The 263,024-nt window shown below is 47.0% G+C and overlaps 9 protein-coding genes, 2 long non-coding RNA genes and 2 other non-coding genes across 23 annotated transcripts; 3 read left to right on the top strand and 10 right to left on the bottom strand.

The window, feature by feature from the left end:
• Nucleotides 1-24,150: 24,150 nt before the first annotated feature.
• On the top strand, nucleotides 24,151-76,042 carry BICDL1 (BICD family like cargo adaptor 1). Its single transcript, XM_075110318.1, has 10 exons — nucleotides 24,151-24,501; nucleotides 29,188-29,403; nucleotides 55,324-55,440; nucleotides 57,515-57,661; nucleotides 58,663-58,842; nucleotides 59,153-59,371; nucleotides 60,543-60,686; nucleotides 63,995-64,125; nucleotides 67,732-67,852; nucleotides 71,674-76,042. The coding sequence occupies exons 1-10, from the start codon at nucleotides 24,166-24,168 to the stop codon at nucleotides 71,872-71,874; spliced, it is 1,812 nt and encodes a 603-aa protein (XP_074966419.1). The 5' UTR covers nucleotides 24,151-24,165; the 3' UTR covers nucleotides 71,875-76,042.
• A 2,516-nt stretch (nucleotides 76,043-78,558) lies between these two features.
• On the bottom strand, nucleotides 78,559-92,447 carry RAB35 (RAB35, member RAS oncogene family). The gene is made up of 6 exons (XM_075110012.1): nucleotides 92,238-92,447; nucleotides 88,406-88,456; nucleotides 87,516-87,639; nucleotides 80,278-80,402; nucleotides 80,062-80,186; nucleotides 78,559-79,514 (listed from the first exon to the last, which is right to left on the bottom strand). The coding sequence occupies exons 1-6, from the start codon at nucleotides 92,287-92,289 to the stop codon at nucleotides 79,386-79,388; spliced, it is 606 nt and encodes a 201-aa protein (XP_074966113.1). The 5' UTR covers nucleotides 92,290-92,447; the 3' UTR covers nucleotides 78,559-79,385.
• A 6,770-nt stretch (nucleotides 92,448-99,217) lies between these two features.
• GCN1 (GCN1 activator of EIF2AK4) lies at nucleotides 99,218-142,815 on the bottom strand. Of its 2 annotated transcripts, none has more exons than XM_075110834.1 (58): nucleotides 142,676-142,815; nucleotides 140,150-140,252; nucleotides 139,508-139,571; nucleotides 138,816-138,947; nucleotides 137,519-137,627; nucleotides 136,709-136,807; nucleotides 136,492-136,626; nucleotides 135,890-135,958; nucleotides 135,696-135,804; nucleotides 135,207-135,281; nucleotides 134,817-134,945; nucleotides 134,542-134,592; nucleotides 134,024-134,122; nucleotides 133,587-133,760; nucleotides 131,931-132,083; nucleotides 131,070-131,162; nucleotides 129,524-129,599; nucleotides 129,188-129,347; nucleotides 128,080-128,269; nucleotides 127,840-127,964; nucleotides 127,318-127,496; nucleotides 127,062-127,155; nucleotides 126,241-126,354; nucleotides 125,719-125,917; nucleotides 125,079-125,234; nucleotides 122,005-122,186; nucleotides 121,644-121,724; nucleotides 120,979-121,122; nucleotides 120,130-120,257; nucleotides 119,724-119,913; nucleotides 119,236-119,306; nucleotides 118,378-118,543; nucleotides 117,211-117,405; nucleotides 116,774-117,020; nucleotides 116,008-116,129; nucleotides 115,585-115,699; nucleotides 114,926-115,105; nucleotides 114,364-114,584; nucleotides 113,543-113,611; nucleotides 113,255-113,393; nucleotides 112,951-113,147; nucleotides 112,452-112,594; nucleotides 111,561-111,678; nucleotides 110,915-111,130; nucleotides 110,387-110,551; nucleotides 109,816-109,977; nucleotides 109,266-109,358; nucleotides 108,888-109,031; nucleotides 107,645-107,914; nucleotides 107,249-107,362; nucleotides 106,510-106,740; nucleotides 105,698-105,891; nucleotides 105,186-105,300; nucleotides 103,941-104,037; nucleotides 102,887-103,032; nucleotides 102,173-102,277; nucleotides 100,505-100,723; nucleotides 99,218-99,904 (listed from the first exon to the last, which is right to left on the bottom strand). In XM_075110834.1, exons 1-58 carry the CDS (start codon nucleotides 142,691-142,693, stop codon nucleotides 99,779-99,781), a joined length of 8,010 nt encoding a protein of 2,669 aa, XP_074966935.1. In that variant the 5' UTR covers nucleotides 142,694-142,815; the 3' UTR covers nucleotides 99,218-99,778. The 2 variants fall into 2 exon arrangements, with proteins under 2 accessions (XP_074966935.1, XP_074966933.1); XM_075110832.1 differs by having other exon boundaries at nucleotides 102,887-103,035; nucleotides 142,676-142,814.
• Nucleotides 142,816-143,006: 191 nt separating this feature from the next.
• Nucleotides 143,007-146,471, bottom strand: RPLP0 (ribosomal protein lateral stalk subunit P0). The gene is made up of 8 exons (XM_075110719.1): nucleotides 146,241-146,471; nucleotides 145,977-146,080; nucleotides 145,383-145,558; nucleotides 145,203-145,290; nucleotides 144,793-144,939; nucleotides 144,120-144,305; nucleotides 143,620-143,760; nucleotides 143,007-143,242 (listed from the first exon to the last, which is right to left on the bottom strand). The coding sequence occupies exons 2-8, from the start codon at nucleotides 146,028-146,030 to the stop codon at nucleotides 143,078-143,080; spliced, it is 957 nt and encodes a 318-aa protein (XP_074966820.1). The 5' UTR covers nucleotides 146,031-146,080; nucleotides 146,241-146,471; the 3' UTR covers nucleotides 143,007-143,077.
• A 194-nt stretch (nucleotides 146,472-146,665) lies between these two features.
• Nucleotides 146,666-199,966, bottom strand: PXN (paxillin). Of its 3 annotated transcripts, XM_075110716.1 has the most exons (12): nucleotides 199,677-199,966; nucleotides 198,484-198,560; nucleotides 168,339-168,565; nucleotides 167,742-167,857; nucleotides 165,658-165,797; nucleotides 165,084-165,285; nucleotides 164,407-164,542; nucleotides 153,903-154,073; nucleotides 153,385-153,558; nucleotides 152,739-152,820; nucleotides 152,232-152,380; nucleotides 146,666-150,242 (listed from the first exon to the last, which is right to left on the bottom strand). In XM_075110716.1, the coding sequence occupies exons 2-12, from the start codon at nucleotides 198,536-198,538 to the stop codon at nucleotides 149,976-149,978; spliced, it is 1,719 nt and encodes a 572-aa protein (XP_074966817.1). In that variant the 5' UTR covers nucleotides 198,539-198,560; nucleotides 199,677-199,966; the 3' UTR covers nucleotides 146,666-149,975. The 3 variants fall into 3 exon arrangements, with proteins under 3 accessions (XP_074966817.1, XP_074966818.1, XP_074966819.1); XM_075110717.1 differs by lacking the exons at nucleotides 198,484-198,560; nucleotides 199,677-199,966 and adding an exon at nucleotides 194,888-194,975; XM_075110718.1 differs by lacking the exons at nucleotides 198,484-198,560; nucleotides 199,677-199,966 and adding an exon at nucleotides 170,464-171,243.
• Nucleotides 154,080-164,396, bottom strand: LOC142065007 (uncharacterized). The gene is made up of 4 exons (XM_075110715.1): nucleotides 158,996-164,396; nucleotides 157,929-158,195; nucleotides 156,997-157,401; nucleotides 154,080-156,382 (listed from the first exon to the last, which is right to left on the bottom strand). Exons 1-4 carry the CDS (start codon nucleotides 160,034-160,036, stop codon nucleotides 156,251-156,253), a joined length of 1,845 nt encoding a protein of 614 aa, XP_074966816.1. The 5' UTR covers nucleotides 160,037-164,396; the 3' UTR covers nucleotides 154,080-156,250.
• A 641-nt stretch (nucleotides 199,967-200,607) lies between the features above and the next one.
• Nucleotides 200,608-200,748, bottom strand: LOC142065082 (U4 spliceosomal RNA). Its single transcript, XR_012663277.1, has one exon. It is a non-coding gene; the product is annotated as a U4 spliceosomal RNA (small nuclear RNA).
• Nucleotides 200,749-201,212: 464 nt separating this feature from the next.
• LOC142065083 (U4 spliceosomal RNA) lies at nucleotides 201,213-201,353 on the bottom strand. The gene has a single exon (XR_012663278.1). It is a non-coding gene; the product is annotated as a U4 spliceosomal RNA (small nuclear RNA).
• Nucleotides 201,354-203,361: 2,008 nt separating this feature from the next.
• On the top strand, nucleotides 203,362-210,357 carry SIRT4 (sirtuin 4). 4 transcript variants are annotated; one of them, XM_075110123.1, is made up of 5 exons: nucleotides 203,362-203,498; nucleotides 206,146-206,631; nucleotides 207,357-207,651; nucleotides 208,791-208,993; nucleotides 209,584-210,357. In XM_075110123.1, the coding sequence occupies exons 1-4, from the start codon at nucleotides 203,377-203,379 to the stop codon at nucleotides 208,953-208,955; spliced, it is 1,068 nt and encodes a 355-aa protein (XP_074966224.1). In that variant the 5' UTR covers nucleotides 203,362-203,376; the 3' UTR covers nucleotides 208,956-208,993; nucleotides 209,584-210,357. The 4 variants fall into 4 exon arrangements, with proteins under 4 accessions (XP_074966224.1, XP_074966228.1, XP_074966227.1 ...); XM_075110127.1 differs by having other exon boundaries at nucleotides 203,425-203,498; nucleotides 206,126-206,631; XM_075110126.1 differs by having other exon boundaries at nucleotides 203,425-203,498; nucleotides 206,126-206,631; nucleotides 208,791-210,357.
• A 553-nt stretch (nucleotides 210,358-210,910) lies between these two features.
• On the bottom strand, nucleotides 210,911-221,415 carry LOC142064886 (uncharacterized). The gene is made up of 4 exons (XR_012663228.1): nucleotides 219,099-221,415; nucleotides 213,193-213,352; nucleotides 212,526-212,599; nucleotides 210,911-211,493 (listed from the first exon to the last, which is right to left on the bottom strand). It is a non-coding gene; the product is annotated as an uncharacterized LOC142064886 (long non-coding RNA).
• A 134-nt stretch (nucleotides 221,416-221,549) lies between these two features.
• Nucleotides 221,550-224,195, bottom strand: PLA2G1B (phospholipase A2 group IB). 2 transcript variants are annotated; one of them, XM_075110630.1, is made up of 5 exons: nucleotides 224,140-224,195; nucleotides 223,557-223,677; nucleotides 223,214-223,373; nucleotides 222,352-222,479; nucleotides 221,550-221,756 (listed from the first exon to the last, which is right to left on the bottom strand). In XM_075110630.1, the coding sequence occupies exons 2-5, from the start codon at nucleotides 223,645-223,647 to the stop codon at nucleotides 221,635-221,637; spliced, it is 501 nt and encodes a 166-aa protein (XP_074966731.1). In that variant the 5' UTR covers nucleotides 223,648-223,677; nucleotides 224,140-224,195; the 3' UTR covers nucleotides 221,550-221,634. The 2 variants fall into 2 exon arrangements, with proteins under 2 accessions (XP_074966731.1, XP_074966732.1); XM_075110631.1 differs by lacking the exons at nucleotides 223,557-223,677; nucleotides 224,140-224,195 and adding an exon at nucleotides 223,457-223,550.
• A 3,964-nt stretch (nucleotides 224,196-228,159) lies between these two features.
• On the bottom strand, nucleotides 228,160-257,215 carry MSI1 (musashi RNA binding protein 1). Of its 4 annotated transcripts, none has more exons than XM_075110623.1 (15): nucleotides 256,969-257,215; nucleotides 256,660-256,700; nucleotides 256,448-256,529; nucleotides 256,250-256,334; nucleotides 251,496-251,537; nucleotides 249,758-249,850; nucleotides 238,995-239,043; nucleotides 236,863-236,945; nucleotides 236,120-236,237; nucleotides 234,419-234,499; nucleotides 233,084-233,140; nucleotides 230,089-230,157; nucleotides 229,809-229,963; nucleotides 229,214-229,279; nucleotides 228,160-228,230 (listed from the first exon to the last, which is right to left on the bottom strand). In XM_075110623.1, the coding sequence occupies exons 1-14, from the start codon at nucleotides 257,025-257,027 to the stop codon at nucleotides 229,238-229,240; spliced, it is 1,056 nt and encodes a 351-aa protein (XP_074966724.1). In that variant the 5' UTR covers nucleotides 257,028-257,215; the 3' UTR covers nucleotides 228,160-228,230; nucleotides 229,214-229,237. The 4 variants fall into 4 exon arrangements, with proteins under 4 accessions (XP_074966724.1, XP_074966723.1, XP_074966725.1 ...); XM_075110622.1 differs by having other exon boundaries at nucleotides 229,809-229,981; nucleotides 256,969-257,127; XM_075110624.1 differs by lacking the exon at nucleotides 233,084-233,140 and having other exon boundaries at nucleotides 229,809-229,981; nucleotides 256,969-257,127.
• Nucleotides 257,088-260,044, top strand: LOC142064979 (uncharacterized). The gene is made up of 3 exons (XR_012663256.1): nucleotides 257,088-257,775; nucleotides 257,880-258,062; nucleotides 258,715-260,044. It is a non-coding gene; the product is annotated as an uncharacterized LOC142064979 (long non-coding RNA).
• The last annotated feature ends 2,980 nt before the right edge of the window (nucleotides 260,045-263,024 follow it).

Here is a 263,024-nt window from a genome sequence, read left to right as displayed (position 1 = left end):
CTTGCAGCTCAGCATCCCCTCCAAAGTGCTGATGTGCCACCCGTCAAAACCCTAAGCGGAATGCAGTGGGACCTTGTTTAACAGTGGATCAGCCCAGTGATGTCAGTGGGGAAAATCAGAACGAAAGCACTGATGCTATCTGCAAACATCACAGTTAGGCAAAACAGAGGCTGCTATTTCAAAGTACTGTTCATAGTCACACAGTGTCTTGGCAGGATTTAAGCTGGCAACAGAAGCCTAGGTGATGGGGTTCCTTAAGAATAATCATGTTGCTGTGTACTGACATAAAACAAGGTGTTTTGCTATCCAGCAATGATTTTAATTATGCTAATGCTGGCTTGGCATCTAACTGATAAAGTAATGCACTGATGGATTTATTATATTATGACTTTATACAAACAATTTTACAGATTTGTACTTCCTCCCACCTCTTCCAGTCCACCCCTGGAACACTGACATTTTTTTGGTGTATTTCTTGTCTCAGACTTGCATATCTGGGTTCATTTCAAGTTATTAAACCTGAAAGAGTTTTTAAAATCTAATTTATTGTCCACCACCTGCACTGCCAATTTACTTTTTGGATTCCATTCAGGACACTGTCATTGTCTATGTCTCATCGCAACTGCATTGCACAGGAGAGATCAGCTCTTAAACAGAAGTGCAGTAATGAGCTTCATAAACTGGTTGATTTTCATGCTAGTACATTTTGGTAAAATACCACATCCTGCCTCAATACTCGGAACCCTATCGCATCTAAGGGTACTCTGTCCTAGATTTTGGACGAGTCCCATTGTCCGCCATCCAAACTAAGTGGACAACTTTAGGCTCCTCTGCCTTTCCCCTTCTGCTGCACAAATGCCCTTAGCCCCCTCTCTTTTAAGTGCCAAAATTACTGTTAAATATCCACACTGTTTTTAGTGGCACTTGAGGAATTATCATGTCTGTACCTTAGTTTAGATTTAGAGAGTGGGGGAAGCAAGAGAGATGGGTTCTCCTTCTGACAGTTTGTTTCCATACTGTGTTCAAATAACAAGGTGTGGCTGATTCTCTTTCCATCTTTTCTGCAGGATGGTGTAGAACAGCTGATCCACAAACTGGATGAGGAGATGGGTCATTAAAGGTTTCATATCAGTTGCATTAGGCTAGGCTTGTCCTTCTACAATATGAACACTACTTCTGGGTCTCCCACAAAATATCCCAAACTGGTTTGACCAGCCAGGCGCATTACACAGCCCTACTTGGCTAACACGTTTGCCTCAGTTATCTAACTGGCCTCTCAACTGCCTGACAGGTTCAACTAGAATTTGAGTTTAGTTGCTACAATTTTCATGTTTATAACTTCATTTTCCCAAATAAGATTTCCTCGTTTGGGTACTGTTGAGCGCTTGCAAGCAAGGAAGCTGGCTGTTAAAAGCATTCTTTGGGACAGATTCAGCTTTCCTCAAAATTTAGGTGCGGGCTCAAGTTAAGTCAGATTCATTTCCTTCAAGGAGGCCCTCAAGCACGTATTTTGCTAGAAGCAACAATGTGGTAGAAGGTTACTTACTGTTTTTTCTTCTTTGTTGCTGTGTAAAAGACTCGCATAAACAAGAACATCTACAAGCAAAATGAAATAGTATTAATAAATACAGCTGCACCAGAACTGTTATCAAACATTAAGAAAAGAAGCTGAAGTGGCAGACGGAAGAAGTCGAGGAGAGAGAGAAAAGCTGTGCAGTTTAAGTGATAAAACCTCAGTACCCACTGTAGATGTCTCAGGTAAAAAAAAATACCTTTTCAGAAGAACATGCATTTCATTTTTCTTTAAAGTGGTGATCTGAAGTCTTCAGAGTGAAAGTGATGGTTCCTTCATACGTAGGATATATGTATCAAGAGCAATAATAGTACACTACTTCTTTGCCTTTATAATGGCCAAATTATATATCACTGCTCCTGTGGGTAACCTCATTTAACTTGAAGCAGCAGCAGCAGACCTGCAATTGTATAAAACAAGGTCTTATTCCCTACTATTAAATTAAAAGGTCATTCAATAGCATGACGGAATAAATAGCTCTATGTTTTTCCCTAAACAGGGCCCAAGATGGTGCTCAACACGTTTTGATATTGCATTGAATTGGTTACCATCTGTTTGGCATTTTTTTATTATAAGAGTAGGGGTTTTCCTTTATTTCCTTGGCCAGTGTTCTCTTCTCTCCTCCTGTTGTATAATGCACCAAGGTGCTCATGTTCCAAAGATTGCTTGTCTCTGTGACACCCTTCAGGAAATGTAAAAGATCAGGCATGTAAGTATGCCAACTTTTTGCCAAGAACCTGGCACTCGGATTCTAAACCAAACTAACATCACCATATTTTAATGGACAGAGAGATGCCAAATCCCCCCAACACCATCTGACTGTGAACTTCTGTATTTACAGCAGCATCACTCTTAAATATCTTCATCTTTGGAGCAGCAAGATGCTTGTGACTGCTTCCAGGAATCTAACTTCCTGAGACTTACATACATATGGCTAGAAGGTAATAAAAAAAAGCTTGTGCTGTCACAATTCTAAGAGCTAAGCATGACCAAAAACCGCCTATTTTTTGTCCTACCTTGGAAATCTCTTCAGCTCTGTTGTTTCCAAATTTTAATCCATTCATGCAGACTGGTAGCAGTTTGCAACCTAGGCAACCTAGAAGTATGTGGACCCCAGAAATAAATCATGTTCTTCAGTGATTCTTTTGTTGAATGTTATGGCTGGCCTTTACCATAGCTAATCTATTTGAGATATATCCCTCATCAGCTCTGTTCCCTTCTCTAACTCACCAGTATTTAAAAGATCCTGCAATAAACCAAGCTCTTCCTTTTTTTTTCCTAGCCCTAACCCTGATCGTAGCTACGTTATCACTTTCTGCATCAAAATAAAGGCTTAAACCTGGCTGACTTGAATACTGTCATAAACCCTTGGTAATAGTAGCTCTCACCATTGTTTAATGGGACCTAAATAATCCTTAGATCCTAGGCATGGTTTTTGGCCCTTGTTTTCCCAAACTATCTCAAAATATCCAACCAAGATGCAACAGTCTTGCACGCTACGGGGGACACGTATATTTGCACAGCACATCCTCAGGAATAACAGTTATGGAATAGGTAAGTAAATTCTTTTTCAGAGAAGATAGGAAGGCAAAGAGAAATGATCATGAGGAAAACAATTATTGTCTTTCCTTCTGCACTATTTTTAATTTCCTCAATAGAATTTTTGGAAAAACACCATTCTGCAATCATTCTCCTAGGATAAGCATAAAGGAAACAAAACCTTAAAAGACCTAAATGGCTGTGAGGTGTTTCTTCCATAGACTTCCACTAGAAGTTAGGTACAGAGCTACATGTGATAATATTCTTCAAGGTTATTTTGATTGAAATATTAAAGGTCTTTCTTGTTTGTATTAGCCATATGCTAATAATAGTATTGTATAAGTGCTAATGTTCATGGGGGTGGTGTTACATATTGTTTTTATGGTCTTTATATTTACAGAAGTAAAAGCCATTAACGTAGTGTTATAGATACACATGGTAGCTTCCATATTAGATAGGGAGCCATCATCTATCTATTATTTTTTTTAGTTTATAAAAATGCAGACAGATACATGCGATGCTCTTCACCTCTAGCCCCGGGTCTGAGGAACCCTCATTCCAGCACACACAGTTCAGTGACTACCTGAACATGTTTTCTTACCAAACCCTCCTAACATACAGCCCTGTGTTGAATTTCTATTTAAGCCACAACATAATCGTGCTAAATTTCTGGTGTGACCAAAAGGGAACGGTGACTGAACTGGGTCACTAACTGTCCTTTCTATATGCGAACTGGGCACTTAGCCACATGAAGGTAAAGCTTTTTTTTAATCCTAATTGTTTTCCATGTTAATTTTTCTTATATTCATCCTAAAACAAATTCTTCACTACTTACTGGAGAAATAATTTGTTGATTTTTAGATCCAGTGAAAAGCACGTGATCTTTTACTTACCTCATCTTCAGATTTCCTTTGTGCTATCACAGGAACACCCCTGATTCCACAAAAATTGTTTTATAGAAAGAAATTTATTAAACCTCATGATCTGTCAAGACACATGAATATTGATGTGTTCACGTTAACAGCTCCTGGAGCAGCTGAAAACTAAATTTGTCATGACTTAATGGGAATTATAGGTTGCAGAGCAACAAGTGATAGGGGCTTAATTAAAACAAAACTGGCAAAGTATCTTAGCAACTATAATAAACATTTTATTTTAAATGTAGCTAAAGAACTACTGGCATGTTTTCATTGATGTGGAAAGTAAGGCAATGTTGAACTCTTTTAAAAGATAAAACCCAGGATGGGACAGGTGCAGTTTATCATCTGGAAACCAAATATAACAGAATACTCAATGACTCTGGAATCATGTAGGAGATGGCCATATCAAATTATATTTTACATAGATCCCAGAAGACGATATGAACTGAGATACCTTTATAGTAAAGAGACAAAATTATTTTGAGAGCACAATTAAAACATTATTAGAATTTAATCTCACATTGGTCCTAAGACGAATGAATTCTAGATGTTCACAGGAGGACTTTTTCCTTGCCTTAGATCAACAAACAATGATTTGCTTGCTTGTGGGATGGTCACTGGCGCTTCATTGCCATGTGCTGGAACTGCATTTCGAAACCTGGCATTCCCCACCCTCCTGTGGGTTGCAGAACATTGTGTATCCTGATTTGTGGTGAAAGAATTTCTGACTCAATCCAGTCCATGCACTATATTCGGAAACTGGAAATCTGACTGTCATCAAGGGAAAGAGCCCAAAAAGATTCATTCTGTCTTAATATAAGTAGTAGGCTCTTAGCTGATCTCTGTCCCTGAGATCAGCCAGAAAGAGAGATGTGCCAGACAGACATCTCCCTCTGCAATATTGATGAGTAGCAGAGCCATGCATACCCATAAATCTCTTTGGCTGACTTCCAGAAAGGTGTAAGAATGTGAATTAATTTAGGCGTTAGCTAGATGGCGTTCGAAGACACTGATACGTCACTATACCATTGTGATTTTGGGGACAACAGGTCTAGCTATTGTTTGGAGTTTTCTAGAATAAGTAAGGTTAGACTGATGTTGAAACTACACTATGTAACAAAATGGCAGGCAGCCATCTGAGGGGGGAAGCATCGCTAAATCGGTTTTCCACTGGCGTGGAAAACATCCCCCTTTTTGAAAGAGGGTTGGTTGTTAGTTTGTTGTGGGTTTGTTTTTTTTTTTCAAATAGGTCAGTTCAATGCCAGTTGCAAACTCCAGTTCCGTTGGGAAGAGCCACGCACTGAGGCAGTTGCTCCAGTCGTCTCTGCTGTAGAAGTCATGGGGAAGCATAAGGTGCTTTCCTGCAGCCCAGTGTTGGCTGAGATATGTAGCTACAGCATACTACAGTTCCAAGATTTGTTATCTAAAAGCAAGATAAAACCACATGCTCTTACCTACAGTTTAGTAAAACAAATGCTGTCAGACTGAAGCATCAAAATTAAGTATTAAAATAGATTAAACAAAATATGTCTGTTAAAATTATGTAAGATTTTTTAAAAAAAAACAACTTTTTACTAGCTTTGGTGAATTAAGACACAGTGGTAGACTTGGCTTCTCCATATAACTGAACTTGAAAGAAATTCTTATCTTTTTTCTTTTGAAGATTCATTCCAAAAATTCCAGTAAATAATCATCTGTGCACTGCAGCCATATAGGCATGGTGGCAAGGCGGAATAGGGTAGAAAACAATAGTAGCACTTTGTTCAGAGTATAAATAAAAGCATCAGACGAGGCAATGACAGCTTTAATGTAGAAGGACTCTTCCAGGTAAGACTAAAAGAAATTTAGATATGATTGCCTGTCTATTTTTTAATTTGGAATCACGATTTTGGTACTTTACAGATTTAAGATGTTCTTGCTCTGAGTGGGTGAGCTCATTCCTGTCTTGAAGAACTCAGCAATGACAGCCTACATGTTACTTTATTTAATTCTCCTAGAATTAGTCCCATACTGTTTGCTTGGAGGCCAAGAAATACTTTACAGTGACTATTGTGGGATTCTGATTTTTAAACAGCTTTTCCACAATAAGAATTGTGATGAATAAGTGATTAAGAGACAAACAGTGAAGTAACTTAATGTTCATGTAGGGACCGAATGACAATTTCTGGCTGCTTTGGAGGCCCCGGCATGGTCAAGCTGCTCTTTTTGGAGTGCTGTTCACCATTCCTGAAGTGCTGCTGGCCTGGCTCATGTTGTTTTCTTACGCTTTTAAATGTCCTTTGCTACCTGGAAGGAAAAGGCTACAAAACCAGTATGTTATTCCTCAAAGAGGAAGAAAAAAAAAAGCATGGTGGGAGGTTGTTGCAATGATCCAGTGTTTATGGTCTGCCAAGGAATTGCATTTAGCCATTTTTAGCCAAAGACTGGATACTAAAATACAGGACTTGAAAGAGGAACGGAAACTCCATGCAAGAGACTTTCTGCGGCATAAACATTTCCTGCAAAAAAAGAGTTAGGACTGCTTTTCTTTTTTCCTTTGTTTTTAAAGTACAGCAGATGGACTTAAAGTTCTCAAAATCACTTTTTAATATAAGGTGGCTTTATGCTACTGTTTCAAACTCCTCTATAATTGAATTAATTACATAAGTACTAAGGTAGAATATTCTCTACTTCCTGCCCTTCCCATCACTCAGCCATCGAGTTTTCCTTAGAGCAATGAGCCTTGTGCATTTTGCAATGGATCAGATGCAGCATTTTTGAATTAGGCCAGTGGATGAAACCAGCTAACAACAATTCCTTTCTTGGACACAAAGGGAGAGGTGCAAACTTTTGGGGGCATAGTACATATTACAATTCTTAAACCTTTTATACATGAAGCAGAAAGTAGTCAGCTTTTCATATCAAACAGTTATCAGAAAAAGCCTAATAGCCAACCTCAAAAATGACAAAAAAAAAAAAAATCTGTGCTAAGTACCTGGTATTTGCTAACAACCTTTCTAAAGCAGAACACCACCTACCACTTAAAAACCTCCAGAGGACAGCAGTAAAAGCAGCAGAGGTGGCTGGATTCTGCATCAACTCAATCCACCATGAACAGATATTAGGAAACAAAGATTTTACATTTTAGAATACAGGATGCTGGAATAAAAGAGCATTTGCACACAGGTTGCATAGTTTGTTGCACCTCTGTCTTCTCTGTATTCTCCTGGGTTGCATTCTGATGCCTTTCAGTACCCCACCATCAAAAGATGATGTATCATCTAGTTCCTGTGAATTTCTCTTGTGGAAAGCGCTCTTTGAACCCTACTCTTTTTCTGTTTTGGCAAACTGGGATTCTTCAGCACCAAACTGTGCCAGAGGCACAGACAGGCAATGCTGGCAGTGGTGTTCAGCAGCTGTGTCGAGTCTGCTCAAGGCTGGCTATTCTAAAGCCAGTCTTCCCACCTTCTAGGTAGCCTCTTGGGGCAAAAAAGCCATCTAGACATTCAAAAAGAGCCAATAAACAGACTGATACAAGGTATTTATAACTGAGGAAGGTGCAGGAACAAGCCTGTCTCAACAACCTGTTGTCAACTGCCCAGCTGTGGTATGAGCAGGAGGACACCCAACTCCCACAGCATGAATTGGGAGTACCAACAACACACCAGAAAATGGCAACTGCTAAATAACGTTTTTCTTTTCATCCCTATCAAGTCTTTTGTAAGCGGCCATTTCTGCCCAAGCTGCATATAAATTGTACATTGTTAGTAGATCGATGCTCTCTCGCTTTATCTGCACAGTGCTTCATGCCAAAACCACGAGACTGCAGGACTTCAGTCGTAAAGAAAAAAATAATCAATAAGCCTGGGTAGCTTGTGACGCTTAGTGACAGATTTTCACTGCCTGTATGGCTGTATTTTAATTTAGACAAAAATAGTTAACACCGCACTTGCATGCAAAAAAAGTCATCTGCTTCTTATCTAATGTGTAATTCAATAATTCCTATAATTGATCTTCATTGACAGTTTATGCAAGCTCACTCACCCACACTGCACATATTGTGCTTCCTGACATAATTCCCAACATAGACTATGATATTTCAACAGAGGAAGCTTGATAAATCTGGTCAAACAAAATAAAGAATCAGAATCTGCTGCAAAGCCTTGCAGCTGCCTGTCTTTTCACCCTCTCCATCCCTCCCCCCCATCCCCACCCCTACCCCCCCCACCCCCCAAAAAAAAAAGAAACCCAACTATTGGTATTCATATAATGGCCTAAAAATACAAAAAAACTAGTTTTGTTAAATGTTGATAGGCTTCAGAAGAAAAATGATCATCACTTTTTCCCTAGATGCCGGACTATTACTGTTGATCAGACATAACTGCCAGTCTATTGCTTCCATGTGGTTTGATTTTTCCTGGAAGTGCCATATATATTCTAATGACCTGCTGAATTAAAAGAATTCTAAATCAGTTCCCAACTGATAAGATGCTATTTCTGAGATAGGCCAATAAAGGACATTTTCTCTCATTGAAAAAGCAACACAAAAATTATGGGGGCGATAATGGGTCTTCAGGTGTCTGACAGAGTGATATGTAATTTCAGAGAAACAGAAATAATAGATGCATTTCCATTTACAATAATTGTAAATAAAGAGGAACATAATGTTTCTGGTTTATAAACACAACCACTTGCCTAGCCAACATTCTCCAACTATTTAAAATTACTCCTATTCTCCAAAGAAGTTAGGTATCCTAAGAGTTTAACAGAATAATGACGGGTAGATACAATTAATGGTAGCAGAAAGCTGGACAAAGTTCAAGAGAAGCATGCTAAAATACTAGACACAAAAGGCTGGAAAATAATTTCCAGAGAGTATGCTAGCTCAGGGGAACCCTTTGTTTAATCTTCTATAAATACAAAGAAAACTCCAGCTTTTTTAACAAAGCATTATGTGAAGCCCAGAACACAGCTCTTTTCCAAAGATGTAGGTTCCCTTATTACAGATTCTTTTTCCAACTGTAAGACCTAATTCTATAGCAGTTGAGCAAATGATTCCCATAAATAACCTTCTTCACCCCCAAGCCTTTTCCGCCATCAGCTGGGGTAGGCTCTTAGGCTAACCTCCAACTGTGCTGCTGAATGGTTTTCCAATTTCTGACAGCTATAGCACTTCAGGTTAGTTATGCTACACCTTATTGAGCTGATAATTCATCAGGAGAAAAAGGGAAGCAACCAAGGATGACACATGTGCAGACACAATAAAAATCACAGTAGCCCGCTCTTACCGTTCATGCCCACAGTAAGTTCCTAGGGAGGTTTCTGCACAGAATCACAGAATGGTAGGGGTTGGAAGGGACCCCTGGAGATCGTCTTGTCCAGCCGCCCTGCTTGAGCAGGTGCAGAGGAGAGGGATGTTAGTGTGCTCTGAGGAATAAGGCTGAGCTTTTCCTGAGCTCTGCAGACATACCATTTTATGTGGAAGCATCTTCTTTTTCCTGCAGAGTAACTTCTGAAACACTAAGCAAACAACTTGAAGGGAAAACCAGTAAATATTTCAGTTATTTGTATATAGGTTACTCTTTTGGTGTTAAAAAATGGAGTAAAACTGGCACAGCATGTATCTTACCTGACAATGAGTAGCACAAAACTGACCCAGGGAGTAGCAACGATAACTAGCTCTGGGCCAGACTGTGTGGCACAGCCAAGCCACGTAGCCTCTTTTGGGAGGATATTCAGTCATGCTTTGGAAGGTAGTTGCTTCCTTTCCTTCTGGCCTTTGATAAAATTTCTTCACTTAAATAAATTTGGGGAAGCAATATTGATCTATTTATGTGATGTCCTTGAATAAAAACAGTGAGGGAAAATATTAAAATTAATTAAATTCTTCAATAAGGGAAAAAGCTTTTGAAGGTGCTGGGGTCCATCAGTGCTGGTCACTTTTTAAGCACCACCTCCTAAAGCACGGGAGCAGGCCATCCCAAAGTGTAGGAGGTCAAGCAGGTAAGGCAAAAGGCTGGCTTTGCTGACCAGGGATATTCTTCCTGAAATAAGGAGAAAAAGAAAGTATATGGCCAGTGGAAGCAAGGCCAGGCAACATGGGAGGACTATAGGGATGCTGTTTGCCACTGCAAGGAGGAAATATGTTCGGCCAAAGCTCAGTCAGGGCTGAAGCTGGCCGGTACTGTGAGCGACAATGAGAAGGGCTTTTTCAAAACACATTAATGGCAAAAGGCAGGCCAGAAATAACATTGGCCCATTGCTTGATGAGAACGGTCACCTCACAAGCAGGGGCATAGTCAAGTCAGAGACACTTAATGCTTTCTTCGCCTTGGTCTTCAACACCGATGGTGGGCTCTGGGGGTGGGCTAGAGAACCGTGCCTGTGGGAATGATAAACTCCCAATAAACCCTGAACTTGTGCAGGGCTCGCTGCTCCAGCTGGATCCCTATAAGTCGATGGGGCCTGATGGGAATCATCCAAGGGTACTTAAAGAGCTGGCTGATGTCATAGCACGACCTCTCTCAACGATTTTTCAATGCTCTTGGGAATCTGGAGAGCTCCCAGTTGACTGGAAGCTGGCAGACGTTGTCACAATCTTCAAGAAGGGCAACAGGGATGACCCCGATAACTACAGACCCATCAGTCTCACTTCTGTGCCCGGTAAAATTATGGAGAAGATTATTCTGGGAGTTACTGAAAAACACCTGAAAGACAACACAGTCATTGGTCCCAGCCAGCACAGGCTCACGAGGGGAAAGTCCGGCCTAATAAATTTTATTTCCTTCTATAACAAGGTCACCCACCTAGCTGACCAAGGAAAGCCAGTCGATGTGATCTTTTCGGATTTCAGTAAAGCTTTCGATACTCTCTCTCAGAGTATCCTCCTGGACAAAATGTCCAGCACACAGCTGGATAAACACGTACTGCAATGGGAGAGCAAGTGGTGGACAGGTAGGGTTCAAAGGGTTATAGTCAATGGGGTTACATTGGGCTGGCGGCCAGTCACTATTGGGGTTCTGCAGGAGTCTGTCTTGGGGCCAGTACTCTTTAATCTCTTTGTTAATGACTTGAATGCAGGACTTAAAAGAGCACTAATTAAGTTTGCTGATGACACAAAACTGGGAGGAGCTGTTGACACTTTTGAGGGCAGAGAGGCCCTGCAGAGGGATCTTGACAGACTTTAGAGCTGGGCAATCACCAACCGTATGAAGTTTAACAAGGGCAAGGGCCGGGTTTTGCCACTGGGGCTCGGCAGCCGGGGCTGTACAGGCAGCCTGGGGAACATGAGGCTGGGGAGCAGCTCTGCAGGGACCTGGGGGCTCTGCTCGATGGCAAGTTGAACACGAGCCACCAGCGTGCCCTGGCAGCCAAGAGGGGCAACCGTGCCCTGGGGGGTATCGAGCCCTGCATCGCAGCCGGGCGAGGCGGGGGATTGTCCCGCTCTGCTCCGTGCTGGGGCGGCCTCACCTCCAGTGCTGGGTGCAGTTTTGAGTGCCACAGTATATGAAGGATATAAAACTACTAGAGAGTGTCCAGAGGAGGGCCACGAGGTTGGTGAAGGATTTAGAGGAGGAACCATGTAAGGAGTGGCTGAAGTCACTTGGTTTGTTCAGCCTGGAGAAAAGGAGGCTGAGGGCAGCCCTCATGGCACTCTGCAGCTCCCTCCCAAGGGGAGGAGGAGGGGCAGGCGCTGATTTCTTCTCTCTGGTGACCAACGCCAGGGCCCGAGGGGAATGGCAGGGAGATGTGCCAGGGGAGGGTTAGGCTGGGTATTAGGAAAAGATTCTTACCCACAGGGTGGTGGAGCCCTGGAACAGGCTCCCCAGGGAGGCATCACGGCACCAGCCTGGCGATATTCCAGAAGCACTTGGACAAGGCCCTCAGAGACACAGTGTGAATTTGGGGTGTCCTGTGCAGGGACAGGAGCTGGGCTCGATGGTCCTTGTGGGTCCCTCCCAGCTCAGGGCATTCTATGATTCTATGATTCTATGATCTGACACTGACATAAAAGAGGATTATTAATAGGCAAAAAATACATTCATTTAAACTAAGATGTTCTTTTAATAGTGAAGTGTTTCTGAAAGAAACCAGATACCCGAGTATGTGGGAGATAATGCAAGCTAGCCCACAGCATCTGAAATAATGCATGTAAGATGACTTTTGATGACTCTGTTCTTCCTGCCCAACAAGGCTGATTTCATGTGGTTCAAAAGATATTGTCAGAGAGAGAGGAGAATCACAGTCCAAAGCACAACAGGTATTGTCACGGTCTCCACATCTAAGATGAAAGGCTGTCAAGTAAGCAAAATATGCACATGATCTCTACATCCTTTTACAACAGCATGTCAAAGTATTCATCAATCCCAATGAATAATATTTAGCTTCAGACTTGTCACATCTCTCGTTCGCAGGTCATGCTGCTTTCAGACACCCCATGAGAGAAGTTGACTCTGAACTCAGACCGAGGCGGCACTAAATGTCCATAAACGTCATTTCCAATGAGACTGAGCTTGCCTAGCCTCTGCAGGCATGGAATGCTACAAAGCAAAATTTAAATATGGAAAGAAGAATGGAAGATACTTTATTAAGGTAATGTTCAAATCTGAATTTCACCCCCATATAGGCCATGTGTGGGTGAATATTAGATTTACGCAGTTAAGTGAATGCTGAATATGTAAGTGACAAATATGGTCTCTGCAATTCCTAAAATGTCTACAAGTATGCCAGGCAATAATATGGGAAAGGCAAGACAGAAAGACAAAGGAAACGTTTAAGGTTTATTTTTAGGTTGTATATTGAATGAAGGTTTGTCTTTACCATAGAACACCCGCACCCATGCAGCAGAGCAAAGATTCTGATGAATGTGATACCCAGGGTATCACAACTTTCTTCATCGTTGTTTTTTTAGAATCATTGAATCATTAATGTTGGAAAACACCTCTAAGATCATCAAGTCCAACCATCAAACCAACACTCCCATGTCTCCTAAACCATGCCCTGAAATGCCACATCTACACATTTTTTAAATACCTCCAGGGATAGTGACTCCCCCACCTCTCTGGGCAGCCTGGTCCGAGGCCTGACCACGCTTGCAGTGAAGAAATTGTTCCTAATATCCAACCTAAACCCCCCCTGATGCAGCTTGGGGCCATTTCCTCTCGTTCTATCGCTTGTTACTTGGCAGAAGAGACCAACACCCACCTCACTACAACCTCCTTTCAGGCAGCTGCAGAGAGCGATAAGGTCTCCCCTCAGCCCCCTCTTCTCCAGGCTAAACCCCTCCAGCTCCCTCAGCCGCCCCCCAGCACACTTGTGCTCCAGACCCTGCCCCAGCCCCGCTGCCCTTCTCTGGACACGCTCCAGCCCCTCAAGGCCCTTCTTGTCCCGAGGGGCCCAAACCTGAGCCCAGCACTCGAGGTGGGGCCTCCCCAGGGCCGAGTACAGGGGCCCCATCCCTGCCCGGCTCCTGCTGGCCACAGCAGTGCTGACACAAGCCCGGGGGCTGGTGGCCTCCTTGGCCACCTGGGCACTGCTGGCTCATGCCCAGCCGGCTGTCAGCCAGCACCCCCAGGGCCTTCTCCGCCGGGCACTTCCCAGCCCCTCTGCCCCAGGCCTGGGGCGTTGCCTGGGGTTGGTGTGACCCAAGGGCAGGACCCGGCACTTGGCCTTGTTAAACCTCATACAGTTGACCTCAGCCCATCAATCCGGCCTGCAGAGCCTTCCTACTCTCAAGCAGATCAACGCTCCCGCCCAGCTTGGTGTCATCTGCAAACTTACTGAGGGTGCCCTCGATCCCCTCCTCCAGATCATTGATAAGGATATTAAACAAGGCTGGCCCCAACACCGAGCCCTGGGGAACCCCGCTCGTGACCAGCCGCCAACTGGATTTAGCTCCATTCACCACAACTCTCTGGGCTCGCCCATCCAGCCAGCTTTTTACCCAGCGAAGGGTGCACCTGCCCAAGCCATGAGCCGCCAGCTTCTCTAGGAGGATGCTGTGGGAGACAGTGTCAAAGGCTTTGCTGAAGTCCAGGCAGACACATCGACAGCCTTTCCCTCATCCACTAGGTGGGTCACCTGGTTATAGAAGGAGATCAGGCTGGTCAGGCAGGACCTGCCTTTCATGAAGCCATGCTGGCTGGGCCTGATCCCCTGGTTGTCCTCCGCATGCTTGGTGAGCTGACTCAAGATGTATCGCTCCGTAATCTTCCCTGGTACCAAGGTCAGGCTGACAGGCCTGTAGTTCCCCAGATCCTCCTTCCAGCCCTTCTTGGTGATGGGTGTCACATCGGCAAGCCTCCAGCCATCTGGGGCCTCCCCTGTTAAACAGGACTGCTGGTAACTGATGGAGAGTGGCTTGGCAAGCTCCTCCGCCAGCTCCCTCCGTACTCTCGGGTGGATCCCATCCAGCCCCATAGACTTGTGAGTGTCCAGGTGGCGCAGCAGGTTGTAAACTGTGTCCTCCTGGATTATGGGGGGTTTATTCTGTGATCCGTCCCTGCCTTCCAGCTCCGGGGGCTGAATACCCCAGGGATAACTGGTCTGGTGGTTAAACACTGAGGCAAAGGAGGCATTTAGTACCTCAGCCTTTTCCTCATCCTTGGTGCCAATGTTCCCCTCCACATCCAATAGAGGGTGGAGATTCTCTTTGGTTCTCTCTCTGTTGTTAATGTATTTGTAAAAACATTTTTTGTTATCCCTTAGAGCAGTGGCCAGGTTGAGTTCTAGCTGAGCTTTTGCTTGCCTAATTTTCTCTCTGCAAGACCTAACAAGGTCTCTGTACTCTTGTTGTGTTGCCTGCCCCTTCTTCCAAAAGCGGTAGACTCTCCTTTTTTTCCCCGAGTGCCAGCAGAAGCTCCCTGTTCAGCCAGGCCAGTCGTCTTCCCCACCGGTTCATCTTGTGGCACTTGGGGACAGCCTGCTCCTGCGCCTGCAAGACTTCCTTCTTGAAGAAAGCCCAGCCTTCCTGGACTCCTTTGCCCTTCAGGACTTCCTCCCAAGGGACTCTCCCAACCAGCGCCCTCAACAGGCCAAAGTCTGCCCTCTGGAAGTCCATGGTAGTGGTTCTGCTGACCCCTCTTCTCACTTCACCAAGGATTGAGAACTCAGTCATACCATGGCCGCTATTTTTCATATAATGCAGTTAGTTAATTAGATCTCCTCTGATCAATCATTGAACTACTGCCTCAGAAGGAATCATGATATGATGAGAGTGCCTCGCAGCAGTTAAACACTTTGATTTTTCTGTCCTAACACATTTACAGCTAGTGTGAACTGGGTCCTCCCAGCAGGAATGAAGAAATACTTTTTCTTTTTTTCAAATTACAAGAACAATTTATCTCAGAATTTAAAAATGAACGGTAAAATTATTGTAATATGGATTCATTCTCTCCCCTTCCCCTTTCTGGTATTTAAGGCTAATCGCTTTCATGTTTTCCATAGGTCTTATATTTTGATCTCAACCTCTTTGGAGCTGCGACCTTCTCTCTCACTCATGTTCTATTCAGCTCTTTTAATACCATCACCGTTACACATCTGTGACTTCAGCTGTGTTATAGTGTCTCCTTCCTTGATCCTCAGGAGTCTGTCTCAAAAACCAAAGTAGCGTAGTCATTACAGGAAGATACTAATAGGATCTCTTTTGTTTTCCTCTTGCAGCTTGGCTCTTGAAGAGAAATTGTGATCTAAGGGTTAAGACTGTAAGTCAGAACTTCAAAATGAGATTATGCATGACCTGGGAACTGGGGACTGTTGGCTAGTTACTGCCTTGGCTTCTCATCCCTCTGTGAAAGGGGAACAGTGATTACAGGACACTGTTACCCCAAGACTAGCCTCGTTATAGTTTCTGTGAAGACCTTTGGAAAGCAAACAGTACGAGAAGAGATGGTATGTAGTTTTTGGAAAAGTCCAGTTTTGCTGCCTCTCCAAAAGCAGATGACACTGCATGTGTAATAGTCAGGGATCTTTGCATAGTGCTGTTCAGAGGGGTTCTTCTGCTGGCAGTAAAGCAGACAGATAAAAAACTTTCAAAGTCATGCTTCTGTTAGTGATAAAAGTGCCCAAATGGGGAGAAAAGATGCATTATTTTTTGAGCTGTATAAATGATGTAAAAATAATTTACCTTTTAATCCTAAAGAAAGACACTTGCCAGATGACAGAGAGCTGAATCGTAGTATACAAAGTCCTGCAGCTGCCTTGCCAGCAGGACAGTGCAGTCTGCAGGTAATTAAACAACAGAAACCAATACCCATAATTCAACAGTATGTCTTAGCTATTATTTGGCAATTCTTTTTCTCTTGAAAACTTATACATAAATATGAGCTTAAAATGGAAATTATTTGTAACAAGTTTAATTTCATGGTGAATTGTTCTCACACCGCAATATGCAACCACATTTGTAAAAAATCCAAATCTCTCTTACTGCCCGCCGGAGCTGACCTGCACTCGTACAGTCTGCTACGTTGAATCTGATTGCACTACCTGTTACGTGGGCAGCAGGCCCCAGAGAGGTGATACACCAGTCCGGCAACTCTCTGCGAAGTGGACAACTGCTGACAAACTGAAAGGGATTTAGAAACTAACAACTAGAATGAGAGGACACAGGATTTTCATTTTTCTGGAGAGATTAAGACTTGGGTATTTTTATAGCAAGGTTGATTACAACCCCCACATTAAACCCCACTACTCAGACAGGGAAACAAATTATCATCTGGAAGCTCTTTTCCCAGTACTTGCAGTGTTCACTATGGCCAAGCCATCAGAGGAAGTTTTCCAGGTGCCCTCCAGAGCCAAGAGGAGGAGAGGTTCCTGCTCCAGACCACCGTGCAGAGCCACTTTTCCTGGGGCCCAGGAGGCTGATGTCCCGGTGCGGCCCCTGTCCTGCAGCATTCACAGACGCCACTTCACTTCCTGAAAGCTGTTTCAGGAGGAATGGGCATTTTGAATAGAAGCCACCCGGACTTCTCAGACTTCAATATTAAAAAGTTTTATTACTTCTTTCATTCTTTTTTTTAGTGTTGGCTTCTTTCTGAACACCTGTTTCAACCCAGAGGACTCTGTTTCTCAAAAGCTAGTATTTAGTAAACACTACAACGCAATTTAGTATTTAGTCAATATTAAGAAGCAATACCTGGCTTTTCCAGCTTGAACTGATATGGGCAGCGTGAAAAACAAGAATGTTTCCAAGTACGATCATGTTACCAGAACACACACTGATAGACGTCTGACCCTGCCTGGCCTCTGCATCTGGATGCCAGGAAGATCAGGCATTTAACTTAAGGCTTAAGGTGAACATGTATAAGGTAATGATGCTCCTTTTAGTAACTGAACTGCTTAAAAGAAACAAAAGTAAAGAAAGCACAGTTTGAAAGCATGAAAAAAGAGAAGGATGCTGAGGAACAGCGCTGACTAACTCATGCTAATACAGGGTCCCTCCACTATGTAGAATGAGCTTCAGCTAACCAGGAGCAACTTAATTACATCTGTTCAATGGTTTTCCACCTACATGTTTGTCATAGTTCATGCTCTTGAAAAGCGCTGAAGAAACAGCTCTGGGGCTGAAAAGCTGCTACTCTCATAGGTAATGGTGCTGTAAAAACACTCTCTGAAAGCTTCTGTGCTGCACATATCCAGGATGCCTCCATCCAGGCAGGATTATCTGCATTCTAATGACGTGACAGTTCAGGATCTGTGATTTTTTTCCAGTGCTTGGGGTTAGTAAATAAGGGATCCCTTCGCACCGGTTGAAAGGGTAGGGGTTTTTTGGACAAAATACCCCAAACCAAAACCCCTCAAGGCTGCCCATTCCTTTATCTTAAGGCAAGAAACTAACAGTAGATGGGAAGGAAACTCTGTTGTGCACACAGCCTCTCTGAAATTTTGAATGATGGAACAGGAGCAAGAGGCTCTTGTATCAGATTATCAATCTCTTGCAGTGTCCAGTCCCCCATAAATCTCGGTATCAAAGACAAAAGGACACATTCTTCCTGCCACAGCAGCATGCAGCACTGGCCACAGCACAGCCAGGGCAAGGCTCGTGAGCCCTGCAGATGGAACACAGAAATGTCCTCCAATCTGGCAAGGTTGGTAGGAGGGTCACCTAAACATAGGCAGGAACAAGCTCATCTTCAGTTGTGCGTATCCACTGGTCACACATTCTCTAATGAGGGACAACAACTGACCAGATCCTGCACGGATGTGAAGGTGCTGGTATTTGCACCAAACAGTTAATAGGCCCTAAGGATTAGTAATTACACAAATAAATATATAGCTAATTAAAAATGGTTATTCTGTATGTTTTACTTTCAAACTTCTTGTTCCCAAGAACTGGATCAGGCCTCTCATCAGATAATTTATAGAACGCCAGTTTCCATAACAACATAACTGCTCAAAGAAGCAAAAATACCTGGCAGAGTTGCCATCATGAAATAATTGACCACAAGAGTGAGTGAAGGAGGCTGCATTAAAACCAAGATTGCTTCATGTCAACACAGCCAATTACAATCCAGTAATGCTAGATCAAAGACCATCTCTGCTAACGTGAGTGAGTCACTACAAATTGCAGCATGTACGTAAGAAGCAGAGGAAGATGGTAGTGAACAAATATTTTTCCCCACAGCAAAGCACAAAGTCACATCTAATCATTTAATGGTTGCAGAACTCCATGGCCAAAACTATGACAAGTAATTTTAGGACCTATTGGTTTCCTATAAGGAAATACAAGCAAGAACATCTCACTCAGTTTGTGTCTTCCTATGAGCAAAGGCACAGGCTACTTTTTCATTTTAACAGGAGTGTTTGTTCCACAAAGACTTGTCAAACGTTGTCATGTTGTAAGATTCAAGAGGGAGTAACTCACACCCACTGCTGAGAATACCTACTTCATTAAAAACAAAACAGCCCTAGTCTAGATGTAGATCTACATCTACCCGTGGAGCCATTACCTCTTTACTCCTGTGGACCACAGAAGCAGCAAGCCCAGGGCCGGGTTTGTGTGGAAGAGCTCGGGCCTAACACCTCTCAAGCAGGCCTGTGGTGTCCACCCTGCACAGCCCTCTCCCTGCTCTGCTCTGGACCCTATTGTGCTTACCATGTCCCTGGGATATTTTTTGTTCCTTTGCAGCTTCTCCAGCTGAGAAAGGTTGAAGCGATGAAAAGCGGTGCTGCAGCAGCTCTGAGCAGCATTTGTCTGTAACACGATGCTGAAGGCACACGATGGCAATCCCTACAGCTGGTGCAAGAGTATGTGAGGATGGGAGCCCTCCTGGGACAAGTGTTGGAGGTTTGTCCCAGTGAGAGGGATCCAGCTTGGACCCTGTCTGTCTCCGGAGTCTACCTGGAGCATGGTAAGTCGAGAAGGAGCCCTAGGTGCATGTATGTCATATGGCTGGTCGAGGCCAGCTGTGAAACAAAGTCGAATTGCCAGTGTGGTACCCTTAACAAATCAAGCTGGCCTGAAATATTGGCCACGCAACTCCACCAGCTCCAGAGTAGTTCTGCTTGTTCCCAGCACTGTCAGTTTTGTTCTGGAGAGGACATTGCAACATGCTTCCAAACTTCACACCTCGAAGTGACTGAAAGCTGTAGTACAAAGCATTTGCGTCTCTAACTCATAGATGTCTCAGCACAATACTCGTATGTGCCATATAACAAGTCAGAACTATTACCCTATTCTTTTCCCTTTGCACCCTGTGTTCCTTACATGCAGGCAGCAGGGTGAGCACAGTATGGTGTCAGCCCTGTCCTTAGGCAGTCCTGAGTCACCCAGACCGTGCTTTATGCCCTTAGCAGTCAAGGGATTTTTCCCCTGCCTTCGATGTTATGAGTCACCTTGGTGGATGAGTGCATTTTCTGCTCTAACTGATGTAACATTGATAACCCTGAGAAACAACAAACTTGCCAGGAACTCTGTGGGGGCCTTGAGCCTTGGGAAGAATCAGGATGGTCTTTTATTATACTACATGTTGCTTAACTAACACTTATAACAGCTTTCTTTTCCCTTCTGTTTAACCAGAAATTTCTGTTCGCTTCTCCCTTACCAACCTCTGCAAATACACTTTCCCATCTTGTATTTCCTCTACCCAGCACCAGGGAAAACGTGGGTGCACACATGCCAGATAGTTTTGGACATGACAGAAGCAAAGAGAAAAAAAGGTCACGCATGAGTCTTTATCTCTGGCTTTGCAGTTCTGGCCTGCTTCAAAAGCAAGGCACATATGTCCTTTAATTATTCATTTGGGTAACTGCAAACTCTGAGCAAACTCTCTTAGGCTACCTGCACCTCTTGCTGCTCATCTTCCAGCAGCAGGAGGCTGTGGTACACTGAAAAACCTCACCACAGAGCCACACAAACAACCAGAATAACGAAAACATTTGTCAGAAATAAATTGAAGTAAAGCAAAGAGAAAAATAAAGCAATTAATCATTCAAACAGTTATAAGAGAGAGAGAGAGTGTGGCAAAAGAAACCTGATAGCTTGTGCGGCCTCTCCTAGAAGACTGTCAGCCCACTGACAGGAAGATTAAGGATGCTGATGGGAATTCTCTCATCACACTCAGCTTTAAAAGCCCAGGACAATAATCTACTTTTGCAGGTCTGGCTGTGGCTTTCCCGCAACACGTCTTTTTCTCCCCTTACTCTAAATAAAAAAGGATGATCCCTTGCAGTGCTTGTTTTCTGAGTGCTGCCCTCACAGCTGAGGTGAAAGTATTGATTGAAGCACTGGGGCATTTATTGGATTTGCGGCTTTTCTGATGTGTGAAAAATGTTTTGTCCTGCTTAACTTGTACATTCCTACATATTCCAGTGTTCGTTGATATAACCACCAAAGGCCCAGACCCTCTGCCACACTTCCTTTGTGAAGAGACTGACTGGTGAAATCCCTGCAGATTTCTAGGCAGAATACTAATTACAAAGATTGGTTTTAACAATATACTTAACACTGGGCTTGAAGAGCCTGCACAGCTTAGAGTTCACCTTTCCGTGACCCTCTGGGGAGGACAATACACATTGCCATATCCATAGCTTAATCTGGGTTGCCTGTTTCAGTATCTGCTCCTTTAGGAACGTGTTCAGTAGAGTGAAATGCCCTGGCAGATTGCCCCGAATGGCCCCCTGGGTGAAGTTCTCCAACCACCCCCATCGCTCATTTACTGGATTGGGTACGGTGGAATAGGAAAAGCAAGAAGGGGAAGTTACTTGGCAACAAAGCCAGTGCTGTCCTTTTCCCCCTTATAGGATAGAACGTTTTGCTACTTGCTTTTGTTTTACAGCCCTGTAAGTTTTCCACCTGAGCAAGAAAAGAATGAGTGCTCCTCTTACAGTCAATCTTACACCACTCTCTTACACCAATGGTTTATTTTCACCCTCGTTTCCTAATACCACAGAGAAGGCCTTCGCATGCCCTGGACAAGGTGACATTTTTGTGTTATGTGGTGACACCACTTGCATCAGTCACTTGCTCTCAGTTCTCTGCGTGTCTGAATCAGCCTGGCCTTTTTGCATTTTCAGAAAGGGTCATTCCTGTGGTGATTTCCACGCTAAAAGATCATTTGCACTGTACACACAGGCACCTTCTGCACTGCAAGAGCATCAGCTCCTGAACGCTTGATGTGAGTCTCCGCAAGAGCTACCCACTACATGCAGTTCTTAGTACCTGAGTAGTGAAGCCTCACATCAGGCTTGAGCGGTGCAATTTAAAAAAACCCTCAGGTTTGACTCATTTCACTTAACTCATTGTTCTTTTCTCTAGGCTGAGGTTCTCCAAAGGACGTAGCCAACTAGGAGAGGAGCAGAAACGGGAGTCGGGTGTGCACCTATGGACAGCAATTCTCCCAGCTCTCAGCTGAAGTACACTTTAGGATCCTAATGGATAATGCCACCTGCAACAACTGCAAAGAAGCGGTACTGTTGTATACTTAACAGTTTTTCATGGATATTTGATTGGGATAACATACACAAGATAAAATACTAGCAAAGGAACATACAAAGGAGTTCCAAAAGACAGTAACCTAATGCATTTCTAAAAAGTCAAATCAGTAATTAAATTCACGTGACAATGGATTTTTTTTTAAAGTGGAAGTTAAAATAACAGGTCATGCTGTGAACAAAGCTTTAATCCAAGGTTACTCCGGTTAAAGCTGTTATGTTTTGCAGTCAATAGGCCCCAAATGAGCATTAAGCTTGTATAGACGCCTGACCGATATGGTGGCATATCTACATTACGTAGCACTGATTTATATGTGCTTTTTCTCTCCATCCAGGCAACAGCTTTTTTTCCTCTCCCTATCCTAACAGCGGCAGCTATAGGTTCTGTTTCAGGCTGTGTTTGGGGAATTAAAACCATCTCCCGTATAATCTCGTTTTGTTTTATACACTGAAAGAAGTGTTACAGATGAAAATTAATGCTGCAATGGGTTTCATTAATCACACCAGAAGGCTTGGTTTGCTGTAGTAGGCACTTCCAGCAGAAGGTGCTCACAATCAGTTTAAATATTAAACGCCTTCCTCTGTTTAAATAGTGATGATTAAGTCTGTGAAAGCATGGTTCCCGTGTCGGGGCAGGGGGGTTCTTTTAAAAGGGCCAATACTGTTCAAATCATCTCACCTTATGGTGAGTCCCACTTTCCAGCAATGCAAGCGTCTGTTGACTGCAAGGACAAAAGGTCTAGCAAAATCAGTGCCCGGGGGAATTGCTGTGAGCTAAGAAGGTGTCACCCCTGGGTCACCAGCGCAAAAGAAATCAGGGGAACAGTAGCCAACAGTTACCACTGTGGGGCAGGTGCTGGCAGGCAGCATGGCACGAGGTACCAGGTCTTTGGAGAGCAGGTGCTCACATTACAAAAACACCACTAGCATTAACGGACACTGCCAGGAAAAGGGCCAAGTATTGACAAGTCCTGTTAGCTGGGCTGTTGGGGCGTATCCCCCACAAAAGGCTACGTCCCAGTGGCAGATGGCCAGAGGGAAGTTTGCATTGCCACAATTCATGCTCTAACCGTTACAAATAATCAGCAGTTCTCCAGGGCCCTGGGTCTGATGCAAGGCAGGAGCCAGCCCTGCTAGAAAACTGCATCAGCCCTCAACCGTCACAGCCAAAACCATCCTCGGGCTGATGTGTTGGAGCAGCGGTATAAAGGCAAACATGGTCTAAGTGAATCTTCTGTAGGAGGAATGAAAGCGAGCCCCATGGAAGCAGAGCTAAAGAGAAAAGCTGTAATATTCATCATTTCTTTCTGCAGAATCAGGGAGTCAAAAGCACAGGTTTCCTTAAAAATGCTTTTGTTGAATCATTATTAAAGCCTCGCTTGAAATGAAAGCATAATCAGAAATTGAGGAAGCGAAGCCTTAGCAAATGTGACAATGGGCAGTTTTAGCCCACCTCACTCTGTCTGAGCCTCCCTCCCGTGGCAAGATGGAAAGCGATGCCTGGATCTAAGAGGGGAGAAAGTCGGCAAAACCAAAACTGGAAAAGCAACTGGTCCTGCCCCCGACAGAGTCTCCTCCCAGAGAGAAAAGTGCTACGAGCAGGGTTGCCTACATCTCCCAACGTTCACCAAGGCTGCTTTTAAGACAAATTTTATCCGGGAACATCCTAAACAATCTGAAATTGAAAGCAAGCCCCGGTGGTTGTTGGAAGTTGTAGTCAGCTCTCCAGGGGTGAACCACCGAGCAGAAGGAACCTGAGAGATGCTCCTGTAAGCAAAAGAGTCCCGCCAGGGATCTGGAGGAATGGGGAGTGAGCAGGAAGAAAGTGCCGTGCCCCTGCCGGGGTGCCAAGCTCCCTCCTGGGGCTTGCCGGGACGCCCCGATGTCCATGGGGGATTTTGGGCCTGCAGCAGCGAGACCCGACGCCGGCAGGCGGTTCCATCAGGCAGAGCAGGATTGTGAAAAAGCACCAACCCGCCCACACAAACCCACCGCGTCCCCCGGGCCGGGGCGCCCCGAGCATCATCCCCCCCCCCCACCCCCGGTCCCCGCGCCCATAAGCGCGGTCGGCGGGCGCTGCCGCCGGCGGGGCGGTGGGGGGGGGGGGGGCCCGGCGGCGGGGGGCGGGGGCCGGGGGCGGTGGCGCTCCCCGCCCAGCAGCAGCCGCAGCCGCGGGCCGGGCGCGGGGGGCGCAGCGGAGCGGCGGCGGTGGCGGCGCGCAGGGCCATGTCGGCGCCGTGCCTGCGCCTGCCCGCCGCCGGGTCAGCACCGGCGGAGGCGGACAGCGCCGCCGGCATGGAGCCGCCCGCCGCCGCCGCGGCCGGGGCCGCCGCCCTGGAGCTGGCCCTGGAGGAGGAGCTGGCGCTGCTGGCCGCCGCCGGGGAACCGCCGGAGCCGCCGCCCGCCGCCGCCGCCCGCGACCCCGAGCTGCTCTCGCTGATCCGGCAGAAGGAGAAGGACCTGGTGCTGGCGGCGCGGCTCGGCAAGGCGCTGCTGGAGCGCAACCAGGACATGAGCCGGCAGTACGAGAGGATGCACAAGGAGCTCACCGACAAGCTAGAGGTGAGGCCCCGCCGCCCTCCTCCCTCCCTCCCTCCCTCGGCCCGCAGCGCTCCGCAACGGCCCCCGCTTCAGGGCCGCGGCCCCCGGCAGCCCCGCCGCCTTCCCCGGCGGAAAGCGGCCCTTCCCCGGCAAATCCCGGGGGCGGCAGGCGGGCACGGGCCCTGCCGGGCTGCCCACACAGCTCCCTGCGGCCGCGATGGGGAAGAAGGGGTCTAAGAAAACCCTTTTAGGCCTGGGGGAGGCAAATCTGCTGTTCTTCCCCCGCCCCGGCTGCGAGCTGGCGTATCGGCCTAGGGACGGGCTGCAGCACCTTGCCTCGAGAGGCTCCTGCGATTGCTGTATTGCCCCAGGACCCACTCACCACCTGGGCAAGGAGACGTGCACTGTGCTTGGCTCGTCACGGAAATGCCTCGGAAGTTAAATTTATACAGCAGGTACTGAGCTACAGAGCATATGTTACCCTTGTGCTTAAGCTGTTGCAGCTCAGGCACCAGGCATGGCGGGAGATAAGCCCTAACGATACGTCTCTGTTAGCTGGTTGCTCTGAAAAATACCTACAGGTATCTGGAGAGGGCTGTTTGCCAGGAACTCAGTGGATTGAGCTGTTTATTGATTTTTAAGGATGAAATAGAGCTATTACAAAGAAGGAGACTTGTCCAGGCAGCTTCCTTTGGAACAACTCTCTTGCACAACTGTGTGAGCGAGCCACTATCACCCCCACCCTTCTCAAAGATACTCTTGAAAGTTTAATTCTCTCAGTAAGTAATACTGCTTAAAGGCTGAGCAAAAGCCCCTCTCACCTTTCTGGAGAGAGTTTGGACAGTCCTGGATTAACATTCAAACTCCAAGTCACAGCCCTACACCAGTTCTTTCTGCATATGGCTGTGTTCCTTCCCCAGGGACTTACATATCAAGTTCAAGAGGATTTGTGAAATTACTGTATGGCCTTTGTTCTCCTGACAAAATTCTTCTCCGTTATTAAACTTAACGTTTTACCTCGCTGATCCCTTTCTCTTTGCAGGGAAATCTCTCTGCATTTACTATTCTGATAGAAACAATAATGACAGTGACATTTGCTCAGATTGTTGTCTAGTGGCACTATTTATCAGCTTAACATTTCCCAGAGCATTAAAATTTGCCAGAGCAAATGTTTTCAGGTTGATCTAAGCGCAGACAGACGTATGTGGTGCTGTGCTGACGTGGTATTCCCAATGAGTTGGAGTGGAACCTTTCCTGCCATTAAAGGAAAAAATGCACAAGTTTAGGTAGTTGCTGAGCTGCCTGTTAGGGAATTCGGGAGCCTGAAATACCGCTCGCTGTTTGCAAAATGGAAAGATGAAAAGGAGAGGAGAAAAACTGTGACTTTACAGTACTTTAAATAACATCCCCCAAATATTTACCTCTGCTCTTGCAGGCCCATTCAGAAGGTGAATGAAGGGGTGGTAAAGGCACCCAATTGTTCACATCTTTTCATCCCATTACTATCACTCTTGAATAAGAGATTCCTGCTTTTCAGGCTGCCCATCTGATAGGAGTCACTGTTATCTACTTAAGGGTCAGATGTTTTTCTGTTGCGTTTGGCAGATCTAAGACGGTGCTACTTCACACACAAAAAAAATCAAACTTGAACATTAATCTTCTACAACACAAGCCTGCTAATCCTAGCCTCTGCAGCTTAAATGTCGGCCTCCTGTTGCCACTGAAGAGAGCAAAATTTCACAATAAGCTTTTCAATTTCGGAGGAGTAGGGAGGAAGGATCCACATCTGTTACCTCCTTCCCCACCACTGAGAACTTTCTGATGATGACAAGAAACAAAGTCTCAGATGAGATCCTTGGTGACAATTGCAGCTGATACAGCGATGTTTAAATAGCATTTAGGTGGAACGATTTTCTCACAGTTAACAGCTCAGAGTTGGTTGCAAGAGCTCAGCGAAGACAATATGCTGGCCTGCTCCTCTGGCACTTGGCCTCAAGACTAAACACGTTCTAGTTTTGTGGGTCCATTACTGAACGGCAGCGTTCCTGCCATACACCTACTCTGGCAACTTTTTCACTTCACAGCCTGAATTCAAATTCATTTCTAATCATAGAATTGAAGACCTGTAATGAATTCTGATACATGATCCTAGTCAGTTTTATCCTCTGTAAGGGATTAAACCAGCTAATACCTCTGTTCCTCTGACTGAGAAGCTCACTGTGTCCAAGCATTTTACAGTATGAACTCTCTTTATCAGCTGGGAAACTCCCTCTTGCTCTCACCTCTCGATGAGGACCAGCCCAGCTCAGTTAAGTTGAAGAGAAGCTGTTTTCAGAAGAAAACATCTTCTAGAAAGCAGTCCTGAATAAAAATCAGTGAGCAGTTGCTGGATGGAGAGACACTCGGAAAACAAGAACCTCCCCAACAAGGACAGCAGTTTGCCTTGTTATCACTACATGAGAAAAAAACCCTATCTGGATCTGCAGCTGTGCAGGTGCTGGGGTGAGGGCGGGTGAGGGGCGGTGGCTGCTGGAAGAGGCAGGAGGAATCAGTCACCACGTCCAGTCTGGTTTACCCTCCCTCTTTGCAACAGCCTCTCTGTGCCCCACTGCACTGTTCTGGTTTCTCCATCGCAACAGAGTACACTTGATGTTCTTTGCCTCCCTCTAACTCCAGCCTATGTGATAGCCCTTTATTGGAGCTGTATGTAGTGTGAATTTTCTTTTGCTGTAAAGGCCTAAAGTGGATTTTAAATGATTGACAAGGCTTATCAGTGGCTTCTAAATCACATTTGAGTAGTCTGGGGAACTTTCAGCTGCAGTGCTGCTCCTCAGCAGGCTGAAGTTTCATCTTCCATTTAGAGAAGGCCCTGGATCTTTCTAAACGTTGCCTAGCAGTGAAGGAGACAGAGCTAAAAAAGACAGCATTTTCAGTGTGCTGCTAGAAGTGAAATTGTGGCTGCTCCAGCCACACTTCGGCTACAAACAAGATTTCTTTGCAATGGTTGTCATGGGCCTGGTGCTGAGATCTCATGCCTACCGACTGCATTAAAAATATTATAATAAGACTTAGTGCTCTCTTTTGCAAGGGATGCCTACTCTTTTAGTGTCTGAAACACAGTGAAATACTTTTACTTTGGGCCAGTGTTTTTAGTCAGCCTTCCCTGACATTTGAGGGTTTTCCAGAAAGTCCTGGATTTGCAGAAAGATTTGGAAGGGTACAAGCAGGATGCTGCCAGACTGCACTGGAAGGAGCATAGGAAAGGATTTGGATATAAGGTTGAGAAAGAGGAAACATGGCATCTTCTGCAGAGCAGGAGGTGGAAGATCAGTGATAACACAGGCCAGAGGGCTGCTGGCGAAGTGGAGAGCTTTGACATTGAGGCCTGCTCGGGAAGGTGGCAGAGACCCTGCAAGGGAGGTTGTGTCTCAGCAGCAGCAGGCACCCAGGGGAAACAGCCACATCACAGCCTGTGTTTCTAACAAGCAATAAAAAGCCACCTCACATAAATGCAGTGCAATTTTCTTTCCCCTCTAGCAGGTTTATTTTCTCCTCCTATTGTAAGTGCCATGGGGATTGCTCACTGATTGCTCACCAGGGGATGATACCCTGGGAAAAAACTGGGTGAGTGCTGCCAGTGCTGGGCCCAGTGGGTTTCTGTTCTTTGCTAAGACATGTTCCAAAAAGGCTGGAGAATCCGATAGAGGGTAGCAGCAGGTTATTCTGGGGGACAGAAGACAACCAATAAGGAGAGGGCTCCTGCTCTTCAGGTTTCCCTGCTAATCTTGCAACATGCCCATGTCCCCTCTCTGTGACTGTTCTGCAAGTATGCACGTGGCTTCAGTCACCAGGGGAAATTCAAGCTCAGAGTTTCAGGGCTGGGATTCTTTCAAATGGCACAACATAAATCTGTTTTGACCTGATTTGCAGCTCTGTTTCAGTCAAGCCCTCATTTAACTGAGCCTGTAAAACACGCAAAAAATCCACCAGATTCGTGCTGTCCCCCGTTGTCCAGCCAGTCCTAAGCAGAGCAGTCTCTAGAACTAAAAGCGGTTTCTAAAAAATCTGCAACCCAGAACATGCGTATACATAATGTCTATAGAAACTACTTCATTGCATCCATTGCCATTCCAGAGCAAATTGCATCAAACAATGTTACCGTGTACTCTCAAACTACCAGACAACGAATTAGGTCAGGAATAGAAGGAGCAAATGGATAGATAACTGAACCGTTGTTCATAAGACCCATATGACAAGAAAGATGCCTCATCTAGATTCCTCATCAGCAGTGAGGATACAATTTGTGTAGTTTTGACTATAAAGGCAATTTTTAAAAGAATTATGCCACTGCCCACTGAAATATTGCTTTGGAGTTAAGCTAGGCTCTGCCAAATCTATTGGCCTGCCTGACCTATATATTCCGCCTATTGACATGCAGCCTGCTTTACTCTTTTGGCAGTTGTTTCAGTAAAAACTCAATGTGCTGATCTCCAGAGGCCAAGGACAGGCCAATTGCTGGAAATAGAAAGCAAGTTTAGTGCCAGTGACCTGCCCTGGACATGGGACTGCAGCCTCGATGGCATGTCATGCTTTAGTACCATTCTCTTTCCTGCACAGAAGGTTCCAGCCCAAAGCATAGAAGAGGAAAAAGAGGCAGTGTTCACTTTTTTCCTCCCTTCCTAACCTCTTCTCCCCCCTTTTATCTAGCACCTAGAACAAGAGAAACACGAACTAAGGAGACGATTTGAAAACAGAGAAGGAGAATGGGAAGGAAGGGTGTCTGAACTGGAAAGCGACGTGAAGCAGCTGCAGGATGAGCTGGAGAGGCAGCAGGTTCACCTGCGTGAAGCTGACCGCGAGAAGACGCGGGCTGTCCAGGAACTCTCCGAACAGAACCAAAGACTCCTGGACCAGCTCAGCAGGGTGAGTCACCGCAGCATGGTGAGGGCAGGCACCCAGCCGCCTCGGTCTTGGGAAAGGCTTGCAGCTCTGCTCTAAGCCACCTTTCGGGCAAATTAGTGGGAAGGCTTTCTCTTTAAGGAAAAAAAAAATGGTTCTGCATCTGGTCAGATAACACAGGTGTCCCTATAAAACATGCTGCCTTTAAACTGAATTTTACACCTTTAAGGAGTGCTGCATTTCAATGGCAAAACAGTTATGTTTGAGTTGAGTGATCATTTACTGCGTAGATATGTCTCTCAACTGTTTTTGTATCTAAATTTAGAAAATCTGTTTCTATTTTACAAACAATCTGAGCAAACATAGCATGCAAGAAAAAGGCTATTCTGTAACAGTCAGGTGAAAGGCTTTTTGCTGGCCTCTTTTCTTTGACATACGTTGGCTATGCTGTTGTAGAATTGAACATACGATGTTATTCTAAGATGGTGTGTCCCTGCAGATAACTTTGCCATGGTTAGATGTGTGAGAACCTACTGAAATTCCTTGGAATCAGCATGTTTCAGCAAAGAGCTTAACTCACCTCTGAATGAAAGAGGATTTGTAGTGAGGCTGCTACAAATGAGCTTAATTGACTGAATACTTCCAGCATGGGTTTCTGACAGGAAAAGACTTAACAGTTTCTGCCTCCTCCCCAAGAAGTTAACTTGTCTTCTAGAATTAAGAACCTTGTTTTTTTCTCTCCACTGGACAGTTAGTACAAACTATAATTTTCATGCTTGAGAACACAGTTACTCCAGCAGATTAAAGCATTTTCTTCTCACCAGTTGCTCATCCCCAAAAATAGCCTAGAACAAAAACACACACCACAGACTCATGCTGAAGAGGCCCATCTAATGGTGTAAGAGCCCATTTCACACTAGATTCCCCCAGAGGTGAGTCTCTGGGGCAAACAACAGGGATTGCCTAAGGGAGAGTCAAAACCTCGGTCACAACACTAGGACCAGAAGACTCTGAAATGGATCAAGTGTACAGGTGTCTTCACTCGATCTGGGTAGTACTGGCATTTGAGGAAATCATTCCTCATTCTGCTATAGATTTTCTTGTCAAGTACTAAAAAAGCCACTTAGTCTGTGGATCTGTGTTTTTAACTGGCTTTAAAACAACTAACGAACCAACCCCCCAACTTCCTTAACTCAGGAACACTGCTAAGTTTACCCATGTTTTTAAAGAAGTATCTCCCAAGTGTAGCAGATGAGCTAGTGAAGATCTTTCACCTCTTCTCTGGACAGAGCATATTTCACAAACAACGTGGATGAGAGATCCCACCCAAGCCCTTGCAGAGCTCCTGTGTTGTGTCAGGTTCCTTATTCAGGGCTAAGAACTTGGCTCCCATTAAATTTGGTGACCTTCAGTGATTTTCTGTGTATGCATGATCTCCATCATTGGCTGGGAAATGTAAGATTTGTTATGGTCCCAGCATAAGCACAAATTGAAAGACCAGTCTAGAAGATAGGAGGGGAAAACCAGACAGCTTGCTTTGGGCTTTAAGCCGCATGGGATTATCCTCACGTGACACTTGTGCTACAGGAGCCTCTCGCAGCCCAGATGCTCAGAGAGCTGCTCAGCTAAGCCTTGTGCAAAGGAACAACCAAGTTAAGTCTACCAGCACACAATGCCCAAGCATGGGTTTTGTTCCCTTAACTCCCTGTTACTGCCAGAAATAGTCTTCGCCACCCACTTTAGGACTGCCACATCTTGGGAAAAAGTTGAGTGTTGGTGCTGCCCTCACTGCTCCAACCCCACTTGGAGAAGAGGACTGTTGTTCTCCACCACAGATGAGGCAGACTGATAAAGCTAGCTTATTATGCCTGCTGAGGAAAATCCAGTGCTCATTGAGTTTGTCACCTGGTCAAAACTTGCTAGTAACTCAAATATAGCAATGGATATAGCAAGGGTGTAGGCAGTCTTCCTAGAGTCATGAGACTGGGCAAATTGAAACAGAGTTGGAAATGGTCCGTTGTCATTCACCCACGGCTTTGGTTGAGGCTTTTAAAATCTCAGCATTATATTAGCACTTGATTACTGGGTGCTTAGTATTCCACATGTGCTGCTCCATAGTGCAACTGTAGTCTTATTTGTCTGGTCTCTTATTCTGAAAAGGTTATGCACATAATCCTTGAGGCAGTGGTAGTGCTTAAACCTGCACCCACATAGTTTTGGATCCTTTTACTACTTAGGCTTTCAATAAATAAAAAGGACAACCACAGCTGCATGGATGTGCTTGCCTACAGCTGTATTGCCATAGGCTGGAGTCTTGCTAGGGATCATGAACTGGGCATTGAGAGAGGAAAAGCCCTATAAAGAAATGCTGTTACAGCTTCTGTGAACTTTGACATGTTGCTGGTATCCTCCTTGCGTTCCCGGTTCTGCCTTTTCCACCTGCGTTTTGTGTCACAGTGGGTTGTTTGGGAGGAGAGGGTTATAGGAAGTCTGTGATAAGGCCATGAAAGCATTATTCAGAACCTCAGCACTGTACACCCTTCTAGGAGCTTCACTCACAGAGCAGAAAGGTTGCTCTCTGGTATGAGTCATTCTACACTAGTAGGTATGAGCTCTTTAAATTTGGATTTCTACAGTTTCTAGCAATTAACACCTCATGGCCCAATTTCACAATACTTGAGCATCTCTCTCCTAGGGAGAGTATTCCCTTGGCACTAGGCCATATATGTCAAATGACAGTCTCAGCCTCACAAGCTACCAGCCCACATGGTCCTGCTTGCTTCTGCCAGGGTCTCTAGGCTTCAGCCCATTTGACCTCAAAGCAGGGCAGCACCCACCATCTCCTTCATCCTACCTCCTCCTTCTCGCTACTGTGACATTCTTTCACCAACTAATTAAGCTTTAGGACTTTTTTTAATCCTGCCTTCCCCAGAGACAAAAGGCCAACCCAAGCACACACTTTTTTCCAGTCTAAAACCTAACAAATGCTAACCAACCAAGCATGCAGTCCCGCACACCCACACAAGGATAGCAAAGGGGCCTGGAATGCTCTGTCTTGCAATTAAAGCATGGGACTGAAAAAAATCCATCCTCAATTTTGGAAAAGCCTGATAAGGAAAACTCAAAGATGGTGATTTTAAGTGTAAAAATGGGGATAACTGTCTTGCCTCAGAGTCACCAAGAGGATAAAATAAGGTCCATAAAATTATTTGAGGTCTTCAGATGAGATGATATAGGGGAGCTTTACATATCTAATAATAGTAAGTAGGCTATAAGGAACGTTGCCTCCTCTTGAAATACAGCCTTTTGTGTGGTTCTCTGCTTTTAGCAGAATGGAGATACTGCCCAGGGTTACAGCAGTATTAAACCATGGGGAAATTACGTGGGCTGGATGTGGAGCTCATAGTGAAAGACATGATTCAGATGCCAAAGATCAAGTTTAAGATCTCCACACTAGCCTTATTTTTTAATTTGCTACGTGATGATTAAAATCCCTTCTGCACATTGATTTGACTTCCCTCCCCCCTGCCTCAGCACAGCAAAGCATGTAGTAGCTCTCAGAACCGTGCCCACACCAAGCTAAATGCTGTTTTTACCTAGGAGAACTGCAGAGCACATTACAAGCGGTATGCCAAGGTACGTACCACTCACCATAAATGCTCAAAGATAAGGTATAGGAGTCAAAGTACAGTTTTGCTGAGAAAGTCGAGGCTTGGGAATTATTACGTGTTCTGTTTCCAGCTCCTTCAGTCTCTCCCATCTGTTTCAGTTCCCTATTTGTGGAAAAAAAAAATTCCTATGCTTTTGTCATTTTAGGCTGTAAAATGTGGGGGGAATGGGTATAGGGAAAGGTCTCCTCTTACATGTGCCCACAGCACCTAACACGGCGAGAGTCCTGTCCCCACCTTTGGGCTTCTAGGATCTACTAACGCAAATAATAATAAGCAGCCCTCTTCCTATAATGAGGCAACATATTACTACTTTGTCAGGAAGTGAATGAAAAAAGACTTTCACACTGTTTCTAAGTGGCTTCACCAGATGGCTTTCCCACACATTTCCTGCTACCGAGCGCTGGGCTCCTGTAGCTGTTTGCTGCATGTAGCTCAGGCAAGGCTGTATCCTTCCCAGTTCAGTTGGGCTTCTTTTATGGTACATAGAGCATAAGGAAGTAATTTCACAATGTCAAGCTCAGGTAGTTTTTGCAATGAAAATCTGTTTTCAGTGGCAGGAAGAAGAGTGTCATCTTGCACCGCTGAAATAGCTCTTTGTGTTTAGGGAAGAGCACTCGGCGGCTACGGCATCCCTCGGAGGGGCCCTCAATCACCAAGTTCTTATATTCACTCAGCATCTAATGCCAACATACTGCTGCAAAGAATGAGGTGTTTCAGTCAATCCCTCTGGTACAGCAAGAAAATGATAGCCAGCCCGCAATCCTCCAAAGGAGGTTTTATTTGCTAGCCACAAAACCTTCCTGTCAGTAATATTTCAGTTGAAGGAGTTCTGTTTCTAACTTTGCTCTGTAACATGCTGCCTAGCTTCACAGGACTGGCAGGCACTGCCTGGCTTTGATTGGAGAGAAATGTGTTTGTATTCAAGAATGAGCTGACCATATAATATTCACCTTTCCAAAGCACTTTTACTTTAAATACATCCTTTTGTGGTCAACAACATATTGACATGAGAGGCAGCTCTACTGTCAATTACTGATTTGAAGAGCTTTTTCTGAAAGGTGGTTTGTTGAGTCTATCAGCATAGGGACAACATTGGTTTTAAGGAAACAAGACTAATCATTGAAAAAATTGTGCTGGGCAAGATTCACTGCTTTTGCCATACCAGAGGTCTGTAGCCATTACACTATGAGCTAGCTTGTCTCTAATTCCATTTTTTATCTGTACAGATGCTTTATACAAGCCTCCTTATGTTTCTTGTTTATTAAGTTGTCTCCAATAGCCCAGCAGGGTATATTGGGAAACTCCATGCTTAGCACAGACAAATTCAGCCTGACTGACTTGCAAGTACTGCTTCAGGGGTTTTATTTTTAAACAGAAGACAATCCTGAGCGGACCTAGGCTCAAGAAAGTTGCTCTGGCTACCCACACGTTCCAAGGTGCAGATCAGTCACTACCCTGAATTCTTTTTTATTAAAAGTCTCTAGTTTTTGCTGTGGCTGAAAGTGTTTACTTGACCTATTCAGTAAGGAGTAGCTTGCTGTAAGGAACTCCATACTGAGCTACTCAATAGCACATGGAGCCCTGCATAGCAAATCTTAAATCTGCAACACCTCTGAGCACTCTAAATTCAATGGAGGCAGAGATTGCAGGAGAAAAGGCAGCATCCTTTCCTGTTGAAGGGACTGAAGTACCTGCATTTCATGGCAGCTTAGGTAGGGATGCTCACTCCTTGGGGTAGGCAGACAGCCCTTCCAGCCTTGCTTTGTGCCTGGCATAAGGCACAGTTATGTTACACACAGCGGGATGAGAGGAAAGCAGATACCAGCACAAGACAGAGCCAAACACTGAAGCCATCAAACCTCCCATTAACCACATCAAGCACCCTCCAGCACCCTGCTCCCCTGGAGCATCAGCACTACGTAACCAGATCCCCGATCACCCAGTGAATACTGATTAGTGCACATGCAGGAAAGGCTCCTTCTCACCAGCTACTTCTCCCCTAGCAGCGAGCACTTGTTAATAATTCAGCTTCATGCCACATCAGGACTGGAGTGCTAAGGCTTTCTATGCTAAAGCTGTAAATATAGGACGTGACTGCAGCTGCGTGTTCTCGCCTGCAAAGTCCTTCAATGAAATGATTCAGTGTCCTAGAAGGTAATGAAGAAACATCTCAGGGTCACTGCTGAGTGGCACTCACCCACCATCCACCTGCGGGAAGGGAGACAGGCAGGAAGAAAGGCTCAACCTTCTGCTGAGAGCCTGGCTGAGCTTGCAGCACCCATTAACTCCATTTTAGGGCACCCAGAGCTTCAGGAGCCAAATGGAATGGGGCCACCCAGACACCAAGGTATAAATGCAGGAAATACCAGAGAAGTAATTTCAGCAAAGGTGGGGGGCAGGCACGCCTAGGGAGTTTGTCCAAAGATTTTGCACCCACTCATTTCATGCAAGATTTTTACCCTTGTATCCTTTGGTTAAGGAATGGCGAGCACCGAGGGAATGGCCAGAAAGCTGCACACAGAATAAAACAGGGCACACACTGCTACTGAACCACAGTGCAAAGCCCTCTCTAGGAAAAGGGTTAAAAAATTACTATTAAGGAAAATGTTACTATTAAGTCAGTGGAACTACACAAACCCCTGCTCAGGGGAAAAACGACAGCACCCGTCAGTTCCAGGGGCTGGGTGGGACCTCCATCCTCCCCCAGGGCAGTGGAGCAGGTACCCTGCCATCCCCAGGGACCCCTTGCTGGTTGCTAGGTGACAGCACACCACAGGCCCAGCTGGTGACGTTGCTGTGGCAACCGGGTGTGATTTCTCTGCTTGTAATGCTGTGACAGTCAGCAGACATGCAGGGAGATGCTCTAGTGACGTCCAAGGCAGGCGGGTGGATGGCAGAGGCCCATCTGCCAGGATGTGTCCCCAGCATCCACCACTTCATCCCCCTCCCCCGTTTCCTCCCCTGTTCTTCCCTCAAAATCACCTTGGAGATCTCCCAGCTCAGGGCAGTCTATTGTCCACACCACCCACACTGAGCTTTTGAGCCTGCTGGGTAAAAGGTAAATGTTTTGTTTTCTTGGTAAAGAGAGCTCCTTGTGAGCAGGTAAATCAACCCACACAAAGGTGACTTCGCCAGGGCTTGGCCCAACGCATCTCCCATGGTGAGTCCAGCTCAGGGAGCACAGCGTGACAGAAATTATCTGCCAGAGCCACTTAACCTCCACACTGCGTATGGCTCATCTGGCGTCCTCAGAGGCTTTCGGTGCCTGGATGGAGCAGCAGAGACTGGCCCCATGAGACATCCCCAGAGCCCGGAGCTCCTGCCCGCCCCACACCCTGAGCAGCACATCAGCATGGCATGAGTATCTGGAGCACTATCTAGAACAAATATACGTACGTGTTACACATTTGGTAGTCAGCCATACGCTGCTCTTCTCTGCACTTCAGCCAAGCCCAGCTTTCACCTCTAACAAGTGGTTCTGCAAGAGATGCTGGAAGTTTCTGCAAGGCTCCCACCTTGAGACATTAGCAGCACCACTAAGCCGTGAACATCTGAAAGCAGGAATCCAACGTGAAACTGAAGGTGAACTTGTTTTGGGTTGAGGAGATAAAAATCTGAATGAGTCCCTTCCTCCCCTCTTACACTGCACTAAAAATTTCAAGTGGCTATTCTGTTTGGGTCCAAGTCTTTATGTTAATAGGAATTGTTTTAATCTGTGGTAGCTCAGAGGTAGGAACATGTGGGCAGAAGAAATTTTTTTCAAAATATTTCTGCTTATTCACACTTGCTGTAAACACTTCCTCCTGGAGATTCTAGAAAGTAGGACACAGAAGGTGTTTGCATCCAGCCACTGAATTACTAGCTAGAGCCAGAGCTAAACATGGTTGAAGGTTTTGCAAATATCTACGTAAGAAAAACCCAATTAAAAGCATTCAATCTTTAAAGAGCCATTCTGGGTTATAGAGTTTGCACACCTTATAATGAAAGTCTTTAAATTCCCTTTTTTTAAGTCTGATTGCTTTTTCTAAATGCAATTTAGTAGACAATAGCTCAAGAGGGAGGTCTCTTCTACACTGAGGGGTTTTTTGCCAGCTGTATTAGGTGCTCTAATTACCTAAGAAGTCATAGAGGCCCATTGCAAAATAGCCTAGATCTTAATCAACATTTTGTTTAGAGTGCCATTTAGCAAAAGCCAGTTTACTTTGAGCACAGATATAGGATCAGCAAGACTCTCTTGCTGACTTCTGATGGATGCCGCAGTGCAATACAGAGCTGGCTTATGCTTGGCAGTACCACCATGGGGTGGGAAATGCCCCTGCAGATGGGAACAAGAAGCTGCCTAGAGGTGAGTACAACAGGAAACAGCTGGCACATTAGGACATGAATCAAGTGACCTGCATTACAGAATGATTGGGGTAAAATGTTGCCAGAAGTAGCTAGAGAGCATTTCATTTGGAGGAGATACAGGTCACCCTAACAATTTCACTACGTATCCTCCTATAGAGGCTCCGTTCTGCAGCTGCAGAGATTTGTACCATTTCCTTCATGGACAGGATCCTGTCACTGTCTGAGGGGAGGGACCACCAAGATAAGGAGTGTTGGGAACATTTCCATTAACTGTTCTCACCACCTCCTAACTATTCTTCCCTGGAAGGTTCTAATTTTGAAGCATGTAAAGAACATTTTTAAAAGAAAGAATTACTTGGATAGTTTCAGCTGGGTTATGATTCTACCAAGAGCAGCACAGTAATGCAGATGTGTAATGAATGTAGAGCTATCACAGAACAAGAGCTGGGGATATATTGGTACCTAAAGCATCCAGCTCACTTCAATTTGCCCTTTAATACCATTAGTCGCACTGTGCAGTTCATCTGACCTGCATCTGTCTTCCCTGTTGTCCCTCAGTCTTTCTCCCCTCCTGGAGACATCTCAAAAATTAGTTGAGGCTTAAGTTGTCATCAGCCTCAGGCTGGTAGTTGCCTCTGCAGTTTTGTTCCTTAAGCTGATGTGAGACCATGTTATCCCTCAGTTCCTCTGGGGTTAGCTTGGCCTCTACTTTCGGCACAGAGAAGAGAAAATTTAGCCTTGCGATTCCCTTGCTCTCTACATACTTGGAAGTCTGTTCCTGAATCCACTTCCAGACTTGGCACAGTTTTGTAGTAACAGGGATGCTCTTAGAAAGCTACTCCATTTGGCAACTATTTAGCAGAAGTTGTTCATGTTTATTTATTGAACAAAGCACCATTGTATTTGATTGCCTACAAGCTCACATCAAGGAAAAATGAAGCCTTCTGCAACTCAAGTACAGACCGGCAGATTGGTTGCTCACACAGGAGCCACAAGGCAGGTACAAGCATTAAGACTTGCTAGAGGGAAGGGTCTGTACTTACAGAAGATACCCATAGTCCCAGTAGATTTGCATATGAAGTGTTTCAGGACCAAATAAACATCCACAAGTTTTAATAGAAGGTGACCTTTCAGAGAAGTACTTTGAGTTCCTCTTTTTTCTTTACTTGGTTATCAAGTGTTTTGCATAGATTTTATTGCAACACCAGAAAACTGGGACACAGAGACAAGGCAATAATTGTCAGTCTAAGCCGATGAACAAGACCCTAGTAAAGGAAAAAATCTCTTCTCCACTCTAGGTAGACTGCATTGGAGTTTGAGCTTTTCTCTTGACCTTACAGAATGGGGATAAAGGGTGGGGGGAGGGTTGGTAGTGGTGTTTAAAGTGTGGATTAGGAATGTAGCAAGCTATGTCCCATACTGAAAGTGTACCACCCCAGGAAAATGCTAGTAGTCCAGACATTACTCCTTTACGGAGTTTAAGCTTTTTCTCCATATCCCTCACATAGAGGACAATGTGTCTAAGTTGTAGGCTAAGAATTAGACTGGACATGAAGAAAAACATCCTAGCTGTAAGGTTAGCTCAGAAGGAGAACAGATGGCCCAAAGATTCTACAAGGCCTCCATCAAAGGAAGCTTTTGGTAAGCAGCCAGGTAGTGACCGGTCAGACAAGGCTGGCCAATTTTTGCCTTGGCATGAGAAGAGCTAGGCAAAGTTAAGTCTGAAAGAGGCCTTCTGAGGTTTCTCTATCTTTTATGCAGCCAAGACTTTCAGTAACATCAGGTCAAGTCTTCCTGCTATTTATGAACATTGAAGGAAAGAGGCAGAGAGGCTTGAAGGAATACTCAAGACAGAAGTGATCTCTAAGGCTTTGGAACAGGCTTGCATTTTCACTCTACATGGGCATAAGGTAACTGAGGGGTGAAACCAAATGTCAACAGGGGACTATTCAGGAGTAGGTTCCAATCTTTGTGTGAACATGAACTCTTGAACAGACTCAGGTACTGGGGGAGTCACGCTTTCCAGCAGATTTATGTCTAAATGAAGCCAAAGGAGAAAGCCTGAAATGACCATGTTTGTTCAAAAGAGATTGGTTGTAGGATTCGGCATTGTGATATTTGTCCAAATAACATCTATTGATCGGCTATGAAGTTGCACAGGGATTTGCCAACTCAAATTATATCTGTAGTTTTGGCCTCTAATCCAGACAGATTTATTTCCCTAGGCTTTACTGAATGTTGTATCTCCCTTTATGCACAAATCCTTCCTAAAAGTTGTGCTGCTTACTCTTTATTTCCCTCTCCACCTTAGCACAAGGGGACCAGACATCTTAGTGAAGACTAATAAATATTGAAATCTTTAAGAGCTCAAGGCAAATGCTTATGAAATCTATTATTTCATTAATACTACTACCTCTTCCTGGGGCCTTTCTGTGCCTGAAGCACTGGTGCCATGGGCACAGGCCCTTACCCTGCAGACAAGGAGGGAACTCCCAGCCTTGGGCTCCTTTATCAACTTCTGCTGCAAGAAAGCTCTATCCCCAGATCTGCTGAGCCATCCCATATTCATCTCAGTCAAGGCAAGACAGCCCAAAAAGCCACTATTCAACCTGCTCAGGCTCATCTGGCTTGTTTTCATGGCATGGAGGAATGAGTTCAGCCCACAGGGAGAGGTGGAAAGGGATACTCACACTTGGGAACAGCATTAATTTTTTTTTCCTGCCAGACACAATTGCATGTGCCTGGTGCTTTTAAAGCTAAGTAAACACAAGTACCTCAAGATCTCCCAGGCAGCAGCCTGACTTCACATGGAGCCCATGCTGGATGCACACCCCAAAGCAAGCAAATGGAGAACAGTGCCATTTAAGAGCAGGATGGGAGACAGGCAGAAATATTGCTCACAAGCAGTTTTCTTGACTGTCTGGAATAAACAGGCAAAGCACCATTTTACTCTGAACACCTAGAAGGGGAGGCAGGTGCCACTGCAGAAACCTCTACTGAGATTGTAGCCACTGATGTGTACAATATAAAACAACTCCTCAAAGCCCAACTACAGAGGGTTAACAGGTTGATTTACTTCCTTTAAAGAGGCCTCCCCCATTCCAAGCATTATCCAACCCAGCAGCTCAGAGCTGCTTACCAAGATTAACTCTGGCACCACAAGACACAGCCCATCAGCTGCAGGCTGGCTCTCAACAGCTCCTTCCTTTCATAGGAACCATTTGCATCAGGCTTTGAAAACTTGGGAAATTCCTTCTGTCTTCCCATCCTTCATAATCCTCAATCCAGAGACAGTCCTACAAACTAAGAAGGTCAAGTTGGAGGAGAGGGACAGAGGCAAGCAGCCTTTTTCCCTTCATTACAGGTCACTGCCTCACCTCAACGTGGTAAGGAAAGATTTGCCCCGGTGTGGGACAGTTCCAGACCACACAGCTTTAGTGCTCCTGGTCCCAGATACAGGCCGCCTCCATCAATCTCTGCCCCGTCTCATAGCCAGGGAACACACTGCCAAGAAAATATTTTGCTATGTGAAACAGTTGATGCAGAAGTCTTTCCAAGCATGAACTTATTCAAATGAAGATATTAGCTCTCCTACTTCTTTTAATGTCTCTAAACAGAGCTATAAGCCACCCCAGGTCAGGGAAAACAGCCTAATCTAACCAAAATGACCACAAGTAGTCCATGATGTTAACCCTTCCCACCGCTCAGGGAGTGTGACATAGCACCCAGAGCCAGCTGGGTGCGGTGCAGCTGGCTCACCCTGGGGACAGGGAAGGAGGAAACAGCTGCTTATGCTGGAAAGCCATTGCCAAAGCACACCTCTATGCCTCTGTGTATTTATATACAAGACACATACCCCCTCCGCTCTTCCCTCCCCTCACATGGCTTACAAGACATTTGCATGAGGCACCTGCTCATATTTCAAGCACATGAAGTGGACAGTTTTCATGAAGCCTGTGTCAGCACCACAGACTGAAATGGCTTGTTTGTGTGTACACAGCCTGCTGATGCTGCAGAGTACAGACAGATGGGCCGCCATCGCACAACACCGCAAAAGCCTTGTCTGCCCTTTTGCACAGCAGCGGATGAGGCCACCGCAGGTTACGTTGAAAACATCAAGGCCAAGTTGCTGCCGCTTTAATATCATGGGGAAACTTTTTGCTTGTGTACCAACAGTCTCTCATATTCACCACAGAAAAGGCAGTACTTCAAGGGCGCTCAGATAATCACTTTTTGGTGCATTCCACAAGCATCGTTAGGCAAATGTCCATAAATACCCTTCTCACATATCTTGTCTCACTGAGATTATCCTTGTCTCCTTGGCAACTGTCAGATGATGTATAATGCTAGCAGGGATTAGCCCCAGTGAGCTTTATAACCCTCGTGTAAATTCCTACCCTATGAAGAGACCTGGCCAAACGCTTTTCTTTCCTGGCAGTGTTAAAACATTGCCATAAACAACATTAAATCCAAGAACCTTTCAGTAAACCTGAGTAAGGATGAAAACTAATATGGAGCCTTTTAAGTGGTAGTATTTGTCTTGTCCTCCAAACAAATACGTTTGAGACGTGGATATACTTGGCATTTCACAGCTTGACAGGTAAAGCTACATTTTGAATCAGTACTTAAGAGATGGCTTGTGCTGAAAACTTGGGCTCTAATATCTTTATCTCCTTTGTCCATTGGTGCCAGTGGGGATCACACTGAGAAATTCTAAATCCCCACAAGAGCTCAAACTTATGCTACACTTTAACCTATTAATTTCTGCAAGTGGAGCATTTCTCTGCTCCATGTCATGTTGGCCTGGTAAGGAAGAAGTTATTTGTCCCTTGGTACCCCTTTTGGCCTGCCTGGATACCCAGAGCAGGCTTTTGCCGTATGTGGTACTAACATGTCACAGGTGAGACCTGTCCCCCTGCAGGAAAAGCAGAGTGTGCCGGTGCAGGGAGCCGAGCAGCACTGCATTACACATAAGTGTTAAGGGTTGGAGTGTGTAAGTGTTTCAGCCTGTGGTGCACAAGTGACACAGTTTAACTGCTTGTTCCTTCTTAGTCCATTTGAGTCTTCATAATGTCCCAGCTTGGGGAGGACTGCTCTAATTCAACAGAACAAAAGAGTCTTTGAGCAAAGCCAAGGAAAGACGACTAAAAGAAGCACCAGCCTCAGCAGCAAACCAAAAACCAGACACACCACAGCAGAAATAAAAGTATTTCTGTAATTAAGCAAACAAATCTCTGGCACAGCATCATGTCTATATATGACTTCAACAATGTGCCATGGCTGATATCTATTAGACTAATCAACTAAAGAGTGCTGAGAGACAGGAGGGAATAAAGGTCTCCAAGATTGTTCCAGGATGTAGGTCACGAAACAGCCAAGCCAAGCGGTAACAGGGAAGCCAGTGTAGGCAGGGTAGTGACAGGCAGAAGAAAATCCAAGTCTTGGCACAAGCTGGTTAGCAATGATGCAACATGATTTCTTTGCATGCTTCTATGGACTTCTTCGCTCCCCAGCCATCTGCCGACTCCAGCACACACCTCATCATGTGCAAGACAGGAGGGGGAAAAGGTGTTAGTGGCTTAAGGCAGGTGATTTTTAGCACAAATCAGATAAAAGTCTTCTTAACTCACACGCCTATGTACTGGCAGAAGTTTTGAGCAACACTATTTTAGACACTCCTGCACACAGCAAGCACTCAGTAGATTTAGTATTGCTACCACAGGCTTGTGCACATAAAGAAATTCAGGTACAGCAGCAGGAGGAATAAAAACTGCTGGCAGCAGAACGCCATGATCTCCTCTGTTACTGATCACATTATTCTCGCTTTTGGACAGCAAGAGGAAGAGAAAGTTAATCATTTATATGCAGCGGTGCTAGGGAATATCCCACTTTAAAATCCTACTGTAGTAGCATAAGAACTGGAGCAGTAGATCAGTCCGTGCTCAAATGCAGGATAATCCACACACACTCATGCGAGGCAGCCCTCTTTGCTGAAGATAAACTGATAAAAGACCACAACTGGAAAGCAATGAAAGTTGCCACAGTTAAAGTATGAGCACACTCAAACAGGGCTTTCAAAGTGAAGCATACTCCACCAACCCAGTAACTTGTCAGGGAGACTTTGAAGCTGAAGAACAGCCACCGCCACACCACTTCTGTTGTCTGGTCTCCTCTTACCAAGTTAGGGCCAGAAAGCACATACACAGTGTACATGGCAGTCATCAGTACTGCCATTTGCTTAAAAGCACCAGAGCCAAACCCAACGTTTTGCCTGCCCTCTCCCCTTTCTCCCAAAGGGAACCTTTAGGCCTTTACACATTCTGCCCCTCCATGAGAAATCACTGAGGGTGAAATGGAGAATTTTGGTGAAGGAGGGAAGCATGCTCCCCTTTCTCTGGTCACAACCAGAGAAAGGTGTACCTGGTTTATCAAGGATGCTACTTCTTTCCAGACAAAGCCTCAGCCATCAAACCTTCAGCCACCAGGGAAAAAAATATCTTTTCTCAGCATCAGACACTCAGGACAGGCTGCTAATTCTCCCAGCACCTGTCAGTACAATGTTTCCTAATCTAAGATACCATGCAATGCTTACAGGTCTCCGCACCCCAGCACTGGTTGGCAGGCAGCCTCGTGGGTTCATTGCCCAGAAACCTGGGCTGCAGATCACCCCCAGTCCCCACAGCTGCCTGGCACCTGCTCACTGCTGCATGCCCCAGCCCAGGCTCACCCCAAGCTTGCTGTGTCTGTGTGGGGTCAGTTGTCAGAAAGCAACAGCCTCAGTGCCAAAAAAACCCACAGCCTGAATGATTCTTAGCACTCTAAGCAGCATCTCAGACTGGGGGTGAAAGGGCTTTCAATTCAATGATGCCTGACCTACATTTGCAAATATGCAAATTTTATTTGCAAATATAGCAAAACCTTGGCTATAGGTGAAAGTATAGCGTGTGTGTGCCAAATTTGCTGTCCACAGCCAAGCATAGAGCCTTTGTCTGCAACGCTGTCTGTGGACTCTAGTTCACATTAGTTACTCTAACACAGTTGGGATGTTGATACAACAGGGTTTGGCTTTTTTTTTCCCCTTCTGACAGCACTGCACCTCTCCTTCATCAGAAAAATAACTGAATACGTGAAAGGTTTGTGACTGGGTGACTTCTCCCATACAGGGTCATCCATCCTTTACCTTAAGCGATATTCACAGATGCACCGAAGACTGAAACTTGTACAGAGAGGGGCTCTTTCCAGTCCCTGATAATGCATTCTTCTGCATGTATATGATATGGCAGAGCACAGTATATTTTATACATACTATACAGCATGTGCTGTACCCACCCTGCTTTTCAGCTAAGTTTGATGTCCGCATCTACTTGCTTTATTTTTTATTTTGCAAGCACAGCTTTTTTTAGGACTTAAAAGCATCAAAATACCAATGAGTTTGCCAAAAGCTGTTATTCAAATAAATTCATGCAAGAACTTTTTAAAAGCTAGATTGTAAGAGGACAAGGCTCCAAGGAGATCCACATTCTTGTTTCTGGACCCTCCCATCACCCAGAGACTCTGGCCACAGCAACACCCATGCAGTCTTTACAGGGGAGCACCTCACCTGCTGGGCTGACACATGCATAAGATCTGGCCACTTAGAGAAGTGCTGAGCAGCTTCCCAAAAGCTGCTGCAGGTGTTGTTTGGAAGACTTAGCCTCAGCTGTGAATACACCTGCTGTGGCTTAATATAGCAGCTCTGGCGCATGCCAGAAGTTGCTGTTACATATTTGACACTACCTATCCCTATCGGGGTGCAGACTGCTCTGAAGGCCTAGCGCCTGCCCTGAGGATCTATGACTTAAAGACCTAATCCCCTGAGTGCTTACATCTGCGGCACCGCACAAAAAGGTAAACAAGCCCGCCTGCGTTCAAGCATCTGCTGCACTGAGCCATAAGCTGAACCTTAGTGGGAACAGAGCAAAGGTGGCCTGAGAGGAGGCAAGAGTTCATGTACTTACTACATATGGTAATGTACAAAGTCTAGATCTGTATTCACCGTCAGCAGATCAGAGTGCTCAGATGTTATGACTAACAAACTGTAATTATCTTTTGTCAGTGATCACCAGGAGCAAGCTCTGCCTTGTGCTCACAGTCTTCTCCAAAGACCTTATGCTCTAAACAGATCTTTTCATGCTGCCAACAAGGGAGAACAATTCAGGAATAGCTGGAGGCTGCTGAAGCACAGGAAGAAGTATTGCTAAGCTAAATGGCACCTCTAGAAGCTTTTTGTCTGCAGCTACCCAGCACAGTTCTGTTGTGTTTAGAATGACAGATCAAATACTAGCTGACCAAGAAATATATTTCAAGTAAAACGTGACTTAACAGCTCCAGAACAATCCTTCAAGAAAGTAGATTTGGGCCTTTTTATTTAAGCATTGCGATTGTGACATGGTGCCACGTGAGGCTTTTTCCCCCCCAAAAAAATTTGTTATGCACTTGCTCATTTTTATGGTTCTCACCTTTCATTTGTGACCCTACTGCACCTATCAGTTCTAAAAACATTTAGTGAATGTTTTAGTGAATGGAGTAGTTTGAATCTGTAGCTCCCATCCTGGCCAATATTCCTTACAGGGTTTGGGTGTCCTTATTTTTCTACAGCAAGTAGCCACAAGTTTTACTGCATCAGCTATGAGAAATAAGCCTTCTGCACAGAACATCATCTATCTTGCTTTAGTCAAGTGAAACGCCACAAAAAGAAAAGAATTCTTAGCTCTTCCTCCTCTGGGTTTTGAAATTAATTTATCAAGTTGTGAAAGAAACGAACGAACGCATCAGTACTGTTTTTAAGAAGCAGCCTGATGGAAGTTACTGGGAGTCAGACTTGGCAGGGATTTAAAAGCTAAGAAAACATCTCCCAGGTCAATCTACAACAAAGTTTAAATGGATATATTTTTCTAATATGTAGATATGTTTTCTCTTTTCCTGTCTGATGGCTTCCTGAGAGAGATTAATATATTTTAAGCTAACTCCTTGAATTTTGCCCATCTTTTTTGGCATCCACTCATTTCACATGTATAGGAATGGACACCAGTATTTTTGTGCACTCGGACATGTTTGTAAGTGCAAGTTTGAGCATCAGGTCTAGATATATTAGAAAACCTTTTGTTTGTATATTACTACTAAATCCTAAAAGAGTTTATTCTGAGCTTAACAGCGTTTACAGATGAAGACTGCAAGAGCAGGCAGAGCTACTAGCCTGCCATCACATATTAGGTATCCCCAACAGAACTCAGTTCATTTTCTCTGAACTGAAGGAGATAGAGTGCTTAAAGCCAGAGTAAGAGACTGCAAGAAGCTTAATTATTGTGTCTTGCTTCCAGGCACAGACATTTGAGTTTGAATACCTCCAGGTTTAAAGTCTTAGACTAAAACAATTTCATTAAAAAAATAAATGCAAGAATGGAGATTGGCTCTCCTGACTTCTGACTACCAGGGGAAGACAGCAAAGCCTCTCGGAGCAGGAGGGTATGTTACATTTCTCTGCACCTCCACCATCATAAACTTCTTTTTGCAAAAGGTTTTAATGACCATGTTGACTTTTCATGTTTCCAGTTCAGCTGTTTCCAGACTAGTCAGGCATTTTGTATTTCATCTGACCCACACTTATGGCTCACTAGAAATTTACTGGAAAAAAATATTTTTCATCCTTTAGCTCAAGTAGAAAAGTCAGACTGAGCTCAAAAAGTCTAGATTAAAACCCACATCAAAGGTAACTTAACCAAAATGCTGTATCAAAATGACTATGCCTTTTGTCAGGAAAAATAACTTACTCATGGAAGTTAAGCATGCATTAGAAGTTATCTAGGAGAGCAGATGACTGAACTTACTGATGCAAAACACAGACCATCCAGTTTTCAGACTGTACCATCTCCCTCTGCTAGGCCAAGGCAGAAGGTCAGAAACTGCAGCCTCACACAGAGGCAAGGGGGACGCCAGACTTTAACCTGAAGGTCCCAGACCCCCTTGCAACACACTGGACCCAAGCTGTGCTCCTCTGAAATTGATGTGGTGGTTCCTCTCACTCCACTTTAGCATCACCAGACTTGATTATTTAAGCCATAAGCCTTTCTGCTTCCATTTACAAATAGGTAACTGAAGTGCAGAGGAACAAATGCTTCATTCAAGGTCATGTGCAGCATCTACACAGAACTAGAAGAGCCTGCTAGTGTTACACTTTATTACCCTATTCCTTCTCAACAACCAGGAGCCAAGTCGCTGCCAACAAGCCCCATATTCAGCTCCCCACTCAGAGCCCTGCAACAGACAGCAGCTCTGGGAGCCACTGTGCAAGGCTGCCGCAGCTCCCACATTTCTTCTGCAAGCAGAATTTGCACACAGAGAGCAAGAGCCTCGGAGCGCACTACTTAGCATTGCGTGTCCTCCAGGCACACTTTGTCCTCTGAGTTATCTCCAGTGCTAATTTATTGCAGCATTCAAAGCAGCCGGCCTCCGGCAGTCCCTCCCACAGGAAACAGGCTGACTCATTTTTCCACACACTGTATTTTCATCTCCACAAGAACCAAATGCTTAGGTCAAGAATAAACCACAAAAAAAAAAAGGGAGGCTTGTGTTTAAGCGCCTCCTAAAACATGTGCGCAACCCACATCCACTTATGAAGCTACTTCTTTCATTCAGACAATGAACCTAGAGACATTACACCCAGCCAGAGGTGCCCTCATATGGCACGCAACCATCTTTGCTTCTGCCCTAAACAGCAGTTCCAAATCCTGTAAGATGATTTAGTTTAAGCTAATGGGTTTTGGCCTCGGCCAAACAGTTACCTGAGCACTTACTGGGAAAAAAAAAGATGAAGACCACCATTCTGCATTCATTCCCCTAAGCAATCTGCCAAAGCATTCAGACATTTGCCTTGCAAATTGGTTCTCATATATCAACTAGCCTTAGAGTATAGGAAGGAGGAAAAAAAAAAAAGCTATTACATTGCCAGGAAAACCCTGACTACCTACTCTTTCATGCTTTGCTTAGTGATGCGGCAAAAATTCACTAGCCCTATTAAAAGGATTTTTCAAGGACACTTGGAAAGAAAAAAGTAGCAGTACCTTAGTGTGCCTGAGTTAACAACAGTTATCTCTCTCCAGCCATGTGAAACCTGGGAACCAACCAAAGTCAGCCAACACAAGCGCTTCACTCTCCAAAACAGGCAATCCAGCTTCAGGCTGAACGGGTTCACGTTCAGGTTTTGTGGAGGTTTCCACCAAGAGGCCAAACATCTCTCTAACAACACTTCTCCACCTCCCTGGGCAGGTGCAAGCCCAGCCCCACGCAGAAGAAAAGCTATCTGCTCCCTGCTGTCTTTTGTAGCCAGCTCCCCACTGGCCCCTGCCTCGCAGGTGTGAGGCATCTGAGCTGATGCAGCATTAACTCATTGCCAGCCACACGCGCCCACTGCATTGCTGGGGTGTGCTGAGAGGAAACTACTCACATTCTTGGTTTGTTTTGTTTTAAAACTCGGGTAAATAGGAGTGAGGTCAAAGAACATGCCAAGCATTTCCTACTTATCCTACAGAAGGGAAAGGGGAACAGATCTGCAGCAAAGAATTCTCACTTTCATACAAACAATAAAGTATCATATTTCCAGAATGTCATTACTGTGGAAGTAGTGCAGATCTTAGCACTGCTGTCCTTTGTCTCACAGAACCCTCTCAGACTAGGTTTAACGCTACAGCCGTGAGGCTTTTCCCATCAGTAATGTGTCCCGAGCCTGATGTTTACAAAAGAGTAATTCCAGTGCCTCTTCTCCATTACTCAGACTCTTTGCTTTGGCAATTAAGGATCCTCGTCCTTTAGATCTTTGATTCCCTTTTTTCTTGACAGGTTCATTTTATCCTAAAACAAAAGCTCATTTGTTTCCTCTTTTGTCCACCTGCTCTGTTGTCAGTAAAGGATGCCCCAACCAATCTAGCTGGCCCGTGCTCTACAATGTCAGCCTGTTTTCCACTGAAGGGAAGGCTCAGCTGCACAGCTGTAACAAAGGAGGTCCGGCAGTGGGCCACAAAAATCAAACCCTTCTGTCTAAGCAGATATGGATTTATTGGATCCTCTGAATAGAAGAGAGAAGGAATAACCAGGAGGAGGCATGCAGGTACCATTGCAGATAGCTGAGTGTGAAGGTGTCTGGTACGAAAGTACCAAATGCCAGATACGACGTAATTTGCCTGAATTGCACTGGAAAAGGTGACAGAGGGGCAGTGTGCCACATCCAGCTCACAGTTTCACATAGATGAATGACTTCAGTGTCGGGCCCCAGTGAGGACACCTCAGCCTGGATGCTGCATGTCCCTACTGTGGCCGCCTCACAGATCTTACCTAAATGAAGCAGCTGTCACCTGTGGGTCAAAACCAAGAGGAACACCAGGGAGGAGGGTGACGGGTGCAAGGCCGGTTGCAAGGACAGTTCCTGAGCAGAAAGAAACCTGTGTTGGGAAGTAAATCTTACCTGCATTGTTCCAGAGACATCACTGGCATCACTGCGGGGCTCAGCTGTGCCCTGCAGTGGAGCCATTGCAGAACTGGCTGGAACCGGCTGTGTCCAGCCTGGGGCAGCCCCGGCCTCTCCTCAGAGAGGTTTCTGTAGCCCTGCTACCGGTGCCTGGACACCCAGGCCCAATAAATTCTAGCCCTTGCCTCAGCAAAACACGTATTTAAGAATTGTCACAAAAATACACGCCACACAGCCTTCACAAACTTCACTGACGACATCAACCAGAAAAAAAAAATCTCCTCGCACCAAAATGGAAGTTGCACCATCACAGTACTGCGAAGGCGGGCAATATACGCCCAGTGCAGCTCCACCCCTCGTCCCTTCATCGCTTTACAACAACAACAAATCCCCACTATTAGTCCAGTCCCTGGCAATGGCCAGTCCGAGCTTTGCCCATTACATCTCCCAGTCACTAATTTTACTTCAAATTCCCCTGAATTTTTGTTAGTGACCTCCTTGTCTTTATCTCAGACCATGAACTTTTTTCATCTTATTTTCTGCCCACCTTGTTGAGGAGGGGGAGTGAGAGAGCGGCTGGGCTGGCGGCTGGCCAGCCCGCCACTGGGCCATTGCTGTTCTCCACACGTGCGGCGGCGCTGGCGTACCAGGGCTAATGCTTCGAATAACAGTTTACAGTTGACCTGAATTAACAGCTTTGCTAAAAATCTCTCAAAGATTCCCAAAGCGGGAAACCTCCAGGTATGCAAAATAGAGACAGTTGCTTATGGTGCCAGCATGTCAAGGGCTCAAAAATAGTCACAGCCTCACTGCTGTCTTGGCATGCGTCAGCTAGCCTAGAAAACCAGGCTTCCCGCCACTGCCGGTGGGCACCGGGGTGCCGGGGTGCCGGCCGGGGTGCCGGCTGTGGTGGTGGGGCAGCAATCCCAACCCTCTGGGGTTTCCCTTGGCAGTCGGATTAATGTATTTTTTTTTACTTATTATTCTAAAGCAGGAGGTTTGTTGTTTCCTTCTTTGCTTGCGTTTCAGTAGCCAAATATATTTTCCTCCCAGAGAAGAGCTGGGAATCCAGGAACCTGAAGCCAGGGGAGGCAGCGATTAGTGGTTTGAAGTGTTAATGGTACCACAGTGGGAACGGGGAGTCCCCTGAACAAAGCTATTAGCAAATTAATAAAAGGGATAACACGGTCTCCTGAGTGTTACAAATTTAGCACTAATTAGGACTTCTCTTTCTTAGCTATTTTAGGCAAGAAAATCTTTAATATCCTTTGTTAAATTTGAATCATCTTGTTTGTAGGAGTAAATCATATGGAAGCATTGGTTTCTTCACCCAGCTACAATCTATTAAACTTTTTCCATTCTTCTTTTCTTTCTGACATAACTTATAGCTGGATGTTTTGTACGGTTAGTTTTATTTAGCAAACCTTTCCCCAAAAGAGGGTTTTCTTTGTATGAGACCTACCTACAGGCCGTTCGTTTTCCACAGTCCATCCCAAACATTTCAAAGATCAAAGATCCCCTCTTCACAGGAGCATCAGTGCTCCAATTTATTTACATTTATTTATTTCTTGCTCATATATTCCAGATGTTAAACCTCTCAGAGTTATTGTAACCGGCAAGCCATATTTTTCTGCCAAATATCTACACAGTTTTGTGTATTTCAGCACTTCAGAATTAATCATGAGAGAAACTTAATCAGGTTTGCAACAAAAAAAAAAATCCCTAATTAGAGCAGAGGCCAAACTTTCTTCTTGCACTGCCCAAATCTCATCTAAACCTTGCCTGAAGTCCAGAAAACAACTCTCACAGTTGATTGAGTATATCTAATTGAGAATTGATGTCTATGCTTTTGCAGATATGGTTCAAACTCTGCCTGGTGGCTGTGTTGGCTAATTTGCCTATACCCGGGAAATTAATTCTTTCTTAACTACAGAGCAAAGCTATGATGTTGGACGATATATGTCTGCCTTTTTAGAAAGAATATTACTTCTCTGTAGCAAAATCAATGCATCGCTAAATGATTGACGTAACCACAAAAGGTTTTAGCTTTTAATGTTTAGGAAAACACTGATGGTGAAGAGACAGCCCTACAGTTTGCATAATGAGAGTAGAGACAGACTGGCTGAGGCAGAAGAAACTGGCTTCAATTCAACAAAAGCCATAGCTTATTTGAGAAATAAGGGGAAAATGTAGATAGAAGGTTACATCTTCTGATGACACTAAGTAAAAGAGCATGTTAGAAGGACTCAGTAGTGAGCTCATGGTTTAAAACACACATGTACACATGCACACGTGTACAGCAGTGTGGAGAGCCCAATGAAAATACGCCATAAAGCCTGACAAATACTTGACACTGTCAAGGTGGTTTTCCATAAAATAATGCAAATGGATGTTAAAATCTAGACTTTATAATCAATTAGAAAGGGTAGCTCAGCAGCAGTATTAAGAATCTATGAAACAAATGTAGCATGAAAAGGGGGTTTCCATGTCCAGAGCTCAGCTCAGAAGATTTTGACACATGCCTATGAAAAATCAAATCTCTGCAAAGGTAAGGCTAAAGGTATGGCCATTTCCCTATCTAGAAGGACTGGATGAAGACTTTTCTTCATTCCTCTGTGGAGGAAAACACATGATATATTAATTTCTGTTTACTTCTGTTAAATGGCTGGTCAGCACTGTGTGAGGCTAAAGAAAGTATTTTATTTTTAACTTTTCTCTGCTGCATGAGGTATGATGTGAATGGTGTGTGTTGAGGTGACACTGTAACATCCTGTCTGCTTTAGGGCCCTTAACGCTAACAGTAAGTGAATCCTTTCTTCCTTCCATGTGGGCTATGACTGCAGGAATAAGATGTGTGAGCATGTAAGCTGAGCAGCAAGTAGATAAATTCCAGATGATGATTTAAAGCTGATGAATACAAACCTTACAGTCCTGCAAGCAGTCCAGTACCGGAAAGGACCTTTGAGGTCAATTCATTTCCCTTCTGTCATAGGCAGCCCTCTGAAAGAAACTGCATGATGAAGTGATCCAGCTCCATCACAAAATTAATTTTTGCAACCATTTCTCCTACTGTAATGGTGCAGGAGAAGGAATCATACTGCAGCTCCTTGGAAATGTAGAAATCTTCCTATTCCCAGCCTTAATATACTCTTATCCAGTTTATGCACATCATTTTTTCTGCCAAAATTGTGCTTCTGCTTAAATAGCACTTCTCCCTTCTGTGTGCTTAGCCGTGATGTATTTATAGGGAGTACTCTTTCAGCATTCATTGCACGAGATAAAACAAGCCATCCTTTTTTAGTCTCCTTTCGTATAACAGACTCTCCACAATCTGGATCACCCTTGCAGCCCATCTCTTCACCTGCTCCAATATGAGCATGGGGACTAGAACTAGCAACAGCAGCTATATATTGTCTTACCCGGGATTTTTACAATGCCGTTAACACTCTCTCATTTCTCTACTGTTATACTGTACGTTTACACTGTCTGTACATAGACTTGTTCTAGCACATAGATTACATTATACAGTTAACCATTAAAAACTAGTGTGTCATCTCATCTGGTATCACTTGTGCTCCTTGGGAGTGTGGTCAGCATCTTGCAGGCAAAATCCTTCCATGCTTTTCATCTGGTGCTTTCTCATCCTTGATAGCTCCTGCAGAGTATTTCAGCATGAAGATGTTTCAGCAGTCTTTACAAAAGCAAGTGAATCATTCAAAAAAAGCACAATCCATCCATCTTCTTTAGTGTCACCAATTAATAGCTGCTCAGGATGCTTTGAAATCTATAGCTGCTTAAGGGAAGAAGAATAACCACCCCCTTCCTATAGTGCTGTGCTATCATTACATTTTGTGTACTCTGCCCATGCAAGGAAGCTTTGTTAAATAAATGAGGTGAGGGAAATATGCAAAGGCCTCTGATGTGAGGCTTTAAAGAAGGGAAAAAGACCAGCTACACTGATCCAGGATAAGAAGGGAACTAAAACCCAATTAGTAGACAATATTATTTCTTATTGTTGTTCCAGAAGCCAGTGGTCAGAGCCTGGATTTTGGTGGCCACACTTCTGTCTTCTGCTGCCCCTGCAATCAAGCAGCTTTGGGGGCAACCAAAGTTTTCTCCACTTGATGGAGCTGGAACAGCCTTTTACCTTGCTTCTGATTTTGATTATTTTGCTGCAGCCTGTGCAAAATAAGGGACCGTTTTAAAAGAGGGTGGTGTTGCCTTTGTGCACAGCTCAGGCTGGGTCATTCCTGAGGTCACAAGTTGTTAGAGCAAAGTCATTGCACCCTTTGGTGGAGCTGCTGCCTCGGGCTCCTTGTCAGCCAGAGCGCCCTGGGTCAAATCCTGCCCCACGTTTGCCAGACATAAGGATGCACTCCCAAACCTGCCCGCAGCTGCTGACCCCAATACAGGTTTTTGTCCTCCTGCCCCCAGTCCTCCCTCCTATCTCACCTCCCTGTCTAAGGCATTGTGGCCACTGATGGCATCTGCCGTTGGACATACAGCTCTGTCTGTGTCCCAAGCAGGACAGCAATGCCATCTCTTGAGGAGGATCAATTCAATTCCAGCTAATCTGCTGGAGGGGGAGGTCCATGCCTAAGTGAAATGGATCCCGTTGGAGGCTAATTAAATTGAAAAACATCCATTTGTGCTGTCTCATTAGGGATTTGTCATAAAAACCTTATGTTCTCTTATAAGCCTAAACAAGTGTGTTCACCACGTAAGAATCAGCCATAAAGCTGCCTGGAGAGTAGTTAACAAGTCTAAGCTGTCATTTATAGAGGCGGGCTGCAGCCTGCATCCTGCAGGTAGGAACGGCCTTTCCGCTGTCCTCAAACCACCCCGCATAAATGGGGCATCCTTCGAAATGGGAAAGAGGGCCAAGCCCAGCAATCCCGCGCCGACAGTCATGTGGAGCGGATGCTCCTCCGTCTGGCCCTGGCAGGATCCAGGCATCAGAGGCAAAGAACTCTTGTTATTTTAGAGCTGTGCTAAACATGTTCAGAGGTTTAGAAAATGTAAATTTAATAGCAGTGTTTCAGGGGATCTGTGGAGATTCTCTCCCCTCTGCCTTTGTTAGTGGCCTGGTCTCTTCCTCAACCCTGATCAGACTACTATTTTTGAGGAAAACTAAATTCCCTGTAGGCCGTGGGAGTTATGCTAGTTTGCAATGGAAGAAAGTTACGGGCTGTGTCCCTTTGGCTGCCCCAGGGGAAAATCGACATGGTCTAAATAGCTGCTCTCCTCAATGTCCATCTAGGATGAGCTTTTCTGTTTCTAGACTCTGCAGGCTTCAGAGTTTCTGCCAAAACCAGGGCTTGTGCGGAAGTCCCATTGGGGCAGATCCTCCCATGGGCAGGAGGAGATAACTGCTTTCTGTCCATGGGACAACCCCGCAGGGTAACGCCAGCTTGTGTCTCCTTGCAGGCATCGGAGGTGGAGCGGCAGCTCTCCCTGCAGGTCCACACCCTCCGTGAGGACTTTCGGGAGAAGAACTCCTCCAGCAGCCAACACATCGTGCGGCTGGAGAGCCTCCAGGCTGAGGTGAGTCACCTGCGCTTGGCCCCACTCCTTCAAAAGGTGGCCAATGGCTGTTTTAACTTGTATAATGAATGCCACTGAACTGCGTAATGAAAACTTGCTGCTTGGAGCAAACAAAGAGAAAGATGGTAGCTGTGGGCCAAAGGACTCCCCCAGTGAGGATTTTTGCAGCAACCCAGGGCTGGCTGGCGTGGCATGGACCAGCTTCCACCGCTGCCTCAGCCACAAGCGTGCCTGCAAAATCAACAGATGAGAAGGATGTTCCAGGAGCTAAACCATGGCTGTGCTCTTGCAGAGCTGCTGCCCGGTACAGATTAAACTCTGGGGCATGGTGGGAATGTCTGCAAGGGGTTTATTTTTCTGTTTCTCATGCTTGAAAAGAAAGGAGCAATCCTCTCCTGCCTCTGAGCCACGCACATGGGAAAGCAAGGAGTGCCTGCCTGTTTTGCCTCTGGTACATTAGCAGAAATAATATTACCTTCCTCCTTCTTCCCTTTCTTGATGGGGTCACTGGAGACCATGTAGGCAGGAACCAGAGGGGTAGAAGACGTCCAACTCTACCAGCCTACCGCTTTTTTTATTTGTAAGCTGTCTGGAAAAGCTTTTCCTTAAAATCTCTCAATTTCTTCTTTTCTCCCGCTCCCACCTGCTCCCTGTTGGTCCCTCGCCTTTTCTTCCCCTCCCCTTGGTGGGGAGCAGCAGGTCCTTGAAGTAAGTATAGAGGCTCAGAAAGGGTTTGCCCGCGCATGCGTTGCTGTCATCATGCATGCCTGTCACGGTGCATGCCTAACCTTGCCTCCTCACCTCCTTCCTGTCTCTTGCTTTCCAAATCCAAACTTTCCCCCTGTGCCTTTCCTATGGCCCAGGGCCCATGGCAGAGCTGTTTTTTCTGTTACACCATCATTCACAGAGAGTTCGTTACTGGTTTGGGTACCAAATATGAACTCTTGATACAATCTCTGTATCATACCTGTTATTTTTCTCACATCCCTTTTCGCCAGCCCACGCAAATCATGATGGTGGTGGGAAGAGATAGCTCAGAAACCATTACTCACCTGAGAGCAGCTGTCTAATACCTACAGCAGCCTTTACCCTGCAAAAATAGCAAATCCACACACTTTTCTAATATTCCTTCATGCAGCCAAATCTTTCCAGCATCCTGGAAAGCAACAAAGAGGCAAGGTCCCAAAGAGGCCAAGAAAGCAGTGGGAAGTTGCTGAATTTGTCTGTGGTCCATGAATTGAAAGGAAGCCATAGGGAATATTTAGGGTTATACTAGACTAGTAAATGGCATACCCAGTCCCCAGAGGTCCTGCGTGTACTAATCTGGGAAAAGGTTCCTATTTCTTGGTTAAACAAGAAGTGACCTTGGTTAGTGCTGATTCATCCTGTGCACTGTTCCCAGCTAACTGAATCACAGAGGTTTTGCTTGGCATGTTGTCCCTTTTCACCTGAAATCACTGCCCTTGACAATTAAAAGAAATGAGCCAATTTTAAAGGCAACCGATCACCGGGAGACTAAAAATAAGCATGGCACAGAAAGGAGTCTTCACACATAAAAAGACAGAAAAATCCCTGGTGAGGACCTGGCGAACATGCAGCAATTAAGAAAAGCTTGTGGGCAGTGCTGTGGCACAGCCCTGCAGGGAGCAGAATCCCGCAGGCTCACTCTGCGGTTTCCAGCGCACATACAGGTGAAAACACCGTGATGCTTAGTTGGGGATCAGCCAGGAAAAGTAACTAGTTTTGCCCAGTCTTGCAAATTTTAAGGTACAAGGGGTCAGCAGGGCTGCTCTTCACTTAATCTGCTTGGACATTTCTGCCTGCTCCCTGGCCTCCTGCCAATGGACACCCAGACCCTTTGGAGCTGCCCCTGCAGCCTAGGGAAGGAGGAGTTTCCTTTCAGAGCCTTCCTGAGCTTTAAACCACACACAGAGGTAGTTTCTCTCATACAGGTTCAGGATATGTATGTGCATACTTTTGCTTTCTGCTGTTTCATTTCTCTCTTGGGAATGTGATTTCCCTCCTTTCTGCTCCCTGGAATGTGCGGGGTCCCACACTGCCTTTTCCTCCGCAGATCAAAATGCTGACAGACAGAAAGCGAGAGCTGGAGCATCGCCTTAGTGCCATGATGGAGGAGAACGACCTGCTCCAGGGAACCGTGGAGGAGCTGCAGGACCGAGTCCTCATCCTGGAGAGACAAAGCCATGACAAGGACCTGCAGGTGAGGAGGCAGTGATGGGACAGGGAAGGGGGGGAAAATGGAGGAAAAGACATGATTTGGAGTAAAATTGACCAGGAAGATAATGAGGAACTGGGATACAAAACAATCGGAAGAATAAAAAGGCTCATGTAAGCATGGCAGCAAGCAAGGTCCTGGGTGTTCCCCATAAGGACAGATAACAGGAGCCACAATGGGGCATCTTGGCAGCAAAGAGCGGCTTGGGAGGGAGATCTGAGCAAGGGAGTGGGACAGGGTGCTGGGGAAATGAGGGAAATGTAAAAGGAAGCAGGGAATTCTGGCTGCAGTTCATTTTACTTTATTTTTTAATAATAGAATGGGCTCCAGAAGGAGCTTCTTTAGACCCTGCTGTCCCAGGCGGCAGTAACTGCCCTTGTAGCTCTCACTGCTCAGATAGCTTCCCAACAAGCCCCACGGTGTTCCCAGCCATGTGTCACCAAACATCGCTCCTCAGAGAGCAAGCCGGCACCTTTGCAGCTTCAGACAACTTAGTAGAGAGCAAGATTTTTTTCGTTTCTCTTCTGTGGGTTGACAACCATTGAATCCCTAGCTCTCCAAAACAGCCCTGAATATTTTTTCCCTTTTATTTAATACACATGTATGGATTTTTTAAAAGAGTTCTATATTACTTTTCTGTTTGGATTCACTTCCTGCTGTGTTGTTTTCAGCAAAGTTTTTTATCTAAGTCACAACTTCTTCACCATGTTCCTCATTTTAGTGCTGATTAACCTGCTATTTTTATCTTTCAGGATATTCTGGAGTCTAAACAGTCTCTAATGACATTTGGAGATTATTAAGCTCCAATAAATAGCAATACCAGCCAAGAGTACATTCCTCCTGGCTGGAAACCCTCTTTCGTGACACCCATTCGTCCCTCTCAGTTCCTTCACAAACCAAGAGATTCATCCAGTCCATATCACCTCCACTAATAGTTTTTTTTTTTCCTGCTTCCTTGACAAATTCATTGATTTTTTTCTTGCAAGCTGCACCAAAGCCAGCTGGAGCTCCAGGAGGTGCGGCTGTCCTACCGGCAGCTGCAGGGGAAGGTAGAAGAGCTCAGTGAGGAGAGAAGTCTCCAAAATTTCAACACAACGAGCACATCCCTGCTATCTGAGATAGAGCAGAGCATGGAGGCAGAGGAGTTGGAACAAGAACGAGAACAGGTATTTGCCCTCTGGCCCCTGGGAAAGCCCATGAACTTGTGTGACCAGCTCCAGAGGGAGAGAGAGTTTAATACATCTGATCTGGATTTGGAGCTGAACCAAGAGCCAGAAAATTGGGGTTGTGGTCTCAGCCCTGGTATCAACACCCTTTTGACCATATGAAAGTAAATCTCTGCATCCATTTCAAAGCCAACATAGCAATCTAGACAAATATTTGTGAGGTTTGGCCACCACGTGCCTCACTTCACCATGGAAGGAGGATCTCCATGGCCTTGAGCTCTCAGGCTAATGTCAGGCTCTCTTGTTCCAGCTGAGGCTGCAGCTCTGGGAAGCATATTGCCAAGTGCGATATCTCTGCTCCCATCTCAGAGGAAATGACAGCGCAGACTCAGCAGTCTCTACAGACTCATCCATGGACGAGTCCTCAGAAACCTCATCAGCCAAAGATGTCCCAGCTGGCAGCCTACGGGCAGCTCTCAGCGAGCTGAAAAGACTGATACAAAACGTGCTGGATGGGGCAGACTCCACGGTAAGTTGGTGGCACAGATAGACCTTGGCTTGTGTATGGCCCCTTGCCCAGGTGACTGAGCTTGCTGCAGGCTTCTGCTGGATCCTGAAGTCCTCAGTCTCTGAGAAAACCTCTGTGTCCCACAGAGATAGACTGCCACAGTGCACAGCCTGCATTATGTGTCTCAAATGGTCAGCCAAGAGCCAAGCCAGCACAGGGGGTTTCAGCCTGCAGTGCTCAGACCATCAGAAGTTTCAAGATGATGCAACCGTCACTGGTCTGGGAGTCATTCAGGAAAACTAATGAAAGTAGGCTTTCTTTGAGATTTGCAGTAAGTTAGAGTTTCAACATGCAAACACTGCAGATTGTCTTATACATCACAGTTCAGTTATCTCCCTTAGGATTTTTTAATCCTTGCTTTATTAGCAACAGTATCACAAAACCATCATAACCCCTATGTGGGTAGGTCCTGCCCCTGCAAATTGACACTGGGTACAAATGCCTTGGCAAGAGCTGCCACACTCAAATCCACAGCCAGGTGAAGGGTTTTGCTGGCACAAGGCAGTGTCTGTGGGTTATGGTCCCAGGGCTGCTGGAGAGGAGGGGGTGGCATGGAGGACCACTCCGCATCCGTGGGAGCACAGAATTTTGAAAAAACACCTCACTTTTTGCAATGGCTCGAATCAGGCCTATTTCCATCACCCACAAGCTGGTTGCATTGCCAGTATGACTTATTTGAGATGCCATGGTGAGGAAGACGGCGCAGACCCTGCAACTGCAGGCCTGCGTGGGAGTACTCGCCCTCCTCGTTTCAGTACTTGTGCAGCTGGTAAGAGCTGAGCAGAGTGGTGAAGCTGTATTTGTTAAATGAAAAAATAGAGTCTTGCAAAAGGTCTACAAACACAGAGGCCATAGCTATGTTACCAAGCGGTCAGTAGGTCTCCGTAAATGTGGTTTATGCTAAGGTGACAACATGTCTGCATGCTCTTTTTATCATATGTAGAAGCACTACCCTTGGCTGAGCATGTTTCTGCTGTGGAGGTATATGGGAACAAAATCGAAACACTACCAAAGTCACATTCACACTTTCTTTTTCCTTGTCTAGTACCCCCCATCCCAAACCAGTATCAAATTAATGCAGTTGCCTTTTTTAAAGTGAAATCTGAGCAAGAGATTTCTCTCCCACTGTCAGAGCTCTCGACGAAGTGATGACGACACCTTAGAGGAACAGATCAGGCGAACAAGCGAGGATTCACGAGCCCTGAGGGAATTAATGGAGGGAGAACGGGGCAAGCTGAGGCAGAGTTTGGAGGAGCTGCAGCGACTACACAGCCAGGTTAGCAATTCCCACTCTTTACGTGTGGTCTTGTAACTCCAGTGTTCATCCTCCAAGACATGCCTTCCATAGAATAGCTCAACATAATAAATAACCTAGGAGAATTTGGGCCAAAACCATAAGGGAGATTCTGTTAAGCTCAGTGCAGAGGCTTCATGCATTTACTATCAGAGTTTTTGACAAGATGTCTGGGGCCCATCCCAGACACCACCTCAAGCAGCCAAATTTCCTTTAAACCTTTCCCCCAACCTGCTTTTCAACCAACCTGTCACACTTAAGTTCTTCTCAGCAGAAGACCCCAAAGCACAAGGCTGCTTGATACGGGGTACTGGAAACCCCTAGATATCCAGTGTGACCTGTCTTGCTCGCACTAAGTCCTCATAAAGGGTGTACGCAACCACTGGATGGACAAACCAGCGCTGCTGTGCTGGGCATGGTGCAAAGTTTGGGCCCTTCCACAGCAGCATCACAAAACCCTCATAAATGCACACCTAGAGAATCTTAATCATGGCCAGCCTGGCACCAGGCAGCACTCCAGGGCCAACAGGGACTGGCTAAGACAATCTGAACAGCAGTAAATGATCCAACACCAAAACCAACACCACACCCAAAGCACATAATCACACTGCATCCCACTGAACGTGGCATCGGCTGTGGCTGAGGGCCTATGCCAACAGCCGCCAAAGGAAGCAGGCTTTCAAGGAGATGCTCTGCAATCCCTATCTCTATGGGACAAGCTTCCAAATGCTGGAAGGGATCTGGAGGCTGCAGCAGAAGTAGCCTCTAGCGCACCTGCTTGTGCAGTACCAACTGCATTTGAGCAGGGAATGGGATTAATGCCCTTGGTTGGTCTTGTCAGCAGTGCTATACTGCCCTTTTGCCATACCCCTTTGGAGAAGAGAAGAGAAAACGCATCCTTGTTCAGCAAGTCAGCACAACCTAAGGTCTGACAGCCTTGTGCAGGGCTATGGGAGCTCCCACCACGGGACCGAAGGAAAAAGAGTGAGAGCATCATTAATAACCCCAGCAGTGACAGCTGCATGTGTACAAGGATGGGAAGCAGGCTTGCTGGCAAAGCTACTGCCTCTGATCAGAGGCAGACTGTGATGAGGGCGCAGCCCTGGTACCTGTCCTTCCCCAAGAACTGCTCCTCTCAGTGATGTGACCAACTCAGAGACCAACAAGAGACACCTTCAAGGGTCCATACTTGTGCCCCTAGTGCAACATGAGCTCAGACACTCCTCTGGCTGTGCTGCCACGGTCCTGTGCTGACAGAGACCGTTAGAGGCTTATTCACAGATTTTGAGCAACCATCCATACACCAGCCTGCTTGTCTGGGTGCAGCACCTCCTTACCACTGCTCCTGGGCACATGAGACCTTGACAGGACACCAGGATCTACCAGCACTTGATTGCTTTTTGCTGTGGCTGGTCTCCCTGAACTCCCCAGCCAGGAAGGCCCAGGGAACCCACCCTGGATCGCAAGTCTGAACCACCGTCTCTGCTTTTAGGGGTCCCTGACTAGCAAAGCTCTGAATATTTAGGGAGTAACGGGAAGACTGCAGTTCTACTGTCTTCTCACACCTCTGTGTTATATGGTGAAAGATGAGGCATAACTACACATGCAGCAGACATTGCTATTAGAGAAGCATTGCAGCTTCACGCAGCAAGTACACGCATCCCGCAGCTTTGCCCATAACCCAGCCTCACACTTGCTAAAGGTTAATAATTATTCCCACCTCCCATAGAAGAGGCAACATTGACGTCAGTTCAGTACTAAAGAAAAATCAATGCACATAGAAATTTGGTCCACCCCGGGTAGCAGTGCATCGCTGCCTCCACAGCCCTCTGCACCCTCACTGGCATTGATACAATAAAAGGGGAACTCCTCCTAAACAGCTTTTGGGACCTGGTAGCACCATACACATTCACTGCTCCTGCCTGAGAGCAAGGTGAGCTGGTGGAGACAGGAATCACTCCTGCCCATGGAAAGTGGTTTCACACCTTCTGCCTGGTCCATTTCCTCCCTCTGTAGCATCTCATCCTTACCTGAAACACAGACAAAAAATGTTAAAAGCCCAAATCCCTGTCCCTGCTCACTCCAGGGGGTTGGGCTAGATGACCTCTAAAGGTTCCTTCCAAGCCAAACCGTTCTATGATTCTACGATTATATCCCCAAATGCAGTTTTTTGGGGCGTCTTGATCTGCTGTCCCCCGGGATTTCAGCGGTGCTCAGCACCTTTCACATAGCACCCACCACTGTTCTCCAGCACATCATTGCTCTGAGGTGCCTCCCATGCTGGTCTGCGGGAGGGCACAGCTCGGGCAGAGCTCCCCGATTCCCTGGCAGCCCCAGCACCGAGCCTCTGCGCACAGACAGGGCGCGTTTTCGCCCCCCTCCCCCCACACCCACACCCCGCCATCCCCACACCCCACCCCACCCCCCCGCAACCCAACATGCCATGCTAATGGCAGACCCTCCCATGCCACCGATGTGATGAGCCCTTTTTAACTGCCCTCTATTCAAAGATTTCTTTGAGGATTCAAGCACTACTGAGCTGCATTTAGAGAAAGAAGGTGGGTCAAATGCTGGAGGGGTTTCCAGTTGGTGGAGTAGCGTAACAGAGCATGTGTGTGCCCTAGACAAAGAAATTAAAGGTGTATGAAATATTACAAAGCTGTGCTAATGCAATCCTTACATGATTTCACACCCTATTAACTCACTCTGCACAGGACCAAAACAATAGATCATTTCTCAGACTATTTAAGACTCCACACATATTTTAAAGTCTAATTAAAATTGTAAGATGTGCCAGTAACACCTTCCATGGCGTGAAAGGGAATTTGCACATCCTTTGTCTTCAGCTTCATACTACTTCAGGAGACATAATGGCCTCTCCAAAAAATCTTTTTTGCTATTAAATGATGTTTACAATAATTTAACTCTGGAAAGACCAGAATACAACAGGCAGACTCAGAGGATGCACGCACAGGACAAACCGCTTGGAGAGGGGCAATATTTCAGCACTAATGCCATAGCGACAGCAAAGTTGCAGGCGGGCCCTGCCCCGCACAGCTTTCAGTGCTGTTGCTGCATGTTACTGAGGCTGTCCAGGTGACCCATCTTGCTCAAACCCCACATTTCAGGGGGGATTGCACCAGCGCTAAGAGCCCCTTCCCAACAGACACAGCTTCTCCTACAAGCAGGAGAGCTCAGCTGCCAGGTTGGCCCATGTGTCTTTTTCTTCCCCCACTCATGGTGAATATGTCTGAGCCACCCTGGGTTTCATGCCCTCCCTCTGCCCACAGGTCACGCTGCTGAGTGTGGAAATGACGACGCTGAAGGAGGAACGGGACCGGCTGCGAGGTACTGCCGAAGACAAGGAGACAAATGAACGGCTCCTGCAAGCCATCAGGGACCGAGATGAGGCCATTGCCAAGTAAGTGATGTGAACAGCCAAAGCCCAGCTGGGTTGGCAATTATGGAGTGCCTTGGCTGGAGATGCTGTCCCGGTGGGTTTCTCCTACCCTCCACGAATTTCAGTAGCTGTTACAAAAGTGATGGAGTGAATTTTGGCTTAGCTGGTGTTGGGAAATGCTGCCCAGAGCTTGGGAACAGGGCAGGAGACGCCGATTTCCAGAGCTGCCCCATGGCAGGATTGGGGGCATTTAGGAAGATGCTGTGAACCACGTTTTTGCCATCCCTATGGCTGGTCTGAGTCACAGCAAGGCAGAGAGAACTTCAGGGAACTAAATGGAAGCACTAGGTCTGCCCTATTTGTCATATTTTTCTTCTTTTGCTCTTCCAGACACACAATCCTGCTTTCCTGCCCATCCCCATTAAAGCCCTGCTTGGGCTTCTTCCCTAAACCATTTCTCTGATATTGCACTCTCCTTTCCTGTTCCAGGGTCTTTTTTGCATTGCCGGTTCTGTAATTCTCTATTTCTCCTTTCAGAATTCTCCCACTGTTTTGACTTCTTATTCTTCCCATCCTCCTGTGCAGTTTTGCTACCCCGTACCCCAAACCACCGCCTTCCCTGGCTCTGTGCTTGGGGTTGCCACACTTCCCTGAGCACCCTTTGGCCCAAGGAGAGGGGCAGGAATATTCATGCCCCTGTGCTCTAGATAGAAAGGATACATCTGATAATCTCTTCAATAAGCAGATTGGCCAGGACGTCACCAGTCCATCTTCTTATGGAAACACATAATACTCAAACCTTCAGCAAGAGGAGGAGCACGAGAGCATTGCACCTCTGAGGATGTGGGGAACTAAATCAGCATGCACAATCCCTTCGTCTTTTTCTTAAATGACCTGATCATCCATGCAGCTCTCACCCAGGTAGTCAGCTACCAAATTTCCATCGCTGTCCTCTGTAACACCTCCATCTGTTGGCAAAAGTCAGGAGCATCCCAGCTGCTCTGCTGGGTGCAGAGAGGTAGTTCTGACATTTCCAGTGCGTGTGGGTTGCTGGTTCTGCTGTGGCTATGGCAACACACTGCCACCGCAATAAATCCCCCAGTAATATCCAAGGAGCAACAAGGAGCTTCACAACAAAAGGCTATTTAAGGTGCTCAAACCCATAGCCGGGAGTGGAAGGGTACAGCTTCTCCATGGTGGTTAATGACCCCGCTGGGACAAAGCACTAATATTTACGGCTGACTGTCCTGCAGCGGCAGGAGCCCAGAGAAAGGGAGACATGACAAGTGTGCATGGGTGAGTGGTGGGTGATTAATGAGCAGAAAGTGGCTGCAAGTGAAAGCAGACAAGAGCATCTTGTTGCTAGAAATGAAAACATCCCTCCACAGACTGAGCAGGCTGCTCTCAGGCAGCGAGCCACCTGGGAGGCTCCTGATATCTTTCCCACCTCGCACCTCAAGGGTTAAGTCACTTTTGTTGAAGCCCTCCCCAAAAAAAAAAAGCCCTAACTCAGAACAGAAATAAAATCACTGCCTGAGGCAGACAGCTGGCATGGAAAATTTTTAGCTTGAAGCTGAAGTTTGGCAACACAGAAAGCAATAGGAAAATAGGCTCCTATAATAGGAGGTGTCAGGCAACTGCTACCTGGAATATAAACACAAATTCCCAAATTGCTCTTCTGCAGAGGAGCACAAGGGAGCTATTAGGAGGCAATGAATTAGCTACAGTTAATAAGATGCAATTATTTCTCCCAAAAATTTTTGCAAGGAAAGATGGTCCCCAGCAAGTCACATTACAGCTTCCCAAAGACACAGCAGTTAACCAGAAACCTAAGGTGTGTGCTCCCATCCTGGTGAGCAGCATTTCCCAGCTTGGGCAGCTTCGGAAATTGCTCTTTCCTAGAGGACAGTTCCTCTCCACTAGCCAGTAGCAGCTGGAACATCTCAGCCACTGAGCACTCAGGCCCTTTGGGCAACCTTGGCCATGGTATCACGTGCCCGGCGGCCACCAAATGCCTCAAAAGAAACACAGCAGCGGTGTTGCCAAGCGCCGGCACAACCCCACTGAAGTTGGGAAATTTCCTTAGAGCATAACATTTAATTCAAACAACTTTAACAATTTGTCATTCTTAAAAGCATATGTTCTGATAAACATTCTTCCTTCCTTTAGTCCAAGTCCCAGCTAAAAGCAGAGTTGTACTCTGTAATGGGTTTTGTTTGTTTTATATTGCAACTTACCGACCAAGTGTTCAGACGTGGATCGTTTGGGTTTTAGCACATAACTTTTCCTTTCCCATAAATTAGTAAACAGAAGAAAAGGAAAAAATATTTAAACGTAGATTCTACCTTGTTTAGATCTCCATTCTTAATGGTAGATCCTGCGTGTGTCCAGGCACACTTCCATACACATCAGTGACATAGTGGGATTGAGTGCACCCACGGCCAGTTTGCAGGTGACACCAAGTTGAGCGGTACAGCTGACACACCAGAAGGACGGGATGTCATCCAGAGAGACCTGGACAAGCTGGAGAGGTGGGCTTGTGAGAACCTCATGAGGTTCAACAAGGCCAAGCGCAAGGTCCTACACCTGGGTTGGGGCAACTCCCAGTATCAATACAGGCTGGGGGATGGGGGGATGGAGAGCAGCCCTGTGGAGAAGGACTTGGGGGTGCTGGGGGGTGAAAAGCTGGACATGAGCCAACAATGTGCGCTCACAACCCAGAAGACAAACCATCCCCTGGGCTGCATCCCCCGCAGCGTGGGCAGCAGGGCGAGGGAGGGGGTCCTGCCCCTCTGCCCCGCTCTGTGAGACCCCCCTGCAGCGCCGCCTCCAGCTCGGGGCTCCTCGGCACAAGAAGGACACGGAGCTGCTGGAGCGGGGCCAGAGGGGGCACAGAAATGCTCCGAGGGCTGGAGCCCCTCTGCTGCGAGGCCGGGCTGGGAGAGCTGGGGTTGTTCAGCCTGGGGAAGAGAAGGCTGCGGGGAGACCTTATTGCGGCCTCCCAGTGCTTAAAGGGGGGCTGTAGGAAGGGTGGGGGTGACCTCTTTAGCAAGGCCTGCTGTGACAGGTCAAGGGGTGATGGTTTTAAACTAAAGGAGGGTAGATTTAGACTGGATATAAGGAAAACATTTTTTTACTATGAGGGTGGTGAAACACTGGAACAGGTTGGCCAGAGAGGTTGCGGAGGCCCCATGCCTAGAAACATTCAAGGCCAGATTGGAAGGAGCCCTGAGCAACCTGATCTAGCTGAAGATGTCCCTGCTCACTGCAGGGGCTTGGACTAGATGACCTCTAAAGGTCCCTTCCAACCCAAACCATGCTATGATTCTATATTATCCTACACAGCAGTGTATCGGAATATCTTCATATTCATCTTCATATGCATTCTTCATAGTGTGCTTACCAGAAATCTGCTGGTTTTATAGTAATGATGTTCTGGCCCACTCTTCAGATGAATAGATTGTCCAGAATATGATGGAGATGGAGCTTAGGATTTGGGGATTTGCCAGTGAAAGAAATTGTTGACTTCTCCTCGAGGATATGTTTAACACTTCTTTTAAACAAAAAAAAAAAAAGAAAAAAAAAGAAAAAAAAAATCACATGCCCCAGTTTCTCACTCTCCCCCAGGAAGAACGCGGTGGAGGTGGAGCTGGCCAAGTGCAAGATCGACATGATGTCCCTCAACAGCCAGCTGCTGGACGCCATCCAGCAGAAGGTGAACCTCTCGCAGCAGCTGGAGGCCTGGCAGGTGAGCAGCCCCCGGTCACCGCAGGGCAGGGTCTGGGTGGCACGCAGCCCAGGAAGCACCTTTGGGTAACTTTTCCCCCCCCTCCCTATGGGTTTGCTGCATTCTCAGCTGCAGCGGCCATAGATAGGAACTTTTGCTTTTGGCTTTGCAGGAGCCAGTGATGCAGTGGTGCTCAGGGGGGTGAAACAGCCCTCCTCTGCTCCAAAGCCTCTCAGATGTGAGCTGTTAATTAATCATACAGGAATACCCATTTAAAATGGAGAAAAAGTATATCTCATGGCTGCTCGCAGTGTGGATAACATACACTTTGCAGAATAACGTGCTGTGGCCCAGGGAGGGAAGGTGTCCGTGCAGGAGACGGAGATGTCCCTGGGCAGGCGCAGCCTTGGGGACGTGTGGACACCGCACGTCCTTGCATTCCCATAATGGAGCAGAAAGGTGGGAGAGATTGTGGCGATTGTTTCACAGTTTGGCTGCACTGTTTTCATCAATTCAGAAGATCCGGCAAGATGGAGAAGCTAAAATCTCACCCTCCATCAAGGTAAAAAAAAAAAAAAACAAACCCACGGCAGTTCAGCAGCTGCCCTGGAGATGCTCTGTGTGGAGTCAGTGGGGAAAACCCATGTAAAGGCAGAGAGCCCCTGAGAGCAGACAAAGCTGTCTCCTCCTGGAAACTAGCATTGAGGGAGGGCTACTTTAATAGGAAACAAGGAGATACAAGAGGAAAGGTCTGGGCCATTTATAGTAATTTGTTGCAGACCATGCAAGACTCTGACTCTACTAACAACCAGCCTGACCGGTAGAAACCTCTCCCATAAAACCTCGCTCCTGTTTCAACTCCACTGTGTTTTCGTTTCTCTTTTTTTTTTTTTTTTCTTTTCTTTTCTTTCTCCTGCTTACAGTTTGCTTCCTCAGGGCTTTTTACTATCTGGCTCCTTTGGTTTCTGATCTAGTGGCCTTTCTCAGTTCCTGTACCAACAGCTTTAGTCGTACACCCCTCCTGCCTTTGAGGTGAGCTCCCCACACTCTCGCCAAGCACCCGCCATCCCGTCACGTGCTCCATTCACTGCCACTGTCACCCACATCCGTCCCTGTCCTCACCATCATCTGGCAAGAGGGGCCAGTGGGGGATCTCCATCACCCACCGATACTCTGCACGCACACCATCCCCCACACCCAGCATCAGGCCAGGGCACAAGGGGTAGCATCCTGCACCTCATGGTGAGGTCTTACCCTGCCGTGCTTTAACCCCAGTCAGCAGCCAAGCACCACACAGCAAAACAGTTTCCAAGCACCTAATGTCCCCAGAATAGAAGCTCAAACACAGAGGCACAAAACAAGTCAGGTGTTTTTACAGTCCCCAAAATACTGGGGCCTACTTTGCAAAGGTTAAGGCTTCTGATAAAATGGGATGAGAATCTTTGCTTTAGCTGAGCATAAATGGAGGCTTTAATTTGATAAAATTTTGCTCTTGCAGACTTCTAGTCTGCACCTCACCAAGGACCATCAACAAGATTACAGTTTTCTGTACGCACGTAATCATACAGGCTATAAAATATGCCACAAGCAAAATCCTGCACATCTGAGCCTAGCACAGCAATAGCACAGGAGTGGATGCACACCTCACCCCCACGCCCAGTCTGACCCCCGCTGGTATTCATCATTATCTGACTGGGGGCAGGAGGGGCGTTACGGGGAGTAGGGAAGGAATATGGAGCAAACTTGGAAGCAACGAGGGCTGCTTCTCTGAAATGAGAGCTCAGTGGCTTCAGTGCAATAGCGACAGGGGCACCATTAGGTTAGACAATGCTGCAATGTCAGTAGAGATCTGCAGCCTGCGTGGCCGCAGCCACCAGCCCCCAAGGCCACCTTGGGCATCTCCAACCCTTATCTCATGCAAGGGAGCCCAGATCCAGCTCATGAAGAGGACACATGCCATTTGCACCTCCTTCAGCCTCACCCATTCTGCAAAGAGCGGAAACTCCTGCCTGGAACGCCCAGAGCACACTGGTACCATGTTATCCAGTCTTATGGGACCTCTTCATCAGAGGGGTCTCATACCACTAGTGTTCATCCTCCCTCCTCATCGCCGGACACTCCTGTGCCCTTGCGCAGTGCCAAGGCAGGGACTGCGGCTCTGCTCCAGCCTTGCTGCGTACATCTACCCCGAATCTCCACAGCCAAGTGCTGTGCTCTCTGATTCACACTCCAGACTGACAGGGACCCAAATGCAGTACACTCTCAATAGTGCATACTGTATTTTTATATATATATAATTTTTTTGGTATATATATAAAAATATATATTAAAATCATACTCATTCCTTGTTATGTGGTTAACCAAGGACACAGATCTGCCATACTGGAGCCTGGGTGCCTACCTCTTTCGCTAGAAGAGGTGCCTTCAGAATCTAAGCACTGTATCTTTTCATGTGGCAGCTTCACCTCTGGAAACCTGTTTCACCTTAATGTTGATGTTTACCTTAACCTCTAACTCCCCCTCTGCCTTTCCCCTTTCCAGACCTGCTCTAAAAAGATCCAAAGCTTCCCTAGTCCACGTAGCTCTGCATCCCCTTGCTTCTCCAGGGAAAGTCTCCATACTAAAATCAGGTCCAGGCCATGTCTATCAATCCTTTTCCCTGCAAAAAATGCTGCAACAGGAGATTAGCCATCGTTCAAGTTTCCAGTCCAAGTTGGCTGGTTTTATTCCACACTGAGCTACAGAACAGCTGGGGCACCCACGGGGTAATGGCAGCACCTTCCCTTCCGTCTCAGTGCTGCCCTGATGGGCTGCCCTGCACAAGGTGGTGAAGGAACAGCACTTCCACCACTACAGCCCATCCAGAGTATCCTCGTTCTTACCAGGTAGCACCCTCAGTCCTAATCAGGGACCAAACCGCTAGAGAAGGGTTGATTTCTCCTGTGGGGCTAGTTTGTGTACACACGTTTTCACTAAGCTACAGTTCAAATATGCAATTATAGCAGAAATAATGGATCTAAAGGTTTAAAATTTGTAGAATTGATAGCCAGGTTTTCAAGGAACACATTAGCATGTCATTAGCAGCAACAGAACTGACTAATTATTTTGTGTAGAGCAATTTCCCTGTGCTGCAAACACGGATTAAATCAGAGTGTTTCTGGTATATCTAAAAAACCACAGTGCGGTTGTGCACGCCAAGCTGCCAGTCAGAGAGCCCCCACCGCTCTGCTGGCTCTAGGGAAGGAGTGGGTCTAAGGGACAAGTGCAGTTCTACTTCAGTAAGTCTGGTGCAAAACCCACTCGGGGTCTGGTGGGCCCACGGCTGGCCCCAGCCCGGCGGCTCCCAGTGGCACCTTCCCCAAAGAAGCCCCAGTAACTGTTGGCTGTGCAGGCAGCTCTGCCTTGCCTGCTCCACACGGCAAGCACAGAGACCTGCTCAGGACAGACATCCTTACTTCTTCTGGCATTTGCTTTCAGATGCATTTGTTCTTTTTTATTTTTTTCTTCCCCCAAAGGGGATATCTGCAAGCTGCAGACAGCAGGGGAACGTAGTTTAGGGGTGTCACAGGGCCCCAAGCAAACCCAATGCTCCTCCATGAGACCACCTGGGCAAGTTATCCCTCAGAACTTTGTGATTTACCTTCCTCGCTCACTGAAAAGCCTCACGGCAACAAACAAGGCTGAGCCTGCTGCCAGGTGGGGAGCTGGACCTGTCCCCACTCTTGTCATCCCTCCTCCATCTCATCACAGCACGTTTCACACCCATTTCAGCCGCATCCCTGCGCGAGCTCCCTTAGAGCGTCAGCTGCCACTAACAACCCTCTCCTCTCCCCTTGCTGCAGGATGACATGCACAGGGTCATTGACCAGCAGCTGATGGACAAACACCCGAAGGAATGGAGCCAGCTTGCTTATTCCTTCTCCAGTGGCTACGGCACAAAGCGGAGTGCCAGACCCTCCCCCGTGTTCAGGCCGGAACAGCAGGGGAACGAGCCCGTTGGGGCAGAAGGGAACCGTCTTTTTTCCTTTTTCAAGAAAAATTAATTTGAAAAAGAGAAACCTCTCCAACAATTCCTGCTTCAAGATGGGGAGTGGGGCAGCTGCACAGCTTGCTGATGGACCCAACTCTGATCCACTGAGGAAAAAAGAAGGGGGCAAAGGAGTTAACCTTTGAGACTCTGCACTATTTACACCGCACCTGGTCTGAACCAAATGTTTACATGAACTGGAGATTTGCAAATTGACAGTGTGTACTAATAGAAAGAAACTTTTCTTATTCTTTAAGTGAAGTGATACACTTCAGGGTATATTTTAGGCGCTTTGACACAGTCCAGTTTCTGCTGTGAAGAATAATCTGATTGTCTTAAAAGCATTCTCGTGCTGGAGAAGGAAATAAGCAGCCCCAAGACAAAGCAGCGCAGGTGACTAAGAACTGCCATCACAGCGAGCACAGGGGGAAGAAGAGGGCTGACTGCAAGAGAAGAGAGGGGAGTCACTTAAACTGCCCTCCCGTCCTGGCAGCCGTGATATCCTTCACCCATCTCACTGCGCCTGGGGTCCCTCTGGCCCCAGCATTGCCGTGTTTTGACAAGCGTAGCTTTCTCCATGGAAGTTGAGCCCTCGCTGCAGATCCTGCCTGTGCACCATCTCCCCTGCAGCTCTGCGTAGCTGTCACCCCTTGCTGGGAATGCAGGCTCCGTGCAGATCAAGGCAGTTGTAAGATTGCTGATGTTACTGTCTTCTCTATCTCCCTCCTGTTACAGAGATATGGGTTGCAGAGTCTGTAGTTACACAGAATGTTAAGGATTTCTCCCCAAGAGACTGACCACCTACAACAGATTGCAAGCTAGATAAGAGTTGTGGATGTTCAGTCCCGGGGCACCTACTGTCTCTCTAATGGCCAAGAGTAGTTGTGGAGCTTCAGCAAGTCACACACCTTTCCCCAAAGTGATGTACCCCTCCCAAACGCAGTAAGAAACCTGTCATTTCAACTAGATAGGCCCCCCAAAACCCTCATCAGTAATTCACTGAAAGCCTACCTGTAATGTTGTCAGAAGGTCTTTGATGCTGGGTTGGCAGGCTTCATCCTCAGAAAGCATGCAGGCATCCACCTTTGCTAAAGCCAAAGGCAATTAGTGCGTCTACAGAGTTCTGGAAATTCTGCGGCTTACTCTGCCCCACACAGTAACATTAGCTACAGCCTGACAAAAATGATGAGTAATTGTCCCTGCCTGTGGGTCATTTGCTGCTCAGCCCTTCAGTGAGCAGGTGGCCAAATCTCCTTTTGACCGAAGATGATCAGAGCCTGCTTTGCTGTAAGCAACGAGAAGGAATGTAGCTATCTGGTGTATGCACACAGTGGTGCTGGAAATCCTGCAATACTTAAGTAGGGACCTTCCCTGCACACTGGATGGGCACTTTACAGCTCTTCTCTTTATCACAGTCTCCCATCATAAACCAGCGAGGAACGCCAGCCTAAGTTCAGAGATGTCCTGCTGCTGTCATGCAATTTTCACACATTCTCCCAGCTTCTGATACCCACAGGCCCTAATTTGTTTCCCCATTGCTTTAAAGAGGCTACCGCCTACACTGTCCCACAGGAGACAGAGCTAGGTACTCGTTCAGCTCTGCCCTGCTCAGCAACTTAGGTGCTAAAACACCATCCTACAGGGAGCTGCTCTCTCTGCTCACTATTTACAGTAACAAGATTTCTGCTAGTATTAGGTATCAAACACCTTCTTCTAAGAAGCAGGTAAGAGGTTGGTGGCTTGGGTTTTTTTATTATTATTCAACTTATGTACGAGATAGGGCATCCATAATACCTCAGTACAAATATCCTCTGCCTACAAAGATTCGAACATTCCCATATTTCCTTGTTAGCATGAAACTACCACATCGGTATGAAATCATTTGCACTGAGGTAGGTCCATGTTGCAAGGAGCAGAGTACTCTTCGGGGTTGAAAACAATCGTGGGAAAGCTGAGTGGTAAAACCCATTTACTTGAAAGCAATGAAACCTGGACTGCAGACCCTGCTCCAGGAAATACTTTGATAAAGCACCACCAATACAGCTTGCTGCTTACAGGGAGAGGAGTCTGGAGTCTCACAGGCAGGGAAGGAAACTAAACCTTGCCCTCTCCTTTCTAGGCAATGCTCAACTGTTGAGTATCTGCTTGTACCCGCTTGTGCAAGTGAGGGAAAGGGACTTAGCGCAGCACCAAGCACGCTGTCAGGATTGCAAGTCCTCATCCTCCCACCTCACTTACGTTGTGACTCTCAACAGGGCAGACATACGGCACATGCTCCGCAGCTCCTGCTGCCAGGACTCAGTTATGCCCATATGTATTAACATAAACTGATACCTGCAAAATTAGGCACAGGTTGGTGGATGCCAGCAATACCTAGGAACAGCTTTCTTATATGCTGTTTGAAAACGATGCTCTGCTTATTGGGGGAAAGCCATGTGAACATCTTGGTCCTCATGGACCTTTTTTCTGCTGTCGGATGTTACTTCCCAGGCCCCAAGAACTCTCTTCAAGCCACATGCCCAGCAGCTGTGGGGGACCCCACCCCCACGAGGATGGATGGATGTTTGTCTGTAACCCTAAGGCAAGGCCTTATGTTATCCAGTGAAGATGCGTCAACGAGATGAAGAAAGGTGCCTTCTGCTACACGTTTGCGGAAAGCGACTCATTCAGTCGCAGGGGTAGGCATCTGGGGGCAGGCACAGAACATCTCTTCATTTACGGATGAACCTACCTGAACCCTGTTGCAATTTTATTTATTTAATAACCATGATGGAAGAGATCGCAAGAGGAAAGTCAGCATATTCCACGGTGCCTGTTGGGTATGGTTTCTTAAAACTAGCCCCTTACCCCTGAAGACTCAGCTGCACTACTAAACCCAGAAATAGCAGAGAATTGGGTTTAATAAACTGGACAACAGACCAAAGGAGACCTCCTTGTGCTGAGCTGCTACTCAACAGGAACAGAAACTGCCTTAACATAGCAGCTAGGTTTTGTTGTTTTGTTTTCAAAAACCTCATCCGTGCAGTCCTTCACATTCTCATTTGTTGTGTTTTAGCAAGGCCCTGACTGTTCCACCTTGAGCTGTCATTAAAACACTCATCTCCATCCTGTCATGGCCCGGAGCCTGGAATCATCCTTGCAGTGTTGGGTTAGAAGACACTCTACTCGTGATACTTGAGGCTTCTAGGACATGTGGCATAAAGGAAACATCGGCTCCAGTGAATGAGATGGAGGAAGCACATTAATCCAGCAGGTACTCAGGATCCCAAAGCAGATTGAAGGAGTGGGATCAGCAGCTCTAAATACAACACTCAGCCTTGCTTTTGAGAGAATGGCAAATAAAACAGTAGCGCTGCAGTCACTGTTCAAACACTGCACAGAGAAAAGATGCCTGCTGAGATTAAGGTTACAAAGAACTTTCCCACAGTTAAGTAACAGATGACTGTTTGGGCAAATGGTTATTACACTAGCCTGAGGGAAAAGGGATCCATCTCCCTTTGGTAAACTCTGCAAGGGAAGAAGCAACTGTAAACAAGGGACAAGTGCAAACGCAAGGCAAGTCACTAGCACTTTATCCTGATACAAACTTAGATCAGCAACTTGCCGTCGAGGTGGAACAATAGATCAATTAACGGCAACAGAATAACTTTGCACAGAGAAGCAAGAAGGGAGGTTACAGGCAGTGCTGCTTACACAAGGACTCGATAGCTGCATGCATTTGTCCTACTTAGAATGGTAAATTCCAGATATGCCTCTACATCAGGCAAACTCTCTACTCCCCGCTCAGCTATAAAAAGCAAGATTGTTTTAACCAAAAAGCCAAGAAAGGAAGCGTCTGGGTGCTGCAGCAACGATTCCCTTAGATTGAGAGGGGAAAAGCACACAGCAGGGACAAGCAGAAAGAATGTATCTGTAGATATGTACATATACCACAGTGCTGTAATTTTTGTATGTAGCAGTAATGTAAATAAATGTATCATTTTTATAAGATGCATATAAAAATCTATAAAGGCATATTTTTAGTAAAAACAATGCTCTACTTCTTTTGTAAATAGTTCTCTTCAGAATAAACCAGATCATTTATATACCGTCTCAGATCTCAAGTCACTGCTTATCTTGCCCAGCTGCAGAACAAGCTCACTTTCTGAGCTGCGACCACAACACCTAACCCCATCTTTAGTACTTCATCAGCCCAAGAAATTCAGCCACATAAAGCACTCGCAGATGTTCAGAAGAGAACGATCCTGGAGAAAGAACGTTTGAAGCATTAACACCTCCTGCCACACAGGAAAACCGGAAGGCCAGCTTTTAAGTCTCCACCTTCCAGTCATTTGCATCCTTGATCTAGAGGGATATTCAGATGTTACCGAGTTCAGACACAAAATACAAATGGACAGTGACACACCTCCAGCTTGCGCCAGCTGCAGCTCAGACCATCTCCGCGTCCTCGGGATTCCCCTCTACGTAGCCATACCAGAACAGCGCCAGGAGAAGAGGCACCTTCCCCCAGCAAGCGTCTGTCACACTCCTCCAGAGCGAGGACCTGCCTTCAATAGCCCACCTTTGCATCGAGGGTGGGCTAAGGGCAAAAAGCACAGCAACACCTGCGTGGTTCCTATACAAAAACCCCATACGTTCGTGTCCTGGGAAAGCAAGGAGAGACTCCAGATGCTTTTTAATCAACTCAGGGGCTGACCCCTGCTGCCTTTAAGGAGAAGCTTTCAAAGCTCACTCAACACTTTGTTGAGCCAAAGGACAAAAGATTATAGTAAAACCATGAGCATCTCACTTTCACACAGAAATACGGTTACCAGTTCCAGCGTACTCCTTCAGTCACATTTAAAACTACACCAGCAACTACAGCATTAACTGTGGTTTTGCCAATACCACCCCCCCAGGAAAAAAAAAACCTCTACATACAGCAGAGCTCACCCCGGCTTGCCGCCTTCCACCTCCAGATGCTGGACAGCAGAGGAAACAGAGCTTCGAAAAAAGATTTGGCAGCTTGTAACCTTTATTTTTAGTTTTTTAAAATTATTTAAAAAGCATAATTAGAAACTTTCATTACAGAAATAATCCTTGCAAACCAGTTAGACATTCCATTGTTCAACATTTAGAAGACTTCACATCAGCACCACTAGAGACACAGTCCTCACCCCATCCAATAGTCAGTGGCAAGAGCAGAGAGGTAACTGCTCCTTTACAGCTAGCTCTAGGGAAAAAAAAAAAAATAAAGAAAAAATCCCACTTTAAGCCAGGAAGTTGGACACTTGGATTGGCAAAGTTCAAACCGTGGCCACAAAGACCTGGACTCAAAGAGGACCAATCTTTCCATATAAGAGAACACTCCAGGCTTGGGTGCAACATTTCCTCATTTTATTGCATCATTTCCAGTAAATTCAGACATTTTCTTTACTTCTGCCTCTATGAAGTTATTCCCTCCTAGATCTGCACACATGCTACCACAAGAGTCCCAAAGTAACACAGCTGGGCCCTCGAAGCTGAAAGTGGTAACCGGCGCAGGACAGCTTCATTTCAACAGGAAGGCTTTGAGGACTGACCCGGCTCCTTCCCTGGGTACACACCACATTCGACATCAGAAAACAGACGGGATGGACTGGTGTAACTTAAACCACCACTTTCCACAGCCGCTCAAGTGTTACAGTTATCACACTAGCAATATCATCCCAGCTCATTCTTATTCTTGGGTTACCAATGACAGATATGTGAAGAAAAGAGATGGGTGAAGGCAGCTGGATACACACTCCCAGCACCTGAACGGATTTAAAAAAAAAACGTGCTACACATTCATTGTTTGCATTTTTTAAAAAGTCTTTGAAGTGATTGATTGTGATGTGATTGTATGATTAGGGCTCTTACTACAACCCACAAAATCTAAAAAAACGCAGGCAAAATAAGTGACTAAAATTTAGCCTCTCCTGGGGGACGGCGAGGAAGGGAGACAAGTGGGCCGATTCAAAGCTCATGGACATTCGTGAATCACAGCCTACCAAACTACGGCCAGCAACTCCACAGGGCCGTGTATGACAAACAGAGCACGTCCACCTTCAAGGTCTTAAAGGAAGTCATACCCTCCATGCCTTTTAGTTATTTTAAGTAATTTAAAATTCTTTTTTATTATTTCAGCAATTATTCAGGTGCTGAGCATGTACTTTCAGCCCAGACACTCGATATCCTAGTTACACGCACATACACTCTCCACCTTTAACTACATCGATTCAGGCTGATGACCTGAGCCCTTGTTTTCCCAGAAAGGCCAACAAGGGCCAGGAAAACATTGCTGAACATAGCGAGACCAGTTTGTTTCCAAGGGTGATCCTCCACCACCACATAACCCAAGCAAGCAAGCTTTCCATTTCTTTACATTGAACAGCAGTCCTCCTTTCTAACAGAAGAATCCTGGGAATGATCCTGCAGCAGCTTTCATATTCAGACATCAGTCCAGAACAGCTGGATTTATTTTCATGCCTCTTCTCTCTCAAAAACAAAAGCTTTGCCACCAAAATTCACATTCAAGTTCAGATCGCCTATTTGTGGACAGGGCAACAAGGAGAAGTTTGGGGTTTTTTTGGCAGAATCACATGGTTTTTGTTGTTCTCAAAAGAAATGGACCCTCACTTAGGACCCTGGCAGAACCAGAAGCAGAGGTCAAAGGAGTTAAGCTTTTTTTTTTTAAAAAAAAAAAAAAAAAAAAAGGAGTTTTATCCAAATAAATCCCACTTCACAGGTCAGTTTGTTTTTCGGTATCTTGATACAAACTAAAGGAGAGCACAGGTACAGCTGGGCTGCAGCACGAGAAGGTGAAACCCCAGGACCCAGCCACAAACCCGGATCATGGCAAACTGAAATTCGAGGCCCCAGCAGCAGCACCAGCTGCCAGCCCAGGGGCTGGTGAAGTGAAACCACAGGCTCCAGCAGCAACACCTGCAATCCTGGTACCTAGAAAACAAAGCCTGAGCCCCAGTAAAAGCCTGGAACTCCAGCTGAAGCCATAGGCCCCAGGGGCACCAGTTGCCAGCCTGGAGCCCAACAGAAATGAAGCCGGAGGCCCCAGGAAGCAGTTGCTGCCAGCCTGGGGCCAACTTGAATTAGGAACTTTGTACTATTTCTTTAAAAAGATGAACTCTGCAGTCCATGATTGGTTGACATTAAGAAGGCATAAGCCAAAGCAACAAGAGGGAGGCGAGGCTGGTTAAAGCAATATACATTATATACAAACTCTTGGGTTAATTAGTCCACTTGGTAGGCAACGTCCTTTCTTGTCTACAAGGCGCACTGGAATGAGCAGGGGAGGAGAGGGGGGCAAGATTCCATCCGATACCTTCTTGGCACTGAAGTTGTAAGGTGCCAGCGCCTCTTGATAGAAAACATGGAGAAAAAGTAATCTTTAAATAACGGCACAAAACTGAGAAAGTCCTCCCAAAGCCTGCCCCAGTGGAATTGCCCGAGTCTAGCTGGAGGGGCTGATCTGTCTGAGAGCAGAGTCTCTGCAGCAGGGAAAGGGCATTAGCAGCACCGCTTCTTCCTTTTACTGTTCTTCGTTAGCTTCACCACATCATTCTGTTGCTGCTGTTGCTGCTTTGCTAAGTTTTCTTTCTTTGCTCGCAGGACTAGCTCTGTAATGCAATTAAACATCTGCAAGAGAAACAAGCAAGTTCAGACCACCCAGGAACTCGGGCTAGCTTTTGTGGGATGCTGCTTTTTTGAAGCAGCTCCACTTTTCTAGATACTTCGGTAATGGGTCAGGTCTTCCCCAGCCCTTTACAGACCAAGTGGAAATCCAGTACCTTCCCAACTCACTCCCAAGCTAAATCAGTAACACCTCTATCCCCATTCCCAAAGCAATAAATAAAAACACGTCAGTCTGGCAACCGAGGCCGGGACACGATTGGGCTCTCCCACCTCCTAGAGGCATTCTCCCTAGAGACAAGCCTTTCCTGAGAACATGCCTAATATGTTAGCACTGTAAAGCTAGTGAAAATGCAATGTGAGCTCCTTCATTTCACTTCCCCAACTCTTCCAAATGCAGTTGGATATCTCTTTTTGACATTTTACCTACTCACTTGCCACTTGTACCAAGCATTTTAGCTTTCTTCCTCCATGAGAAGAAAGTAATTGTCATTTTTTCTGAAACCATTTCCCCCAAAATCGTTTATCTATACTCTTCTGCGTATTAGATTACCTCTTCCACATTAATATTTTCTTTGGCGCTGGTCTCAAACAACTGGATCTCCATCTGCCCAGCAAATTTATAGGCATCTTCTGTTTCTACCACTTTTCGCTCTGGGTCATCATTCTTATTCCCCACTACAAAAGGAAAGGCAAAAAAAGTCAGTTTGGTACTTCAGCAGGTCAGCCCACTAACTAAGATGTTGTAACTCTCTGATGAGAAACTTACCTAGTATCCTGCAGACATCATCACAATTTTGATTAATTTCATGCAACCACCGTTTTACATTCACAAAAGATTCTGCACTGGTTACATCGTAGACAACAATGACCCCATGTGTTCCTCTGTAATACCTATGGAGCAGGAAAAGACAATAAACATTAACTCAAGCTATGCATCACCTTCTCAGCTCTTTCTCTTTCACTTAGCTTCTACAGGATTCATAACAAACCTCCAAGCTACAGTGATCAAGTGCCCCTATTTTCTTTGCACTGGGCAACATTTCTTTTACAACAGCCAGATCACATGCTATTCCTCTAAACCTAGAGAGCTCCCTGCTCATTTAGTCTATATAAGCAGGTGTTGAAGCCCAAAGACTGCTGTCTACTCCCTCATTCAGGTTGTCAAGACTGTCAAAAGATTAATACGCCTTCTGGCTACATGAGCAAAAGGTAGTGGTGCCCCCAAAATGTCCTCAGAACTGGCTGCGATGTGAACCTTCATGTTGTACAAGCCACAGTAAGTTTTTGCAGTAATTTTGTTATCTGTGGAAGATCAATTGCAGACTAAAATTCCAGCAGATCTCCAAATATATTCAACCCTCAGTTGCAGTTCTCTTGAGCTCTCAAAAATTTCTGTCCTGTTGAGCGACTGTGTTCTGATCGCACCTTCCTACTCAACAGATCAACTCCATATGTGCATTCAATGCGCCCTGCTACCTTTAGCCATTAAAAATAAGCTTCATTTCAGTTTATTCCCATTAGTCTTAGGCAATTAGCACATTGAAAAGATGATAAGCAATTCTGATATGTAAGAAAAATACCTGAATTCATTCCAACATTATCACCTGCATGAACCTACTAAAGGCAGGCAGTGTGTGCACCATGAAAATGCTATATAACAAAAAGCAAGCTCCACCCTCTCAGTTTTCAGCCACGTTCACAGGGCTACCAAGTATTTTCTCTGCTGCAAATTAGTCAGTTTTAGGGGAGGAAAAAAAAAAGTAATTGAAATGGTTGACAGTGAGGTCTTCACCAGCATCCAGTTTTTATGTTTTATGTAGCTTTATTGATTTCCTTTTATTTACTCCCCTTTCTTATGATCTATATTAAGTTTTTAATAAAATAAATTCAAGAATTCAGCATACCAAAACAGAGGATTTTCCCATAAATTATGGCAGCATTTCTAGAGCTTGAGCTCTTACCACAAGCACCTCTTGCAGCACTGTCCCTTTCACAGTGCTTTAAAGATGTCCAGTGTGACCACTCTGGTTCTCTTTGATAATTTATTCCAACTAATCGAGCACACCTTTGAACTTAAAAGCCTTTTGATGTAACCCAAATGCACCACCTTAAAGAAGGCCTCAAAGCTTTGGCTCACTTGGGCTACTGATGCACTTGAGCACATCACTATCTCTTCCCTACCTTTAGCCTCATCATCCCTCTACAGCAAAAGCCACCCACCTTTATGAACTGTCAAGACAGACTTGCCACAGACAGGCACAGAGCACGTACAGAGTGCACACATCTCCCCCATCCCTCTCCTCTCATGACCCTTTGTAGTGACAGGTACTGGATATCAATACTCCTCTATGACATGAAACAGAAGTAGGAGAGCCCGCTCCTATTGCTTATCTGGGCACTTTCAGAACACAGTCAAATATTTCTTCCATGCCATGTTTTACCAGTAGTTTATACTGTAAGTTCTTGCCAAGGGAAGTGAATAAACTCAGGTAAGAATTATTCATTCCCAGCCCCTAAGAGATCCTGCACTTTCAAATGTTCAAATGTACTTTCAGGCCTCGGACCAGGCTGCCCAGAGAGGTGGGGGAGTCACCATCCCTGGGGGTGTTAAAAAAAAAAACAACACGTAGACGTGGCACTTCAGGGCATGGTTTAGGAGACATGGCAGTGTTGGGTTGATGGTTGGATTTGATGATCCTAGAGGTCTTTTCTAACTTTAATGATTCTATGAAATATTCTAGTCCATTTACAAACAGTTCCTTTAATAGCTTTAGAACTCACTACAGCACTGCATTTGTGCTTTACTTTGTTACAACAAGCTCAACTTTCTTTTATACTTAGATCCTTTGGAGGAAAAAGCATTCCATAGCCTGAATCCACAAATGGCAAAAATAATCCTGACACTACCATGTACAGGACACAGTTTTTGATGAATACTGTTTTGTGTGATAGCATCAGAAAGGGAAAGATCTCCAAACCTATCAACACATTGGATTTCTCTACATCTGAACAATAAACTAATTATCTTCAAACTCTCCTGTATCACCTAACAGTCTTTCAATTCAGCAACCCTCAGGCTGACCAACTGCTTCCTCCCTAATACCGAGCGTTACATTCGCAAAGACAACATTCAGCCTCAGAGAAGCACAGTGGTTCAGTTACACCTACACAGAGCTGCTTCATTCTGCTGTGCACACCATAAAACCACGCCTAGTATCCCAGTCATCCAAACCAGAGGACCCAACGGAGCATCCTGCTGCTCCCACCTTGCCCACGCACCTAGGTTTTCTTCTAAGCAAAGCATGTGATGTTAGGGAGTAGAATAACACGCACCCTGCGTATACAGATCCCACTCCTGACATGTCGTCTGCATAGCCGTTATTTGCTCCTAGGGATGAGGACTGTGGGCTGGACTGAGCAGCACAGACCATGACAGTATGCAAAACTCTGCAGGAGCTGAGAGCTCCCACCATGATGCACTAATATTGCCAACCACTTCATCAGAAATACCTTCTTTTGTGCAAGACAGCAACCCCTAGCTCCTGCCGAGTTCCCACCAGCATACACTGCTTCTATTTTTGGAAGGGAAAATTGTCTGGCACATCATTCTAGAAAGGTTGCCAAGCCCTCATCTACACTAAAATGTCGTCTTCTCCACGGGCTGACATTGCCTTTTAGCAGCTCAAGAGATAAGACCATGATTACCTTTTATTCTCTCTTAAGTCCTATAATACACATTTTTTTCAAAAAGCTTGTCATGTTCTTTTCTATCATTTGTTAGATACAGCCTTGCGTCCTAGATAACATTTCAGGCTTAACAAGAACAGCAAAGGTTCTCCAACCCCAAATGCAGGACAGTACTAGAAAACAAAATCTGATTTATCCTGCCCCGTACTTCAAATTTCGGAACAATGCAGTGCAGAATTGCTTTTATAACAAGTTGTAGGCTTTGGGGAGTAGAGAACAGATGGGGCTTTTGGCATTCAGGGAGGAGTAGGTGTAAATTTTGTGCTTTTGGCAACCAAGAGGAAGTTGAGGCTTTGACACTAGGGAAAGAATGCCTTATCTTCTTTCCAGCTGCATTTTAGGGAAGATGGAGACCATAGAAATGACAGCAATAGAGAAATGAAGTTCTCGGCCTCCCTTTCAAGGACTAAATGACTGATGGTACCTGTCCTCTATACGGTAGGTGCGCTCTGCCAGGTACCCTACAGACCTCAAAAGCCAGTACCTGCTACTATTCCTAGTGATAAATACATTAATGAAATACAGAAAAAAAAGTTATAGAACAGTTATTCATGTTTAGAGTGTCCATAGAAGTATCCCACTGAGGTAAAAGACAACCAAACCTGACCTGTAAACACCCTTGGATGCTTGGTAGAAACCAACTATCTTCCATAGGGTTGGAAAAGTTACCTAGATCTGAAGGCTTTACACTTAGCTTTGGTGTGGAAAAGGCTTAATGCTAGCATTTCAGTTGAAAGAAACACCTAAGTTGCTTGTTCTACCTATAGAATTATATTTAAAGAAGCTTAAAGATACAAGCTTCTGCCTTCGAAATATTACCTACTGATACTGCAGACTCGATACAGAAGGTCTTTGGAACCGGTTAACCAAACTCATCGTGTCCTTCAGCCACCTGCATTCTCCCCTCACGTGTCTGAAGACTACCTTTATGAGCAGAAGGCAACATCCTGCCATTCATTGTGGTACTCCCTACTACAAGATACCAATAAGAAAGTTCTTAGATTTTCTCCAGTAAATGCTTCCCAATGTTAGCATCTGGAGTTATAATAACTAGTTTCATGAAGCATGACAGTAGCTAAGTCAGATTTAGAAGAGACAGGGTATTATTGACTGCATCAGCTCAGTATCATATCACACACAGAATCACAGGTTGGAACAGACCTCAGGGATGATGTAGTCCAACCTTTCTAGGAAGAGCGCAGTCTAGACATGGTCCAGCATATGTTAACCTTTACAGAAGGAGAAAAAAAACCCAAACCACTATGTAACTGGCCAATGGTCGTTGGTTTAATCCAGCAACTTCATTAATATTTCAGTAGTTTGTAGTACATGTTTCCTTATTTTTCATTCCTCTAGAATTCTAACCAGTTCCAGAGGCTTCTAATTAACTGTTTTCACACTAATCTTTTTTTTCAGGTTCCTGGCAGCACATCTATTGTCACAGGTCAGTTGACTAGTCTTTGCACTGTCATATCTGGTTTACAAGACACATCAATTTTATCATCTCAAAAAGCTTATCACTCTCTTGAACACGCCCTTCCACAAAAATGCACATCAAAAAGTCCCTCTGCTGTTACTATTCATCCTGAGCTAGCATCTGACAACTATTATTTAAAGCTTAAATTCTAAAACCACAGTCCTGAATGAGGACAGAGTAGTCCCTTCTACAAGAGCAAACCAGGTACAGGAACTGGTTGTTCATGCACCTTAAGTATTCCTGCTAATACAGCCGAGTCCTGGCATGTTACATCTCTGGTGAATTTAAAACCAATTTAGAGTTTGGATGACGCTCCATGCCAAGCAAATTCACACAACTTGGCCTCTCCTCCCACTGGGCACCAGCTATCCCAGTATTTCCACATTTAATAGACAGTAAAAACAGCTGCTGTCTTTTATACTTCCCAGTCTGAAGTTCTGATCTAGTTTATTTTTCCTGAGTTTCTGTAGAATACTGCAGATCAACTTGATTTCTGTTCCTTAACAGTTTTTTCTATTGTTTTTCAGCTTCTGTAGCTGTAGTCAAGTAAAACCAAAATAGAACAACCTTTTAACGTTTCCCAATTTTCTACTATTAACTTCCTACCACTTCTACCATTTTGCAATTCTAGGTCTCTACAGCAGTACTTCCAACCTATTACTATTATTACCAGATGGGCTCTAATTTCAGGCTTGCTTGCCAGGCTTGGCTCAACATCAGTCTGAACTACCTTTAACTGTAAATGGATTTCCTGGCCTACGGTAACACTGAAGGAACACCTCTTTATATTCTTAACTTCAGTCTAAACCTCATTCTAGTCAAAGACTACACAAAGACTACTACACTGTTGACAGTGCACTCACACTCCACCGTGATTTGTCACCCAAGCCCTTTCATAAATACTAGCATGGTAACAGAATTTGTCACTCAGTTTGGAATAAGCACATCAGTTATGGTATTACTTTGCCAATAAAAAAAGATAGAACCACTTCTAAAATCAGAATCTCATTATCTCCTGTTTTTATAGGTGATGTGTTTAGGTCCAGGATGCCTCTTGAAAAATATCAGCGAATGCCAGACAGTCACAGCTAGCTGACCTAGCAGCAAGAGGAGCCCTCATGACAACATAGCCAGCACTCCCTAAGTGTTTTCCTCAATGCTCCAAATGCACTCAGACACAGGAGCTTCTTTGCTTGAAGTTGCACAAAATTCAAATCTTTCTTCCCTGACCATGGAAGATTCTGTAACTTACTTTACCCAAGTTCAGGCATGAAAACTGGGACCTTTACTTCCCCAAGGGGAAGATGTACCTCACTTTGGTAAAAAGCTATGCAAAAGAAAGCAGTAGCAGAGTTCAAACAGGTCATGGCACAAATGCCCTCAAACCATTTCAGCTTCTCCATTTTAAATATTCATTGAAGGAAAAAAATTTACATAAAACACTACAGAAAGCCCCATCTGCAGCTATTCCCCTTCACAAAAGGAAGCCTCCTTTCCTGGTATTCCCTATTCAGTGCCGGATACCATGGCTTTCTAAGCTAGCTGGCATCAGCCCCACAAACCAACGCTCATTAACGTAGCTCCGAGTTGTGTCAGGGAATCTGAAAGCAGGAAGGCCATTTGCTGACTCAGCACTAATTGGGGCACTCTGTGACTAGTCTACATGCACAGCTGATGGAGCCGCAGCACTGCGTCGCTGCCTCCCCCTCACCACTTCCTGCCCGAAGCCGCCTGCCATGAAACAAGAAGTGATGTCACACACAGGAACCCTACAAGAGGCAACTGAGTTTTTTCAAGCTAAACACTTAAGAAACAATGGAAGTAATCCAGTAATATCCGTACAGAAACGCAGAGGAAAGGGGCGGTGCACACACCAGGTTCAACTTTGCCATTTCTAGCTGTTTAGATGTAACACAGATGTAACCAGTCTAATTTTTATGTCTGAGTAAGTTAACCAATACATCAGCTGAAAATGATCCTCCTCTCAAACAGGAGCGAAAAGAAGAGTCAGTCATGAAAGACCAAGTGAAATAACAATTCTTGAAATACCTAGGTATTTTTGTTAATACCCAAAGGAAACAAAAGTCCCATTTCCAAGTGTACTTATTCCTCTTCCCCTAGTGCCATGGCGAGCAGTTCCACCTTTACTGCAATCAGTTTATAAACACATTTTATTCTTACTTCCCACCACCGCAGCTCTGGGTGCGGTTTCTCCAGGAACAGGAAAAGCTGTGCACACGCTGTTCAAAAGGACAATGAGCATGAAACTGAACTCAACCAAGGAAAAGGTTAACTTCATGCGAACGCCTGCTTCAACAGAACTCCGCATAAAGATAGCCGCTAAAGTGCATTTGTCCTAAAAGAAAACTAAATATCAGAAACCCTATTCTTCGCTCTCAAAACTATTCATTCGTTATACGACACTGATAGAGGGTTTGCACTCTGTACTTCTCCAACACATACAATCAGAGGGTGACCCTCTTGCACAGAGACAAGTTTTCTAGCATATGCAGAACAGTGAAATAACTCCAGTTCCGCCGTTTGGGAACGAGCAGCAGAGGAATAGGACAAAGCCATTATGGAAATGCACAGAAGAGTGAGGAAATCTGAAATACCAGTTTCAAACCTAACCACAATATCACCACTATCGGCTCTAAAAGAGCTGAGAGAAGTCAGCAAAGCTATCATTAATCAACTGCAATGTTAAAATATCTAAACTGTAACTCTAAACTCAAGATCCATACACTAAGCTACATACCACTAAGCGCAGTTATACTCACGTTGATGTAATAGTCCGGAAGCGCTCCTGTCCAGCTGTGTCCCAGATCTGTAGCTTTACCTTCTCTCCATTGATCTCAACTGTCCGGATTTTAAAGTCCACTCCAATTGTGGTAATGTAGCTGCCTGAATGGGAAGCATAGGTAAGTGAGGACCTAAGTCTTGTTTATACTGGGTGTCCCAAAGCACACTTCTGAATGCTATTTGGCAGTAGCTCTCAGACTGGACCGGAGAACAAGGTTCCCCCTATCTGCTTATCTTTCAAAATGCGTTAGCAGATCATGCTGACCTGCATATTTTTATCTGTGGCCAATAGGGTTTTTTTCTAGCCATAAAGCCACTCCTCCTATGCCACCCTTAAAATTTAAATCTCAGTGTTACAAAATAAATTTATTCTTCTACCTCATTGGTGGTCAAGAATAAGCACCCAACTCTCTCAGGAAATGGACAGTAACTATGTAAGTATTTCACTTATGAAAATTTTGAGACACAGCTTTACTTTAAATGCTTGTGCAATCACTTAGTTTGAATACAGTTTCTTCTAAGAGCTTCCTCCCAATAAATTAGTTATAAATACAAGTGGTTTAGGCACAATATTCAAACAATCCAAATCCCCAATGGCCAATAGGAAGTCTGCACAGAGTACAGCATAAGCTAAAAAATCTAAGCTATTTCTGGAACCACACCAGTATTTAAATACTGTGGGACTTTCAGTTGCAAGTGAAGATCAGACTGGATGGCTTGTATAGGATTACACCAAGAGAAGCAAAGTTAGGAACATATTCCTCGTGCAGCTATCAGTGAGTAAATGCAGAAGAACAACTCCTTGCCAGCCAGAAGCACCAGAGCAGACCTTGACCGTTTCACTTACTGAAGTAAACAAAACACTCACCTGAGAACGTATTATCTGCAAAACGCAACAGCAAACTGCTCTTGCCCACACCTATGACAAACAAAGACAGCAATATCTTTGAATACAGTCATCTTGGGGGTCAGGTAACATAACAGTATTTTACCCATTCATTGCATTTTTAACTATAGCCAGGTTATTTTGTCTGCGGATAATTTAGTACCATCCACGTTGACTATTCATCTCAGTACTCTCCTTGAAGATCAGATCAAGCACACTGCAGTCCCTCCAAGGCTCAGTATGCTGCTTGTAGCAATACAGGGGGATTTTTCATTCCATCCTCCCTCAAGACCTCAGCAAAATCTCAAACAGTAGCTTCTGAACCATGGTCAGTTCTAAGAAGTCATAAATGAGTAATAACTAAAAGCAAGTTTACAATCGGTAGACTTAGGTTTGCTGAGGAAAGATCCAAAAACGAGTATGTCACGCTAATTAGCAAGTACTCAGAGCACTGCTCTAAACTATTCTGTTGAATTTCACTTGCATATCATGCTTAACACCACTGCCTACCTCCCATTCATCTACGTTGTGCTGAACAGCAGTGGAATTTGGACTACTTAGACAATCAGACTAGGGTTTGGTGTTATAAAGCTTACGTTATCAAGGCCACGGTTTAACAGAAGCCTAAACCAAACAGGGGAGTTGGGAACCATTGTTCTATATTGCCACCCAAAACAGGCTTGTTCCACATCTAACAGGAAGGACACATACCTTTCTGAAGTTGTACCTTTTACCAAAATGTTCCATGAAACGTTTCTCTAAGTGCTTGGAGTAGCACTTCATCCAGGTTTTCCTTATGTGATTGATTGCACCCTGATCACACCCTGTTGCAGGGAAGCATTTTTCAGTGCTTCAGAAAATAGTAAGAAGCTAATTTCTGCACACCCAACCAAGGGAATCTGAGTATCAGAATGCCTCAAAATTGTTATCTCTGAATAACATCTCTGCTGTTAATGTCCCTTCCTCTCCCTTCCCCCCTAAAAAGAAGTCTGCTATGGCACGAAGAAGAAATTCAACTTCACCAGGATGAACTAGAAGGTGATCTATTAAATCATTTTAGGTAGAAGTTACACAATTGTTTTGATGATGTATAACTTGCAAGTTCTTAATACAAGACCTGTGCAAAAGACACATGCAAAGACTATACAGAAGTCCAACAGTTCAGAGCTGCTGGCATCTGAAGATAGCTACCAGCACACACACACAAAACCAAAACAAACAAGCAAAAAACAACCAAAAACAAAGCCCAGACCAACCCACCCTAAAAACCTGCACGATTCCAGGAGGCATGATTCTCATTTGCAAAGAGTTCAAATCACCACACGTCTGGTGATGCTGCATGCCCACTTCTCACTGAGTATTACAAATCTTAAAGAAAAAAAAAGAACACTACTAAAAAATACAGTTACAGCATGCATATACTGAATATCTCTGAGCTCAAAGAAGGTAGCAGAGCAGTTCCTAAACTTTAACAGCCCTGCAAAATACCAGTCAGCTACGGAGAAAAAAAGAAAAAAGGTTTCAGCAAGTATTATACTTCTTGACCAAGCAGCCTTGGCCTCCAGCTTAATAAAAAGTAAGTAGATGCTGAAACCCACAGACTTGTCAAACCTCACCACCTTCTCAAAACGTCAGTCAGCCTCTGGGTATGCTGCAGAGCTGCATGGGCTGCACATGACCACTGCTTTGTCAGACTGTCCACCACTGCACAGACACAGTCTCGTCTATCTTGCTCTCTGCACTTCAGGCAGGTTCTAGAGAAACCTCCTGAGCTCAGGAAGTGCTACATGCTCCCGATGACAACAATCTCACTAAACAAACACTGCCTCTGACCTGCACTATTCACCTATAGAGAAACCACACTCTTCATGACCCTCTGCTTCCTACAGAGTTATTTGAAGAGCTGAAAAGAGAAGGCTAGCAGGGCCTCTTTGCTTGTTGAAGACAGCAAAGCCAAACAAAACAATACAAAGAGGCCTATTGGCTTTGCAAAATCAAAATTAAAAGCAAATTTCTGTGCCACACCAGTTCTAAACCCCACATCCTACTGAATGATAGATTGAATTAAAGAAGCACAAGTTAATTAAAGCAGCACATGCAACGCACAGATCATCTGTATTATTTTTAAATATTTGGCACTACTGAGATCAGCAGCAGCTTTTCGAGATGACCTGTTCTAAAAACACACAAACCTACTACCCTCCTGACACATTTGCATACAGGGTAAAGCAGGTGAGACATAATTGTCCTATGCAGTACCAGCCTCCTTCCTATTGCAAGGAATAAACATCAATAAATAAGGCAAGCAAACTGTTTTGTGAAAGCAGGGCCAAAGCCTTCCTGTTGGGGTTAGCAAAAACAGAAAAAGAAAAAAAAAAAAAAAAATCAATATTCAAACTACATAGTGAGATGTAATTACAACAAAGAACCACAGACAACCCGACAATTCTCACAACACTTTTTTCCCCGCTCACTGGGTACACTATAGGGCCTCAAGAAGACTCAGCTAAAAATTTCATTTAATTGTTGAAGACAAGGAGAAGTCTTCCTCAGAGTTTTCACCATCCTGTTTATCTTGCCTGAACAGTTCTGAAACTCATCAACAAGCAAGAGAGTTACTGCTTTACTCTGAATGCAGCAGTTGGTTTAATAATCCATAGGCTCCCAAAAGTGCCTAGGGTTTTAAGCTCTTTTGAAGCTGTGGTCCTCTCCCCCTCTTTCGATCCCTTCATGCAGACACAGTTTAGCACAAAATAAAATATTTTTACATACAACTAAAGCTTCTGGAGGTGACAACTGCCAAGATCGTGCAACACTACACTCTCACCCAAGAGCCATGCCTCGCTACATGCAGGGACCTGCTGCCTTATGGACCACACCTCTATTAAAAGCAGAGGGTGGATGCCACCTTCTCCAGTTTATGGAAATTAAACTGTAAGCTGTTGGAGTGCTACCAACACCAAAACGGACTAAAGGAAGGAATCTTTCCAGCCCCAGTTCTTATGTGCCTAGACTAAAGCACCAAACACAGGCTGAGTTCACATGCTAGCCCTCCAGAAGTGTCTGAAACTGCTGCAGAAGTACTTACAGGTCTGTTTTCAAAAATCTATAATACTCCTTATCCCTAAATATTTTAGGTACTTGCATCCTATAAGTACACAAAGCTACCAGCTCTCCAAGGATTTCTTAAAGAACACAAACTGTAGGACTGAAACTTCAGGTTGGAGCATGGAAAGAGTCTCAAGGAATAATTAAGATAATAAAAGAGTATTAGAACGTAGTAGTCGCCACACTGGAAGCAATGGTCCCCAGCGCTGAGGAGCTGCCAGCCCTTCCCACCGATGCCTCAGATCGTCTGTCAGAGGAGAAGGGAATCCCCTCCCCGGCCCGGCAAGGGATGAGTGGGCGCCCTCAGAAGATGCGGCTGGCAAAGGCTGATGCCAGCAGGAATTGCCGGTACCGACCTCACACAGACGTGCCTCACCTTCCTTTCCCTGAAGCCAGCCAAGCTATTTACCATAATATCCTGCGGTAGCCAGTTCCGCAGGTTCATCAGATAAACACCGAGGAAGCCCAAGCAAACGCGCCCTCTCGCTCCGAGCGCGGGGGTACCCCGGCCGCCCGCCCGAGCAGAGCCCAGCGCCGCCACACCGGCAGCGCGGCAGAGCCGGCCGCGGGGAACCCGCCGGTGCCCCGGGAGAGGGCCGCCCACCCCGGCCCCGCCGCCGCCCTCAGGCCCCTCAGGGCGGAGGCGAGGGGCGGCCACCCCGCCAGCGGCCTACCCCCACCCCCGGGCCGCGCCGCCCGCCCTCACCGCTGTCGCCGATGATGAGCAGCTTGAAGAGGTGATCGTAGTCCCTGGCCATGGCCGGGGCGGCGGCAGCGGCGGAGCGCGCGGGGAGGGGGCGGCGGCGGGGGCGGCGGCGGGCCGGGCCGGATCCACTTCCCGAACAAACAGCCGGAACTGACAGTCCTGCCGCCACGCATGCGCGCTGCCGACCGAGGCCGCCAGCTGCGCCGGCACTCCGTCGCGCGTGCACCGCCCCCTCCCCTCTGCTCATGCGCACAGGTGGCGAGACGCGGCACCAAGCGCTTGCGCGGGAAGGGCGAGGCCCAGCCCCCTCTTAGCTCGGCAGCGGCCGCTGCGCATGCGCGCGCGAGAGGGGCAGTGCCCCTCGGTCGCGCCTGCGCAGGAGGTGGGGCTGGGGGGGCTGAGGGTTCTTGGCGAGCGTAGGCGGCCGTAACAGGTCTGTGAGGGATGGGCTGTGGCAGGGCTGGTGCCGTCCCTCTGCCTCACTGGGGTCCTTGCCCTGCTCCCCGTCCACTGGTAGCTCGTCTTACCCCTGTGCTGAGCCGCCAGGCCATCTCTGGTAGGCAGCGGTGCGTCCACCTCAGCTCCCCTGGGCGCTCGCCTGAGGCCCGTCGAGGTAGCAGAAGGGGAGGCCGCCCCCAGGAAAGCACCAAAGGTGTGAGGGAGCCCCAGCGCCTTTAGGCACTGGAGCTCCACTCCTGGGAAGGCATAGGAGAAGACCAAAATGGCTAGGAACATGTTTTGCTTCAACAAGAAGCCTATGCACCAGAGCAGCAAGTCACACAGCTATAAGAACAGTTCCCTTCAGAGCCCAACCTGCAGGTGAGGAAGGCCACAGCAAAGCAAAGTGAAATGCCCAGGTGTGTCACGCAGGCCTGGCAATTCAGGCCAGTCTGGAATTGGATTCCTGGGAGTTTTAACCCAGAGATGTGCCTACGTATGGCTCAGGTGGGGCCTTGACCTCACATCTGCAGCTGTGCCTGCACCATCGACAGCCCAAACCCGCAGTTTTGGACAGCGCTCCCGCAGCTGTCGTAACACCCAAACAGCCTGAGTAATTTTGCTAGCCATTGCACAGGTGCTGACTATGCAGACTCTGCAAGACCTATCACTTTTTAGGTCATCTCCACTTTTAGGTGGAGACAGGGCACAAGAAGCGTGCTGGTTTTCTCTTGATCATTTTTCTACAAAAATAATTGTTCTTACTAGTACTTTAAACTCCTAAGATGAAACAATGCAGTGTTTTGAAAATGTAAATTACTCCAGACTTCCTTTCCCAGTTATTAAGGCTTTTCAACACATACATAAAAACACAAAAGGTAATGTGCTAGGTGTTGCATCTATCTAAAAAGTAATTTTAGTTGAGCATAGATTCAACCCAAAATATTGACATGATTATTTAATTAAACTAAGTCGATATTTTACATTTTAACCATAACTTTACAATTCACTGATGCCAGTATCTCATTAACATGCATTTGTCTTTCAAAGAATCACAGAATGCCCTGAGCTGGGAGGGACCCACAAGGAAAATCAAGGCCAACTCCTGTCCCTGCACAGGACACCCCAAATTCCTACCATGTTCCTGAGGGTGTTGTCCAAGTGCTTCTTGAATATCGCCAGGCTGGTGCCGTGATGCCTCCCTGGGAAGCCTGTTCCAGGACTCCACCACCCTCTGGGGGAAGAACCTTCTCCTAATGCCCAGCCTAACCCTCCCCTGGCACATCTCCCTGCCATTCCCTCGGGTCCTGGCGTTGGTCACCAGAAAGAAGAGACCAGCCCTGCCCCTCCTCCTCCCCTTGGGAGGGAGCTGCAGAGCGCCATGAGGGCTGCCCTCGGCCTCCTCTGCTCCAGGCTGAACAAACCAAGTGACTTCAGCTGCTCCTTACATGGTTTCTCCTCTAAACCCTTCACCAACTTCGTGGCCCTCCTCTGGACACTCAGGTAGTTTTACATCCTTAATGTCCTGTGGCACCCAAAACTGTACACAGGGCGCCAGGTGAGGCTGCACCAGTGCAGAGTAGAGGGAGAGCTGTATTAGCACTGAAGAACATAGACCTTTACAGTAAAACGAGCCTATAAGCGGGCGGAGGAAAGATGACACAGAAATCAAGGACAGTTGACTTGAAAATACAAATCCATAATGACAATCTAATCCGTTGTTCTAAAGATGCCTCAGGAGTGGGACACACCTACTTTGAATATGTTTTTGGTAGGACCCCAGCACAAGTAGAAGATAGAAATCAGTGGAACATCACTGCAAACCGTGTCTGTGACACTGTGAGCATGTTCACGCAGCAGGCCAGGTTGCCCGGGGAGGTTGTGGATGCCAACCAGCCTGGACAGTGCCCAGAGCAACCTGCTCTACTCAACCATGCTTTGAACACAGAGGTTGGACTAGCTGAAATTCAGAGGTGCCATCCAGCCACAGCTGTGCTGTGATCACAGAATGTTTCATAGAGAATGACAGTTTTTAGAAGTATTGCTTTTTCCTTTAACATTGACTTGAAAGCTATAGAATGTTTCTCTGCATTTATACAACAGAATTTGATTGAGAGGAACATTTTTGGTTATAGTTTCCTCTCTTGGTTAAGAGGAATATTTCCTGCACTTCGGTCATACCAACCCCAGGCAACGCTACAGACTTGGGGAAGAGTGCTCGGAAAGCTGCCCAGCAGCGAAGGACTGGGGGTTCTGGCTGACAGCCAGCTGAGCATGAGCCAGCAGTGCCCAGGGGGCCAAGGAGGCCACCAGCACCCAGGCTTGTATCAGGGATGGTGTGGCCAGCAGCAGCCGGGCAGGGATGGGGCCCCTGTGCTCGGCCCTGGGGAGGCCCCACCTCGAATGCTGGGCTCAGGTTTGGGCCCCTCGGGACAAGAAGGCCCTGGAGGGGCTGGAGCGTGTCCAGAGAAGGGCAGCGGGGCTGGGGCAGGGTCTGGAGCACAAGTGTGCTGGGGGGCAGCTGAGGGAGCTGGGGGGGTTTAGCCTGGAGAAGAGGGGGCTGAGGGGAGCCCTTCTCACTCTCTGCAGCTGCCTGAGAGGGGCTGGAGTGAGGGGGGGGTTGGTCTCTTCTCCCAAGTGAAAAGGGATAGAACGAGAAGAAATGGCCCCAAGCTGCATCAGGGGAGGTTTAGGTTGGATATTGGGAACAATGTCTTTACTGCAAGGGTGGTCAGGCCCTGGCACAGGCTGCCCAGAGAGGTGGGGGAGTCACCATCCCTGGGGGGGTTCAAACAACGTGTAGACATGGCACTTGGGCACATGGTTTAGGAGGCCTGGGGGTGTTGGGTTGGTGGTTGGACTTGATGATCCTAGAGGTCTTTTCCAACCTTAACAATTCTATGATTCTATTTTTTAAGGCATTTTTCTCTAACCAATTCTAATTTCCTATTTCTTCAGCATAGGATATTGTAATATGGTTCACAGTTATATTTTTCCAATTTGTATGCAATTCATCTGGAAACCAACCAACCTGGTGCGGCTAAAATAGCATGTCTGGGTTGAAGATTTTTTTTTTAAGCACGTAAAATTGCATCTTCCAAATATTTCTGATCAACAGTATGGCTAACCTCTATGCTTATGTATTATATATCATAAGGTATTATAAACCTTCCTTAATCTCAACCTTCAGAAAAGTATCCTAGCCTTCAGAGCTCAGTCCTGCTAAGTTCCTCACACCCTGAAATCCACTGAGGTGACCTCCACCTCATAATCACTCCGCAACTCATGCATTTAAAACACCACACCCTGTAGCTCATGCTGCATAACCCTGACATGTATGATGCAGCTAACTGAGCAGCAGGAGAGAGGAGTGTGAGGAGTGTTACCAGCCAGGAGCATGTGTTATTTAACAGACTTATGCTCACAGAAACCCTGCTAAAAAGGGTTTGCAGCTAGCCCAGACTTCACCCCGTGCTAAAGCAACCCCTACCACGTATCGCCCACCCCCGTAAAGCACTTGGGCAGCCTGTCACATAACCCAACACATGCCCTGAGCATCGAGGTGACAGAGGAGGCTGCGTAGCTGCAGGGAAATCCCTTGAATCCAGCATACAAATAACCAGCTCAAACCCCAAATAACAATGACTCCTATTACCTTTGTTTTTAAGCTCATGAAACCTCATCATGTAAAAAGTGTGAGACGGCGTGATGTTACCTAATAAAACGGACAGTACAAACTGACTTATCTAAAAAAATAATAAAAATATTTGAATATTTTATGCTTTCACATTTGTCACTTTTCCACTGACATTTTTAACACCCTGTAAGTTTAAACATCTCATAAATTATTTCTTGATCTTCTTGAAATGCACACACAGTTCAGCTGTCACTCAGAGGCAGTTGCTTGACAGTTCAAAGATGTTATTACAGTCAGTTGTGGGGAAGAATCATCTTTTACTGACAACTGGTATTTTCAAGACATTTGAAATGAGAAAAAAAATTAATTCTTTAGTCTCCAAGTTGGCACAATCAATTTATCAGCTCTCATGTTGTGGCAAAAATTATGGGTATTTTATCTATGATGTATTATATTGCAGTGTGTAAGTAGTTTAGTGAAAAGTAGCTATCAAAATCCAAATTCAGTGTTCGCTGTAATTGAAAAATCAGTCTATTCTCAATAAGGGGAAGTCAGCTCCTACCGTTTACTCCTCCCTCTCAGAAACAACTCAACTGAGTGCAGAAATGCAGCTGCTGTTTGGAAAGATGAATGGGTTTTTCCACTTGCTGCTACATAAGGTGGAAATAGAAGGCATCAAAATACCCTTAATGAAAAACAGTATTACTGGCTAAAATTAACAAGTTAGTTAAAAAAGGCGTCTATTTAACTGTAATGTTCTTTCACATGTTGATGTAGAGCATCAGTTAGAATCCAAGATAAAATAGGAAAGCCAAGGTGCCCATGATCAAGAGCTCAAACAGCCATTCTTCACAGAAACTTGAGATTTTTTTCTTCCTGTCTGCAACGAAGCACGTGATTCCAATACAACCACTGAGCTTTTTGCCACCTATTTAGTAGTTTTGAATGGCATAAAATTTTGTATGTGTTTCAGTGGACAAAAGCTTTTGCATTGCAGGATTCACTGCTGTTTCTTGGTTATCCCAAAACACAGCTAATTCATTGTGGATGAAACTAATTCCAGTGCCCTAAGACTGCCAAATCCTTAAGAGCATTTAGTTGAGTTTTCTCTCTTTGATTATTACCAATCCAGTGCAAAATACATAGTTTTAAGATGGCTTAAGATTTGCAAGTATTTTGGAAGGCAAAATGAGAATTAAAAACCACCTTCAGAAGGCAGGTAACTGTTATGGAATAAGTAGAATACAATTTCAGTAAGACCAACTGGAAAGTACTGCAGTTTTGTAGAAACAGCTAACTGCATAAATACACGATTGGAAATAAATAGCCAAAGAGCAGTTTTGTAGCTTGGCTTCATAGCTGCTCACAGACTAAGCGCATCCACAGCACTGTGCTGTTGCAAAGAAAGAACACCCAGGCCTCGTGTTGGGACAGCCGACAGCGTGTTATATACGGCGTGCAAAGGAATATCCTCCCCTGCAAGACCTGGTCCAGCAGGTGACAGGAGGAGGCAAAAATGAATCAGAAAGGAACAAGTACAGAGGGCAGCAGTGTAAGTTTAGAAAACATGAAAATCTATGAGAAAAGACTTAACCAAATCTAAACTTGTTTCATCCAGGGGTGAGAAAACTGAAGTGAAAACGCAGTTGCTGCACACATGAACTATTTTCAGCGGCTGTGGGAACAGGACAAGCAGCAGTGGGCTCAGGTAGGAGCAAGGAAAATGATATATTTTTTTTTTAGACACAAGGTAAGCTCTGACAGTCTGAAAAGTTAATATAATGAAATAGATGGCATAGAGAGGTTATGGAATCCCCATCACACACTGCTGTAAAAACCAACTATATCGGAATGGTTCCGTTGGAGCTGAGCCTATCTTAGGTATGGGGTAAAACAGCTGATTTTCCCAAGCCCCTTCCAGCAGCATTCTGCTGACCCCTATGGCAAACCTCGGTTGCCAGGAGCCTACACCACAGCCTCGGGACTGACGTAACACCAAGAACGTTTTGACAGGTTCTTGTACTTTTGACCAGAACGAAGTACAGCACTCCCAAGTATCTACGCGAGATTGTATCTTGCCCTTTGAGGCACTAGTGCTGCGAAGATAAAATGCTTTTGTTTGCTGCTGCTGCCAGGGCAATCGGCCAGTTGGTTCTAGCAGAATGGGCGTTCCCATGTGGTTACATTTGAGGCTCTCAAGTTTTATGACATGTAGTATTGTTTTCTCCTCCCTTTGTCATGGTTTGAGCCACCCAGATTTACATGCAAGGAGGATTCCCCCACCACGACCACCCACCCATTTGAAACAAATCTTAATGCTCTGACTTCTCAGGTACAACCAGCTTGTGTGTAGTTTCATAAAACAGGTAAAGCTCACTTAATATTACTTTGCATAGAATGTGAAGTTCATTTTTCCTTGTAAAAATTTCTATTCTGCAACAAGGTTTTCCCTATTTTCATCAAGTGGCATAAAAGGTATTAGTCAATTAAAATAAAATTTTAAAAAAGAGGTATATGTGGCCCGGTAACATAAAATACTGCTTTCTTGGAGCAGTACAACTCATTGACAAAAAAAATAAAAAATCTGTATGTTGGAAGTGCCAAGTATCTTGTGAAGCCTTTGAAGACATAAAAATAGAGGATTTTTCACAAGTTGAGTAACTACAAAGCTGTCTGTAGTCAAAAATACTTCAGAAATTAATGGGAATAATTGCTTACAAATTTCATTAAATGTCAGTTCTGGCTTGGTTTTAAACCATAGCTTGCCTCACTTCTGCAAAAGGCTTTTAGAGATTACAGCGCTACCCAAACTGCATGCCCTAGAAAAAGCAGGTCCAAAAAGTAAATCACAGTTTAAGTTTGTTGACCAATGAATTTGCTAAAAGAACAGTTTACGCCAGAAGGATCAAAGTCAGAGCCTTTATTAAATGTTCCTTCTTTAAACAGGCTGCATTTAATCCCCCTTTCGCATTTGTGATTTCTAAGGCTACTTTAAATACTTTGTTTTACAGGGATTTTCAGTCTTCAGAACCGTCACAAGCAGCAAGTTAGCAGTACACAAAAACAATACACTTTAACTTTCACCAAGTTCTATTGCTGCAACACTTCCAGTACTGGAGTTTTTGCACAGACCCTGGAAAGGAAACAGGTGTCACCAGAGTTTAAGCCTGATGTGCTCTAGCCACATCTCACAATTGGCCACAATTGACCAGTATTGATTATTATATCTGTTTCTTGCGCATTATCTGTTTCAAAAAGGGGACCAAATTTTCAATTTTCAGCTAATGTGAGTCTAATTAAGGCTATTCTGGTATATTTGATACTAAAATACTCTTTGGGAGTCCTTTTCATGAGATCCCATCAGAATTGACATTTTCAAAAATGAAAACATTTAAAATAGGTGTTTGAGTTGAAATGCTGATGCAGCGGTTGGTTCAGTGTCTTCTTGTCTTCCGGAGCTTTACTATCATGTCAGTATAGTGTCATCTATCTGTTCATCAGAGTCAGCCTGGCCAGCCAGCTTCTTCAGAGATCTCCTGCAGCTTTCGTTGAGAAGCTCCAAGCTGGCAGCATCTAGAATCTTGGAAACTGACTGTGGAAGGAAGACAACACCAATTACCAATTCCTTATGACATACTGTTCAAAGTAAGAATAAAGGTGAGCACCTTACAAGCTATACTTATCTAAAATCTGTCAAACATACCAAAATCCTTCATCTGGTTTTCCAGGCATGGGAACTATCCAAAAGCAGCTAAGGCTCAGAAAAGAGGTCTGGAAATGGATGTACAAAGTAGTCCACCCTAAAATACCCTCCCTAGCACCACTAGTGCTGCGGCAGGGTTACACAAGTGACAAAAGCGATAAACTTGCAGTCCCGGCTAAGGGAACTACAGCACAGTGAGGGCTGAAGGCATTTGAAAGCAAGGCTACTACATTAACCGTGGGAGGTATGTTAAACACCTTGAGTAATGCTGCACTGTAAGGTTGCACTGTATCAGTACTGCTAATTTCTTCAAGGCTTAGCATGAGAATAGCAATAAAGGCTTAAACACCAAAAGGAACGACCCACGCCATCTATATCAGGAGACCACCAGCGTGTTCTGAGGCTCCAGGCACAACGCTTAACCACACGCAGTGCAGTGCCGCGCCGCCCAGCCTTCTACCAACGATTACGTCTGCTTCTGTCTCGTACCTCAAGCACTTCTTCACCCGCTCGCATCTTCAGAAGATTGACAATAGCTTGGTCACTGTAGGCTCTTACACTGGTGTTTTTGTCCTTTGTGTTGTCCAGAAGCGCTTTGAGAATTGGTTTAATTGTCTGAGGATCCAGTGAGGGAAGATGGTTTTTATTTGCCCACCAGATCATCTTTTCTGCAACTAACTTTATGTCACTGGATGAGTTCTGGAGACACTGAAGGAGGCAAAGATGGACTTGAATTCAGGTATTCCAAGGACAGGTATTAAAGCAATAGTTTATCTTTGTTTTTTTCTAATTTAAGTATTTTAAACTATAACAAAAAAAACCCAAGCAGTTTTCAACTCACAGGTATAAATGAGACAAACTTGTTATCAAAAAGTCAACAAGTTTGACTGAAGTGTGTAACAGTCGGAGAAGATCAAACCTTGAGAACAAGACACCTTTCAAAAGAAAACTTCTAAAAATGCGGTTGATGGCAGGGTCACACGCTTCTCTTCCAACTCGCTCAGGAAATGACAATGACCACTAAGTGCAGCAAAAGCTGATAAGTGTCAGCGCCTCTGTAAAATACACTCAATCAGCAGCAACAGCCAAGTCAGCCTCTAGTTGGGGAATAAGGCGCACTTCAGTAGCGCATTCCATTATTTAAAAAAAAAAAAATTTAGAGCTTTGCATTTTTTATTTAATCTCAACACATTTAAAACATGAAAGCTAACATCTGAATGTCAGCTGCATTTTAATGCTATGATGAAGGTATTGCGAGAACTGCAATACTTGTATTTTAATACAATATTATCATACAAATTAGTATATAAATGTAGGATTTCAAACAAAAAAAAATCGGCTTTGAAGAATGATGTCCTGCATCACCATGTCAACCTGCATGTTTGGTGGTTTTCCAAGCAAACTGAAAAGAAATGTAAAACCTGGAAATATAACACATTTTATTTACAATAAAGATGACAGACAAAATAAAAAGCACACTATCTTCCCCTGTCTTTTCTAAGACATTAAAAATATCCTGAGGTTCTAATGTTCAAAATTCAGATCCCCTCTACCCATGAGGGATACTTTATGGGAAGGGGAAAACAAAAAAAAACCAGAACCAAGTAAGAAAGGAATTTTGAGGTAGAATATTTAAATAGATAGGGATTTTAAAAAGCGTTGACTTCAGTCTCTCTTATTTCTGTCTTTCAGAGCTACTCCCTTCCACAAAAGTGGAAGTCAAAAAGTACTGCAGCAAAACCAGGTAGGAGGAGGTGTTTGATGCATTTCTAACAAAGGCCCTTTGACCTTTAGCAACCCTAAAAATCTGACCGCTCCACCCACTCCTCCCTGTTTCTCTGCTGGCTGTTTGTTACTGCAAAGGAAAAACTGAAGTTTACCACAGAAAGATCAAAAGGCAGATTTTCATTTTACAGCAGGGGAGCAGTATTGCAGTCACAACTGCAAGGCAGGCTGATGAAGTGATTCTGTCTGTACTTTGCCACAAAAAGATACATCCAGATTTTCAAGGATCAGAGGGTTTAGAGCTTCCCAAGATAAGGCAACCGAGATTTCCGTTTTTGCGCACCATACAGAAACTGAACAGAGAAAGCCGCCCACGAGTTAGCTCAAACAAAGGGTCAGATCATGCCGGGTAGTTCCCATAAAACGTCTTACCTTAATAAAGAGGTTTGACAGTTTTGGAGGCAGGTCCCCCCCTCCTTCCATGTGGTATTTCATAAGAAAGCCCATCCCTCTGATGCCACTAACTGCAATGGGAATCTTCAATGTAAAGACAAAAATAAGTGTTGTTACAGCAGAGTTCAACAGCCTTTATAACTAGGCTTACGGGCTGGTGAGCTTCTGTGGAAGGCTAACCAGATCTTTCAAAAAACTGTAGCATGCAAAGCAGGAAAACACTGGTTAATGTTACTGGGTAATATGACCAAAAAAAAAAATCATAATGCGACAACTATGAGCCATCTGGAGGAAGGTGGCAGGTCCCACAGAGGCCCCAGGTTCCCGACACCAAATCACTCATTCAACCCTAGATTTAAAATGTTCCCGCTAAAACAAAATATTTGTGCTTCTTGTAAACCTGGCCCACGAATGAGAACTAATAGGGTAACAGAAGTGTAATTTACTCCCAAGGAAAGCTATTCTGCAGTTGAAGATTATTAATCCTCATCTCCACAGAGATCAGAACTCAAAGAATAAGAACAGCCATGTAATTTCACTACAAAACTGCATCTAGCCAAGGGAGAATCTTCAGATGGCACTTGGGGATTTTTGTTCCGTTCTGTTCGGTGACACAGGGAACCTGCGCCCCTTTTGGAACTTCTCCCAATAAGCGCTTGCAGCGGCACTCACCCGCCCTTGGGTGGCACTTACCCTGTCAGCAGTGGCATTGCTGAGGATCATCTCCTGAACGCTGTTGTAGTATTTGGGGGAACACAGCCTGCTCGGAGCAACACTTACAGCCACAGAGAGCGCCAGGCTTCGGCCGTGCCTCACCATCCAGTCAATGCCAGAGACATCTGCTGCAAATGAAAGAACGAAACAGTAGCAAGGCTCCTGCTATCCCATCCCGCTTAATCTAAGAAAGCTTTTGTCAGTTTGTCAATTCACTTCCATAAAGTGAAATAATAAGCAGCATCTAAAGCAATGCGTTGCTTCCTCCACTCCTCCCAAACAGCCGTACAACCCGTGCTGGAACACAGCGCCTCAGCCAGACAGGAACACCAGACCCAGACAAGTGACTCTGTCCTGTTCAACCCTACTGGCCTCACATCACTTACTGCATGGAGTAGCTTGGCACTGGAATTACACAGGCTTTGACTCTCTAATAAAACTGTAAAAGTAACCTGTAATTCGAAACCAGCTACCGGATTCCCTTTTTAATCCCACAGAGGAGACTAATCCCATAGCACTCCCATCCACTAGGAGTTCCTATGAAGTTAATGGGTTTTTTTCTAACTTAGAGGCAAAGTAGTTAATTCTCCAAAAACATGTGAAGCCATCAGATGTGGACTGCAATTAGCCAATCAAAGATCACAGTGGCATCAAAATGTGGAAGGGCCCTCCCCCCCGCCCTGCCTGAACATCCTGTCACCTCCCATCCTCTCCGTGTCAGCACCAGCAACCACTCGCCAGGCTGGTACTTTTCATTATCTCATCTGAAAACAAATCCAGAAAAAGTAGTATGGGTAACCCCCAAGTATAGCCACTACCCTCTCCCCCTGTGCGCACCTACATGCCAGGGTGCACAGATTAAGAGCCATGAGCAAAGAAAAGCACAAGAAAATCTACAGCAGAGATTCAGGTTGAAGTTAAAGAGGAAGAACTTAAATAATTAAGTCACCAAGCTTGCCTGAACCAATGGCTAAGCACGTATCTTCCCCTGCTGTCAGAATCAGTTACGGTCACCGTAAACAGCTTCACCTACCCAGTAAGTGCTGGTGGAGAACAGTACTGAGCTCTTCTTCTGACAGAAACGCACACAGTTCTGCTAAGCAGCCAGCTGAGGCCATGCGGGTGGCATCCTAACAAGAAAAGGGAGAAGAGTACCACCGGGTGAGCTCATTACACATCAGAGAAGTGGCAAGACGAGCAAGTGACGGAAGGTGACATGAAATAAAACAAGGAGGAATAAATATTAGTAGACACCCTTCACTCCTGTTACCTGTGGATTTCTGTCAGTTCAAAAGGTTTGTTGTACATAATGGAACTTAAAGCCAAATCCACAGTCAAAAAAAGCCAGCAGAGAAGAATTAGAGATTTTCTATAAATTCTGATTTGTTAAATGGAAAAGTCATAAAGATGAAAGTCAATGTTTTAAAAGACGTGTTAAGTTTAGGTTCACAGTCTAGAAAGTATGCATTGCTTCCAGCCATCTCTAGATGAGCTCATCTCCATAATAAACTTTTAATTAATTTTTCGTTTAATTAATACTTTTAATTTACAACTTCCAGGCTTGCTTATGTGACTGTCCCATGACTACTCCTCTCCACCCCGAAACTTACAACCCAGTAGGGATTTATCAATTCTTCTATTTCTAGCATGCCTGTGTTGCACAGATTAAAGCGTAAGGAAGAAATTACTAGATGATGAATTTTAATCTCACAGACGATACTGTTGTTATCTGCCATATACAGAAGACCCTATATTGAACTTGGAGAGCTGCTTACTCATCAGAGAAAAATCTGCCATTATCTGAAAAAATTCTCACGCTGAATGACAAACCCCACCTGAGAGCCTACAAACACAAATCTGTGCATATAGTGAAGGTATTGCAGGTATATATTTCTCCACGATAAAAAGCAAATCCTGACTTCAGAGTTGCCTCAGACACGTTGGTGAGGAGCTGCAGGTCGAACCCAGACACAGTTGCTAAGGAAACATGAAACTCACAGACTTGCAGTTACCGGTGCTTGGCTGGGCATCTCTAATTCTTGCACCTGACTCTCAGCTAACACACTACAAGGCTCCAATGAGATTGATTTTACAGACCATATTCAGTTTGGTGAGTAATACCCAACCACATGCCTCTTTATGTAAGTTTCTTTCCACTCTATCATTGGTAATTTCCCCCAGAAGTTATTTTAGAAAATACTTGTTAGAATGTCAGATTTAAAATCTAAGAATAAGACTGTCTACAGCAGGGATCCTTTGCAGCTGGCTGAAGCAGTACCTCATCATGTCCCAGCATCCCTAGAAGCACCGTGCTGATATTCTTCCTAATTGCAGCATCAACTTTTGCACCAGCTCCTCGTGTTACAAACCGCAGAGCTTGCAGCATCGTGTCCCTAGAAGTGATCGCAACGTACAGTCAGACATTGCCTCTCCCCCCGTCAGAAGAAACTGAGCTCTGGATGCCGGTAACAGCTCCTTACACAGCAATTACACTACAGGTACACTACAGGTTAGGAGACTGATACTCTCTCTGCAAGTTGAAAACTCCACGCTAGAGAATGCTTCCACGTTTGCATACTTGTGTCCATCTCTTACAGCATTCTTTGCTTTACAGCCCTTGATTAACAGTCAACTGCTTTCACTAGTAACTAACTCCTACTCTCAGAATTAAAGGGAGGAAAAAAAAATAGAGATTCTACACAAATAGCTACGCTAGTGTTGTTCATTCATCCTAGCCCTTTCTTTCATCCTTAATAAGCAGGAAGATCTGAGATATCACCTATGGCTTACCTGATGGCAGAGTCATCACTGGAACGAATTCCATTCAGGAGCTCCGTAAAGAGAGGATCCACTTTTACATGGATGACAATGAGTTTACCGAGAGCATCAGCAGCTTTAAGGCGAACAGCACGGTTTGAGTCTTGTAGAGCTTTGGTGAAGGTTGTTTGCAGCTGGGGCAAAAATGGTTTCAGGGCAATCTCAACCTATACCAGAGATGAAAGAAGGGAAAGTGGTGCAGTCAAGTCTGAAACCATGGCTAGAAATCAAAGCCTAAAAACAGCATGACCTCTTCTATAACAGTTACCACAAACGGCCCTTATTCAACATCTAACATACTACTAAAATAGGAAAAACATCTAACAATACCACAGAACTGTTAACCTTTTCAAATCTGATCTTATTTTCTGCACACTGAAGTAGAGGGGCAGCGTTGCTGAAAAATTTTATGCCATCGTGAACAGCCTCCTGCATACAGAGCACTAAATAAAAGCTCAGCTCCATTCAAGGATACATAAGATGATCATCTTTGCACTTAATTCACAGAAATGGTGGAGAGATCAATGACATGGTAGTTTTTAAACATTTGAAAGTAGGATCAACATTTTGCAATCTCTCTAAGCAGCCCAGTGAATCAAGCATTGGGGGCTTTTCTGGTAGGCCAGAAGCTGCTGGAAGAATACAATCCCGTTACAGTGCCATTCCGAAGTATCAAACCCACGCCAGCAGACATCCTGGCCCTATTTACATGAACAGCAACAGATATTTCTGAAGGTTACTGTGGAAAATGTTCACAAACCGCAGTCAATTACTTTGAATCTTACCTTAGCTAAAAGAAGGCTTAGTGTTTCAAGCAGAGCCACCTTGACATTCCAGCTGAACCGATCTCCCAGGATCCGAATAAGTGGCCCAGTAATGCTCACCACAGATGGTTTAAGAGCTTCAGCAGAAGTCAGCTTAATAACAAGCCCTAAGGCCTTTGCTGCCTCCTCCTTCTGCTCTGGATTACCAGTTAAAACACCTTCCCGCAGCACCAGGAGTATGGAAGTCACTCCCTGTCATGAAAATCAGGTAAGAAGGCTTAGAAGCTAAGATGCAAAAAATATGTTTCTTATTTTTGCTCCTGTTATACACCAGATGCACAAACTTGGAGAGTCTCTCTGAATTTCCTGTTGACCTTCAGCTGCCTGCTTCCACATTTACAGATACTTTTATTTGGTTTGATTTCCTGCATCTATGCCTTACTAAGCCAGTTGCTATGAGAAAAGTGGTGGCGGCTCAGGGAATTTTTAAACCAGAGAAATCTGGCACAGAAGTCCAGCCTTACTCCCCCACAGAAAGCAGCCAGCAACCACGACTTAGATGCATAACAGAATTGTCAAAGATCTTGTTACAAGAGGAATCTTCTGTAGGGTAACTTAAAGGCAGCAGTAATCTGCAACACACAGGTTTGGAATGCCCCAATAGTGACTGGTTTTAATAGCTGCAAAGTCGTATCAATCAGTTCCCCCAAAAAGCGGGGTATTGTGGCTGTGACGAATCATGCTCATTCTGATCCTTTACCTTCTTAGGAATGCAGAATCCTGGCACATGCTTGCCTTTAGCCTCATTCCCTACAATCCTGATATCCTTGTGCAGGTCCTCAATGAGAGCAAGCTGGTTCCCAGCATCTAATTTCTGCAGGAGAGAGGGGTAAGACAAAGATGAAGGCAACATGGCAACCACCTATCCTTTCTGAATTCCTCTCAGGCGTGGCAAGACGACACTTGTTTCCTGCCTCCTTGTTCATAGAGCTGAAGTCAAGCTCCTCTTACAACTCTCAAATATTTGCAGCATTTGCAAATGTAAATGTAGTTTACCATCAAAACAGAAGGTTCAATTTAGGCAGTATTTTACCAGCTATCCCTGTTTTCTCATTGCCAGGCATTACCACTGTAACCTTTTTAAGCTGCCTCTCACCTTGGTGATTGAATTAAGTGCATCCCAGCTTTCATTCAGAACTACAGGGTTGGTATCATTAAATAGACGTATCAAGCCTGAAACCAAGCTCTTGAGATGACCAGTATAGTCTGCTTTTGTCTTGGAGCAGTAGATATTCAGAATGACAGCTGCTGCCTGTCTCATTCCCAGCTCAGGGCTGCGGGTAGCTTCTAGTAAGTCTTCAATTATAATTCTTTGTCCAGCATCATCTTCCACAGACAGGATTACAGACTGGCAGTTTGCCATCTCCTAAAGAGTCCAAATTAACTTTAAGTTAACTCACAAATAGAACAAAGCCAGATTTAGACCCAGGTTTCCCCATGTTATCCACAGCATTATGTCTTAAAGAAACACTGCAACATATCCCACTTGCTAAGCGTTTCTCATTAAATAGATGGTCACATCACCATTAAAGGCTCGATTCAGCCCTGGAGCAGGGAGAGGTATATAACCAACTCTTAAAATTTAACAAACGACCAAACTCTACTGAACCGATTGCTGCACAGGTCGCTCTCCAGCTGCAGGAGGGCTAATGTACAAAATTGGAGTAGCTCAGTCTCCTCATGTTACTCACTCCGCAGAGACTGTACGTCTTGTCAAATAACATTTTCTTTATTTAGGTAGTTTAATGCTGTGTGTTGTAATACGAATTACAAGCATGTCTATGGGTACATTAGAGGTCTCCAGGCAGTCTTGGGGCTAGAAGCTGAGCTAATGGGCATCTACAGCATACAGACAACAGGACCCTCACTAACATTCCTGATTCACTAATTTATGTACGTGTCTATTCACAATCACAACTCCAGGATGTTCTCTAGAGTCCAAATACCAGGTGTTTCAGGAAGCAGCACAGAAAGAGTGCTGCATATAAAATAGGAGATTTCCTCCCTTCAGCCCTTTAATCTCTCAGTCTTCTATACCAAGAATAAATACAAAGTTAACTAGACACTCTGGCAGTTCTCCAAGAATAAGTAAACTGAGAATTGTGTCTTGTTGCAGGCCAAAGAGACTTTTATACGGATACAAATAGATTTGGAAAGCATACGTTTTTCAACTCACAATATGCTACCAGACAAAAAGGCTCATCCTGAAGCAGCTAATGGACTGAATTAAAATATGCAATCTGTGAGTCTAGAGAACACAGATTCTGTGCTGGGAAGTAAACCCAAAGCTCTATCTTCAGGCAACCTGTCATAACAGAGAGCTGAGCCATGCTACTTGCCAACTGCTCTTCACTGGTCCCCAGCTTCTCTTTCAGCGCAGACATCATAGCAGGCAGGATGACACTCAGGTGCCGTGTCAGAGCATCCCCTGCCACTGATGAGAGGAAGGCTAGCACGCGGGTGTTCACAGGGGGAGTAATCAGCTAAAAAACCAAAGACAATCAGAAGTTTTTTTCAGAAGGAATCTAAATTCACCTATGACATGAAAAATTTCTAAGTATAAATGCATGACAACCCAACTGACAATGTTTTGAGCATAAAATCAGAAGAAAACTTCAGCTATGCTCTTCCTTTTGGCATACGAGTCCAAAGAAAACTGGCAGCAAGCAGAGGAAAAAGCACAGTTCTGAAGTTTAAAATTTGTTTCCAAATTGTACCTTTGGCACCAAATAAGGCAGCACCACACGGCTCTTGACAGCCATAACTTGTTTAAGGCCATCCACAGCAAAGTCAGACATTTCTTCGTTATTCTACAGGGAGAGAGAAAGTTACAAACCTGAGAGATGATCTGTGACACACCAACATAAACCCTATTTCAAGTGAGCATTTACCATGTGATCATATAACCAACATACAAGTCCTTCTATCTAAAAATGCTCTCATACTATATAGCAAAAACCCAAACCAAGCTCCTCTGTCACATCAGAAAGATTTTCTGTATCAGGAATGGTGACCAAACAACTTAAGCAGCTGACTATGGCAGTTCCCTAGCAGAGCCAGATGTAGCAATTCTTAGGCCTATGCTTTAGCCACAAGACCTTCCCTACCGATGACTAGGATGACTCCATGGAGGAGACAAAATAGAGCTGCCATTCCCTAGAAGGTCTGCCTCTACGATCCTGCTTCTTTCTCCTTTAAGCTAATTATTCAAAACCTGTCCCACAACATCATTAATCGAGTTGTTGACTAATGTTGAGCCATGCTTACCAGCTGCTTCAGCAAAAATGGCAGAATGTCTTCAAGAGCTTGATGTCCAATTGTTGAGTGCAACTGTTCAAATGTTTTAGCTGCAGCCTCTCGGACTTCTTCCAGAGGGTCACACAGCGCTTTTCTCACTGTAGGAACTAGGGACTCGGAGAAAAGCAGTACCTGAAGATGTAGAGATGAAATTACAGAATATATAAAGCACAACAGACACACGCGTCTCGGTAAGAACACAGAATTTGCACAAATTAAACTAAACTGCTGTTCACTTGAAAGATGTTGGAAGAAAACCAGGATTAATCAACACAAATACTTGCTGTACTCTAAGGCTACCTAGTGGATGATTTCTATCATTATACCTCATAAAAGTCAGAACTGTGCAATGTTTTATGTTTACCAAGAGACACAAATGCATGTATTTGCCTGAACAGCAACTCATGTTAGTTATAAGCCCTGAATTCAGTCCATAAAACAAGTCCAGCACTAGCTGTATTATTCTGTCTCAACTGCAATACCTGCAACCTAACATAAATATCTAGGAGCCTGGAGATTTCACCTTCCAGACAGAACTTACCGCATCCCTGCTGGTAGATTTCATTATCTCACTCAACCCAATGCAGACTCCTTGTCTCTCATCACTCTTGGCCGACCTCAGTCCATCTTCCAGAATAGGAATGATTTCAGGAAGGATCTTCTCTCCCAACTTTCGGACAAGGTCTCCTAGCGTCCGTGCTGCAACCTGTCCCCAAAAATTTATTCATGAACTATTTTCCTGTTTTATAAAACTTAAGAAGGTGAACGGTGAGCGGATGTTAACTTTTGACCATAAACTACTGTTCACAGTATAGAGAGAGCAGTAGGAATGGAAACCCTACTATCGCAAGAAACCAGAGATAAATGGTTTCACTGTCTTCACAGCTGCCTTCAGCAAAGGGATAACTCCGACATACTCATGCTCCGAACAGTTAAATTAATGAATTTAAAAGAAAATTACGACTAAATATAGGAAAAAATATAGAAAATAAAGAAAATAATTTTCCTGTATTCTTCAGGAATTAGTTTGTATGGTCACCTGCAGTAACAGGAAGGCATGATTTCTCACCGTTCGCTTATCTGCGCAAGTACTGGCCAAGAATTTCAGCAGAAGCCCAAAGAGGGTTGGCAAAATTTCACGCAGCGTGCGAGGAGTGTTTGAGACTACAATCTTCCAGACATGTAAGGAGGCCTGACGCACGACCAGCTGGGTGTCAGAGCGGCCCATGTACAGCCCTGCCAGCACCCTGTTCCTCCTCTCCACACCAAGAGCATTAATAATAGCCTGAAAAGATACAGAAACAACATTGCATTATCCACTCCTGAAAGAAGAAAATATGTGATTATTCAACATGTCTTTCTAGTAGGCTTTCCATGGTGATTTAAAAATAAGGTAAAATAAGATAAGATAAGATAAGATAAGATAAGATAAAATAAGATAAAATAAGATAAAATAAGATAAAATAAGATAAAATAAGATAAAATAAGATAAAATAAGATAAAATAAGATAAAATAAGATAAAATAAAATAAAATAAAATAAGATAAAAGAAAATAAGATAAAATAAGATAAGATAAGGTAAAATAAGATAAGATAAGATAAAATAAAATAAGATAAGATAAAATAAGATAAAATAAGATAAAATAAAATAAGATAAAATAAGATAAAATAAGATAAAATAAAATAAAAGGCACAACAGACAAGAACAGCTTTACCTTGTTTGACTGGGCTGTTCCAAAGTTGTCATCCTCTGAGGCAGTTTCTGTCGTCATTTTTCCAGTGACTCCTGAGATATGGAACAGAAGATCTCCAAGGAGCTGAACTGAGCTAAACCTGGCAACAGGAGCAAGTCAAGTGTTACAAACAGGGTATTCAGGTGGTACCTGTCCAAATACGACAGTACGTCAAGTACAGTCATGAACAAAACGCAGTGGAAGGAGCTGGGCCAGCACTGAAGGGCTGCACGGGCGGACACGTAAGATCAGTCTGCCTACACAACTAAGCAGCATGCTAAAAGAGAAAGGGAAGGAATGAATCCCAGACTGGAAGAGGCTGAGAGAATTCCTGTATCAAAGCAACGCATCGGGGAATAGCCTGGACTCTAGGAAGCAACAACATTGCCAGTATCTGTCTCAACCCAGAAGACACTCACCTGGGAGAAGCGCGCTCATCAGCACTCAGCTGACACACGCCTTTTAGCACCACTAATTTTTGAGCGATTGCTATTAGCTGCGAGTGCTCCACTGCCCATTTCCATACAGAGGAGACCAGTAACTTACTCAGCATTTTGAAAAATGGAAAACAGTACAGAAGGGCTAAATATTGCCACATCAACTGCCTTGGAAGGGCTTTTCAAAGTCACTACCAGAATTAATAATCTATTAGGAATGCTTTGCAGGTACCAGGAAACCCGATCGACGGCTGGCAGGACTTCTCAGCCTCGGTGCTATAAGGCATTGTGTTCAAATCAACAGGCAAAAAGAGACAAGTGCTTCTGCTTCCCAGAGGGTCTCTGCATTTGCTTGAGGAGCAACACAGAGTCTAAATCACACCAGTTTTTCAACCATGGAAGACAAATGTCTGTGAATAAGATGGTTAACCCATACCTTATCCTCCACAAGTCATCAAACAGACCATCCTCAAGCTGTGGCAGGAGAAGTGCAATGGCAGTCTCAGCGTACATACTTATGATTCTCTGGCCAGCGCGCAGGGCAGTGTCCCGCACAAACTCATTCTCGTCTGCCAGTGCCTGAAGAGAGGCAGAAAAGTGTCCGTGAAAACGGGGCTTTCTCACTACAACATACAAGACCAACAGGAGGAAAACCAAACAAGGTTTTCTCTCTCATCCATGGAAAGTAAATGAACTGTAGAGTTGTGAATGCACAAAGGTGATTTCAAGAAATTACTAGTGACTACAAACAAATGACAGTAAGCAAATAACTTGGAAGAAGAAATAATTTATAATTTTTAAAATATATTTTATATAGTCCAGCAATGCTGGACAAGTCTCTGCATGTCTCAGTTCCTGGATATGATGCTGAAACTACTCTGGAGGCTTCTTTTTATTCTCTAATAAATAGAACTCTTTGGGCCTTTGTTACGTACCTTAAGGATACAAGGAATGATGGGACCAACATATGGAGTGAACTTGTCTCCAAAGGTAATTGGCAGGTAGTTGAACATCATGATATAACCATCTCGTACATGTGGAGCAATATCCACTTTACTGGCAGTAGCTACAATCTCTGGCATAAGTTTCTCCAGCTTTTCTACCCCCAAACCAGCCATAACTTCAGCCAGACCTGGAAAAAAAATCAGGGAACAGAGCTGATGAACACCAGAAAGAACAAGCTAATCTGATTTAATAGGAGAAAGTCCAAACTTGGTATTCAGACACAGTTGTCCCCACCTTGAGCAGCACCAGATCGATCCACTGAGCTCTGCTCATATGTCAGCGTCTCCATCAGCCATGGCAACAAATCCTCAAAGCAGGATTCTCCCATCCCCTTCACCATGGCTCCCAGCGCCTTTGCAGACACTGTACGCACCTAACAGGCAAGAGGAACAGAAATAGGCAAAATCTCCAGTCAAAGTTACTAAGGCAGATGTGTCAGACTGATTACAGATCTACAGGAGATTAGGACAAAGTCTAACCTAACACACTGAAACACAAACTGTATTTGTACAAAAGACTTACTTCGGGTACAGGATCCAGCAGAGACGCCTTCAGTCCAGGAGTCACACTGGGTAGGTAAGGAGCCAGATCCTGAAACAAAGAGCCCAAAGAGTAAGAACTAGATTCAAAATGAGAAAGAAACACAAGTCACCTTCATGTAAAGGGCATTCAGCCCCTTATTATCCAAGATATGGAGGTGTATGATATAGCCATCATCCCTAACATCCCGAGGGCTTAATCAGTTGCTTTCACAATCCTGCAAATAAGCACAATGAATTGTTCTGCAAGTCCAAGAAACAACACTAGTTCCATGCTGATCACTCAAAACCTTTTTGATGCTCACTTGCAACCCGGCACTTTGTATCTAAGGAAAATCCAACACTCTTAACATTTACACAAGGTTTAAAGGTAGAGATTATCAGCACAAAAATTAAACACAGATCTTTAGCCTACAGTGAGTTTCTACAAATAGTTTTCAAACAAACCCTGGACCCATTTGTAAGCAGCTGATCTGTGTTTCACTGGTACTGGTTCTGCTTGTTTGTTTGTTAAGGCATTTCTTATATGGTAAAAATTACAAGACCTTTTCGCCGGGATAAATCTGGTAATAAGTAGATGACCAAAGTACAAAACCAAGTCTTAAGCACCTGAGAATTTCCACTGTCTTTATAGCCATTATCTGGTTCATTTACCTATATTTAATTAAAGCAGCTGCATGGATTCTAATATTGTCTACCTTAACAGCAAAATCCAAAATCAAATAAATTCTCTCTAGCACTTGCTCTGTTATCTCCTACACAGTAAATACAGCACGCAGTAAGAGAGCTTTTTCAGCACCGTACCTTCTGATCAGTCAGGGAGTACATGTTCCCAATGATCTGGGCTGCCATTTTCCTGGTGTCCGTGGAACGATCTTGAAAAGCTCTCTGAACAATTGGCATGATCAGTGCTAAGGATGGCGCATCAATGAAATGGACAAATTTGGTATCCAGTAGAGTCTGCAGACACTTCTGGGTCTTCCTGGAGGGGTCGGTGAGAGCATCCAACAGAACTGGAGCAATTGCTGAACATTTTTAAAAGGGAGAGAAAAGACTTTATTTGTACATGAAACAAAAATGCATGTCAGGGTGAGCTGGTGTTCTCTCATGGGATGTTTTAGATCCTTCTAAAGCAACTAGCAGCACAGGGACTGAGGAAACCCTATTAACACAAGCTGACAAAATGTATAAGTGCATTCAAAAAGCCTTGAAGCGGACAGCTGCTGTTAAGCTTTCACGTTAGACTTTGCTAGGAGTAGTTTCATTTCTGTAGAAGTTTGGATTTAATCCTAAATGTTGTGACCATAAATCTTGCTGTTATAAACCACAGTCATGTCAGGACATTAGAAATGCAGGCAGTTCTTACCCAGGATCTCTGGATTCCTGATGACAGACCCAATCTGCCTGAGAGCTTGCTGGCCTGCATTCTGCACCTTCACATGAGAGTCTGTGAGCACTTCAGTGAGTTTTGGCACAATATTGGGTAAGCAGGAAGAGAGCTGTTTGGGAGCGCAGTACGCCATAGCCCCCAGCAGTTCCACTGATCCTGTGCATGAAGTACACAAAAAGAAAGAAGGAAAAAAAAAATACAAAACACAAAACCATACACAGTATTAAGAAGAGATATGAGAAGATGATCACATTTACCTCAAACTCAGATCTACCAGTCGCAGAACACACAGAATGGCTGAAATGCATTAAGCCACTCTATACCACTTAAAGACACTAAAAACATTTTTTTTTCCTTTGTACAAGGGAAAAGAAGAAAGGCAGGAAACTTCCAGCTTCTGAAGTACTTCTAGAGATGGGGCGTAAAAAGTGTCCCTTGAATCTACTGGGGAAAAAGAAGTTGTTCAAATGCGTCAGGGAACTCATTTGTATCTCAAAAGCTGTAAGTTCCACAGTCCCTTATGAGACAATAAACTATCACAGCCATGTGTAGGGGTGAAGGAATAAACAAGGGGAATGACAGCGAAGGGAACTGTAGGTTACTCTCAGTCACGTCAGTCAGATATTGGTCCATACCAGCTTTGGTTCTCCAAGATTCCTCTTCCAGTGCTGCAAGAAGTGATGGCAAAACCAGCTTCACTCCATGAGTACTCAAGTTGCTCATCACAGCTTTGGCACAGTCATCTGCAGCCTCCAAGGAGAAGAGATCATTTACAAGCTGAATCACAATGCGTATTATTTCCTTCCTCAGAGACTCAATGGGAACAAAGCCTTCACGTAAAATAGCGCCTAACTACAACGATTGAGCTAGCCAAATAGCTCCCAATTAATGGTCAATGAAATCAGATGCTTTCAGTTATTAAGATGATAAGACTCTATTAGTGGTATCTCAAGGGACAGATCTACCTTTTCAGTTTGCCTAGTTACAAACAGTATTCCTACCCATTCTGTTTCGGTCTTCGCATAACCCTCTGTTCTCAGAAACATAAAGCATCTTACCTCTCGCACGTACTGGTTCCCATCTCCAAAACAAAGCAGCAAGTGAGGTAGCACATGAACCACGTAGGGCTCAAAGAGCTTTCCAAGCATGTTGCAGAGCATCTCAAAGGCAAACAGAGCCCCTAATGAAACAAAAAGGACAGTCAGGAAAATACAACTTCATTTAAAGGGGACAGAAAGGGAAGATACAATTTGCCAAATATCTGTAGAATTTCTCCAAAAGCGCTCAGATCTCACAGCTGAGAGTCTCTTGCCTTCTTACACTTGTGGCTAGTGCTGTAGTGGGGATTTCTGGTCTCAGAAAGGACAAGAAGCCCAGTAGCATTAAAAAATGTAACAGTCCTCTGAGTCCTAGCTTAGGTAAGCAGAAGTAAGGACAGGAAACATCCAGCAGCAAAAGGAACAAGCAGGCTGCGCGAGCCCCTCTGGACCAGCTGGAGTGGAATATGTACAGGTCTCTCCCTGCTCAGGAAGCAAGAGCCCACCTAGCAACACCTGCCTGCGAAAACAGGAGGGAGGGATACAAGCACATTGGCTAGGACCAGAAACCCTTCCTCCACCACAATGCAAATACAGCGATTTTAGGACACTATACACAATCAAAGGCCTCATGACGGAAACGTCCCCCTTCTGTCTCTGCAACATTCAGTAAAATAAACATAGATAAAGCAAGCACAGGGTTCGGGTATCATTTGATCTGGTTACAATGGCAGCAGATACAAGAGAAATTTGAAGCATTTGGGAGGGAAAAGCTTTTGTCCCTTACCTTCACGCCGACGGAAGTTCTTCTTGTCCTGGATAGCATCGGTCAGCGTGGTCATCATCTCCTGCTGCTTGAGAGACAGGATGCCAAGGCCTTTCACCAGGCCTGCCAGCCCATAAGCTGCACCTTTGCGCTCAGCATACTTATCAGACTCTAAAAGCAGCTGCATTAGCTTCTGTATCATTCCTCCTGCATCCTCCTTAATTGCAGGCACCAGGGGTGGCAAACAGCTTGCCACTGACTCCTGAACCTGTAAAACAACCCGCCAGCTATCAGATCACAGAATATTCATCTCCAACATAACTTCCCCATAGACTGCATCCACAATGACAGCTTTCTGTCACCAGAGCAATTTTTCATCTCTCTGGCATCCCTAAAAGTATCGTAGCGTTAACGTGCCTCTGCGTGGCACACGAGAATTCCTCCAGGAAGGCACCTACCTGCTGAGATGGTGTGGACAAGGCTGCTATCAGTTTGCCAACAATTGGTTTCACTTTAGGGTCACTCTTGTCCAGATGTTTTGCCAGTGAACCCATCAGAATGACCACGCTCTGCCTGACAGCATCATAGCTGGCATCATTAGGAGCATTTTTCAGGAATTCTTCAAACACTGGCAAGAGAGAGTTAACATTGTCCTGAAAAACAAAACCACAGAACTTACCACTAGAGTCCACTCCAAATGAGTTTTGCTATGCTCAGTGGTCTTGTATGAGCCAACAAACTGAACAATCACACTGTATTTACAGTTCATTTAACGTGTCACATCACATAAAACCTTGCGCCATCCCAACAGGCAACAAGTATATCCTGCTAGAGGGAAGTTAGCTCTTAAAAGTTAGATCCCCCAAACTGACCAGCATGATGTTCTGCCAAAAGCAATGCAAGCTGCTAGGCAAGACGGCCAGCCTAAACATCAGTGCCTGCTCTTTTGCTTGCTCCATTTGCAAACGGAGAACAGAAAGATAAAAAAAACTTCACGTGGTTTTTCTAAGAAACAGAAGGAAAGAATGAATAATATGAAAATACTCCAACTGTCTTGGGCTTAACAGGAATGCAGAGGGCTGTCCAGAACAGGCAACTGGCACATAGGCGGAAATCAGAAGCTGAGCAATTTACGCCCTGGACACCTCCCCCATCTAACACTGCTGGAGAAGGGCTAGCAATGAGAACGATGCTCCTCTATTCTCTGAATTACTTCAGTTGTTTTCAGTTTAATTAAAGCCAACTATCAGCAAGCTTTCATGTTTTGCTTTGCATGAGGCCTGAAAAGAAATTCTCACCTTCCCAGGATCAGAAGATCCGTGGTCTGATTTTGCTTTTATTACTCTAGTTTTATACCATTTTAACTCCAGTGCATTCAAGGCAACTTCTTTTATATAGCAATGAGAAGGAAGAACTACACTTAGGCAACACTGGTCACTAACAGAACCACTCCAAACACACAAAAATTCCTACCACATTAAAGTTTTCAGCTGTTACAAGTAACAGCAACCTCTAAGAAATAAGAAAAAATTAAAAGAAAAAGGAAATTCTATGAGCTCCAAAACAGTATCTACATTTTCATTCCATCTTTTTCCACTGCTGGAGAGAGAAACATTCAGACTTACTTTGCCATGAGTGTTGAGCGTTGAAAGAGCTGCATCTAACATGCACTTCCTGACTTCAGGACTGCGATCATTCAGGGCATCCGGTACAAAAAACTGAAAGAGGGGCTTCACCTGAGAACTGTCCAGATGCTGCGAGAGCTTGTTGAGAGCCAAAGCTATGCCACACCTGCAAAGATGGTGAGCTTGTGAGCTTACTGACTTTTCACAGAATTTGCTTGAGGTGACAGTCACATTTGTCCCAAAAGGACAACAATCCTTCAGCCATATGACTTTTATCCCAATTAAGCATTACAGATACTTGGGCCAATAAAGACAGACATCAGGATCACTTCATCTACTGCTGAAATACAGCAGCTTTACAACAACGTACAGCAGCCCTACAGAACAGATTCGATTAAGACAGGTAGCAAACAAGATGATCTCCAATTAAACCCGTATAGGGCGTATGAGTAGACAAAAAGTAATTATCCAAACTGGAATTTGTCCAGGTCATTAAGGCTCGCACTGCTGCTCTTGAAACTATCAATTGCACATACAGAGGCGGGAACACAGTAAGACAAGACAAAAATCAGACAGTCTAAGAGGGAAAGACTCTGTTCTTATCAGGTCACAGAGAAGGCAGCACCCGATATCTTGATGGAGCTGAGAGCATTTCAGTTTGCCCTGCACAGCCTGCTTGAGGGACACAAATATTCTCTGCCACAAGAATGCATGAAACCAGCAAGTCAATACAGCTGCATATATTTTCTTCCTTTAACATTCCCTTATTTCTCCACTGCTTGAACTTCTAAATAAAAATCTAGAACATCTCATTTGGATGCACAGGAAGTGATGAGATCAATCTGCAGATGACTGTACCTTGCTTCCCACTGGTCAGGTGGCGATTCAGATATCACTCGACCCAAAGCATCCAAAACTGGAGGTGGCCTCTGGAAGGAGAAAAAATTTCAGTGTGCCTTTTTCAAGGACACCCACGCAGGGAATACTGTCAGCCATATCTGCAAAGCCTTTTTATAAAACTGCACAGAGGTATGATACCACTAGCAAAAGAGCATGGTAAAAAAAAACAAGCAGAGAGCTAGTTTAGGCCCAAAACGACTTAGACTGGCCCTGCTCTCCCACAGTCTTCCTGTATCACCTAAGGCATATCTTCCACCTGTACAACGGTGCCAGTACTGGCTGATAACTTGAGGCTCAAGACATTAAAGTCTGTGATAAGCTCAAACACAGCAACAGTAGGCTTAATGCACATCCTCAAGACAGACAAAAGGAAAAGTGATTAATAAAAAAATATAAAATAAAGTACAAGCTTGTGCCTGTCAACCCCTTAGGACATGAGTACTTACGTAGAGCTTCTCCTGGTAAATCTCTGTAAGTTTATTCATGACTTCTGCTGCTTGGTTTCGATACTTAGCTACAGCTCTGGAAAGAGCTTCAGCACCTGCTTGTCGCACAGCCTCTTCATGGTAGATGACATCTTTGATCAGCAGAGAACAGAGGTCAGGCTGTAGCTCCAGACCCATAGACTCCCACAGTCTGCAGCACAGACAAAGAGGTGAGCAATCACCCTTCAGCAAGAGAAGCCACTGCTGTATGCGATATCAGGGGGACCTAAAGCTGTCCTCCACCTGCAGAAGGCAAAGCCCCTGCCAGTGGAGCTCCCTGAGGTGAGAGGAAGGGAGATCCCCTTACGATTGGATAGTATCCAATCCTGATCCAATATAGATCCTACCAGCCAGGAACAACTCTTACCTCTCTGCCAACTTCTGAATCTCATCCTCCACATCAAACTTCACTACCCAAAGGCGACGCAACAGATTCAACCCATTCTTTTCATCACTGTCTGGAGTTGGTAGAACCATTTGTAGCTCCATCAGTCCCTGAATTAGTTTACAGGAGAATCAGTGCAAGGATCTGATTTTAGAAACAGACACTTTAAAACCCATAAAACTTTTGCCAAGTCAAGCTCTCAGTGGTTGGAAGTGTCAAAATTCACGTTTGCTCGTGCAGTATGCTGCCCATGCAGATCAAGGACTCCCTGTTGCTAATATGTGAGATGGTGAAACTCAAGAACAGGTTGCAGAGAGGCAATTAGGCACTAGGTTGTGCTCTGGTGACTAGAGTCTTCTCTGCTTCTAAGTACAGAGAAGCCAGCTCAGATGAGCTAAGCTGCAATTTATTTCATGGCAAAGAAAACCAAGCACCCTTGGGTTTTTTTCCTTTCTTTTTTTACATTCTGAGATGTGACTAAGCCCGAAGCTTTCCAAAAACTGGGTCCAATACAGACATAGGAATTTTTTGAAAAATTTCTCTCTTTAAGACTAAGTTCTATGTGATTGTAAATAGAAGGCATTAAGTTGTCATAATTACGCCTGTTTTAACAAAACAAAGGAGTGGATAGACACAGGGTATTCCCTTCTGCAAGATAAATCTAGCACAAAGAGCATTACTTAGAGCATTATTGTAGCTAGCGCCTCCTCCTGCAGACACACTACCCAAAGATTGGCATCACAGCCAAAGACCCTCTTCATCACTGTTGGAGAAGATACACTTCACCAAAAATTAAGGAATTTAGTGTGATCCTGAATGATTCCCACCTACCCTGAGAGCTGCATCTCGAACGTTCATGCACGGAGATTGCAGGGCCTGAAGTAACACATCAATCTCCTCCTGTTCTGCATAGGCACAGCCGACCTCCCCGCTGCTGCTTGTGCACAGGGCGGTCAGTGCATTGGAAGCCAAAACCTAAAATGCCATGAGGAAGTGTTAGAGATTCCACCACTGCCACCTGCTTCTGTGCATTTGGTCAAAGAGAGCGCAGGGTGGCAGCCGAGTGCTATCACAAGAGAAGAAATTCTCAAAGATCAGTGACAAAGGTTCATGACAAGAACAAGAACTGATGAGTTCAGTCCAACCCTTTCCCTTTTTGTTATTTTTGACCTTTTTACCATCTCATCTCTTAGAACAAAGTTTACTGCTGGTTACCTGGGGGAGCAACTACTAAATTTCTTTGCCAGAGAAAGACCTTAGAAAAGGAATAAAATGTCACCTGTGGAAAACTGAAGAATATGTTTGGTGCAATAAAACCCACAGGAAAAAAGGATAAAGGCATTGTATCCCAAGAAGAATACCATAAACATAGGAGAAAATTGGTAATGTATCAACCACCAGCCTCAGAGACCTGAACTAGGTGCACATTTCCCTCTGTTAGATGCTGATGAAAGTTAGGCAGAATCCTGACTGTGGTTACGAAGCTGAGGACTCACCTGTAACCGTGGAGAACCCGTTCCTATCACCCGCGTCAGCAGAACCAGCATGTCCCTCCGGGGCAGCAACTCTGGGCCATTCTGAAAGGTTGCAGGGAGAAAAGGCGGAGGGAGAGAAAAAGCCTTATGTCTTGTGAGCGCAAAACACTTTGCCTATGTATGACGCTCCTTATAAAAATCACAATCGAAACCTAAAGCTGGACAGGTAACCAAAACCTGTGACAGAAAACAATCTTACATTGTTAACTTTAACTTGTAGAATTAATCTGCTTTGTCCAGTTTACACATTAGCTGTTTTATCCTATGCCTCATCTGAACAGCTGTTGAAGGAGATCATCTGATCCCCACAGCTCTCACTTACCTCATCCACCAGCAAAGCCTGGCCATTTGCTGATGATCTCAGCTGAGCATGGACTGTCAGGATCTGCAGAATCTTGACCAGAAACTCCTCCTTGTCTTCACTGTCATGAGGCGCCTCAGTCATAACAGTCTTTAGGAGAGGAAAGACTACGGAAAACGCTGGAGCCGATAATGGGGCAGCACCTGCAAACAGGAAAAACAATCCTGTGAGCACAGCTGACCTTGTTGTATTCCCAAATGTTACAACTCTAAGCATGTCTCTGTTTCATAATATTGACTGGTGTAAAACATACACCTTGGTAGCACATAATGGATATGGCCAGCTTCAGCCTTAGGTACAAACATGCTAAGTGACCCTAAGTACTTCTATGCCCCTAGAAACACCCGGTCTAAAGGACACTGTCTCGTGTGTATCTGGACTTACCCCACGCAGACAAAGTTTAGCCTGTTCAAAGCAGCACACACAGGTAGCCCTGTTTAGCCTCTACCACTTTGCCACTTAAGGCTCCAACAGTGACATTCGGCATTTCAGGGCTAGGCTGGACTTGATGACCTTAAGGGCCTTTTCTAACCTAAATGATTCTATGATCCTGCCTAATGTTGTTGCTTGCTACACCAACAAGCTGGCTTTAATAGTCACATTGGGATCCCAAATTACTTCCAATACTTCAACAGTGCAAAAATACACACTGTAAATGAAACTGAAACAATTCAATGGATTAAAGTAGACAGATAGGCAAAACCAAGGTTTTGTCTATCATGGCAATACTTGCAAGCAGCAGGCGACGGGATACAAATCAAATCCACCACACAACCAAAGTTGAAGTAAAATCTATTATTTAAAGTGCATTAAGTTTGTGTGTACACTCTGAGAATTAAAATGAATTAAGCTAAAAAAAAAGAATTATGGTCAATTTTACTTCTGAGCAGAAGGATCCACACAGAGATCTGAAACCATTTACCTAATTCACTTTTAAAGCTCATTTGTCCCAAAGTAGGGGCCCGTTTGCCAGCTACATTCCCTTTAAACACTTCCTACCGACCCAGCTAACCTGTCACTCCAGTCTTCAGCTAGATTCTTGAGAATGAGGTTCCTCTAATTCCAGTGCAAATCTCAACTCCCCTCCCCCCTTGAAAAAAATTAAAGCTTTTGGATTCTTGTGTTAAAAGATTTTGCTCCTTCCTTCTCATAGGGGCTTGGCTATGGGACATAACAAATGCTCCTTCCAGTCCTCCGGTTAATCCAGTTAAAATTCAAGTATTAGACGTCTAGGGAAAACGTTTGCTTTCCACATCCCATCTGTGCTGTCAGAGCATGCCAGATTTTAAATTTCTAAGATGCAGATGAAGAACACTGCAGATACAATCCTGCAGTATTAGTCAGCTTATGTAGGGCAGGGATACTGCAAAAGTAGTTCAAGGGAGAGATATTAAATACCAAACACACGGTGAGCTCCTAACTGTTCAATATGAATGTCAGATTTTTCTCTCTGCTTGCTCAGTAACGATTTGCCTTTTTCTGCCTTTTTCATTATTGGCCAGATATTTTTAGGCTTAAGCAACTGTCCCTCTACATGCAGCACAAGGAAGGAAGCTTTATCTGAGAAGATAAATGTTCTATTAACACGGTAGCTGGTATTGACCAATAGGAAAAAGATTATAAAATGTATCTCGGCATTTCAGTAATGAAGGATATATTTTATCATCCACATTATAATGAGGTATAGTCTTTCTTAGGTCTCACGGTAACCCAAGAAACTAACCTCTGCTAAATAATATTGCAAGACTACACTCCGAAGAACTTGGAAAATGAGGAAAAATAATTTGGGAATATAACATTACTTGTCCAACAAAGCATTACAGAACATACTTCCTTCCTCCTGCAGGAGAAGTTAAAAAAAAAATATCATATTTCCTTTAATTAAGCGCTGTAGGAAATCTGGAAGGAGGAGGGTTGAAAATACGTCCACTACTTCCTGGAAATAAGCTTGCAAATTAATTCAAATGTTAATGAATTTGCACTTACTATAAATTGCATAGTGGAGACACTGAATTATCACTGAGGTGCTCAGCACCAAAGTGGTGCTCAACATGGTCCGTTGCTGCTACTCAGCTGTGAAGATCACGAGTGCCACAGTCACACAACTGTGGATCTGACTGGCAACAGGACAGTGAGAGGAGAACTGAACTACTGGGGTAATGGACCAAACGGAATCCTACACCTCCTTTAAAAAATTATAAACCATCTACTACAGAGTTTTTAATTGAGCTAGATGACGAACAACTCCAAAGCCTGGATGAACCACCTCTATCACTACAGTACACCAGATGCTTTAAGACAGCTTAAGCTATCCCTGCCTCCCAAGGAAGCAGACCTACCCTCCCTCTTCTCTATTATTATCTTCAGTGTCGTGATACAAGTACTTGGACCCATTGTGAAGCAGATTCTGCAAGTGATTGAGATTATAATTAACCCAGTGGAAGAAAAAAAGAAAACAAAACAAAAAGAAAATCAAGAAAACGGTTCATTTGAACCCAGATCATATTCTGGCACTGTAAAAATATTAGTGCTTGCCTTCGTGGCAAGAGTGGGAAAGAACTGCTGCTTCTGTAACTGTGCCAGAATAAAATATTCATGAACTGCAGCACTACACAGCAAACAAGCAGAGGCCACAGACACTTCACTGCTGAGATCACAGATAACAAGCAATTATTTTGTCTTTCCACTTAGTCTCACTGAGTCACTTACGCTAAGTGGTGTTGAAAGGCAGGAACTGTCCTTCGCAAGATGAGCCTTAATTTCACTACTATTATTTATGTACGAATCATTTTAAGAAAAAATAGTTATTTCATTTCTACACTTCCTATACTTGTAACATCATTTCCACCACACCACCACAAAAAAAACCTTCAGGTTTTTCATACCTAGGAAGACTTAAACGATTAAAAAAAGAAAAGATAAAGAGTGAAGCATCACCTATAAAGCATTAAAACCACCTGTAAACCCTCAAAACTAGAACAGCTCACAGAGTGACTGGGGCGGGGTGCGTCAGAGGCACCTACAATACTTTTTACCTGGCTCTCCCTTGCCCGTTCGGCTAGGAATGGTATGGGCATGCAGCAAGCTAACAACTCTGTTCAGAGCAGTAGGCAGCTCTTCTTGACACCAGGACTCATCTAATTCACATTCTGGTTTCATCAGGCGCAAGGTCACATGGCTCACTAAAGTACCTGGTATGAAAGAATAAAGAATCCATGAGAAGTCTAAACCCAAAGATTTCTTCAGAGAAAAATCCCCAGGAACACAGGCCCAAGAATTGTAACAAAGCTCTGGGCAACAGCCCAGGCTACAGGAGAGGCACAGCGAAGTGCAGCCCTGAAGCTTACAGGGGACAGCCTCCTTCACACGCATATGCGTGAGTTACACTCACATCCTCCAAACTCCACACAGGGGAGGCAATCCCATTGCGACCAAGCGCTACCAAGAGGTGGTCACAATAACTAAACAATTCCTTGTCTTTGGACCCAGTCCCATCCAGCAGTAGGATCTCTGGGACATCACAGTCATCTCCCTAAGTACTGTTCCAGGGTGTTTTTTCCTCTTGGCTGTCTGTTGTGCACTGTCATAATCCATAGCTTATAAGAGCAAGGGTTTTCACCACCCTGCCATAAAAATAATGCACCCTGCCCTTAAATAGCAACTGCAAATACTAACCAAAGGTTTTCAGTCGAGCAGGCATGACACAAGAAGCCAAGGAAAGAAAAGGTTTCTTAATCCTTGGAGCAGCTAAAGGTGATCGAAAAAGTGGCAAGAAAGAACTGACGAGACCAGGTATGTACTGAGTTAGACCAGGAGGCTTTCTCTTTATAACACTGTCCAGGAGTCCTAGGGCTGTTTCCAGCTCATTATCAAGCTGTAAGACAAACAATTAAAGAGGTTACCATAAAAAACTCCCCAAAAAATCAAGTTATTAAATGTAATTTCTAATGTATGAAACAAATCACAGAATGGTAGGGGTTGGAAGGGCCCTCTGGAGCTCACCCCGTCCCACCCCCTGCTGGAGCAGGCACACCCAGAGCAGGGGCACAGGACTGCGTCCAGGCGGGGTGTGAGTGTCTCCAAAGGAGGGAAACAGGTTATTGCCAAATATTATCTACGCTACTCCATTTTCCTTTCATCAAAATGACTCAGGTCATGGTAGCCGCAGAGCTGGCAAAAAAGACCATCAAAACTTACTTCCTTCAGCCGTTTTCTTATTTGAGACTCCCTTTCCAGCTGTGCATGCATCAGCTCCTTCTGCTTGCTAGTCAGTTGCACCTCATCCTTTATTCCCTTCTTCTTCTTTATTTCCTGCAGTAGAGAGCCACAGACATTATTAACCAGGAGCTATTAACACTGTCCCCTCAATTAGGTAGAGGAGACAGTTGGACACATTGGGGTTTTTTGTAATTTACTTTTAAAACAGTATCAAAATATTCTTCCAAGCATATCACTCTTAAGTGTAGACACAAAATGAAAGTCAGCAGGTTAACAACACTTTACTGCCCCATTAGCAGCATAACCTCAGTTTCTACCACATTTAAATTGGTCACAAATTACATAATTTAGGCATATCGTCCTCTCCAGAGCAAACAGAAGTCAACCTTTAATAAAAGAATACTCCAGTCAACCTGGTACATTCCCTCGCTTTCACCAAATTCTTCCCCCCACCTACGCCCACTGCTCTGGCTGGACTGAACAGAACTGCTGGCTGCCTACAAGATGGAAGCACCTATTTAACAACCCTTACTGAAAATGTTACACAATATACATTGAACAAGAGGTGAAGAGGAAGAACAACTACTACTAACTAGTAAGCGCACTCACAAACAAGTAGAATACCACATAAATTGATATAAATACAGATATAAGAGAAGGTAACACTTAGGTATTGAAAGAAGTTCAGAGAATCTTTCCCAACAGTGTGCAAACATATGCCGGAAGCCATGCAACAAACTACACAAGATAGCCTGGTGTTAGAACCTTCACTGCTGGCTTTCCTGTTCCCATCACCTCACCTCCTTCAGCTCCAGCTCAATGATTTGCTCCTTGAAGGAATAAGCTTTGTTCTCCCTCTTCATGTTAGCCTTTTTCACACTATCCTGTTGAGCACTGAGAAGGAAAAGCAGAGAAAATCAGCACTGCTCTGGACTAAGGTCAGGCACACAAACCCGGGAACTCCTGTCCAGAAAGAGCATCTGACAAACCCACTCGCTAGATGCCGGCAGGAATCAATACCCAGGTGCACAGAGAAAAGAAATTATAAAGCCTTACCTCTGTATTATAGACTTGTCATACAGTTCTCCCTCTGGTGTCTTCATGATGGCAAATTCCTCTCGAGTAACCTGGCATAAAGCTGGATTCTCCATTGATGCTGAGATAGTGCTGATGAGCTGTGGGAGCACTCTACCAGGTGAAAGCAGAGAGAGAGATCCCACCGCATTCATAGATGACTACCAAGAAAACAAAGGAAAAAACATTATCATCAGTATTCCTTGAAATTGTCTCAAAAAAGTATGGCCTGTTGAGGCAGCACACATTATGTTCTAATTCCTAGTTCTTTGTTCAGTGAGTACTTGAATTTTAGCTGGAATCCTACCCAGTTGCTGGTGTACATTCTTCCCTCCTTAAATCCCAGCTCCTTTTTACCAGAGACGTTCTCTTTGAACCTGCCTTTTCCCCACCTTTTAGACATACCTCCTTCCTTATAGACCAGTTAGTGCTTAACTCCTCCAGAAAACTCTCCTGTCCAAAGGATCTCCCAAAACTAAGAGAAGGAAAGCAGAAGTTTATCACCTGGTTCTCCAGAGTGTGGGCAATGATCCTCTGTAATATGTCATTCAGGTGTTTGGTGATGAAGTCTTTGGGATCTATCTTCATCCTGATGAGGAGGGCTGGCCAAAGACCTGGCTGCACTGCCACTAGCAAGGACAATAAATGAGCATAATAAATACGAAGCAGACTGCAAATAAAATAAAAAGGTAAGGTAAAAACCGCATACACTGGCCATGAAAGTGGTCTTGTCCCTTCACTTACCTACAGACGGATGATGGCTCACCAGCAGCATCTCCAGTGCCAGCTTTTCTGGCTCAGAGGAATCCACATCAAGCCCTGCCACACTTGAGATGACACAGAGTGCCTCATGAAGGACACGGGGAGGAACGTATGTCTTTCCTAGCTCCGACAGCTCTCCCGACTCTGTCACCAGGACCTCATGAGGCAGAACCTGAGTGGACAGCTTGTCATTAACACATCATGCCAAGCCTTCCTGAGCCCTGAGCACCCTTCCGCACAGTAACACCATACTGAATACCAATAATCAGCTCCCTCCGTCAGTACTAACAACCTCAAGTTTTCAAAGGAAAGAAGGGGTAAAGGATCAGTGGAACCAAAGCACAAAGGCAAGAGTGACAGAAAGACTAAGAATGGAAGGCTACACTAGACTTGGCAAGCCAGGGTGAGATATAACTAAAACGATTCTTTTTGGCAAAGAGGACTTTGGGAAAAGGTTGAACCAGCAGGCTGGGAACAGCATGCCCAACTTCTGGAGTCGAATTTTGCCCACTGTCTTTTCAAAAATACTTTCCTCAGGCTGTATCTGTGACATGGGAAGAATACAAAGTCCCAGCCATGGTACCTAATTCATGCAACTTAATCTATTATACAACTTGACGTGGTACTGACTTAGCAGCATGCCCAAGAATATAGAGTTCATTGTTTCCTTCTTTTAGCAGCAACTATTATCAAAAATAAAGTATTTATATTACATTTGTTTTAAATAGGCAGCCTGAGTTATAAGCCAGCGTCAAAGAACTAGGATACCAAGAAAGGAATGAAGCACTTGGTCTTCCACCAGGGATTAAATTTGGATTAAAATAAAAGGAGGACGTGGAAAACTGCAGCTTGCTCCCCAAGTAATTTTGAGTAATATGTCTTCTGTGTATATAAGGAAGACTAGGCACACCACAAACACCGACACAGTAATACACAGTAATCTAGTAACAACTGGCATTCTAGGAGATTATCTGGAACTGAATCATCTTCATATCACGCTGTACGTCAATACTAACAACAAATCTAGAGTAGGGAGGTGATTGGCAGCGAACAACTGACTAAGCAGAGACTAGGCTTCTTGACTACTCACCTTATGAGAACTGAGAACCACTTTCAGCTCCTCCAAGAGCCCATAGGCCAGTCTGTACCCTCCCAGAGAGGACAAGAGCTTCTTAACTGTTTGATGGGCCTGTCTTCGAACATGCCAGGTCCGACTCAGCAGTACTGCAACAAGAGCACGGTGATACTGCCTGAAAACAGAGAAATAAAGAAGTCTAGCAAGGGTGGAAGCTCTGCAAACTAACCGGACACAAAAGCACAGAGAGATCAACATTTTGCGCAAAGTCCCAAGCCCACCCCCTCCGCTGCCCGCATTAACATTCAGAGATCAGACACAGATCGGTGGCAGCAAGAGCGGTCTACGTACTGAACTTTACTTTCAGGCAGTCGTTGTGCATGATCCAAGAGAAGGCGCTCTGTCAGCTGCAGTACTGTACACATCGCTGTGGGAAAAGACAAATATTCAAAATAGCATGAGACTTCATAAGGAAACAGATTTTTTTTTTACCTGAAAACAAACAAGCAGCAAGCAGGACACATTAAAATAGTTACCCAAACTAAGCCTGTATATAAACCTTCCCACTGAAGCTAGCGACAAATCCAAGACAGATCTGCCAAGACTGTTAGCAGAACCATGATTTCACAGAAATGTTGTTACCTGGATCCCAGCAGAATTTTCCCAATCACTGTGTGGCGTATTTTTGTCTAAGTCAACAGTGCAAACCAAACGATAAACACAATCCTCACCGCATCAATACCGTTAATTCCCGAGCACTGCCGAAATGTCTTCAGTGACAATAAAACGTATACTGAATCCACACACAAGTGCATAATGCTATTTGAATGGCAGCCTTGGTATTTTACCTCATACCATCTTCTGAGCTTCAACTGTCACTAGGCACTTTGGTTTGTATATCAACATTCAGCCATACCATAAAAGCAGGAGCAGAAAGCCCTGAAACATGGGGTGGGCTATAACCCATGTTAAATATGGTACAGAGAACTTTCAACATTCAAGACATCAGACAGTTTGGAGATGTTAAGCATGTTAGCTGGATGATTTTGCTTAAATAACCAGTAACAAATCATGACAATATTTGCTCTCAAAAAATCAGCATTAGTTTTTGGAGCTAACATCCTAAGGGAGCAATACAAAGTTTTCCAAATCACACTGTTTCAGAACATTTGCAGACTTGGAAGTGAAAATGAACATTGTCTTCAGGAAACAGGGATCACAGCAAGCAAAGCAGAAATGCTGTTATCTCCCACTTAGAAAACTTTACCTACTCAAAGCTTGGAACAAAAGATAAACAAATTCATTTCAGAGAAATGATTCGTGAACTCATAGTCAAAACATTCCATTTAAAATGTAGCCAATGCTTTCTGCTGGGCACATTCCATTAATTTTTTTTTTCAATTAATCTTTAAACACAAGAGAACAAAACAGAGCAGAGAGACACTAATTTATAACCCAATTGATCTCCTATCTGCTATTACTCTTCCCCCATGTATCTCAAGATTTTCACCTACATGTCTTTTTCTTCAGCCTTATTTTACTTTTTCCCATCATCATCTTAACTTTAGGCTTCTCCACGTCCCTTAGATTGGCTGCAACTATTTACTTACAAACTGGGACATCGCACAAACACATTTTGTATTGGAGAGACTTTGACAAAATATACATATTTGGAATTACAAATGTTTGGTAACTCAGGTTCATTAAGAAATAAATTAATTCATTCTCTAGCTTAGATTACAGGCCTAGATGCACTTCTGAAAGAGTGCACTGTTCATTTTAATCTGAAACTGGATCCTCCAAGGATCACCGAACAGCGCTAACAGCAACTGTAGCTCTTATAAGCACTAGCTAATAGATACATCGGCAACTGGATACACAATAACTGACAATTTACCTTCCTCTGGCGCAGACTGCAAGAACTTCTCAGATGTAAAAATTTGTTTTTTCTCATCCAGAATCAGCTGCCAGAAACCACTCAGCTTAGACTCTGACAGGAAAAGAATAGATGTCTATGAAGGATGTTTCAAAATAAGTCAGAACACAGCAGTGTACATAAAATACAGTAGAATTCTGTCTCCTGAAATCACTCGAATTATTTCCAGCTTTACTTGTCTTCAGCTATAAAGCCTCTCATCTCTCTCATTCAGAACTAGAAGCATGCCCCAAAAACACCTGCTGAAAAAACATATTTCTCTGACTTGCACTTGTGAAATATAAAGCTTGTTTCACCTTAATCTTTCATAGGACAAGCCTTCCTAAGAATGGGGGAAAGGAGAAAAGTGGTGTGTTGCTTCTGGTAGACAGAACACACCAGGATTTTATATCGTGGCAGATGTACAAACTCAGACAGTTCTTATCATATCCTCTAACGGAAGACAGAACTCCGGTCCTCATGCTTTCCAAAGATGGCATGTAAAAATACTGCCCAAATAACAAGCAAGTAATATTTTTAATGTATCAGTCAAGTCCTGGCACGTAAGGTCTGGGTAAACGTCTTCTGTCAGAATAAAGAGGAACACTGCCCTAAGTGAATGGAAGCTGGAATTCGCAAAGCCATGGAAGAGCACAAACTCTTCACTGACATAACCGAGAGAGTTGGGAATAAATCCTTCCCTGGTTTGCAAAGGGGCAATGATTCTCTATGCAGAAACAATACACAGATTAAGGAATTCTCTCTCATGCACGTTGTCAAGAAAAAGCATTAACTATCAGAACCTGTTTATGTTGGATTCCAATATATGTTTTGTGACCTTACCAGTTTGTCCCTCAATTACAGACATCCTGCAGATCAACAAAGCTGCAGCGACTCCTTCAGTTACCATGGGAACCTGAGTACTTTGAGATGCTGCTTTTTCTACTGTTTGGATCAGCATTGGCAGCAAGTCCATTCCCTGTAATAATGTGTCACCTGAGGAGACAGAAAGAGACAAGTTACAAAACAACATGGTCCTTCACACTTTACACCAGAAGGGTATCAATGGTGGTTCTGTTGTCATGAGGCAAGAAAAGGAACCAGACACATACTGGGAAGACTCTGAATGTCCCAGGGTATTTGCCAATCACTATTATCATTAAACTTTATGAAAAGCTAGACAATAACCACTTCAGTCCTTTCCTTACAGATAAAACAGTCCCATCTCAATACCAGTTTCTGTTCATGGGATGCAAAATAAAATGCTAATTCAGTTACATTAAAGGAATTGGTTCAAATCACAAGAAGTCTGAATTCAAAGATTATGTTTCCCCAGGAGAGGGAAAGTAAATCCCTGGCAAGCCACAACCACTTGTTCCACTTCACACATTCACAAGTCAAGGAAACCCACTGGTCTGCGACCCTCGCTCCCATGGAAACTGAGCTAGGTGTGCCCGGTATTTGCAGAAGCAACACCTCACACACGATAGACCTTGTGATTTTCTACTTTAACTATTCACAGGTAGTTTTTTATCCACAAACTCATAAGAGTTAGAATCTCTGTTTGCTTTGTGCCCCAGCTGGATGCGTCACTGGGTGGGTCAAAGCAATGGTAGTCAGCATTCCAGTGGCAAGTAAACTATTTTGGAATATGAATTATCTTGAGCCCTGATCCCTTGAACAGCTGCACACATCACATGCAAGTAATCCCCCTTGCCCATGGCAAGCATGAGCAACTTCAGGTTTGCCTAACTGAATTTGCCACAGGACCACCATCCTGTGTGATGTCTCAGTAGCTTTAAGAGCTCTTTTTTTCAGCCCTATGATAGCACAGAAATTCCTGGTAGCTACAACAGAAAAATGTAGAATTAAAATTTCACTTATATCCCTATTGAGGAAATTACAGCAAATCCGTTGTATCCTTACAATACATTGAGATATCACTCTCTTAAGCAAATGAATACCATCTTTTTGATCCACACTGCATCAACAAGAAAGGCATACTCCCAGTACAGGCATCAGACTGCTCCCCTATGGACCCATCAATGAAATGCTGAAGTCAAAGGGGACAGGACCAACAGAAGCAAATCTCAAAAGGATCACCAAAAGTTAAAGATCTTCAGAAATTCTAAAACACATTAATTTTAATTTTTCTGTATTTTTTTAAAGCTTCTGAGAGCCAAAGCCACAGACCAGGATGCCAGTGTGCTGGGTGCTATATAAAACAAAAGCATTGTCCCTGAGCTAGAAATCTTACAACAAAAATAAAACCATCAAAAATTACTTTGGGGGCTATACAAGGAGACAAACCATCTTTATAAACTTGAAAGCAAAAGAGAGTTTAAGGACAAATATGAAGGAGGCCATTGAACAGATATCACCTTATAAAATCTTTCTTAACCCACACAGCTATCTACTTATATCAGGAAGTACAAAAGTTGACTACTCTTCTCTTAAGCCACACAGTCAAAAGAGATATTAATAGCTGCACAGTTTTACCTTTGAAAGAGGCTAGCATGCACTGCAGGTAGGCATGCCTCACAGCCGAAGTAGAGGTTTTAAGGCTGAAGGCTTTCTTTAGCCATTCTACCAACTTCTTAGGAACTTCTGTGGTGAACCGAACACACCAAAGAGCCAGGACAGAGACTGCATGAACCAACGTGCCTTCGTGGACTAGGAAGTAACACAGAGCTCACATCAGTACAGCAGTTGCATAAAACACAGGAACGTAAACCAGAAAGCAGGTAACAACATCAGAAGGAAGCAGGAAAAGAATGCACATGCTTCTGACAGACACCGCACTGTCTCCATGGGGCTCCTCATCAAAACAGGGCAAGGGATTTTATAACACAACAGGCGAGAATCCAGGCCCTATGAAAACCCTGCTAAAGATGAAAGCAGCTTAGCAAATCCAGATCAAAGGCAAGAGGTCTCACCTTCTTGTTGCAGGAAAGGGATGAATAGCTCAGCCATGGTTCCAGTCAGAGCTTGGCTAGAGGACCCGGAAACCACATGGTGACTAAGGCTGCCAATCCCTGAAAGGACAGAATTCTCTCATGAGTTCCCAAACTACCGGCATTTGCCGCACAATTTGAAAACAACCAAGAATGACCCTTCGCATTTTGATCCTGGCAGAGAAATCTCTCTCTCTTGTCACTCCATCTGTATGTCACATCCACCATGTGCCAACCCTGCAGGACCGCTGTCTTCATTTTTACTCAGGATACAGTCATCTTCTTCCTTGCATAACACATTTCAGCCTACCAGCCAATTATTTCCTTTGAAGAGAAAGTCAACAACTGGTGTGCGGTATCCAGCACCTTCTATGACACTAACCACAGCCAATTTGGAATGACAGGCAGGGAATCCTAAAGGTTTAAATACAGATCCCTTTCATTCAGCCTTCTGCTGAACTTCCTCCACCAGAGAAGCAGCTTTCTTCTAGCATCCTCACCTGAAAGGACGCTCATCTTCTGAGCAACAACTGTCAGCTTCCCTTCTGAGCCTGCCAAGAAGAAACAAATGGGTGACTTACAGACAGACGAGGGCTATGTGCTACGTCAGGAATCTTCTCTAAAAATATAAAAGCTTGCCCCCGCTCCCTCTGCTCCAGGCTGAGCCACCCCTACCATGCAGGCAGCTGAAGACCACAGAAAATACACTACACAAAACCCCTTGATGCCAGCAAACCTTTATTCACCCCCACTGCTGATCCTACAATTTACTCACCCCCCAAGATGGCAAAAAGGTGTCTGCCCAGCGACTCCACAGCCGAAGGATCACTACACTGTCGAGCCAAGTTCTTCAATGCCACAACTGCTTCATCCATTAGCTGCACACTGTTGGATTTCAGATGACCTAGAAAATAATGCACAAGCTAAAAGCTCCTTAGGACAAACTGCATAAAATCAGCAAGACAAGGACATATCTCTACATGCGGCTTGACTCAGATTGTGGAACCAGCACGTGAACTATATCAGTTCCAAGTTACAGCATCATCCTGCCTCCCACACAAAACAACCTCTTCACCAGTAATCAAGCTGTTAGAGGTACAGCCAGAAAGTTGAAGAACACTTTATTCTGAATTCATCACTCCCTCCAGAAGTTACGAGTACTTACTGGCCAGTCCTTTCACAATGTCTAGAGCATACTGGCTGAGATCCAGGTTCACAGATACGAGCAAGCAAGAGATTGCTGAAGACAGAAGAGATAATGGCCTATTACTTTTGTTAAGTAACTAGTTTTAGCATTTTAATACACCCTCCCCACAGTTCACATCAAGAGCAGACACGGTCAGTAAGGAGTAGGAAGAAAAAACACTGAAATTGATGCCCAGTGAACAGATTAATTCAGTATTACTCTTAGCACTCAGCTGTGAAATTCTGTCCTCAGTGCAAAGAGTAGCTATCGCATACCCAGACACCTGGGATCACACCACAAACGTTGCTTCTCCACATCCAAACCTCAGACCCCAGAGTATCCTGCCACCAGTGCTCACAGGAGCAAAAGCACAGTCCAGAGATACACACTCCCCCTGCAACTGCAGACCTCTAAAGAATAACTGTTGACACTCTTTGACACAGCAACGCAGAGAGACGACAGACTCACTTTCAGTTACATTCTCAGGACTCCGTAGGAGGGATTTCTGCAGAGTTGGCAAAACTAAGTCCTTGAATTCAGCATGAGACACGTACCGAAGAAGCGGGGAACAGCTGTCCTGCAAAGGGAACAAAAGCACTCAGCATAGCAGCGGACGTTTCACATAGGACAAAAGCACAAACAGCTTTAACAATACGTCTCACCAGCACATGCTTCTGAGGCTTTGCCTTGCTCATAAGGATGGTCTTCAAGTAGAAATCCAGAAGAGCACCCTGGACAAGTAGAAACACCAAATTACAGCCACATCGCAACCTATACACAGCTCCCCACACACCACCAGGAAGCCAGGCTTGGCACCCCACCTCACTCTCCGCCAGAAGGCAGCCCTATCCACTAAGCAGGAGCTCTGCTTCCATCCTCACAGAAAACACTCAAGCAGAGGTCAGTACTCTCTGCTCTACCCTTCAGCCCAACACTCAAAACGCACTGAGAGCTGAACGCTGCCTTCCATTCCTACAACAGGGGAGAAGGCAGAAAGCTGCAGTGTTGCCCGTCTACATAAACGCACAGGCCACAGCGAAGTGCCAAAGCGCCACATATCTGGCACCTCCTCTATAAAGCCAGCCCAGCTGTTTTAGTCAGGAGACTAAAGTAGTCAGACTACTGAATTGACAGGTAATGAAGTCAGGGGCAGATGCAAAGTACCAACCTCACTGAGACATCTGTTCAGGCCCCTTCTCCATGATGAGAAGTGACGCCACTTACTACCAAAAAAAAAAAAAAAAAAGCAGTACAACAGATTTACCTTGTATCGTTTAATAATATCAACCTCTTTCTGGGCCGTGCAAAACTGCACCACAAGTCCCAACATTGCAGCGTAACTCTGGCTCGGGTCAAGACCAAGAATGACAGATAGGTATTGATCCACCAGATCTTGGTTCTGAAAAGAAGAAGAGAAAGGCACATTAACCCACCAGAACCTAAAACAGCTACTGAATATGACCATGTAAGGCATACATCACCTCTTTCCAGAGCCTGTTCAATTTCTTCATGGCCCCATCCACCGCCTGCTTACGAGAACCTCCCAAGACTTCCAAAAGGAGCAAACACTGAACCTCCACCTGCAAAGAGAAACAGCCAAGAAAACATTCATGCACCTGCGTGTCAGAGAGCTCAGATCAAACAAGATGTCTCAGATGGCAGTGATTAGCTGAATCTGCTTAGGAAAAAGTCACATAAATTCTTCCAACAGCTGCCATTGCTTTCATCCCACACGCGCCACTTTGCAGAACCACGCATAACGATTTTGGAAACTCTGACTTCGAAAACAGCAATTTCTGTCAGATTACATCTCTTCTTAAAATGTGTTCCAACTGTATGCCAAGGCGCTATGAGCATGGTGGCCCGTGCAGGTTGTTAAAGTAGGTGAAAAGAAAGCAAAAAGCTACTTGATCCTGTATGACAGAGTATCACATGCAACTACTTCAAGGGAGGCACGAGGAATTCATGCCACGCTGCAGGCTGCACCTCAGAGGCACCGCTAGCACACCTCGTCTAGAAACACAGGTACACACCATAGTAATGCAGAGCGTCTCTGCACAGGTGCGAAACTGCCCCGCTCTCATGCTTTATACACCTCCTGCTTTCTCCAGCAGAACAGGAGAGATCAAAATACACCAGAAAGCAAAAGATTGTCATGCCAACCTGGATTTTAACATGACATTATTGGTTATGTTCAGAATTATTTGCAATGTTTCAGCAACTTAAAAGACATAGAAATATTTAAGTTCTTATCTCTAAAGGGATTTTTCTGCAAACCAAAAAGAACCTACCAGTTTTTTCCACGTTTCGCCCTGTCTCTTGTCAGGTGTTGAAAAGACTGTGCGTACAAGCAGGCATGTCCAGGAGAGCGCCAGCAGAGCTGCAGATCCACTGCTCTTGCTGTTGTACAAACAGGAGGAGGAGGTAAATCTACAGCCCCCAGTACATAACTTACACCTACTAGTCCATAACAGACTCGGCCTTGCCCATCAGAAGACCACCTTATAACCGAGGCAATTTTGTCACAGAAAAATACAGCTAAAGTCTTAGCATTTAAAGGAAATAATTACTTCTCATAAGCTATGTGTTCTGGCTCCTGTTTAACACTTACAACTTCTGAATGGCACAAAAGAAACTAAATCTTGCCTTCTGGGAATGAAAAACCTTAGCAGAAGACAGACCATTTTTGGATCTTTGCAGTAGCATTACAGAAATGAGAGTTAAATACCTTGCCAGCTGAGAGTGCCCAAGAAGTGACTCAAGATTTCTCATCTACTGATCTTCACTGTCAGAGCTTCCCAGCCTTAGATTGCCAAATCCCTTCTCAGGTTACATTCCCTCCTGGCACACTACTTGGTTCTGGTTTCTGCTCTCACCTCCTCCTGCCACTCCAGGTAACAGATCCCACCTCGCAGCTCCCTGAGGATCCTCACCCCATTTTGATCTTTCCCTCAAAGAACGTAGGACGTGTCCTTGCACACAAGGCCAGCCACTGTGACTGAAGGGTGAATATCATATCACTGCAAGCCGTTAAACCAAGATCAGGTATTTTTCTAAAAGCTACGCTTCTCTTCGGCCACGGAGGCACTGCAGGACAGCACTCTGTGGCCTCTACCAGCTAAGCAATACCTTAAGTCACCTTTTGGAACCACTAGTGTTCCCACATGCTACCACAATAGACGAGCCGTGTATTTCTCAGCTCAGCTTCAAATCTCATTGTCTCCCTGTCTATAATAAGGTCTTGAATCCCACCAGCTGAACACCAGATGGGCGAGGAAAACCCCTCTCCTCATCATTTTGGAGACCGTTTCTTGATAAAAGAGTTTGTTCCTCATCTCTCCAGACTTGAAGGTTCACAAAGGCAAAACCATAACTCAGACCCAATCCGCCAGCAGTAACACCAAGAAAGTCCTTCCCCTTTCACAGACTACATGAAAGAGACATGAGAGAGGAACATTTGACCAGTCATTAACACCTTTGTCTCTAAATGTTTTTAACACCTCCAGCAAGCAGCAGCATCTTTCTGAACACAAGAGCGACTACCAGCAACTCCGAGCTGCTTCCACACAAAACAAGTTAATCCAGCACCTGGGAACTCCAGCCTTGCCGCCGATCCCCGAGGACTGAAGTGACTGCAGGAGGTTTTTCGCTGTTGCATCTGGCTGGGACTCCGCGAGCTGCTGAAGCGCCAGCTGCAGGGCTCTGCGGGATGCTGCATCACTAGAATGAAAAATATATCTCCGTGAACTTTATAAATCCTGCCAACATTACATGTATTACTACACTTGCATGACACAAAGGACTCTGCTTTCTCATTTCAGTAGTTGAGCTAATAGTTATTTTATCCTTGCTATTCCAAGAGGAGGAGAAGTATCTGGCAGAAAGCTCCATTCCCTTCCTTTGCCAAGAGAAGTTATGTCGAAGCTCTCTGGCAGATTGCAAAAGAAAACACAGATTCTGAACAGCTTCTCTACAACAGGCCCCAATTTAATCCAATCTAAAAGTGTCTAAAATACGTCTAAAAGACACCTTAGTTTTGCTTCCCGGGGACACAGGCATTCATTTTTGCAGACTGAACCACAGGATGCAAGTTTTAATTTCAAAATTAGAAGTGAAACACAAGGTAAGCATTGTAAGACCTTTAAATGTGAAATGTAACTTGAGAGCCTAATTACTAGACAGCATCTTTCAGTGTAATGCGTGTCTATGTGACACTGTTTAACTAATAGATAAATACCGAGAGATTAAATAATACAGCCTTTCTACCTCAATTTACTCACCGGTATCGATGTAGAGTAAGGCAGAAAAGTTTGCAAAGGCCTTTCACTGCACCCTCTGGAAGATCTGTAACAGATTATATTTCAAAATATTTCTTTGTAAATCACTGAGCTTTTAATCTTTAACACAAACATCATTCAAATCACAACTGAGATCAGTGAACTGCTCACAGCCCCTGTACATCTATGACATTGCTTGCCAGGATCACAGTCAGAGTTCTCTCTTTTTATACATTTTGTGCATATTTTTAAAAGTAAGAGCAAAACTGGAGCACATGCTGTTCCACAGTCACCTTCAGAAAATGAGGAAAATCAAAAAGATTTTTAAAAATCTGTTTCAACTGGTTTATTAAGACTATCTAAAATCTTCCATACTCTCCCTCTCCCTACATACATATACGTACTACTGACTGGAAAAGCACAAGGGCTAGTAACTGGAGTTCTGTGTTACCTGCAAAAACCCATGCTTAGAATTAATTAATGCTGAAGACACACAGAATTAACGCTGTGAGACAGCACGGACTCCAAATGCTTCCAGCCCCCTGCTTCAAAAAACTACCCACAAGTTTCAGACAGCCTTTTAAACAAAACATGTTAACATTCTTCTCCACCCTGGTAACCAGAACAGTGCCCCAATGCTTTTACCTTTCCCAGAAATGCATTTTCCCAGCTCACTGAGGATCTCTCGCCGTTCCTTCACACTGGCTGTGGTTACTTTTACCGCAAACCGCTTCAGTGTATCAGAAATCTAAAACCACACACAGACATGAAAAAACATCAGACTGCCTTCGATACCAACGCACCAGGGCAAAGAACCATGTCATTTGCCGACCTCTCAGTGACCAAATGTGTGCACCCATGGTCTTATCTGCTGGGGAAAGGGTCACTGTACATCGTATGCAATAAAACTCAGAAACCTCCCCTGTCGGCTGAAGGATGACCGCTTTCTGTTTAACCTACATCCCTGTCACGGCACTCGCTCTCTAAGACATATTAACGCCTCTAAAAGTAGGGCAGAGTGACAGGTAAGACAGCCTAGAGTACGGGACCTTTAAAAGCACCAAAAAACCCCGCGCCTCAAGAACACAAAGGTGCTTTTCAGCCTACGAGGCACCCCCAAAGGGAGGCTTCTAGCTGCAGACAGCCTAGGGCCAACTGTCAGTGCCCAGCCTGAAAAACTGATCTGTGGTTTCAGGCTGTCAATAGCTGTGACATTCCGTACACAGGCGCAGCAGAAGAACGAACCACTTGCCTTTAGTCTTTTCCAGAATTAAGTCACACATCGCAGGGATTTTGTAAATTGGACTCGCCAGATTAGAAAAGGTTGTGCCTCGCTGTCAGACTCCTTCCACACGCTATCAGCAGCGCCCAAGGTTACCCAAGGAAAACAAAAAAAAATCCCATCATTCAACCCGATGGGTTTTTTTCAAGACTGCGCTGCTCCGTACCTGAATCTGCCAGTGGGAAGGGACCAAGCCCACTCACCAAGGTTAATGCCTGTAAATAGCTTGTTTCAGTTTTCAAATGGTATCAAGACAGTGAGATAAACTGTCTGAAAAGACAAGAAAGAAGTTTAAGTCCTCAGCTACGTGCTCCTTAAACTACTGAAAGCATTTCCATGAACTTCCAAGTTTTGCAAGATATGCAAGACAGAAGGTTTTGTGCAGGGTCAACAGGGCTCAGCCAGGTCTCTGCTCACAGGTTCTCTGCATTTACATAAACCAAAACACAGCTTTCCAGGAAAGACTTTTAAAATTCCACTCTTAAACTGAGCAACTTTATATTTTAATAATAACAATCACCACCATCATGATCTTTAGCAAGGGCAACAGATAAGCATGCCTTTAGAAACTCATCAAAACTGTTCCTTCCCTCTTCAGGCAAGACCCCACCAGTTTTGCCACAACAGGAAACCTGGCAACTGAGAAATGGCAACTACCTCCGTCCTTCTCAAGAGCTGCTTTCAGCGAAGCTTTTTTGCTGAAGTGCAGGAAGGGTAATCCTGCACCTCCCCGACCCTGAGACTATCTCACACCCTGAGCTCCCCCTGAATACTGGCTGGAAGAGGGGCTGCACCTCTGAGCGGTGCAGGTCGACCTGCGGAGGACAGCCAATGTCGTTACCACCTGAACTGACAGAACGAGCCACCATTAAAGAGCTCGTCTTCTTCCAGACCTTTCAATTACGTGAGTTCATCATATGCAAACTCAAACCAAGCTGCACTTACTCATGCTGCATAATCACAAGCAGGGAGATGTACAGACATGAAAAACACCTTAAAATTATCCTAACAATCTAGAAATTAAAAACAGGAATCACGTATAATGCTACGGGACTTCCCAAGCAGCTTAGTGACTTGCACAGACTCTGACCCTCCGGTCTCCAGGGAAGAGCTGCTGGGACAGGCTTCACCCGTTTGCTTTTTCTTTTTATGAGGATGCACACGAACACAAGTTACAGAGCCAGGACGCAAGCAACGCTGCCGCAAGTGCATACAGAGCAAACATGCTGTTTTTACTAGTAGGGACCTGGTGCTGAGAAGGCTAGGATTTGCCTTGGGAACGTCCCAGCCCAACACACCCAGCTGGGGAGAGAAGCCCAAAAAGACACAAGCGGCGGCCCCGGGTCGCCCGGAGCGGGAACACCACGGCAGGCCCCACTCCGCGCCCGGACCGGGGACAGGGCTTGGGATCTCCGTCCCCAAAGGGGGATTCCCGGCAGCCGCAGCCACGTCGAGGCGCTGCGGGCCGGGGTCAGCATTGGGCCCGCGGGACGCAACCAGTGCCAGTCGCTGATCGGGAACTGGCTCCGGGAACAGGCGGGACCCCGCGGGGCGCCGGAGCCGCCGTCCCTTGCCCCGCGCCAGGCCGCGGCCACCCCCGCAGCTGCTCGGGAACCGGCGGCTCGGCCCGGGCTCCCCGGCCGGGGCCCGCAGTGGGGCGCCCCTTCCCTCGCCCCACGGCCGGGGCACGGCGCCGGGGCGGCCTCGCCGCGGGCTGCTCCAGCGCGGCCTGCCCGCCCCGGGCCGGCTGCCACGTCCCCGCCTGGCCGCGGAGCGCCGGGCCGCGCCCCGCAGGTGGGCCGAGGGTAGCGCGGCGGAGCGAGAGCAGGCGCGGCCCGGGCGGGCCCTGCCGCCATCGCCGCGCCGCCGCGGGCCCGTCCCGCACTCACCTGCGTGTCGGCCGCCATGGCACCGCCTGCGACCCCGGAAGCGCTAGAGGCCGGAAGCCGCGCGCCGAGCCGGCCGGGGCGGGCCCGTCTCCATGGCGACAGCGATGAGGCCTAGTAAGGCCCGGCCTAGTCCGGCCCGAGCGCGGGCGAACGGGGACGGGTGGGCAGGCCCGCTGCCGGGCGAGGCCCCCGCTCAGGCCCATCGGCGGGGAGCGGCGCGGGGCCCAGCAGGCCCCGAGGGAGGAACAGCCGCTCCTCACAGCAGCCCCATGAGTCACACTCCTCCCCAGCCCTGGCCACCTGCAGACTACACCCTTGACGCAGGCACACATGAAGGTGTAAAATAGCTTTTTATTTCTCCTATTGGACCAACTGACACAAACAGACAGGCGGTGGTTGCCACTAGTCAAAGAGACCGAATCCCATGTCCTCGTCAGACTCCTCCGATTCCTCCTTCACTGCCTCTTTTGCCGGAGCAGCGGCGGCAGCGGCAGCAGGGGCGGCAGCTTCAGCTACCACGGGCACGGCTGCCACAAATGCAGAGGGGTCTGCCAAGAAGGCCTTCACCTGCAAGAGAGTGGGGAGGAAAGAAAAAAGTAAACTCAAAGGAAACAAACATTTTGAAGGACTGACCTTTGCAATCATAAAGGCAGCACTTGTGGCCTGCCAGAAGCCAAACAAATGCATGTATTGCTGCCATATACGAAGAATCGGAGACGTTTCAGCTACACTCAAGCGTAAGAGCCCGAGGGAGGAAGAATGCCAGGTAATTCAATTCCTCCTGCCATTCGTACACTACATACGAAAGCACGCGCCCCTTTTCGGGACAGGTCGCTCGCACGCAGGCTGGTCCGAGGAGTCCTTTCACACTAGGTAACATGAGAAGTGTTCCTGTGAAAGAGCCCAGCTCCATTTTTAAATCACCCCTGCGCAGCAGCCGTTACCTTTTCAGCCAGCGGGAAGGTGTAGTCAGTCTCCACCGCCACGGCCAGGACCCGCTTGTACCCGTTGACGATGGAGTGGGGCACAGAAGCGATGGTCGGGTACCCAATTTGCAGACAGACGCTGGCAACGTTACGAACACCCTACGAGGAGAGACTCATGTTTCTGCGCTCCGAGAAGTAACCTGAACTAGAAACCACGACAGACGATGGCACTTCCCTACACTGCCAACGTAACAAGGACAGCGTGCCATGCACGCATGAAAGACGGCTCCGTGACACTAGACAAGGCAGAGATTTAAAGGGCCTCGAATGCTTCCTGAAGCAGCTTCAGATGGAAAAGCCCATAGAACATCCTCCCTGACTACTTCTGAGGGCATCAAGGTGAGCTCCTGGCTCTGTGGGACCTCGCAGAAAACACCAGAGATGATACTTCATTCAGGAGCAGCGCTGGCTGCCACGACAGCGAGGCAGACGTAACAGGTACGGGTTGTGGCACTCACCTCCAGGAAGCGCTTGTGCAACGTCTCCTCGGTGATGTCCAGCACTTCAGGATTGTAAATGCTGCCATTGTCAAAGACCTGCTGGATCACCAACCCGAAAGAGAAGGGGGAGATGTTCAGCATGTTTAGCAGGGTGGCTTCGCTGGCACCCACCTTGTCTCCAGTCTTGATGAGCTGCACATCACTCTGAGGGGAAAAAAGGGAAAATGAGTAAATACGAGCAAAAAAAATCAGGCACATCAATGCAGCAGGACACAAACACACATTTCCAGTGGCAAGACAGGGAGCTGAAGGAACAAAGGAGAACAAAAACAGGCTCCCAGCTCAGCTCCACAAGGTAAGAAAACTGTTGACCACACAGGCAGGTACATCTCAGCCCAGAGAAAGGCAGCAAGCGCCCTTCCTGTGCTACCTCCAGGGAGCTCCCCTGGGAGCTCCTCCAGCAGAGCCCACCCGGGCACCTGAGATCCGATGAAAGCTTAAATCACCCGCACTGCGTACCTGAGCCAAGGCAGGCATCGTCCTTCAAGCTCCCGAAGTGCAGCAGTCAGGCTGCCAAGGCGGTATTTCAGTGCTAATGGGAGCTTTAATCTTTACAGCTGCCTCAGCTGCCACACTCGGGGCCCTCCAGTCAAGGAAGGGCTCCACCAGCAGCAGCACACTGCTCACTAACCAGAATTTCAATGGTCCCTCTGGAAATCTTTGTGGTGATGCCCAAGGCCTGGAAGAAGGAGGTCTTCTCAGGTCCGAGACCAGTGTTCTGGGCCGGCACAGTCACATCGCAAGGAGCAATAGCACCAGCACGGGCAGCAGCTGGCACCTGGAGAAAGAGGAAACGAGAAGCTGGAAGAATGCTCACCTCTCAGATCTCGTGGGATGGCATCAACTCCTCCCTGAAGCGTTCCTCCATGAGGGAGAGCACCCAGGCACGCACAAGTGAGGCAGTTTGGCTAAGGCTGCAGGGGCCTAGGTCCCACCCCCTGAGGACTCCTACCAAACGAGGTTCCCCCCATGAAGATTCAGTTGTATTTTTAATTCTGTGTCTGGCAGACCAGGGACTTGGTGGGGGCTGCTCTCCCCTACCTTGTTAGCCAGGAGCATGTCCCGGATCTCGGTCAGGTCCTCCTTGGTGAAGACAAAGCCCACGTTCCCACGGATGTGAGGCAGCAGCCTGAAGGAAAGACAGCCTTCAGTTCTGCTTCTCAGACAACAGTTCCTCCTCCCAGTCAGGTTCCAGGACCAAACCCAGACAGCGATACCCACTTTTCTAAGGCAGGGTTATTCTCCAGATGACCACGAATAGCTTTGCGCATCATAGTATTCTTCCCCATCAGCACAACAGCCTTCCCACGCAGGGACATACGGATTTGCTGCATCTGCTTGGATCCCACGTTGTCTGCTCCCACGATGAAACATTTTGGGTAATCATCCAGGAGTTGCTATAGCAAAAAAACTACTCTAACTACACAAAAAAAACCTGGACCAGTGTGCAGACCAGCATTGAAACATCAGCATGTTAAACGTAAAAAACTTCTGTCAGAGATTTGAGAGTGCTGAGCTCGAAGTGAGGCTGGGTGCACCACAAGGCTACACCTTTTGCTCAGCTATCTAGTTAGATCCCTGGACAGATTCTCTCCATAACTGCCACAGCAAATTCTCACAGAAGCCTTAAAACCGGTCTAGCCTTAATTCCCTTCAATCAGCAGGTAACGGCTCCTCGAGCAGCCAAGCTACGGCACCCCATCTCATTTTTTACAAAGGCCCCCCTCGGCCACGCCAGCCGGAACCGCCCCCCCCGGCTCGCCCCGGAGCCCGGGCGGCGGCAGCGACCCGGCGAGGCGCCGCGCCGACACTCACGATGATTTTCATGAAGTAGTTGGACTTCCAGGTAGCCCTGTCTTCCCTGGGCATCGCGGCGGTGCTCCAAGGATCGCCCGGTGGGTTTAAAGACGAGCCGTGACCTGCCAGGGAGGAGCGCGGCTCAGGCGGGCCCGGACTCCCTCCCCTCCCCTTCCTCCCTGCGCCTCCGCGCTCCCCGGCAGCCCGCCCGCGGCCCAAGGCCCCAGCCACGGCCCAAGGCCCCGGCTGCGGCCCTGAGGAGCCGACGCGCCTCACACCCACCTCCACGAGGGCTCCGGGAAAGAAAGGCCGCAGGGCGGGCCTACCTCCTTTTATACCACAGCTCACGCCCAATCGCAACGAGCCGCTGATCTTACGCCAGCTCATCCTATTGGCTCCCCAACTGCGTGTCAATCAGGGCGGGCCGCCCTTTTCATTGAGCAGCACGCCTGTCGCTCAGGGAAAAGCGCGGACGGTGCAGAAGGCGGTGGAAAGCGTCCCTGGGCGTTGGGCGCCCCCTGGCGGCCGGAGGAGCGCGCTGCAGGCCTCACTCGGGGCGGGGGGGGCGGGGGGAGCGGAGGGGGCGGGGGAGGGGGGGAGCGGAGGGGGCGGGGGAGGGCCACCAGAGCAGCCCGAGAGGGGACCTGCTTTGGTTCTGGCTTCTCACGATCTTAAGGACTAGAAAAAAATCGCAACACACACGAGAATAACGGTAAAAATTTTATTATAGCGTAACTGCAAGAACTTTAAATGGGAAAAAAAAAGCGCGGAGTTAAAAAGTTTACAAGGGAGGAAAATATCAAATAACTTGTCGACCCAGCAGAGCGTCCCGCAGCCCAGCCCGGACATGGTGGAGTGAAACCTTCCGCAGGGGTAGCGCATGGCCCGGGGGGCTGCACACAGACAGGGGACACCCAGCCCCCCGCTCCCCTCCGCGCCCGGGGCCGCACCACGGCACCCGCCTGGCCCTCGCACCCCCATCTCCCCCCCAGCACCCCACTCTGGGACCACACCATGGCCGTTCCACCCTGAAACTGCATCTGAAATCAACCAACAGGCAATTTTGGACATCGGCGGTGGCGGCCACGAAGAGTCACTATCTGGCAGAGTAGTGTCCGCGTAGCAGCACCCCGGCACGTCAGAAACCAGATAAACCCAAGACATGCTCAACCTCTCGCTCAGGAGGTAACGTTTAACCATCTCTATTAAGCACTAACGGCAGGCGAGCCTCCCCTTCGGCAGGGCGCACCACCAGCACCCCGCCGCGGCACGCGTGCCAGAAGCATCACTCTCACAAGCCTCAACTAGGAGTGAGGTAGGTTAAAGACTCCCCAGACAGGGAAACTGAGGCACATGATTACACAGTTTGCAGGTGTCACACAACAAGCAGCAGTGCTAGAAACATCTCGCCCCTCTCCAGCACTCCTGACAGAACAGCTTTTCGTCCTCGTAGCGGGGCCAAATGAAGTTGCCCTTTTCAGCAAGATAAGCACACACAGCTTAGAAATGTCCATTTTAAGTCAGATCAGTCTCAAAGATGAAAAGACATGTGCGTAAGGCTTGTTGCCTCGCTAACTCTCCGAGAGCTGCGCTCAGCCCAGCTGACACAGCTTTAGCTCTAGTGCTTCCACAGCTCCCTCCAGTCTCACAACCACAAACTGAGGTTCATTTGTACAGGAACCTGGTGAAAAACAGTTTCAGCGACTGAAACAGGGCAGCAAAGCACCACAGCAAGGTTAGGCGGGACACCAACCCACAGATTCCAGCCTAAGGTCAGGCTGATTTCTGACACAGTTGCCCCCAGACCCCTAATGCACCGGCCAAGCTGAAAAGCACAGATGGCGACGGCGATAGTGCTGTAGCGCTCTGGAGAAGTAATTCCAAACACCGCTTGCCGGGCTGCATCAGCTGGTACCACAGAATGCCATCGGGTATTTCATCGTAATGTTTCACCTTCCATAGCACCCTCCAGCCAGAGACCTAAAAGTGCTTTAGCAAACATGAACTAAGCCTCACAATAACCTCACAAATCCAGGCTAAACTGCCCCCATTTTGCAGATGGGGAAACTGAGGCACGGTAAGGTTTAGTGACTGGCCCAAAGTTACGCAGCTAGTCAGGAACAGAGTCTGTCTCTTCCAACATCTTCACAGGACCCTTCTTCCACAGGGGAAAAGGAAGCCCCCCCCCCCCCCAGCTAGCCCTGCTCTGCTTTCAGGAGGCTGAAGAAGAGAAACTGGAGCGTGAAGGTCTGAGCTCTTCCCTGCTGCAGCATCATATTAAGACTCACTATAACATCCTGGAAGCTGGGCTTTGGGAGAACGGCAGGCAATTCAAATACAGCAGTTTACAGGTTACAATAAAAACTAAAAAACACACTTTTAGGTGACCCAGAAGAAGAGAAAACCCAAAACCAAAGAAAAAAGCTATTCACAGTTCACCTGCCTGTGCTAGGGGGGAGAAAAAAAAAAAACAGTCAAATTCCCTTCCCCATAGATTCAAGCCCCTCCCAATCCGCAAAAAGAAAATATTGAATGTTAGTTAGGCTTAACAAAGCGTTGAGGTTACAGATGCAGTAAACCAGCACAACTGGCAAACTGCCTAGAACAGCACAGCTTGATATAAAAGTTGCTTTCTTAAAATCACTTCAAAACCAATTTCTGTATAAGAGGATTAAAAGTAAATTAGATATGAATTCAAAATCAGTGTAGAAATCTACGGTTCTTATCAAAGACAGGATACAGTATTCACTTTGATAGTAAAACTCCAAGTGTGTCACACACCTGACCCAAGGGACTTGTTATGCCAGTAACAGTCAGTATAAAAGGTTATTGCTCTAGCATCTCTCAGTGGAACATGTTTAACAAGAGCACAGAAAAGGGGAATACCAAGGGGCTGACAGGTCTTCATTAGCAAAGAGAGGAAGAAGAAAGGATACAAAGTTTAGACCTTTTTTCCTCCTGGTTTCTTAAACCTCTCCACTTCTCCCTGCTCTTGTGACAGTTTCAGGCCCTGATAGATGGGAGAGTTTCAGGCCAGATAAACACGCACACGTCTCACTCGCTCATGACAGGGATGGGTGAAAAAGGCTGTGCTCTAACCTCTCTGCAGCTGCTTTTAAAGAAGGGATGATGCCTCCCCCTCTCTCCCGGGAGCAGCAGGCAAGGGGAGCAGATGCCCTGAGCAGGCCTGGGTGCTGACGGAGCTGCCTGGCAGAGGCTGTCACCCACAGGAGCGCACATCGGTGCTGAGGGACGGTCAGGGCTTACTCCACGTCCTGCTCCAGTGTGTTGAGAAAAGGCAGGGAATAACAAACTAGGGGCGGGGGGTGGGGGTGGTAAAAAAAGCAAAAAAACCCACCCCACACAGTAACATCTTGATTCCTCTTTAAAAAAAAGAAAAAAAAAAAGAGTAAGTGGTATCATCTCCTTACAGTGTAATGGAACTGGAGAGACCCTTGCAGGGTCTTGGCTGCCTGCTCCGATCTCAGTAAGTCACAGACACCATGCGGGTCTGGTGCGTGGAGCCATGGTGGCACTGAGACCACAGGGTGCCCTCGCCGTGCTATTGCTCAGGCTGCAGGCGAGCCGACAAAAGCCTGAGAAAGAGGTGTCAAAGCAGAGGGCTGTGCAGTCTGCAAGTGTCACGATCTGCTCAAGAGCTGACACAGGCTGAAATGTACTGGCAAAGGCTCCTTCTGCCAGGAAGGGGCTGGGTGAAATCTCCCCGTTGGAGCCCTCGAGCTAAGCTCAGCTGACAGTCACACACACAGACACGCACACCGTAATGAAGGGACTTGGCCCCTCTCTACTGAGACACAGCAAGGGCATTTCCAGTTTAATGGTCTGTCTCATCTCTGGATCTACTGCCTCTCCATAGCAGCAGAAAGTACTCCCACCCCACTCCCACCCCACCCTCCTCCCCCTGCCTGGTAAGGTTTCCAAATCACAGTCACGTTCAGAGAGACAGAACTGCCAAAGGGGTGGCAGAAAGATGCTTAGCACACATCTATGATGCCCCTAACAGAAGAGCTTGAGAAAGCAGTTCTGGCAGTAGGGCTTGTCGTTCTGTTCTTTGAAGGTTCCTTTGTTGAGCTGCTTGAGGCAGAAGGCACAGACAAAGTGTTCAGGGTGAAATTTCTTGCCCATGGCAGTGATGCAGCGTCCTGTGATAGGCTTCTGGCAACCGGAGCAGAGGGAGCCGCGACGCTCGTGGTAATGCACCTCGCAGTAGGGCTGCCCGTCATGCTCAAAGAAGCTGCCATTGATGAATGGTGTGAAACATTCCTGCAGTGGGATAAAGCAGAATGGGACAGATTGTGTAACAAGCTGGGGATGTGGGCATCTCCACAAGCCCCCCGGCTCTGTGGCACAGCCTAGCTGTAATGTGAGAGCAGGGTGAACTGCTGCCTTTCAGCATCGTCCTGTCTAACCAAGAGCCAAACTCTGTCCATCAGGAAGTTTCCAAGGAAAGGCTGATAGATGGACAGATACAACCACAAGCAAGTGAACTAACCACACTCCTTCCCACAGCTGGTTTCACTTCTACAAAGAAAATACTACAGATGAGCTGTCAGATGTGTCCAGCCAGGAGGAAGGAGAACAATCTTTCCCCTGAGGTGGGAAACACTGCAGCACCATGCCCCCCCCCTTTTTTTTTTTCCCATTTTAATCTCACTCCAGCTTCCCCACACTGGCAGGCAGAAGCAGGGACCAACACAGACTTTGATGCAGCAGAATTCTGATGAATGTGGGACTGGTTCCAGCTGAGAAAGTGAGGCACAATTAATCTTTACAAGTGATCTCTCCAGAATGGCTGGTATTACACAGGTACACCTTGCACAGGATCATCCATCCTGCAACACCTCCACCAGATATACCCGCATCGCTACTGGGGGAAACTCTCCTACAGCGCTAATGATTTTGAATAGATGAGAAGAGGATACACTGGCTATGTGCTTATTAGCATCCAGAGCAACTCAACCCCCTCAGTGTCAGGCAGGCCAGAACCTGCAACAGAAGCACTCACCATCCCCACAAAACTGGGGAGACTCCCCTCCTTGTACGAGGGGGAAAGCGAGGCAGCAGGATGTCGGGGAGAGTCAAGGATACTGCCCTGTTTACCAACAGATCAGCAGCAAGCCCCAGAGAAGCCAGATTTCCAGAATCCTGCTTTTGCTCAGCCCAACACCAAGCTCTTCCTCAGGGAGGACACACAGCTGGACCCCAACTTGTACACAGGAGTCCAGCAAACAGCATGCAGAGCCACGGACAGCTAAACACTCTCAACGTTGGGACAAATGCAGTTTGCCTGCAGCGAGTCCAAGACTTTTCTAACACTGACAATCAGTGCATTAAACAAGTCTCCTCCCTCGGTCAGCAGGACAGCTGAAAAGTCTGCTCTGCTTCAGCAAAACCAGGAAGAGAATCCTATCTCATGTCCTGGAAGACATCAGCGCCAGCCCCACTAATACAGGCAGTATGGCAGCAGGGGAAAAAAAAGCAGAACTCCTTGATAGAAGTCTCAATCTCTGCACAAAAAGGCACAGCCTTCCCCAGCCCCATGTAGCCAGGACTGCCATCATCTGCCTCTGCCCTCTGCACACCACCGGGGAGCCACAGATAGTTCTGGGGAGGCAGTCCCAACAGCACGGTGACAGTCTCCTCTGAGCGTCATACAGGCATCGGCAGCTCCTGCTGCTTGTTCTGGTCTCTGCCTTCCTTTCCCACTCCAGGAAACACTGGCTGATTTTGCTCATCTCTTGGGGCCTGTAAGAGTTAATATTTGCAAGGCTCTCTGAAAGAGTGCCAAGCATTTAATCTGCAGTATTCCTGTTTATTGTGCATGTTGTATGGAGCCTGCCACTATTTCACTGACTTGCATGTTTGTCTGAACAAGGTCAGTCTCATTAGTTTACATTGTCAGATGGAGCATGGGAGAAAGATCCTCAAAATCTGATTGCTGAGGCAAGTGCTTAGAGAGAAGCTTAGCTTAAAATTATTTAAAGGTCACAGAAAATGTTTCTGTTTATCTGTGAGCTGCTGCAGAAGTCCATAATTGCAGCTGGGAACAGAAAGAGCAAAGCAGCTAGAAAGTTTAATGTAAACAGGCAGAGGAACAAGAAGGTGTTCGGTTGCTGACGTGTTTTTATCTTGTGGGGCTGGCTGCCCTGCACTACCCCACAGACGCCTTTTCCTGATAAGGGACCAGATGCCTGCAGGGTGGACATCAGAGGGGTCATATACAGCAGCAGCGAAGGACCTTGGGTTTCTTACCCGACAGACAAAGCATTCGGGGTGCCACAGGGTGTTCAAGGCAGAGATATAGTTTTCCAGGATAGCCCGGGCACAGCCTCCACACTTGGGAGCAAACATGTCAAAGTAGTCCTTGCGGCAGTAGGCTTTGCCATCCTTCTCATGAAATCCTGCCAAAGGAGAAGAGAGGCAAAGAACATCAGCTCCTGATCTTTACCTCTGGCCAGCCAAGCTCTGCAGGGTAACCAGCGCGGGTGGGATCATCCTTCCCCCTGCTAACACGCACAGCAGGCAGCCGTTCCTTGTTCTGCTGCCCTTCCTGGCCCACACACACACATGCACATGCATACCCTTCCTCTCCAGGGAGAAAAGATCACCACTGCTAGCATCCTTCCCTCATAAAGAGCTATATCCCTCGGAACTTCCGTCTTCAGTAGTTCCCGTCATCTCTCAGGCTGGCGCCTAATAGCAGCTCTGCCTTACACATTGTCTGTAGTTCAGGGAGGGGATTGCATAAACCAGCAATACCTTCAGGGCCGAAGAAGGCTCCACACTGGGCACAGAAAAAGTGTTCAGGGTGCCATGTCCTGTCCAAAGCTGTCACCACTTTCTGTTCAGAAGAAGAGAAAGTGCAAGTCATGTAAATGATGGCTTCAGCTTGGAGGTAAGGGGGGGGGCGGGGGCTGGGTAGGGAGAAGAACGCATTAAGTTGGTACTGACAAGAGCATGCCTTAAAATAGGCTGTCCTTTAGAGAGCTGAGTCAATTCTCCCCCGCCTCTGGCTCATTCAAGGCCTTCCTCACTGCACACTTTTTTTTTTTTACCCTAAAAGGATCTTACGCACTGCTTCCTCCCTTATACAGGGCCCCGTCCAGCTCTCAGGACCAGCACTGGTGCCTGTTACTACAGGCTATCAACAGACAAATGCTGAGGAATCATTACCAGAATGACAGAGCAATGTGGGGTTCTGAAGGAACTTCAGCAAATGTAAGAGGGACTAACTCCACTCGCTAGTGTAAGAATTTGACTGGGCCAAGTTGTTTCCCTTTCAAAGCCAGAGCAAATTAAAAAATAGAAGTCCCCAAACAAAATCTTCAACCCAGGGCACATGGGTGAAGTGGAATTATTAACACCCAGGCCTTGCTAGCGCCCTTACTCCCTCCAAGGAACTCACATCAAGGATCGGCCCATTGCAGTAGTAGCAGCGAGGGGAGAAGAGGTTGTGGTAATCCTTCTCGCAGTAGGGCTGACCATCCCGCTCAAAGAAGTTCCGTGACCCAATCTCTTCCTGGCAGTGGGTGCAGACGAAGTGCTCAGGGTGCCAGGTTTTCCCCATGGCTGTAACTACCTGTTGGGAAGAAAAATTATGAAGGGCAACTCTATCTCCCTCTCCCCTAGACTGCATGACAAGATACCAGCTGGAGATCAGCAAGAGTGACAAGTTCTACTACTCAAGTGAGCCCTGGACTGGGGTAGCATGAAAACTGAATTACCTATCATCTCAGGAGAGGGCAGTCCCTCAAGGGCAGGGTAGAGGTCACTGGAGGAGCTTACAGCGTACCTAGCCAGTGGATAAATAGAGTACTTCAGTTTCTCCAGCATCTCCAGTCTCTTCAGCCTCACGAAACAGCCCTCCCCATTACTCCCAGCTGCAGCCCAAGACTCAGCAATGAGATAGCACCTTCAACTCACCTGCCCAGCAATAGGCTTCTTGCAGGCTCCACAGACACCTTTGGCAACTGTAGCTACACCCAGTTTGTTCAGGTCAGACTGGAGACTTCCCAGCATGGTGTCCAGCTGACTGCCAGGCTTGGAGGCTGTGGATGGAGGGGAGCTGCTCCCAGCTTTCCCCTGCGCCATGAACTGCAGGGAAGAGAAAACAAAGACTGTAAGGCAAGTGCTGCTGTGCTTACAAGATAAACGCCTGCTGTTGCTGCCAGTGGTTCCTCTGTAGAGACCAACAGGAGATTGCTAGGAGACAGCTACACTCTCTGCAGAAGCCAGTGAGAGCCAGGATCAAGTACACACATGTATTCTGCCCATGCAGGGACATGCAGAGACCCTGGGATGTGTAACAGCAGAGCTGTGACCTGAGAGTTTGATTTTCTTTCACTGTGCATACAGCAGAAGTCACCAGATCCCTATCAGTTCCCAAGTACAGTGCTCTCTAAGTCTCTGCCAGAAATCTCCCTTTACCTCATCAGCTCCTGGCCAGCTGACAAAGCAGAGACACTGGCCAGGGGGCCCCTTCCCCTTGACCTCTCTCTATTGCTATGCTGTTGCACTCTCTCAATTGTCACTCTCTCCTCTCTGATAGCAGTCCCTTTCCTCTTCCTCATCTCACCTCCCTTTCAGCTAGAATATCTTCTCTCTTCCCCTCCTTCCCTTTCCACCACCTTCTGCAGATCTTCTTGCAAAGACTCCTTTGTCCGCATCAGGCGGCTCTCATCCCACGCCTGAGCTAAGCAAGACGAGGCAGAACAAAATAACTCCCTCCAAGTTGCCGGCTGTTTACCCAGAGAGAGGGCAGTGCATCCACAGCAGAGCCCGGCAGACAGGGCTGCAGTGGAAAGGCTGCCACATCTATCATTGGACTGCTGGAAATACACAGGGGTGGGAGGAAAGGGATTAGGATTCTTGTCCCAGAGGCTGTTTCTGAAACTTACACCACCACAGTACACACAGCTTGGAAAGGCTTCCCAGAGGAGGGGGAGAAATGTTTTACTTAGATTCATAACTTATAAACAAAGTACATGTTCTCTTTGGCCACCAAAGCGCCCTTTGCAGGCAAACCGCAATAATGAAATACACATTATTTTGGCTGACTTTGCACTGCAATAGCTACTGCCAGGTTTAGAGAGACCCAAAGAAGTCCCTCATTGGTCTGGAGCATGTTTTGTCTTACTAAGAGGATAGATTAAAACAGACAAAAATCTACGCTGCTGAACAACCCACCAGCCTGCTGCCAGCACAGCCAGGGGAGCAGGGACACACCAAAGTGCTTCACAGCCTTGGCAGAACGTGCCCTTCCAGCCACAGGAGGAGCTCTATTCCCTGTCCTGCAGCTGGCTGTACTTGCAGTCGGCTAGCTTACTCAATGACAAACCCTGGCTTCTACTAATTTGCAGAAAATTTCTCATGACATACATAATTTTAGCTTCTTTACACACACTCCTCATCAGCCTTGCCTTGCAAGCAGCATGACTCCCAACGGAGCCTAAGACACAGCTTTTCCCCTCCTCTCTCCTCCCAGCCATCCTATAACCTGCAACCTCTCCCAGTCCAGCAGCACAGCGCAGCCCCATCACACCCCAGTGTCCTGAGCCTAAAACAAACCCTCTGCCACGCAGCAGTTATCTGCTACCAAACAGTTACAGTGAATGCCTCCAAAGCACACCATTGCAAGGAGACTTCTCACAGGAGGGAGACAACAGGCCTTTGTAAACAAAGCCAGGCCAGAGTCCCAGGACAAAGCCAGGGCTTATTGCATGGCACAGCAGGAGGAAAACAGCTGGACCATGTTGAGAGAACTGTATCCTCTGTCACTCTAACCATGGGCTTGCAGCCACCAGGCAGGGCAGGCACAAATGCTATACACAAACGGTAAGTGCCATCCACAGAGAAAGGAGGTAAGATGAATGTGACGTGTAGCAACAGAGCACTTCGCCCTTGCCTGTAGGGACCACACGCTCCTGCAAGCCACAGCTCACCTCAGTGCAGGCACAACCACCTGTGCACACTACAATTTCTACCTGGCCTGGTGATCCAGCCTTCTTGACAGCTTGCAGGTGAGTCCCCACCTGAACGAGATTTGTCTCTACCACCTGCAGGCAGCTGTTTACAGGGGGCAGCCAGCACAGCATCCACATAAATTTATCATGCAAAGGCCTTTCAAATTCCCTCCCATCACCCATGGGATCTGCCATCACTCAAGGTCAATTTAGAGCTCAATAAGCAGGAAACCATGCACTACAGGGTATCATCTACATTAATGGCGCTGGGAGCTCTTGGAGCAGGCTCCAGCGGCGCCTGCAGCACGCTCATTGAGCAGAAGAGCACACCATGCTGAGGAAACAGAAAGGAGGTCCTGCCTTCTCAGGGGCGGGGGAGCCCCGAGGTGCACGAGCAGCCAGCAGATTGGCACTGTGGACGAGGGGAGGAGCACAGGTCACCTGAAAAGTACAAGACTTCAAGATGCAGAGGTGTTTCCTTGCTCACTGATTGAGAGCTGCCTGTACACATAACACTGCACACCACCGCACTGCTCGTACACACTAACAATTCCCACCACCCTTGAGCTGCAGCCCCTCCCTGACAGGAGATGCAGAAACAGCTCTTGATCATACCATCTGCTCCCCAAAAATCCACTCACACTGTGGACACCTGTCTAAGTGGGCAAACACAGGAAGGACTGCTGATTTGCTCCTTACAGTATCAAGATTTTGCCATCTTTTACTTCCCTGTACTCTGAGATTGTGGCAGGGAGAGTTGCAGCCTGTGATCCAGAGCTACCTTTTTCACTTCAGAGGGAAAAAACAGAGTCCCTGCTGCACAAAGTGATCATCAGGACAGACAGGAACCACACACACCCCAGCAGGTTATTGCACAATACATGTACTTTGCAGTGCTAGACAGGCACGGCTGGGATTAGATACCGCCAGTGAGTCCTCCCTCCTATCCCGCAGCCTTTACCTGAACATTACAATTACTGAGCTATCAAGTTGGGAGCAGGAGTTAGTCTGGAAAACACCGCTAAAGAAAAACAAACCAGAAGCGAGAAGCCTGCCTGCATCTGTGGGAAGAAAGCGTCATCTTCAGTCTGACAGCCAACAGAAACAACTGTCTTGGTGCTATGGGTCCAGGCCTGGGGAGAACAGGAATGCCTAGGATCTTCAGAAGGAGGGGTGCCCACAACAGAAAGCTCATGATAATCATCATCGGAAGTTTCCCACTGGAAGAGAGGCTGGGGAACCAAGGTGAAGGAAGAGGAGGAGACTGGACTAGGAGCTGGGGTAGATGGCACATGGGAAGGCTGAGGTAGGAGTGGGAGGAGAGGTGCAGAGCCAGAGACAGAGGGAGCAGCATTAGCAGGGACTGTCTTTGCAGCTTCTTTGGAAGGCTGGAGCGGGGGAGAGGCTGAAACAGAGACGGTCCTCCTTGGGGGGAGCGGGGATTCTGGAGGAAAAACCACCTAGAAAGACACGGAGGAAGAAGAAAGGTGAATAAATCCGAAGAGGAACCAATAAGCACTTCCTGCAACAGGAAGGCTGGCTGTTACCCCTATGTTTATTTTAAGGGGAAAAGGCAGCCATAAAGAGAAGGGAACTAGACAATGTGCTTCCCTGTGTAGCTGAAGGAAGAGCACCATCTTACACCCAGAACTTCCTGCACAGGTACAGTATTGGGGAGAACAAAGCATGACTCTATGACAAGCACGTTTTTAAAAATAATCCCCACATGGACATTTGATATGCGATAGCAGCAGAGATGCCCAAAGAGATACCAACACCAGCACCCTCAGATCCCGCTCCGATTCTTAAACATCAAGAACTGGAACCTGAGTGCCGGTTCCCTTTCCAGGACAGACAAGTGTGGGTAGAAACAGTTCTTCATTTCACGTCGCTTAGGACACTCAGAAACTTAACCTGCACCTCCACACAGTGCTATCTGGACAGAGGGACATGCTAGAATTTCCCAGCACATGTCCCTGCTTTCTACCTTCTCTACTTGCTGTCCACCATTCTGCTCTTCCCCCTGGGGTCTGGCAGTGATAATGACCCCCTCTGTCAGCCAGTCATCCTGGCTTTTCCACTCTTCCTGATCCTGCTTGGCGATGCCCAGTCTGTCCTGCAGCTCTTCAATCAAGCGATCTTGGAACTCAGTCTTGTGAAATATGGCAGGACCTAGTTTACGCCTTGGAGAGGGGTCACGATACATTGGATGCACATTCGCAGTCTCTTTTGTCCTCTTGATTAAAGATTTAATCTAAATGACAAAGGTAATAGTATCAGCAGAGAAGAGCAATGTCAGAGCAAGCCCCAAGATGCAACAGCACAAACTCAAGCCATTAGTGACAACTGTGAGCAAGAGAGTGATGACATTTATTCCACAATGCCAAAATTCCTCTTGGCACAGCCCCGAACTGTGACTCAGTGCAAGGAAAAACCCCGTAAGGATAATCACAGCAGCCAAAAATAACTATCTAGCAAACGAAGGGGAAGATTAACCAGCAGGAAGCCAAGATAGGAGGTGCAGCATGACCACTCCACTGAGCATTAAGGAAACCTCAGCATCACAAGGGGACTGAACAGCCTCTGTGCCCTTTACAGGCATAAGACTCTTGGTCAGAGATGTGTGGTGCACAAAGCGTACTTCCAGCACTGGAGGGAACACTAACAGCCCCAGCAATGAGACCTAAAAAGGGAGCAGAGCAGAGGAGCTGCCATCCCGAGTCAGGAGCATCCTCCAGTGGTGTGAAACAGCCCTTTAACTTTTCAGAGGCCTCGGTGGACTGAGTCTTATTTCAGCTAGGGAATAAAGGTCCATTTCGCAAGGAAGTCCCTGCCAACTGCCACGTTCTGGGCTGCTGAGGAACACACAGAAGAGACCACAAGATAAAGCGGAGGATTTCAAACCTCCGTGACATGCAGCTGTCAGTAACGCTGCTCAGAGCTGCATGCTGTTAGTGTGGGTGAGCACACTCACACCACACAGAAAATGTTAGTGCGCTGTCAGAACAGTCCTAGCTAGGACTTTTCCTACTCATTCATTCATTCAGTGCCTGCCTGGCCTGATGCAGAAATCCTCTCAGTGGGTGGTTTGGAGACACATGGCAGACCCCATTCAGCTTTCCAAACGTTTTCAGGAGATTCCAGAGCAACTGCAGAGCTTCTGAGCTGTTCATTCTCCTTGTCTCCTCTGGCTTTCTTCATGTTAGCAGTACCTGCCTTCCTAGGAGTTCTCTCTCTGCCTTGCCTCTTCTTGACCAGGTCAGGACAGCCATCTGTCTTGGTTTCATGTGGTACTGCACCTTTTAGCTCCCGTCCTTGCTCCACTACAAAGCCCAATTGGTTTTTAGCATCCGGGAAGACATCCCACCGATCCAGGGCCACAACAGAAGGTTCATACACAGGATTCAAAACACTGTCATGCACTGCATGTATCTCTGGCACACGTGCAGACAGCTCCAGGGCCCACAGCTCATCTACAGCTGTTTCCACACTTCTGCCCTGGGAAGGAAGGGCTGAATTGTCCCTAAAAGCTCCCTGCCGATCCAGCTCTTTAGGTACCTGTCCCTTCCCTTGACCATTTAAAGCATTTGGAATTGGTGCACTTGAGATTTTGGGATCAGTTCTCTGCTCCTTCTCCTCAGTCTCTTTTGCCAAATCATGCTCCTGGCCTTGTGCCTCCACGTTACCAGATCTATGCAGAAGCTCCACGCTGGATGCCGCCACAGCCTGGGAAGTGTTTACAGAAGAGTCAGACTTTCTGCTTAGCTGAACCAAGCTTGCAGGGGTCATCTGCTGCCCACGAGTAGCATAACCAGAAGAGACCCGTGGTGGGGGCACAGGGACCGTCTCTGGCAAAGAGGGCATGTGTGGAGGAGCAGCAGAATGCCCTGAAGTAGGCAGAACTACCATGTTACTGCTTTCCTCAGTGCAGAGGACTGCTGAGGGGGCAGACGTTGGCACTGTCGAGTCCCCACTGTGACTTGCAGAAGGGTGTTTGGAAAGGCATAGCACCGTTAAACTGTGAGGAGTGTTGCTGGAGTCTGCATTTGCTGAACTGGGAACCGGTTCTAGGGAGGATTCAGAAATCAGAGACATAGTGGAACTAGTCTGCAAAAAGGAGACAGAAAGAATAAGGAGAGAAAAAGATAAGGGCAGAGGTAAGGAGAAGAAAAAAAAGAAAAGAATTAAACATAACAGCAATCATGACCTCCAAATCAAAGAGCCATGTTGATCCAAAGCATTACTTTGAAGAGTAAGGAAGGGAAATGGGATATCAAAGAGCAGAACCTGTATGACATTGTGCTGATCTTCACATGAGATTATAGGAGATGAAGTTCTACAGACATCAAGAGCCTTTTCCTATACCCTCTCAGTGACAGCTCATGGGTTCACCTGCAGCTGTGATGGGGGCACACAACAGCCGCCAGGAAGCCAGCTACAAACCCAGGAATGTCTAGACTGCGAGTAAAGGTCACGTTAACAACTTACTCATAGTCAGACGTGTAAATTTTACACTTCAAAGCCGAAAAAAAGCAATCAATGACTAGAACAAAGCATGACATTTTCTTCTTGATACACTAATAAAAAGCTGCAGTTGGCTGAGTTCATGGCAATGAAAACAAAGCTTCAGGGCATTCACAGCAAGAACAGATGACATGGGCTTTGTTCTATTCACATCACTAATCTCACCTTGGACGTGACACATTCTGAATCTATACAAGTCTGTCAGTCACTCCATGCCCTTGTAAGCATTGCTTAGGTGGCTAGATTAGCCTCTTCCCCTTAGGCCAAAGACTCCACATTTACACTGTAATAAAATCAGTATTAATTTTGATCCAAGATACACTCTAACATGAGCAACTGATACAGAGGTTTTGGTTCTCCTTGACTGACAGGGTCTTTTGAAAACAAAAAGATCATGGGTCCTCCTTTCCCCATTTTCAGTGGTTCCTGGCTGAACTCCAGGAGACATACCAGCATTACTCCTTTTTCTTAAGGGAAAGTCAGAACAGCAGCTTGGACAAGTTCTCTCAGCGGGTCAATCTCAGACTAATGCTGAGCCCTCTCAATTTTAAAGATGTATCCACATGGGATTTTCCAAATCCAAGAGCTATCAACACCTGCTCTTCTTCTCAGTCACATTTTCAAAAAAAGCCTCAAGAAGTTAGATGCTTATGCTCCAAGATAACGGGGCACCTAACATCCTACGCCCACGTACAGTATCTCAGTCTCTACTTACCTTTCTGAGATACTTATCATGAATAAAAGGATAAAATTAATCGGAACATCCACAAAACCTGACAGGAGATGGAAGAGACATATACCTTCAGCTAAGCTAAGCTGCTACCATCCCAAGGGGTCAGGAGGTGGCACGCACACACGCTTGTGAAGTCACAACAGTACCACTACAGGGAGACCGTGCTCAGAAAGGCAAGAGTAACAGGGGACCACAATTCATTACAGATTGCTCCTCCCCTCAAGTAGCACAGCAAGACTTTCAGTCATAGCAGAGATGAAAAGGACTAATAAATATATTCCACAGTTAAAATGAGGGAATTTCCCAATATTTCCCTCCCTCTGTATTTTGCATAAGCTGGGTGCGCCTGTAAAAGTTACCTGGTTTTATGCTGTGGTTCACAGTTAGCTTCCAGACTACCTAAAATTAAGTCAGTCATTTTCAAGGCAAGACTAACATTTTGCTCGAAAGCAAGTATTTCCAGCATATTAAAAACGTTCTAGCTCCAAAATAAGAGCAATGGTTAAACATTCAACAGTAACGGAACAGTTAAATACCAATACCTAGCTATGCAGTAAGCAGGCATCATATTACACAGAAATGGCAGAGACTGGAAACAAGTGCATTAAGTAATCTCAGTGCCCTCTAACTGATGAGCTAGATAACCAAAATCAAATGGATTCTGTAAGCAAAATGAATGACCAACTCATTAAAGGAAGCAAAAGGTGATAAAAGGGTCAAGTATCAGTCTATAATAACACCTTCTACTCTGGGGTATGAGGGAAATTAAACATCAGTGCCTCCACTCCTCCCACCCCCATCTACTGCAACTTCTAGTTGTACCAACTACCTACTCCAACTGATTACACATCACACATCGGGTTTTTGTTCTTTTTTTTTTTTTTGCAACCATACACAGGTCTGGTACTTCTGGTACAGGCCTTTCACCTTTCACCTTTGCAGAGTCCACTTCTCTCACTTACCTCCTGCCACTGGTACAGACTAGAAATATATTTGTACGGGCAAGCTAACACCGCTAGTTGGCACAAATAGAGGAGGTCAAAACAAATAAAAAGGGAAGGGAAGGGAAAATGAAGCAACCTGGAGGACAGGAAAAAAGAAAATAACTGTTAAAAACAGTCAGGAAAGTGATCACAGAAACAATGTTCCTTGTGCTTCAGGAAGAATGTTTAGATACAGACGAGCTCAATGCCTTGCAGAAAATATTAATGCTGTGTTTATGAAGCCCAAATCTTAAAATCTTGCTGCATTTCAGTTTGCTCACAGAGCTCAACCAGAAACTAAGCCAGGAAGGCGGGCAGTATTACAGAAAGCGGCTAGTCTCTGTCATGCAAGTTTTATTGGAGTTGCACAAAGATTCTAATGACTTTTCTCAAGCTTGCAAAGCATTTGAACACCCACACTTAAAAATATCCCCTCCTTGTATCTCGCGAGGAAAATCTGTGCTGGGCAAAGTCGCTCTCAGCTGCCAAGAGCTCACCTAGGAGTAAAGGCTGGTGGCAGCAACCACACCCCAAGCTTGCTTTCTGAGCCCTGATAAAAGCTGCAGGGGCACAAGGCCATAGCACTCAAGCTCCCACAGCACACGGAAGGAACAAGGTAGGGGCATGCCAGCAGCATGGGGGGGAACTTTCTTCAGCTTCACAACAGTGCAGTTTTTCAGCTGGACTGAACAGACACGTGTCCATATCCTGCACTCTACCCTAGGACCTAATATGGAGAAAAAGGGCAACACTAAGGTGTCAATATTTGCAACTGACTAAATACACACTACAGTAACTCTAGAGAAAACAGTGAGTAACTCCTAGATTCTCACAAAATGAAGTACATATGCCAGAAATGGCAGACTGAATTCAATTCCAGCAAGTGCAAGGCAAGCAAAGTCCTGCAGAGTGTGCATGCTCACGGACTTGGTCAAAACTCCGGGTACTGTAATGACCTCCACAAAACCCACAGCACACAGCAAAAGCGCTCACATGGACGGTGGCACAGAGAGAACAACAAACAGCAAAGCCTCACTGAATGTCCTGTCTACCTCTCGTCACAAAACATTCATCAGCTCTGGCTGCCCCACCTAAAGTCATGGTAGGAGGAGATGGGAGTTCAGCCCAGACAAGAAACACCAAACATCAGCAGAAGCTTCCATGTGAGATAAAAACAGAGAGTTAGGAACTTCCTTACAGTTAGAAAGCTGACTTGCACGTGTATGTAAGAAAGGCAAACTCAACAACGACAACAAAGAGAATATATTAGATATTTGCTTTCTCCACCTCTCTCAGAACAAATTCAAGTGAGTAATTCTGTAAGGCTATAAGCAAACCAGCTGAAAGTAGAAAGCAAGAAGTGAAAATGTTTTTCATTTTGTTACAATTATGGGTAAATGAAGTCTCATGAAAATAAGCTCCAGAGTTAATCATCTAATGCAAAAACAATACATACATACATGACTAAAGAACAAGTTATCCAAGTACATATGCCAAGTGCTTCATGCATCAAGGTGACCACAGGCAAGTTACTCCCAAGCTTATCCTATTATGGGATTTTTATGTGCTACTTATGACTGCAGTAGCAGTTCTTTTCCAACACAATAGTTCAATTTCCAAACAAGATTCTGAATAGTATTTGCCATCCTCTGCCCCCATAAGAAGCTCAGACTTTAATCCCATTTTGAGCTGAATAAGAGATATTGTTTTAAGATGGAAACCAGTGAAGTCTCCAGCTGTCTGGTGCAAAGGCTTCAGCACTCACACCACACGCCTGGAAGATCCTCCTCAGGGAAAGTACATCAGGGTAAAAATATACTCCTAAGAGGAGGGTCATCCACAGAACAGAAAAGCCTGGTCTGTGTCAGTAAGCAGACCGGTGTCCCATGCTCCCCTGCTTCTTGTTAAGTTGCAGCACAGCAAAATAATTCACCCTGTACTGAGCAGTAACTAAGGTCGTTATCTTTGGCAAACAGAAACTGCAGAACCAAAGGAAAAACAGACCCCTGAATTGCCTTACCCTGCTAGTGACGAGAATTTACAGCAATCAAGAACACCTACAGTAGCACTGAAAAAGCGCAAATACCACCACAGGAAGTTTTTCAGAGCAAATTTGAGAGGTAAAGAGGGCATTCTAGAGGCTGATTAAGGTCAGCAGATGTGGCTAACAGACAAGAGAGTCTGGGAGTGGGGAGGGACGTGATTAAGTTGTCATGATAGGGCACCTTAAAGTCAGAGAGAGACGCCATCAGCTCATCCAGTTCTCGTGTAGCTGAAGAAGCAGATATACGGGACTGCTGCTGACTGGCAGTGACCCGCTGGGGGCTGCTCACCTCTCCTTGGCTCACAGTGATTGCAGGGCTGACAACAAAAAAAGAAAAAAAAAAAAAAAGAAAAAAAAAAAGGGTGTGTTTAAGCCTGGGAGAGCACTCCTATACTGCCAGTCCCCCTACCCCTCCAAACAAGCACAGCACGGCAAGTTCCACCTGCACTGCCTACCCTGACCAGCCCTCGCCCAGACCCAGCTTCCACAACACACACAGACCCTGTCTTTCTGCCAAGTTTAACAGCAGTGCAAGAGCACAGGCACACACCCGCCATCCATTAAGGAATGGACAATGACCAAACATTCATTTTGTCAGACAGCAGGTATTTGTGATCAGCTTTAAATCCGAGTTTGAACAATCCACCTCTTGTAACATGACTTATGTATTTTTTCATTCAGGAGCAGATAAAAGAGCACCAGCATCTTCATGCGCCTGCTTGATTTCTGACCCTTTGAGACAAAGCCCATCTTCTGCCTGTCACTCTCCTGCAGCATCTGCCCCTACACTACAGCCACTACTCCCACAACAGCCTGTCACACCCCACCCAAGCCAGCAACCACCAAAAGACTACTCACACTGGACTTGGCACAGAACTCTCCAGCTCATCCAGCAGGCTCTCCACACTGGGACGCACATCTTCAATCCCACGTGCACCATTTCGCTTCGGCTTTTCTTTCGTAGGGGGTGCAGCCTTCCCTCCCACAGAGCTGCTGCTCTCTGGGACGACATAGTGAGGTCCAGCCACGCTGGGCAGTGATGGGCTTCCAGTGGCTTCATCTTAAGAAAGGGGAGCAGAAGAGAGTCATTCCAACCCCTAGGTCCAGACATACATGCTAATCACAGGCAAGAGCATCAAATTGCCCAGATATTTTGTGGAACATCCATCTTTGAGGATACTCAGAACTTAAAGTGCGAGGGCCTGAGCAACCTAATCTAACTTTGAAACTCTGGTTAGAGCCAATTTTGAAGTTGGGCCTGCTTTGAGCAGGGTGCTGCACCACAGACCTCAAGAGATCCCATCCATACCAAATGAATCGTCGACCAGGGGCTGGAGGGGTCCCCCTCAATAAGAATGTCAGGAGGAAAAAGTAGGGTACTATTTTGAGAATCAAACTATCCACTCATACCAAATGTCTTGCTATTCCTTACCTGCCGGGAAGCCGCTGGCAGGATTATGTTGAACAGCATTCAGTTCCAGAAGAAGTCTGTCCAGTTCTGAGAGGTTGCTGCCCAGAGAGGAGCTGTTCATTGTGGGAGATGGTTCTGCAGACTTCTGCTTGTTTGGGAAACTAAAGATAAAAGGGGCATGTGAAACTTCTACATCAAGATACAGCAGGAGGATGGATGGATGGAAACTTACATTAGGTTCACAAAGTTTACACACATACTGTGTTCTTTTCAAACCAATGCTTTTAGCTCTGGGGGAAAGATGATGTGTGCTTTGTGAAACAACCACAGTGCAGGTGCTGCTTAGCCACATCTTTAGTTGTCAGTTACAAAGGAACAGCACTGATGGACAGGGCCTCAGGGTTTCGGACTGTGTGCTGTACAGCCCTGTAGCAAAAAGAGTTAACTGTCTGCAGCTCCAAGACACACAGAACAGCAGCAGAACCATTAGCTGGCATACAGGAAAATGACTTATTTCTGCTGACATCACACCAAGCAGCAAAAACCTCTCCCCTGACGCAAGGGAATGCAGGGCCAGCACAGACTGCAGAGAGAAACCTCAAGCTATCAACAAAAAGTCAAAAGCAGCAGGTTATGTGGTAGCCTCTTGCAGCACTCAAGGTCTTTCTTCAAGTCCTCAAACCTTTAATTTGGGAAACTCTAACCCATTTGTAAGAAAGTAATTTGAAACTATTTTCTACTGCACTAAATACACAAGCCTTAAAAGAAGTTTACCTGTGCACAAGTGTGCATAAAACACTGGCTGCCATTATTCCTTACCCTATATGGGTGATCCCATTTACCACACACAACTGCAAACTGTTTCGACATAAAAATTAGCACCAATGCAGTGATTTTTATAGTAATTACACTGTAATAACAGTCTTCCTGTCATCAGTGACAGGGAAATTATTTTCTCCTACTAGCTTTACAAATGGAGGACTAACTTTTAGTGTTCTACAGGTTCTGATTTTATCAAAGATACTTTCCAAATCCAAAATGGGGACTTCTGTCTTACACATACCACATTATGCTCAAAAAGTGAATACGTAACAGGCTTTAAGACTCTGACACCTGTAACCAGTGACAATTATGAAATTCCATAACGGCAGTTATTATCATTCTCTTCAGACTGGAAAAAAAAAAAGTCCACATAAGCAGTCTGAGGAGCGCATGCTTCTTCCTAACCTAAGCACACAAGCTACAATCCACACCAGAACCAAGCCATGCCAGACCCTTGTACAGAAGGGCTTATGGCTGTAGTTACCTCCATTTTGTACAAATTGTATGCAGCCATCTGAAAAAATTGTAATGACCGCCTCAATTGGGCCATCTCTGGATATGCCTGCCTCTAGCCAGAATTACTTCTGGTTGACAACAACTTCCTGCTCAGCAGAAAGAGCCAGGCATGGTTAGAACACTCACCAGAGGAACGCCAGTCTCCACACTTTAAGAAGGGACACAGGACACGGTGCACTGTACGGGGCCATCAGAGATGAAATTCTGACAGCCTCTTTCTCCCTCATCCCCGTGTCAGCAGAATGGTGCGTCCTACCATACAGGCTACTCCTCTAACCTCTCAGCATAAGAGCAGACACCTTTGCAAGTATAAACCAGTTCACTATCATTTACAGAGATGAAAGATTTAAGTTCTAATTTACTTGACAGTTCAAGTCAATGCACATCCTGCTAGGCCACAGGTGACTGAGTTCCCTGGGATAAGTGACCCAAAGGCCACCCACCTCCTAAAGAACTTTTGGGCTGCTTAACAGGGGGATGGATTTGTCACTTGTCTCTGGATTGTATCCTTCACAGCACAACCCAGATCCTGTTCTAGCTGATGGATCCTTAACCTCTTCTGCAGCGGAGCAAGCCGAAGGGCCACATCACTGTCTGAAGTGAGTATGAAAGTTATAGTGGCCTCTTATAAAAGAGGTAATCAAAACCAACACAAGGCAACACAACATACACAGGGAACAGTGTTTGCTTCCACTTACAGAAGGCAGCTTGAGCCACAGCAGGCTCAAGCTGTGAGTCAGGCTTATCTTTTAACAAGGACAAGATACCTGTAGACGTGTTCCTCTTCACTGGCACGGGGAGAAGGAGAGCTGAGCCCGTCTCTAGGAACAGAGGCACTGGAGCTTTTGGCACTAGAGCTGTATATGGGAGACTGCGGCTGAGGCTGTGGAAATGAGATTTGCATTGGAAACAGAGAATAGAAAACAAATATATACACTACTGCACTGTAACCCCACACATGGGGAGGGCAGAACAAAGCCCAGCAGAAGGAAAAAAAAAAATCTGCTATATAGCCAACCAGCCTCTAACAGATGAGCTACACCAGGAACAACATTCTCCATTTGCTTCAGATTTGCCTATGAGTCGCAGATCTGTGCTGGAAACTCAGTCTGCTTTCCACAGGCTTCAAGGCAGATGACTAACACTAATCTCATCACACCACCATTTTGTCAGAACAATGACAATGGGTTTCAAATTCTTTTCTGCCATTTCCTCCATCCAGTTAGTTCTATTAAAAGCCCACACCTCCGCCCCACTTCCCCACTCTGTTCATAGCCAAACTCATCCTCACTTCTTGCTGCTTCCTTGAGAGATACTGCACCAAAAAAAGAACATGCACCCCCCATCCACACGCATTCACTTACCTGCTGGTGGACGTATCTGGATACGTTGGGTTGCCACTGATCTAAGGGGTCAATCACAGTGCCATTCAGGGCCTCACTGGAAGGTGGTGGGGGCACTGGAGGTGGCACAGCAATCTCTTGGTACGTGTGATTTCCAGTTGGGTAGGAGTAAGGTGTTTCCTCTGTTAGAAACACTGGTCGTTTTGAGATATGTGAGGTGGTGGATTCCAGGTCTGCCAGTAAGGCGTCTGCAGGAAAGGAAAAAAAGGAAGGGAAAAAAAAAAAAGTAAAATCCTGGGCTAGAGATTTTTCTCTTTCGTCTCATTCAGGTTATCCATATCAGAAAGTTTCTGGGAGTACTTTTCTTCTCAGTGATCTACCACATGCCCTGAAAAGCATTACTGCAGCCCAGGACTGAACAGGTTAATCAAACTTCTAGTACAAAGAAAATACCAAAAGGCAACAAAGCAGCCAGAAAAACAGTGTCAGTCTCAGATTTTTGTCTTAACTGGAAAATCACCAAACAACCGGGACCCATAGTCTCAGTGGACCCAGCAGAACAGCAACCTAGAAGAAACCTGCCCAGAGATCAGCTTGCAACAGGATATTGACACAGACAAATTACAGGCCCCACATCATCAGAGTCATTTACTGTGGCCGCAGGCACTGCTTTCTGCAGGAAACAAGATCTCGGGAGGGGTTTTCTCCAGAGTCTAAGGTAGTGGAAGAAGCATGAAACTTTCAGATTAGTCCATTGGTGCAGCAGCAGTATGTGTTTCAGTTTTCTCAGCAAAAATCCCTCCCAGTACATGACACAAACAGTTAAGTAGTTTCCAGAGGCTGCCAGGTAAACGCCATTTCTTCTCCTGGAAACAATTCTCAATTTGCTGGGTGGAGACTGCTCACAAATTCCTGAAGAGAAGAAAAACTTCCACCAGCTAGAAACATCGGCACTCACACCAGGCAGAGGAACCTACGTCGCACAGTTAGTGCCTCTCAGAAATCTTAAAGCAGGAAAAACGCTCTCCCTCATGACCCCCCAGAGATGGGTCATGAAACGGCATTCCCACCTTTCCCGATTTTTCCCTGCGAACTACCCTCTGCCAATTCCCAACCCTGCACTCTTCTGTGGTGACTCACAGGTAAATCCCGACTTGTTGGACCTCTGTCCTGCGGAGCCCGCTGCAGTCCCTGGTGGGGGAAACTCCAGCGAGCGACTGCAGGTCTGCACTGTACTCACTTTCTAAAGAAAGCCTCGCTGGCCGGGTGCCCAGCTTTCCGCTGGGGCAGCAAGCACTAGTGCACACCTCTCTAAGGCTATTAGAGAGGAGCTGGTTCACTAGGGACATCAGCGCTGTCCATTATAACAGCATCAAGACATACCTGGCAGGTCCCTTTGGAGATGCAGGATTCAGCCAGACAACAGTAGTGCAACTTCAGCAGAATTAGGAGATATCAGGAACCCCCTGAATCTCCCTCCCCTCCGCACAGACCCAACTGTCATCAGGCAGTCTCAGCAGGATTTCTCGTTCTCCTCCCGCACACAGCAGGTACTTGGTGCTGAGGTTTGGGGTGTGAGGGCTCAGCCTGAGCAGAGCCATCCTGCAGTATCCTCCACCAGGGTCACAGGGAGCTGAAGTTATCAGGTGGCACCAGAATAGCAACCGAGCAACTGCTCGCCCTAATGGCTGCCTACCGGCTCTAAGAGGGCAGGCACCTGCCAGCTCAAAGCCACTTCCTGAGCAGAGCAGACCACACCAGCCAATGCACTTAGCAACCCTTTAAAAAAATATATTAAAGGGTCAAATGGAGGACGGTATTATTGCATTACAAGATGAGGAAGGTGCTGCTTTTATATTCACTCTTCCACAAACCAAAGCATCACAAAAAAAAAAAAGCAGTCCCGCCTCAGGGAGCAGAATGTAGCCATTAGCAAATTAAATACTGCATTAAATTAACCCTATACACCTTTCATTTAGTCAAAAAGATGCTCTGAAACATTTATGCCACAGGCATCTTCCTAAAGGGCCCAAAATACCCCAGAAGCAGATACAAGGGATACAAGCTTTCTGCAGCTGGGGAAAAATGAACTTAATCTTTTTAAGCAAAACAACAGCTGGTAGATTCCAGAGTGAAAGGCACATACCTCAAGGGAACTGCTGGAGAGCCGCAATTCCTTCAACCAGGCAGGTCCTATGACTGGAGGTTTCGTACTCACAACCTCCAGGAGAAGTGCTAGCCGAGAAGGTGTGGTTTTCGCTTCTCCCCACCAATGACAAAGGCAAATCAAACTCCACCAGGAAGTGAAAATCCCATGAGGGTGCTGGGCTCCTCCAGCCCTGCAGAGGGGACCCAAACCATTTTTCCACCCTCTACCCCCATCCCTCACTGCAGGACAGGCAGATGTAACCATCTCACCACAAAATCCTCCTGCTCAGCTCAGCACTCTGCTGAATGAGCCATCGAACAGAAATCCATTGCTTTTTACTAATGGCACAGAAGTAAGTTTGGCTAGATTTACTGGTTTACTTTTACAAGTCTGCAGGAGAAGGGGGGTCTGGAAATACCAGGAACGCTCTGCCCCCAGGTTGTGAAGGAGTTAAGGAGAAGACATCAGAGTTTAATGATTAACTTCCCCCATACCCTCCCTCTTCCTGACTTGAGCAAACAAGGCAGAGCTGAGGAACAGGAAGCAAAGGGAGGAGAAAAGGCTGGTGAGGAATCACTCTGTTACTCAAACTGCACTTCAGCTTTACAACTGGTACCAAAGCAGCCGCACAAAGGCACCACCCCACCCGGCGGGACCGGAAAAGGAGCACGCCGGGAGCAGGACAGGTGCTCATACACCGGTTTAAGGGTGGCAAAGGACCTCTCCTTGTGCTTGCTCACCTCCATGTTCTGCAAACCCAGGGTCGACCCTTCCTCACGCCCCAGTCGCTCCCTCCAAGCTCACTGCCACAATGGAGGGAAGGTCTCCCCATTCATGTCCACCCCAGTTGCTGCTCCCAGCCACACAAACTATTCTCTGATCCAACCCCATCAGCAACCACAGCTCCCTGAAGTTTTGCTGGACTAGAGAAGTTGTGCCCATTCTAAGGGTCCAGCCGCAGCAGCAGAACTGCCCGAGGAGGGCAGGGCGAGAGCGGTGGTGGCACGGTGCCGCCCTTCGGGAGGGAAGCAACTCTGCAACCCACAGGCACAGGCTGCAAATCACTCCCTTGGAGGTCAGCCTAAGGAGTTTTGCAGTCCAGAGACTGACTGGAGGCGATTATTCAAAACCCAATCAAAGGGATTAACATTTTGTTTTCCATGCAGCACCTCATCCCAAGAGTTCCCAAAGGACTGTGCATTCATTTAGGATCCGTGCAACTTTTTAACACTACCAGAAGACAATGTGAGACAAGAGATGGGGGGAAAAGAAGGGAGATTTATTACTGGAAAGAAGACGCATCCCTCTCTATCTTTCTTTGGCAAATGGGACCAGACAGCTGTAACTGGATGAACTGTAATAAAGATGCTGTGCCTTGTGCAGCGCTGCTCCTCACGTTACAGGATTGAGTTCACAACAGTGACCACTCCTTAAATAGACTATTAAACACTTAAATAGAAATATTAAAGGTCCGATCGATTTATTGTGTAATGAAGCGTTCCTTCCCAAGGCAACTCCTGAGGGACAGTGCTACAGGAGGTGTAAATCAACCAGTTAGTCCCTCCCAACCTGTAGGAAGTAGTTGACTGGATCATCCTCACACACTGACACAGACCAATTCACACAACCACCAGCCGTCAGAGGGCACCACTACATCCTTACATGGACAGAAAGATGAAACCCGACAGCAATGGCTAACTTGGCAGTAACTTCACCTCACTTGTTCATCCCCGCAGAGTCAGGAACCTGTCCCTATTTTAGGCACGCAGAAACTTTCTGCTGGTGCCACGTGTGCTGCGCCCCCGCACAGAGACATGCATCTTCACACCAGCACACATGGCAGCATCTCGGGGGCTATCGCCCAGTACTCTGGAAACAACCACACACCCTGACCTCACTACAGTTTTACTGCTGCCCCAAATACTCCCTAAAATACTACAGACACAGCTCTAGGAGGCAGAACCTCCCAAGGTTAAAAGATCAGAGATCATTTACCTCTAGAAGATAGATTTAACCATTTTGTAGCAATGAATTAAAGAGACAGGGTTATACTCGATCTTCAAGCCATTGCTCCCCCGCAGGATCACCCCTCCTTCCACTCCCACCCTTACTAGATGCTACTAACACAGCCCACTGGCAAAACGCCAACTCACAGACACGTGGATGGAGTGGAATCAGACAGTCCGGTTTCCAAAGACTCAGTAGGGCTCAGCCTACTCACAGGCATAGGCTGTGCATATAGAAATTTGTGTTTTCCACTCTATGAACAGTGTGCTGCTCAGTAGGGTGTGGAAGCGTGAGGAATACCTGCTAAAACACCACCAACCCAGACACTCCTTGTCATCACTATGCTCGTGCAGTCACACAGCGGATATAACCTGAATTCACTGTCTGCCGTAGCACAGTGGATCTCAGTGTGCACACGCCTGGGTACTGCATGGGCTCAGGTAACTTGGCCAAGCACCTGGTGAAGCTGCATGTAGACATGAGACAGAGGCACAGAAAGACAGAGCCCTCCTCCCTCCTGTGGGCCACCAAAAACTTATGTGCTCAAGTGAAACCACATTCAGGCCAGACAGCTACTCAAACCACATCCTCCCTGGTACAGGAGGACATTTGTGTTCATATTTGTCATGGTTTAGCCCCAGCCAGTGACTAAGCCCCACCCAGCCACTCGCTCACTCCTCCGGGCTGGGAGGGGAAGAGATTCAGAAGGGTGAAAGTGAGAAAATTCGTGGATTGAGATGAAGACACTTAAACAGGTAAAGAAAAAGCCACACGTGTGAGCAAAGCAACACCAGGAATTCATTCACCACTCCCCATGGGCAGGCAGGTGCTCAGCCATCTCCAGGAAAGCAGGGCTTCATCCCATGTAATGGTGACTTGGGAAGACAAACACCATCACTCCCAACGTCACCCCCTTCCTTCTTCCCCCAGCTCTATGTGCTGAGCATGACGCCATACAGTGTGGGACATCCCTGGGGTCAGTTGGGGTCAGCTGTCCTGGCTGGGTCCCCTCCCAACCCCTTGTGCCCCCCCAGCCCCTCGCTGGTGGGGCACTACAAGAACCAGAAAAAGCCTTGGCTCTGTGTAAGCTCTGCTCAGCAGGAAGGAAAACATCCCTGGGTTGTCAACACTGTTTCCAGCACAAATCCAAAACACAGCCCCATACGAGCTACTATGGAGAAAATTAACTCTTCCCCAGCCAAAACCAGCACAGAATTCGAGTGGTTTTTCTACACAGATTTTCCGGTGGAGGAAGGACAGTTGAAGTATGATGTCATATTTTATACCTTTACTGCTATAAAGTGTTCCAAGACATCTGGAGGTCCAGGTGCATTAGTTTCCCCCTCTCTCCCTTCCCTCCCTCTTGCCAAAAATCATTATTAACTACAAGGTTCCCAGGATTCAGGTCTTCCAATCCCAACACACAGCTCTGCATACACATTAGATATCTATGAGTGGCCCTTAACACCAACTGCATAGCTTCAAGGTAGTTCCCAGCATCTGCCAAAGCTCTGCTAGTCATTTAGACAGCTTGCAACAAGAACTCTTAACCTGATGTCCAACACATTGAACTGCTCAGAAAAAATCCCTTTTACCAAGAAAATCAGCAAGATGACAGAGCAGGAAAATACCTTAGGATAAGTCCCACTTACTAGTTCAAGCTGAACTGAAAAGAGGAACCATCTCCCAAGTTATATACTGCACATTCCTGCACTAGCTCCCTGGCCCACACCTCTGTAAGGCCGAGGAACAGCTCACACATTCCAGGGGCTCCAACACAGGCTCCTTCGCCATCGCTGCATGTCAGCACTCGCTGTCCTGCAAATGCAGTATCCTCCAGCAGAAACGGCCTCATGTGCAGCCGCAGGGGCACATTCTTTAGCTTCCCACATCCCAGGTTTGTCTGATAAAGAGCAGTAACGCCACCTTAGGGATCATAACACCATTCTGAAGTACAGAAAAGGAATGTATAACACCAGGGCCCCTTGGTACTGATGCACACATCAACCCCCTTTTCTATAAACCTGAGCCGCACTCAGACCCCTTAAGTAAAGTTATTAAGAAGAAATAAAGTTATTTACGTGTATCTTCCCATGTGTATCAAAACATACGCTTTGTTCACACCCCTCTTCCTGTGCCTTCTGCGCATCTTACAAATGCTCCCTGATTAAGGTGGCACAGCAGAGCAGAACATAGTACAAACTACTTCTGGAAAAACCTACGTGACAAGGCACTGACAAATTCACGTTTGCCAATTGGCCTCAAGAAACTTTTTAAGGCTAATTTTTCCTCAAGCAGTAATTAGTTTTCCACTATTCATCAGCAGCCTAGGGTTTTTTAATCATTATTTATTTATTTTAAAGTGAGACAATTTAGAGAAATCTCAATTTGCTTTCCTCTGTAAGGAGGAGCCTTCTACTACTGAGTGTCCAGCATAACTCCAGCCTGTGCAAGGGCTGGAGATACACGGCATACTCAGTCAGCTCCAAGGTGAGAGCATTATGTGCCAGAAGAGAGAAAACTACCTCAGCTTTCCATACGCAGCTCATCTCTCTCAAGAACTGAGGATGAGCTATTAAGCCATGCTGACACAGCAAATCAGAGCATTATCAATATAGGAAGCAGATCAAAAGGATGACGGTCAAATTTTCTTCTACATCCCTTCTGCTGGGGAGGAAATGGAAGCGTAACTGAGGCAAGATACTTCAAATGCCTCAGATATCAGCCTTTCATTTTCAACAGCTGAAAGTCACATCTGCACATCCATCAAACGGCACGTTGCCTGTAGCTCTGCTTCTTGCACAGCACATCTGGAAAGCAAGCAACCCTGGAGACAGGATTCTTCATCCAGCCACCGCACAGAGCAACTACCTTCAGCATTCAGCCACAGAGTCCCATCTCCCACAGCATCTCCACTGCCGCATGCCCCTGCCAGCCCAGACACAGCACGCTGGGTGATTGGGATTAAATGTCTGAGCACAAACTACAGTGTTTCCTCTGATGCAGCTACAGAGAACAGGTGTCTCGACCTCCCCTCTTCTTCCCCACACCCCTGTTTACCCAAATAACTAGAACTGCTACAGGTTTTCTGGGCTTAGACAGAAGGTTCCCAGAGATTGGCAAATTGAAATAAAAAGCAATACGGCCATAAGGACATGTCTCAATGAGGACATGGACTTTACAGGATAATCATGTCTCACTCGCTGTAAGACAAACTGCAGACCCCTCATTTGCAGAATGACACACCATTCTCCAGCCCTTTTTTCTTAATACCTGTAAGATACTGAATTAAAATCCTTTATCTTTGCTGTCCCCTAAAAGAACAATGGGAATTGCATCTCCAGAACTACACCCTGAGCTCACAGACTCCTCACCCGAGCAGCCTCTTTGCAAAACCCCTGAATCCAAACTTCTAAAATCTCATTAGGTTCAAATAAGTCTTCTCTCCCCAGCCTCCAGCAGTAAATGCAACTGCAGCTCACATATAGGGAGACAGCTCAGGGCAGTAACCCAAGCCCTGGCAAGACAGTTTTACATTGTGAGTAACTGCAGAGGAATGGGGAGCTTGGGTATATTTATCCTATTAAATAGCATTTCAAAAGAAACATTTGCAATGCTCTAGAAGAGCCGCATCAAAAAGACGTGTTGGAGCCTCACTACAGGGCTTCTCACTGCCCTCGAGTTTCAGCCTGGAAGGAGTCCCAGAGTGCAACACCGACAACCCTTTTTAACAGCAGCTTTGAATTTTCTCAGCAAAATTGAACAGAATCACCAGAAACATGAAAACCATCATCAAACAGGTGAATGCAGCCATTAGCTTCCAGGTAAAAGAAATGTAATAACAGGTTCACAAGGCATTATATCCTAATCAATGGTTTTAAATGCAAAAAGATCAGAGGCTACAAAAGCAATAAAATACAAAGACTACAAATTTTTAAGGTCTTATTTTAAATGAAGTGCAATTAGACGCTCTTAAAATCCTAAAGTCCTCTGGTTTACATATATAGGAAGCATGCAAAATAGTTTGGCTTACTTTCCAAAATGTTTTGAGAAGGAGAAACATAGAAGTTTTCCAGAATTTAACCAATATGTTGAGAAGGTGGTTAGAATACAGGGCACGTAACAGCTCTCAGCTCTCTTGTAAACCAAGGGCAGATTGTCATTTAAGACACAGAAAAATTCAAGGCACAAAAGTCATTTGCGAGACCTAACAACTGCTGGAGTACCGGTACAGAGCAGCCACCGGTATTTTTACTTCACATTGTCTAGACCTGCCTAGAGGAAGTTCAGATGACATGGTCCCAAAAAAAAAAAAAAAATCACTCAGCTATTTTTTTTAATGTATTCCAGTGACTGGTGTTTATCTGAAGCCTTGTGCTTTCTCATTAACCAGGTATTGGTGCAAATCATGCCTTGTGTTACTGCGTAATAAAAAGAATGCCAAACTAGTATCAATACTGGTGAACTCCAGAAGAAGACAGTACGTGTAAAAATCCTTGAAGCTTCTGTACTTTGAAACCAATACTGTCCCTTAGAACAAGCTAGACTATGCATTTGTGGCACTGATTTACAAAGTTGTGTGGGTGTTTCAGAAAAGCTTAAACGGCAAAGGCAACTGTCTAGTTGTTACGCCTAGCTACCCCAGGCTGCAGAGAGAAACTAAACAAGAATTCATCCTGTGACAGACAGAACTGCTTTCAAAATCACATGATGACAGCCACCGTGAACCCCATCTATGCCATAACTCGAATACGAGTTAGCCAAACCAGTTAGCTTTCCCCAGTACAGCAGCCCGTGCACCCAGCCCCGACCACTATCAGCAAACGTCTAAACAAAGACAAGACACTGCACCGTGAGATGTGGTCTGCATGATCAGCTGCAGCAATGATTGTGTGGCTTCCTGTCCCAACCACTGAGACTCAAGCTGGAGATTTTATTCCAGAGCTTGTGGCCAACTAACTGGTCACAACTAACATGCACTACTACCCTCCCCAAGCATGGGGTTGTAAAAGAGTGTGCAAATACAGCCTGTTTAAAGCAATTTAAGTAACTGTTTATCAGTAACTACTCACTGCGCATTTGGGGACGAAATGCAAACCCTTGAAGTGCTCTGGCTGTAGTTTCAGCAGACTTGACACCACCACACGTTGCCAGTGTAAGGGAAGGGCCCAGCAATCCCCACTCCCCCCAGCATGCAAACCCACGCTGTTCCTGGCACTCACCCTGCTGATCACCAGACACTTTCTGAACTAATTCAATTTACTAATCCAGTAAAAGTTGCAGGGATGCTGGTTTGTTTTGGGTAGTGGGTTGGGGGTTTTTTTGTTGGTTTTTTTGTTTGTTTGTTTTTAAAATAAACGCGTTACATTTCTTGGAAGCATAGCTCCAGCCACTTTATGACTTAAACAGCTTTTAGAAAATGTTTTAAAGAGACTAATGCCAGAATTTAGCCCTCATCTAAGTAAGTGAGTAGAACTTCTGTTTTAAATAGGAAATACTGTCTTTCACCCCCAAAACTCAGGCCATGACACAAACTGTAAAATCCAATCCCATCCTGCCATTAGTTGAAAGAAATCACCTATCCTCCTGTCCAATTCCCATAATGAATCTGCATCTCAGATGCAGACCAGAAAAACTGCCGCCTGAAAAGGAAGCAATCAGCAGAGAGCACAAACTGAAATGCTCTTAAATCCTGGAGACATCCCTCACCACTGCCAGCCACTTCCACCTGAGCTTACAGTGACATTTATTCTGGCTTTGCAGCCCCAGAATCGCGATACGGCTCAGTCAGTGGGGCTGCATACATCATGTACCTACTGGTGTTATTCATGCTGCCGAGCTTAAGAGTTAGGTTTTGACAGAGGCTACTCCTGACTGTAAAACTTTAAAGACAAGTCAACTCTGCATGCTATAAAAACCCAACAGGGGCCACCATGTGAGCTCAGACCTTCCACCAGATCCCTCCAAGGGGCACGGGGGCTATTTGTATGTCTGCTGGAAACCATAAAGGTCAATGCAAGACCTTTCCTGGAACTGGTACACCACTTGCTTTCAAATTAACACAAGCATTCACTGAAACTCAGACCCGCCCCGTAACCTCAGCAATGGTGTATTTGTCAGCACGGTGAGGGAGCTAGACAGTCAGCATCACGAGGGGTCACCTAGTTCCTCTGTAACCCAGCAGCAAAGCTTTCAAGGGCAGAGGCAGGCAGTCTGTAGGAAACCAGGTGACCAGTTTGCAGCTCAAGCTGCACCAGCAGTCCCTGGGAACCGCAGCCCCATTCCTTGAGTGAGCATCTCAGATCTACCTCTTGTCATCTTTGATGGAACAGGCTGGGAAATCACTGAGTTCACATCACAGAGTTGGCAGGAAGGTAACCTAATCTTAAGTAGACCCACAGGGCATGGGATCATCGACACAGCACGCATGCTGAAAGACACTGCAACTCCCTCGAAGATCTGAGTCAGCACAGTTTCCTGGATGAAACAACACCAATCCCCAGCGCTCTCTGGCCTACCGTCCAAGCTGTGTGAAGGAACCACAAAAGATTTTCCTGTAGGACCAGATTTTTTCCACTTAGCTCTTGAACACTAAATTAGACCCCAGCTCAAACTGGCTGAGAGAAATGAACCACCACCTACAGAAGAGAAATGCAGTAATTCTGCCTTCCTCCAGCTTCCTCAGAAAAACTTTCATCCCCTTTCCACTACCACAAAACAGTTCCTTAGAGAGCTGAGGTAACAGATGTCAAGTCTCACATGGCACAGAAGTGCTCACATGGTCAGAGAGAAATATTCCTCAATAAGTTATAGGTTTGCTGAGCATCCTCACACTGGAAGTGATTTGTGATTTAAATACTGTCTCCTTTCAGAAGGGGTGTGCCTGATGCTCCAGAAAAAGAACGCAGGTTACCAGAGCAATTTCCAAAGAAAATATGGTTTGAATGTTTTTTTTGTTTCCTTGTTTTCAGCTTTAAAGCTGCCAAAACCAAGCGTAGCCTTTAAAGTTCTTCAAATTAACCTGAGCTGTCCACTCCACTGCTGTGGCTATCGCATTCGGAAGCTGTCAACACAAACACCAGGAAGAGCAAACTCTTACTGGCGTTGAAGATCGAAGGACAGCACAGAGCAAAGCAAGGCCATACAAATCCACCTTAAGCTGGCTGTTGTAATCTTCACGTACTGCCTCCCAAGAGCAGTACTTGAACTTACTAACAGCACTGTGACATCTCTGGTTCCAGAGCCTACTCCCTCCCAAAGGTGCGTCCTCTCATTTATTTCTCACTTCCATAAAGTGCTGGGGAGGGGGGAGGGAAGGGTTATTTCCTGTCACATACAACATCCTCTTTTTTTATAGCATGGCTTTCTCCACACTCGAAGTGAAAAGAGGCATCTTGTATTTACTTCCCTCTGTTTATAGTCATAGCAAACAGCTCACGCCAGGAAAACACACCCTATGCTAAGACCTGGTGCTTTAAACTGAATTCATGTTCCAACTTACACTAAACAAATAAATATTTTCAGTTTCACAGCTACCAAAGGCTTCTGAGAATGCCAGATCGTCTGCTACATGAGCCTTGCGTGCCCCTGTATAGCGATTCACAGACAGATGACCCACAGTTGCATGATGCTAGAAGTGAAAATAAACCCTTGTGTGGTTCCTTCCTATCTAGATTCGCTGTACTCTCAAACCGAGTCCTGAACAACAGGAAACAATTACCAAAGATGGATAAGCTTAGTCAAGAAATTATTCCACTGCCTATGAACAATCTTCAGGAGGGTCAGGAAAAGTTTGTAAAGCACTTGCAAGTCATAGCTCCAGCACATCCTGTGACACAGCACATGCGAAAGCAGTAGGCAGAGCTAATCTCATTACTTGTACAATGTTTAAGAGCATAAAGCCGGGTTCTGGTTTACTGAACAGAGAAGCTGGAAATTGCACAAGAAAAGTTTGTGATATGTAAAATGCTTCATACAGACTTAACCAGCCTTTACTCAGTACACCAACTCATGACCTCCGGTGATTCAGACCACCATGATTTAAATGCTACCGTCCTCATATGATTGTCCCACCCACAAGTTACAGCAGAATAACAGCAGAAGATATTTACAGTCACATTTTTCAGTCACAGCAGTTGACAGCTCCACACCCTGAATCTAAACCTCCACGTATTTCAATTATATTGATATAACAGGCTGTGACCTGCAGCAACTGCAGGCAGTAACATCTGCAGCCACTGCACCTGAATTCCAACAAAGATCACAAATCAGAATCCTCACCCTAACATTCACACCCCCTTGACAGCATGAAAAATCATCTACCTTTCAGAAATGGAGAACTGATACACAGCCCTGAACAACCCAACATAACATGGCAAGTCCACATTATATCAGAATAGAAAGCAAGTCTGACTCTCAAGCCTGTACTAAAAATACTGAAGTTGGAATTTCTCAGTCTGAATCTGCAGCCTGCTATGAGCTCCACCTGCTCCCAAGTCTTTTGTCAGAATCCTCTCCTCACCAGCAAGCAGACTGGTGCTCCTACGGGCAGTTATAGTTAGCCCTATGAAAGATTATGAGGAACAACTATCTGCACAAATTAGAGAGCCTCCATCCCTCTCCCTGTGCGTCAACTGCTAAATGGGAAACAGCTTTGGCCTCCAAAGCAGTTAAGTACAGCCTCTGACGGTCCTCTCCTGGAGCGGCTCTTCTTGTGCAAGATCTATTTCTGATCTCTGCCTGACAGCAAATAGATCTTCAGGCATTTCCAGGAAGCCCCAGACAAAGGCATTAGCAAATGGCCAGTATTGACCTAACTCTCTCTGGGTGGGAGGCACATTGGCTCAGACAAAAGTAAAGGACACGAGCTCTGTTCAAATACAGCAACACTCAAACTGAACACGAGTGAAATGGCTTCCTGGCCGAGTTTGGTGGAAGGAACAGATTGGAGTGAGTATAAACGCCTTACACAAGCCACTAAGCAGTTAATACCATCTCAGTACTGACCTGGGATTTCAGCCAATATCCTAGATGGAATAAAGTTAAAAAATAAAAACATGACTCGCCAATGCACTAACCATTTTAGTCCTCTATGCACACAAAATAGTAAGTTAATGCTCCTTGTGCATGTCATAAGAATTTTTATTTGCTGCTGGCTTCCTTCAGAAAGTTTCTAGAAACTGGGATCAACATTCAAAAAAGTCCAGCAAAATCTGCTCTCCTCTGCCAAAACAAAACAAAAAAAAAATTCATGAAAACCAAACAAGCAGCCACTGAACCGACCCCTCAGGGACAATTTCCCAGGGCCGAGACCTCTGATCAAAAGACCAACTCCCTTGTATACCTACAGGAAGAGGGGCTCAGCCAAGCCAGCTATCTGAGGAACCAGACCCTTCCTGCTACATCAGCATGCACCTACTCCACAAGCACTAGGTCAAAACACAGCACGCAATGCCATTTTACAAACACCTAACAAATCTCGTACAAAGGAGACCTCCATTCAACAGAGTACAGAGTCCAAGGATGGGTATAGAAACAGCAGGAAACAAGACACTACAGATTTTAAACTATAGCTCTGATAGAGGGAGTAAACAGAAGCTCAGGGCTCGAGGCATCTCTAGTCCCTTGGCTGATCAGTCAGGCAAACACTCATGGAAATAGTGCCACTGGGCAGTAAAAGCGTCACAGCACTGGGACGTTTATCATACCCTACAATCTCACTACAGCAGATGCCGCTCCAAACCCGTGCTGCTCTCTCCCAGTCAGGTACGTGAGGTTGATACCATATAATTAATACCTTGTCAAAAGTCGGTTTGCCCTCCTTGTGCAATAAAAGGAAAGACTCCCTCTACCTATCAGTCGTCTTCTCTAGCAGCATGCAGAGCTGCTGGGAAAGAAAGTCATCTGTCTCCTCCAGCAGACTAGCTTTCTTCCTTCAGCCCAAAAGTACGTTCTTTAGAGGCCTGAAGTGAGCAATTTGTTCTCACACCTTTCTGGAAAACAGACAGGCAGAAAACAGTAACAACTACAAGGACAGCAGAGCAGAGTGGAAACCACCACCATCGTTTCTGTTCCAGACCCTGCTCGGCCCTGTGCTACAGGACTCGGAGAAAAACTGCCAAGTGCAGAGGTGTGTGGTACCCAGCTACTACCAAGCAACCCTCTACATGCCCACTGAAATGAGCGTAGACAAGGGCATTTTTTAAGTCCTGTGTGGGCTGTATTTGGTTGAGGTTTGCATAACTGTAGGTAGTTGGGCCTGACTTGAACTGGAAATTGTCATAAGCAGCACCGAGGTTCCAACACATGCTAATCCAGCACTGGATAACCTTTCTGAACAGCTTCAAAGCAGTAGCTTAGTGCCATAAGCAGTGGCAAATCAGAACAGTGTGAACACACAGCAGTGTTTTCCAAACCTTTGGGCAACAGCAAGCTTCGTTTGCTTGCACTCCAGAACTTCAGGTGGAAATGACAAGTGTGTCGCTTTGACCACTTAAGAGGACACCTTACGACAGCTGTAGAGTACTTACCACTTGGAGATCATCATTTGGTGACTGCTGAGTCCAACTCATCTTGGGAAGGAAAGCATGTTACATCAGGGTTTACATGGAAACGGAGCGCATGAGTTCCACTGGACAGCGAGCACCGTGGAGCAAAGCATACAGTTTCACAAGACGCAGAAAGGCAAATTAACAGCTCACCACTGCCAAAAATGGAGAGGTTTTACTGCCTCTTCCAGACATGTGCTGCTGCCACTTACTTGTGTTGGCTCTGGCTCTTGCAAGACCCCTCTGTGAACCAGTCCAACAGAACACACACCCAGCCAAAAAAACTGACTGCTTTCTTTTGGGTTAGAAAAGAGAGATGAGCGTGGCAGTCACCAAGAAAGATGGGGTATGTCCCAACAGCCAAACGAGGGAGCAGAAAAGGGGTAAGGGTGAGTAAAAGTAAAGCCACCCCCCCTTTCAGCAGCAGCAAGCCATTATACTGGCTCAACTGCCAGCAGGCCCACCACCTCAGCTACCCCAGCATCTCCCCTTTGCCACACAGGTAACCATCATCAGTAACAACACTGCTGAAGATCGCTACAATCCTATCCATCTGCATACAGAAAAATGGGTTTGGACACAGAGCTAAAATGCTGTCCAAGCTTGCACATCTTAAGTTCGTTAGCTGCCTTTTTAAATGTAACAGAAACAGGAAAGCATGTGGACCCTATAACCAATAAAGGGAAGGGTAAGATTTGCATGGTTATGCAAGAATAGACGTGAAACTTAAGGGAAGGAAAAAATAGCATCTTTTAAACAGTGGAAATCCTATCCAAGCAGCATAAACAGATCTGAATATAGACCCGTCCAGGCAAAGAGCCAGTTACAAAACTTGAGGCACACATAAAGATGCAGAAATGAAGAACAGAAATATTAGTGTAAATCCTGAATTCATTAAAATCAGTAGAAGCACAAATTCTGCCCATGAGAGGTAGAATGCCCTGGCTACCAGCAAAAGGAGGATTTCAGCAACAGAGAATGGGGACACTAGAGACACACTGCAATCGTACAGACACTGCAATCGTATCCATATTTAGTACAGTCTTATTGAGACATTCCTATCTTGAAGTCTCTTAAATGGGATATCAGAATGTAAACTTGAGAGATTTTAGTCCTTGAAGAGAATATTTTTCATTGTCTCCAGCAACTTCCCATTCAGTAAGTTACAAGCATATATCATCCCAAGAGCATACATGCACAGAGCATTCAACAAATGCAAATCTACCCTTAAAAACCAAGGTATCTCAAGTTTGAAAAGCCTGTGCCTATAAGGAGAAATAAAGTCCTGGCAAATCTCACCCAGATACTTAGGATGCCAAATAAAAGGTTAGTATATTGAGATATGAATAAAGACAAGTTAAAAAGACTTGCTGGCTTGACCTGTCAACCACTCTGAGGCGGGTTGTTTCCCTTTCTTTAAAAAAAGGAACTTGTGTCAAATGCGTTATGTGGTTCAACTGGCTTGTTAAAAATCTAATTACTAAGAAAGTAACTCTCAAAATGGTGGGTTTTTAGTTTTAAGAAGTTTGTTTCTGCAAGGGTTCTCTGCAACGGAGAGTGGGAGCAGACTTGGAAGTAACATCGAACTCTTTATAAGCCAAAAAGTGTAAGTCATCATCAGCAACTGACTTTACACAAAGCGCTGCCAAAAGCACAATGTAAACTCACAAAGCAGGGCAGGGGGAAATGACAACAAAATATTTAACATTTTTCAGTCATGTGGATCTTAGTACGACTTATAACTATAATAGGTAGAAAAGTTTTAAAATTAAGCTTTCAATCTGATGAGCATTCTACTAAAACTTAGAAATAACCCAAGTAATTAGATAGTGGGCAAGAAACATCTTTGAAAGACAACAGAGTACAAGGGGCCAAGAACCACGTGGTTAAAAATCTAATTAAAGTAGCTTTTTACTTTAAAAGCAGCTTCTGGGAATGAAGAGAGGACAGTGTTCCAGAAATTAATGTGGGAACTGGTCCCCCAGTCTACTTTGAGAGAAGATGTGGGTGGTAATTTGATGGAGATTGCTGATGGCTCTACAGCGCCTCTTTTTTTTTTTTTTTTTTTTTTTTTTAAAAGTATTGGCAGAGGAATGTAGCCAAGAGTTTCACAACGTCATGACAGGGGCCCACTGAACGACAAGAAAATTGTTAAAGCCAGACAGAAAACTAACATTTTTAGAACTGGAATATATCGTAGCCACTAGGTGGAGAACAGCTGGAGAATGTTTAAGGTTTTCTTATCTCCTCCTACTGGAAGGAGGTAGATGACCGATCATTCTACCTATCACCTGGCATCATGACAGAAGTATTGGTCAAGTCTCTTGCTCGTTTCGTCAACAGCAAGAGAAATAACGAGGATTTCTTTTTACCAGGAGTGGTATTAATAAAGCAATTAAACACATGGCAGCTTCTTCATCTCAGTGCCCTGCACAGAAGTTGTTGGTTTGTTATTAAAGAAAAACTTTATTCTACCAACTGAAGGCTTTTTACTCACAAGGGTACTCACGATCGCAGAAAACTTTAATTAAAAAAAAAATTTACAAAGACCAAAGAGAAAGTAGGTTTTTCAGAGGTGAAGATGAAGAGAGACCAATCTGCAGCACTGACCAAAAATGGAAATGCCAGCAATACTGAAATAGAAGCAGCATGAGAATAAACTTCCCTTTCATAGGTACATGAAATAAACCCTTCTTCAAATTACTTTCTAAAAAAAGGGTTTTGAGCATGATCTCTGATTGTTCCTCCACCAATCCTATGATAAAAGCCAACAATCATCGGAGATAACAGGAGATAATATTTTGCACTACTCTACAGAAATCAAGATTTCCAGCCCCTACATTTCAGCCTTGCTGAAAATTAAGTTGACTTCTTTGTCTCAACTCATCATACTCTTCCCTGCTATACACTGAAGTAGGGCATAGTGAAAATTGATTCATTTTCCTATCAAGTACCTAGATGCATATGTATTTTATATGAAAATGTACCTAATCACATCGCTATCGTCCCATTACTGTTGGGTACTTTAAAATTAATCCAATCCACTTCAGAACCGCACTGGTATTCACAACCCACAGAGAAGCAGAGGGACCAGGCTCTTCGACTTGCACACTGAATGTACAAAGACAACCTCCCACACGCGCGCAGCAGTGCAACTGCCCCCTCGCTGAGAACAATATTCCACTCCTATCTGTGTGGCAAATCCAAGCGTAACTGCTTAAAGCAGCTGGAAAAGAGACTTACTCCAACTCCTTCCCCCTCCCAAAAAATAGAAAATTTAAAAAAAAAAAAAAAATCACTGTTTCTGCCAAGCAAGCACTGAATACACTGCATTCCATTTCATTAAAACAATTACTCAGAAGCCAGCCAAGAATTACATAAAGCTTCCTCCCTGCACCACCCCCAGCCCCTTCTCTTCAACCCTCCTCCCCAACACACAAAGCAAACAGCTTCCCAACTCCATAAAGACAAGATCACACCAGCACGATACCGCTCCGGAGAAAGCAGCACCAAACATGTCACATCGCACTGGCCATTCCATCCCACCTAGAGTGATCTTCAAACCTAAGCAATGCATTCAGAGGACTCTGGCAGACCCAGACAGCCTAGAAGGTCTCTGAATTTCACACCACCGTAAGCCGTACCGTGGTGATCTGTTTCATCTAGTTTTCTCCCTCACATTTGATGGTAAAGTAGCATCCAACAAATTTAGCCCTTAACCAACTCTTACAGAAAAATGAATGATAACCTCACAGATTTTATCTCTAACTGGCATGGCCAAGGCTTTTGAGCGTGATCCCAAGGCAGAAGGTGCTGGAGGCGGCAGATTTAAGCAATTAAGTAGTACGGGAGCAGCATGCCAGAGCAGCTGTGCTTGTGAGGCACTGCCCAAGGGAACTGCTCAGACAGCCAAGTAACAAATCTCGATTAAGCACTGGCAGGACAGATTGAAAACTACAAGCTTAGGGTTATAAGAACCTGACTGACAAATTCATCCCAAACTCCACACAGCCACTCCACAGCTCCCAGCCTGACTGACAGCACTGAGCTCCTCACATTTCACAGCAGAAATAAAAGGCAGCTTCTTCTGGCCAGCACAGCTCACCCACCCACAACACTGAGTTGGCCACTGATAAGAGATTTCATGACGTGGATGAAATGGCATTTCGTTCCCTCCCCCAATGCTCCAGCTCTCTGCAGGGATCCTGTCTATCTGCTGGAGCTGCTCACAGCCAGGCAGAATAGTTCCAGCTGTGTATCACGCTGCCTAACCAGGCCTACACAGCCCAAGAAAAGTCTCCCACGTAAAACTGTAACGAACAGGGAGAGAGCTGCAGTCCAGAAGTACTACTCCTAGGCATCTTACTCTTGTGGACCACCTCCGCCCAAAAGGGATAATTTGCTCGCAGCAACAAAACAACCCTAGCCCCAAGGCAGCTGCTGAGCAATGGGGAGCAGCAGAGAAGACCAGCCAGGCCATCATCTTATTCCAAATCATGGGGCACCAGTAACCTTGACTGATGAGCCTTAGGCACTTTTGTCTGACCCAGCTGAAATTAGTGGCTCCAACCCAAAAGAAACCTTTTCAGAGGGAAGCCTTGAACTTGTTTAGAACCATGGAAGAGGATAGAACAAGGGAATATTAAGACCCTAATCCACGGCAAATCATTTACAGCCTTCCTGCCCGTGACCTTTTCTACCTACTTCTCGTTTGTGTGGTTTTTTGCCCCCTCCTGCTCTTACAAAAAGTCAGCTTAATCACAGTCCCTGAGCCACCACAAACTTCCCTATGGCACAAAGTAAAATTCTCTGCTCACCTTGCTCTTCAGGGATGGAAATAAAGCAGGATCCTATCAGGCGTCTAGACAGACACAGGATTAATTCTGTCTGCCAGCTCAATTTTGTGACAAAAACATGGGATTCCTTTATTCCTGGAGACCCCATACAGTTTGATTTATAGCTGAGCTGTTTAAAGCACAATTCCCCATACAAAGTGTCATTCAGCAAGTTTACTCCCTGGAGCGCCATTTACTTTTTTTGATGTTCTTCCCATCATTTGCAAAATGTTAGAGGTTTAAACACGTGCAATAAGCAGTAAAAAACATGAAATCAAGCTACATTCCACTGCACGCTGCCAGCCAGACGGACTCAGTAGCTCACCCAGCAAAGTCACTTACACCAAACTTGCACATGATAATAAGAACACTGTGAAAAGTGGCACGGCAAACTGCATTTGAAGACTTCAGGCTACTCCATCATCATTTAAGTAACTTGAACTAAATTTGTTCACATCGTAGACATCGTCCAGCACAGGGAAAAAGGAGCCAAGCAATAACAGGGCAGGCTGCCTCCCCCTGTGGCCTGCTCTAAGTTCTCTTGGATCCTCAGCTTAGAGTTGTCTCAAACTGCTGAGATAAATTTCCCATGTAAATTCAGAATAATTACTGTCTGCTACAAGAAAAAGAGCTTACCAGACTCCTAAATAGCACAAACACTTAACCTCAGTGACTCAAGTTCCTATAACTGAAACACCAACACCAAACTTGTTCCACAGCACTCCAGCTGCTGTTTCTACTTTGTTTGCTTCATAGAGATTTAAAAACATACATACACAGAACAGAAAGCATGGATTTTAACACTGGTGACTCGAGGGAGACTGTCCCCAGCCACCTGCTTTCTGTTGCTCTGGGGCCATTTCCAAAGAGAATAAGCAAGAATGGGAAAAATAGCGAAGAGTGATATGAGAAAGTCATCACCCACCTCCTGTTCTTATGGTATATCTTTAGCACATGACATTCTTTGACTCTAGGGTGCTCTGTGGTAAAGGGAAAGACTAGAGTAAAACTACTGTGGGGAGCTTGGAAGGGAAAGGAAATCTTTTCTCCCTACTCACAGCCTGTCATAATAATATAGGATGAAGAAAGGATGAGCAATCAGAAAGGCAGAGAGGGAACACTAAATAGGGCTGAGAAGGGAATAAAAACTTATAAATCTAATTCCAATTTGCCATTGTAAGCTTTTCCAGCAATGGTGACCAGAGAAGCTTGAAAGAGTTGCTATTTTGATACTTTCAGCTGGAAGCTATTCCAGAAACACAAAGATCTGAACAAATATTAAACAAACTTCACAGGTATGGTGCCATTATCCCTATTTTGCAGGCAGAGGACAAGTTTTGAGGCTGTGGATAAATGGCTACCTTATGCTAGATTAAACATAAACCAATGCCAAAAGAGGTCGCCTCACCTACTTCCCAGTCCACTGTCCCTGTAAAAAAAAAAAAAAACAAAAAACAAAGGCTTTCAGAAGAATCAGCTTGCTGATCCAGCTAATTGCTGCCCAACAGTTACTGTGGAGACAAGGAAGGGAGATGGCGGGAAAAAAGAAACCAAAACACACCATACCTTAGAGCAGCCAGCAGTTAAATCACATTAAATTTGAAATCACAGCTTCCACTTTCTCTCCAATCCATTTAGCTTCAGCCCAAAATGGAAAGGAATGGTGCCACTCCTTGCTCCTACACTGCACTGCATTTGGTTATCTTGCCGTTTACTGATCCAGTGGCAAATCATTCGTTCAGTTTGTGGGAATGGGCTGGTTTTCTAAAAGATCAGCAATTTGAACCAATTTGCTCTGGAGCCCGCTACTCACTAAGCAAGCCACAAGCACACAAGAGATGGGGAAGCTGGAATCACCATTTTTGGCTGCAGTATGAAACTGGATGAGATGCAAGGTGAGATTTTACACACAGCGAAACAAGAACAGGACCCAAAGGTCTCCACAGTTCTCTACCTAGCATTTTAAAATATAATAGTCTAGTAGTCATGACAACCTGTATTTCCAGGGCTTGTTATTAAACCTAAGTTAGTTAGGACAGCTAAAGTGAGCAAGCAACACTTCCTAAACCCCATCTTCTTATCATAGCCCAGGGAAGCTTCCCACAGACACTGTCTGACTTTCAGGCAGCTGGAGGAGAACAGCATCTTCATTAGCAGCTTCCGCATCAGACAAAAAGGGGCACAGAAGAGCAGCACACAAAGAGAGGGAGGCATAGTCTGAGACACAGAGCAGGAAACTGGGACCAGAGATCCTATTCATTCGCACTGATTTTCAACTAGCGCAACACAACTGAATTCAGAATCCATTCTGGCTTTCACCAAAGCTGCAGTAGATCCTGGATATCACAACTAATATATTTCTCCAATTCAAACAGATTTGTTTTGTGGCCATGGACAGGCTTTTCCCCCCTTGCTAGTTGCACAGATTTAATTTGAGGAATTTACGTATCTATCTTAGCAGTAGATCAGAAAACCAGCTCCGATCTAAGTAGATGATAATGATTATTGCTTGTTCTGCTGCCAGACTTCAGAATTTTATCTGTCATTTCTGCAGTTTCACAACTTGTTTCCTATAATACACACACTTCAAGGGGAAAGAGGTGAGGAAAAAAGGGTCTGGAGAAAACTAAAGTATCGTGATTCCCTGAGAAAGGAAGAACAAGTAGAGACAGTTAAAGATGATGTATGAGAAGTTACCCATTTCTTTCTCAGTGGTAGAGAGTGTCAGAGGATGAGTTTTAACCAGGAGGGCAGCTGAACACTTGGGATAAGTTGACCTCTCCCAGCAAGGGACAAAGGAGCTAAAGACAGCACATAGTCCAGCTTTTCCATGGAAATAGAGCAACAAGAAAAGAAGCCTCTCTCTGCGTAGCACACTGCTCGAGGCAGAGGACTCCCTGTCTGAGTTGCTCAGGACAATGAAGTCCCTGTTTTACGAGGGGTCAGAACAGCTAAGAAGCTGAAACAAGTCAGAACCCCATTGTGCAGAGTATTAGTTCTGTTTACAGTCTTCTCACCCAGCGGCAGGAATGACTCAGAAACCTGAGACAGTAGAAAACCAAGGGACCAAATTACCTTACCAGTGTTCCCCCCAATGCCATTTCCTGGATGTAGCCTACCACGAGCAATTTCACACTAAACTTTCAGTCAAATAAGACCAAAACCCATGCCATATGACTGAAGGGGCTGAGTCAGAAACAGGCAAGCATCCCCCTCAAAAGAGGGATGGACAGCATAGGCCTGCAGAGCACAGCAATCTCCCAAACGTTAGGAGATGACAGATGGAAACACATGCATGCTGCTCCACACTCCCATGAAAAATCAATGGCAAGATGGCTCCCTTTAAAGTCAATCTTGAGAGGATTAAGCCCTGAAGAGAGGGTGGGTTAGAGTTCCTAAAATAGAGGGAAACAACTTTTAAAGTAAAATCAGTGTCGCTGAACCTTTGTGCCCAGAATTTAAGCCACGCTGCTACACAAACCAAAACCAACCTTTTCTTGCAAAAGGAAAATCCTTCTAGAAGTGAGCAAGCACACCTAAAATAAGAAGCTTACAGTCTAGTTTACGTACACAGCCAAAACACTGACATAAATATGTCCTTATTGAACAGAAGCAACTTCTTTGTAAAACATCTTTTACAAGCTCTAGTGAATGCTGTTTTTTGATTGCAAAATCCAGTTAAAAATATCTGAAGCGTTAAAAAAAAAAAAACCAAAACCACAAAACCAAGCAGTAAAGAAGTGAGAATTTCAAAGCCAACAAAAGAAAGTTCCTAAAAGCAACATCATTTCTGTTTGGAGTTACCAAAGCTCAAAAAAAAAAAAAAAGCCAGTTTCACAGTAGTGTTTGCAAACAACCCCTTTCAGAAAAAGGCTGTAAAAAACATTGAAAGTCAAAATCAAGCAGTATGTGACTAAAGGAAATGTAAAGTTTCCTTTCTCCTACTTCTCTCACCATCAAATACATGCCACACTACACAAAGTTAGGTTTCTTCCTCCACAACCAGCAGATCCCAATGGACTGTTCACACCTACTACTTAAGACAAGGTAACACCACAGAACCAAGAATAATCCAACATCTAATTCAACGTCCCAAATTGTCTGAAACAAATATGCATGGTTGGTCGCTTGCGTGCTGGAAGCACCGCACGTAACGCTGCCAGGCTGCGCTTTGGTAATCCCCTGAAAGGGGCGATAGCCCTCAGTTAGGATTTTCACTCTTTAGGACAAAGGTTTGCTCTCTGTGCCAATTTACAATGCTGCACATCGGCAAACTCATTCAGCAAGCTTCCTGTCAAACTCCAAGCACATCCGCAAAATATGCTTCCTGAGAGATTCAGGGAAGGCAATCTGGACAAGACTGGTCAGCTGCTCGAATCCACCACCACCTCCCCCCTTCCCACAACATGCTGTTCTGCTCTGTACGCGGACATAGCACTGCGTGTCCTGTTCCACGGAGGCTCCCCCAGCTCATTGGGGTGCACCAGTTCCACCTGCAGAGCTCCAACAGTTTCCTGTGTGAGCTGTGCACTGTAACACCACTTCTTCAATGCTAAGGGGAAACAAAAAAATAAAGGGAAGAAAGTTTTTTTTTCCAACGCCAAATGAATCCCCAAAGCAACACAAATCCATTCTCACATATGTTTTTATAACCTCTCCAGCCCAAGCAGCGAGAAATTGAGATACTTCTGGACCTCCATTTTACAGTGCACTAGTACACACGGAACAACTCCGTCAGCTCCGGGAAGAGGGGATTTTTGATAAATTCAGGGAGTTAAGAAACAAACACACCAACGGGCTCTGTGAGGTGCTCCCCCCATGCCCAGCAAGGTCCATCAGTCACTAGTCATTTCTGCACCACACAGATTCAGAAGCATGGTGTGGAAATATTTAAGCTGATTTTACTTGACATCAGCTCTGAACCTGCAAGGCATATTAGCTCAGGCTCAATGCTAAACTACTTTTGGGCCAAAACCAGCCCTGGAAGCAGCACAGCTACGTCCACATGGCATCGCGCCTGAACCAACAAGTCCTGCCGGACCAACTTGACTCTGGACAGAGCCAGTGCAGAGGTCTGTATACATGGCACGGTTAATCCACAACTCAGATAATCCACCCATAGATAACGAGGAAAGAAAAACAAACAACTCTCACTTCAGTTCAAAAGTTTGACTTGTTTCAGGGGAGTTACACCAGCACAGCAGTGTTCCCTTATGTGTGCGTCCCAAGATGAACAGATTTAGAAAAATAAGTGAGCAATTTTGGGGCTAACAATGATTTGCAGAGGGAAAATAGCTGGTGTGCCTTTCCGTGGTAAACTTTGTACTCCAAAGAAAAGCTTACAGGGAAAAAGGGTCCAACTTTTTTTGTTCAGCTGCTTACTGCTAGACAATCAGATCTTGCCCAGTCTTTCAGACTGCACAAAAATTGAGAAAGCCATGGCACAACTAAAACTCATGAAATCAAACTGCTGAGACAAAAAGTTCTATTTTAAAAATCAGATCACAACTTTAACCTTTGGTCATGCCAAGTCATTTAATGCCTCAGAAGAACAAAACAGACACAAATTCAGATCTTTTTCAGGATTTCTTCGTAGTTCACCTCTAACCCTCCTAGAAAGGAAAGCAAAAGTGTGTTGAAACTGCAGTAACCTATTTGAACAACCAGAAAGTGACACTACCACTGTTCAAGGAACACAACAATTGTGGCGGGCACAGTACAGCGCCCACGGTTCATTAAAGAGCATGTTGTTGAGACACTAAACTGGCCCTACACAGCGCTATCTGCATGCTCACCTTGAAGGGCCACTCAGCAAGTCAATACACAGACAGGGTGAATCCTGTTCTGACTAGCACCGCATTCCTGAACACGCTAGAAACTTGCTGTAGGAGCAGCAGCAACCCTCCAAGAGATAACCGGGCTGAGGGATATGAGAAAGGGTAAACAGAACCGTCTCCATTTAAAGAAACAATAACTGAGAGAAGAAGCTGCCGTAGAACTTCATTCTGTTTGCCCCACCAGCTACTTCACCCAGGCAGAGGGTGAGGTTTCACTCCCTAAGAACCTTTCACCAGGACGCCATGCAGCTGGTGGACTCCTTGCCCCATCAGCCTTATCATTAGCCCAATTCAGAGTCTGTTTCCTGATGGTGTGAGCACCAGCTTTATGCCAGCACTGTAATCTCAGCCTCCAGGTCCAGTAATGAAACTGCCATTTTCCTGGAGCACATCTTAACAGAACGTCTGGTTTCTATTAAAGGTAGGGTGGAAGTAACGGATCGCAGCCCCTCCCCAGCGTCTGATTTAATCAGTTTCACAAGCGGAACTCAAGTCACCCTAATGTCTCCCAGAGCACAAGGGATTTTGGCAGATCCAGCCCCTTTCCGGCTTGGTACCAAAGGAACTCAAACTCTCTAGATCTTTCCAGTGAGACCAGTTGCCTGACATTCCCCGCTACGCTGTGCCGGAAGGTTTCGGCACACCTGGGAGAAGCGAAGGGACGAGGAGGAAGGAGCTCGGAGTCCGGCGGCAGGCCGGGCAGGGGCTGTGCTCACCTCGCCGCCGAGGGCTCCCCAGCCATCCCTCCCTCCCTCCCTCCCTACCCGCACAAAGTTACAGATCTGGCCCCAAGAACAGGCTCGAGAGGTTGCGGCAGCGGCAGGGGAGGAGGTGCCTGCTGAATCCCGACCTCGCTCCACGCTGCTCCCGGGGTGCGCGACCGAAGGGCGCCTTTCCCGGCCGGGGCAGACGCGGAACGAACACCGACGGCCCGGACCGGGGGCCCCGGGGGTTCCCAGCCAAGGGGTCTGGGGGCGGTCGGCGCGGCCAGCCGGGAGGGCCTGCGCTGTCCGCGGGGAGCGGACACGTCCCCGGGCGGCGGCAGCGGCGGGCCCTGCCCGAGCCCCGCGGCGCGGAGCCGGCGCTGCGGGCGCAGCGTGGCCGGGTGGGCCGCGGCCGGGGACGGGGTTGGGGGGGGGGGGGGCTGCGGGGCGGCGCCCCCCGCCGCGGGGAACACACGGGGCTCGGAACTCACCCAAGTCGTCCATGGTGCCGCCGTGCCCGCTCCGCCCGGTGCCGCCGCCGCCGCCCGCCTCAGCGCCTCGCAACTTTCCCGCCCCGCCCCCGCGCGGCCCCGCGCGCGCCCGCCCATCCGCGGCCCCGCCGCCGCGCCGCGCCCGCCCCTTGCCGCCCCCTGCCGCCGCCGGCGGGAACCGCCAGCCCGGCCCCGGGGCGGCGGGAGGGCGGAGGAGGGGGGCTCGGCCTCCCGGTGCCGGCCGCGCTCCCGGGCTCCGGTGCGCGGAAGGGTGCCGTGGGGAGCGGGCCTAGCTGCAGCTCCCTCCCTCCCCTCGCGGCGGGGGTCCCTCCCCAGGGCAAAGCCCAGCCGGGTGAGGCACGGGCCTGCGTCCCCACGGAGCCCCGGGGCTGCCGGTGCCCGGCCGGGAATGCAGCCCCAAGCCCTGTGCTCTTCACTCGAGGAGCAGGACAGCCTGCCGGGTCAGCCGTGCCCGCCTGGGGTCCTGATGCCCCGGAGGACCCCTGCGCGCTGCTGCTCCGTGCCCCGAGAGCCTTCCAACGAATCCGCGTTTCTGAGCCCCAGATGATTTAACCGATCCACAGGAAAGCTTGGGCGGGTGAAATCTTTCCCAAACAATTCTCCACAAGCCATTGCCACCATAGAGGAAAGCTACTGCTTCTCCTTTGCTGTTTAAAAACTGTGACAGCCCTCCTGGATTTAGCACGCGATAGCGGTAGGCCATCCGATACAGACAGCTAGCTAGAATGCTAGGCACCATTTCCTCCTTGTTTTTTCTTTCAAACCACTACAAATCACGTGCCAATGCAGCAAACTCCTCAGCCTTGCCCAAACCGCAGAGCAGCTCCACCCTCGTCGGGGTTAGCGATTACTCCACCATCACGCTCTGGCCAAGTCGACACGGCAGTAAAAAGAAGTTGCTCAGCCCAAGTGTTCAGCCCCGAATCTGATGGGAGATACAGCAAAAACTATCAGTGTGGGAAAGGCTAAGGATCCAGGAAACACAACTCCTGTAGCACTTTTCCTTACAAAATACTACCAAGTCAGAGAACGTTCTCGGAGCTGAACAGCACGTGTCCTCTTGTCTAGCTTAGATTATGGGGCTGCATTTTCATAAAAGCAGAGAACATGAGGTCAGCTGCTAGCAATCTCCGATGCTTTATTTTTCATTCTCTAGGCACAAACACACCCAGTTTCCCCAGCTAACACAGTTCAACAGACATCATTATTTCCTGTGTTAAGAAACGCTATAATAAGAACAATCACTAGATGGGCGTGGAAATATCCCCTCCCTAGTCACAGCTGATGCTTGCGAATAATCACCGGCCTCCAGGAAATTCATTCCAGGTTTTACTCCAGATCCAGGACTCCTCAGAAAATTACATCCTTACCTACGTCTAAGCAAACACAAATACAAGCAAAGACTTTCACCATGTGCTTCACCATGGATCTCGCCTGACGCCCCCCTTGCTGGTCCCTGAGCAAACTTTAAAGCATTATTTGAAGGGACTGCTACAGTTTCTCAAAACCTATCACTGGCTGTTCCATGATGTCTTCAGGATGTGCTTCCCCTCCCGAGGCGCAGCAACATAAGCCGCTAGCATTTGCTGGCAGCACAGTGGACCCAAGGCCATCAGAAACGTGGCCTTTCCTGGGATCTGTATGTTTCTTCTAGCAACACGTGACAGGCATCTGTCTTGACTCAGGCAATATTTTTACTTCTGCAGAATTAAAGTCCCTGCTGAGCTCTGTTCATATTGTAGTCTGGTACACAGGTTTTATCTTCAGCTTTCTACAGCATCCTTTGGGAGTCTGTGAGTGAGTGCAGGTCAAGAAAGCAGTTTATATCCTGTCTCAGGGCTAAAATTAACATGTCATAGCACCAAACGGGCTTGCACCCACAGGTTATGTCCAAGCTGCTCAGTGTGAAAAAAAAACCGAGGCATTGCCTCCAAAGCTTTGCTTGTGGCTCCAGCACTGCTGTGAAAGGGTCAGTGACATGGGGAGGCAGGGCTGCCACGAGTGACTATCCTCTAGTGATATGGCTTTTAAAACCAACCTTATTATCATAGAATCATAAAATCTTAGAGGCTGGAAAAGACCCCTAAGATCACCAGGTCCAACCACCAACCCAACACCACCAGGCCTCCTAAACCATGCCCCCAAATCCACATCTACATGATTTTTGAACACCTCCAGGGATGGTGACTCCACCACCTCTCTGGGCAGCCAACCCCCCCCCTCACTACAACCTCCTTTCAGGCAGCTGCAGAGAGCGAGAAGGGCTCCCCTCAGCCTCCTCTTCTCCAGGCTAAACCCCCCCAGCTCCCTCAGCCGCTCCCCAGCACACTTGTGCTCCAGACCCTGCCCCAGCCCCGCTGCCCTTCTCTGGACACGCTCCAGCCCCTCCAGGCCCTTCTTGTCCCGAGGGGCCCAAACCTGAGCCCAGCATTCGAGGTGGGGCCTCCCCAGGGCCGAGCACAGGGGCCCCATCCCTGCCCAGCTCCTGCTGGCCACACCAGTGCTGACACAAGCCCGGGTGCTGGTGGCCTCCTTGGCCACCCGGGCACTGCTGGCTCATGCCCAGCCAGCTCATTGCACTCTTCGTAGTCAGGTGCTGTTCGTAACTGAATTGTTCTTCATACACTAACATTTCTTACGTAAAATTGGCGGTCCTTAACCCTCCCGTGAGACCCTAAGGAATAGGGGCAGGTTAAAATCCAAGCTGCTAAGACAACTGCGCAGTGGTGTGGCTCAAGCTAAATTCACCCAATGTTCACCCTCTCCTGTCCTTCCTAATGCCCTGGAACTCCTGTTTCCTCACCACCTACATGCTCTCTGTCCCTGAAAGTCTTACAGACTCACCAACACCTGCTTGCTGCACAAGCGCCATTCTGAAGCAGCTGCTGTTCCCCAGTGATGGCCACCGCCAGCAAACTCTTTGCCACCAGAGCAGCACACCCAAGGCGTGCTCAGAGACTGGTGGTGGGGCTGAGGGGGAAGTGGCACTGAGGGCAGCTACATCCCTCATAACTGGTTCCAGGTGGGAAGCACCAGGGAATGAACGCAGGTAGTGCCTCACAGAAATACACAGGGCTTCCTCTCACGTTGTGCCCTGTGACTAAGACGCATTATGACTTGATTTATCTTTCACAGAAGGTGTGACGAGAAGTTATTGCCCCCTGTTATAGGTGGGAAACAGGGCTGGGAGCTGGAAATAAAGTCAGACAATGAGTCAGTATCAGCCTGATGTTAGACTTAGGACTTCCTGGCTCCACACAACCGAGGCAGAGCACTTGCTCAAGGCACCTTCCCTCTTGTGAAAGCATCCTTTGCCAGTTACGGAGCAACTCCATAGAAGGGTGGCTTAACCCACTGACCTCCACACACTTGACACTCAGAGACTAGATGGATTAACTGTCCACCTGCCCCCTTCAGGGCTGTAATCTCAGACTGGCTGCCAAACAGAGGAGCTACCCTAGCTCGTTTTGTAAGACCTCTTAGAAAACGCACTGTTATTTTCAGCAGATAAAATCTATGTCAGAGAAGAACAGGTATGAAGCCACGCTGACTTGTAAGGCATGTTTAAAGCTTACCTGTGCACCTTCCAGGCAGTGACTTGAAACTGCAGAGCGATGACAATGACTTCATTGCAGCGTGTCCTTTCTGTGCTCTGCCACATGAATATCATGCAAGGGGATGTGAGTGCATAAAAGACAAATTCAGGCAGAGCTTTAGGCTTAAGGCAATGGCAGTAAAACTCAACATGCAACTTCCCCATTCAAGGTCCAACTTCACACCTGTTGGAAGGATCTGTTACAGCAAAACGAGCAAACTTTGTTTCTAGCATAAGATGTAGGACGTGACTTGGCAATGCAAGATGAAAGCACCACGCCAGTGTATTATCACAGGCAGTTTTGGCTAGAAGAGACGAGAAACAATCAAGTGATAAACCCAATGCTTACCAACAGGTTTATATGAATCAAGCAATTACGCGAACTGTACCGCTCACAATAAACTACATGTGCCTTAGTATTTATCAGTGTGGCTTATTCTGCCAAAGGGCAACGGCTTCTGGTTTTGATTTCAAATTGACACTGCTAGCACCTCGGTACAAATGGGGGGAAAAGGCAGTCTAGGAGGTTTCACTGCCACTCTTTGGTTACTATTGTGTATGATAGCCCAGCATAGCCGAACGTTACAAATAAACCTGATAAAGAGGGAACATTAATGTTGGCTACTAAGTTTTCTACTCTGCCCAGTTGTAGTTTAAAATAGCTGCCAGGCTCAGGGTCTTACAGGCAGGGTAGGAGCATCCGGATGGCACATACCACCGTGTAAGCAATATAAGCTACATCTAATTCACACAAAGTGACAGAGGGCATCTGCTTCCCGCTCCAGCAGAGATTCGGGCCAGGGAGCATGGTGAGCAACAGTCATTAGTCTTCCTCCAGAGGGTCTACTTCAGTATTAGATAAAACAACAGCTGTAAGTTAGAAACAGATAGGGTTTACTTAATTTATAAAATAGGATTTTACACCAAATTCCAGCTACTGCTTTTTTCCAGAGTAAAGGTTTGTGATTCCTTTGACAATAAGGAGCTTTTTTTTAATTATTATTATTTTAAAACAAGTGATGCCAATGGATGTTAACAACCCCCCACAAAATGCAGGTTGTGCTGTTCCCCAGTAGGTCGGGGAGCAGTTCTGGAGCCAGCCAAGCATGATACAGACTCTCACCCCCCTCACTCGCTCCAGAAATACCAGCCCTCTCCTCGTCACGTAGCTACCTTCAGAGAGATCATGCTCCTCCAGGGAATGTCCTCAAGCAGGAGCTACATGAGAAATGCTTCTCCAGTACCCTGCTTCCTTCTCTTCCATTTTCACACACCAATTCCTGCTTCTACACCCTGGAAAGAAAAAGGAGAGAACTGAGCTTTTTTACATGAACCAAGTTTTTTTATGTTAACCTGTTTTTGGCCCTCGTGCCTTCACCTAACAAACCTCCATGCTCTGCCTCGGGTTATGCAGGGTAGCCACAGCTCCCAGATTTAAAATTACTGGAGCAATCATAGAATTGTTAAGGTTGGAAAAGACCTAGGATCATCAAGTCCAACCACCAACCCAACACCCCCAGGCCTCCTAAACCATGTGCCCAAGTGCCATGTCTACACGTTGTTTGAACCCCCCCCAGGATGGTGACTCCCCCACCTCTCTGGGCAGCCTGTGCCAGGGCCTGACCACCCTTGCAGTAAAGACATTGTTCCCAATATCCAACCTAAACCTCCCCTGATGCAGCTTGGGGCCATTTCTTCTCGTTCTATCCCTTTTTACTTGGGAGAAGAGACCAACCCCCCCCCTCACTCCAGTCCCTCTCGGGCAGCTGCAGAGAGCGAGAAGGGCTCCCCTCAGCCCCCTCTTCTCCAGGCTAAACCCCCCCAGCTGCCCCCCAGCACACTTGTGCTCCAGACCCTGCCCCAGCCCCGCTGCCCTTCTCTGGACACGCTCCAGCCCCTCCAGGGCCTTCTTGTCCCGAGGGGCCCAAACCTGAGCCCAGCATTCGAGGTGGGGCCTCCCCAGCGCCGAGCACAGGGGCCCCAGCCCTGGCCGCCACACCAGTACTGGCACACGCCCGGGGGGGCCACTGCACGACCTCACACTTCTTCCCTCCCACGCCGGCTCCTAAACGATCTGCTTTCTGTTTTTCACACCAAAATTCAGTCTCCGTAGAGACTGTCAAAAATTGCCAATGCCGACTATATTTCAAGTCGTCATGGCGGGGTATTGGGAAAAGTTTTCAATTAGCAATAATCGCGCCTCGGATTAACCTCATTGGCTACGATACTGCCACTGCGCAAAGCTGACCCCCTCCTCCCGCCGCTGCCGCCCCTCGGCCCGGGGCCACCGCTGAGGTCGGGGCGAGCCGCCCAGCCCCGCTCCACTCACCCCCCCAAGCACCCCCATCCGCCGCCCCCCCCCCGTAGCCGGGATCGGGGTACCCCGTTTTCCACCCGCATCCCCGCAATTTTCACGCACGTTTAGCCCAGCGGCGGCACCGCCGCGAGGGCTGCTGGGAAGGAGTATGCAAAGTAGTCATGACGTCAGGGTGGGCGGCTCCCCGCTGAAGCAGGGGCTCCCCCGCGCCAGCCCCGTCCCTGGGGGACCCCAGCCGGGGTGTCCCGTCCTTTCCTGCTCCGTTCCCATCCCGCAGCCGGCAGAGCAGCAGAGCCCACCCGTCCCCGGCGTGCCCCAGCCGGCAGGAAGCCCCAGCGCACCCCCGGTGACGCCACCTGCCTCGGAATCTGTCTTTCACCACGTCAAACCAGCCTCCGAAGAGGCCCTCAAAAATTGCCAATGCCGACTGTATTTCAAGTCGTCATGGCGGGGTATTGGGAAAAGTTTTCAATCAGCAATAATCGCGCCTCGGGTTAACCTCATGGGCTACGATACTGCCACTGCGCAAAGCTGCCGAGCCGCCCCGCCCTCCCGCGCGCCCCCGCCGCCGCTCCGCCGCCCGCTCAGAGCGCGCCGGCGCGCCCCCGCGCGCCCCGCGCCCCCCGCCCACACCCGCGCTCCCGCGGGCGGCCGGGCGTTACCGGGGAAGGGGGGGGTACCGGGGAGGGAGAAGGGGGGGGCGGCAGGGCGGCGCGGCGGGAGGCGCGGGGGGTGCCGGGAGGCCGCTATGGTAATGAGCGCCGGGGAAGGGGCTGTCCCGCCGCCCGGGGCCCGAGCGGCGCGGGGGTTGGCCAAAATCGCCGGTTTTCGTCCCAGACAGCAGCGAAGGGGGCCGGCGCGGGCCCCCCGGCCCCCTCGGGGGGTGAAACGGGCTTTGCCGCGCCCGGGCTGCCCTCGCCAGCCCAGTGGCAACCAACGCAAAGTCACTGCATTTAAATTTAAAAATGGAAAACATTTTTAAATCCGTAAAACAGGCACCAAGAGTCCAAGGAGCACCTAGACTGAGGAATCCGCCAAAAGGGGGGTTCGTGCCCCACACTGCGGCTGGGCAGGGAGGAGCAGGGCTGGCACCCAGCACCAAGCAAGCGGGATGCACTGCTGCACGTGCTTGCAAAATTACACGCCACTACATACAGGCACAGGCTCTTCTGGGCTTTGAAATAACCATAAAAGGCGAGAAAAATTGATTAAAAATCCCTGCAACGCCTTGAGCAAGAGCTATTTGGAGAATGCAGTTGAAAAGCAGCCCATCATGTGTAAAATAGGCGAGCACCAGGCTGTACCTCCTCCTATTTATTTGTTCTTCCAAATAAAAAAAAAACCAACATAAGACTCCTTTGAAAAACAACCAGACCCCTTCTCGCCAGGCAATCTGTAACATTCGTCATCTGATTCTCGAGACCGGCACCTGCACCCAGCGGAGGCACAATCAGGTCCTGCCAGTGAGCATGGCGTGGGCCGCGGGCAGGTCAGCACAGCCCCAGGGTCGAAAAGTAGCTGCGTGGTGTCAGCTCTGCAGGCCACATTTACACGAGGGGTCAAAGAAGTCACCGCCCTGCCCAGTCCAGAAAGGAGGATCTGCTGGATCAACCGGGAAACACTGGAAGAGCTCCCTGCCACTAAGGGGGCGCTGAGGGGTGGGAGTAGTTGGTGCGATTCTGCAAAGACCGGCTGTGCTGAGCCACCAGCTCCTTCCCACTGCGAGGTGGTCCCTCCCCATCCCCCTCTGCCTGCTGTCAGGTCTCATCAGGCCAGCTCAGTAAGGCAGCAGAAACCCACCTCCAGCAAAGCGATAATGGGCGAGACTGAGCCCAGGAAGGAGCTGGTGAGCCACAGGACTGGTACAAGCTCTTCGGTGGCAAAGAATTTAATACTGAAGCGGCTTAGGGTGCCTGACTGTCCTGGAGAGGTCTGGCCAGATCAAAGAAACAACTGGCCTCTCATTTTTCACCCACACCTCCTCCGAAAGCTGCACAGAGATCACGTGTCCCACTCTGACCTTGTGGCTTTACCTGGCTGCGCTAACGGCGGTGCAATGGACCAGACTTTTGTTACTCCTCCATCCTTGTGCTTAACTACAAACATCAGGACTGCCAGACAGGCCTGCCTCTCCTGGGGCCAAACGTAGGTACCGACGGCAGTGCCAGAGCAGGGCGAGCGCATCAGCCTGGCGTACTCTTGTAGCCTCCACCAATTTAACATCTCAGGGAATTCCTGAGCTAGAAGAGATGTCCTGAACAGCCCTCAGTGGATTTTTCTTCCATTATTTGTTTAGCCACATATTAAGCCCAAAACCCGTTTGTATCAGTGAAAAGAAAATGCATGCTTTTAGAAGGAGAAGCACCTACGAGGTGTTTTATCAAAGACATTGCTTGCATTTGTATCAAGTTAAATCTGATTTTATTCTTGTACTTTTCCTTGAGGGCACCTGTGAAGCTCTCAGTTTTCAGTCTGACTTTATCAGATTTCAAGACTTCGGGGTTTGGGGTTTTTCTGGTTGGTTGGGGTTTTGGTTTGGTTTTTTTTCTTTGAAGCATGGGAATTGTAGTCTTTGTGCTTCGGCCTGAGTTTCTTTGTGAACTACATCTCCCAGAAAACTCCCCTCCCGGCGGGCCGCCCCCTTCCTTCCGCCGTCGGGCTCGGCAGCACTATGAGAGGTGAGTGGTCGGGCGTTATTTACTTTATTGCTCCTGTTGCGTTAGATGGGTTCCATTCGGCTGCTACCCCCCCCCACCCCCCGCCACGTCATTATTACAGCACAAGAGACTCGGATGACGGGGGTGTCCCTCTGGGTTTCTGGCCTGTAACCGCTTGTAGAACCCTGTTTGTCTTCTCCCTTACTCTGCTGATCTCTCTGTGGAGCATCTTGGATGTGCGTTAAAAACAACCTCTAGCCTCGGATCTCCTCCATAGGTGCGTCTAAAGAGTTTCACTTATTACATGTAGTATTGTTATTTTTTCATCTGAGCACTTACATTTTAAAAGCAGCTTTGCATTTCACAGGAAATATTCTGTCCTGTTTAAGTCTCTCTCCTACACTGTCCTACTGCTACGTGCCACAGCGGCACTCAAATCTAGCTGTTATTTTTAATGCTGGCCTACCCATCGCCTCCTCTCTCGTGTATATGTATCTTCATTTCATTCCCCCTTGAAACATGTCCTTCCAAGAGACCTTCTGATGATAAGGGACAGGAATGGAGAATTTTCACCAATTAAAGCAATTTAAATACTGTCAGTCTGGCTTAACAGCCTTTGGGGAACACCACGACAGAAGTTATTCTCAAAGCAAATTACAATTTATTGGGAGACTTTGTCCCTTCTAATTAATTCATATGGAAAATTAAACCTCTTCAGAGGGAATGAGCCACGCAACTCCTGCCAAACAACAAAACAAAGCAAAAATCATTGCAAACAGAATCCACTGCTTAGATTTAAAGTAATTCAGACTATGGAGGAAATCCAGTCTTCCCTGTAATTCAACTGATGGCGACAAAAGCCATGAGAACTGGAGATTACCTGAGGCAAGTCTACCCTTTGCCACCACCATCCACTTAGTATCATGATACTTACAGCTGAACACCCAAACTTTAAATGTATTTAAATATTGCTCCATTTACTGTAAGAACTGGTACTTGAGGGGGGCCAGAGACTTGAGGCAAAGCAATTTAGACACAGCAGGAGTCTAAAAACCATCCAGGTGCTGAAGAACAAGTCATCAAAAGTTCTTAGGTGCCACCCTTTCAGACTAAGCTCACCGCTTGAGTACCTCTGACTTTCTCAGAGCTGCCACAGATCTCACAGGCACCACAAGTTTCCTCTAGGCAGCAGTTATGAAACTGCCCACATGCTTTAACCATTTGACAGCAAATGGGCTGCGCAGAGCCCTCCCTCACACTACGGCCTCTAACACCTGAAAGGGATCTGATGCAGCTGGCTGAGGACTCCCAGTGAGACCCAGTCCCTGAGGCGCCCTCCCAGTAATTTCTGGTGGCGAAGGCAGAAGTGCGAGTGGGCATGAATCTGCATCCAAGTGTCCCAAACTACCAAGCAAGCCATAAGCACCGGACCGTGTGGCCCTGTTGCAATCACTCTTTAGAGATCATCCCCTTTTATCAATAATTAAAAGTCCTTCCTCCACTTTCCAGATCTCCTCCAAGCCCCCTTCCAAAGACAGATGATGGGAGAGGAAATACTGGACAGTCAATTCTCAGTACTGTTTCTTTCAAAACTTTTTGTACTTTTTATGCTAAACCATAGAGAAGCCCAGAAAAAAATAGTTTTGAAATAGTGAAATGGGGAAAGGAGAGCTACAGACTGGTAGAGAGATGAAACAAAAAAATCAAGGTCCAAACCAATCCACTCCTGTCACAACAGGTTCTGCACACAGTTCCAGGCTACTTGTCAGCAGAGCTACCCCGCCTGTCCCCCTTTCCTCCCTTAAAGTAGGATCTTTCTCCCATTCCTACCTGCCAGGCAGTTCTTTCTGTCCCCCACGCATTTGGGTGATCCCTTCTCTCTCAGCAAAGCCCCCTTTCCTGCTGGAGAAGCAAAGCAGTACCCCTCCACTGACTCTGGGGAGGTGGCACCCCAAAAAAGGAGGTGCCAGAGGCATTTGGGCAATGTACTAATCATCTTCAGTCCCATTTCAAGGCCTGTTTTGCACCAGGCCTTTATAAACCAAACAAAAAGACAACCAGGAGTAACTCCAGACAAGGCCTTTGTCCTGAAAGAGCAACATTTCGAGGTTGTTTTCCTCTCCCTTCCCGCAACACATGCAGAGGATGGGGTAAATAGAAAGGACTGATATGGAGCAGGCAGAATGTTAAAGGAAACAGAGCAAGGGTCTCTTCTGGGGAGGAACCAGATGCACCAGCGGCACAGTGTCTCTGGGGTGGGGTGCTTGGCCTCCCTGCCATTTCCTCTCTGCCTGGTGGCACATACCTGGGAAAGACTCTGCACGCTCGGGTCTTTACGGGCTCTTTCAGGCAGCCATCCTTCACACCAGAATAGGAGAGCAGGGATGCTGCAAGTCAGGTGTGCTAACTTTGTCCTTGGACCTTGAGCAGTCTTTGGTGTTGCCCCCTGTGAAAGGGGCATATGAACGCTGGCCTTGGATGGTGGGCTTTAGTTAACGTTTCCAAAATAATTTGTGTTTCTTTACTAAAAAGAAAAAAGAGCAAAGAAAACTTATCAGCATCATTTTCCAGAGAATCCCAAGAAAACAGAGTTAAGGACATGCTCTTTGCTTTCTTTTGCCTGCCATGTGTCTGTTCTTGGCTTTTAGCTGAACATGTTCTCTGCCAGGAAGTTGTCAGGAGTTTTCAGAGCCATCGGATCCCATCATGTCAGATCCCATTCTGTATCCAGGACCTCTCCAAACTTGGCTTTCGTGCCAGCCTGTCTTCCCCCAGATCCCGTGGAAGTAGAGGAGCTGCAGCACTTTGTTTCCAACTCCAAGAGGCTCTTTGTAATGACTGGAGCTGGAATCTCGACTGAGTCAGGGATCCCAGATTACCGCTCTGAAGGTGTCGGGCTGTACGCCAGGACAGACAGACGGCCCATCCAGCATGCTGAGTTTGTTCGTAGCGCCAGTGCGCGGCAGCGGTACTGGGCAAGGAACTTTGTGGGCTGGCCCCAGTTCTCCGCCCACCAGCCAAACACAGCACACCGGGTACTAAGAGACTGGGAGAAGCTGGGCAAGCTGCACTGGCTGGTGACCCAGAACGTGGACGCCCTTCACACCAAAGCTGGGAGCCAGCGCGTGACGGAATTGCACGGCTGCACGCACAGGTACTCTCTGTCAGCAGAGGGAGGACAGTTAGTCCTCCGGCCTCGCGTTCAGGGTGACTGACAAGCAGGTGCAGTGTTAGCTGCTGGGAAAGGAGGCAAAATATTGATGCTGTGTTCCTGGAGATGATGTGCTCAAAGAAAGGAGACAAAACGTCAATGCTATGGTTAAAGGTGCTGTTGGGCTAGGGGGTGGAGGAAAATATCACAAAACAGTTCTGTTCACAGCACAGTGTTTAGGAAACATGAATACCACTCCACTTTTTTTGAGCATTATTTGGATCATTTCCATTAAAGCATGCATCAGTCAGAATTCCCCCCTTCCTTGCTACAGCAAATGTCCTCTTAGTGAAGAGGACAAGGGGATCCTGAGGATGCGAGGGTTGTCTAGGGCTAAGTGGAGTGGATAGTGCCAGAAATGCACAGGGTGGGTGGACCGGAGAGGACCACCACAGTCTGACTGTGATTGCCCAGTGAAAGTTTCCTGATTAAAAAAGCACAGCCTGAACTGGGAAAGAGGGTGCGTGGTAGGGTTCAAAGCGCTTCCTCTAGAACATTCCTACAAAGCAACAATGGGAGGTAGAAGGAGAGCTCCTTGACCTGTACTACTTAGTAAAGAAATGTGGATAATGGCAACAGACCTTCCGGGCCTTCTAAGGAACAAGTTACAGATTTCAGATCTTCAGCTGCTGTGAAAGTCTCCATTAAGACTTTGCTCTGAATTTCAGGGTTTTCTGCCTGGCTTGTGGAGACCAAATCTTACGCTCTGAGCTTCAGGAGCACTTCGAAGCCCTGAATCCTACCTGGAAAGCTGAAGCGTTCGGTGTGGCTCCGGATGGGGATGTCTTACTGACAGATGAACAGGTGCGTGATTTCCAAGTCCCAGCCTGCCGTAAATGTGGTGGAATCCTGAAGCCCGATGTGACATTCTTTGGAGACACAGTGAGCCGGGAAAAAGTGACTTTTGTGCACCAACGCCTGGCGGAATCAGACTCCATGCTGGTGGCAGGATCCTCTATGCAGGTAAGCAGGTCTTCCTCCCACACTGCATTCCTGTTTCCATGCTACTCTGCCTGCAACAATCCTTGGTCCCACAATTAAGGACTACTGATTACTTGTGGATCAAAATATCCTCTCCAGAGCATCTCTGTATTTTATTTTTACTGTGGTTGGAATCTGGCTTCACAGGTGGGCTGTCTGGGCTTCCCCATCACTCTGTTGCCTATCTACTTCATGCTGCTATAACTCCATTCACACATTCCAACGTCTCTCTGCTACCTCCTCCATCAGCACCTTCTAGGTTCACAGTTGCCCATAAAGGCAAGATCCCTGAATCAATTCAGTCCTGCAGAGATCACCACCCCACATTTTTTTGCTTATATTTTTTAGCCTTTGGCAGCTTTCTAGGCCTTACAGCTGTGTGAAATACCAGATTTTAGGACCTCTTAATTCCTAATTAAATTCTGAAGAAAAGAGCAGAACTATCTCTGGTTGCTGCTTAGGATTGTCCTTTGTGTCACAATGGGGTTTCTCCGTTAGCCTCTTATCTATAGGGTAATGTAGTTTAGAAACCACTGTTTAGCCTGTGGAAGCTTTTGAAATAGAGTTTGTATACAAAAAAATTTTCCAGGAACAAGTTCTATTACATTAAAAAAATAACGCCTCCTAGAACAAGATGAAACCAAGGCTGCCTGATTGTGATTCTCTTGGCTTCGGGATACTGGAAACAAATTCCTTGAGCTTGCACTTCTTAAGCTTATAATCCTTTGTACAGGAATGTCTGAAATGCCTTAGGTTCATTCTTGTACGACCTAAGCTGGGCCATGTGAGAACCATCAGAGTAGAAGCATTTAAGTACCTATGATAACTAATAAAAACTGCTGCAGAGATGTGCTAAAAGACAAGGCATTTCCCTTCAATGTGCTATGAAGTTTCAGTTTCTATGAAACTGCAAATTCCTCACTGACGGAGGTTAAAAGCTGTTCTTCTCTGTGCACTCCTGAAGAAATTTCCTACCTGAATTAAATGTAGTTGCCTCACACAGCAGGTACACAGGCCCCTTTTCCCACTGCCAATAGCAACTACTTTCCTTTCCTTACTCCTTTCCATAGCTCTTCTTTTGCCTAAGGTGCCAGTAATTTTGTCTTCTGGTATTCCTGCAGGTGTACTCTGGTTACAGGTTTGCTCTCGCTGCCCGGGAGAAGCAGCTGCCAATTGCGATCCTTAACATCGGGCCCACACGTTTAGATCACTTTGCATCCTTAAAACTGAATTCCCGCTGTGGAGAGCTGCTGCCTTTGATTGTTGCACATGACCCAACAAGCTGAGCTTCGGTAGCTATCAGGAGAAAAATTAGTTCTACAGGGTGAGTTCCTTCCCTGGTCAGTCACCTTACAGAGTAAGAGGGTGGGTTCCCATCAAATGCTGAGACTGAGATGTGCTGACTAAAAATACGTTCCCACAACATGCACCAAAAGGTGGCTGTAAATTTTGATCTGTAACTGGTATCATAGAATCATTAAGGTTGGAAAAGACCTCCAGGATCATCAAGTCCAACCATCAACCCAACACTACTCTGTCTCCTAAACCATGCCCTGAAGTGCCACGTCTACACGTTGTTTGAACACCTCCGGGGATGGTGACTCCACCACCTCTCTGGGCTCTGATGGGCCATGATACTGTTTCCCATTATCATAAACAAAAAGCATACTAAGTCCTAACGCTCCCCCAAAATCAGGCAAGAGTAGCCAGAAGACTCGGCAGCATTGAGTTCTAATCCATTTGTCACAACTGGAAAACTAGAGGGGATCATCTGCAGTTTCAGAGAACCTGATCAGCACTGTTGCCTTTGCAACTGACAATTCAAAAGCTGTGCCTGGTTGAATTGATCCAGCTAATCCTGTTTAAAGCAATCAGTTCCATCTATAAAGCAGCTTCTTCCCTCCACTCTGGCAGGACTCATCATCTCAAAAGGTGAAAACCTCAACCCAAGAGGCAGCTGTGAGATCCAATGCATGGCCCCCGATGACACCAGGAGAGGGCAGCAAGCCTCACACATGTCAGCCTGACCAGTTTTCTTCATTAAACCATCTACTTACCAGGAAACAGGAGGATGATGATGAAAAAGTACTTTTCTGCCTTACCTTGCCATTGTAAGGAGTGCCTTGCCTTTTCATTCACTGTGACGGGATAATCCAACTACCATATCTGAGGATAAAATACCTTTTTTATAATTGTCCCCAGAGAAGAATGAGGGACAAGGACTTTGACTCAGTAACTTGAGGCTATAGCACAGGAGGGAGATGTGGAAAACCATGATATCTGCTGGAGGATCCAATAACACTAGTGGTCAACTGTGGAGTGTGCAAAGGGGAACAAGAGGCAAGAGGAACTACAGTGATCATTAAGGAAAAAAAGGTTCAAAATAGAAGCTGAACAAGAATATTGCTCGTGTAAGAGATTATTTGAAAGCACAGGCTATAAGGCTGACATCTTCTAGCAAGGAGGGGAAGTCAGCATTTCTCTCAGCTGCCAGTTGACAAGCTAAACTGCTTACTATCTGAACCCTTTAAAAATTATATATTGTTGAGACGCCAGAGGAGCTACTTTAAGCTAATCTGACCAGCACTGCTTTCAGTGTGGCTGCTACATTTTCAGAATGTGTTTTTTGAGGATGTTATTTAATTAATGAACAGCTAAGTAGTGAATTAAAATTGTTTACAAGACTGATACTATTTGCATTGTAATTTCCTTTCCCTCCTATGATTTATTTAAGTGCATTCTCAATAGCGATTTCAGTTTCATTTTTTCCATTGCAAAAATGCAGGATGTAATTACTAACAGCTGATGAATTAAGAGAGAAATACAATTAAATCTGTACAACAGGCCTCCCTCAGGAGGTAATCTCAAGCTATTAATAGATGTAATTTTCCACACACCTAAAAGGAGATCCATCACTACTGGGTAACCATCCTTAGGGTGGTAATGTAAGACGTATTAAACCATTGATGGAATAAAAGACAGAATCTTGCCCAGTCTAGAACACTATATTTTCGACCTGACCTTCTGCATTAATCTACCACTCCCCTTCTGGCTACAAGGGAGATTAATTGGTGGGGTCTTCCAATTGCCCCAGTCCTACTCACCACATCACATGTCCTGTATTAATATTTTGACGGGAAGTGTAACAAGCAGCTGAAAGCAAGGATGCCAGAGTCATCTGCTAAAAGGCCAAGTAGCAAAGCAAGGGCAACCAACCACGTGATGCAAAGTTCTCTTCTGCTTTGTCGTTTATTCAAATCGATGCTAGGAGGAGCAAGTAAACCACAGAAGCTAAGGGATACTTAGGCACCCAATTTCTGCAGAAGGTAGAGGGAATTAAGACACTTAACATGTTTCAAGGTCTGGCTGTTACGGGTCAGAGGAGAGATGGCCTCACTTAGAAGCCAAACGAGGTAAGTCTAGGACCTCTGCCTGCATGCTGTGCTCATTTAATGGAGATCCCACTTTCCAACCAGTTAGGTATCTGCTGTTCGGTAGTGAAGAAAGCTCACAGACGTTACTCCATCTTTGGCATAGTACAGCTGTCCTGCTAAACAAAGCTGTTGCAGAAATCATTAAGGCATAGCAGGATCTCCACACACAGCCAGGGAGCTTGCACAGAGTGCTTATTTGCATAGGTTTGTCCATGTAGGAAGACACACGCCTTCATAGCAGAGGAACTGAGGCTGGGTTTCTCACTGTCTGTGTCATCTTCTGCACCATCTTGAAACTTGCATGACATAGGTGTGTTAAAAAGAGAGATTTCAGGTTTAGTGCCAGTAGACCTGGCATTTTGGGAAGGTGTGGGAGCACTGCCAAGAAGTCTAAAACAAAAAATAAGATGTTTCCGGTGAGGGCTTAGCATTAGCAATGTGACAGGTAACTAAACCTCCCACATATATCCCTGCCTGGTCTCCAGTTCAGCAGCTGAGCCTGTAGGAGCAGAGTCAGGGTGTCTCTTCAGCATCACCGATAAATGAGTCCTGTTATCCTGATCCTTCGCTGATTACACTATATGCTTTTAAGTCACTAGGACAATGAATTACAGTAAATGAACATTTACAGTAAATTTCCTGTGCACGGTTTATTATATGTTAAATGAACATACATACAACAAGTATATGAAGCTGAGATGAAGGAGTTCCTTTTTTTTTTTTTTTTTTTTCTGCTAAGCTGATCCAGCACTACTAAAATTGACTTATATTAGGGCAGGATCAGAGCACTTTACCTCTTAACATACTTCCCCAACACACCACTGAGAAGTAAGTTCGCTCAACTGAGAAATGCCAAAGCCTAAAGCTCCTACACCAAAAGCCAGATCTGCATCACTCTAATGCTGACTGACACCTTCCCCTGTCACTCCCTCAGGACTATTTGTGTGGGAAGACGGAATGCAGAGAGATAACAGCTATCAGAAGATAACTTTGTCATTGCAGGTAGCTAGCAAAGACCTATCTGGAGATGTTTGTGTTTCTCAGCTTACTGATGCAGTTACTGGCCTGGAGGGAGTTACAGAAACCTCCAGGGTTGAGCACTGTAGGACGCAAATTAGCCATGCTGTGGGAAAACAACAAACTCGGTAAAAGAGCTGACCTAGTGTTCAGCTTTATTCTCTCAGCCTATGCAGAATTTGCAAGGGAGGGGCGTTTTAAAAGGAGGATAAATGTTGTTCCTAAAAGACTAAACAAAAGAATGCTAATCTTTGTGTTACTGGATGAAACGAACAGAAAAAGAGCTTTACAGAGCCTGAGCAGTGTTCTCTTCCCCCAACACTAGGAAGGAAACACAGATCCTTTCTATCTACCTTGTCTGCTTTAAACCAGCCTTATCCTCCATATGATTCAATACTCTCCTACCTTTTCTGGCTCACTGTTGTTGGACCAGTCCACCAGTATTTTAGATCAGGTCTTGAAGTTATAGTTCTGGCCACCTATGGGTGGCAAAAGTACATATCAGACAACAGCACAAGGACAGTTTTTTTACTATGAAATTAGCTGAATCAACAGCTTATGCTCTCCCCTTCTTCTTACAGCTGTTCCTACTAGGACAAGCTCCTGAGGTTTGGATAGAGGAGCTGAGAGTCCCTTATAATGGATTTTTCTGCCGTTCCTCTGAAAGCGGGGTTGGAGTTACCCAGAGCAAATAAAAGCTACTTCCTATTTCATAGAACCATAGAATGTCCTGAGTTGGAAGCGACCCACAAGGATCATCAAGGCCGACTCCTGTCCCTGGACAGGACACCCCAAAATTCACACCATGCGTCTGAGGGTGTTGTCCAAGTGCTTCTTGAATATTGTCAGGCTTGGTGCCGTGATCCCTCCCTGATATTTGGCAAATCTTGCCTTTGTTTCTAGCCAAATTCTCAGAGCAAACTTTGCAATCAAGTCCTGCAGCCTGAGAAAGACATTTCACACACAGTAAGGGCAACACAGACTGCAGATGGCCCTGAGGACTCATGCCTGGTGGGTATGGTGTAAGTGCAGCCTCCCACATCTTACAGTCATATTGCTCCTATTGACAAACCTGGTTATTCACAGCTTCTGGAAAAGGACCGAAGACCCTGGGCATGGTGAATTTGGGAGGTTCAGGAACCCTGCAGTGAAGGTGACTAAATCTACATTCTGGCGTGTGCATCTTCCCCTGCGACAGCCTTGGATGTTGCCCTTTCCCAGTCTTCGCAGCTCTGCAGAGGGGGAGAAAAAACCAATGTATTTCAAAGCAGTGCCAAGTTACTGGTGTCCTCAGTCTATTAATTCAAAACCTGGGGCCTGGGCAGGACAGATGGAGTCTTCGTCTCACATAATCCATCCTAGGGCAGCCCCAGGTAAACAGCAACAGTCCTAGGAGGCTGTCTGGAGTCAATGGGAAAGGAACGAGGGGGGTCTCAGCCAAATGCCTGAAGTCAGTTTCTTATCACTACACCCAGCCATTCTCTGTGGTGTCTCAGTGCAGGGGTTTTGAGAGCTGAATTAACTTGTCCTTAGCAATTGTGTTTTTAGATTACAGAAACTATAACAGCAGTGAGACAGTAATTTACAATTTACTCGAGACTTTGCCTCTCCAGTCCTACTGGTCTGGCAATTTTCATCACTGATAGATACTATGAAAATATCTTTCAGTTGCCAGATTCCTCCTGGCTGATGCCTTCTTTCTGTTGGGACAGGAAATTCTGGTACATGGGCTGTTAAACAGCTTCAATTTGTTTGTTTCTAGCCTTAAAACAGAGGTGGATGATGTGTTTGGAATAACACCACAAAAGAGTCCATTAATCCTTTTCCTCCTATCGTATTAGTTCTGTGAGCTTTTCTAACTGCGAGGGTCCCCAACATGGGCTGCACAGCTGGGTGCTCTGTCACCTATGTACCCAAGTCCAGATAGATACAGGAAATCATGCAGGGGCCCCAGATGGACAATAAGAAAGTCATATCCGCTCACCCTGACAGGACAATTAGACAAGCAGGTAACTATTACTAAGGCTAAAAATAAGGGGGGAAGGGGGGGGGGGGAAGGAAGAAGCATCTTGTGTTAGAGGGCCTAACAGTATAGAGCTGTGACTTCGACACGCTACAGGCAAGTGGTTTGGAGTGAATGACTTAAGTGCTGCTTGGCTTTGCTGAGACCCAGAAAACATATGCAGCTTCAGCATATGCAAATCAGAAATGGTGCCTTTTTGCTAATAAAAGAGGATTTCTGGGACATTCTGCTCTTCCTTTATCAGAAGACTCTTGCAAAAACAGAAATGTATAGAGAGATGTAGACACATGCTACACGCAGATTTCCAGCGTGATCCCACATCTTCACATTGGCAAGGACCAAGGAGAGGAAAATCCAACAGGACTCCATAATACTAAAGACAATATCTGCAGCCGCTCAATCTGTGCCCCAGAGTTCATCATCTGACACAAATTGCGGCTGGTGGGAGAGCGGCAGTGCTTGGCTCCTCACTCAAGCAGGTGGCATATGACAAACATCAGATTATGACTCTCCCCTATTTAGCACTTGGCATGACAGAACTTAATTGGGTTTAACATTCGACTCCTGTGTCGGTGCACAGAACTGACCACGGCTGCAGCGAGGCTCCTCGTCTGCCTCTGCACCTACTACTTGTACAATAAAGAAGCTCTGCCTCTAGGGAAGGAAAGCTAGAGGATGCTCAGGAAATTGAGGCTATCACACAAGTGGGGTTAAGGCTGCCTTCTCACTAAGATGAGCCCCTTTGTAGCTTGGGGAAAACAGCACCAGAGCCGAGACAAGAAGCAAATGCTTTTTTGATGCGTTTTCACAGCTTAGCATGAAGGGGAATAATAACCTCCATTTATTGAGTTGCACACAGCCAAATGGGTTGAAGACAATTCCTAACATTCTGCCAGATTTATGGTGATTGGCCTTTTCAGTCAGAGGGAAATTTGGAGTTGTGAAGAGCTGATCAAAGAGGAAAGCTTGTTTTAAAGGGGATGATGAAACATGGAGCTTGTGACTCTTGAAAACCACCCAAAAAATGCACGAAATAAGTTTCAGTGATGCCCTGAAAAATGGAAGAGAAATCGGGTCTCTTACAAAGCCAGTTAATATGTTTCTCCTACAGAAACCTGCAGTTGCAGCAAGTGTTTTCTGTTCAGGTGGTGACAAAAAAAGGACACACAATACTGTGTCCAGCCCCAAAACAGTTGATCTGGGGTTATATCCTCTAAAAAAGACCAGAGAATGCCAGCCACCTTTCTGGTGCTTTCCATGAGCTCCTTCTGCAGTTCACAAGGGCAGCTCCCATGGCAAGAAGCATTCGGAAAAAGCAAGCAAGGCAGCAGGAGCATTTCAGAAAGGTGTGGGCTGAACCACTCCTCCCACCATCACCCTCCAGTGACCAGAACCCCATAACACTGCAGGGCCCTTTGCTCTACAGCTTGTCCTATTCTACTTAACCCTCTGCTGAAGTAGTCTACTAAATACTTTTAGGCTGTTACCAAACCCACAGTTACCACAACTTCACAGTTACAAAAACAAGACAGTGCTTGCACGCAGCATTTAGCAAATGAATCATCTCAACCACTTTATAGGGAAGGAGGTATAGGTACCCATAACGGACAGAGAAGGCCTTGCCCTCCTTTTTATGGCACATGCTATTGGTGCGCAGAAGAGCTGGAGTCAGCAGTAGTTGCCCTGCTCGTCGCTGCAGCAACACTACTGCTTGGTGTATTGGGGAAGGGAGCAGAAGTCCCTCGTAACAGCCTTTTACCCACCCTACCCATGCAGATACAGGGCAAGGGAAGCATGTGCTAGTTACAGACTAAAGCACAGAGAACACATAGCCTATGAGTTCACCCCATCCTCACTGCCAAGAGACAACAGCGGTTCGGGGAGGTAACCATGCACGACAGAGCAATTAAATCAACTGAACATTTAGGTTTTTTCTAAACCAAACTGTGCAGTTCAGCTCAATGGGGCACAGAGAACTGAGTATCTAAGCATTTACTCAGCAAGCCCTCACACCTAGGAGGTCAGGTTCAAGACCTGTCCGTGGACACACCGTTGCAAGCCATTGCCTCCGCTCCCTCACGTGTAACACTCTCCACCTATATTCAGTTCTCTTCACATTATCTTAAAAACACTTCTCCCATCTGTTAAGCTAGGATAAATTGCATGCTATCCTCTGTCATGAAGTAACTGCTGTAAAACAGCTGCAGCAGAAACACCATATCTGTATACAGTGGTATTGAACTTGCTCTTTTCTCTCCAGGTGGCAAAACAGTGTCTGGCTCTGGGAGCAAGTTCTACCAGGCGTGTTTTAATAAGACATGAGCAGTCTAACAGCGTCCAGAAAGTCACTGGAAACATCAGAGACAAGCTGGGTAAAGTTTTTACATTCCAGTCCTCAATAAACAGTCACTGGTCTCTCAAAATTACCATTAAAAAAAAGTATTCTGAGTCTTGTTCAGTTCTCCAGACTGACTCTGCCTTTCCAAGGACCACTCTCCACAATAAAATAGGGCAAGAGAGGGTGACCTAAGAGACATATATGGGTTCCCATTCCTATGCCAGCAGCAAGGAGCTTAGCATCCCAACAGTAGGCCCAGCCTTGCAGACCAAACGCGTGGCAGAATTTGTGGAGCACTCTCTTTAGCTGCTGGTTATTTCACCTGATACCAGCAGAGCAGAGTGACTGGCTTTGCAGGATTTCTGCACATCACAGACTTCTCCGTGCCTGGCAGGGTTGGCTATTCCCAAATTACAGCTTGGCAGGCTACAGGAGAATTTTGGTATTGTGCACACAGCGCAAGTAGCACAGTTCCTCACATCGGGGCACGCAGGTGGTATCCAAAGAGCTGCAGGCCAAGGATGCACTCCACAGCAGCTGGGCCAGCTGAGGGAGCTGGGAGGGACCTTCAACAGTCCAGCAGAAACAGCCGGTGCTGAACAGCAATAATTGTCTAATGTACCTGTACCTATATATAGGTATAGGCCAATATATACCCACTATATGGTCTAGAAACCAAAAATCAGGCATTCAGCTTGGAGCCAGAGCACCAAATATCAAATAGGAACTTCAGTTCCTCTCCTAACTTGTGGGAGTTTTGATACTGACTTCAACAGCAATAAGGTCTCACTTTGTGTGGTGGGTTGACCCTAGCTGGACGCTCGGTGCCCACCAAAACCACTCTATCACTCCCCTCCTCAGCTGGACAGGGGAGAGAAAATATAAGAAAGGGTTTATGGGTCAAGATAAGGACAGGCAGAGATTACTCAGCAATTACTGTCACAGGCAATTCGACTTGGGGAAAGTAGGTTAATTTATTGCCAATCAAATCAGAGTAGGGTAATGAGAAATACAACCAAAATCTTAAAACAGCCTTCCCCTACTCCTCCCTTCTTCCTGGGCCTCACTTCCCTCCTGATTTCTCTATCTTCTCCTCCTAAGCAGCACAGGGGGACAGGGAATGGGGGTTGTGGTCAGTTCATCACATGTGGTCTCTGTCTGTTGTGGTTTAGCCCCAGTCAGCAACTAAATACCACACAGCTGCTCACTCACTCCCCCCACTCCTGCGGGATGAGGGAGAGAATCGGAAGGGCCAAAGTAAGAAAACTCGTGGGTTGAGATAAGAACAGTTTAATAATAAAAATAAACCAATAATAACAATAATAATAATAGTAATAGAATGAAAAACAAAATAATGAGAGAGAGCGAGATGAAACCTTGGGAGGAAGAAAAACAAAAATCCAAACAACAAGTGACGCAACAGCTCACCACCCGCCGACCAACACTGCCGGCCCCCGAGCCGCAATCGCTGCCTGCCCTGGCCAGCTCCCCCCAGTTAATATACTGCGCGTGCAGTGATATGATACGTACATGATATGGGATGTCCCTTTGGCCAGTCTGGATCCACTCTCTTAGCTGTGCCCCCTCCCCTCCCGGCTTCTTGTGCACTCGGCAGAGCATGGGAAGCTAAAAAACATCCTTGACTAGTGTAAGCACTACCCAGCCCTAGCAACAACTAAAACATCTGTGTGTTATCAATATTATTTTCATACTAAGTCCAAAGCACAGCACTATGCCAGCTACAGTGAATAAAATTAACCCTATCCCAGCTAAAACAATGACAAAGCCAAAGTAATATTTTTGGTTAAATGGAAAGGTTTTGAAATACCTTTAACTGAATGTATTGCTTTTTGTACCTTGTCTGTGAACACTGTGGCAGTAAAAGGTGCTTTCAAAATGCTGGCTATTAATTACTCAGAAATGTTCGCCTGCCTATTCTAACAGACGTTTCTGCTCCAAAAGATGCATATTATTTGTGTCTCTTATCTTCTGGGGCAGCCAGCCCCAGAGGCAACAGGATAGCCAACAGGCGCACAGCAGATTCAAAGCAAAGAGGGAAACTTTGGTCGTACCGCCCAGGAGACAGGGCACCAGGCTTCGAAGGATGAGACCAGAGTGAATTCTCAGCCCTTTGATCAACCCAGAATGTCACATTGTGACATTCAGAAAGCCACTTCGCCTCACTACATCTGTTTTCCATAAGGTAATGGACATAATACTGTGGTCCATGCGTTTTTGTAAGGTATTCTGAGGACTGCTGAGAAAAAGCATGAAAGAGAGAGTCGATAAACAGTATCACTAGTCCTCCTGAGATCTTTCCTGAATGATCAGGAACAAAACTGCTTTAGGAAGGTGAAAGGCAGAGTCAAGCCAACTGGGGTTTAAAATCACTGTTCCAGATACAGGTGATATCTGCAATTCTGTCTGCAGCCTTGTGTCCTCTCCCTTCCCACCAAGGAAAGATACCCACTTATTACATTCTGCACTTTTTCCCTTCTGCATCACCAACTAGACAGTGGCAGAGATGAAGAAAAGCAGAGCTTGAGAGGAAAAGCAACAGGACAAGTGTCTAACATTGGTCTCCAGGCCCAAATGGCAACTGAAACATCGTCATTACCACGAGCATAGTTTGCTCTCTGCATGTCTCATCTCAGCTGGAGTACTTTTTCCTTCATCTCTGCAATGCCCATATAGTTAGAGTAATTCAGCTCTCCCTGCAGAGCCTGAAAAATCTTGGCCTAGAAAACAACAATAGAGAAAAGGAAGATAAGACACTGAGACTTCACTTCTGCAGCGTAAGCCCACAGAGCCACCATCCCTCCAGCTTCTCACACTCCAGCTGCCACAGCTGTGGTGCTGCACAGGGCTTCAGAGCTCCCATGCTTGTTGCACACAGCAATACCTTGTATTTCAGGTACTGTGCTTGGAACAGAAATACAGACCAGCATGGCAGAAGACCTTCACATATACTTTTCACTCCCCATAAGCTGGCAGTAAGTCTGTCTAAGCAGTACTAGTCTGCTCTTAGACTCTGCTTTCCACAACGTTCCTCAAAGCCCTAAAGAGCAGCTTTGCAACAGCACAAATGGTTCAACACCCCCTGCCTCCACTCTTGCCTGGGGCCTGCAGCTTCATGTATGCAGGAAGATTCCCTATATACTGGGATCACTCAGGGGGCTGTTTAAATCTACTGTTAGGTCTTTCCTACCGCCAAAGTGGCATGGCAATGAGACGCGTGATCAAGGGACCAAACATAAGCACAGGCTTATAAAAACCTGTATGGAGTAAGACAGCTATAGAATGAATTAGTGGCCTTCACCTAACCATTGAGGTTATCCAGGGAATGCTAGCATGCCCCAAATGCAGGATGCCAGGAGTAGATATAATACTCACCTCAAACCTACAGAGTTCCTAGTACAGGGAAAATTTATACCAACAATTTCTGAAATGCTTCCAGTTGCACCCCAGCTCTCTTCCCTGCTTGTGAAGATATAGCTCAAAAGTACAGTGTTTCTTCTAGATAGTGATGGTATTTTACGTTGTTCTTTACAGTGGGATTTGTTATTTATCACACTACAAAGGGATTTCAGTAACATTTACATGTACTTAGGACCTTTCTGCTTTAGAAACAATAATTTCAAAATCAAAGCCTGATGTGAAGACAAATCAAAGCCAAAGTGTGAGGACAGGAGGGCTCATATTGCACTTCCAGCCCTAGGAATGATTCATCTTAGCTCTATGATGGGAGTGCATCTGGGATCCTCAGGATTTCTGTGAAGGACCCCAAGAGCACAACGTTTCCAGAAAACTCATGTACACAAACACTTGAGGAAAAATAAGCAACAGCTCTTGATACAAAACTAGGGCTCAATCTGCCTTAAGATGGAGTATATGGCTTAGACACACACTCTTCTTTGGTTTTTTCTTTTTAGAGAAAGAACAAAATGTAACTCACTATCCTATCTCATTATTAACCTAATACCCTCAAAGATCCAGTGACCTTCACTAGGACGGTATTGCAAGTACATTCAAATAAGGTATTAAGCCGGCTTCTTCCTTCTCCTTCTCTTTCTGCTTTTTCAACACCCTCTTGCGGATCCATGGGTTCTGCTCCATGCCTGAGTACAGTTCATGCAGGTATCGCTGAGTGTAAAAGACTGCTCCTCAAAGTCTTCTCAGGAAATCAGCTTGCAAAATGATATACTGAGGGGATCCTCGTTGTCAGACTCATCCAAGATCTGCATTCTGTACCTGATCAGAGATGACACAACAGGCTGTATGCCTTCTGCGGGCTGGTGGAGGCAAGATTGCTGTTCCGTGGTGATGAACCAGGGCCTTCCTCCTGCCCTGTCAGCAAACAGGGACACGAGCAGGCCCAACCACAGGAGCTCACCAGCACCCCCCCAAGAGCCTCTGCCAGTAAAAGTGCCTCCGTAGCACAACAGCAGCAAGCCTGGGTGGAAGCGCTGGCACAGGACCCTGTCAGGACAGGAAAACTGGGGCAGAGACTGACCCTCAGAGGGGCTCCTCTGACAGCCTCCTGACTTCCAGGTCAAGGTTACCTCTTCCCCTCTAGCTCCAGACCAGGATCAGTGCTAGGCAGACGGCCTCCCCAGGGTAAGCACAGATGGGTCTCTCGGAGCAGCGAAGAGCCAGGCAAACAGCTCAAGCCCCTCACGCAGCCACGCCCCGAGGGCCACGCACCCACGAGAGGGGCAACTGCCCCGTAGCCAACCGTGTGCAGTCTGAGGAGCAGTGCCTCTCCTCCTCGCTCACCGGGAAGGTGACGAAGGGCAGGAAGGGCCCCCGTGAGGCGACCCAGGAGGCAGCGATCCGCAGCTCAGCCTCCGGCAGACCGCCGGCACCTGAGGGGGCAGAGCGGGCCCGCGCCCGCAAGGCGAGGAGGAGAGGGGAGGGGCCTCCCCGCCCCCGCCGCTTCCCAGGGCCAATCACAGAAGGCGGAGGCGGGGGCGCAGCACGCGCCGCATGGGCTGCCGGCGGAGGGGGCGGGGCCCGCCCTCCCCTCGCGCCCCGCCCGCCATTCAGCTCGGCGCAGGGAACCGGAGGGAGGCGGCGGGTCCTTGCTAGGCTTTTATTAGTGAGGGGCCGCCGCCGGCCTCTTGCCGCCCTGAGGGGCAGGAGGGCGGCGACGACTATTTGCAGTATTTTTCGATGTCCAGTTTGTGGTGCTCGGGGTTGTAGGGCGCCTTGGCAAAGCACAGAGCGGCGGCGCGGTCACAGTTGCAGACGAACATCTCGCACTCGTCGTTGTCGCCTGGAGGAGAGAGCGGGAGCGGTCAGACCCGCAGCTCCATCACCGGGCGTGGCAGTGGCTCGGGGAGCTGCTCCCGTTGCCGTGGTTTTGCGGGTGTATGTGCTCCTCCCCGCTAACCCTCTGCCCCCAAAGCTGTGTGCTCCAGCCCAGCCATCTCCTTGCTCCTTCCTTCCCTCCCTGCAGTTCTGTTTGGCAGCCTCTCTGCTACCTATCTCCATTCCAGAGCCCTAAAAAAGCTCCGCCATTACATTAGATATGCCCAGCAGAAGCTGCCTAACACTTCCTAGTCAGCACGCTGGTCTCTTAAATACTGCCATTAAAGGGACTCCCAGAAAAGTACCACAGGGACTCAATCCCCTGAAGAGGTGACAGGCTTCCCTACATACTGCAATACCGTATACCTTTCATAAATGTTAAATTGTGTGCTATATGGAGAATATTCACTCCAGTGCCTGTGTGAGGTGCCCCGTTTCTGACAGCCAGCCCCGCTGGAAGGGACTTGCACCGCGCCTTCCTGCCACAAAATCACCGAGTGTAATGCAGCCCCGTTCCCCGCAGTGATATTTGAAGTGGAGCGACGCGGAAGTGGACATACTGTTACACGTAATCTGCCCACTGGAGCAGGTGAAGCTGTATGGCTTTGTGTAGGGGTTGTCCACAATGTGTCTGCATGATTCTAGTCTCTTTGCCTGTGCGTAGCAGTGATCATGTACTTCACAGCACCTGGGAAATGGAGGAAAAGGCCAGAAAATACCATAAATGCAAACTCAGCTGACCTGTAAGACATGTAAATACACTAGTATTCCTTTGACAAGGCACTGAACAACAGAAAAAAGACACCCAGTGATAAGAGAGCAGACATGAAGGCCCTCAGAGGGACACAGTTCTGCCAGCTAATGGTCCAAGAGGCATCTGGTACGCATACTTACTGGAGCATCTTCACACAGTTGTCCACTGGGGACAGGGAAAGAAAAGACAGCATTTACCCTCCACCCCCTGTCAGTGCCCGGTAGCTGAAGAACCAACAGCTGACACAATTTACTGCGCCTTGGCCATCAGTCTTTTGTGATCTCTAAACTGCCCAAGCCAGTTCTTAGAATTTTGCAGATCAGTCCTGCATGTGTTGATGGTCGTGCGCTGGGCAGCGTGCTCAGAGCTGCGTCCAGCCTGCTGGCACAGCACTGATGTGGAAAAAAACAATGGAACAAGTGCAGTTTAGCTGCACAGAAGAGAAAACAGAGTTGTTGGGATTATATTTTATCTTTGTAATAAGGCATCAAGGTGTGATATTACACATCATTTTTTCCTTGAATCATTCTTTGAGAGAAAGCTTCATTCACAGCAGCTGGAGAGGTCTGTGGACATTCATAGGCAGGGCTAGCTAAGACAAAGCTGGCATGCAGAACCAGGAAAGCACAGGCAAGGAAAGAGGTTTGTAAAAGCAGGGTCTTATAAACCTGTCAAGCTCGTCCACTGGAGTCCCGCTGCCTCCAAAGCCGCAGTAGCAGCCGTAGTCAGCAAATTGCAGCAGAGGGTAGCTGTTCGGGATAGTGCACTTGATCATGCTGCGAAACCCCCACATGGCTCGGCTTGAGTCAGCAGCGCTGGCTGCACCCACTGAGAAGAGATGCAAAGGTTAGAGTTAGGCATGGCATTACCGGTCCCAGGGCTGCTGGGGTAGGGGGGTGCCACCTACACACCAGAGAGCAGGAAAAGCAGGGCCAGGGAATTCATTCTCAGAGGACTTGACAGAGCGTCTGGTGCTAAAGGAAAATGCAGCTTTTTATACAAGAAGCTTACCTTGACGTGGGTGTAAGATAAACAAGCCAATATTTATGTTACTAAATGCAGACTTCTTCCATCGGAATCCATGGACTGCAGGGTGTGCCATGACCAGTTGAAGGCCAGTGCAGTTAAATCTCTGAAAGCCAGGAAGGCAAATATTTGCTCTCTAGATTTTTGCTACTAAATTCTTTTAATCCTACTATTAGAAGCCAGCCTGAAAGATCTGGACATTTTTCAGGGCTGGCACACTAATATCCACCCTACTAATACAGGCATCCTCTTTTTATGGTATCCCACTTATTAATCCTGCTTCTCTTTGTGGATTCTCTTGGCCTAATTCAGAGAATAAGGTACAGGTCACCCACTCGCCCCAAATGACCTGTGGCATGAGCTGAACTGAAAAAAACTTGAAGCTGTTTTTGACTTTGAAACCATAGAGGAGAAGGTGGTACTAGGCAAGAAATAGGAGCCAAGCAACCTGGAAAGCCTCCGCACCTGGCTTAAACAAGGAATGGTGTCTGTTTTTACGTGACCTTAAGGGAGTTGCACTGGAAATCATAGAATCACAGAATGGTTTGGGTTGGAAGTTTCAACATACACAGCAGACTTCAGGGGCTCAGAGACAGCAGTTTCTCCTTCTCCAGCACCGAAGCAGAACCCAGCTAGGCCCTTTGGTTCTCTATGCCAAGGTATGAGGTGAGTTGGGAACCTTGAAATAAGATCAAAAAATGGGTAAGAAAAAGCTTCCTGGAGTCAGCTAGGGTAAGTCCAAAATACCGCACTCATAGTGACACCCCAGAGGCTCCAATGCTGGCAGGGCTACAGGTCTGGCATTTTTACACACTCAGGATACAGATCCTGGACTGCTCACTTGATAGCAAGTCTGCATTTCATAGAATCATAGAATGTCCTGAGTTGGAAGGGACCCACAGGATCGTCAACTCCAGCTCCCGACCCTGCACAGGACAACCCCAAAATTCAGACCATATCTCTGAGGGCTTTGATTTATTTCTAAAGCACCGAGCAAGCCTTCAATTTTCAAGAGCAGAGGAAGAGGCAAAGCCTACCTTCCCACAATAGCCTAATATGCCAGCATGCTTATTCAGGAATCTTAAGGCTCAGCACACTTCAGTAGGTTCAAATGCACATTTCTATAAGGGACAATGAGGACATCTTCCTCCTTATAGTGGCTGAGACTATGCCAGGGTGCCCACGGTATACATAGGATGTTGACGTATCCGTAGGACACCTAGTTAAAGGTAGACACACTGATGAACAACCAGAACTATTCTGACTTCTTTGGTCTCTGACAAGCTCTCTGATTCTCTGGGATTCCCTGCTCACAGGTTAGCTAAAGCCAAACAGATGCTGAGTTACAGATTCAGGTCCTGTGTCCCAACAGTGAGAATACTGAGCGAACATTAAAGGCTGATGTAAAGGACAGCCCGCACCACAGTTAGTTCAGAAACAAGGATTTAATCTTTTGCCCACAGATCCGTCCACTGACTTTTCCTTCAATAACCATTTAAGTGTTTTCTTTCTCCTTTGCTACTTTGGCCACCGTTACTGTTTATTATTCCTCTGTTCTGTTACCTGTGAACCTCCATGGTTCCTTTTCCCCCACTTCTCGATGTCTGATTTATTATTGATGCTGCCAAAAAAACTTCCAAAAACTGGCTTTTTAAAGTTCCCAATCAAAAATACTGTCATATGCTGGACTTCATACATTTTCATTCAAGAGGATCACAAAGTGTGGGAAAGTGAGCCTGTGAGCGTTACAAGAGTGCCTCATGAGAAAAATCCCAGCAGGGTAAAGATTTTTCTGCCAATGCTATTTTTGGTTTCCCCCAACCTGTGCTGAATACAAAGCCACTAATCCTCAGCGTGCTTGTGAGGACATCCCAGCTTACAACTGGTTCCTGAACTTACAGGCTTGAGCCTTAGATAATTTTTAAGAATTCTCTTTAATTAACAGCTGCTGCACGAGGCTCCCCACCCTATTTTACACTGTTATACTTTACCTTTCTCCTGCAGTGTTGTCTGTTAAGGACTTTTCTTCCCTTCCAATCTCCACATGTTACTTCCTTAGATTTAGCCTCCTTGGTCCACCATAGTCAGGAAACCAGAGCATCTGAGTCAAACTTCCAAGCACCACGCTATCTCCTCCTTTCTTGACCCTGCAAATATCTGTACAAAACCTCTGTAATGTGGAGAAGAGACATGATTACTATTAAAACCAGCTCTGCCTCACATTAATAACTGGGCCACTGCCAAAATCTGGGAGCAGAACACAGACTCAGAGCCTTGCCCAGGGCTTTTATCCTAATGGCAGGATGCGACTCCTGCCAGGTCCAAGTTCACCTGAAATCTCCTCCATTTGAAAATCTCCCACCCCCGAATAATGAGAGAGAAGGACAGTTTTCAAATAATTTATTAGGAATTTAAAACTGAAATCTGGAAAAAGGGTTACAAGTGTGGAGAGAACAAACATTGGAGTGTAATAACTTACTGGCTTAAAAACACAGCTTTATTTCTTTTAAAAAAAATGCCCACCCTGAAACCGGAGCCCCAGCCTCCAGGCAGTGGCAGCACTGGCCAGAGAGTGAATCACAGCCCAGCAGCAGCACAGCTGGCCTTGGGTGTCTGGAGGGGGCACGGAAGCAGTTCAGCGCATGTAACAAGAGGGAGGAAAGCGCTGTCCGCGGACCCAAATTTTAAGTATATAGAATAAAAATAAACCCAATAAAATGCAGCTCTTCTTTAATTAGGAAATATTTAAAAAAACAGACATACAGACTCTTGTCTCAGTAACAAAAATTATTGCTTTGTGTTTTCAGTACTAATCTGTTAAGTACCCTCTTACCTAAACAGAACTCTCCAAACGCATCGCCCAGGTCAGGACAGGCTCCGGCAGATGGGGGAGGGAGGGAAGAGAAGGGCCCTGTGGGCACTGTGGCCCTCCCAGTCCTCTTCTAAAGGCCCCTCTCCTTTACAGGGGCTCAGTTTGGGGGAAGAGAGGGAATGATTTTTAAAACTTAAGATGAAGCTGTTATTTCCCTGGGAAAAAGAGTTTAGCTGCATCTTAATAAAAGGCTTAATCACCCCCCTTAACAAGGTCTTTGGTTCACTGAAATCCAGGCCCAAACCTGCCCCACATAATCCTGCCGGAGGCTTCCCCTGGCAGAGAGCTCCTTCGCAGGGGCCTGACCCATGCCAGGGGAAGCCCCGGCAGGTTCTGGAGAAGGGACCAGATCACCCCTGCACAGGACAACGGACAAATTCCCACAGCCGTCAGAACACAGAGTAAAGCAAACGGGAAGCTGTGATTCTATGATTCATATAATCCCTGAGAAGCCCTTAACCCGCCCCCAAATCACCACCCTAATGCTTTTCTCCCCGTTAATGAGTTCCCAACCCACCACCCTGCCCTTCAGAGAACGACCACCCAAATCTCCCCCTGGCCCCGGCTGACACCCCTTCCGATACCCTCGCCTCTGGAGGAGGACCCCCTTTCCCAGGAAATCTTGACACAAGCGATAGTGTTTGGAGAGTGAATTCCTTTCAAAGTAACCAAGACAAGCAATGGCGGTAAAGCCCTTTACCTAAAGCCAAACCAGAGGCTGGCGCTACGGAGCCCAGTGATGGAGTCTGTACATCGAGCAATTGGAAGCAGCTTTAACCCGCTCAGCAAAACAGCCGATGGCCAGCACGTTTCACCCCCGCCCCCACCCCCCCTTCCATCTCATCAGAGGTCTTAAAATCTTACAGTAAAAGGTGTACAAAAAAAGAACGGAGTCCTGTCAGGATTCTGCTGGAGAGTATTGCTCACACTGCGGCACCAAGTCCAGGACCTGGAGCTGCTCCTTGGAGCCAGGCTGCAGGCGGCAGCCAGGTTCAGCTCACGATATTTACATATTATACAGGAGGAAAAAGAAAACCCCACATAAAACTAAACCTAGGGAAAAAAAATCTTTCAGCTGTAAGGATAGTGTTTTTCACTTAGCAAAATATACATTTGTTTTGTTCCATAGCGATGTCCAACGTTTTCAGATCCTTGGAGTTTCACACTTTTCAAAGCCTCACATTTACAAAACAGAAACAATTAAAAACAGTTTCTTTAAAAAAAAATAGAAATACATCAGTTCCTCTCAGCCTTTGCTCTGTGTCTCTTTCTTTCCTTCAGAACTGCATTCTTGTTACATACCGTGCTTTAAAAACACTGACAACAACAACAACAGAGTTGAAAATATTCAAAACAGTTTCAAAGCCAAATAAAAATACTCCTCAATAAAAACTACCTAACACAATCACAAAGCCAATTCATAAAATATGTCTACTAGCTCGGGAAAGAGCAAACAACAAAAAGAAGGGGTAGCCCCAAAAAAAAGATAAAAAAATAAAATAAAAAAATAAAACTAACCGCTAATAAAATAAATAAAAGAAGAATCGGTGGGCTGGGGGCAGGGAGGGGGGAAGCGTAAACCGTCGGTGGTTAGTAAGAAAGCGAGATGATCTCCTCAGGTTCAGTCCAGTGTGGTCTGGTCAAAGGGAGAGATCAGGGCAGGGCGGCAGGAGCCTGGCAGCCAGCCAGCAGTGTGCAGTTTGATTCAAGAAAAAGGTAACCTTGGCTCATCCCCCGAGGCTCACCAGATCCTCCAGCCGCTGTCCTCGGTTAGGTCACTGGGGAATCTGCAGGACACAGCAGGGGAGGGAAGGGACAGGATCTAGAACAACCAACAGCTTCTCCCTTGGGGTTTTCTTCCGGTGTGATCCAACAGAAATACTTGATATCCAAACTTGCCCCAGTGCAGACTTGCTCTGCATCTCGCTGGCACAGCGACAGGGCATGGCAGAGATGCTTCTGTCTTTAATGGCAAGGTGCAGGCCTGGGAGACAGGGCCCCACATGCCGTGCAGCCTGCCTGTCCAGACCTGCGGCACTCCCGGCCCCGGGAGGCCTGTGACATAGCGGGGTCCAGCTGTGGCTCCAGCGCTCAGCTTGGTGCAGCCCTGCCAGGCTGCCATGGGCTCCTGTCTGGACACCCTTCCCTGCAAGTTTTTGCCCTCCTTTTTGAAAACCTGTTTTGTTTTTTGGGTTGTTTTTTATTTTAAAATTTTAAGCCAGCTAACTTCAGCCACATTTGCAAAGCAAAGGGAGACCATCCACCAGTTCCCTCACGGGCACATCTGAGGACCAGAAACAGAACTGATCGGACAGATTTTCTTTCTGTCCTTCTTGCAGGTAGGCAAGGAGAAACCTCGCTTCCCAGAGACAGTCGTCTCAGCAGCAGCAAGAACAACCAGCTGCATGGAGGAGGCTTCCCCAGCCACACAGGTGAGCCAAACTTGTCTCAGGATCAACACTGGGTTGTGATTCTGGCTAACCCTGCAGACCTTTCGTTTTCTGTCGGTGCTCCTATTTCCTTCTCCTCTGTACCCAGACACTAAGCAATCTCTCTGCAGCACTCCCAGCCTGGGGAGCGTAAAGTAGAAACCCAACCTGCCAAGCCCCTGGTGCTGAAGAGAGCCCCAGGCTGGCCACAGGACTCCTCCCGCAGGCTGGGTCAGGCCAGCCAGCCTTACAGCAGCATCCACAGCTCCTGCCAAGAGCCCAAGCACAGGGGCCAGCTCAGAACTTCTCTCATTACCCATTCCTGTTCAAAGGTCTCTTACCTCCTGCCTTCTTCGTCCCCAGCTTCAGTGATACCCATTGGTAAAAGCTGTTGCAATCAAGGGACCCTGCAAAGAAATCAAACCCCACTCTTAAGTAAACAAAAGTGAAGGAGAATTACCACCACAACAAATTCAGCCATGGCCCAGACGCTGGGAAACCTGGTTTCTCTGGGAGGTGCCAAGTCTAAAGAGCACATCACCCTGCCGAACACTGCATCAGGGCCAAGACGGGCTCTTGGGAAGTCTGTGCCAGATCAGGGAAAGGTCTGGAGATCAGGGAAAGGTCTGGAGATCAGGGAAAGGTCTGGAGATCAGGACCCTGCGTGGTGGCCAGGGAGAGCCAGCGGAGCCCACAGGTGCAGGCCCCAAGTGACCTGCTGCATCCTGCACGTTCTGTCTGTGGTCGGGGGCTCAGCGGTGGCGTGGCAGATGCTGTGGTGGGTGGTATTTCTTAACCAGAAAGCAGGCTGTGGGCTGAGAGGGAGCCATCCACTGCTGCTCACCTCCATCACCACATGGAGATGCAGCCCCTTCCCCTGGCCATGCCACTCTCCATCTTCCTCCCCCTGCGCAGAGCCTGACAGGGAACACTCACCCCTAGGCTGTGGCCGAAGCCGGTGCTCGGGGCTGGACTGGCAGCGCTGATGTAACTGCTGACCCCTGAGTCCTGGTTAGCGGCTCCATAAAGCTCTGCCATCGGCCCAGGGCTGGTGGTGCCCAGAAATCCACCGGTGCGACTGGGGGTGGAACCTAGGGGAGGCAGCAAAACTACAGGGTGAAGATCCCAAAAATGCAACCCCGTCCCACCCCCCTCCCGTGGCCCCTTGCAAACCTCCGTGATGGGACACCGCGCTGGGGAGGAAAGTGGCAGTTACCTGTCCCTCGCACCACGGCTGCCGCAGCTGCTGCTGCTGCCATTGGTCCATACGCAGTGAGGGGGATTGCTGGAAAAGAGGGAACAGGCATCTCAGGGGCACTGCGGCTACACGGGAAACTCCTCAACAGGAGCCTTCCTTTCCTGCTGCAAAATACCAGGCCCACACAGACGTATCGGCTTAGTGCACCACAGAGGACATCCGAGGATGACAATAGGGGAGTGCACAGCCCTGCATTTATTGGTACCCTTTTGCACAGCGACTGTCTGGGCAAACTGACTAGCCATGCTCTGCTAATCCCACACCCTGGAGCAGCTGGGGGCACGATGTGGAAGAGCTGAACCAGAAGCAGGCAATTTCAGATGTATCCTGTCACTACTTAGCTTGCAAGATGCAGTTAATCTGAAGCTACAGATCCAGATTTTGGCTGTAAATGCGGAGAAACACAGCAGCTGGCAGCATAGTGTCCTGTGGCTCAGCCCCTCCTCTCTGACCCTTAGAACTATTCTTTAATAACAGTTTAATAGCCTCTTTCTCCCTATTTCTCTCCTCTTCTCAAGACACACCATCCTCCCCACTCTGAGTTTTACTCCTGAACTGCTCAACCCCTTGCCGTTCACTGAAGAAGAGCAGAAAACATATACCTAGGGATCAGGAACTAGAAATGGCTTAATTAAAACAGTAAGTCTTAATTTATATGTAGCAGTTCTAATTCCCAACTCTACTGCCACAGGCGTCCAGCCCTCAGGGCAGGAGGCATCTAGCCAGTATGTTTCTCTTTGCCCTTAAAATGACTGGGTCAGCATTTCATGCTCGAATGTGAAATTCACTGTGATTCTGTTTAGAGCACCATAAAAAGAGGTCAGAACAAATCAATCGCATTAAGGCTGAAACCCAGGCTAGCTTATACAGGAATATTTAGTAGCAGGCACCAGCCTGTTTCAAGCAAACGTCATATGAGGCTTATATCTGGGTTAGCCGCTCATTACAGGCCCTGGGCCAATGTGAACATGTTGCTGCTTTGCATCACCCCCAAAGATGCTGTTCTGGGGAGGAAAGGCTGCTGGCAGCCACTCTCCTGCCCCATCATTGCTTCAAGTCCCAAACACACAGCTGAATGAATGCTGTTTTACTGAGAAAGGAGGCCAGGTCTTCTCAAAACCATGCCAGATCTTTTTCCAGGAACAACCCTTCTTGCCTCTGCAGTCTATCTACTGAGACACCAGGTTTGTGTTGTGATGACAAAGCACCTGCATGTTAGCTCCCTGCATGCTGGAGCAATCATCCCTGCTTGTGCCATCCCCTCATCTCAGTTCCACTTGCCAAGCCCATAAAGTGCAGCCCATTTACACACACGCATCCACTTGAAGGCACAAGGGCCCTTGAGCACTGCACAGCTCGCTAGGCCTTTGTAGGAACGAAGGGGCCCTGCCCTTCGTGGGACCAACTCCAGCCTATACACGGGAACCGCAGCTCTTGGGCTAGCCAAGAGGCTGTACAGTGACTGTTTAACAGTAGGTAAGCGTAACGGGAAGGGAAGAATGCCATGATCCCCAGCTGGTACTTCAGCAAGACACTCAGGACTGTAAGCTAACGTGGCACCCGGCCAGGACAGCAGCATTAATAACTTCTTGTTGTACAGAGCCCTGGTGCACCCCAGCCGCTGGTGACAGCCGGGCCCCCAGCAATTCACCTCCACTAGGAAGTGGCACAAGGAAGGGACCTTGGAGAAAAAAGCACTTTTGCCAAGTCACCAATGTTCCTCTACAAATTTTATGGGTTTTGCTGAAAAAGACACATGTAAATACATACTGGGCCCACATCTCCTTTGCTTGGCAACCAAAAGGCTCAGAGGTGGGGGTCAGGAGCTTCATACATGGTGTCAGGGAAGGGTTTTATTAAGAGGGAGCTAGGATTTAGTCTCCCCCTACCTCCCTCAGGCAATCTGTTCATTGGTGGCTGCCAACCTCAGCATCCTCAGGAACAGAGACTCCCCGAGGATCGACACAGTTCTGTGCCACAGAAACCCCCTTTCTAGCCTGTTTGAACTGATAATTCCAGGAGAGCTTCTCAGGAAGCTTTCCCACACCCTCATTTCAAAGAGAGGTTCAAACTCTGAAACAGGTGGGGACAAGGAAGCGCTGGAGGGGAGGAACACCACGGAAATGAGATGGCACACAGGGAGCAGGGTGCTACACAAAGCTGCTTTTCTACGACAGAAACCGCGGACAGGACAGAGCTGGGGAAAACATGGCCGTGGAAGGGAAAGTCGACAGAAGGAGCATCACCTAGAGAGAACATACTGCACACAACCCAGGGGCTGAGGATCCAGAGGGTATTTGCACTGCAAGGACACTGAGCCAGTGCTAGTCCCTGGAGAATGGTCTTTGACCCCGTTTCATTCCACAATTCCCTATGAGCACTGCGGGATTTTACTGTAGAGTCCCACCATGCTCGCTTCTCCAGTCTGGGAAGCCCGTGAGGGAGTAGCTGGGGAGCTGCACCACCTGGAGCAGGGAGAGCATTCCCTGCAGCCCATCCTGCACAGGGAAATGGGATTAGAGTAACCAGGAGTGCCCCCACACCCTCTCCCTCCTCCCAGCACTCCAAATCTCATCCTTGCAGCAGCTCAGGTTAAGGTCATTTGTAGACCTTTGAGAAGTCACCCTGCTCTCTGCAGTCTTCCAGATCTGGTTTACAACCACTCTGTGGTGAGGAGCTAAAAATGAGGCAAGCAGCAGGAAAGGCCATCTAAGGATTACATGCCTTCATTTGGTATGACCTGCATTGCCCTTCTCAGAGGCACACACAGCTCCTGATTGCTTCTCCATCTTTCCAGCCCCTGCTTTGGATGGAGCTCGTACAGATGGAAGAGGAAATAAGGAACATTTCCAGTCTAACTGCACAAGGCTGTGGAGCAGCAACACCACTGGAACAGCCCAAATCCCCCTTCTCCCCTTCCAGCCTGTTTGTTTAGGAAATGAGTGGGACTGACCTGTGAGCTCAGGGAGGACGGGGGCACTCGGGAGAGGGGTCCGCTCTACACGGAACTCTAAAAATGAAATGCAAGACAGCTTAGGAACTTGTCAAGTGCCCCACCAGAGAGACAGCAGCCAGGGTCCGCTGGGGGAGCAGCCTGCAGCCAGAGTGCGACCAGGCCAGTGCCTTCTTTAAGCTAATTTATAACCGGTGCTGAAAGGTGCTGGACTCCTGCCCTGGAGACTGAAAGGATCCATTTATCCTTAGAATAAATCTGGCCAAGGCAGGGCAACTGCAAGCTTCACTCTGCAGCCTCAGGTCTGCCCTGGAGCACTGCTCTGTGACCCATCCAATCCTACCTCTCGGCTGCCATGCCAGTGGGTGCTCAGTACGCGCCACACTTGTCTGGACATGGGTTTACAATGAGGCACTTGAAGCCACTACAACCGAGGCCCATAAACTGGATTCATGGAGAGCTTCCAGACAGCTAGGAGGCAACAGCAACTTTCAGCCACAGTCAGCCTGGGCTTGCCTCAGGCAAAGAGGAAATTTCCCATTCCCAGCCCCTAACATCAAGACTTCATATATAAACCATCACACTGAGGGACGGAATAAGGAAGGGATGCTTCAGAGTTGCCACTTGTCTAGAAAATAGCAAGGCAGTCTTTTCCCTGAGCGTGCTCTGCTTCGTTCCCTTGCCTTGCAGAGAACGGGAGGGAGAAGAGGCCCCAGAAAGCTCTGAGCAGCTGCAGTACAACAGGTTCCAGCCATTGATTGCAGAGCCCACGTTCTGAGCACATGGAAGGGCTGGAGGATTGAAACCACCCAGTTTGCAGGGGACCTGCAGCCCATTGCCCCAGCACGTCTTCTGGAGGCTGCAAGTGGTCCAGGCGCTGTTCAGAACACAACCGTAGCATCGTAGGCACCTGCATTTTGGGTACCTAGGAGTTTCCTGGCCCACGGAAAGGCACGTTTTAAAATTCTGTGCTACTTTCAGAGTGGTGGCAACTCTGGTAAAGAGAGACAGACATACACAAAGGCAGCGAGACAGGCAGAGCTGCAGGGGCCCTTCTGTATCACAGCAGCAGCCCTACGGAGGAGGCTAACATAAAGGGCATCAGAGCAGCCTTGGGCTTTTCCTGCCACTGGAGTGTGAGGATAATCCTAATGAAGGACAGGCTGTTCCCACCTCTTCCAGGGCTCCTCCCCTCCCCCTTCCACATCCGTCTCCAATTTAAAGAAAGACCAAACGGGGAAAGGGTGAAAGGGGAAGAGCCTGGGTCACGGATCATGCCAGGGACTCCCATCATCTGAATGCAGACCAAAAAACCAAGCAGGGAGCACCACTCACCAGGGAACTGGTAAGTGTAGCCAGGTGCAATGCCAGTGTAACTTCGACTCGCGTAGGTGGCAGCTTGGAAGCCTGGATAACCTGGGGGAAGAAAAAAGGGCTCTGTTACTGCAAACTTACAGGGTCCACGTCCTCTGTGCCTGGCTGCTGCACATTAGTGTTAGAAAGCACAAATCTGTCTAATAGCAGAAACCCCAGGAAATTGCTGGGCAGAGTCTTCTGCAGAATTGCATGTGTGCAGAGGTTTAGCAGGCCCATTTAATATTTTCTTTACTCCAAACATGTAAGGACATGGAGCTTTCCTTCTCAGAAATTCACAGCTCTGCAGACTAAGGCTTTCTGATGCATCAGCTGGATTTACAAATAGGAGGAGACCAGGGAGGTGGGGGCATTTGAATGGCCGAATGGCTCTGAGTCACTTTTGCACTAGAAGTGCTGGCAAATACAGGCAGAACACTTCTAGCTGGTGCTGGGCAGGAGGACAATTCCTGCCATTCCCCAGGAAGCCAACCACCTATACAGAACAAGCCTGTGAGAATGCAGGGCACTGACTTGGAGATGAGTATTTGATTTGAGATCTCCCAAGACATGAGTATGTGGATTTCCCAATGACTCAGCTTGAGGCTTGGTACTTTAAATTCAGATGGCTTAGAAAAGGCTTTTGCCTTTGCTGAAGATTTATTTTCCTTCAATAAGTCAAGTGCAACACTGGGGGGGAAAACGCCCTTTCTGGGGTTTTGTTCAGTGACTAACTGCTACTTGGCAGGCTTAGCAGGGAGAGCCAGGCTGAGCACACTCTACCCAGCAACACCAGCTATGATCCTGAGCAAACTGCACTCTCGGTTTAGCTCAAGCCTGGCTAGAACTAATACAGGGAGGGAAAGAAGCCAGGAACAGCACCCTCACTGGAAGGATCATGCTTGACTCTCGGATCCAGGCACAAGGGTTTATAGGCCTGGAAGTGGGGGCTACAGAGGACTTTCTCCTTTTTTTTTGATCTTTTTATCTGAACACATTTGCCTTAGAATCATTGATAGGCCTGAAACCCAGCCTGCTTGTCACCAACTTCTCCTTACAAGACAGTCCCATGATAAGTGTATGGTTTTCCTTGCAATACCAGATACTTGATGTCCCTGAGCAGGAGGGAACAAAGTGAGACAAGACTTAACTAGTACTTTAAGGGCATTTTTACAGTCTTTAAATGACAGTGAGGACATTTATATGGACCACTGTTTCAAGTGGAAGCTCAGGGGCTCTTTAATCAACTAATTAATCAGAAAGCCTGTAGAAGTATGGGGGGAGGATGCCTGGGCACATATTACTCCACACTCAGTTCAGCTATGTAGTTACATCCTATTCCACAAGAGCCATTAAAGAATTACAGTCTCTATGCTATGGCACTGTGGGACCTTTCGCAGAGCTGCAGAGAGCCATTGCTGCCCAGCACATGGCTGCATCTTGCCAGCTCTGGCTGTCGCAGGGCAGCAGTGACAAGTTCGCAGTTTTTCCAGGTGCCACCAGAGGGCAAGTCGTGATCACAAACGGGTCCTGGTGCCGCCCCCGCCCCCTCCCCTCCCAGCGTCCCCGGCCTTGCACCAGGAAGAGCTGCCCTTGACCGCCTTGCCTGCTCTTGGAATAAAACCTCTAAGCTCCTGTCTGGCACGACCGGGAGCCGGGGAGGAGATCTGTCCTTGGGCTTACCCAGCATGCCGATCCCGAGCATGAAGGCATCCATCCCGTAAGGCATGACTCGGGACCGCCCTCGTGCTGAGCCCGTTGGGGACATCACCTCCTTCGGCTGGGCTTTTTTACACTCCACCTGCCACAAGAAAGTAAGGATCAGGCTCAACTGCTGCTGGCACTGAGCACTGCCAGCAGCCAGGCTGCAGGCCAGGCAGGGCTGCCCACAGCGACGGCAATCCCAGCCCTGGCCGCTGCCAGCAGCCCGTCCCACTGTCCTTCCCTAGTGTCCCTGCCTCTGGCCTGCACACTGCCAGCCTTGCCTCTCGTTCGGCAGCCACCACAGGCAAAGGGGAGCTCAAACTACTGCTTTTCTCCTCCTTGTGCTGGCCTTGATGCTCTGCCTGGCCCTGCACCAGGGCCTCAAAGCCTAATTTTCCTCACTTCTGAATAAAGGTAAAACCTGCCCCTTTCCCAGGCCACCAAGAGGTTTCGTGTAACTTTGAAACCTCCAAGTACCAGATAATTTCTCATTACAGTTAGCTCTTCTCCTTGAAACCTCAGTATTGTGCTGGTTTACCTCCACACTGTGAGTTTCTTTCTCAGACTGGCTGCTGTGGTTTTGCAGGAAAGACTAAATCTGATTCCCCACTGCAGAGAGTGTGTTGGGACCCAAGTGCCTCACACCCTACCCCTGTGCCCTTGCTCCATTCTCCATCCCATGTCTCTGTCCCTTCTCCCCCAGGTTCTGCCTGGACACTCACCATTTTGTTGTTGATCTCATGGAAGTGGATTTCACACACTTTTTCCACGATGTCTTCACTTTCAAATGTGACAAACCCAAAACCTGAAGAAAACACAAAACTCCTCGATCAGGTCAGAGTTCTGTGCAGTTTGCACCCGCTACCCACATCGTTTTATTGGCAGAAGAGAAGGAGCCACGGGCTTCTAGGATGGTATAATAAGCCCTTTCTAAACCAGCTGTCGCTCATCTTCCTTCTCCAGCAAATCCTGCATGCACACGAAGAACAGGAGCATTCTCTTATAGATTCCCCTTTCTGCCTCATCCTGTACTTGACACCGCTCTCTGAACCCAACTGCTCTCAAAGTGAGTATATTTTTTTCTTTAAACTTTGCTATTTGCAAGGCAAACCACATGGCCGATAATGCTGGGGAGGATCCCAGTAGACAGACGCTCACACAAAGAAAGTCAGTGGAGAAACGAACAGCTGCTTGCCAGGACATCACCATCCTCACTAAACGCACCCCACCAGCAGAAACACCCTGCATGTTTCCTCTTCAGTCACCAGTCATAAAGCCTCGTATAAGCAGGCAAGTAACAGCAATGCAGTTGAACAGAGCAAGGCAGATACACACAAGCAAAGTAATTTGCAAAGTTTCACCAAAGTAAGGTTAGTATCTGGAGCAAAACAGGACAGGATGTTCCTGGCCCCTGGCCCACACTCACACCTCCTTTCTCTCACCAACCCCTTTGCTGACAGTTTTGGCAAAGACTAGCTTGGGTGGGCAGACTAAACTCTCAGCTGACTGCAGCCGTTTCCGGAAAACTGAGGCAGGTGGGAGGATGTCTTTAAGCTTGCCTTACAAGCAAGCTGGGATTAAACAGAGCTTTCTGCTTTCCAGAACTGGCCAATTCCATGGTGCTTTTAAAATAACTTTTAAAAACAGACAGGAATCTACTGCCCAGAACCCCACTTTTTCTCCATACTGCCAGAAAAGTCTCTCTCCATACACTCCTCCGTCTATGCCCAGGTAGTTTCACGCCATTCACCTCAACACCCATAAGCAGAGGAGCTCCGGAGTTCAAGAGCAAAACCCCGATGCCAAAACCAGTCCTGAGCCCCATCAGAGCCCCACCAGGGCCCCACCAGGCCTACTGCACTCTGGACAGAGCCCCACGCTAATGACACAGCGGCTAGCAGCTCTTCTTGCTCCCTCCAAAATGCCCCACACCCCTTTAGTTGGACTAGTGACTAATTGGACTGGGAGGCACCCATGGAGGAACAGGGGTTAACACTTCTTCCCTTTTAAGATGGAGCTGGAACAACATCATAGGCCAGGCAATCAGAGTAGATTTAATGGCTTTAGAAAAAAGCAAAAACCTGAAGGGCACACAGTGTAGTCAGAGAGGAAGAGAGCATTCCCTTGCTGATCCGGGGGCAGAGGTGCTTGGAAGTGCTTCAATCAACAGACATGAGAGTGGCCCAGCACAGGGCTGTTACCGACCCTGATTTAGAAGACACCAAAGCTCAGCTTGCAGGTTAAGTTGTTGCCAACACATCTCTGAGCCGGTGCAGTGCTTGCTGGTGTCGAGCCCTGACACACTCTGGGGCAACTGGTCTGAAGACTCACCGGGAGAGTGGGGGGCAGGGACACCCACGGGTGGGCCAGGTCTGGACAGCACAAATATTACAGCCTTGCTCCCATCCTGTAACCAGACTCCACCAGCAAGACTCGGGTAAGAAAAGGTGACCTGGGAGCACAAGCAGGCTCTGAGCCGAGGAAGGGGTGAGAGGCAGGCACTCTTCAGACTCTCGTGTCAGCTTTCCCAGAGCTCAGATTACTCGGGACAAGGTAAGACACACACTGCAGGCTGGAGCCGTGGAGGTAAGCGGGCAGGGGAGGGGGCTGCCTCCTCTCACATATCTGCAACTCGGCGAGTTTACAGCACAGGAAACACACTGGACAAAAGCTCTCTGTGCTGCAAGGGACGCTGGTGAAGGATGCAGATGCAAAAGGATGGGGTGACTGCAGGCAAGATAAAGAACAGCTGCGACCCGCATGCCCTGCTGCTGGGATACTAACCCCTCCCTAGGCAAGGCAGGAGGCAAACCCTCCGCAGTTCCCTCTCCTATGGCCAGAAGACCACTCTCACCTCGGTGTCGGTTGGTTGTCTTGTCGAACATCAGCATCGCATCATCCACCTGGAAAGAGAAGAGCTCCAGATCAGATTATTGCTGTTTCCACAAGCATCCTCCAACACATTTGCACAGAGCTTCCCGGGCCTCCCCAAATCAGAAGGGATCAAGATTAGAGTTCCCATCCTCAAGAAGGAAACAGGGTGTGCGCACACACACCAGCTACCACACCAGGCGTGGCCCCAAGCCACAACCAGCATGGTCCCCCCACCAGCTCGGGGCAGGTGTTGCCGGGCTGAGCCCCCTCGGCCTGGCCCCTAGCAGCAAGCGACCCCAATTGTTTGCCTGTGGCTCCAGCCGGGGGGCAAGGAGCAGGGAAGGCATTGTTCCCAAATCCCAGCCTCAAAGGAGAGGAGAACTAAAGGGGGGGAGAAAAGCAAAGCTGGAGAGGGGAGAGGAATAAGGGGCCTCCCAGCGACAGGGGAAGCAGAGGCCTCAGACAACAGAGCCTGCCTGGGAAAGCTGGGAAGCACCCCTGCCCCCACCCCAGCAGAGCCTTTCCTCTAAGTGAGGTTTCCCACTGCTGGAGGCTGTAATTAGAGCAAATTTACTGCAAGGCCTGAGCAGGGCTGCCTTCCCGGGGGGAGGGGCGGTCAGCTCCCATCCCCCAGCCGGCCTGGGGCTGCTCTCCTCCCCAGCGAGCACATCACCGCCTGGTGCCACTTTTCCCCCCCATCTTCCTGCCGGGTGTTGCCTTGCAGAGATGCATCTGCACCACTCTGCAGGTCAGGCCCAGTAGGGTTAAAAAATACACTTCCAATCCCCTCCGTGTAAGCCCCAGTGTAAACCTGTCCCACTGACCCATCCCTCCTCTCTAATACCACTGCCTTAATCCGATTATGAAACTGGACATGCAAGTGCTCAGGGGAGGCAGCAGCAGTCTCTGGCCAGCAGCTGCCCTGGCCCTCCTCCTCCTCCTCCTCCGTGCAAGACAGCCATTCCCCAAGCAGTGAGCCCCATGTGTCCCTGACTCAGTGGAAGGATTGTTCCCTTGCCTTGTCCCCGGGAAGCATCTGCATTGCTGCCGTCTCTGGCAGAGCCCACCGATGAGGGCAGTGCGCTGCCCATTCCCCAGCACAGGCAGCTACTGGCTTCACTCATGGACAGCCCACAGCCCCAGCCAGGGAAGGGAGAGGGCTCCTAGCCTCAGGCCCCCCAGGACAAGATGGGACACCCATCTCAGTGCCACGAGGAAGGAAGGAGCCCTTGCTAATGTTTCCAGTGCACCACGAGCAGACAGAGATCATCTTTGATGCCCTTGAGTTCATCCAACACATCCACCCCACGCAAGATCCAGGTGATAACAGACAACCTGGCTCTCGCTCAGCCCGTGCTGTTCCCATCCCAGCTCAGCCTCCCTCGGCCAAGCCAAGAAACACCTGAGAAACGTGCCAGGCTTCCAGCCAGAGCCACCGGGGACATAAGACTTCACACAGACCCAAAGCAACTCCTCAGCAGCTTCCCAAGACACAGCCAGCTCATCACACTGCCGTTCCTCACCGTCGCTCGCTCCTGCCCCTGCACCATTTCCCTTCACAGTGCTAGCACAAAAGTGATGTGCTGGGGGGAAACCTGACACGGCTTTAAAATATTTCAAGAAGTTTTACTGTCTGTTTTTGTTCTTTTTTAAAGCTAGATCTGCTCCTCCATCTAGTTCTCAGAAAGGCTGAGCACATAGCTGTCCTCCTCCCCAGTAAACACTGGGAGAAAGCTGTCTCAGCAGCACTCGGCAGTGGTGCTGGTCCTGAAGACCTCAAATCAGGCAGCTGGAGCCCACAAACCCATAGCAATGGGAGATGGGCACGAGAAGGAAAAACCCAGTGAGGACGAGCACAGCCCAGGTGCCGACTTACTCTGGCCAACCAGCCCCAGCAACCACCTCTTCTTCGCAGAGCCTGGACAGCAGTAGCAGCTGCAAGTGGCAGAGCTCAGTGCACGTCCACACACAAAACCACCTCATGGCAACAGCCCAGGCGCTCCCGCAGCACTCGAGCACTCAGAGCCAGAAAACGTGCAACTGCTTCATCCCAACCATACCCTGTACGCCAAGAAGAGAGCTGCAGCCTTCCTCCATCTGAGCTTTTTTCTAAGTTTCTCCTGGCACTTTGAGATCAGGTGTCTACCCAGCACCCCAAAACATGCTCATCTTGCAACAACATATTTGCAGTAACACACATACTCTGTTTGGAATCTGTTTCCCGCCATGAACTAAATCTAAGATAGATAGATGTCTATGCATATATAACATATTATGTGAAATAGTCTCGCCCCAATCAACTGTAGGGCCCCAACTCTATAGGTACAACTGGTGGGTTTTATTGCTAAGAAAACCATGAGGATCTTCTTGTCTCTTTCCAAGGCAACAGGTGAGATGAGTTGGGTGGTCTCGGACAGCACACTGATAAAGCAGGACCCTGCAACGTGGGGGGTGGCAGAGGCAGTGCTGGGGCCTACAAAGGCCAGTGGGACAGGCTGCAGACGGGAGCCAGGAGAAAGGCCTCATCTGTGCCCACGGGGAGCAGCCATTTCCAGCACCCTGCCCAGGGGGTCTGGCCTCACACCAGATCCCTCCGAGCTCTTGCCATCGCCTCCTGCGGCATGGAGCTAGGGGAGGGGTCGGGGACCGGCTGCCCCGACCTGCCGGGATCCCCGAGACCCAGCACCACCCAAACACCCATCCAGCCCCTCGCACGAAGTGCTGACCGCTGAGGGGACGGCCGACTCCTGTCCACATAAGCCGGGCCCGCACCGACCCCGCAGCCGCAACCAGGCCTGAGTGGCGGCCCCCGGTGAGCGGCTATTGTGGTGGCGAACCAAGGCCCCCCCCCCCCGCCGCCGCCGGGCCGTTCCCGGCTGGGCCGCGCCGGGCCCCAACAAAGGCGGCCGCCGGCGGGGCCGTCGCCACGGCAACGCGGCCGCCAATGGCAGCTGCCGCCCGGATTAGCGCCGCGCACAAAGCCGCCCCGCTGCGCCCGCCCCGCCAGCGGCGGCGCCCTCGCGGGCATGGCAGGCGTGGCGGCCGCGGTGGCCCGCGGGAGGGCACCGCCGGGGCCGCTCTAGCCCGGCGCCCGCGCCCTCCCGCCGGCCAGCTCAGGCACACCGCCGTCGCACGCGAGGGGCTCGCAGCGCAGCGAGAGCCCTCTCGCACCGACTGCGCCCCGCTTCTGGGGGGAAAGAGGCGCCATCTTGCCTCATCCCCTCAGAGGGAGGCAGCGGGCCTGGGCTGAGGCAGGCGATGCCTCAGGGATCGAAGCCAGGGGTGTGATGGTGCGAATGGGGGAACAGGACTATTTGGGAACGGGCAGAAAGGGGGTCCTGACCACCCAGGAATGGAGGTGCCAACTCCAGCCAGTCCCCGATGGTTGACAGAGACTAAACAGGTCAGCTACCCAAGAACTGGATACAGAAGCATGTGGAAAACAGTACTTAAGAGTTTCAGAAACACCCCTAAGTTGATCTTTTTATCAGGGTGTAGAAATAATCTATGACTATAACTGTACTTCAACAAAGGCTTTTTTGCTGGGTGAATTGTCTTTCTCCCCATTCTCTTTCCCTCCCCCCCAACCTTAAATAAATATTTGTTTCAATTCTTTAAACACAGTCAGAAAAGCAGATCACTTTACTAGAAAACTGTTTAGCCTAGTGGTCAAGGCTCTCTCCCAGGGAACAATTTAACTTGCTGGTCCAAGCTTCAGTTATCCAACATTTGAGGTTAGAAGTTCAAAGTTTGTTAATTTCAAGGAATGATGTCTCTCCCTGTGTTGAGCTACCAGGGTCAAAAATGTCAAGGAAAAATGGGGTCCCCAAGAGCAGTGACTCTTGCTCTCTAGGTGTATCCTTCCCAAGGAACCCTACCACAGGAGACAACTTCTTTGGCAGGTACTTGGCGGTTTGGGGGTAGGTACCACAGCCCTGAGCCTTAAGCCCAAGCTGCCCAACATCACCTCCTCTAAGTTCTGTCTCCAGTGACTCACTCTTGATTTGGAAAACCAAATGGGAATGGAAGAAAAAGAAAGGCTTTGGCTCAGTGGAGGTAACAGGTTCAGAAAGTGAAAAAAGGTTTGTCCCTGGGGAGGAAGCTCTTGTAATCCTCCATGGATTTGCCACTAAGACCTCCTGCGTGAGGGCAGCAAGCAGCACCTCCCTGAGAGGAGGAGGCAGGCACTTCTCAAACCAGCACCTGGTTTTGATGAGAGCAATGTGGTGGTGACAGGAAAGGAAAGCGACAGTCACAGGTCTCAGAGAGACTCTCCACCAAAGCAGCCCTCAGTCTGGGCAAAATATTCAGATGCACAACTATGAGGCATTTCCTACCAAAACAGAATGCAGTACAATCCACCTGGCCTTGGCCAAAAGGCCTGATTTTTTTCAATGGCTTAGTCCCAGTCTAATATCTTTCAGTCTTCCTGGGACAGTCATAGGTGTCTGCAGAGGAGGAAGCCAATGGCAGCCTCATGCGGATTTAAAAAATAATAATAGAATTTCTAACACAAGTTTGATAAGAAGTGTTGGATGCACTTCCACATGGGCAGATCTTGAAGACAGTTGTAAATATTCAAGCAAAGGCTTTGTAGAGACAGGCATCTTCTACCTGAACAGCAACTAAAGATGGCTTGGCTGGTCCTAGAGGGAACCATGGCAACAAAGTTGTAGAAAAATCAGGCAGAAGAATAACAACTGTCAAGTCAGCTTTGACACGGGGAACGTAAACCAAAAGGATCTAGACACAACTTGGCCATCCTGTCAAGAGAGGGCATCAGCAACCCTGCAAGGTTCTCCCAGCTGCTCAAACAGGACTGGCCAATCTGGGGAGGAGGACGCACAGTCCCAGAGCCCAGCTCCCTGAAGCAGGCGAGCTGTGCCTGCACAGCTCCCAGAGGATGCTTCTTATCCCACTCAAAACTCTGGGAATGAGACTCGGGCAAGGTACAGAGCCTGCTCTTGCCACAGGTGAGCGGGACAACCTGTCCAGGCATTCCTACCTGCTCTTGCACTGCACCACGGGCACCTGGCAAATATCAAATGAACCACCAAAGACCTGAATGGCCATTACTGCTACAGCATTTTTGGCTATCTGCCTACCAGATGCGGAACATAGAGGACCCTTTGTTCCAGGGGCATTGTTACCACAAGCCAAACTGCCTACTGCTGCAAGAGAGGTGATCAGATTCCCCTTCTCCTCCCCTCCCCATCTGTTCATTGCAACCATGTTACATGTGAGAATTTGCATAAATTGCCCTCTGATCTGTGGAAGAAAATCCAAAATCCAGTTTGGAAAGCCACAGCAGGTTGACAAGTAGCTTTGATCCCTGAAATTTCCAGAGAGTGGCAGATTAAGGATTAATTAATTAACATTATCCTGATCCAAAGTGAGAGAAATCATGCCCTCTGTAAGCACAGGAACAAGCCTTTAAAGAAATTCCCCATCAGGATCTAAAGGTTCTCCAATTAGTCAGCAGGGAAAAGCTCATTTCATAAACCCAAGTCAACCACACCATTTTTCTGGCAGGTGTACATGAATATGTATTTGTGACAGACACACAAGCCCTTATCAAATCCAGCACCTCAGATATGGCGGTTTTCTCTTGGTCATGACTGGCCTAGAGTTGTTGTCCGAGTGAGATCTCAGAACCTGTCTGCAGCAAACGGTCCAGAATTTGGGCAGAGTATTAGATGGCAGCCTAAAGGTCAGAATCATCCTTGGACCTCTGCAGATCTTTTTTCTTGTTTGCTTCCAGGATATTTTTAGAGAGCAGATCTCTCTCCGGGCACAATCTGCCTCAGAGAGAGGCTGAGCTTCATGACCGACTCATCCACGTACACAGATCACCTGCAGGCCCAGGGAGAGATGCAGACTGTTTTTGAGAACCTTTCAAGCACTCTTGGAGCCACAACTGATTAGTGAGTCATGCAAAGACGTCATTGTGAATGTATGTCTTGCACTCCTGCTTCATGAAATGCTAAAGCACACAAGAAAACCATGAGTTCAAACACCTGAATTGGGTCCAGGCCACCATTTCTTCCAGTACCTCCACATTCCTAGTTTCTGAAAGGACCGACTTCTCTCCTAATGACAAACAAAGGACTGGCTGCACCAAGTTAGAGAAGAGGTCCACCTTGCCCAACAGCACCCCAAGATACCAATGAACAACAGACACTTTTGGAAGAACATAAAGACAAGGCAATGATATTACAATAGACCCCAGAATACTCCCATCATCTTCCAGCTATTTGTGATTCAGGGATTTCCTGAACTCAAAGGGATGTCTGTATATTTAGAAGACCTTCCATGAATTTGTCCAATCATTTTGGAGTCTATGCAAATTTTAGCAACAACATCCTGGGGCAAAGATCTCACAGTTTAGATAAGCTCCATGACAAAAAGATCTTATTTGTTCTGAGCCTCCTATCTTGTAATTTATGTGACTTTCTCTACTGCAAAACCTCATCAGACCAACTCTTGAAAAGGATGATCTGAGTTTTTTCAGTTATGATTTCAAACAAATAACCTTGCTTACAAGATCAGAGACCCAATAGTCCAAAGAAAATACTCTGATAGACAACCCCTTTCCCCCAAAAAAATAATCAGAACAACATATTCCCACAGGGTGAAGTAGAAAAGGAGGAAGCTGGGACTCGAGCTCCTCTGAGGCATTCTCATACATGTTGACCTAGACAGAGGACTAGCTATGCCTGAGGTAGTAGGTGCAAGATCTCTTCTTCCTCTCTTTCTATTTCAGGTTTCAGTGAGGGTGGTAGCCTGAATCTAGAGAGGCTGTTGAAATACTTCCTTGTGCAGTTTACAGATCTCCAACACCACCCAACTTAAGCCAAGACACTTGGCTACACATACTGTGAATGAAGTTCTTTCCAGGACTTCTGTCCTACAGCTGAAAAAAAAAATCTCTTTTAGAAAGCATGTCCATGGCCTTAGCTTGCTCTCTCAGAGAGATTCCAGTTTTGGAGCCAGAAGTGTTTTTCCTTGAGATCCTGCTATATTCAAAGCCCTAGCAGCTGCACCTGACAAACCATAGCCAGCTTGAGAGCACTTCTTAGTCTCTCTCACTGTACTAAAAAAAAAAAAAAAAACAAAAAACAACCCTTTGTATTTTCTTCCTCAGGAAAACAGCAGCCCATATTTTGCATCCACAGTTTTGGAAGAAAAAAAAAAGTGATCTTTGAAGCAGAGAAACTCACACTGTATTTGGGATCCTTTCTGAAGCTTCACCTTTTGTGCCTGTTAAAACCAAGCATTTTGATAAGAAGTGGGGTGCCAGCTTCTCCCTTTCTTCCTTTATCCCTAAGTAATACTCATGGATTTCCTCCTCACACATTTTCATTTTTGTTTTGCCACTTCCATTTTACAAAGCTGAGAGAAGGTTTTGGACACAGCAAGGAAAGAAAACAAAGCAAAAATACGAAAGTAAGTGGAAACGGCAAAATGGAAAACTCAAGACTTGGGAATTTTGTTTCATGAAAGTGGAAAGCATTTCATCTCCGGCCCAACCAAACTTCAGGTTTTTTTCCTGCTAACGGGCACACAAGGTGTTGTTTCTGACCCAAGAAGCATGGACACTAGCTACCTTGTTTCACAGATTTGGACTAGAAAGAACATCATGATAATCTAATTTGGCCTCGTCTGTACTGCAGGCCATAGCACTTCCTCTCTTAATTCCTAAAGCATGTGCATGCTTTTTGTCTGGAATAAAATGTATTTTTCAAAAAGCATCTATGCTAATTTAAAGGCCTTAAGTGGTGGCAAATCTAACACATGCTTAGGCTTGCAGCCTGAGGGTTACCTAGAAGAAAACCTTCACGCAAAACCCATTCAGCAGTCTGTATTCCCTTGTCCTCAGACACAGAACATGATCTCTCCCTGAAGCTTGAGATCCAAACTGAGCCTGCCACTGGATTCTCAAAGATCAACTAAAAATCACCCCCAGGAACCTGGTACCTTGATCTTGCAGAATCAAGACAGGATGACCTGGTGCTCCCTGCTCTCTCCTCTCTAGATTCTACACATTCCCATGCCTCCCTGGACAGGCAGGAGGAAGGAGGAGCGATTTTTCTGCTGCCAGATCCTGGAAGACTGTGGGGCTGCTCGGAAGAAGAGGGAGCATGGACAAAGCTGTCTCCCCAGAGGATAAGTCCTCTGAGGAAACAACTTTAAAAGCGTATCCTTAACAACTCCTTTTCAGATAGTCCCGATCCAATTCCAGAAGAAGTACTGGCCCAAACGACTTAGAAAAGATTTTTTCAGAGAGGCTTTCCAAGATAAGGATGACACAACTGAAGCTTCACCACCTCTCACTTAAAGATGCCATAAATCGAGGAGATTAAGACCACAGTCAGGTGCCAAGAATACCTCTGAAGAAGGGATCCGAGGAGACCTCTGAAAGCTAGGAGTCCCCAGAGTATCATAAACAAACGCCAAAAGAGCCTGTGTACCAAAATCGTGTTCTCCGTGACTCACATCTGAAATTGGAAGGCAGCAGTCTTTTCTTAGCCCTAGAAACCACAGAGTGGCACATTCAGAGCTCAGAACCCCAGAGCTGATGGCCATGGAGACTTTCCTCTGAAGCAAGCTTTCCCACTGATCCTGCGCATCAGCCACACGGAGCTACCAACTGGAGAGAATTTCTCAGGAAACAGTTCTCCTAGCCTTTGGTGAATTATCTGAGGCTTAGCCTAGAAGATGGTTACAGGCCAGGAGAGATGTTTTATACAAGAGCTCTGAGAAGTCTCTCCTCAGCTGAAATGTCCAGATGAGTCAGAAAACTGCCCTACAACTGGAGAGTCAATCTGACCAGCCCTGACCTCTCCCCACGGAAACTCCCCAGAGCCAAGAGGCCAGCTGCATCAGCCTCATGCAGATTTTCAGTGCCGGATGTTGTCCAAGATGCTGGTTCTTTGGAAATGAATTGGACTGAGCTATGCAGAACTCTTCCTTCTGCCCAGTCCCAAGAAAACAATCTGACATGACCAGTTCTTGCCAGTCTCCTGACGTCAGGACACCTTTCAGCACATGACCATTAAACAAGAGGAACAAAACAGCGTAACACCCCAAAAGAACTGGAAAGTACTTCTCGAACTAGAGCAACTGTAACTACTTGTAAACTGAGTGGTACATGACATGCTTCTGCTGCAAATTAACAGAGGTACAGTTAAGATTAAGAGGGGATTATGCCCAAGACATTTTGTTTTCCTATCAAACGCATCCATCAGCAGCGCAGAAGCACATGCAAGTCAAACTAACAACCTTCAGACTACAAGGACAACACCACCTTTAGTGGTGACGCCATGTAAAAGCTCTTGGGGACGCAATAGTTTGCTTATTTCTACTAGAAGATAAAACCACACAGAGCTAACAACTAGCAAACATGGGGATATCTGACCACTTTTGCTGTTGCCACGTTCTCTTAGGACTGAGCAGAAATACAAAGGAGTCCCGCTTTGCAGTCACAATAGCATACCAGGACATGCAGATTTGACTTCAGAAGCTGAATAAAGGTACTGAGCAAACACTTGCTCCTAACTTTCTACCCCAAAGTTCCAACAGTATGGCAAAACTGGTTACAAAATTCCCTTTCCTTTCACCAATTAATGTGCTTTAACATATCATAACCCTTTTTGCAGGATCTTTCAGAAGGCAATTAATACCAAAGCCTTCAACCCTCACACTCTACAGTTCCTGCAGTACTGTCCTCCACATCCATGATGCTATCGCAGGGTCCTGGCCAGATTACCACCCAGCAAACTGTGTTCTGCCCCCACAGCCGGGCAGGAAGGTCCCAGCAGCTACACAATCCAACACTTCCTTCCCCAAACAGCAAACCCATGCACACCACCACCAAACAACAGTGACACAGGCACAGTGTCCTGCCCCAGAGGTGACCGCATTCGGCATTTAGGCACAATGATCCTCTTCAGTTCCTAATCCCATTAAAAATCTTGGGATCCTTCAGCCTAATATAACTGCAATTGCTCCTGGGATGCTCACAACCTCCTATCAGGGGACTGAAGGGCCAAGACCGAGGCCCCCTTCTATCCTCTGATTCAGACCTGAATCACAATTTGTACACCTGGCTTTCACAGACCACAATACAAGTGACTTCAATCCACAGAAGCCCACCCTTCCGTGAGCCGCCAGCTGGCACAGAAGAGACAGACCAACACAAGGGACAGCCTTAGTGCCAAATTTTCTTCAAACATCCAAACCCAACATCACTGCTTGCCCAAAACTCAGCAGGAGAAGTTTCAGGACCAAAAGGCTTATTTTAATAAAGGATTACCAAACTATCAATCACAAGGCTCAGAGTTAGAAACAGGCCAAAATCACAGGTTTGATGCTACAGCTGTTCTGTTAAGAGTGTCTACAAACCTTCCTCCAGCATTTAAACAAACTGCAAATCTGCAGGACCAAAATGCCATAAGAGGCCTCTGGATAGGGAAAAGTGGAAAATCATTTCCCTTAGCCCAGGTCCAACCAATTCCAGGAACAAGCACAAACAATTTGTTTCAAATCAACACAGGACAGGAGTCACTGGCTGTAGCCCCTACAAAGACATTACAGCCACCCAACATCTATAACTGACTTTCAGTCTACCTAACCCCATGCAGAAGACTTGCAGGCTCCTAATCCCACCTCCACAGAAGTTCAGAAAACTCCTTTTTGCCCCAGAAGCAACAGCTTTGATCCAACACCACTCAAGAGACTTACCTTCCCAAACTGCTCGAAATACTGTTTCACATCCTCCACAGTAGTGTTCACGGACAGACCACCCACAAATATCTTCTTCGTTCGAGTCACCATCTGGAAGAGGGAAGGACAGGAATTCACCCAATAAACCCAGGGTGAGCAGAGAATGAGACTCAAAAGGCCACTGAATCCCCTCCTCTGCCGGGAAGCGCCTGCCCCTTTGCTGCAGCCAAGCTTCCACCTCCTTGAGGCCCCCTGGCCAAACGTGGCCAGCAGGTCTGTCCCACGCCAGACCCCAAGGCATGTTCTCACCCTCGCACCGCCCTATCGTGCTTGCCAGCACCCAGCCACCACCTCCTCCTCAGACAGCACATTACCAGCCTCTCCCATCGCTAACCTGCTGCTACTCTCTTGGCACCTTCCCACCACCCCGAAGGCACAGGGCACAACTGTCCCCTCCCCAGCCCTCCAGCTCTTCCCACAGCCCTGTCACTTCACACAGCCAGCCTCCTCCAGGCTCCACCAGAGATGCCCTCTCTGCTTCCCAGAGCAGAAAGATAGGCAGGAGGCCTGCCAGCACAGGGAGGCTCCCCAGGCTTCGCCCTCCTAGCTTGCAAATTGCAAAGCATCCAGTCTTGCATGGAGGAAGCCTCATTTTGCACCCATTCCCCCAGTCACTTAAATGGAGCCCAGTCAACTCCCAGTTAAATCTTTTTTGGTTTTGCAAGATGGCAAAGAGAAGATCCCTCTGCCACTTGTCACTCATGCAGCTGGGACAAGGAAGAAAAAAAACTACCCTGAGAGGGGCCACTGCTGCCAGGCACACCGACATCCTTTGAACCGGCTCTCCAGCTGCATCCTCCCCTTAGCTGCTTGGCTACACCCCTGCTCTCAGAGGAACACATGGTCCTAATTACCCCAAGGAGCATAGGGCTAATCCGCAGCAATTCCCTGGCTTGGAGAGCAGCCCGTTCTAACACTAAAGCACCTTCTGTCACCAAACTGCTTAATGGAATTAACCCAATTCCTACCATGTGCTTCCTGGCTCCAGTTACTCAGGATACCTGCTCACCAATTGTTCTCAGTGCCTGATCCCTCTTACTTCCCTCCCAGCACCAGTCTCCTCTTCCCTCTCTGCTTCTCCCCAGCTCTTTCTCCCATGACAGCACTTGGAATTGGGACTCTGAACTCAAAAGCTCCCATCCAAGAGCAAAATTAAAGGGAGACCCAAAGCATCAAGGTAGTCTCCAGCCTGCTGCTGGCTCCTCAGTTAAAAATTTCTAGCTGCACACCTGGAAGGTTCCTGCAACTGCACATTTTGATGCCAGAGCCTCTCATGGATAAAGACCAACTCGACCCTCCTTCCACCTGTACCACATTGCAGCATGGAGCTGTTCTGTATCTCCTTAGGCCTGAAGCTTCCAGACTCTGGCGGCAACTTCGGAAAGACAAAATTTGCCCTGGGCAACACTTACTTCACCAGCTCCAACTAGTGCATCCTAAAGTATAACCAAGGGGTCTCTCCATTCCTCCAGCGCCATGCAAGCCCCCAACGCTGCACTGCAAGCCCGACAGGAGTGTACCACAGTGCAGCACATCACGCTGGTGGTGCAGCACAGCATTTCCTGCTCCAAGGGAGTCCTGAGCAGGCCCCAGGGAGCGACCCTGTTGCACGCACTGGAAACCTTACACAGAGGGATAAGATCCACCACCACAAATTTCACCCTTTGGAATGGCAAGGACTGCCCTCAGTACTTACCTTGGGCTGTGCTCGGCGTGGGAACGCTACCTTCGGGTCAATCTGAAAGAGAGGTGGGGAAGAACAGGTGAACACACTTTTGCTGCCTATTTACAGATGCAGGCTTTCCTCCATGCACACGGCCATCTCTGCCCATGTGGCACCTTGCTAAAAACCCAAATAATCTACCTGAAGTGCATAAAATGAAGCTGGCTGCTCAGTAAGGTGTAATCCAGGGAGACTACAAGTCCCAGCATGCAGTGGTCTGTCTCCAGCTGAGTGCTGGCCAGACGCGCCCAAGAGCCCATCACATGCTGGGATTAACAGGCTGGGCTGCACCCTCCCACTTGGCCTGCCCCTCGGTGCCCTGCATCACCAGCCTCATACTAAAAGTGCTTTCTTTTGCCTTTTTGCTCTCCCTCTTCACTCCACCTACAAGTACAGGGCTCACCTGGGTAGTAACAGGACAGAAAAGGGGCAGCGCAGAAAAAGCCAAACATTTCATCCCACAAAACACAGGGTGAAGAAATTAAAGAGCAGGCAGGACGGCACAAATTAAACCGAGGAGTCCAAAGCCCCCCAGGCTGCGGAGGCTGCGGCCGGAGGGCAGCATGCTACCCCTCTCCCCAGGCTGCACTGCACACAATGACGCGATACCTCCCCTCCGCAGGCTGAGCGCTCCATTGTGCCTGTTCAGCTTCTCTATAAACCTGCTGCCGGTCCCTGTGCTGCCATCCAGGTGCCACGCATTCTGCTGGGCTCAGCATGGATGAGCGCATGTCTGCATTGGCCTCACACCACCACCACCACCACCACCACAAAAGCCGGGACAACACTAATGCAGCTGCAAGCCAAGCACCCACGAAGCCTCCTCTCCTCCTCAGCCACCACCTCTTTCTTTATAGCCTATTTTTACAGCAACTCCTGTAAAGTTACATCACATTGGGGATGATCCAGACCTACAAATCAGCTTACAAAGACCTATGGTAAAGGCAGGTCTGGCTCATCCCTGCACTTGGACACGCTGCAGCTGAGAGTGCAGCCCAGAGCATCGTCCCATCAGCCCGGCAGCTCAAACAGCCCAAAAGGAAGCTGTGTTTCTCCAGCTCCTCTCACTGCTTTGTTCAGCTTTCCAGCCTGGCGGCCCTCCCGTCCCACGTCCTTTCACTTGTCACAGAGCCCCAGAGTTCAGCCTCCCCATGCCCTTCCACCACCTCCCCTCCCTGCCTTCCCCACCTCCATCCTGACTCACAGTCTACAACACAAATAAACTCAGCACGTAAGTAAACAGAGGCAAAAGTGAAGAGCACAAATAAACTCAAAAATAAACCTCCCTCCCCAAGCTGCAAGCACCGGCAGATTAGCATACCCTCCGGTGCCTCCCTGGGGCATCCGAACCCTCCCTCCCCTCCCTGCGCGCACACACACACACCCCCCCCCACCATTTCCTGGCTAGTGCAGACACCCACAGAGAATTCTAAGGACAGGGGACGGCAGGAGACCAGGAGGTTGATGGCAGATAATAAGCAAAAACAATAATCTACTGTCTTTTACTTCTCAGCCAGTGTCATTCAGCTCCTGCCAAGAAGATGCTTTCATAGTCAGCAATGCTAAGCTCGGCCTCATTTTCTCATTACCCTGAGTGTGATCAACTGGGCAGAGATAACGCGTCCTCCTGGCTGGAGGGAGCAGGCAGTCATTTCACAAATTCTTCTGCACAACCAGCTATTGTTGCAGGTAGAGGGAGGCCGGGGCAACCGACTGCAGGGGCAGCCCTGGGAACACGCGGAGGGGAGCGAGTTCAGTACCAGACTCAAGTTACTCAAACTGGACCGCTCCTCAGTGGCTGGAGTCTTTCTAGTTAAAGCAAAAGCACTGGTACCTTATTCCCTCATTTCTAGTGTTAAAACAAATAGCCCTGGAGGAGTTGTGTTTCAGTGTCACCCACTGACGTAATGAATCCTTTTTACAAGCCTAGATAGAAACCTGCTAAGAGTAAGAGCATTCAGAACTGCCCAGATCGTATCCAAAAAACAAAACCCTGGGATCAGGCTGTGGTGCGTGGAAGTCACTTGAGCACAAACTGCTTCCACTTCACCCCACACGGCTCTGGGGACAAGGAATCCCCCTGACCTTGCAGGCGTACCAAGCAGGCCGGCCAGGCTCCTCAGTAATGCTCTTCAGGCCACCTAAGGCACCATTTAATTGCACAAGTCATGTAACTCCTGGGTCAACCCGGCTGGTATCAGTGCCCCAAAACAGGGGAAGGGCAGGGAAGGACCCGTGAGACCTCAGGACTGGGTTTGTTCATTCATCACACCTCTGTGGCTACCTTTGCTCTGTTAGTCAGCGCTGCCCGAGAGCCACAGTTCTCTCCCTCCACCACAAAAGACAAACCCAGCAAAAACTCAGTAATGGCAACAAAGAAACGACAGGGCGACCCAGCACTGCCAAGCCTGCTCTTCCTAGAGCACATAAAGAAGCTCAAGGAAGCGGCCAGCTGCAGCTTTACAAAGTCACGCAGATCTTTTACCTTGAGACCACAAAGCCAATTCTCATATCAAGTATTTCCATAAATAACCCCGTGGGCCACTGCTATCTAGCTTACAAAGAGGAGTCTGAAAAGCAGAAGGTTCCCCCGGAGAATCGGGCCAACAACCCTTGTTAGGGTAGGAAGAATTGGAAAACAATGAAGCAACAAGTTGGGCAGACACTGTCTATCAAGTACTGCTTGCCAGGAGACACCGAGCCTTTCAGGACACCGGGCCTTTTCCTGCAAAGTTTCATAAAGCCCTAAATTAGGATCCAGATGAGTTTGTGTCATTTAACCCATGACTCACAGCAGAGCCTTTCAGTTCAGCAGGGAAAAGCCATACGGAGGCTCCACACAGTACCACAAGACCAACCTCTCACCTGGCAAATACCAGGCAAAACACCCCAAAACATGTGACCCAGCTGAAAACTGTGCTATATAAAAAATAAAGAGGAAGGGGAGAGAGGATCAAAGTTCCTAACAAAGGAAGGGCCCTGACAAAACTGCCCCCATTCTCTCTGCCACGCCGGCGGGGCGAGCGGAGCAGATGCAGCTGGGAATTTCAATGGCTGGCCGGTCCCCATGCGCCCTGCGCCACGAGGCCCTGCTGTTCTCCTGCAGCGCCCGCCTGCCTGTCCGCCCCTGCCCTGCCCGTCCCTCCCTGCCCGCGTGGGCCGCACAGTGGGCTGCACAGCAGCTTCACGCAGGCCGCAGCAGCGGTTTGGGGAGAAGAATGGAGACTGTGGGTTTCGGCTTGCTCCTAGCCCCAAAACACTTTCAGGATTAGCGCTACAACAGACATCCATCACTTGCCTTTCCAAGAGGGGTCTATGCCAGCCCGCAGACTCATGACGGGACTAGCTGAGCAGACACTGTGTTTACACAGGCTAGTAAAAAAAAAAAAAGAAAGAAAAAAAAAAAAGAAAGCCCTGGGCCCTCCTCAAAACACTTTACCGTAACCCTCCCCCAGAGCAAAACTCACTTTACATCACTCCTGAAAGGAGGAGGGCTGGGAGTCCTGGGGACCCAGCCTCTGCCAGGAAGGCTGGGGTAGGTTTAACCGGGAGCTCCCGTGGGGAGGAAGGACCTGTACACATCAAAGGGAGCGATCCAGGCAGTTAAACAGGAACAGACATAAATCTCACTGCAACTCACACCGTAAACTCTAAGAAAAGGGGTCTCGCTCTCCCGCCCTCTCCCTTCTGCCGAGATAAAGGCTAGGATGCCCGAGCCACGCGCTGTGAGAAATAAAGTTGCACGTTTGGGCTCCTCGGCAGCCTGTGCTCGGAGCCAGAACACCTCCCCTCACCATGCCACCCCCTCATAGCCCCCGCCGCTTCCCCATCCCTACCCTCACCTTCACCCCAGGGCAGCAATAAGGAAAAGGAATTCAGGGGAAGGCAAGTCACTAAAACTACAGAGAAGGGACCTCCCACTCAGACACCTCACCCCCACCCCCCCAAAACAGCCTGCACATCTCCCAGGCACCATAGATTTGAAGGCAGGACCGGGCACGATATACCACTGACCCAGGAAGCCATGGAAATCTTTCTGCTCACCCAGTCGGGGCTCCTAATCAGCCCTCACTTGCAAGGCAAAGGCTGGAGCTGCAGCCACTCCAAGAGGCTGGTGGTGGCCCACATGGGCGGGTGCTGGCCATGCTTGGAGACAATAAAGTCTTGAACCTCCACAACCATTACAAAAACTTCACCTGGGCACATCTCTGAGGCACACAGCATGAAGGCTCTCTGCTGAGGGGAGGGCACGGGCCACCATGGCTGGGGGAAGCAGGGCCTGGGTGGCGGGTGACAGCACCCCTGGGGGGAGGGAGCGATGCTCGGCAGCACATGGGGGGCAGGGGCGGCTCCCTTCTCCCCAAACGCAGCCATCTCTGTTTCCCGGTGTGAATCCTGGCCCCAAATGCGCTCAGGTGTCCCAGCTCCGAGAGGGCCCTGATCGCTCCTCAGAGGGGCCTTACGACCGATGGGTGGGGGCAAAACCATCAGCGGGATCTGCAGACCCACGCCAGGACGCTGGCCCCAGGGCTGACGGTGAGGCCAGTGCTTGGATGGCAGCAAGGTTACCCACCGGCGAGAGGGGCAGAGAAGGGGCTGATCAATCCGTATCGGGAATCGATAGTTTACAACCTCTAACTGGAAATCAAACACCGCAATCAACAGCCGCTCCAAGCACAGCCGCTCTGCCAGCAAATGCACCCCTGAGATGAGAGAAGTCATCTCACCGTCTTGGAGTCCAGTTCATGTCTGGATTGGGCCAGGACCTTGTCGACGCCAGCCTGGTCCATGAACGTGACGAACCCAAAGCCCCTGAGCCCCGCAGCCCGGGCAGGAGAGGGGATGCGGAGAGAAGAGAGAAAGTTGGTTAAAGTGGCGGCCGGGCCGCGGCGGGGGCGAAGGGAGGCGCGGGCCCGGCCTCTCACCTGGATCTCTTTGTCAGCGGGTCCCGCATCACCAGGCACTCCTTCACCTCACCGAACTGGCTGAAGTACTCCCGCAAGCCCTCTGCAAGCACAGCGCCCACCGTTGGGTGTCCCGGTCCGGCCCGGCCCCGCCGCCCCCGCCGGGCTCGGCCCCGGCCCCGGCCCCGCCACCCCCGGCCCCGGCGGCAGGTGCGGGGCGCCGCGGCGCTCACCTTGCGTGGTCTGCCAGCTCAGTCCCCCGATGAACATTTTGCTGCGGGCGGAAGGAGAGAGCCGTGAGTGGGGCCGCGCCGGGGGGCCGCGGCGACCCGCGGGGGTGGCGGTGGCGGCGGCGGGGCCGGGCGGGGAGGGGAGGGCGCGGATCGGCCATGTTGGCAGCGGCACCGCCGCCGCTGCCGCCGCCGCGCCTGCCCGGGCCGGGGGCCGGGGGGAGAGAGGGAGGGGGCGGCCGGGGCCGGGACCGGGTCCGGGACCGGTGGGGGGGCGGGGGGGAGCGGCGGGGGTGGCCGCCGCGGCGGTACCAGGGGTCGTGCGGGGAGTCCGGGGAGGCGAGGCCGGGCTGGCTGCCGTCTGTCTCCATTCGGACCTCTTCTCCCTGCGAGGAGCGGCGCCGCACTCCCGGGGCAGATGAGCGCTGGAAAAGGGGCCGGACGGACAGGCCATGCTGCCCCCTCCCCCGACCCCTCTCCGCCGGGCGGGGAGGGAGCGAGGGAGGAGGGCCCGGCGGGCACAACCTGCCCGGCTCCTCCCACCCCCGCCGGCCCGCCGGCCGCCCTGCGCATAAAACCCGCCGGCGGCGCCGGGGCCGAGCACCGGGAGCCGCGCCCGCACCGCGCCTGGGGAGTGCGCCCGGCCCCGGGCGCGGCGGCGGCGGGCGGCGGGAGCTGGAGCAGCCCGGGAGCCCGGCGGCCGCTTTGTCCCTGACCGCGGCGCCCGCACCTGCCCCGGGGCGGCGGGCGGACAAAGGGTGGTGGGCCTGGCCTGGCTCGCTGCGCTCGGGCTCGCCGCGGCGGACCCCGGAGACCTCGGCCCGGTGTCCCCATCCTCCCCCCCACCACCACCCCCGGGGTCTCAGGGCGCCGGCACCGGACGAGTCAAAGCGGGCGCGGGGAGGGCCCGGGACCGGCCCCTCCGAGGGCGCTCCCAGGGCGGGAGCGGGGCTGGCCCGGAGCCGGGCACCGGGGACCCCCGGCACCTGCACCCGAAGCGCCTTCCCGGCGCCCCGGTCCCTCTATTCCCCCCCTCACAGCCCGCGGGGAGCGGAGGGTGCCCGGAGGGTACGGCGGTGCCCGGAGCGGAGCCGCTGCTGGAGCCCCCCGCAGCACCAGGTACGCAGAGCCCAGCCTGCGCCCTCCGCCCGCGGATCCCCACGGAGGGCGGCCGGGCTGGCCCCCGGGTCACCGCGCAGTTTCTCCTTCGTACAAATTGACAGGCAGATTCGTGCCAAGCTCCAGCCTCGCTCCACTGCCACACGAGTTCATCCACATACTGATGGCTTCTGGAGCAGGTCCGCGTGCTCTCTGCCACTGCTCTTGGGCAACCCGGCCTGGGGGGCTGGAGGACCTCAGCCAGGAACAAATGAAACGCTGGTTGTCACCTGTAAAGCTCAAGTCAGGTGAGAGCTGTAGCCTCTCTCTCCTGGCTGCGCCGTGCATCGCTCTGAGAAAGGGCACGCGTTTGCGTCTTTAGCACATCGGAACAGAGCAGGCACAAAACCTCTGGTGGCAGCTGCTGTGAGCCCTTCTATTGCAAGGGGGTACCCTGGGGTCCCAGGCATGTGTGCGCCACTGGGTTGCCAAATATTGCCCGTGTGCATCTGTAGCTCTACTCATTTTAGCGCCAGGTATTGACAGCTGTCTGTGCCATCTGCATTTGACCCTTCTTCCCCTTCTCTTGTGACTGCTTCTCCACTTGCCAATACACCTCAGCTCCCTCCTGGACAGGGACCAGGACACCTTTGTTTTAACAATATTTTGCAATAGTATCTTTTGTTACGTGGGCTCATCCCAAGGCCGGCGGCTCAACACTGAGTTAAATTCATCCTCTGCCCATTAGCTCTGCCAAACCATCATTCACCTACTCCATTTCTTGAGCTGGGTCAGTGACACCATCCCACCTCCTGGCCCCATACCTGGGCAGAGCAACACGCTCAACACCAGGGACTTGGTAACCACCTCTGGAAAACGAGCTGCACAGCGTCCTGGCTCCCACTGCCACCAGTCCAGCTTGAGCTGCTTCTCCAGAATAACCTACTTGTCATTCCACAGGGCTGAAGTCACTGCTTTGGGTGGAGGTGCCCTGAGAGGCAACTGGGCTGGTGCAGAAGAAAAATATAAATAATGATGCGCAGAGGTGATACAGCAGCTGGCAGCGATGGGGAAGGGCTGCGCAGCCAGTGGAAGCAGCCATGCTGAGGCAGCCTCTCGGCCACCTCCTCTTGTATGTTCTGAGAAACCTGGACGATGGCTGGCTATCAGGAAGCCACCGCTGGCGCCTGCCCTGCCACCCAAACTCACTGCTGCTGAGCTCTCCCATTTGGATGGCAAATGCTCCGAACGGGGAGACTGACATTTTCAAGTCACCTGGCACAAGTTTTACGCTCCATAATTGCCCAACATAGGCACAGTACTAATGCTAATTAAACACAAGAAAGAAACAAGTAACAAGAGCTCAGCGTTGGACACACTAAAGGATAACATCTCTTGGTTTACTGCCAGTGTATTGCTATAATTTTAAATATGTGTTATTTATGAGACAGATAAAGCAGAGCACTCTGAGGGACACAGTGAGAAGATGCTTCACTCTTATCTTTTTTTGCATTATGTTTATTCTCTTTTTCTCCACCAAAATAATATTGGGGAAGGGAGAATAGAATCAATGTGAGTTAACATCTGTGAACATCAGAGGAAGAAAAAGCAAGCCTTCAGGAGGATTTGGATAGAGGATGCGGTTGGACTTGCATCACTGGGAATGACACTGTACCATGTAACTTATTCCGAGGCCCTTTCCAAACCATACACGCGATGTTTTGTATTTCTACCTTAGGACCCCAAAATGCTTTGTAAATATCAATTCATTTATCTCTGTAACACACCAGACAGCGGGTCTTGAAGAATCTGTTGATTAGTGACAGTAGGAAGCTTTCCTCACAGAGAAGTAAATATATAAAACATTCTGGACCTTATGATTGGAAAGATGATCTGCCGAATATAAAATAATGCAGCATTGTATTCCTGGGGCTGCAGACAGACAGCTGTAGTGCCTCTGTGGCTGCTGCTGAGAGGTTGCCAAACACCAGCGAGATTAACAAAACTGCTCAGTTTTCTTGCTGCTATTCAGCGTCTCGTGTGTGGTAGAGTGACACTATCAAAATCATGTCCACTTCCTGCTGAGGAGGATGATTGGCAAAGCTCTGCCCAGCACCACTGGCAGACACTGGAGTTATTCATGGTGAGAGGGAGGTTCCAAAAAGTGGAGTTTAGGGGAGGGGCAGGACAGCAGCCACCTCTTTTCCTCCCTCATCATATAAGGCTTAAGGAGAGATTGTGTCTTGGAGACCTGTCTCTAGCCAGGAGGTTTTGGCAGTTGGGTGCTACGAGAAGTTTTGCTTTTCATCTAGTTTGGACAGTTGATAAACGAACTGGAATTCAAATCATTTTTGTAATATTTGCGAAACGATGCTGAACATGCAAACCTGGAAGATATTAACTGCGGCTCAGTAGGCAGCCTGGGGGCAATGCCAGGCTCTGGCAGTGGCTTCCGGTGGGGCTCGCTCCTGCTTTGGGAGGGGTGCTGACCCTCTGGAAAGGCTGATGGCAAAACCTCCCTGCTAGCACATGCACAAGGCAGCCAGGGGTGTCTGCCCCAAAGGGAACCCACTGCTCAGCCCCCTCCTGCCTGGCAGGAGCTGGCTTGGGGCAAGAGTCAGGCATACAGGGGGAGAAGAGCTATTTAGAGAAATGGAATTATTTAGACTCCATTCAGGTGGAGGGGGAGGGACAGAATCAGCAACAGGAAGAGAGGAATGGCTGCAAAGGCACCGAGGATTTCTCTGCTTCATGTAAGAAACCTCGCAGAGCAAGATTCGCAACGGGAAAACAGGCTATGTGGTGCAGAGCGTTGAAGAACAGGGTGGGAAAGAATAGAAGAGAGGAACAGGGCTTGCATGCAAGAGAGAAAAAGAGAAACAGGTGTGGGTGAACAAGGAGCAGCAGAAAGGGGAGTATGAAGAGTAAGTAGAGACAACTGGGGTAACTGGAAGAAAGGAGAGAGGGGAGGAGAGGGGAGGAGAGGGGAGGAGAGAGGAGGAGACCACCCCAGTTATCACAAAACAGCAAGAGGGATTGGAGCCTCAGGAAAGCAAAAAAGGGGAAAGAGGTTTGCATGGGATGGAAAGTAGAAGTAAAACATCAAGAGAACTTGTAGCGTAGTGAATAGGGACTCAGCAAAAAAGGAGAGGTCTCTGAAGGGCAGTAGGAGACTGCAGGCTTCCGCTTGCTGCCCTGGGAGTGATGGCTAAGGGAAAAATCAGAGAGCCCTTCCCACTATTCTCCCTCTCTACAAGCTCTAAAGACTACTGCATGGTGTCCATTCTCTCTGATCCTACCTGAACTGGTCCAGCAAACGAGGGAGGAAACACTGACTGCTCAGCTCTAACACCAGAGCTGCTCCGCGCACCGAGAGCGCCCAGCACTGCACCAGCCTGGCCCCTGTGCAGGTGCCACCGCTCTGCAGCAGCCTGCAAAGGGTCCCCCTCTCCAAAGAGGAGCTGAAAACGTTTTCAATTCCCATTAGTTTTTTTTTTTTTTTTCTTAACAGAACACTCCAAAGATTGCATATAAAGTGACTGAAAGCAACAACGGATTTCAAAATGAGACCTCTCTCCTCGAAGGTGCCCTGAGCTCCACCTTCCTCCTAACCTCGTAGTTACTATTTGTCACAGGCTTCCATCCATTGCTGCTTCCTGCTCCACCCTTGCTCCTACCTAACCTCTCCCCAGTCCTCACTTCAGCAACCTGTGTAAAGCGGATCTTTCCCACAGCATCCACTGTTAAGAGGCTCTTCTGCAGCCCAGAAGCAGAGCATTGTCCCCTGCTCTTCCCCTCCTCGCCTGGAAGCTCAGAGCTTCTCATGGGGTGATACAGAGGGATGCATTTCCTCACCTTTAGGGAGGAGACATGAGAATGGACACAACAGAAATCCACCAGATGTGCTAGACCGTTTTAAAGAAGACGTTGATTAAACTGTTCCTTGTGCTCATTGAGGATAAGGCAATTGGCTCAGCTAGCACAGAAGGAGATAAAGGTTAGATATTACGAGAAACTTAGCCACGATGAGGATGGCTAAAGATGGAAGAGGTCGGTCAAGAAGGCCAAGGAGTCCCCATCCATAAAGACTTTTAAGAACAAAATAAGCAAATGTTGGTTTTGTGATCAGGGTCTCTTCTGTCCTTGCCTGGCGCAGAGGTGACCTCTTGGCACCACTTTCAATCCTCAGTTTCTACAGTTTCTTCATCATGCGAGGTGAAAGGACAGAGTTTGGAGTAAAGGAGGCAAAAGTGAGGGTTTGTCTAACAGAAAGGGGAGTTCTGGGTGTGTTCCAGTGCACAGATAGAGGCTAGAGAAGAGAGAAATAACGCAGAGAAATGTAAAGGCTGGGGTTCATGGGCACAAGTCAGGGCAAAGGACAGTGCAGCATGGGGCCAAGCTGCACCAAACACACCACCAGGACTGCAGAAAAGGTTTTGGACTGGGCGGGGTAAATAGGGGTAAGAGAAAAAGGCCCGAGTTGGGTTTGAGGGCATCACCCAGTGCAGTGGCTGCCAGATAGCTTAGACAAAATGGGCTTCTGTATTAACATTTTTAAAAAGTATTAAAGTTATACATTAAAAATAAAATCCTGTGTCCCAGTGGGGGGAACAAAAAAAAAAAAAAGAAAGAAAAAAAAAAACCCCAAACACAGCACCACACCAGGCACACCGCTGTCTCCTTGCAGTGACGCTGCTGGGTGCCTTGCAGCACAGCTTGCTGGGCCTCCAGCTTCTCAGGCAGGGACCAGTGATGCTGCATTATCAGTTGACCTGCACATCCTCTGCCGGTCTGGCGCATGTGTGAATTATTCATCTGGGGCTGAAGTCAGCACCATGTCAAGGACCTCTAAAATCTGCCTTAAAGATAGCAGGGTCCAAGGGAATGGGGGAGCAAGGGGAGAACAGGGCTCAGGGGAAGGAGGATTGGATTCTCCGCTGAGATGCTTGCAGAAGGCGGAAAATCTGGGTACTGGCACTGCCCCAGAGCAGCACCAGAAGGAAGAGGCACTTACCAGAGCAAACAGAGAACTTTTGGCTCAACACACCAACAGGAGCTAAGCAAGCAGAAGCCGTTTCTTCATCCCCTCTCTTTCAGGACAAAATCGATTTCCTACCTCTGCCATTACACTCACACTGGCTTTTAACTCTCCCATTTCTTCAAGACTTACTTTCTAATCTAAGCTGACGGGACCTTTGCTCCACAAATCCCAACAGCACTTCTCAGAAGACAACTTTATAGCATTCTGGTACTATGGTGGTGTAAAGTAA

The sequence above is a fragment of the Phalacrocorax aristotelis genome, chromosome 15, assembly GCF_949628215.1.
Source record: "Phalacrocorax aristotelis chromosome 15, bGulAri2.1, whole genome shotgun sequence".
Lineage (NCBI taxonomy): Eukaryota > Metazoa > Chordata > Aves > Suliformes > Phalacrocoracidae > Phalacrocorax > Phalacrocorax aristotelis.
This window is presented reverse-complemented; position numbering and strand designations above follow the sequence as displayed.

What these genes read in the sequence shown, in the direction of transcription:
- GCN1 (XM_075110832.1), bottom strand. An exon ending in GATTCTGCATTCCTAAGAAG is followed by an intron (nt 106,741 to 107,248) that starts GTAAAGGATCAG and finishes TTTTCATGACAG; the next exon opens with GGAGTGACTTCCATACTCCT. An exon ending in TCTCCACCAGCACTTACTGG is followed by an intron (nt 103,036 to 103,940) that starts GTAGGTGAAGCT and finishes TTTCATTTGCAG; the next exon opens with CAGATGTCTCTGGCATTGAC.
- PLA2G1B (XM_075110630.1), bottom strand. Translation starts at nt 223,647, where the DNA reads ATGGCACACCCTGCAGTCCATGGATTCCGATGGAAGAAGTCTGCATTT. An exon ending in TATCTTACACCCACGTCAAG is followed by an intron (nt 223,374 to 223,556) that starts GTAAGCTTCTTG and finishes ATCTCTTCTCAG; the next exon opens with TGGGTGCAGCCAGCGCTGCT. An exon ending in TGGGCAGATTACGTGTAACA is followed by an intron (nt 221,757 to 222,351) that starts GTATGTCCACTT and finishes TCTCTCCTCCAG; the next exon opens with GCGACAACGACGAGTGCGAG.
- LOC142065007 (XM_075110715.1), bottom strand. Translation starts at nt 160,036, where the DNA reads ATGTCTCTGATTTCTGAATCCTCCCTAGAACCGGTTCCCAGTTCAGCA. An exon ending in GGATTTCTGCATCAGGCCAG is followed by an intron (nt 158,196 to 158,995) that starts GCAGGCACTGAA and finishes TTTGTCATTTAG; the next exon opens with ATTAAATCTTTAATCAAGAG. An exon ending in CTTTCTTCCCACAGATGCAG is followed by an intron (nt 156,383 to 156,996) that starts GCAGGCTTCTCG and finishes TGTACTTTTCAG; the next exon opens with GTGACCTGTGCTCCTCCCCT.
- SIRT4 (XM_075110123.1), top strand. Translation starts at nt 203,377, where the DNA reads ATGGGAATTGTAGTCTTTGTGCTTCGGCCTGAGTTTCTTTGTGAACTA. An exon ending in GCTCGGCAGCACTATGAGAG is followed by an intron (nt 203,499 to 206,145) that starts GTGAGTGGTCGG and finishes GTTCTCTGCCAG; the next exon opens with GAAGTTGTCAGGAGTTTTCA. An exon ending in TTGCACGGCTGCACGCACAG is followed by an intron (nt 206,632 to 207,356) that starts GTACTCTCTGTC and finishes TCTGAATTTCAG; the next exon opens with GGTTTTCTGCCTGGCTTGTG.
- PXN (XM_075110716.1), bottom strand. Translation starts at nt 198,538, where the DNA reads ATGAAGTCATTGTCATCGCTCTGCAGTTTCAAGTCACTGCCTGGAAGG. An exon ending in TGCCAGCGGCTTCCCGGCAG is followed by an intron (nt 165,286 to 165,657) that starts GTAAGGAATAGC and finishes CCCTTTCTTAAG; the next exon opens with ATGAAGCCACTGGAAGCCCA. An exon ending in AGAAGCCTATTGCTGGGCAG is followed by an intron (nt 153,559 to 153,902) that starts GTGAGTTGAAGG and finishes TCTTCCCAACAG; the next exon opens with GTAGTTACAGCCATGGGGAA.
- RAB35 (XM_075110012.1), bottom strand. Translation starts at nt 92,289, where the DNA reads ATGGCCAGGGACTACGATCACCTCTTCAAGCTGCTCATCATCGGCGAC. An exon ending in TGCAGATAATACGTTCTCAG is followed by an intron (nt 87,640 to 88,405) that starts GTGAGTGTTTTG and finishes CTTCCCATTCAG; the next exon opens with GCAGCTACATTACCACAATT. An exon ending in TGATGTCTGCAGGATACTAG is followed by an intron (nt 80,187 to 80,277) that starts GTAAGTTTCTCA and finishes TTCCTTTTGTAG; the next exon opens with TGGGGAATAAGAATGATGAC.
- BICDL1 (XM_075110318.1), top strand. Translation starts at nt 24,166, where the DNA reads ATGTCGGCGCCGTGCCTGCGCCTGCCCGCCGCCGGGTCAGCACCGGCG. An exon ending in TCCTGGACCAGCTCAGCAGG is followed by an intron (nt 29,404 to 55,323) that starts GTGAGTCACCGC and finishes GTCTCCTTGCAG; the next exon opens with GCATCGGAGGTGGAGCGGCA. An exon ending in GCCATGACAAGGACCTGCAG is followed by an intron (nt 57,662 to 58,662) that starts GTGAGGAGGCAG and finishes TTTTCTTGCAAG; the next exon opens with CTGCACCAAAGCCAGCTGGA.
- MSI1 (XM_075110622.1), bottom strand. Translation starts at nt 257,027, where the DNA reads ATGGAGACAGACGGCAGCCAGCCCGGCCTCGCCTCCCCGGACTCCCCG. An exon ending in CCGCTGACAAAGAGATCCAG is followed by an intron (nt 256,335 to 256,447) that starts GTGAGAGGCCGG and finishes TGCGGGGCTCAG; the next exon opens with GGGCTTTGGGTTCGTCACGT. An exon ending in GCTTCGGCCACAGCCTAGGG is followed by an intron (nt 229,280 to 229,808) that starts GTGAGTGTTCCC and finishes ATTTCTTTGCAG; the next exon opens with GGTCCCTTGATTGCAACAGC.
- RPLP0 (XM_075110719.1), bottom strand. Translation starts at nt 146,030, where the DNA reads ATGCCCAGGGAAGACAGGGCTACCTGGAAGTCCAACTACTTCATGAAA. An exon ending in ACTACTTCATGAAAATCATC is followed by an intron (nt 145,559 to 145,976) that starts GTGAGTGTCGGC and finishes TTTTTGCTATAG; the next exon opens with CAACTCCTGGATGATTACCC. An exon ending in TGCACAAGCGCTTCCTGGAG is followed by an intron (nt 143,761 to 144,119) that starts GTGAGTGCCACA and finishes CTCTCCTCGTAG; the next exon opens with GGTGTTCGTAACGTTGCCAG.